The sequence below is a fragment of the Phacochoerus africanus genome, chromosome 5, assembly GCF_016906955.1.
Source record: "Phacochoerus africanus isolate WHEZ1 chromosome 5, ROS_Pafr_v1, whole genome shotgun sequence".
NCBI classification, from domain to species: Eukaryota; Metazoa; Chordata; class Mammalia; order Artiodactyla; family Suidae; genus Phacochoerus; species Phacochoerus africanus.
Genome location: NC_062548.1, coordinates 136,623,978 through 136,869,091, shown reverse-complemented (window position 1 = coordinate 136,869,091; position 245,114 = coordinate 136,623,978). Strand labels below are relative to the sequence as shown.

General features: G+C 56.7%; 1 protein-coding gene across 6 annotated transcripts; it reads right to left on the bottom strand.

Moving 5' to 3' along the window:
- Positions 1-10,439: 10,439 nt before the first annotated feature.
- Positions 10,440-150,452, bottom strand: MYT1L (myelin transcription factor 1 like). Of its 6 annotated transcripts, none has more exons than XM_047782721.1 (21): positions 150,309-150,452; positions 136,795-136,849; positions 136,158-136,191; positions 135,883-135,945; positions 111,395-111,717; positions 94,792-95,760; positions 90,261-90,395; positions 86,333-86,423; positions 84,841-84,948; positions 82,687-82,898; positions 75,686-75,936; positions 73,190-73,426; positions 71,301-71,422; positions 70,363-70,431; positions 41,486-41,548; positions 33,178-33,261; positions 31,655-31,876; positions 22,008-22,099; positions 16,060-16,163; positions 13,600-13,743; positions 10,440-12,550 (listed from the first exon to the last, which is right to left on the bottom strand). In XM_047782721.1, the coding sequence occupies exons 2-21, from the start codon at positions 136,847-136,849 to the stop codon at positions 12,524-12,526; spliced, it is 3,405 nt and encodes a 1,134-aa protein (XP_047638677.1). In that variant the 5' UTR covers positions 150,309-150,452; the 3' UTR covers positions 10,440-12,523. The 6 variants fall into 6 exon arrangements, with proteins under 6 accessions (XP_047638677.1, XP_047638681.1, XP_047638678.1 ...); XM_047782725.1 differs by lacking the exon at positions 150,309-150,452 and adding an exon at positions 81,763-81,765 and having other exon boundaries at positions 10,918-12,550; positions 16,054-16,163; XM_047782722.1 differs by lacking the exon at positions 150,309-150,452 and adding an exon at positions 81,763-81,765 and having other exon boundaries at positions 10,918-12,550.
- Positions 150,453-245,114: the final 94,662 nt, after the last annotated feature.

The window sequence follows — 245,114 nt, the reverse complement described above, 5'->3', positions numbered from 1 at the left end:
AAAGCCTGTTATCTGTCCTGCAGCAAACATTCCTTTCAGTGTGACTGGGCACGGTGACAGGCTCGGTTGCTCACGGAGCCAGACAGAGGAGCCGCGATGGCCGAGCAATCTCTGTTTTCTGTGACGCCGTCACTGAGGTCCATCGGGCGGCTGCGGGAACACAGAACCACCCCCAGCCGCCTAAGGCCCGCTCTGCGGCAGGACCAGCGCATGGCTGCTGCGCGCAGACCCTGCCCACAACACCCCTGAGGAGGGGCCATCATCCCCCCTTTTTGCGGCTGAGGAAACCAGGGCCTGGCGAGCAGAGCAGCTTATCTGAGGGCTCGTCTCTAATCAGGGGGCGGGGGGGGGGGGCAGAAGGATGCCGTCTGGGCAGGCACTGACCTGTGAGCCTCACCCAGGCGCTGGACACTGCATGCGGGGCCCCTCCCGGACTGCACCACCCCTGTCGCCGCCCCAGCACTGCAGACCATCACTGGGGAGCTGCCAGGGTTACGGGAGCCACCCTCCTGGAGGTGCCCGCACCCTGCCCGTCCTGACAAGCCCGCAGCCACAGGCACTGAGTCCCGCGGAGCTTGACCTGTCCTGGTGGTCAGCCTGCAGGGCTTCCTGGGCCCCATGGGGTCGAAGGCCCGTCCTTCCCCGCTGGGTGGCCACCCGCAACCCCAGCCCCCCTCCCCCTGCCCCCATGCCGGCACTGTGCTTAGAAGGCCCCAGGGGGTCCCAGGGACGGGCCTCATTTTCTGCGCCTCCTCCGGCGTGGCAGTGCCTCCTGGCCACCTGTCTGCCCCACTCTTCCAGGGTCTACGAGGAAAAGAACGTGGGTTTTGGAACAAGACCAACTGGGAGGCAGGCTTCCCACCTCTGTGACTCCCGAGGCTGCTCTGGGCCGCGTCTGTCATTGCAGAGACCCACCCCCCTGGGGCTGCTGTGCGGGACACCTGGGGCCCTGGTCTGAGGAGGGCACTCCCTGCCCAGAGCCTCCCATGTAGGGCCCGAGCCTGGAGAGGGGCCATTCCCAGACGGTGAGTCAGCCCCTCAGAGCCTGGCTGTGCCTGCAGCTCCTGGGAGCCCCCCACCTGGGCCGCCCTGGGGCCAGGGCAGCGCTAACCCAGGAGCCCACAGAGCAGCACAGATGCACGTGCTCCCTGGATCCTGCACCCTCACCTTTCTGGAGCCAGAGGCCCGAGGTCCAGGCTCCCACTGGAGGCTCAGGTGTCTGTTCCGGCCTCCCCAGCTTCCCTCCTCCATGCTCCAGGGACCTCGGTCGCAGCCCCTTTTCCAAGCTGTAGGTTCCCAGGGGGCGGCGAGCGGCTGGTGAGCCCATCCTGGTGGCCTGGGGTCCTGCTGAAGGCCTGCTCACCTCCAGGGCTGCTCCCGGCCGAGGGGGAAGGGCCTGGACGGCACAGTGGGTCCGAGGGCTCCAGGACAGGGTTTGCTGCCCCGGCTTTGGCCACAGGGACTTGACACTCTGGAGTCGGGTGCCAGCTGCGGAGGTCACGTGCTGACAGAGGAATCTGCGGCTTGTGCTGTTCACCCCCACGCAGCTGCATCCTGCTCCGTCCCTTCCTCTTTTCGGGACTGTCTGAAGCCCCGTCCCGCGGTGGAAGCCACACATGCGGGGTCTGGTTCTATCGTCATGAGCTGGACGACCGTGCTTCAGACAAGTGGATTAAAGACCAGGTCTTCCCAAGTTAAAGCCACGCACTCTGACAAAACCCCGGAGGCGCCCCTGTGACCGCCTTTCCTGCCGCCTCCCTGGATGCGCCTGAGGACGCGCCTCATCAGTGCGCCCCACGAGGTCACCCAGAGCCTCTGTCTTTAAACCGAAACACTGAAAGGAGGCTGAGGACAAGCCACCCCCGCTTGGAGCTGTTTCCCACTGAGATCCACACACCGAAGGGTGGCCGGGTGGGCTCAGCCCGGAGCTGCCCCGCTTCCCCGGGGAAGTGGACGGAGTTACCGTCTGAGTAGGCGTGGGTGGGGCTGGCCCTGAGCAGGTCCTCCGTGGCCTCTGCGGGTGCTGGTCCCATGTGTCACATCCTTGGCAGGGATCTGGGGGCCACACCGGCATCTGGGCACAGGCGAGGCCCCCACCAGGCAGCAAGTCACCGCCACCCAGGCCGAGGGAAGGGCGCTCGCAAGTGGGCCTCGTCGGCTGGAGACGAGCCTGCAGGGTCCCGGTTGCCTTCAGCCCCAAATAACCCACAGGCCAAGGGGCAGATGTGGGGTGTCACCTTCTGCTCCCCTTCACCAGCCCAGACAGTGCCTCTGAGGTGTCATCACCCAGGCCTTCTCTCCTCCTAGGACCCGGGGAGACCCCGCCCCACACAAACGGAACAACTGTCCCCCCCCCTTCCCGTCTTCTAAGGACTTCTTCCTAACAGTCACCCCCAGGCCACCCGCATCCGCCCCCCCCCCACCACCAAGCAAAGATCTGCCCGAGGTCCCCAGTTTCACAGGGGGACACTTGCCTGTCCCCAAGGTCCTAAGTCTCACCAGGGGGACGCTCACCCCCCTGTGACCCCTGAGCACACAGTGTGCCAACCTGCCTGTGGTCAGTGGGAGCTGGGAGGGCCGAGGGCCAGGCTCTCCTTCCCCTGCAGGAAGATGAAATGTGGCATCCAGGCCCCGGGTCACCGGCAAGGCACCTGTCACAGAGATGGGGACCTCAGCCTTGTGTGGCTGAGTGGATACAACCCACTAGCTTGGCGTCTGGGACAGTGGGGGCTCCTACCAGGCCTGGAGGATGACGGGAGAGGGTCTTGGGAGGAACAAGTGGCGGGAGGGCCCACACACATGGGAGGAGGCCAGGGGAGGCCTCTGAGCAAAGGAGGCGGGAGTCGCCCTCTTCCAGAGGGAGAATTAGGCCTCTGGTTCCGGCTGTGTCCCCAAGCCCTGGAGCTGTCAAAGCGCCCCGGGGACCCGGGCTCTTGCAGCCTTGACTGCCCAGAGCCCTCACCTGCTCTGGGCGGAGTGCACTGCACCCTCCCTGCTGGGTCAGCCCAGGAATGTTCTGGAAGGAATGCCAAGTGTGGGGCCCAGGAGCCCTCCTGAGGGTGGCTGGAGCTGAGGGACCCGCCCCAACAGGAGCAAAGAGCCCTTAGCTGGGCCAGCAGCCGGACCTTCGGGTCTCACTGGCAGGGGCTTCGCGGGGCCACCGTCCGCGGTGCTGAACGAGGGATTCCTGACTTCGCCCGACGCCCCCTCCCCAGGGCTGCTCTCCAGGGGACAGCGGCTGTTTCAGGGTCTGGAGGGGGCAGGGCTGTGTGCACGCCTCGCAGGGGGGCACACAGGCCGACACCCCGGGGTTTGGAGCCAGGGAAGTAAGGGGGCGGGGTGGCCCTCCAAACCCCCAACTCACCAGGGTTTTCAGGGAAGCGCGTTTCTGGGCAGAATTTGGGTGAGGGCTGCAGCCGCGTGGCTTTCTTCTGATTGGTCAGTGGTGAGGTCACAGGGCGGGGTTCCACCCAGAGCCGCCCCCTCCCCTGGGTGGGCCTGGGTTCAGGCAGGAGCTCAGACCCCTGGTTCTGGAGCTCCTGGAGGAGGGAGCAGCCGCCCCCAGGCTGCACTGTTGTCTGTGGACGTCCCTCCTGCCCCCCCATTCCCTCCCTGACGGGCATTTGTTGGAATCTGCTCTTTGGAGCTTTGGGACCGGCTGGAGCCTGCAGCCCACTCCCTACGAGGAAAGGGGCCTCCTTCCAGTCTTTGGGGCAGTGTCCTCAGAGCCCAGAGGCTGCCTCCCAGGCTTAAGTGCTCAGCAAGCAAGGCCGCATAACTCTCAGCTTTCTCATCGATAAGTTAAAGAGCCCAGAGATAAGAAAGTAAGCTACAAACACACACACACACACACACACACACACACACGAAGACCGATGGAACAAGCTGGGATCAAGAGCGGTGTCAATGGAAAAGAACAAAACGAAACAAAAAACCAACCTGCAGGTTGAGAGTTAATGGAGAGTTAAGCTTATTTGGTGACGTTCTTAGGACATCGAGCTCAGGAGGCAGCCTCTCAACCCTGAGAAAACTGCTCCAGGAGGCCCAGGGAAGCCAGGAGGTACAGGAGCTTTTGCCACAAAGGGCGGGAACATCAAAGGATCATTGTTCATCACAGACAAGCAGACATGGCCGGGAGTTCAGCTCTTCTGTGTGTGGGGAGATGCAAGCTCTGGGCTCACTGAGGTGGCTCCTGTGCAGGGGACCTCGGCTCTCTGGGGGCCAGTGTCCTGTTCCCCCCACCCCCCGGCAGCGCCCACAGCATGCAGAAGTTCCCCGGCCATAGATCGACCCCCACGCCACAGGGTAATGAGAGCCACGGCAGTGCCGTATCCCTAACCGGCTGAGCCGTCAGGGAGCTCCTGTGTCCTGTGCTTCCCCCCACCCCAAGTCCCCTCAGGGCTCAGGTCAGGGTGGCAGTAATGTGACATGAAGCGGCTGTGACATCCACGTTTCCTGACATGACAGGCGATGTTTTGTTTCTCAGTGGCAATGAATCTGACCTCCTTTGGACCTGTTGGGGACATGGCTCGGATCGTCCGTGTCGAAAAAATGAGACACGTGCACACAGGGAGACCTCGCCAAGGCTCTTCACTTCTGCAGAAGGGCGCGGGCCTCAAAAAGCGCGTGTGCTGAACAAAGGCCGCTCCCCGTTGACCCCGAGGCCGACGATGGACCTGCCCCTTCCCGGGGGTCGGGTCAGGGCGCGCATTCCTCCCTGTTGGCGCATTGAACAAACGGTTGCTGGGAAAAAAGGGAAACAGGAAGGGGGTCGCAGGGGGCGTTTCAGCCAAAACCAGAGCAAAACGGAGTCGCCAAGGTTTCCTCTGATGGAAAGGATGTGCTGTTACTTTCCACAGTAGCAATGACTCTGACGTCCTTTGGACGCCGAGTCTCATTATCCGCTGATCTTAACACATTAATGACATACCTATTGGCGGCCAGGACTGGACACTGAGGACCAAAAAATGATGACAAAGGGGTGGCAGGAAAGCCCCGCCCCTCCAGGTAGAACCTCGGTCCGAATCTTTAAAGTCAACTCCCTTCTCCAGGTGCTGGACGTTGACCCGGGAACTAAGTTTTCCACTTGCCCACTTTGGCCACTGACTAAAGCTGCACTGTGTTGACCTCGGCTTCGGGTGCGGCTGCTCAAAACCAACAGAAGAGACCCTCTCCTCCTCGGCGGGGCTCGGGCCTGAGCAGAGTCCACACAGCTTCACCCGTTTACCGGGGAATGAGACGGACTGCGATTCAGATCCAGCTTAAGGAGGAGGAGGGCATGGGCTGGCCAGGGAGTCGGGGGTCAGCAGAGGCAAACTGGCATTTCAGGTGGACGAGCAGTGAGGTGCCGCTGGACGGCCCGGGTCCCACTCCCGGGAGAGAACGTCATGGGAGACGGCGTAAGAGAGGAATGCGTGCGGCCACACACGGGCACAACCTGGAAGTTGCGTTAAGGTTTATTTGGGGCCAAGTTAAGCCCCGAGACACCCGGGGCGGGGGTGGGGGTGGGGGGGCAGGGAAATACAGGAGTTTTTGCAACTAAGCGTCAGAGCAGAACCTGGGCTTCCTGACGCGACTCCTTGGATGTGCGCCTCCGCTCCCGTGTCCCGTGACCCCTGTCACAGCCTGCAGGACGACTGGCCCTCAGCCTGGGCGGTGACCGCCTGCTCAGAGGACCACGACCTTCTTTGTTTTACCCTTCACTACTGCCCCCGGGGGGGCGGAATGCTGCCCGAAGAGGAGAGGGGGCACCTACGTGCGTGATGGCGGTGGGGGAGGGGCCGGCCGTCAGGCACACGTTTGACACAAGCTCACTGCTGGCTGCAAGAAAGTCACCACCCGTCACAGGAGCAGACGTCACCAGGAAGGAGTTTAGTGTTTCTCTAGACACGAGGAGATGCACGGATTGGGCTCGTAAAATCTCCTACAACATCCGACTGTCTCCAGACTCTTGCTCCAGTTTTCCCGGGGTGCAGAGGCCTCCTTCCTGATGCCCCCCCAGCTCTGCGGGGGGGGGGGAGGGGGGCGGGGGGGGCTGCAGCCGTTCATCAGCTACCGCATAAGAGGCTGATAGCAGTTCCTGTGTGCGTGCGTGCGTGTGTGCGTGTGTGTGTATGTGAGAGAGAGAGACGGGTCTCCTCGCTGCACAGCAGAAGCTGGCACAACATTGTAAATTAACCATATATATATTTTTAAATGTAAAAAACCCAAAACAAATGTCGACTTAGAAACACGTTCTCATCCTGGAAATTGGAAGGGGACATTCTTCTTCTTCTGCAGAAATAAAAGAATTTTGAAAATGTCACCCTGAGCTAATCTGTCCCGCATCAGATAAGCCTGAAGAATTTGGGAACATTTTCCGAAACCAACACTTCGGTGGATTCCAGGAGACGTTTTTGGCCACGCGGCAAATGAGAGGATGTAAGGCACAAAGCAAGGGCCCGGTGAGCCTCGGAGGTGAGCTGCTGACCCCGCACAGGGAAGGGAATGGGGGCCAGTCTGGCTGCCTCCCGTGTGACCCACGCAGCCGGTCAGCTGCGTCTGGACCAGGCGGAAACCAGGGGGTGAGAAGGCAGGCTTTGCAGGACGATGCTCTGGGCACTGGTTCTGGCAGAGACACAGCTTCCAGGCACAATTAGCCTCCTGTTGCTAAGCTCTCACCTTCTCTGGCCGTGACCGTCTGAAAAACTGAAAAAAATCCGACTGGATTAAGACGTATCCTAAATCTCTTCCCATGTCCCAGTTCAACTAAAAAATCTTGCCTTGCTCAAAATATTATTTTTGAGGCAACGTGAAGAGTAGACATGGTCGTACATGAAGAAAAAACATGTACATGAAAAGATAAAAACAAAGTCGGGAGAAAATTTGGACTGAAGGGTAGGATCCGAGGGAGAGACGACTGTCGTCCCTGGAAACAGGAGATCCCAGCACCTGCGGGCACCTGGCTGCGCCCAGTAGGTGTCCTGGGGACCACGGGACAGGGCGCTGCCCTGGGTACAGAAAGCGCTGCCCCATGAGCGGGGAGGAGTTTGTTTCACACGTGCAGGTAAGTTTGCTCTGTCTGCATGCGTTACGGCGGGATTTGATCTTTGTGTGGTTTTTACACTTCCTTCCGTCTGTACAGTGGCCTAACTTTGGGGGACGTTTAGGTGAGGAACTAGAAAGACAAAGGGTAGAGGTGCTCGGGGAAAGGGGGTCACATACACAGACCCCCGAGCTGTTCTGACAGTCAGTCGATCCTAAGAATCTTCATCACAGGAGAAGTAGCTTTTTCTTTCTTTTTTCCTTTTTCTTCCCATTGTTTCCACGTGAGGCGACAGGGTCTGACTAAAGTCGTGGTGCTGAGGCTCTCGCAATACCCGTAGGTCACAGCGCCGTGCTCACGCCTCAGCGGGACCGTGACGGCTGGCTGCCCGTGAATGCTCAGCAAAAGCCGGGCGAGAGAGCGAATAAAAGAAGGGAACAGACAAGCCCCTGATCTGATCACATGGAGACAACCTGTGTGATGGTTTTGGGAAGAAACCTCAAGGTGTGAAGCTATGCAGATACAAAAGAAAAAAGACAAGGAACAAAGTTTGTGTGATGGTTTTGGCCACGCCCTTAGCAGGTGGACGTTCTGGCCAGGGAGGAACCCAAGCTGCAGTAGTGACAACGCCAGATCCTTAACTGCTAGGCCTCCAGGGAACCCCGGGTCCAATAGCAGTTACAGCTGCCTGCCTACAACACAGCCACAGAAATGACGGATCCTTAACCCACTGAGCAAGGCCAGGGATCTAACCCACATCCTCATGGATACTGGTTAGGTTCATTACTGCTGAGCTAAGAAGGGGACTCCTGTTTTTCTTGATATATATACACACATTTTTCTTGATATAGATATATATATATACACATGTTTTTTTTTTTTTTTTGGTCTTTTTAGGGCCGCAATCACAGCACATGGAGGTTCCCAGGCTAGGAGTCCAATCAGAGCTGTAGCCGCCAGCCTACACCACAGCCACAGCAACTTGGGATCTGAGCCACGTCTGCGACCTACACCACAGCTCCTGGCAGTGCCAGATCCTTAATCCAGTGAGTGAGGCCAGGGACTGAACCTGCGTCCTCATGGGTGCTAGTCAGGTTTGCTAACTGCCGAGTCATGGCAGGGAACTCCTGGATATATACTTTCAATCGGCTCTGGGTCACTGGCGTCGCTCAGCTCGGCTGAAAAGTCCCACTGGCTGGCGTTCAGGCAGTGGAGGGAAGGGTCTGCTCACAGCGGCCCTGACACCCCTGGGTCTCCAGGAGCCGAAGGGGCCCCGGATTAACTGTGCAGGCCCGTGGCGACTGGGGCGGGGGGCGGGGGGCGCTGAGCAGCTCTTCTGTCCCTGCTGATCTCTGGGAGACTATTTCTTGGGAAGAGGGAGCAGGAGACACTGGGCGGCAGTGTCCCTGGCCCCCTGGCCCTGTTCCCTCCCAGCTCCGTGTCCCTGGCTCTGCTCTCCTTCAACGTCGAGGGACCATGCGGTGCAGACACTGGGGTTACCCTGAGCCTTCTTCTCCTAAACCCACAGGAATCCTCACTCTGGCTTTTTACTTTTTAAAGAATTCACGTCTTTGTCCGTGGTGAGAAAGTGGCCTTCCCTTCAGCACTCGTGCCACAGAATGTGTGCATAGGAGGGTTTGGACAAGGGACAGGGACCCATCTGTGGCTCTGCCTCACTCCCATTCTTACCCCAAACCTGGAGACACTGGCTTTGCCGCCTGCCTCCCCAGCCCCAGCGCCCAGCCCCCCAGCCCAACCTCCTCTCCGGGGGACCGGTTCCCTCCATCTGCTTTTGCTGCCCATCCCGGTGGGGGTGGGGGCGGCGCAGCAGTGGGGGTGGGCGGTGACCACAGGACTGGACAGGACAGGCACAGGGTGGGGGGCTGGCGGGCAGTGTGGTCGTCAGCCAGTAACACAGGTCAGTTTGCAGCTACTCAGCTGCTTCTTAACACACTTATGGTTTGTTCTATGCTTTGCGCTTCCTGTGCCGCAAGCTTCTTAGCAACGGGTCTTTACAGCCATCACTTTTAGCAGCGGCAGAGCAATGTTCGGTAAAGTGCGTCTGTCGTCGTGGCTCCAGCATCTTCTCTCATAGGACTTTCAGATCGTTGTCACGCATTTCAGTGTGTTTATCATTGTTCTGGTATTTTAGGAGTGACCTCTGGAATTACTGGGCCAAAGACTTGAATTTTACAAGATTTTTGACATTATTGCTAAACTGCTTTCCCAAATGTTTAGGCCAATTCTCAGGTGAGGGCAAAAGGGTTTTTGACAATCACGCTGAAAGATTGAAGTCACTGACCACAGCTCCCGACGGATCACCACCTGCTTTCTGTTCACTTGACCCCAAAGACGGGCGGGGCCTTTCCCACCGTGTTCCCCAAGGTCTGGAGACAGGGACGAGGCCCCATCCTAAATGCGCCCCCTCATCAGTCCCATGCAGCTGGGCCACCTGCTGGTCATAGACATGGGCCACACTTGCTGGAAGAGGGGCTCGGATGGCCTTTGGCGGGGGCCGCCCAAAAGGCGCGTGCAAGTTCCCAGGCCAGGGATCCAACCTGCGCCACAGCAGTGACAACGCCAGATCCTTAACCCTGCGGCCAGGCGGCGCTGGGGCTCCGGTGACCTTGCATCTCAGAGAGGCCGCCCCTGGGACTGGGGTTCGGATTTGACCGCGTAGGCGGATCTCTCCCTCTGATTTGACATCTTGGGGGACGGTGTCTGTTACGGGTGAGTCTTTGGGGGAATTTAAAGGTGCCTGGGCGCTGGGTGATTGAGTCATCGTTGCTCATCCGTATTGGAGGGTAGGTGAGGTGTCGGGGTGGGGTGGGGTGGGGGATCCTTGCTGAACCTGCAGAAATGACCGCAGTGATGAGGTCCCCGGCGAGGGGCTCGGGGGTCCCAGATGGGAGATGCTGAGACGGACAGAGCGTCCTCCTGAAACTGAGCCCCTGGATGGGCCATCAGATGAAGCTGACCACCCGGACACGGCTCAGGCAGAGGAGCAGCTGGGACCTGGGACGTGGGAACCGGAGGCCGCCTGTGGGCCACGCTGACGGCCGAGAAGAAAACCCATTTGGGGCGTCGTTGGTTCAGCGGGAGCAGGCGGATGCGTTAAATGAGGACCACAAGGGCCACGTCGTCAGGAGGGGGGACAACGGGGGCTGTGGGGGGTGCCCCTGTTTGGGGGACACCCCTGCACCTGGGGGAGGCGACATGACCGCGGGGCGCGAGAGCCGGGTGACGGCAGAGGGCAGGGCACACCCTCTCAACGGCTCACGTCTGCTCGGGTTTGAGGCGAGACCCCCAGCACGTCCAAACCAAAGCCGCCAGCCTGGGAGAGACCGCACCCCGGGGGCTCCCGCCAGACAGCAGGCGCTCCGGGACGCGGTGAGGACGCAGACGCACACACCTCAGGGAGCCCTCGGGCTACAGATGTGGCAACACCTTTTTATTTCGAGTAAGATGTGTTAACATCCAGCATGACAAAGTTTGTACAAAGTTCACAATTTAAAAATGAATATCACTGCAACTTGTGATTCCACACATTTATAGCAAAATTAAAGTGTCAACAAACCCATGCCGTGTAGTACAAAAATAAATCAAACTTCAGTTCCACAGAGAGCACGATAAATATTTATACAAAATTCCGTCTTCATAAATGATTACTTAACTTAACTTAGAAATGAATATGAACAATCAGTTATAATAAATAAACTCTGATGACTCACGATAATTCCATATGAAAGGTCAACATTCTAATATGTGACACTTTTGTGATTCCTTATATAATAGTCACAGATAACTTCTGATTTGATACAATGTACCAACGTTGGATGAGCAGCAGATTTGTGCTTAAAACCCCTTTCCATTGACATAGGTGAGAACAAGAAGAATCCCAAACTCATACTACCTATTACACTACGAAAAGCATCACTATCTTGGCAAAGAAGCGGCAGACACCACGGGGCGGGGAGATGCATGTGCCGATATGAACAGGGGGGCCCTGCCCGGAGGCGGGGGCCCCGGACGGTATCTATATGGCATCGGTGACAGGAGCACCTTGCTTCAGCTCTCGAAAAGGCAATTCTGAGCATGGCAGCTACGCCTCCTCGCGCGACAGAGAGCGGGCTCTCCGGGCGGGGCGGGGCGGGGCGGCAGCGCCCCGAGCAGTTGCAGAATCTTCTCCCAGCCGGTCCGTGCGAACGTCCCCCGGAAGCCTGCGGGCGCTTGTACAGTGAGCAGTATAAAGTGCTGCTGGGCGTGCGTCTGTGTGTACACGTATGTCTACACCGAGGTTGAGGTGGTGTCAGTCCTTGCCGTGAGGCCCCTGTCGCCCCCGCAGCCGCACCCAGCACCGGGAGGCCTCCTCGGACTCCGCCAGCCAGGGGCACGAGGCCACTGACGCGGGGGTGGCACAGCTCCGTGCGCAGAGAGAGGACAGGGAAGTGCAAATCGTCGACTGGCACGCGGTGGGGACAACGACCCTGTAGTCCTGTTCTGCTAAAAATATTTTTTTTTTATTTTTACAAAACCCATCTTTTTTTTTTTTTTCATAACAAAATGTTAAAGTACTTTAGCACTTTCCTGCATAACATCAAGACATGGAAGGGAGGGTGCTGGGGACACGCGACCAAGCCAGCGGCCATCGGAACACACGACTCGGCGCCCCGGGGACGAGGCGGGGCGCGTGGCCGTGGAAAGTGGTCTCGGGCAGCACGCAGGGCAGACGCCAGGGTGGGACCGTCTCCGCGGCGGGAACCATCTAGGATGATCTAGTGTAAAGCCGACACGTGCTGACGTGCATCGAGGGAGGCTCACGCTCTGGCCGCGTCCGTCCCAGAGCGGGTCGTGACCCTCGGACCGGGCCGCGCCCGTGCGCGCGGTCCACGGGCCTCCAGCGGACGAGAAGGCGCCACGCGCTGGTCCCGGCTCTGAAGGGGACCTGGGCTTTATGCGACACCCACCTGGGGCGTGGGCGGGGGTGGCGGCGCGGCCCGGAGCTGCTCTCCCCGCCAAGCCAGCCGCCCCTCCGGCCCAGGACCTCCAGACGCGCACGGCGTCCGCTCCGGCCCCCACGGGAAGATGCCCACCACCACACCAGGGGGTACTCTTGCAGGTGGAAAGGAGACATGAATAGTCTGAAATGATCTTTGAGAGGAAACGAAAACACAGAGATTCTGAGCGGTCATCGCACGGGGCGGCGACGGACACTTCAGAGGGCCCGGGACTCCCGGGAGGTAAGAGAAGCTTGTTCCAAAGCGGACGGAGCGCGCCCGAGGACGGCTCCGGGTCATCCGCCTCAAGGAGCCCCTGTCTTAACTGAAGGTCCCACAGTCACACCACGGAATGCTCAGGAGTTAAGTTAAAAGTGCTGTTTAAGCTGCTTTGAGTCTTCCGCCAAGTTTCCATGGCTTGATGTTGTCTTACAATAAATTACTTAGCTCATTTCTTACAGTTAATCCATATGCCATTTCCTTGGAATGCAAAAAACCTCATTTACTGCCCCCACCATACACCATCCTCCTAAAACAAACAAACAAAAAAATCACATAATATTTCCAAGCATTGTTCAAAAATAAAGCATTTTTTTTTCGCAACCGATTCTTGCTATGAAACAATATGCACACAAAATGTATTTCTTAAACGCCGTAAAATCCTCCAACATGAGGCAAAATGATGATGTCTAAGAAGTGGCGCAGGACCACCGGGTGATCATTCAACGCTGATTTTTTTTTTTTGTCCATTTCAGTTCAAAATACTAAAACATGTCATCACTAAAGCATTAAAAAGAATTTACACTCTATTTATTTTGATCGGCTTACCTCTTCGGAAATATAGATACCCCCCAATGTGCATACATAAGCAGCTATAAACATTACATGGCATGTCACACTAAGTCGGCTTCTATGAAAACGTACAAAATGGGAAAAGTGTATGTTCAAAAACTAGTCTGCAGGTGCTATCTTTAAAGCAAGACATAAAATCATTATGAAGTCTCGTAAGCATAACACTGTTTCAAACAGAAAGAAATATATAACACTTTCTGGTAAAGCACAGCAGCAAAGAACAAGAGGCATATCCTTTTTTAAGCAAGATTCCATCACTACAGCAGCTGTTCAGACCTGAATTCCTCTCACAGCCTGTTTTATATTTTCCAGTAGAGCTTTATTTTCTGGGCTCTGATAACGATCTTGATTTGAATACATGTCCGTCAAAGTAGTCACGTATGCATCAAAATTTTGTTCATTGATTGGGTCCTACGAGATATTAAATAGTAGTTCATATACAACCTTCATTCCCTTCATAGGATATTCACATCAGCATCAAATAGAACCACAGCCTAGTGCCACTGTCTTTCTAAGCGTTACAAGCCCCTCGGAGCAGCTTACTCTTATGGGATTCACGGGAACAGCCCCACCAGTTTCCGGCAGCTAACGCTATGCTTTGGGGGAGGTCCCCACACGCAGCCAGCGCTGGAGGAGCCAAGACAAGAGCAAGGACAAGGCGTCCACCCCGCGGGATGCGCGCGGCCCAGCTCCCGGCCGCCGCCTCTGGCGCCGTCAGTCACTTACCATGTGTGGCAGCTGGATGTTGGCCAGACTGTGGATGAGGGACTGGCTGAGGTTGGCCAGCTCGTGCAGAAGGGACTCGTTCTGCTGCTCGATCACCTTGTTCTCCTCCTCGATGGTCTTCAGGCTGGACTCCATGGTGGTGATCTGAAAGCACAAGCCGTGTGACATGTAACACGAGCCAGCCAGGGGCGCACGCTCACCGTGCTCGGCCTCGGCCGCGCGCCAGAAAGGGCCTCTGCTGAAATCGGAAGGCTCCCTCGTGGAAACTGCCATCCTGCTCGGAGGCCCAGGGAACAGCCTCGTGGTTGCCAAGCGCGCGTTCGGGGTCGGCAGGTGCGAACTATTCCACAGAGGATGGACGAGCCTTGGGGGCTGCCAGACGGCACAGGGGGCCGTGTCCAGTCTCCTGGGATAGAAGACGGTGGAAGATAACGTGAGAAAAAGGACCTGAAGATGTAGGACTGGGTCACTTTGCGGTACAGCAGACATTGGCACAGCATGGCAGATCAACCCTACTTCTATGAAAAAAAAAATAATAATAATAATTTGTCCTCTTAAGGGCTCATTTTTATGCCTGGAGTCATTACACTGGAAAACTTGTCCTCCGGCCTCTGACGGCTTGTCTTCCCAAAGAAGGATGGACGGATGAGTGCGGCGTAGATTCCTGGGCCGTGTCCGTTTTCACTCGCTTTATGGTTATGTTTTTATTTCTTTATGGCTGCATCCAGAGCACAGGGAAGTTCCCGGCCCAGGGACTGAAGCCCAGCTGTAGCTGGGACCTAAGCTGCAGCTACAGCAACACCAGATTCTTCCACCCACCGCGCTGGGCCGGGGATCGAACACACGCCTCTGCTGTAGCCCGGATGCAGATACATGTATGTATGTATATGTGTGTGGCCCATATGTGTGTGTGTAACCCATGTGCGTATGCATGTAGCCCGTATGTGCATGTGTAGACATGTAACCCACGTGTAACCCATGTGTAACCGCTTTCCTCTCGCATTAGAAAGCTTTTATTTTTTGCTTTTCTTTCAGGGCCGCATCATGGCGTACGGAGGTTCCCGGGTTAGGGGTCGAATCGGAGCTGGGGAAAGTTTTGCTTGTGGTCGTGAAGATTGTCACACTGTGTCCTTGTACGGCCTGGCCTTTCTGCGGGCTCGATGGCATCACTTACTGGGTTAGTTATGTGCTGTGGGCATGCCTTCTTTTTAGTCTGAATCTAATTCTGCACAGAAAGTCTTGAAATGTTGAGCTCGTTGTGAGGTGCGTCACTGTCCCCTCCACGGGCACCAGGCCAGCTCCCTACCTGCACGGATGACATCCCTGACCCCTGTTTCGGATAAAGGCCTGCTTGCTTCCCGGCCTCCTCGAGCTCCCTCCGTCTTCCAGAGAGAATTTAATGGCTGCTATGCAGCCCTGACCTCCACCTGCCACCAGGCCGGCAGCCCTTATCCCTACACCGCCAGTCGGCAGAGCTGCCCTGATCGCAGCAGTGGAAGCAGATATGCAGCTTGGAGCATGTGGGAAAGGCTGGCTGCACGGTCACAGGCACAGAGCGGGCGCCAGGCCTCGGGGGGAGCCCAGACCCGGAGCAGCACGGCGGAAACGACGCAGAGCCTTCGCTCCTTCAAACCCTAATGCCTGCTGTGCCTCCGGTTCTCAGGGAGGCTTTCTGGCTCACATCTAAGCACCCCAGGAAGTTGGGATCTGAGGGGAGGTCCCTGGCTTCAGCTTGACTTGATCAGTCTGGCAAAATCTGCTCCCTCTCTGGAGACTCGGGGCCACAAACCTGCCAGCACGTGTCTCCCACAGCGCGTGTGGGGCGCCGGCATCAAGAGACATCTGCTCTCCCGGCTTCTGGTCCAGCCAGGGGTCCAAACCAAAACCTAGCTCCCCAGGGGGACTTCTTCGAGTTGGCGACACGGGAACAGGAGCCCCTCCCGCAGCCGGCCCGGCCCTCTGAAGCCTGGGCCCAGCTCTGGATCCCCGTGGAGCACGGGCCGTGGGGAGCACCTGGGATCCAGGACCAAAGCGCTGGGACGGGCAGCGGTGGGGGCTCCCTCAGGGCACGAGTCCTCCCGCGCCCCCGGCTCGTGGGCCTCTGGAGCCTGAGGGGCCTGGAACCTGCAGAGGAGGAGATAGCTCCCGGGGGACCCGGCTCTCCGGATCCAGCCCGGCTGCTTCCTGAGGTGAGGGGTGGCCCTCAGGGCCCTCAGACCCCGGGCTGGAGGGGCCCCCCTCCTGCGGGAGGGCTGTGCCCCCGATCGGCCCCTCGGGGACCGCGGTTATTAAAAACCCCAAAGCGAGGCGCGAACCCGTCGCTGGTTAGGTTGCCGCTGAAACCATGTCCGCAGAGGCCCGGAGATGGCAGAGCATAAAGGCAGGAGGGCGCCGGGCGCGGAGCGGGCAGGGGGGCGCGGGCGGCGAGGGGCCTGGATTGAGGGCCTCAAAGACTGTTACCTGAGTCCTGAGCTTGAGCATGTCGGCCTCCATCTGGGAGTTGGACTCGTTCAGCTCCTTGATCTCCTCGTCCAGCTGCTTGATCTCCTCGTCGTTTTCTATGCCTGCAACGCCACGGGCCGGCCTTAGGGACACTGCACTAGGAGGCACGCGGGGCCCCGACCGGGCGTCTTTCCCGCCCTGGGTTTGGAACTGAATTTGCTAGGCAAGTGCGCTCTTGAATTTAAAAAAGTGGGCCCGGTCCGTGTGCCTTCCACCCCCGCCCCCTGACAATTGGGGCACTTAAACCAGAAGAAATCAGCTGGGGGCACACAGAGCCCCACCGAAAGGGTCCATCACCTGAGATGACTAACCAGAGCCCCGCTGTGACCCCCCCGCTCAGCCCCGGCTCTGCCTCCCCCGGCTCTGCCCACCAGGCGTCTCCTCCTTAGCCCTGCTCTGCCTCTGTCTGCCTCTCTGACCGACTCTGTCTCTGTCTCTGCCACTGTTTCTGTCTGTCTGTCTGTCTCTGCCTCTTCACCCTATCTCTCTGTCTCTGTCTGCCTCTCTGACCGACTCTGTCTCTCTGTCTCTCTCTGCTTGTCTGTCTGTCTCCGTCTCTCTCCTCCTTCTGTCTCTCTGTCTCTGTCTCTCTCCTTCTTTTTCTCCATCACTCTGGGAACAAACACGACTGTGCACACACATCTGCGAATGAGACCAACAGGGTCCCTGCGGTCACGGAGCCTGGAATTTTGGTGGGAAAACTGCTAACAGACGTGTAAGCAAAGGCGCTTGGGTGGCTGCTGAGGAAGCGTCTCCTGGGGACAGGGACAGGCGGGGACCAACTTGGGGTGGGTGGTCACAGATGGCTCTCTGCATGGAGACGCCTGATGGGAAACAAATGCCCTCATTTGAAATCACCAGGTGGTGAAGCCCTGCTGGCCACAGGCCGGAGAAGAGGACGGGGCCGGTGTCAGCCCCCTGGTTCCAGCCCCCAGTACCAGCCCCCTAGTGCCAGCCCCCTGGTGCCAGGCCCCAGTGCCAGCCTCCTCATACCAGCCCTCTAGTGTCAGCCCTTAGTGCCAGCCCCCTGGTGCCAGCCCCGGGACCCCAGGTGGGCTAGGAGCGACCTCTGTTTCCAGGGCCAGTTTTCCGGCTGGCTCCTGGCTGGCTCCTAGCAAGGCGGCATTGCCGAGGTCAGAAGGATCCATGCTTCCAGGGTCGGCCCTGGGTCTCCATGGTTGAGGGCCCTGAGGGGCGAGGAGCAGAAATCCTGCCGATGCAGGTACAGGGGGCCTCTCCGAGGGCTGGCAGGTCTGGGGACCTGGGGGCAGATGCAGCCGTCCCTTTGCAGAGAGCAGGGTACACTCTGCCTGAGGCAGGAGGCCCCAGACATGCAGGGTAGGGTTTGTCCCAAGACGTGGAGGAGGCAAAGACGGGGGTGAGTGCTGCTGGCCCTCGGTGCCGTCTCAGTGAAGTGGGAACGAGAAGAGACTCACGAGGAAGCCATCTTCCTGCAAAGAATCTCGTTCTTCTGTGACGCTGCCTTTCCTACGAAAGCAGCTGGAGGGAAGCGGCGTCCCACTTAATTCCCCTGTAATCATCTTCCTTCTGGACTGTTCTTCCCACGGCTCATCTTGGCCTTGAAAGCAAGTCTCACAGACAGGCTGGTCCTCCCTCGGCCGTGCTCCCGCGTCACGTCACCAGGAGGGACCATGTGTGACCTTAACCAGGCCCCTGACTCCAGTTCAGCCTCTGGGGCCGTGAGGGTGCGTTCTCCGCCAGGACACAAACCGCCAAGTCCCCTATTTACCACATGTGCCCCCCAATAAGACCCAGATATAATAAAAACACTGCCAGTGATGAAATGAGGTTGGCCCCCTCGGATGTGGGCCAGCCCCCTTTCCGTGGACCAGAGCTCAGGGCAAGCTGGCACACGCGGAAGCTGGCATGGACCGAGGTCACGCTGATTAAACTTGGCAAGAAGGTGGCCCTGTGCGCCGCGTGAGGCTGCAGAGCTTCCGGGGGAGCCGAAGGCGAGACGCCCCCGAGCCGGAGTCCCCGAGTCAGTGCATCGCCAACAGGGATGTGCCGCAGCATCCCTGAGCTCCTGGCCGTGGAAACGCACCGAGTCTCTGGCCGAAACCAGGAAGCGCATCCACGCCTCGATGCCTGGGCTGCACTGGTCGGGTTTCCAAGCGAATTTCTGTCGAGATCTCACAGCAAGCTCTTCATGCCTTCGTTCTTGCTGGTCAATTTTTTTCAAGTTTGGTCCGTTTTAAAAGTTCCCTTTTTCCTCGTGTTTCCCGGTGTCCGGTGGGGACTCGCCGTGGGAAGAGAGGAGAAATTACACCTTTCTAAGCACAGAAGATCTTGCTCGGTCTCCCCGCCCCTGGGGTCTGGCTGCCTTTTAGGATGTCCCGATGCCTGGTCCATTCAGGCTGTTTCTGAAGCCCCCGGGGCCTCGCTGAGGAGGGGACAGCCCCCCGAGGTCGCTGAGCTAGTGGCTCTAAGCCCTCGTCAGCTGCGAACACGCTGTGCAAAGGCCACGCCATCAGCAGACGCAAGAGCAGCCTTCAGCCGCGGGTTAGACAGAAGCCTGGCTCTTCACCAAGCTCTCGTGCCTCCCTGAGAACCGAGCGGGGTGGGTCGGCAGAGTCGGAAGGTCACGACCACCTCAAAGCCCAGAGAACTGCGGGAAAGAAGAGCAAGCCCTCGACCCGGTCAAATCACCTGAGCTGGCCTGTGGGAGGCACTTCAGCCACGGTGCCCTCCGTACCGTGACGCGGGCCGCGTACCCCCAGCCCGGCATCTTCGTCCTGGGGCGGGGTTCTGACCCACGGACACTCAGACGAGTCTGGACGAAGTTACAAGGAGAGCACCTGGTCTCGCTGGGCTGTGGGGGAGATCCTAGAGGGCCTGAATTTGAGTGAGAGGGTGTCCAAGGATTCTTATGGGATAAGAGCGACGCCCCGTGAGGTCCACGCGGGGGACAGAGATCAAGTTACTGGAGATGGCCTGGCCTGCGGGCATCTCTGAACTGCCTTGACGAGCGCTTTCCGAAGGCCGGGGTTTAGAGCTGGGTTTTGAAACCTGACAGACCTGGAATCGGCGTCCACATCCAGCTACTGGAGAGTTCTGGGTGAGTGCTTTTCTTAATCCCTTGAGGCCTCAAAAGCCTCCACGGCAAAAGTCCCCATGTGACGTCGTGAGGAGGAAACAAACTGACTGTTCAAGATACCAGACTGACAGTGAGACGCGCCCAACCGACAGATGGACAGTGCGACACGCTCAGCGTGCAGGAGCCGCCAGACTGGGCGTCCGTGTTGGCAGGCTTACCTCTGCTCCGACCCCAAAGTGGCACAAACGGGTTCTGTCGTGCTGACACAGTTGTGTGAGTGGACAGATAAAAGAAAAGAAAAATACTGCATGTGGTTGAGCGCAGCGGCTTCAATGTTTGCTGCCCCGAAGAATTAAAAATGACGTATTTCTTCACGAGTTCTGAAAGTGTCGTCTAAAGGTTTTCGTTGTGATTGTAAATAGTTGCCCCAAATGTATGTATTTCTAAAAAATTGTTTGTTGCAGAATGCTTTCAATATATTTCCATCAAAATCTGGGAGCAAGTGTTTAATCGATGAAAAAAAAAGTCTACTGTATCAACTAAGTGGCAAATCAGAGTTCATTGTCAAACAATCTGCAGCTCTACCTAATCTTCCAGCAGAGGTCGCTGTGACTCCAAAGCCAATCAAAACTTTAGCCACAGTCCCCAGGATGACTTGTCCATCTCGAATTTTTATTCTAGGGATGATGGATGGATGGATGGGTGGGTGATTGGATGGGTGGGTGGGTGGAGGGATGGGTGATTGGATGGTCGGATGAAGGGATGGGTGGATGGGTGGATGGGTGGGTGGGTGGAGGGATGGGTGATTGGATGGGTGGATGGAGGGATGGGTGGATGGGTGGGTGGGTGGAGGGATGGGTGATTGGATGGGTGGATGGAGGGATGGGTGGATGGGTGGATGGGTGGGTGGGTGGAGGTGGTGTGGATGGTGGATGGAGGGATGGGTGATGGGTGGATGGGTGGGTGGGTGGAGGGATGGGTGATTGGATGGGTGGATGGAGGGATGGGTGATGGGTGGGTGGGTGGGTGGGTGGGGATGGGTCGGTGGACTTCCTGCAGTCCTGCCCTTGACTCAGACACACAAAGGTATGAGGCCATTTATGTCACCGTGGCTTTTTTACCAAATGACGTATGCTCTGGGTTTACTAAAAAATGCCTCTGGTCTTGCGGAAAAGGTGCCCAGCCAGGTGGGCAGGAAGGGAACCAACAGCCTCAGGCCTGTGGGGAGCTAAACACGTGGTGACCCTGCTGACCAGGGCAGTGTCTGGCACCGGGTGCCCAGTGGGATGAAGGCTAGGGTGGCTCCTCTCCCAGACAGCACCAGCCTTTCTGGTTGCAGCTGTGCCTGGCACCTACAGAGGAGGGGTCTGACATTTCCCGGTGCCCCCCAGGAAGAGGTGCCACCTGAGGAGCTCCCCGCTCTCTCTCCTCAGCCGCCCGGCCTGGTGGGGAAGGCTCCTCCTCTGGTCCGCGGAGCAGCCCTTCCTTCCCGTCCACGACGAGACAGGCGCTGACTCAGACGCTCGTCAATTTGCTGAAGGATTTTCGCTTTAGGGCCAGGTTGTTTTGGGGGTGAAATGCCAGATGCTACATACGGTGAAAGGGCTCAGGGAATGTTGCTGTCTTCTTGGCAGCGAGCCCTGCCCCTTGATGGCTTAGCGAGACGTACGCTGGTGACCCTCACGTCAGACGGGCTCCTCGAGCTGGTGGCAGGTCTGAGAACTTCTGACGGCACTCCCCCCCACCCGCCAGCACCTGCCCCGCGGACGGAAGCCTCACGGCCCGACCCACATGGTCAACGTCGGGAGTAGGTTGAGGAGTTTCTTGCTGAGTCTCTCGTGTTGTCCTCGGGATTGAAAATGAACGTCCAGTGAGCCCTGGGGGACCTCGGATGGCGGCCCGGGGCCTGAGCACCACCAGGCCAGGAGCGCGGCAGGCTGTGTCTTGTCTGCCGGATCCTTTGGGATGTGGCAGCCTGTGAATCGTGGGGGGCGGGGTCCCCCAGGCCCAGGTCTGGGGGCTGAGCAACCTGCGATGGGCCCACGGCCTCCAGCCCAGGGGCAATCGTGCTTTTCGGAGCTTGGTTCCTTTGGGGACACAAAATTAGGGGGGCCATGGCCAGGGCTTCTGGTGGCCCCTTTGTCATCAGCGGGTCCGTATGCGTGTTCCTGTGAAAGCCACGGCCTCGCTGACGTGGGCTGCTGCGGCCACAGCACTGGACCCGCGCCCGGCCCAGGCGCCTCGGAGGTGGGCTTCTCCCTGAGATCCTCGCCGCCTCTGTGCCCCCGGGACCACGGACGGCACTGCAGCCCCACTTGGGGCCTTATAAACAGTGGCGTCTCCACAGAAACCACATGCATCCAAACAACGGCGCCCACCGACCCGAAGTAGACCGCGTTCAGGGCGTGACCCGGAAGGAGGGTGCAGGGGCTTCGCAGGAAAGTGGCTGAGAGACCCGCCCTTCCTCTGCTCAAGCAGCCCTGAAATCCCTGCAGTGTTGGATGGGCCATCAGTGAGCAGGTGGACGCACAGACGTGGAGGCATAGGGACAGACGGGGGGGGGAACCCAAGGCCTGTGCCCCCATCTCTGCGGGCAGGAGGGCTGCGCACAGGGGCTCGAAGGGAGCGGGAGGGAGAGGGTGTCGGGGGCGCCAGGGACCTCCAGGGAGGCTGGGGCACAGGCACCAGAGTGGGGGCTGCAGGGGCACAGCAGGGAGCAGAACACGTCCCCCCACGGGCTGGCTTTGCAGGGGACAGCGACTCCAGGCCCCTCGTAGGGGAGGTGGCCGTGACAGGGCTCTCCCTGCACCAAGAGGGGGGCTTGGCCGGGACACGTGCGCGCGGTTACCGTTGCTGGCCCGCTGCCGGATGGTCAGCATCTGCTCTCCGGACAGCTTCGCCTTCTTCATGGCCGAGGTGGCCCGCGGACAACCCGACAAGCTGGGGACGAGAGGACACGGTGTCAGTCACCCAGCAGAGCCCCGGCCCATGGAGAGGACGGCAGCCAGCTGGGCGGGGCCCTGTCACCTCACGGGGCTGGTGGCCAGCAAAGGGCTGCCTGCAGCGGGACGGAGGGACAGGGCCCGGCCAGGGGTGCCCTCAGGGTGGGGCTGATCCACGGCACGGGGTGGGGTGCCGTGTGGCCCGGGGGAGGTCTGTCAGCCGGGCTCTGGGGCCCAAGGGTGACACCCTCTTCCAGCCGCGTCTGCCTTTAGGGCGCTGGGACTTTTATGCAGTGACCATCATGCTTTCAAAAAGCTGCTTATTATGGAAAGGCTCAAGCTGATATGAGGGTTAGATTCGAAACGAATTTCAAACATTCAGAGTAAGGAGCGGACCACACAGACTCACACCCCGACGCCCTTGGGCCCCCAGCTCCCCCTCCCCGGTTCTTTGGAGAAACCCCAACAGCCTCCTGCCACCTCTCACCCAAACGTTTTGAAACATCGCCACCAGCGTGGCCTGCCCGCCCGCCTGGCTCCCAGCTTGTGAACGTCTGTCCCGCCCGGTCTGCACGTGCTGATCCTCGCCTCCAGGACGCCCCCTCCCTGCTTCCTTCCCCCAGGGCCGTGCTGAGCGCCTTCCATGGAAGCTGTGGTCCTGGGGGCACGGGGACCCTCTGCGCTGTGTCAGCGTGCAGGGCGCCGCATGCGCAGGTGGAAGGAAAACCCATACGACGTATGATACTTCCCGAGAGTCACACCTAGACCCCGCTCTGTACTTCGTGCGCTCATTCGGGCTACGCAGACTCTGCCCGCAGGCAGAGAGGCTGCTGGTGTATTGTCTGCGCCTGTATCTGCCCCCCGGCCGGCAGCGCGTGCACTGCGTGGTCCCAGGCAGCGTCTGTGCAAGGGGACGTCCCGTGACGTCTGCAGCGACGCCACGAGGTTTCTGAGCATCTCTCCAGACACTTTGCCGGGTTAAACTGTCTGCAGGGCGTTCTGCTGTGCGGCCTGGTTTGGGCACCTCCAGCCAGGTGGTGTGGAGCCACCAAGTCCCTCACTCCGCTGGCTTCTGCCTGGCTGAGCTTCGACACATTTTCTGCCACGGCTTTTAGCTGTTCAGGAGGAGGGCGAATCTTTGTACAGCAGGTGTTTTCACTGTTCTTCACAAGGAAGCTCAGAGCTGTTGACAGACGAGATGTTTGCCTCTGGTGACCACACTGGACTCCCCAGAGGCTGAGTGACCACCATACCCGCGCCCTTCCCCGAACCCGGCCTGGGTCTGGGCTTGCTCACGAAGCTTCTATGTTCCAGAGGCGGGGCAGGGGGGCGGCACCGGGCGTCTGCCTCCTGTTTGTACCCAGAGGGGCTGTCGGCCCTGAGGCCTGCTGCTCGGGGGCCAGGTGTGCCCAGTTGCTCCGGGATGCTTGGAGCTGAATGCTGTGCACACCGGGTGGCTCGCCCACGTGAAAGAGAAGGACAGTGTGAGGCTGGACAGCAGCCACAAGGAAGCTCGGCCACACAGAAGCCAGCGGAGTGAGGGACTCAGGCGTCTCCACGCGACCAGGCTGCTGGTGCCCAGACCAGGACCTGGAAAGGGTCCACCCAGCCTGAGAGTCAGAACCAGACTTCAGTCTGAGGCTGATGCTCTTACTTCCCAGGGAACTAACTGCCAGCCGGGATGGACTAAATTAGGAGACAAAGACAGACCCACGGCGGGGTGCGTTTTGTGCGAACACGCCCGCACCGTGTTCCTGCCATTCCGATCCAGTGACTGCACCCAGCGTGGGTCAAATTTGGAAGCGTCTGGAGCAGGCCTGCCAGGCTCAGCGGGAGTCCCCGGCCAGGGCGCAGCGCCATCTAGCGGCGGCCCGTGCCCAGCGCTCGGCGGGAGTCCTCGGCGAGGGCGCAGTGCCATCTAGCGGCGGCCCGTGCCCACCTCCCTCGGAGAAGGGGGTGGCCCTGGGCGCCCGGGGTCCTCGCTGGTCCAGTCCTTGCCCTGAGTCAAGTCAGGAGTGACCCCGGTGGTCTCGGTGTGGAGGCTGGAGTTTGGAAGCAGAGCCCCAGGGGGCCCTTATGGAAACAAACGTCCCTAATTAAAACCAGCTTGCTCTGAGCGTGGGCTGGAAAAAGGCCACAGAGTCCAGACTCTGGGCAGCAAACAGTTAACCCATCTCTGCACCAGTTGCCTGCTAGGTGGGCCCCAGACGTCTGGCACCGGTTCCACCAGGAATTCCAGGGACGGCTCCAGGCAAACACCGCCAAGGGCTTGGGAAGGGGGCAGAAGGAGGACGCCCAGCATTTTATCAGGACCCGCACCGAGGGGCGCTTCCTTGAGGAGAACACCACCGCCGAAAATCGTTCACCAGCAAATATTTCCAGGGGGTGTGGCTAAAAAACATGGGGGTGTGTGATGTCCACTGGCAGGAAAGTAAGAAATTCCTGGGGAACCGGCTTTAGCACCAAGTGCACTGCTCTGCTTCTTAGGACAACTTCGACCTCGTCCTCTGTTTCCAGGCTTTCTCTGAGCACGGATTCTGTGGGACTGCAGACCGAGATGGCGTGCAGCTCGTTCCCCAGGAGCAGGGGTCCTGCAGACACACCAAACCCGCGCGCGGGCTGCTCTGAACAAGCACATTCTCCACCCGCAGCATCGCAGCATCGATGCTTTGGAGGGGCCGCCTCCTCCCTCAGCCCCCTCACCTCCTGCAGGTCACAGAGAAACCCCGACTGTAGGAGGCATTTCCTCTTGGGGCTTAAAGGGAAGGACGATGTTTCTCATATGCTTTTGTCAAAAAAAAAAAGCCACCGCCAGGTCTGGGCGGCCAGGCCCACTCCTGGCCCTCCGCCCTCTGGCCAGGGCAGGCAGGGGTGCAGGCCATCCCGGTGGAAAAGGTGAATGTCCAGGAGGCAGCAGCTGCAGGGCTGGTAGCTGCCCGGTCACAGTTCCTGGACCGCGGTGTGGAATCTGGGTTCATATCAGCAATAAGACTGCTTTAGTGTCCTCTGTCCATGTGTGGCTTTAGTGAGCGAGGCCACAGTCTCAGCCTGGGAGGAAGCGAAGGCCACCTCCACGCTCACAGGCAGACACGGACCTGTCTGCGGAGGCCAAGATCAGAGGGCGTACCTCCTGGTGGGATGGCTGGCTGGGGAGAGTTCTGCCTGCTTTACTCCCTCTCGGAGGTCCACCCACGAGACCTGGGGGACAGGTTGGTTCTGTGGTGCTTCAGTTCCTGTCCTACAACAGCAGCCCTGTGCCTGGACTTGCAGGCGTCCCGGCAGACAGACAGAGTGAGATGCAGGTGGTCCATGGACAAATCCCCCTGGCAGTCCTTGGCTGAATCCCAGCTTTCTCCTTACTGGCAGTGTTCCCATCTCTAAAACGGGAGCTTTGCAGATCTCAGGGTGCTCAGTTGCCTGTTGTGTAGGTTGGGTAAAAACTATGGCTTCTCAACATCACAGAAAGGCAGATGCATAAAGGCTTTCTCTTCTCCACAGGCTCCCAAAGACTACAGTTCCCAGCATGTCATTGAACTACATTTCCCAGCATGCCATGTAGACTGCATTTCCCAGTGTCCCAAGGACCACATTGCCCAGCATCCCAGAGGACTACATTGCCCTGCATCCTTTGTGGACTACATTTCCCAGCATCCCAAAGACTACATTTCCCAGCTTCCCTTGCACAAGGTGATGCTATGGACCAGGTTCCACGCTGGGTTGTGAGGGATGTGATGTGAGCTTCTCCATCTCTGGGTGGATCCTCCTCAGCTCTTTCTCCTCTGCCTGCGGAATGAAGTCAAGGCGCTCCTCTCCTGTCCACTTATCCAGTTCTGTCACATGAGCAAGAATAAGCTTCTATTTTCTGCTGCCAGTTTGGGGTGAATTTGTTAAGGCAGCGAGCCCATCCTAGCTCAAACCAAATGAGAGGACCGATTTCAAAAAGGACTCGTGGTAATGCTCAGTATGGTGACTTGTTTTTATGTCAATTCTCTCGGCAAGTATCACGCATGATAAACACCCTAAAAAGGGTCTCTCCTCACTTACAAAGAGCTGCAGGGGAGCTGAAACGTCAATGAACTGGTCGTGTGGTCCGGCTGGGAGAGGTTTAAGAGGGCCTGGGAGTAATTTTTAAACAGTTTATTTTGGTGGCACCCAATGAGATGACTGACTTCTAAGATCATGTATTTATTTATTTATAAGGGTTAGAATCATGGCTTTAATTTTGGGGAATCTTCCTAATCTTACGAAAGTAGAGTAAGATTGAGGTGACAAGAGAGGGTGGTCAGCAGACACGCACACAGGTAGTTCCACAGATAAAGAGCCCCCCCGTCCTGTGTCCTCCCCAGCCTGTGTCCCCCCCATTCTGTGTCCCCCAGCCTGTGTCCCCCCACCCCCTCAGCCTGTGTCCCCCACTCAGCCTGTGTCCCCCCACCCCCTCAGCCTGTGTCCCCCACTCAGCCTGTGTTCCCCCACCCTCTCAGCCTGTGTCCCCCCCACTCTCTCAGCCTGTGTCCCCCACTCAGCCTGTGTCCCCCCACTCTCTCAGCCTGTGTCCCCCCCACTCTCTCAGCCTGTGTCCCCCCACTCCCTCAGCCTGTGCCCCCTCCCCAACCTGTGTCCCCCCACCCCCTCAGCCTGTGTCCCCCCCCAGCCTGTGTCCCCACCCCCACCCTCTCAGCCTGTGTCCTCCCCCCGCCCCTGCATTGCTGGCCCCACCTGTGTCCTGACCCTCACCCGGGGGGCTCAGGGGCCTTTCCCGCCAGGGGAGCCATTGCCCCCCAGCCAGGCAGACCCTGCTTCTCTCCCTGATCTTGACCTGACACCTGTGACTGTGGTCCCGGGGTTCCGAGCCACTGGCCCCTCTCAGGCACCTGCTGAAGCATTCCCATCTCTCATGAGACCCCAGGGCCTCAGTCTGTCTCTCATGAACACACAGCTGCTTCTAGTTTTAAGCACAACTCTGATCAACTTAAAAAAAAGAGCCCTGAGTGGCCGGCGCGGGAGAGCGTTTCTTAAAGGCTGGCAAGTGTGGCAGAAGGGAGGTGCTGGGGACCCTTGAGGACAAGGAAACGCCTCTCAGCCCCACAGGTGGCCTCGAGACAACAAGCGGGTCCTGCAGTCGCTCAGTAGTGGGACACGGAGGGGAGGGACCACCCTCCGGGACAGACAGGCTGGGGTCTCGTCAAGTTGACAAAGATGAGCAGAGTCAAGAAGAAGCAGGGAGCTCCGTGGAGCCGGGCCCCGGGTTTGAACCCCAGCTCCGTCGCTTACGAACCACACGACCTTGGGCAGTCACATCACTTCTGTTCGACTCAAATCCTAATCTTTGAAACAGGAGTAACCAGGGCACCCACTTCCTTGGGTTGGATGAAGATGGAAGAAGCAAGTGCCTGGCGCTCGGGCAGCCCCGACGGCATCGACCTCCGTCCTGGCAGATGGGGGAGGCGCCCCAGGCAGCCGGAAGGCTGTGAGGGGATGGAATCCTGCCAGGGCCCCTTTTGGCAGTTCAGAAAACAGGGGTGCTGCTCCCCAGGAGGAAGCAGGGCCAGGTCGAGAAGCGAGGGTGCCCGCGAGGCACAGGCTGTGACTTCCCCGCCAGCGAGGCCCCGGCTTTTCCTTCCTTCCCAGTAGCCCGGGCCCTGCTCCCCCGGGAGCCACGCAGCTACAGCGCCCTACGCTCTGTGCGCCCAGCACTTCCGACGCCGCAGCAAGGCCACGCCTTTCTCTTTTCTGCATCCTGGTGGCCAAGGGTTTGCCTCCCGTTGGGCAAATGGTCTCTTGCCCCTCGAGGGCCCTCGGCCTCCCCGCCCTGCAGCCCACTCAGCTGCCTGGCCTCCGCCACCTGCTCCTGATGGCAGACGCCTGCGGGAGGGCTGTACACTCCCCTGAAGTGGGACACAGGTCTGAGCGTCATGGGAAGCCTGGCCCATGGCAGGCGCGCTCTCTCGGGATCTGCATCCTTATCTTCCTGTCCCAACTGGCCTGGGGTGCCCGACCTCTGCCAAGATCTGGCCCCACCAGGCCCCGGGGCCACCCTGCGCGGTGTCCTGCCGCCCCTCCCTCCTTTCTTCATTCAGGTAAATATCAGGTCTGGGGGCTCCCTTCCTTGCCAGCCACGTGCAGGTGTGGTCCCAGCTCACCCACAGTTCTCGCCCTGCCAAATCTAACCATAAACTAAACCACTTTCTGCGACCTTGACAGCAGTTCTGTGTGAGAACCAGGGACCAGGAGGAGGCGACACGGATGAAACGAGTGGAAACGGCATCCCAGCACATGGACTGTGGCACTCCGAGCCTGTGGCCTCTGGAGTCCCTGTCCCAGCATGTCCATGTGGTCACCTCCCAGAAGAGGGAGTTGGAAGAGTGGGCCTCCTGGGCCCCCTTCTCCTGGGCTCCTTAGAAAGCGGTCCTCTGTCACCTCACTAGGCGGTCACAACTTGGAGGGAAAAGAAACGAAATGGGAGTTTCTGCTTCTGTCCAGTCTGCTGATCCGAAGAGCTGCGCAGCTTTCATGGCACGTGGCTGCTCTCGGAGCCCGCGTCTCAGTGCACCTCATGTCTCCCTGGGGCTCCTCCCGCGGCCTCACAGGCCTGGAGACGTGCCAGCCCCAGGGGAGAGGCGTCTGGGCCCTGCGAGGCCACATTCCTGCCAAGGGTCACTGTCCTACACCTGCGGGAACAACGTGCCATCCGCCCAGTGGAAGAGCGACCGCTTGCTCAGCAGGTGGCAACTGCAGTGGCGCGTGGGAGGACGGGGCCAGCCCTGAAGGGCTGGGCACCCTAGGGATGGCATGCAGAGCAAGGGCAGCGGGTCACAGGAGAGCGGACGCGGTGGGTACCAGGGCGGGCCGGGCTGGGCGTGCATGTCCAGCGAGGACAGCGCTGCATCCGGAGGTAAGCGTGGTGACAGCGGCACAGCAACGTCACTGTGCTCATGGCCCCTGAGCTGGATGCGGAAGAGTGGCCGAGATGACGAACTTTCCATCGTGGATTTTTTGCCACAGTTTGAAAAATGAGGTCACCTCTCTTGGAGTCCTGTTGACGCCTCGGGCCCTCCCACCCAGACGGAGGGCGCACTCCCCCGACCCGTGGGCTCCCAGCACTTTCCAGGCACCGTCCATGTCCCCATTCCTCCTCAGAGGTGCCAGAGGTGCCAGTTAGACTTGGGATTAAGCTTCTGCAGTAAAATGCAGGGTCCGAGTCTCTGCACCGCTCTGCCCCCCACGGAGGGTGGGGGGCCCACCCGCTGCTTCTGAGATGCTCCGGCCTCCGCCCTGGACCAGCTCTGGGTGAGCTGTCTGCCGATGTCAGGGCACATCACGGGGACGCTGGGAGGGAGATTCCGTCGTGTGTCACCCAGATCACCAGCTGTGACTGTCTCCACTGGACACGCCCTGAGCCTCCCTCCAGCTCAGCAGGAAGAGGTGCTTCTGAACAAAGTCCTTCTCCTGGCCAGAGCCCCTGGGGACGTGTCCTTTCGGAGGAAAGAAACAGGGACGGCCAGAGACCAGGAGCGGCTGGGCACCTTCACAAGATGACTCAGTGCTGGCGCCTGGGTTTCAAACCCAGGGAACCGGTGTGTGGGGTGCGGCCCGGGGAAGGGGCTGCAGCATCATGGTCCCCACTGGTGGCAGCGACCCCGCGTGAGCGGCCTGCCAGCTGTCCCACAAGCCCTGAGGTCGCGCCAAGGAGCCGGGTATGCTGGTGGTCCCTAGGCATGGGCTGTTCTCATGACGCTCAGCAGGCTGTGAAACAGGCCCAAGCCCGTCTTCTGGCACCGTTTCTGGGACCCATGAGTGCTCGTATTTAATCCAGGAAGTGGAACTTGTTTTCATTTTTGTCAGATTAGCAAAACAAGTATTTATAGTTCATGTGGGCAGGATTTTTAAATTTTTAAAAAATATTATTGATTGCCAAAGACTTAAGGAGGTAGGGACTTTTTGGAGGGCATTTTGGCAGCCCGTCTAAATTTACTTTTTATTTTTTTTCTTTTTATGGCTGTACCTGCAGCATATGGAGGTTTCCAGGCTAGGGGTTGAATCCAAGCTGCAGCTGCCAGCCTACAGCACAGCCACAGCAATGCCAATCCCAGCTGCGTCTTTGACCTCCACCCAGATCACGGCAACCCCGGATCCTTAACCCACGAAGCGAGGCCAGGGATTGAACCTGCATCCTTATGGATACCAGTTGGGTTCATTAACTGCTGAGCCACGACGGGAACTCCAACCCTTCTAAGTTTAAAATGAGCATTTTCGCCTCCAGGGCTGAGTCTTGGAGACGGGCCTGTGCAGGGTCATGCAGACAGAGCTGCACAGAAGGGGGCTCCCCGCCAGGGCTGGTAACGTCCCCACTGCCCTGTTGCCCAGGCCGCAGCCGCTGCTGGGCACCGGGTGCTCCGGGGAAGGGACGAGGGCCTCGTCCTGTGCAGATGCCTAAGCAACGCTGTGACCTGCTGTACCAGAAGGAAGAAAGCGGTGTGTGGGGGGCGCCCTGCACACCCCCCCCCAACCGCCCCACCCCTGGCATGTTCAGCTGCCGATGCCTCTCCGCTCAGGGGGTGGGCACCCGCCTCAGGAAAGGCGCTCAGCTCTCTCTTTAGACCCTTTGTCCTTTCAGAGCAGGAATTTCTTCTGACAATAAGCAAACCTTCCTAGAAAACGTTAAGGCTCGTGGTCACACACCATTCCTTCTGCTTGGTTCTGTGTTCAGTATGGTTTAGCAGATGGAGGCAAGGGGCTGGCTCTGAGGTCAGGGAGCCAAACGAGAGCCCTGGGCTCCTGTCACACGTGGGGGGCTGTGTCCTCCCCAGCCTGGCCTCCGGAAAGCTGGGCCGCCTCTGGGATCCACACCATGGGTGGTGTCCCACACAGCCGGCCTCTTCTCCTGAGACAATGCAGTCGCTTATCGAGATGTTTAAAATTAAGCGAACCACCATCAGGGGGCTTGACTGGCTCTTTCTGAGGTTTCCTGCTCTTCTGAGACCGGTGCCAAGTGCCCCAAGGGCCTGCCTGCATCCTTCAGCTGAGCAAATCGCTGAGTATGTGGGGGGGATGCCCACCGTTCTTGCCGTGAGCTCCTCACAGACACCTGGAAACCAGTTTATACGCAGACGAGGTAGGACGAGTTGATGCTTTTCATAAAATTAGCTTCAATCTGTCTCTTCTTTTTCCAAGCCTCAGAAGGTCGTTGCATTTGTATCACAGATTTTGGAATTTTCTTTTTAGTTTTTTCTTTTTAGGGCCATGCCCACGGCATAGGGACGTCCCCAGGCCAGGGGTCCAATCGGAGCTGTAGCTGCTGGCCTACACCACAGCCACAGCCACAGCAACACCAGATCCAAGCCTTGTCTGCGACCTGCCCCACAGCTCACGGCAAACGCCAGATCCTTAGCCCACTGAGCCAGGCCAGGAATCAGACCCATATCCTCATGGAAACTAGTCAGGTCCTTAACCCACTGAGCCCTGGTGGGAACTCCTGCAATCTTCCTTCTCAAACTGAGGGATGGACTTGGAGCGCTGACCCCGTGGCCCTGGAGCCCAGGCAGGTGACACTCACCTGCGATGCGTCAGGAAGCTGCCGCTGACGTGCCCGGAGCCGTCGCACCCCGGCGTGGGACATGACATGCCCTCTGTCTTGACCGACTTCCAGGAGAACTGGGAGCCATTGAGGTACCCGTCCTTCTGCCTCTTGGCCGCCAAGGGACACCCGGACGCACTGCGGTGGGAGGCGTACTTCCCTGTTATGTGGCCCTGGCCGTCACACCCGGGGACGGGGCACCTGGAGCGGACAGAGCAGACACACTTGAAGGACCTGGTGGGAAGGAGAAGCCCGCGTCCTCTCCTCCAACGGAAGAAGGAAAACCACCACAGCCATCACCTAGTGGGGCCTGGAAGACGCCCATCCTCCCGAAGCCCTGGGCCAGGGCAGGTAGAAGGAAGGTTTTCCAGAACAGCAGGTCCACGCTTGGTGAGCAGCGTGGATGCCGCGTGTGAAAAGGAAGAACCAGTGTGCCGAAGCCAGTGGGTGCAGGTGTCTGTTTGGAAGACGCCACTTTTGAACAGAATCCCAGCTTTTATGGCAGAGACACGCAGTGTGAATGGGGACTTGCAGGATTGTTTTTAAAAGACCTTTGTACAATCCTGTGTTCTCCTCTAGAGCCAGGGAACACTTATTTGTTTGGCTGGGTTTCCTGAGAGTACAGGACACCTTCCAGCAGCTGGGGCTTTGAGCAGCAGAGGTGGTATGTGGTTAAGGGTCTGGCTACCCCAGGAGAACTTTTTTTTTTTTTTTTTTAAATATAGGGGAAAATTCTTGGCTGGAGCTGAAGTTCAACAACAGACTAATCAACTCATGCTTCTGAAACGTCTTTATTGCAGGTTATGGCAAAGGGCCCAGGACTCGCAGCCAAACTGCAAACACATTTTTATCTTAATTTTTGGTTTTAATCAAAACTTTTCTCCAAAGACGTTGAGTGAGATCGAAATCTCAGGAAGATGGCAACATGTTTATCTCAACGTCTGAGACCCAGGCTCCTGGGCAGTCGTCCAGGACAAAGCCTGCTGAGAGGGGTGGGGCCGGCCGCCTCCCGTAAGTGCTCCTTAGGGCGGCGCAGTGGTCTCAGAACCTCAGCGCGGGGCAGAGCACAGACAGCCGGGCGACCTTGGCAGGCTGGAGGGTCAGCCAAATGCTTGCTTTCCGTGTTAATGCCTTTGGTACTTTCATGAGTCTGTCTTTTCCAGTAAATTAAACTGCTTTTTCCACGGAGGGGCAGAGGGACATTTCTTATAATCTGGTCATTCAGAGCCTGGCAGGATGGATGGCTATTCGCCATCATCTCCCGTCATTAGAGGATGCTCTGGCCAGTGAGCAGCTGTGCCTTGGCTCTGGTTTCCATGCTTGACCTGGCAGTTGGCTGACCTCTCCAAGCCCGACCTCTCTCCCGGATGCCCCGCCCCGAGGCCCCGCCCCGCCCCGCCCGCAGCCCTGTCCTCCACGCTCCACCCACAGCCCCGCCCCCGCCGCTGCCCTGCCCCGCCCCCGAGGCCCCGCCCCCCACGGCCCCGCCCCTGCCTGCGTACCTGATGGGCTCCTGGTCCTCCTTGTCCTCCTTGCTCTGTGCTATCCTGATGCCACTCTTCTTGGCTCTCGGGCAACCTGAAAGGCTAAGGAGGAAACAGCTCTCAGGGAGCGTCCCCACGTTCGCTCTGCTGGCTCCGCTCACCGAACCTAACCCACGGTGCCTCAACTCAGTTCCCTCCAGAAGCCAGGGCTTCTGGGCCTGAAAGTGAAATCCTAGGGGAGGTGCTCTCCGGTGTCAGGGTGTGGCCCCTCTGTGCGCCCCCTCAAGCCTTCAGACACTGGCAGTTCCCTGGAGGTCACCCAGTCTGGGCGGGAGAGACTGGCCCTTGTATCACGGAGGCGGTCAGGAGTTGCCAGGAGCAGCTGGGAGGGAGCTCCCTGCACAGAAAGGGCCACAGAAAGGAAGACACCCCCCCTTCGTTCCTGCCGTTCAGCAGCCCTCCCGCCTTGGAGGGTGTGTACGCTGCTGACCCGGTGGGTTTCCCTGAAGCACAGCTTCCCGTGGTGTCTACAGAAGACACAGTGCAAGTTGAATATGCTTATTTTAATTTCGGAATTTTTGGAAATAGCTCACATTTTCTTTATCTTTTCTTTTTTTTTAATGGCTGCACCCGCGGCATATGGAGGTTCCCAGGCTGTGTGTCCAGTTGGAGCTGCAGCTGCAGGCCAACACCACAGCCACAGCAATGCCCGATCAGAGCCAACCGAGTCTGTGACTTACGCTGCAGTTTGCAGCAACGCCAGATCCTTAACACACTGAGCAAGGCCAGAGATGGAGACCGCATCCTCCTGGATACCAGTCAGCTCCGTGACCCGCTGAGCCCCAACGGGAATTCCCAGTTCACGTTTTCGAAAGGGAAATTTCCAGCTGGAATGTGTGTATATACACAAGTATTTTTGGTTCAATGGCAGCTAACAATAGGCTATTAGGCTATTAAATGTGAGGTTTTTCTTTTTCCTTTTTACAGCCACATCTGCAGCACAGGGAGGTTCCTGGGTAGGATCAGAGCTGCAGCTGCCTCAGCTACAGCAACACCAGATCCAAGCTGCCTCTGCAACCTACACTGCAGTCTGAGGCAACGTGGGGTTCTCAGAACCCACTGAGCAAGGCCAGGGATCGAACCCCATCCTCACAGAGACAACATCAGGTACTTAACCTGCTGAGCCACAATGGGAACTCCTGGGCATGAGATTCTATAGAATAAGAGGGATTCTTTGCAAAGAAAGAACTGGAGAACCAGGCCCTGGGCCCTTTCTGGAGCTGCCCCGGGATGCGGAGGGCTGAGGCCTGGGCTGATGCAGGACGGGTCTAGGCGGGATGGGCCCATCTTCCTGAGCTTAGATTTCTTGCCGGATCTGAACAGGCTGGTCCTCAGGCACAGGGCCTGGCTGTCCTAAGTGGGGGGCAGACCCATCACCCCATCGCTACTGTCCCCTTTGCGTTTTTTCCAAGTTCCTGCAGCTGCGTGGCTGCTCTCCTGTAAAGCTGCCCCGCGCGCGCGGGCGGAGGTGGGCGCAGGGGTCTGGAAGCCCGGGCCTGAGCCCTGGGGCTGATGGGGGTCTGGCCCCATGGCTGCCCCCAGCCCTTCCTGTCTTCATTCTCACGTGGCCCGTCTCCCTGCTTTACCTGTCACCCTTCCCCCTTGAACTTGAAGTCGGGAGTGAGGGGTGGCTCTGGGCCCTTGCGCAGACAGGCGGCGAGCGAAAGTAAGTTGGAGCACAGCCAGAAAGAGCAGGGCGCCACAGGGAGCGTAGGTCTGGACCCAGCTCTGACTCCAAGAACCTCGGCTCTGATGCTGGGGCTGGTCTGGAACCCTGGGATCTTCGTCTGCAGTGAGGGCGACCGGCTCTCCCAGGCTCGGCCAGGCTGGCTGTGGGTGGCAGGGGCACTGCCGTTGCTGTGTGTGGGCCCGGGGTCCGTGAGAAGCCGCCCGGACGAAGTCCCGCACTCCTGGGTCCGCTTCCTGCCCCTCACCCGCCCACCTCCTGTCGCCAGCCGACAGTGGGATTCGAGCGCTCGCACAGCGGGGCCCTGGCGTCTGTGTCACTGTTGCCGTCACCACAGGTCCAGGGTCTCGCTGTCACAGCAGCGTTTTGACGCTTGAGCTGGCAGATTCCTATGACTTGCTTGCTGCCGATTCTGTACCTGATGGAAACAGGAAACATCCCCCAAGCTGGGCCTTGGAGCCGGGGAGGAGGAGCCAAGGAGGGCCAGAGCCCACGGCCGAAAACGGGAACGTGGATGCCAGCGTCAGCCTGGCCATGGGGCCAGTGGGGAGGGGCCGCTGGGGGCTGTGGGCCCAGGAGGCACACTGTCCTGGCAGCTCAGACTCAGCCTCCTTGTCGCTGTACCAATAGGACACGCGGCCACAGGGAGCCTGCCGTGGTGCCAAGAAGGTGCCCAGGGAGCCAGACCTGCGCTCGCCCGTGTCGGAATTTGTGACCCTTCTGTAGGGCCCCTGGCCCACGTCCTTCATGCTCAAGGGGCTGGAAGCCATTCCGTCGAGGCTGGGGCGGTTCCCATGACGGCCCAGGTCTGTTCAGGGCTCGGGGAGCTGGCTTCTTGGGGTTGGGACCGCCTTCCATTTCTCAGGGCTGAGTTCTCTTCCTGTCCTGAGTTCACCCCATGCCCGTCCTGGGGGCTTGGAAACAGGAAACATCCCCCAAGCTGGGCCCTGCACCCCCTTCTCCTCCAGCCGCCGGGTGACCCACAGGTCCCAGCTGAATCTCCAAGCTGACGAGTCTCAGCAGAGTCCAGCCCCGCTGTGCGGACGGCTTCCATCGCAGACGCGGCCTCGCCATCCGCTGTGCGCAGGCTGGTGGGCTCTCGGCCCGGCCGGCGCCCCCGCCTCTCCTCACCCAGGCCCGGCTTGTCGCGCCCCCACCGTGGCTTCCGCCCACTCTTCCACATCTTCCTGGCTCTTCTCCTGGAGGCGGCCCTCACCGCCGGCTGTGAGCTCCCACGTCTCTCATCACCCCCTAGACGTCGCCGTGCTGAGGGCTGCTCTGCCCTGTCCCTGGTTCTGCAGGATTCAGTTGAAGCCCACTTGCTGAGGGTCCTGAAGAACAGTCAGAGACACGCGCTTCCATGGGCTTCACCCCGAAGCCCTCACCCAGCCGCGTGCGCCGCCGTTCGTCAAAAGACCACGGACTGGTCTGGCCGCGGCTACTTTCCTAATTCGGTGCCCTTGCTTGGAAAACCCTTCCTCCCCGCCGCCGCGCTCAGCTCCGGCTTTGCAGCCTCTCGCTGGCCTCGCCGCGCTGACCCGGCCTCGCTGGAATGAAGGCCGGCCCTTCCCCCACCTCGGTGCTGTGATGACGCGACCTGGACCTGCATCTGCCGCACGGGTTTGTCTCTATGCCCGTTTCCCCGTGGGCTTACCTAGTCCTTGAAACAGGAGCCCCCAGCTGCCACTGCTCCTTAGCTTCTGGCACGATGATGTGCAGCATGAATTCACCAGGCTTCCAGAATATTCCGGGCTGAGATTGAGGACTTACGTGCCCAGTGACGAACGGCGTCTGAGCAGAAGCTGTGCTTTGCGCGATTCACGGACACGGACGCAGGGCTCCATGCGCAGCCGCATCTTTATCTGAAGGAATTATTTTTTCGCTTTTTAGGGCCACACCCATGGCCTATGGAGGTTCCCAGGCTAGGGATCTAATCAGAGCTGTAGCCGCCGGCCTCTACCACAGCCACAGCCACGCAGGATCCGAGCCGCATCGGCGACCTACACTGCAGCTCACAGCAACGCCGCTTCCTTGACCCACTGAGCAAGGCCAGGGATCAAACCCACAACCTCTTGGTTCCTAGTTGGATTCGTTTCTGCTGTGCCACGATGGGAACTCCATTATCTGAAGTTTTGTAAACTTCGGGGGCACTGAGCTTCCTTGCCTCCCTGGGTGAGGGAACAAGCTCGGGTGGGGCACGTGGTCAGCTCCCAGGGGTGTGGCGGAGGTGGTCGGTGAGGCTGTGGGTACAGAGCTCTGAGGCCGGTGACAGCCGTGGGCCGGCCGGGGGCTCCAGGGTAGGTCTCAGTCCGGGTTTGCTACTGGGACTCAGGCCGAGGGGGGCTTGCGCTCCCTGCTAGCAGCGCGTCTCCTCAGGCTGTTTCTTTGTCCCCCGGGACCTGGGGGCAGGTCTGCCTCGTGGCAGGAGAGGCCGCAGGGACCAAGCACCAGGTGCAGACCCCTTGGGGCCAGGGCTTGCCCCCATCCTGGAGGAGCAGGAGAAGCAGGACCCAGTGGCATGGGGTCGCAGGACCGCTGTGCGTCTCCTCACACGCGGTGAGGAGAGAGGGCTGGCTTGGGCAGATGCTCTTCCGGTGTGGGAAGTGCTGAGCTCTTGCTTGTTGTCAGGGAACATTCTAGACTCCCAGGGGTGTGCTGCTCTGAAACGCCCCCCGGGGAGTCAGATTCCAGCAGCCTGGTCACCTGTGAAAACCCGGCCGCGCGCGTGTGCGTGGAGCGCCTGCCCGGGGCCTTCGGGTCTGCTGCTGCTCCAGGCGGGAAGATGGAATCAGAGAAGGGCCTGGGACCCGCTGATGGGGGCTGCGCTGGCCCCCCAGAACCTGCAGGGAAAGCCAGCCTGGGGGGGGTCGGGGCGAGAGCGCGGAGGGCGTCTGTGGGGAGCTGGAGAGGTGACTTTGGGTTGCTGCTTGAAGGCAGGAAGTTGGGCTCCTCAGTGTGCGGGGCTGAAGGAGGTCCCCCCCAGGGGACGGGGTGGGGGTCGAGGCTTCTGACGATGGGTTTTTAATAGAACATTCTAGACGGTCACCAATACTGTTTAAGATGAATTGAAGAAAGCTTCAGGGACGAGGTAGAGAGAGAAAACCAGGCGAGCGCTGCAACCTGAACAAAGCAAAGCAGGTGGGCGGGGCGGTTCGCCTGTCACGTGGGCAGCTGACTGTGACCTTCACGGCCCTGCTGGCCCTGACGTCCCCACTGACCGCGACACGCGGGCCGAGGTCCATCTCTGACACATGGCCACTGGCCTGTTTCTCTGCAGAGACGGGAAGTCCCCCTCTGCCTGGGAAACAGGCTTTCCTCGGTGCCCAGGGCGGGGCCCAGGACACCCTCCCGGCTGAGGGGCAGCTCCTGGGAGGAGGTGGGCTTTGAATGTGTCCCTCGGCCTGTCGGTGGTGGGGGTGCTCATGGCCTCAGCCACTCAGGCTGTGACCCCTCCTCACCGGAGCCTGACCAGGGCCCGAGGGTCTTCCGCCACGCTTCGTTTCACTTTGCAGATAATCGCATTGTTCACCTTTGTAGCTTGAGGCCACCCTGCGTCACCCACGTCCATCAGCGCCATTTTTCCAACAGCATCTGCTCACTTCACGTTTCTGGGTCACATCTAAAAACATTTTTTTTTAATTTTAATTTTGTGAGTGTGTGTGGCTGAACCCTCAGCCTATGGAAGTTCTGGAGCCAAGGATAGACTCCTCGCCTCAGAAGTGACCAGAGCCCCTGCAGTCCGACACTTAATCCACCGCACCACAGTGGGAACAACTCTGTGTCACATTTTAATACTCTCGAAACATTTCAAGTATTTTCATACCGTTATATTTATTATGGTGTCCTGTGATCTGTATGTGTGTGTGTGTGTTTTTTTTTTGTCTTTTCAGAGCTGCACCTGCAAGATATGGAGGTTCCCAGGCAAGGGGTCAAATCAGAGCTGCAGCTGCCGGCCTGCACCACAGTCATGGCAATGCTGGATCCGAGTCGAGTCTGAGACCTGTGCTGCAGCCTGCGGCAACATCAAATCCTTAACCCACTGAGTGAGGCCAGGGATCAAACCCTCATCCTCCTGGAAACTATTTGGGTTCTTAACCCGCCAAGCCACATTGGGAACTCCTTTTTTTTTTCCCTTCTGTGGTCACTGATCTTTGATACAACTATTGCAAAAAGATGACAACGTGCTGAAGGCTCAGATGAGAGTTAACATTTTTTAGCATTACGGCATTTTCAGCGAAGTACGTTGTTTTTAGACATGGTGCTGTTACACACCCTATAGACTACAGTATAGGGTAAACACGCCTTTTGCATGTGCTAGGAAATTAAACCCACTTTACTGCGGTCTCTCTCGTATTGTGGGTCTGGACCTGAAGCTGCAGTCTATCTGAGGTCCACTGGTGACTGACAATCGTGGCACAATTTAGGAGAAGCTGAGGGACTGCTGCCCGTTTTCCCTGTGCGTTGCATGTGGGTAATGTCACCTCCTGTTCCTGGGAAGTGGGCAACATAAGATTAACCCTGAAAGGCGTGTTTCTGGGGGTACATACGCCCTTCAAGGGTCATCAGGCCTGGGGGTGGCGGATTCCATTCTTCCCTGAAGGGACAGGACCTGGAACCCTGGCCCCCCTCCTGCACAGGACAGGCTCCGCCCCACTCTGACCGCCACGCGCGGGCCGGTATTTCCAGGATGAACAAGATGTGACATGGCTGTATTACGCCAAGCCCTGTATGCGTTCACGGAGTACTCGACTTTGCTGAAAACCCAGTCGAATTTGCTTTGCGACTCTATGGACTAATCCTGGCGTCATTTACTCCAGGCATTACAGCACAGCCTAGATCACGTCTTAGCCATGCGTCTACGCTGCACTCGTACTCATCATTCTGAGGTATAAGTAGAATACATGCAATTGTTTAAACTAAATTATAACTGAATTTACATGATGCCAAACCAAAACCAAAACCAAAACAAAAATCAGAAAAAGACAGACGTTTGGCCTTGAAATGACCAATAAACGCTCACGTTCAGTTTGCACACGTTGCTCAGGGCTCGGAGTTCCGCCCACGCGAGGGATGAAACGAATTCCAAGGTAAATTAAAATAAAAAGCAGCACAGAATGTGCTTGCCTTAGAGATTGAACTAGAGTTTTATTTTCTTTTATTTTCTCTAGACCGGCCATGGTCTTGGGCCCCTTTTCGGGGGTATTCGCCCTGCTCCACTTCCATCACACTGCGGCGGCCAGGGACTGCAGCTCGGCCTGGCCAGACCCCTTGGATGGCCGTGCCCGCCGTCTCCAACCTCGGATGCCTGTGGAGACGTCTTGGTACCAGGGCTGCCGCTCACGCCCTAGGGCACAGGGCGGCCCCAGAACAAAGACGCCCCGGCCCCGTGTGTGCACAGCGCCCAGAAAGACAGCTTGGCCCGCAGAGTGTGGCGCGCCTGCCGGGCGCAAGAGAGGAGTCTGCCCATGAACCACACAGCTCGCGCTTCCTCGCACTGCCGCCAGAGCTACACGGTTCAGACGGTGGTTCGGAAAGGCTGGAAGTGGACACAGAAGCATGTGGCTCCCGCAGGCTTCTCGGAGGAAACAGCCCACCGTGCGAGCTCTGTCCCTAAGCCGAGCCGAGCAGCCAGCCAGGGGTGTCCCTTGCTCTGCACGCTGGGATCTGGTGGCCCCTGGGCCACATGGTGCAGACCAGCCCAGACCCACGTGATCCCCTCGGCCGGAGGGCGGTGGCCGGAGGCCGGGCAGACCCTCCTTGACTCTGGGGACGCCTCTTTCTTTCCCTTCTCTTTTCTCTCTCTCTCTTTTTTTTTTTTTGGAGGGGTCTCTTCAAGCCGAGGGCCTCGCCCCATTCCAACTGCCCGCTTTACACCCCCGATTTCAGACGGCTTTCTCCTAAGGTGGTTTCTTTATTTTTTAGACGCAGCTCTGATTCCCTCGTGGGACACGTCACCTCAAGAAGGTCCCCATTCCCAACGGGCTGGGGGAAGGAGCCCTGCTCCTGCCCATGGGAGGGGACCCACCTCTGCATGGACCTTGGACCCAAAGGCCCTTTCCATCCCCTTTGAAGGTGGGCCTGGCATGAAACAGACGAGATCCTCGGTGGCCAGGGCCTGGGGCCCCCTGGGCTGAGCTGGAGCCGCGCCCACCCTGCGGCCGCCGGGCCTGGACGGGAGCTGAGCATCTCCATGTGCCCGGCCCGCTGGCCCTGCTCCTGACACAAACCTCGGTATTGAAGAGATCGGCTGGCTGCAGCTTAGCCTGCTGGCCTCTCGGTGGCTCTCCTGGGATCTTATGTCACACCTGCTCTTTCTCTTGGATGACTTGAGAGCCGTTTCTTGCCTGAGGAGCTGGTGGTGCCATGGCGGGTGGGGTGGGGGGGGAGGTAAGGGACACCAGAGGGGTCCTGGGAGCTGGTGTCCTGAGACCTGGCGTCCTGAGCAAGGCCCCGTGGGGCAGTTTTGTGGCCCAGGTCTCGAAACCCGCCCTTTGCCCGCGGACCCAGCCCAGCAGGTGCCTGCCAGCGGCTCTGGGTGCAGAGGGCGGCCCAGAGGGTCAGTGAGCGCGCAGCACGTACCTCCGGTGCGAAGCGTAGTTGCCGGTGATGTGCCCGGAGCCGTCGCAGCCAGGGGTGGGGCACCTGCAATTAAAAAATGCAAACTGGGCGATTTACTTGGAAGAGAGAAAGTCCCCTGAAAGGCAGCTTTCTTATTTATCCAGATTTAAAGTCTCTTTAATGCCGGACCTCTCTTGGTGGGGGTGGCGGGTTCCAACGGGAGGGTCCCCAACCTGGCGCATGAGGTGTGCCCGCAGTCACCACTGCCACATCAGGCGTAGGCTGCCTGCTTGCCTCAGGGCATGGTGGCGGGGGACCAGGGATCTTGGGGCCACCGCCTCCAGTAAACTGCACCCTCAGGCCTGCCGCTCACCCCCTGTGGCCCCTCACTCCACGTTCCCTCCCCTGTCATGACCCCGGGGTCAGCGGGACCGGACAGAGCAGGGCAGTCAGGCCGTCCCTACGATGGGGGACTTGCGCGTGAAAAGGTCTACTCAGTGCCTGAGAGGGGGCCCAGCACACGGACCCCCCGGCCCTGCTCCTGGCTGACCCCCAGTCTGGTGTGGGCAGCCACCAGCCTGGTCCCTGGGAGTTATATGAGGGGCTTTCAGACCCTCATCAGGCACTCAAGTGGGTTTGATTTACCTTCAATCCCTTGCTACTTTGAAGGACCTGAGTAGAGATGGGGTCAAGCAGCCCCCCACCTCAGCTGGGAGGCTGAGATCAGCCCAGGGCCCCCAAAGCCTGAGCCTCAGTGTCCCCAGCAGCCCCACCAGGCTCCTAATGACCGCCAACGGCAGGGGGGTGTGGGGGGGACGACACACGTCTTCACACGTTGTATAAGCACCGACCTCCGCGTAACCGCCAAGCAGGTGCCATCTCAGCAGCTCGGTGCTGAGAGACGGTTTCACTTTGAGCTGGGCCAGCTGCGCCTGTACCCACCAGGCATGAGAATTAAGGGCCAAAGTGAAGAAAGAAATACGTTTTCTTTTCATTAAGTTTTAACTGTCAGGAGACAGGATGAAACGATCTAGCGACGCCGCCAGAACCGGCAGCGACCCCTCAGCTCACGGCCTCCATCCTCACTTCCCCCGCCCCTGAACTCCTGGCAAAGACAAAACCGCACATGTAAAATAGTTAACAACTGTAAATGCTGCTACGAGATTCCAGCTTTTGCTTTCCACACGGATGATGGGTGTTGGGCGCAAGCCAGCACATGCCCGGCTTGTGGACAGACCTTCTCGAGATCCGCGGGTGTGTCAGCACGATGGGCGTGCATGGAAGGGGGTCGAGGCCAAGGGGGGAAGGTCACATTTTGACACTTAGATGTGCCGTCAACCGTTGGCCTTTAGACCCTGCCTAAGTCTCAGTTAGTCCCGAGCAAAGGATCATCTCAGATCTCAGATTTGGAACCAACACTTGCCCAGCATGGGAGGGTTAGGGTTTAATTACAGCCTCTGCTGTGGGAAAATGAAAGAGGCGCTGAGGGAAAAGGGGTAGAGAGATGGGCGGTGTGTGCAAGTGGAATTGGGGTTTTAAAAACAGGCGTTTGAGGCAGAACCAGTTTAAGTGTCTCTAGGTCAAAAACAACACGGGCAGCAGATTGCTGACCTGCCATGAGGTAACCCTTAACTCTGATCACAAAACTATTCTGTCAATCATGTAAACGGCTGAATTTAAGCACCGGTTTCCCAAAGGGCACCTCCCTGGGTGGACCCCCAATCCTGGAGGGAGCAACACTTGAAGGCGATAAGAATCATTTGGAGAGAAGCTAAGCCCCAGGCTTGCTTCTGTTTTGAAAATGTATCAAAATGTATCAAGACACAGCAACGTTTCCTACCAGCCAACAATATACACTTGGCCTTGCTTTTTGCTCAGACAAACCCCTCTTAACTCTTGCTAATTGAAGTGCCAAAGGCAAATTTATTTAAAATGTATTCATTTAAACATGAGTAGAAATGGTATGTGTTCTTTCTGAGCAGGAGCAGGAGGAGGCTGACACATTCCGCTCAAATTTAAAGTGAAGCATAACCAAAAAAAATGCAAATGAAAGTTCGATTTTACTCATGATAAAGAAAAGAAGGAAGGATTTTCGGAATAGTCTTGTGTGTTTAAGCGTTTACAAATGCACCGTCTGATAAAAAAGGGGCATTTCAAATGTCCTTCACCACTATGAAAACAAAGAAAATACTGCTTTGGCTCAGTTTCAGAGCTTTCACTGTGTCAGGAAAGAAAAAACATTCCCAGAAAACAAGCCAGAAAGTGGCCTGGCTTTCTTGAAAGGTTTGTTTTTATTTTCAGGGTTTCAGGTTAGGCAGGTGGGCTCGAATCCCTGGCCCGCCTCTTGCTGGTGGTGTGTGCAATTAGACCCCTCCAAATCACACCCATCACGGGGGGAGGGGGCGGGCGGGGGACGAGCAGGAGAGAGGCTGCCTGGTTCTGTGTGTGTCCCGGCTGCTCGCTCTGCCCCCTCCTGCACCTGCTGAGGCTGCGGAGGCCCCGCCTGCGCTCACAGCACCAGCCGGTAGTGGTTTTCCCAAGGGCGGTCATTTGGCCTTTCATCTTTAGGTGGAGCTGCTGGACCACACAGGGCGGCCCAGGATGGGTCCTCAATCCCTCTTTCTTCTACCAGCTCCATGCGCTCATTTCCATGTTACTGTTCAAGGCTTTAAGGGTTTTAAAATCTCTTAGATTTACATACAGATTTCCTCGCTGTAATAAATCTCCACATTCAAAAATACATTTTCTGAAGTCGGTAAACGAAGGAGGGACTATTCATCTAACAAAAAGGGCCTTTGCTTCTCAGATGGCGCCTACTCCAGGACCCGTGATGACAGGCCGGTGTAAAACTGATGCACGAAATCCAATTTGCATCTGTCCACCTAGAGCACGTCTCTTCCATGAAGGGAGCCCTCGTGGGACCCTCAGAATCCCCGTGGATAAAACCAGACAGCAGCATGTGCTGCACAGCCTGGGTTTAGAAAAGGCAGCAGAGATTGAATGCGTTGCCATGGAAACCCCCAGGAGGCAGGCTCTGTGCTCGGTGCTCAGGGGAGGCCGCCCCAGCGCTCCGTCCTCCCTGCTTTCTGCCAGTTGTCACCGACAATCACACCAGGGCTATTTTAAGTTCCTCTGGCTAGAGATGCGAAGTTGTGATAAATAAAACACTTGCTTCAGACACTTTCTTCTCTCCAAAGGTACAACTGGTAGCACATTCTGAGACAGGAAATGATGAAATCTCAGCATCTACATCCACAGCTCACGGATATATTCCAGACAAAAATATCCACGACCCCCTGCCTTGTCTGTAATCCTGCATTTGCCTTGGGATTTAAACAATATCAAGAGAACGTGTTTGGGGTGCTACATGCTATGATCTGGCTGGAAAAATTGGTCTCGAATAGTCATTTAAGATTATTGACAGGAAAATCATAATAAAATGCTTTAGTCCATGTTTACATTTTGTAGAATCCAGGCAAAAATCTTAAAAAGAAAATCAGGACCACTCACAAACTTCTGGATTTCTGATTTCCTGGAACGAGCCTTTCTCAAGTAGGAACAGACCCGGGTTCTGTGGCTTTTGTGGACTTAGGGCACCAGAGAGATGTCTGAGCCTGAGCCTCCCAGTAGGCCCTTGTGCTCTGCTGTCCCCTGACCGTCTACACTCAAGGAATCACTGCGCTCACACCCGCACGGGGTCCTGAGACGCATCAGCCAACAAGCACTCACTCTCCGTGCAGCTGAAACCCTTGAGGTGCACAGGACACACCACAGAACGCGGCCACAGTCCAAACTCTCTCCTCGCCTTTGCCTCCGCTTCGTCCTTCTGCAAAGCAGAATTCCTCTCCCACTTACGAGCCCACAGCCCTGGCCCAGGGCAGGAGAGACGGAGATGGTGGAATCTACGGCACGAAGCTGTGTCACCAAGTGCCCATCAGGACATCTTGAAGGTGCTTCCTCCGTGTTCCACCACCCCTGCCTCTTTGGAAAATAGACAAGGATTTGCTCAAGTTGTCTTAAGTCACCCGAAGTATGGCATTTTCTTTGCGAGAGGAGTGCCCTCCCCTCCTGTTAAATGGGTGTCCCCGGAGAGCCTGCGCTACAGCACGTGGTGGGCTGAGCCAGGCCCGCCCAGGACACCACCCAGACGCCCTGCTCTTGGGGTCAGGGCATGCTGCTGGGCGTGCTGGGGGCGAGGACCCAGAACCGGGCAGGTTTCTCCTTGCAGCCCAGAGGCAACCGTGCCAAGGGCAGCAGGGCCTGGGAGCTGCTAAGGCCGCTTGGAACCCCGTCTGCCCAGGGCCCACCTCACTGGCAGGCCCGGGACGAGGCAAGCACAGCCACCACCCCCCCGCCCCCACAGCCAGGGGGCGGGGAAAATGTTTTGAGTCTTGACCCAGCCGACTGCCAGTGGATGGAGGGTTTGGGGTGAGCCTGTGCACACCGAGGTGTAGGGAACGGACGGTCAGCGGGCACCTGCCGGACAGCACTGGGACCCACCCAATACTCTGTGACAACCTGCACGGGAACAGGAGCTAAGAAAGGACGGATGCGCCTGTGCGCAACTGTCCCTCCGCTGTGCACCTGCAACCAGCACCACATTGCCAATCAACAATACTTCAATCACACTTTTAAAAAACGAAAAAGTCTTACACACAAAGGCTGAAAGTACTTCTAGCACGTTTGAGCTGCTTCTGGGCGCGACCTCACCAGGTGAACCCACCGGTAAGGGTGCCTTGCAAATAGGCCGTGCTTTGAGTGCAGCAGCTGGAACACAGAAAATGCTCATGGGATGTCCTCTGGGCTAATGACATAAAATGTCAGACAGAGATTCTGGGGGTTCTTTGAAGAATTTCACCGATGCTCCATTAACAGCCCTCCTTGTGCCCTTCTCTCATGACCATTCCATCAGAGGAACTTCTTCAGTAAAACAAAAAATATTCTCAATTTTTTTGCTTTTTTTTGGGGGGGGGGCCCCAAGGCACATGGAGGTTCCCACCCAAGGGGTCAAATGGGAGCTACAGCTGCCAGCCTACACCACAGCAACAGTAACTCCAGATCTGAGCCGCCTCTGCGACCTACACCACAGCTCACGGCAACACCGGATCCTTAACCCACTGAGTGAGGCCAGGGATCGAACCTGCATCCTCAGGGATACTAGTGAGACTTGTTCCTTCTGAGCCACAACAGGAACTCCTAAAGACTCTCATTTTTAAAAAATCAAGAAAATGTAAATGCAGGCCTTGTCTATAAGAGCAAAATATATTTGTGATGGAATGATTAGGCCACCATGTAAAACATTGTCCCCTTTATATAAAAAGTTCAATTCCAAACTTTTTCTTCTTTTTGCCTAAAAAGATGTGGTTCTAAAAATGCATTTCTTTTTTTTTTTTTGTCTTTTTGCTATCTCTTGGACCACTCCCGCGGCATATGGAGGTTCCCAGGCTAGGGGTTGAATCGGAGCTGTAGCCACCGGCCTACGCCGGAGCCACAGCAACTCAGGATCCGAGCTGCGTCTGCAACCTACACCACAGCTCACGGCAAGGCCGGATCGTTAACCCACTGAGCAAGGGCAGGGACCGAATCCGCAACCTCACGGTTCCTAGTCGGATTCGTTAACCACTGCGCCACGACGGGAACTCCTAAAAATGTATTTCTTTATTTTGAATTTTTTTGGGGTCATATGTATGGGAAACGACAAAGAAATGCAGAGGAATGCAAAATAAAGGTATTTTAAAATAGAAAACTGATAAATGCTGATTCTTAGGCTAGACCTCTGCAATTTTCTCCCCAACTAAACCAGGTCACTTAAATGTATATCGCTTCTGCCTGATTTCTTAGATATGTGACCCGAAAGTCGGGTAAAGCCAACAGCTTGTGAGTCGCTTTTTCAGTTTGTAAGACGTCCAATAATTTTCTCTCTTTTTGGAATATGGCGTTGAGTGTGCAGTCTCTCCCTGAGCTTCCCTCTGACCCCTGCCCAGCGCCCTTTCCTGGCAGCTCTCCGGGACCCCCAGCCCCCCACCCCAGGGCTCGGCCTCCTCCCTCTTTCATCCACAGCAGGAACACAGACCTCAGGCGCAGACCGCACCGAGGCCATGGGAGTAAAGCCCGTGACCACACTGTGGCCTTGTGCCGTGGGCCTTGGCGAGGGCTGGGGTCCCTGCCACCGCACGCCCACAGAGGGGCTGGGGGCCCTCACTCCCTCCGCAACCCCAGGGAAGCAGGCCTGGGGGAGGCTCTGGCAGACTGGCCTCCCCCTTTGTCCCCAGGGTGCGTCCTAGAGTTTCTCCTGACCTCCGTTCCCCCTCCTTTGCGCCCCCGCCGCCGGGTGCTCAGGACACGGAAGGATCCCGGGTCCCACACACTTCAAATCACAAGGTGAACCTTTGATGTTACTACGTTTGGGTGAGAGTTTTGCTTCGATGAGACTTTTTAAAGACCCACCTTTTTCTTTTGGTCGAACCACTTTTCTCTTAAAATTAGACTCAGATACAAACAAACATGAAAAGGAAGGATAAAAGCACCCTTCACATGACGTAAAAGAACATTTCGTTGCGACGATTGCGACGTGGAATGGATCAGACCTCAGGCCACTAAGAGGGCGGAGAGTCGTCCTGCAGATAAAACTCAAAGTTGTGCTTAGAGGGGATCTGGGGCTGGAAGGGCACCGAGGGGGCTGTGTGGTCACCGGACAGCAGGTGGGCACAGGTGGCGGCTTGCTGGGAGCGGGAGTTTCACCCAAGCCCTGAGGCCCAGTGACTGTGCTGTCCGAGCGGGCTGCACTTTGCAAAGTCCACTTGGGCGACTGGCTCCCTCCCGCCCACTGAGCAGCAGTGTTGGCTTAGCAGGGTTAAAGTTTGCCTCAGAGGCTCACCTGCCTGCATGAGCCTGGGGACCTCCAATGCCAACCGTGTGGCCCCCTCTGTCCTCCCCCGCTCAGGCCCCTGGGACGCCTTGGGGGTGGACGCTGAGGGGGCCCTGGCTGGCACCGCAGGCGGTGAGGGCTCGGGGCACTGGCCCTCTCCGGCTCCATTTCCAGGGCCTTTGCTGTGGGAGCAGGAGGGTGGGGAAGCGAGCGCAGTTCTGCGGCTCAGGCCCCTGCACCTGGGAGCTCTCCCATGCAACTCCCGGGTGTCCGTGTGGCTCTGCCTCCCCGCGCGGTGCCAATGAGCTCGGACCCTCAGCGCCACCCTGAAGCGCTGCCCGCTGCCCGGTGTCCCAGATACATCCAGGGACAGGCTGCTGTCCAGGGCGGCTAGCGCACCTAGCACATCCTGCCGTCCCTCTCAGTAACGGGGTGTGCCCACGGGGACTGCTGCGGGAGCGCATGCAGGCCCAGCAGCAGGGGGGCGGCTAGACCAGAGCTGCGGCCGCCGCGGGCACAACTAGAATTGGTCGCGGAGGCCCCACGCAAAAGAGAACATACGCAGGTGACTGTTGGAGAACTCGCCCAGAGACTCCGCGTCCGCACGTCCTGGGGTGGCCGCGAGGGGCACGCAGGGACCTGGGACCAGGGGAGAGCGTGGGGAGGGGACTCACCTTGCAGAGCACCCTGAGCGCTAGGGACCGGGTTTCGCGAATGGAAAGTGAGGGGCTGGAGGCTGGTGTGGCCTCGGGGCAGGACTGGGGGTGTGGTGCCCCCCATGCCCCCCAAACTCCCCCAACACCCCGCGGGGTGAGAAGGCATTTGTGTCCGTGGTCTTCAATGGTGACGGGTCGACCAGGGGCTGGTGAAGGACCGTGGGTGAAGTTCACGACCAGGAGAGGCAGGGGGCTGCGCCAGGCTGACCTGCTGAACACCACAGACCAAGCGGATCGGGCTCCAGCAGAAGCGGGAGGCTGCGGCGCGGGGGGGGCTGCGGGCAGTGCGCTCAGGCCACGCCCCCGCGGCTGCGGGGCACGTGGCATGGGCGGGGCCTTCAACCAGCTCCACCCACGTGGCTTCTGGGGCTCTGGAGACCCGGCTGAGGCTGAGGGTCAGCATCACCGTGGGGTCCCCACGGACTTTGGTGTCCGCAAGCCACGGGGTCACACGGCTGGGATCTCAGGACGGTACAAGCCGCAGTGACCCCGCGGTGTCACCTGGTTCCACCTCTCTGTCCCTGGGTGGGTTAGAAGTACTCTCAGGGTAAAGAGAGGGGGTTATCTAATCTGAAAGCAGTTCCGTTTCCTAAGCCGTGACCACACTGGGCAGCCGGGAGTCCGGTCCTAGGGCGGAAGAAAGAAGAGCTTCTGCAGGACCCAGGGGCGGGGGCGGGGGAGGGGACTGGCCACTTGTCCCTTCGAGCTGAAGTCTTGTGCCTGCTTTTAATGCTTTCACGACTGTTTCTCCTAGGTTTTAAAAATGCGTGTCATGTTTGTGGATCTTTTGTTTTAAGGCTCTAGCTCCTCTCAGAGAAAGTGTTTTTATTTCAAGTAGGAGAATTATGAAAGATTCCGAGCTCCCTGAGCAGCCCTGGGGTCCTCGGCCATGTCTCTCGTGTTCGCTCCTCTCTCCTGCCCCCGGTCTTGCCTCCTGCCTGCTCCCCTTGTTTACAGCTCTCTGGTTTTCAAATAGCTTTCAGTTTGTTTCCTCCTCTTTTGGCCTCTCTGGCACGTCTTTCTTCCCTCTCTGGAATCTGCCCTTCCTCCCATCTCGCATCTTATCTTTTGGTCAAATTTATATGATTTCACAGATGCCTAGTTTTGCAAGTTTTTAGAAATAGATTCATCAAATATCCTTCCTTTAAAGGCAAGGAGATGAACCCAACAGGTGAGCTGCGTGCTTAAGGTCACGCAGTGGGGAACACAGCCCAGCTTATAGCAGAAACCTCTCCTTTGCTGGTGCTTTTTCACTCAAGCAGATTCTTTTGAAATGGCCTCTTTTAATCAATAATTCCTAGCCTATGACTCTATCATACGGTCTTACCTGCACTTTGGGGGGAAGCTCATTTGATTTTAAAGACCCGAGAGTTTCTCTGTGCAGGTTTTATTCACGGACCGTGTGGGGCTCTCGGCGTCTTGGAGGAGGCAGAGTGGAAGCCAAGGTCTGTGATTTCTGTGTCAAAGGCACAGACACAAGCGTTTCTTTCTTTCTTTGGCCACAGCGTGCAGTGGCTTGATGTGGGATCTCAGTTCCCAGACCAGGGATCAAGCCCAGGCCCCTGTGGTGAAAGCGCCGAGTCCTACCCACTAGACAGCAGGGAGCTCCCCGCGAGCATGGCTAAAGCTCCCTGTCATCCTGACTTCTCTGCACTAGGAGGAGGGGACAAGAGGGCCGAGGGGGCCTCAGGACACCTGCGGCCCTGTGGTCCGGATGTGCTCAGGTTCCTTCCATGGAGGAAAAGCCCAGGAGCAGCCGGAACGCGCCAGGGAAAGCCAGGAAGGAGCTGGCTGAGCACGGCAGGGCCGTGGACAGAGGAAGAGGCGAGCAGGGGTGAGGTGGTGAAGCCACAGCGCGTGGGCTCGGCCCGTGACTCCCCGACACCTGAGACCAGGCCCCCAGTGATGGCCGCACAGCGCCTGAGTCCCGCGCTGGGGGCCTGCCCGCCCCGGGCCCTCTGGGAGCCTGGGATGTTCTCTGGGCGGTAGGAGCACAGTGGCCTGGCTTCCCACGAGCAGAGTCCACGCCAGAGGAGCAGGGGCTCCCCCGGAGGAGCGCGAGGCCACGTGGGGAGAAGCAGACAGAGTGAAGGAAGAGAGACACCGAGCAAAGCCAAGCCAGGAGCAGCTGGGCAGCGGGCTGGGCAGCGGGACTGGGCTGGGGGTGACCGTGCAAGGCCCCGTCCCTCCCCAGGCCCGGGTCTGGTCTCCTCCTGGGGGCCAGAGCAGGGTCCTCAGGTGCCCAAGGGTAACAAGGGCGCAGGGACTCGGGCCAGGTCACTTGGGTACAAGGGCAGCATTTAACTAGAGAAGGTGCGAGGAAACAGTCCTGGCAAAGCTTTGAGAGGAGGATGGATCTCTGGCGTGGAACCTTCCGGAAGAGTTTTCCCATGAGACCGCCGACAGAGGAGAACCTGGGAGCCCTGAGCCCCGGGGTGATCACAGGGAACGCGGGTGCCATGCGGTGGGCAGACGTCCCCCCAAAGGCCTCCAGGCCTGAGGTCCCGGGTCTCGCCCGTGGCCATGTCCAGCCCTCGGGGAACCAGGTGCCTCTGCAGGGGTTGCCAGCAGGCCCCCCTTCTCTGGGTGGCTGGACATTGTGGGCACCCCTCCCCAAGCCCTCCTCGGGCGCTGGCCCCGGGGCCGGGCACACGACTCCAATTCCTTGAGCCACGGCCTCTCCCACGGGCACCTCTGCTCCCCAGCACGTGCCCCGAGGTCCTGCTTCTCCTTGGAACATGCCAGCCGCCCTGGTTCCCGGGTGCTGGAGCTCCGGCTGGAGACCTGGCCTCTCCTCTGCCTGAGCGCTGTCCCTGTGTTCCTGTGTCCCACTGATCTCAGGGCTGGCAGGGAGGCACAGGGCCCAGACGGAGCAGGCACGTGGTCTCTCTCCGCTGGACCTCCACCGCGCGTTCGCGGAGCAGTTGGTGCGTGTCAGTTTTCTGGTTAGCAAACCCGGTGCTGGAGCTGGTGTGGCCGGCTCGGTGGCTGGGGCTGCTCGGTGCATTGCAGAGGCGGGTGGTCCTCCGTTAGGTGCTGCTCTCTCAGGCCAGAGCTGGTGGGCTGCCTCCCCTGTCCTTGGTTCCTGGGCTGCTGGCCCTGCCCCTCCAGCTACTTCATGGAAAGTGGGCTGAGGACACTTTCTGGGCAGGTGTCAGCTTGCTGACCAGCGAGGCTGTGGCACTGACTGGGTCGGCGGTTGCGAGCGCCCCTGGGGCAGGGGCTCTGACCAGGATCCAGCACCTGGCCCTCTGAGCACCTTCCCCACCCCTGGTTCGGACCCGTCGGGTCTCGCGGGGACAAGCATCCCACTCAGAGGGACTGGGTGGCTCCCGCCGTCCTGGGAGCTGGCCTCAGGTGGCAGAGCTGGGCAGGGAGGCAGGTGCGCTCATCAGGGAAATGAGCAGACCTGTCCCCCAGGGCACCGTGGACACACTGTCCCTGCCTGCGCTTCTGTCCATGAGCGCGTGTGCCGAAAGCTGTCCCAAGGCAACCTCGTCATCAGTCTGCTGATTGTGGAGAAACTCCGTGTCAACAGCGTCTCTATTGAATAGAAAGCAACTTCGGTCTGATTTTTAAGAAAACTGTTTTAAAATGTGGCTGCTCCGCAGTGTATTTTGATGGAAACGTCACTTGCCTAGCACCGAAAATGTGTTTCATAGGAAATGAATCACATTTAAAAATGATCTTTGTTGTGTAAGCTACAAAGGAAGCCTAGGAGTAATTTTTCTGGAGCAAGGAAGGAAGGGAAAAGAGAAAGAAGAAAACCTTTTTCACGGGCAGCACGTAGCGGTCAGGAGGAGTGTGGTTATTTTGAATTTTCCTGTTTCACCAGCAGTTGGGGGGAAGGTGTGGGGGGGCCATCTTCGGCTCTGAAGGCAGGGCCAGTGTCCCTGAGGGGGAGGAAGGCTTTGGGGGGTCACGTGGGCAGGGAGGACACTCTGGCCGCTTCCCTCCACAGCCCTGAGGGTGGCCGGACACTGGGCGGGACCACAGGGCGGAGGCAGTGGGTTGCTATGGCAACCTCCTCCCTCCCAGCAGTCGTACCCAGGGTGCCGCTGGTTGTGCAATGCCAGAGGATCTGGGAGGCCTGGTTTGGAGCAGCAGGGGCCGAGTAGGAGCTGCCCCGCTGCCAGGGAGGGCAGGGCCCCCGGGGAGGCAGGGCTCGGATAAGCCAGCCTGTCCCGCAGACGGCGGCAGTGCACAGCCAGAGCTGGGACCCGCCGGGACACGCACACTGGCCTTCACAGCCTTAGGAGCCAAGGCTCAGAGCTTGGAGGTCCTGTAGCCAAAATCCCCGGGGCCACCGGAGAGTCTGGGTCCCAGAAATTCAAAGCCCAGGTGCACTTCTGTGTCCCAAGATGGAGGTCAGCATCTTGAGCTGCCGCTGTCCTTGCCCTCCGTGCACGGAGGACAGCATGACCCCTGTGAGGCCCGGTGTGGGACCCCTGCCACGTCATCCTGAGAACAGGGTGGGGAGCAGCTGCAGCTGAGGGGAGGGACAGCACCCTCCCAGCAGCAGGTGTGTACACACGTGCTCTCCACGCTGGGGCAGGTGTGCACGTGTGTGTGCAACACATCCACGGGCTCAGAGAGGAGGTGGCGGCTCAGGGGTGGGGAACGCCTTCTGCTCTGGGGATGTGAGGGCACATGGCATCCCTGGCATCCCCCGGCCCTGACCTGTCCCTGCTCCCCTTAACTTTCCCCAGACCAGCGCTGTGGTTGTCACCTCCCCACGTCTACAGACAAAAAGATTGGGGGTCAAACAAAGCCCCCCCCAATCAAACTCGGCTGAGTGTGATTTTCCTGCACCTGGAGCCGCGTTTGCCTCATTATCTACAGCGACTCTCGCTCCTTACATCTGGGAAGAGCTGTCGACCTAAGAAGGTGTGGAAATGTAAGGACATGAAAAATACACGAACTCCATCCTCTGCTGGTCAAAGAGGCCGTTTGAGGGGTGGGTGCACCCTTGCCGCCCTGCTTCCAGTGAGGAGAGAAGCACAGAGGCCGAGTCCCTGCACCTGCACCATGTCAACGCCTCTCGGCTCCGGGAGTCCGGAGTCACAGTGATAAGAATTTCCCCGCGAGGTTGTTCACTGAGGTTATTCCCCGGTGCAGAGACGCCTGGATGCCTTGCTGGCAGGGCACTGTGGATGCCAGGAAGTCCTCACGCTGTCACCCCTTCTAGTGGCTTGCCGCCGGGATGGGGGGGCGTCTTTTTCTGGCTGCTGTCACCCCTGCTTCCCTCTGTTTGTCCAGGACCACGGAGAGGTCCTGGTGGCTCTGGCTCCTGAAGGTCCCAGAGAGGAGCCACCTCAGGGCCCCACCCCAGGCCGACCCCTCCCCTGGCTGCTCTGCGTGGGGTGGGGGATGGGGCCAGGGAGGTCCCCTGGGCAGAAGCGCCCCCACCTTTGCCTCCGAACGCTGCGTCTCTTTAGCTGCCTTTGGACCAGACAAGCCCAGGTTGTGGAGGGAGGCGAAGGCAGCCTTCTCTGGACCAGCTACCGGCCCTGCCTCCGGTCAGCCCACCGTCAACCTAGGCATCCTGCTCTGGTGACATCGCCAGGGGCGCTTTATGTGACGCTGCTGTTTCGCTTCTGCACTTTATCAGCGGCCACCGCACATCAGAAATGCTGTCACACTGTCTTCCCCGGCTGTGGGACACCGCGCTGAAGCCCTGTCTGCTGAAGCGCGGCTTTGAAACTCCTGCTGAGGCATGATATGCATCTTGAGACCCGCACAGAATTGGAACAGTTTCTGGTGTGCAGGGCCCAGTCCCCAAGCCCACCGACTGGGTTCAGATGGTGGCTCAGTCACCCTGCCCCCTGCTCTGGCTGTCTGTGGGGCCGGGGGCACGTCCAGGCTTCTGGCCGCATCGCCGAGTCTGCACCGAAGGACCAGCAAAGGCCAGGAGAATGCTGGGGAGACAACAGGCGGGGACCTGCCGAGTGTCAGGTGGGACAGCACGGCCCTTCTTGGTTCCTGGTGTCCGTTCCCAGGCTTCCCAAAGTCATTAATTTGGTGAACTGAACACCACGTGACACAGAGTCTAAACGGAAGCCTCCTCTGTTCTAGGCGACGCCCTCCAATCCAAGGCCGACCCTTTAAAGCCTCTTGGAAACCGCCACGTGCCCAGAGTAGTGTCTGCCGGGAGCTGCTGGGAGGGACACCGGCCAGGCTGCCGCGAGCCGATGCTGACTGCCAAGTCAGGGCAGTCCTCGGCCCTGCCCCCAGGTCCCCGTCCTGCAGAAGGAGGGTCTCGCCCACCCGTCTGCCGAGCTCAGCCCCCACCAGCCTCACCCCGGCACCAGACCCATGACTCTGGGGACCCCATTCGAGCCCTGGGGAAGTCGTGATCCCACTTTTTCTGGGTAAGAAAACTGCATTCCGGGAGTTTAATTGGCTCGTCAAGACCACGCAGTTACAGAGTAAAAGGATGGCACTGACTCCTGCGCCCCCAGGTCCTGTGCCCTCGACCCCGACCCGGCCCAGCCGCGCCGCCTCGTCTGCCTGCAGCGTCTCAGGGTCTGAGGCAGTGACTGCAGAGGTAAGAGGGCCGGGGTCGTGTGGATGAAACCGCAGCAGAGCGTTTGAGAGAAGAGAAGGGCCATGGAGTGAAAGAGAATCTAGACTTCAGCCGAGATCACCATTTCGGACACTGGGAAGCCGCGATCACAGGCTCCCTGAAGCTGGCGTGAAGGTCACGCCTGAGACATGAGCTCAGAAAGAATCCCCCTGGGTTTGGGGTGAGACGTGTTTGCAGACACGCTATGGCACGGCCCTGACACGTGACTGAGGTTGGGACAGCCTCCTGCAGGTGGAGCGAGCAAGTGCCTAGGAAAGTCGAGGTGTGACCGGCAGTGACACAGGCCGCCTAGGACGCCGGGCTCTGCTCCGGCTTGGACCGGTGCAAGGGCAAAGAGAGACGGCTTCTCAGGAGCCCCCTCTCAGAGCCGCAACGCCCGGGGAATCAAGATGCCTCGATGTCTATCATGTTCTCATCTTAAAACACATGTCATCCAAAAAAGGCAAGGGAACTGAAGCAAGAATTCAAGGTAGGTTGAAAAGTGACAGAGAAAAAGACGATCAAAATATGCCAGTTGGGCAAGTGTTTTAGAATTCAGAATGGGGGGAGAAGAGAGTGAAATTGGAAAGTGGGGGCTGGATCTGATGCGAGTTTGATGGGCTGATGGACAGTTTTATTTGATGATTTTCAAGCTGATTTGCAAGTCTGATATGAGCATTTTAAAATAATACCATATTAGACAAGAGCGAGCGAAAGACGTGTTAGGAAAATGGAAACCTTTTATCTTTGAAATATTTTGATCTTGGTTGTTGGCGTTTCCAACAGCAGAAGTTTCGTTCCGTCCATTTGCTGTTGGAATTGGGTCAGCTGTAGGGGGTGACTAGCTTTGCCTTCCCCCAGCCGCCCCGGCCCCCCCAGTCCAGCCGGCCTGACATCGGCGCAAGCCCCACGGGGGCGGCTGTGGCGGGTGCTCTGCCTCGTCTCAGGCCTCAGTCCCTCCGGAACAAACTCTCACCCCCCGGGGCCTGGGAGCGGGCGCTTTTCTGAGCGCTTGGCAGGCGTGGGCCCAGCTGATCCTCGCAAGGGGACCATCGGAGGACACAGGAGGGGCCACGCGCCTTCTGAAGGCCACCCAGAGGTGCGGGCCACGTGGGGGCCCAGCTGCCGCGCTCTGCCCTGCCCCCGGCTCCCGGAAGAGGGGCTCTCGGCACTCCCCCGCGACGCCACCACCCAGAGGCCAGGAGGGGCCACCTCCTCACACTTACGGTCGTTCTTAGGTCACGCGTCGGAACACCCAGAGGTGTTTCAGTGCCTCCAGGTCTCTAGAGGCTCTTCACTAAGGCAACTGAAATATCCCGGTGCGATTGTTAAAGGATTTCTGACGGAAGTAACCACGACACAGACCTCAAACACTGGCAACAAGGCAATCAACAAACTTCTCAATTGTTTCTCCGGAACCTAAAGTCCAGCTGCACCGGAGAACCCCTGGGGAAGCGAGCGCCCCAGACAGGCGTTCTCAGGGGCGAGAAACCTTGTCGCGACACGAAGGCGGAGAGAAGCAGAAAGGCCTCGAGAGACGGCAGAGCCCGGGGTACGGGCGGGGCACACGCGGTCACCTGGGCGCCTTCTGACGCAGGCGGGCTTGAGCCGGGATCCACAAAGCGACTCAAGGCTCAGTTAAACTCGCTCAGGATGGGTCCAGCGCCCCTCGCAGGCGGCCTCGCCGGAGCCCACGTGAGAACCAGGCCCCTTGCAGGCAGCCTCGCCGGAGCCCACGCCCAGTGGGGCCGGGAGAGCCCGAGCCGCGCGGTGAGGCCAAGCTGAAAACACCACCTGTGTAACTGAAACCATCAAACGGACCGGACAGCGCCCTGGATTCTCCTGGGGGGTCAGAAACGCGGGCCAAGGCGACGGATCAGCTATTGGGCCTGAAAACATCCTAACGGAAAACCCGGGTGTGTGCGATGGGCGAACATCTCCAGTGTAATAAACAGCGGCTGCGGGGGGCGGGGGGCACGGAGGAGAAGGCCGCCCGAGGGAAGCCGTGTGTGGGGACGGGGAGTGGGGGCCCCCCTGCGAGGCGGTCCCGCGGGTGGAGCTCATTCCCTGTGCGCGGCGCTTTAAGCGGGGGTATAGATGGAAGCGCCAGCTCTTCCTCCCACAGTGCTTGGACGCAAGGGACTGCAGTCCCTCCTCCGTGCAGACCAGGTGGCCGGCGTTGGGGGGACAGACCTGCCTCCTCCCACCCCTCCGTGATGGTGCTCGGTCTCCAAGCCCTGTGGACCCTGGCCGCACTCGCCGCAAGGATGCTGGGTGTCGGTCGGTCTCAGGCTCGGGCACAGCTGGCGTCAGCCAGGCTTCGGGCCCAGCTCCCCACCCCGGCCAGTGATGCTGTCTCCAGCCTTATTCACTCAGAACCCGCCGGCCTGGTGCCAGAGGCGCGGCGCGTGCTGGGCAGCAGGACCAGACCGCACGCACCATGTCTCCGCTCCGCGTGGCTCTGTCCCCGCAGAAGCTGACAGCAGAGAGCGCGCCACCTGCCACAGCCTCCTTCCACCTGGAGAAGCACCGTCTCAAATTCTCCGAACCCTCCCAGGCCCGGCGGCCTGTCTGTGCCCATCACCAGGGAGGACTGGGCACGGTGTCGCAGCCTCGGCTGCCTGGGGTCACCGGCCGGGCTGCCTGCCAAGCCCCTGCCTCCCTCTAGTCCTCCCAGAACCGCAGGTTCCTTCCAGGCTGTGCCCCGCAAGTGGCCTGACTCTGATGCGCTCATCGACTCCCTTTCTCAATGCTGGAGTCCCAGGCTGGGGCCAAGAGCTCTGTGTGTGTGTGTGGGGGGGCGACGCCGAGGCCCTGAGTGCCACCCTCAGGAGCCTCTGCTCTGTGCCCGGTGCAGGTGACCATGCAGCCACTGTGTAGGTGGAACATGACGGCTGCAGAAGGCGGCCAGGCCGGGGGGCCGTGGTGTGGGGCTCAGAGCAGGTTTGGGGTCCCCTAGTTGGCCCCTGGAGACAGGCTGGATTTGGATCGAGAGAAGGTCAAGGGAGGTCATTACAAGTGAATGCGGCTGCTTTGCCAAAGGCCGAGAGGGCCGGGCCAGGGCGGGCGCCACCAAGCTCTCGCCCATGAACTAGCCCCACGCTGTGGGCAGTCGTTTGAAGAATTCGGGAACATGCTCTCGGGGTCTCCGCAGCCATCTTCAGCCTCCGGGCGAAACAGCCCGCAGGTCCGTGTTCCAGCGCAACGCAGGCCCTTCTCCCAGGAACGAAGATCCGGCCTCACGGGCCCCCCTGCCCGAGGCGGGGCTGGCGGTCGGCTCAGCAGACAGATGCAGGTGTCGCGGGCCTCATGGCAAGTGGGAGCAGCGCTGGGCGACATCAGCCTCTGCGGAACCAGCTTCCCAGGAACCTCTCACGTTCCCTTTCTCTGACCCCAGGGCGTCGCCCCAGCCTCAGGCTGCCTTGTCCCTGGAGCCCAGCAGGGAGGGCGCATCTGGGGAGGGGGCGCCTGGATGCGGTCCTGTCGCGTGGAGCTCAGCACACCACCATCACTTTAACCCCCAGTGCCTATGCCGTCCTCATGGTTCAGATGTCCACTTCGATTCGGAAGTGTCCTTCTGTCCACGCCCCACGCCGAGATTGCAGCCAGCCGGGAAGTGGGGGCCCCTTGCTGCCGCCCGTCCCGTCCCAAAGGGGTGAGAGTGGCCTGCGGCTTGAGGGGCGGCTGGACGCTGCAGGGAAAGTCTGTGCCAGGACTCGGAGCTTCTGCAGAAATTTCCATTTCCAGGCAGGGACCAGGTCACCCTGGCCCCCCATCCTGGGCCCTGTGGTGGACCCAGGGCCGAGTGGTCTCACTCCCGTCTAGTCGAGCAGCTTCGGCAGCCGGCTGTGTGCTTGGGCCCCACCTCCCCGACCTCCTCGCCGCTCCCGGGACCCGATTCTCACCTCCCCAGATGCCAGCTGCTGGGGGCACCTTCAGGTGGGGCAATGCCCCACGAGCCCCCCCCCACGCCCCTCGCGGCCTCCCTGGGGGCCCCATACTCTGCTGACAGTACCCCCGGTCTGACTGCTGCTCACTCCCACGCTGTCCCACCACGTCCAACCTGGATGGTCGCCAGGCCCCTCCCCCGGCCTTCCCGCCCTCCCCCATCCTGAAAGCTGTCCCTGGGAGTGGGACTCGGAGTCTCGCTGGGCCCTGAGAGCCCTGACGAGGCCTGACCTCTGGCGTTCCGGCTCACGTTCTGGAACCTTCCCCGGCTGCCCCACCTCTGGTCCCCTGGTGTCCCTGGAAGCCTCTGTTGGGGGGGGGGGGGTTGTGCTCCTTCCATTGCCCTGGTGGGTGATCAGGTGGGGGGGCCAGTGTAGAGGAAGGGGGGCTCACCTGCAAACCACAGGGACAACACCCGCCTCGGCCTGCTGTCCTATTCAAGCTCGGATACGAGTTGTCGGGTCTGTAAAAGCCACAGGTATGTAAGCCCTGTCACCTCACAGCACGGCCCCGTCTGTGACTCCCCCACACGTGAGTGGTCGGCTGGCGGGCGGTGCACGCGTGGGCTGCCGGTCTTCCCGGGCTGGGGCCCTGTGGGCGTTTGCTGTTCTAAGTTGAGAGGGAAGATAGAGAAACGGCCCCCCTCCCGGGGAACACTATGCAGCTATGAAAACAAGAGTGGGTAACCTACGCCAGAAAGGTGCTTCAAGGCGCCCAGCAGGTGTGAGTGGTGGAGAACATTTATCAGAGAGGTGAGGCCACACGTAAATTTTCTTACCCTACTTTCTCATTTTTTTGAGCTTATCAGCTTTATTTCCAAAAAGTCCCGTAAAAATGTCCTGGTCTTGGTAGGTGCACACTCCCCCCAGCTCAGAGGCCCCCTCACACACGTGCCAGGGTGCCCGGTCCCTGCAGAACGAGTCATCGCAACGGAACGAGAGGGGGTAACGGTACCCTTGCCACCGACCGCAGGAGAATCAATGAAGCAGCATCGGGGGCTGAGAAGCTGCCTTCCCGCGCCCTCGAGGGCACTGAACACCGAGGGGGCTGCATGGAGGGCGCGGCCGCGGGTCCTGAGCCTGGGGCCAAGGCGGAGCTGCTCTCCGTGGCCCTGGGGTTGGACAGGAGCTAAAACAAGTCACCGATTTGAACCCCGGACTGTGAACTGTGTGTTATGCTGGCACCTTCAGGATCCAGACACTCACAGGACTGGGGACAAGGGACGTGACGGGGGCCACCTCGCGCAGCAGGCACCTCGAGAGGGCTGAGGAAGGGCGCGCGCGGGCCTGACAGAGAACTCGGGGTACCGATGGCGAGCGGGGTCCTCTGGAGTTGGGCGACCGAGGGTTGACAGCGCACCTGCCGATTCTAAGTCTGGCTTGTTTCGCCGCCGGCAGAGGCGGCCTGCGGGCCTCCCCTTGATGACACCTGCCCCACCAGATCGGAGTGTCCATACCACTGGGAAGTAAGGAAGCCAGATAAATACTTAAAATAAAACAACAGAGACTCTCCATGGCCCTGTATCAAACGCCGCCTGAACGGTCCCTAACAGTGAGGCGCCCGGCAACATGTGAATATTGTATCTGCAAACACACTATGAAACTTAAAGCTATTTCTTCTTAATCTGTCTGTAAATGGCATCAAATTAAAAATGAGGACAACACGTAGCTAGAAAAGGATTAACCTATTTGTCAATGGCTCAGTGATAGAACAAAACTGGCGAGGACACAGATGCTGAAAGAGTCATAAGCTTGTCAGCTGTAGGCGAAAACTATTCCTGAGTGTGACCGAAATTTAGGAAACCGTCGATCAAGAACGCCACCGGGGACGCCTGGGGCTCTACGCGGCTCTGTCCAGCACGGGGGTCCACTCGACACGTGTGGCTGCCGAAACCCGAAGTCAGACAATAAGCCCCGCGGGTCCTCAGCCACGGTGACCTCGTCAGGCACTCAGGAGCCGCGGGCGGCCGCGGCTGCTGTCCTGGGCGGGGCAGGTCCTGGCCGGCCCCGTCCGCCCACAAAGCCCCGTGGGACAGTCCTGTGGAAACGCTGCATCGAGCCAAACCACACCTTCGCTTTGATGATTAGGAAGTATTGGCACTTAACTCTTCACCACGTCAGCTCAGAGTGGGGTTGCTCATCTCTCTCTGCTATGACAATAGCACCGACTCTCTTTGAAGGCAGAAGGGACGTCTCCGTCTTACGGGGACGGGACAGGACAAGCACCTGTGCCACCGGGGACTTCCCAGCTGGAGCCCCCTGGTACGAGGACGTGGCTCTTTTGGTAAAAATGCAAAAAGGAACAGAGCAGCTGGGGACGCCTCTCCTTGACGGGTGCTCCCGGCAGGTCACAGCCATGTTCAGGGTTAAACACGCAGACAGGTCGCAGGTACAGAGGGGTCAAATCCACAGACCAGGTGAACGCCGCCGGAGCTCCCCTGCTCCCTGGCCAATCGAACACCCTGGCAGTCTTGCCCATCAAGTCAGAAACCCAAAGAGAATGGCTCTCTGTCCTGGAATCGCCAGGAAAAATGCCCTCCAAAATCCTTGTCGATAATTTCCCAAAGGGACCATCTCCTTGATTTCCAATTTCGCTCATTTTGCTCCAGGGAACTATAAATTAGTGTTTACTGGACTAAAACCTCGGATTCACAATTAAAGGCCAGCGTAAGCCAGTCCTTAATGGCCAGACATTCATTTCCTCCACAGAAGCGCTTCTCAGGCAGCTCCAGGCCGCGAGTGGACACTGGCCACTGAGCTTGAAGGACGGTCACGTCCCAGAATTGCCCGAGATGGACGTGGGAGCAGAGTCCCCATAATTAGGAGGAGCCGAATTGAACCAGATGTGACATATGAAGAAGACGCAACGAAATTCAGTGTGTTTATAGAGGGACTTCTGTCTGGCTTTGCCTCCTGACCTAACAGCACAGACAGCAAAACCCATGTACCCACACACACGTGTGTTTACGCCCTGGCATACAGTATATTTACACATGTACGTGTGTACATTTAAAATAACTTTAAAACTGCAGTATTTAGAATTGTAAGGAAAAGAATGTTTCCTTTTGTTCACATGCACCAAATACACTATGTGTTTTATATTCTTTATTTTATTTACTTATTTTGGCTTTTTTCTTTTGCCTTTTTGGGGCCGCATCTGTGGCATATGGAGGTTCCCAGGCTAGGAGTCTAATCGGAGCTACAGCTGCAGGCCTGCGCCAGAGCCACAGCAACGCGGGATCCGAGCCGCGTCTGCGACCTACACCACCGCTCACGGCAACGCCGGATCCTTCACCCACTGAGAGAGGCCAAGGATCAAACCCGCAACCTCATGGTTCCTAGTCGGATTCGTTTCCGCTGCACCACGATGGGAACTCTATTCTTTATTTTATAAAGAAAGGTAATTAGCAGTTAAAAACTAAACTTCTTCAAAGAGTAATTTTAAAACAATTTGCAAAGAATGTATTATTGTAGCTTGGACTCAATGACAGACTGTGTTTGATTTGTTGAGAGGTAATTAGTATCGTTCACCCTTCCTGATACATGTATTAACATTTCATCATTTCAAACTGGAGGGACGGGGAAATGGTTCCCAAGACAGGTCTTCCTCAGGGCCTTACGTTGGACTTAAAACACCCTAAGGTTGTCACACTAAACACATAAAAACCTCAAGGCTGCTTTTGGCAGACATTCGCCCCATCCCAGCGAAGCCCTGGGCTCCCGGCCCTCGGGCAGACCCAGTGTCCCTGCCAGCTGCTCTTTACACACCAGGGTGGGGCCTGTCAACGGGCAGGAGAGACGGGTTTCGCCAGGAGGACAGCCAGGAAGGCGGGCTGAGGAGAAAGGACACAGACACGGAGAAGCCCCGAGGCCGCTGCCTCTGCGGGTGAGCCGCTTTGCGGGAGCGGCCCCTGGCCGGCGGCCCTAATGCGGGCGGCTGGAGATGCCGAGCTTTGCAGTGACTGAGTTATCTCACGTCTTCGCTGCTGGCGGATCGGGGATCTTGCCCACTTTCATCATGTTTCATTTAGTTTTGATGGAAACAGATGATGAAACACCACCCAACAACTCCAAAATTCCATGTCCGCGAGCAAAGACCAGCTTTTGAGGGCCTCTTGGTCGTGCCAGCAAAGCCCTGCTTTAGACAGAAGGCCCTGAGCGACGGCGGAGCCCAGACTGGCTGTGACAGCCTGGCTTCGACCCTGGCTCCTTGGACGGAGCGCGACTGCTGGGCCCTGGGCCCTGGGATGGCAGCCCTGGGCCCACTGTCTCCCGCTGCCGAGCAGGGCCCAGGGTTCTCGTGTCCCCGCCTCACTGTCCTCACGCCCGGCTCTGCCCGGCCTCTCACACGGCACCTGCCGCTCCTACCGCTCTTCTCCAGCCTCTGCATGTGCGTGTGCCCCCCACGCCCGGGCAGCGCATGCTCAGGCGCCAGCCCAGCACACACAGCGCCAGGCAGGCCGGCCGGCGGGATGCCCCGCACAGCTCGGCTTGCTTTGCTGCCTGCAAACACGGACAGTAGCTCCTTCCAGAATGTCCTCTTTACTGAGGAGGCACGAGCACAGGGGGCAGACACCACAGCCGGGGCCGCACACACACCCACCCACCACGACAGCCTGGGAGGAGACCTGGCTGCACCCCGGGGAACACGTGCACACACGTGCACGCACACATGTACACCCGCAGTGCACACATGGCGCCCACCCACATGCGCATGTGCAGATGCATACGCGTGCAGGCACACAGGCACTGCAGGAACATGGCAGGGAGAAGCCAGCGCAGGTACACCCCTTTCTGGAATGATCCCTCAGGTGTTCTAACAGCTGTAACTGCCTCAGTGTCTTTCTGCTCTTTATTTTGCTTTCTCGATTAAAGGACTTGCTATAAAGTCCTCCAAAGCCAGAGGCTCAAAAGATTTGGGGGTAAATTGAAGTTCTTTTTCTGGAAGCTCACAAAACGCACGCAGTCATTCGTAAATGTGAAAGTAACACCTACATTTTCCTCCTTGGAATCGGGCTTCGTGTCGTCACAGCCCCAGCAGTTTCGGAGCCAGCGGTGGGGCGTGTGGGTTGCCTTGGTGACGACGTCTTCTGGCGTCTACGGTGAGCCGGGTACCCACGCTCCCATTTCACAGATGCGGAAACTTGAGCTGCGGAGCCGGGGCCGACCCCTCTGACCCTCGGTGGGAGGGCGGGCCCTGCGTCTTGTCGTTCACGTCACAGCATCTTTGGATCCGGAGCCAGGTCTCGACTAGTCAGCCTCTGCCTGCCTTTGCTGACCGAGGTCTGGTTTTCACTCTGTAGACTCCGCACCAACGGCCCCGCCCGAGGCCGGCAGGGCGAACGAACACACCTGGACCGCGTCTCGCATGAGGCAGCAGCTCTGAGATGCTTCGGTGAAGCACAGACTCCTTGCCAAGTAGGAAAACAGCAGCGGTTCACCTGCGCTGTGGTTTCGTTTTGTTTTTGGAGGGTGTGCCTATGATGTGGTGAAAGGTGGTTAAAATATAACCCCGGAGTTCCCATCGTGGCGCAGTGGTTAACGAATCCAACTAGGAACCATGAGGTTGCGGGTTCGATCCCTGCCCTCGCTCAGAGGGTTAAGGATCTGGCGCTGCTGTGAGCTGTGGTGTAGGTCGCAGACGCGGCTCGGATCCCGCGTTGCTGTGGCTGTGGCGTAGGCCGGTGGCTACAGCTCCGATTGGACCCCTACCCTGGTAACCTCCATATGCCGCAGGAGCGGCCCAAGAAGTAGCAAAAAGACCAAAAAAAAAAAAGAAAGGGCAGGAGACGAGAAAAGACATTTGCAGCAGACCCAGTTAAAGCAGCGACACCTGTTGGCTAGGCCAGGGTCCGGGGGTGTCTGCGGTGCTGACTGCAGCCAAGTCAACGTTCCGGAAACAGAGAGGAAAACCCAGGCCCCTCTGCCGACCCCTCCCTCAACAAGGAGCTCAGCGAACCAAGGTCTGAGCCGAGTGGCTTTGCTCTAGTGTTAAGTGTTGTGTTCATTCCTGCGAGTGAGTGTGTGTAATTCTTACTGCAGAAGCTTTATTACATCTGCTTAACTAAATGTCCTGTATTGGGTTTAGGTTAAATTGCCCCTACTTATGGAAAAAGAAAACCTATCTGCAACAAGCCCCATTACTTGGGGGTGTTTCCAGAAAGACGCTGGAGGACAAGCTTTATGGACATTTTACAGATGCTGGTATCGAGACTGGGCCTGGGGGCCTCCTGGGAAGGACCAAACCCGGCAGAGTTTTCCACGACTGATGACTGTGATGCCACACCTGGAAGTTTAGCTGCAGTGAACCCGCCGCCCTGGCTGGTACCTGCTCTAGGTTATGAGAAGACACTGCAGGAGCTAAAGTCGGAAGCTTCAGAGAAAGAAAACTGGGCTTTGTACATTTATGCAGTTAAGAACAAACCTGGAACTCTCGTGGAAAAACCACACACCTAACAGGTCACTAACCTCCAAAAGGTAGCATGAAGCGTGGAAAAGGCGCTCGGGCCCAGTCTGGTGAGGCCGCCACTTGCTGACAGAGCCGCCCCATGGCCCCAGCCTCAGTTTCCACATCTGGGAGGTGGCCCCGCGCCCCAGCCCCCAGGGGCTCTCCGCGGCCCGTCCTGCACCTGTCGGTGTGGAGCCTGACCTGTTTCACAGTCCATGGGGCTGCTGGGGGCCTGGGGAAGGCTCGCAATATCTGCTAAATCTCAGGGGCGCCCACAGACTCCCAGCGCCCCAGACTGGCGCCCTGTCCCCCACTGACTCCCACTCACGCCCCCAGGCCACTCAGGCTGAATAAAACCATTCTCTACCCTAAAGGAGGGCGTCCCTGGGGCACCTTTCCCGTGAAAGGTGACCTGTTGCTTCCTGCCCCCGCCCAGCGTGAGCGCCAGGCCCTCCCAGGACCTTCTGTCCTAAAAGACTGCACGGCACGGAGGTCCCCGGCCCGCCCACCCAGAAACACGCGCCCCCCCCCCCCCCCCGCCCCCGCTCCGCACAACCCGCGAGGTTCGGGATTTACTGATGGGAACCGTGAGGGGAAAGAAGATACGAGTGAGGATAAATCCTCAGACCCGGGTGGGCAGTGGGGCCCAAGCCGTGGACGCCGTGGGCCGGTGAGTGAGCTTCCTACCGCCTGCCCTACACTCAGAGCTGAGGACACAAGCCCCCGAAAACTCGAGAAATAAGTAGCCTTTAGAGAAAAGTAGTATCTTGGCCTATGTTCAACACTTTCACTCTCGGATTTAAATAAACATACCCAGGTTTTAAAAAAGGTTCTTTGGGGGTGTGTGGTTAGAGTTCCTGCACATCTAAGGTGAAATTCCTAGGACGCGGAACACACAAGAGAACATTCTGGAGGGCAGAGAACCCGAGCCACGACCCTCCCACCCAGGACTGAGCATTCAGACAGGAGGAGCCTGCGACCCACAGCTCTGTCCGGGCAGGGGCCGAGCTGAGGCCAGCGGAGCTACTGCGGGAGAAAGGTGTGACTGACAGGGAGGGGTCTGTCTGTGCCCGGCCCGGCCGTGGAGCGCTCACTGCCCCCGAAGGAAATGAGTTCCGATTTGGCAGGGACGGGTTATGAGGCACCTACAAGGCCCACATCACGTCCTGTTTGCCCTGATCACACTTGTGGAAGCAGGAAAAAGAATTCCTGGCTCGGGGATGGGGTGTCTTAAAAAAAAAAAAAAAAAAAAAAAAGGCTGAGGTCAGTGTTATGTGCTTTGCAGGTTCTTTGAAGTTGCCACTCAGCTAATCTTAGCCGGTGGCATTTTTAGAGAAGCCGCTTCCCTCCTGCCAAAGCTCACGTTAGGCCGATTCTGAGCAAAAATCACTAATTTGGACAGTTTTATTCTTTTTTTCCTGGACTGGTATCTCGCAGCCAGGCGTCCGCACGTTAGGGGGGACGGGATGTGTCTAAACAGCAGCATCGTAAACAGCAGCCGGGAGGGTCCACCGTGTTGGGTTCTCCTCACCTACAGGGGGTCGCCCACCTCGCTGCTCAGCCACCCACCTGGTCCCTATGACAGACGGACCAGGGGCCAGAGGAAAGCAGCCGTCCCAGAGCCCGAGTGATATTCATGAACACGTCTGATTTTATACACGGTCAGTTTACACACCGTACACGGTGAGACAAAATCTCTGGTCCAAGACCAGCCCACGGGCGCCGCTCGGGATGAGAATGGAACAAAGCCTGATCTCAGGACGTGTAAGAAGACGGGGGACCCAGGACCCAGAGCTCATCTGAGATCAGGCCGGTCCCGTCGACGGCCAGCGAGCAAGATTCAGTGTGAGAAGCGCCAAGAGGACCCTTCTCAGAGGGTCCCGTGTCTCAGCTGAGGCAGAACAGAGAGCAGTTTCGGGGGGGGGGTCGGGACCCCCTTTCTAATGAGCATCGTGAAGAGGGAACATCACTTCACCTCAGCAGGACTGTTGCGACGCCACCGCCACTCTCAGGCAGGCAGGGGGTCGAGCAGTGGGAACTGGGCGAAGCCTGAAGAGCGCGTATGCAGAGAATACCCTACGAGACGGGACCGCGTGGCCTCCCCAGAGAAAGCAGGTGCTCACGCACATCCTCACGGGCCGCTCTGTGCTCCCGCGCAGGGAACGCCTTCGCCACCCACGTGAACGAGCCAGGGCCGGAGGGGCCGTCAATGGAAAGATTCAAGGAAAGAAACACAACAGAATCCTGCTCGGGTTTCTCAGGTTAGAAAGACGTGTCATCAAGTAAAAAAAAAGGCCACTCAAATAGGAGACTAGTTATGGTAGACATTTAAGTGAAATCCCTAGTGTCGAACCATTTCAGAAACAAACCATTTCAGAAAACTTGTCAAGTATGGATTTCCCAAAAAAGGATCAACTGAAATGGGATTTGCTTGCTGCAAAGACAGTCACAGGTAACTGTGGCTTTTAGGTCAGCTTAAGTCAGGAGAGGCCACGGAAGATGTGGCCCCTCCGGGAGAAGGTGGGGGATGGAACCGATCGTCCCGCGCTGCCCCTCCGCAGGCGCAGATGGCAGGGACCCCACGCCGTCCTCCAGGAAGAGACAGGACGGGAAGAAGGTGCCAGCACCGGAGGAGGAGGAGCAGGTCTGCCTGGAACTTCAGACCGACACAGTCGTCTAAGCCCACAGTCAAGGGGTGCGAAGCCCCGAAAGCCAGCCGGTCAGAAGCCTACTCTGGTCTCTGGTCTGCAGACAACCGAGGGGAAGCCAGACTGGGTGGGAGCTGTCCACAGGCTGGCTTCCTGCTTACGGCCGGCCTGTCGGAACTGCAGAGATGCAAAGCCCTCCTCGGCAAGAGCAAAGGGAAGCTGCCGCGTTCCGGTGCTGCCCAGGTTCCAAGTGCAGGTAACCACGTTTGACTGCGAGGGGAACAGGGCTTCAAGCCATGGAAAAGGATGCTTAACAGGGCGGGCGGGGTGGCTCTTGCTAATTCTGTCCGTCTGAGGCTCTAAAGGCTATCTGTCCATCAGGCAGCGCGTGGACGGCTGCAGACTTTAACGCTCTTAAGAGAGGGGATGGCCTCCTGGTGTTTACACGCCATGAAGAAAACTCCCAGGGTCTCGTGGCGGAGGGGCTAGTTCAGAAGGTCACTGAACATGAGCAGGTGATCTATGGCTCGAGGGCCTTGGACAGGGAGCCTGTAAAAGATGACACGGTGTGAAACAGAACGCTGCGCTCTGCGGGGGCCGCGGGGGCGGGGGGGGGGGTCCCCGGGAGAAGACCCAGGCGGGCTCTGAACATGGAATTTTCTTTGGTGCTAAACTGTTCAGGAATTTGGTACTAAAACTGTCTCCGAACAGGACGGAAGCCAGGCACGCTGACGCGACGATACTTAGAACAGGCTGGGTAAAGACACCTGTCTGGGCTGAGGCCCACGGTGCTGCGGGCCTTTCCCTTCTCGCCCTTCTTGTGCACACTCGAGGGTCCATTCCAACCGCACGAGCAAGGGTTTCCGTGCTGCCTGTGGCCCGTGCTATCCTCCAAAGCCTGTCTAGGACCCGAATGTGCTTCTCTCCACACCCACGCAAAGAACAACCACCTGAGTCTGATGGCGTGAACGTCGCCAACCAGATTCACGCTTAAAATACAGAGAACATTTCAGGCGCAGGGTGGGGTGGGGGGAGCTGTCGTCTGCACGCTGGTGAAAGCCCGAGTTCACTGGGACTCGGTGCTGTCTTAAAGGGGGGAAACTGTTCTGACCACAGCGTACTTGAGGCATTAGCTAGGATCCTGGTGGGTTTTACATTCGGCACTGCTTAAACAGCCAACTTTACCATCCTAACGACGGTCTTTTAAAAAGTCGATTTCTGGCTTTTATATTACGATCGCTTCCTGAAGGTTGGCGTGACTCTGTCAACCTGGCCTTCCACGCGCCCGCCTGTGTGGACAGAGGTCACCTGGGCTTTAGCGCGTGCAGCCTGGGAAGGCTCTGATCTGAGAGGCAGCGGGGGAACGAGAGGGAAGAGGCAGGGGAGGGTCCAGGAGGGTAACGACGGGCCTGAAGACCAGTGCCGTGGGCGGGACCCAGGCCTGGCCGTGCACAGGTGATTTTGTTTTTGTTTTGTTGCTGTTGTCTGGCCTCGACCGCGGCAGGTGGAAGTTTCAGAGCCAGGGACCCGAGCCACGGCAGCAACCCGAGCCGCTGCAGTGTCCACGCTGGATCCCGAACCTGCTGCGCCACAGGAGGACTCCCAGGTGGGTTTTTAAAGACATTTTTCTTTTCAAGTGACACAGCCTTTTTGTTACCACTAAGTGAATAGATTTTAGAAAGAGAATGATTTTCGTGAAGTCTTACTTGAGTTCTTGTGAGCTGGTGGCCAGCATACTTCGAATGCTTTTGTCCGCCAGTGGGCAGCCCGACAGACTGTAAGACAGGCCAGGACAGTCAGGTGAGTAGCCCCGTGGCCCAGCTTAAGCTCCCGGACAAACACAACATAGAACTGAAATTAAAAAGTTTAATGCAGAAAAGCGATGGGGCAAGTGCTGTATCTTGAATTTTCTGGGTAGAATGAACGGATTCATGTCTACGTATAGATTGAAGGAAACAGGTCTGTTAACGAGCCACTCAAAAATGAGATCGAAATATTTGAACTCTCCGGTGTCAATGTCTGTAAGGAATTTTCCAAATCTAGGTGGTTTATTTCCAAGGAGACATTACACCGCACGCCCATCAGCGTGCTTCCACAGGTCAACATACAGCACTTCGAGGGGTGACACAGAAGTCAACGTTGCACTTGGACAGCATTGTTGAGGTAAGCTGAAAACAATAAATTGAAAAGACAGAATCCACCATGAGAAAAATGAAGGCACACCTTCTATGTGAGGCGTAAGTACCAGTCACATGACCACTCCCATCACACCTTGGTGTTGGACATCTGCCACCAAACAAAAACAAAACAGCCAAAAGAGTAAGTATGTTTAAAAAAAACTTGAAAAAAGTTTCATTGTTTCCAGTTTAGCTGCAATGTCTGCATGGGGATTTCAGCGCCCTGGAGAAAAGCTGCAAAATGCACGGGATTACATGGCAATGGCGTCTCCAGGGCACAGAGCATCGCTAAGAGCAAGCGCGCCTGCGGCCGCCCTGCCCCCTCCGGCCGGCGGTCTGGACACCTGGACGCTGCGCGTGTCGCGTGTCGCATGCTCAAACGCAAGGCATGTACAGATCCGGTTTAGAGAGAAGCCAAGAAAGGGAACGCCCCGAAGCGTGGGCATTCCACCCCGCGTTGTGCTTACGTTATTAAGTCCTTTTTGCCCTCCTTGCACTGGGGGTACTTGGGTTTGGGGCTCGGGATGGTCACCTCCCCCGGATACCGTCTTTCTTCCAGCGCTTCCTGGAAGGGATCCAAGTCTTCGGGCTGCGGGCAAAACACAGCTTCAGGGCCATACCCAGGCCGGGTCCACACGCAGACCTGGGGCCGCGCCCCCACCTGGGGGAGGGGCTGCCCGCAAGGTCACGCGTCCCAACCTTCCCTCCACACCCGCAGGCCCTGCTCCTGACGGTGGGCTTTGTTCAGAGAGCAGCGCTCCCCCCACGGGGCCTCCATCTCTCGTCACCTCCTCTGGGACCCCAGTCAGGTCGCCCGCCCGAGGGCAGGGCCAGATTCCTCATTCGGATTCCCGCAGCCCTGCTGGTAGCCCGCACGCGGGCGCGCTCAGGCAGCCAGGACTGCTTCTCCGTGGATCTCGCTCCCTCACCGCGGTTCAGCACCTCGGGCGCTTGATCTGACAGTGCGGGGCAGAGCCCGGGCGCTGCGCCCGGCCTTTGGTGAGTATGCTACCCACGTGCCCTGAGTCCCGAGGGAAGGGAAGACCCACTCAGATGAATGCTGTCATTTAAAATGACTCTTAGCACTGAGAACTGTCTAGATACTCATATTGCAACAGAACAAAGGGTGGGGAAAAATGTATACATGTAAGAGTAACTTGATCCCCATGCTGTACAGCGGGAAGAAAAAAAAAAATACCAGTTAAAAAAAAAAAAAAGGAAAAACGAAATAAAATTACTCTTAAAAACAACCAAAAACGGAGCTCCTCTGGCTAAGTTGGGGGGGGGGGGCGCTGACAGTACCCCGAACATTCCTCTAGGTGGCGATGTTCGGCAAAGGTGTTTGGTGAGCGCAGTTTTCACTTGTGTGGCTCATTTTAATTAAAATAAATTCGGAGATTCAACTACTGTGCCTTATTTGGTAGGAACGACTTAACACTGTAGGACAGAGGAAAATACTTTGGATTTTAGCTTGCCATTCAGATTCTATTCTTTAAGATGCCTGGATCCTTAAATCAATTTGAAGAATGAAGATAACAGGCCTTAGCAGCACCAGCCTTATAGGCAGGTGCCTTCCCTGCCAGTTCCTGCCAATGGCTCATGTTTCCTCTTTCTCTGCCTCCCAGTTTCTGTAAGATGCTCCTGCTTTGACAGGGGTCTCCCTATTGTGTTCAGAAAGAATGCTCATTTTCCAGGGAATAAAGAAGATGTCATAATTTTCAGAATTGAACTCAGGCTAACAAAGAACCTTTTTTTCCCCATTGCTTTTCTTAGCCTAAAGGGTAACTATTTTAATAATCTGAATTTCAAAACTGTAACGGCTTTAGAAATATGTTCTTGACATGGGTGTCTGGTAATATTACAGTCCACAGAGGTTTAGGCGACAGTCCTGAGGTGACCTGTTCTAGGGGGAGTTCACTCTTCTGAATGTTTAGGTTTCTTGGAGAACAAGCCCTGTCCTCAGCTTCAAAGAGCTAGCTGTAGTCAACCATTTAGGTATTTAAGACTCCCATTATCATTCGCCACCTGCAAGAAAAATCCTGCCTTTACCAGTCTGTCGCCCAGAAAAATGAACCGGTACGCTGTTCAGACACTTTCTTAGAGCCATCGTTTGGTACAAAACACACTTGTTAGGAAAGGAAAGCCATCATTTAAAAAAGTCAATGGTCTCTTTCGCTCAAATCAATCCAAGTATCTCCTGGGTCAACCACCTAAGTCCTCTAAGCCCTGGTCAGCTAGAGGTCATGTTTAGAGAGAAAAGACGTGTCTGCTGAGGTGGGTGCCAGGGGCATTTTCCTCAGTGACGCCGACTTCCCATGCTGAGGGGACAGAGGCGGGGGCAGTGGCAAGGACATACAGCAATCTCTTTGGACTCGTCCTCGTCTATCCTCCGAGGCTTCATTTTGGTGTAGTCTACGGGCAAGTCCCAGCAGTCCCCTTCGCTCAGCTGGAAACACCGGCTGCTCATCACCGCCTGCTGCTGGGGGGACATGGGCTCCAGGGGCGTCAGGATGGGGCAGCAGCCCTCTCGCGGCCGCTGCTTGTTCATGCTCAGGTCCAGGGTCCCGTTCTCGTCCACCTCCATGTCAGGGTTCTGCCGGATAGAACGGACGGTGACCACGGGGCTCCATCCCCTGGAGCCCAGCCCCGCCTCTGCCGGGACAAGATTCAAAGTCGGTTCCCTCACTGCAGTCTCGTCTGCACAAGCTCCAAGGTGAGGGGCAGTGGTTCCCCGTGGGCTCTGCTAGCCCAGGCTTAGCTGCGAAAGGGCCTGGCAGATCCCTCTCTCCACTAATCTATTACTCGCCATCCATCGCTCCTTCTCTCACCTCCTTACCTAGCATCTGTCTATCATTTACCCATCAGAGACGCAGACCTTCTTTTTCCCCAGTGGACCTCTGCTTTCAGAAATCAGCCCGGCCACAAGAAAAGCAAGTCCCCGCTTCAATGCTCTTCCGGTCCCCACACCTCGGAAGGGATCAGAAATGCCCGTTTGTGTACAGATTAGACATACGTACACTCACGGTGGATAGATACTTAAGATTCTCCGTTAGTTTCATTGATGCCCATACGTCAAGGCTTGGAGGGAGGAAAACACAAGAATTTAGAGGGATGGCAGAGAGGAAGGAGAATTTACTCTCTAATACGAAATCCTCTGAGGACAAGAAATGTCCATTGTAAGACAGACGTGCAGGTCAGACACCTCTGCTGCGGTGACCACGGGCTGACTTATTCTAATCACGCTTTAAGCAGATCAAGAATCCCTCTGAGCCTGCCTCTCAGGAGGAGGGAGAGAAGCAAGGATGGAGGGAGGACAGAGGAAGAAAAATCCAAATACCCCTGACGATCCATTTTCCCCCCAGAGAGTTACACTCACTTGGGCAAAAATGTGCTTTCCGAGCTGGCGTGGAAGCCGCTGCCTACTCAGATGCCTAGCAGTGCTTGCCTGGGGATGTAACAGCAGAGGGAGGTTGGGGGGGGGGCGCCCGGCATGAAAGCCCGTCCTTTGGGCTGCTACCTTGATAAATTATAGCATATTATTCTGCCTGACCTCTTCTTGTCAAAGTGCACTCCTGGTTTCAAGCCTTCATGCTAATTTAGCCTTCATCATGGTGGATTACCATTCTCTCGGTCTTAGTTTAAATTTAATAACGTGGTAAAAACAGGAAGGGGTTACTGTCTCTTTTCTCCCCCTTGCCACAGAATCTCCTCCACGCTGGCCTCACACTTTAGCAGCCCTGATCACCATGGAAATTGCATGCCCCTGACACGCCTCTAAAATCTAGGAATAAAAATATCAGTAGAAAAGGAAGCATTTGCAAAACATAAAATTACTGACCTTTCTCCATTCATACAAATTACACTTATTTCTAACAACTACTGTCACTGCTGTGAGCTCAGGTGCATGCCTGTCAGCGCTAGGACACGGAGAGGCCCTTTGTTCTGGAGAGGAGGCGCCCGGCCGGTCCACCCGCTCAGCTCCTCTGTCCTCGGAGAGCACAATGCGCTCGCGCCGCCCGTGTCTCCAGCCACCTAGTGGCCTCTCCGGACAGCTTTGAGCTCTGCGGCGGCCCAAGGGCTCCCTTTCCTGCTCTCAGCACCTGCCAGGAGCCCATTGACAGGGAAGCGCCATGAGGGCTGCTCCCTGGTTTAGCATCTATGGTGTTTGGGGCTAAGGGAAGCTGGCGGTAACTGCCTGGCTGGGAGCCCTGGGAAACGGGATTTTTCACTTTCTTTGTTCGCCAGCACCGGGCGTGAGGGCGCGGTCGGTCCTGCGTTTCACTTCACCGCGGCGCAGCCCACCCTCCTCCGCTGAAGGTTCAGGGCGCACAGCTGCTCGAGTTTCCTAGTCTCTGTGCGGTCCTCCGAACCCCAAGAGGGAAGCAGGGGGTCTTTTGTTTCCAGAAGTGACTCTGGGCCCGAAAGAGGAGGGTCCCAAACGGACATGTTAATCTAAAAGCCCAGCCGATTCCTCCCGGTCTGGAAAAACGAGTGCCCAGGACCATGTGCTGTCAAGCCTCAGCCTCCTCGGGGCAGGGCCCTGCGGACGAACGGTCTGCGCCGGCGCTTGGGAGGGAGGCTAAGCTGCAGGCACCTGCTGGAGCGCCCGGCAGGCCAGCGTGACCTCGGGGCGGGGGGGCACGCGCCGAAGCCTCGCCCGCCCGCGGCCCCGCCCCTCCCGCGGCCCCGCCCCTCCCGCGGCCACGCCCCTCCCGCGGCCACGCCCCTCCCGCGGCCACGCCCCTCCCGCGGCCCGCCCCTCTCGCGCCCGGCCCCGCCCCACGGCCCCGCCTCGCTCGAGGCCCCGCCCCCGCGGCCCCGCCCCACCAGAGGCCGCGGCCGCCCCGCATACCCGCGCCGAGCACAAGTCCTGAGGCTTGGTGGACAGGTTCTGCGGCATCTCGCGGCAGCGCGTGGACAGGTTGAGGATGGCCGTGGCCGCCATGTGCGCAGCCTCCATGTCGTGCGTGTAGTCGAAGCTGCTCTTGCTGCACGTGCTGCTGGCGCTGCTGCCGCCGCCGCAGCTCAGGTTGCTGCTGCTACTGGGTGCGTAGGTGCTGGTGGTGCTGCTGCTGGGGCTGGCGTCCTTGCAGTACCGCTTCGCTGGGGAGACAGGGGACAGGGATGATTCGGGGCCCCCGCCCCGGGCCGCAGCAGCAGAAGAGCCCCAGTGCCGCCCGCCGCGCTGTGCGTCCACACTTGGGCGTAGGTACCAAGGGGGACACGGTGCCAACCGGCTGATTCCTAGAAGCCTGGCTTTCCCCTTTGTCCTACTTCCACGTTGTGTGTTTGGATGGGCAGAGCTGGGAACTAGCAGGAAGAGCACACATGTCTCCCGGGCGGGATGCAGGAAGCCCACCAGGGCACATCACGCAATCTCATCAAGGTGCCCTCCTGGGTAGGGCCTGGCCACCAGGATGTCGGCCGCCATTGGCCTCACCACCTGCTCACACCCGGAAGGAGGCTCCCGCCATGACTGCTCATCCGCACGCAGGGTGGCGGGGCCGGCAGACCCTCGTCCCTCTAGAGACCTGATGACCCATCCTGCTGGGAGGGGCCGTGTGGGCCAGTCGGGGCTCACCTCCTGTGCAGGTGTGGCCCCTGCGATTTAGGAAGTGGCATCCTGGTCAGGGTGCAGCCAGACCACCACTGAAAACCCCTTCTCTCTGCCATCCCAATAAAGAGCCACCCAGCGAAGGGGACAGAACCGCACACACCTGTGGACTCACTTAAGCCAAGATAAACTTTAAAGCACTCGGGGATGCACAGACGCCCATGCGCGGGTCCTGCTGCACCGCCCTTTGTGGGAACGGCCTCCTGCCTGCACCAGCCTCACTCACAGGATCTTTCTGAACAGCCAGCCTCCCTGAGAGCCAACCAGGCCCATAGGAACAAGTGTGGTTTCTAGAGCTGCTTACAGCGGTCCTTGAGCACAACGATGAGAAGGTGGCTGATGGATGATTGATCAGGATGGGCCGGGTCCTTAGACGCACAAAATGCTCTTTGCTCGGGGGTCAGAAGCTCACTGACCCTGCAGCGGGAGATGCCTGGAAGGAGCCAGGAGACCCCTTTGCAGTGTCCTGACACCCCCCTGCCCCCAGCGAGCCAGGCTTTCATGAGAAACAGGCACATCGGCACCTTCCTCCTGCAGCCAGAGCGGCGATTCCCACACGAGGCTGAGGTGCGGGGAGGACCTGGGGCTCCGGCTGTGCTCCAGATCGGGATAATTTAGGGAGCAGTCGCCCTTCACTGAGAGTGGGGAGGGAGGCATCCTGCATCCTGCTCTCCCGTCCTCCACATTGTCATTAGTGGGTCTGCAACCTGGGTACCCTGCTCAGGTGCCCTCTGACTGGAGGAAGTGACACAGCCTCCAGCCAACGTGGTTATAACAGCACCGAGAGCCGCCCAGAGCGCGAATTCCTGAATTCCCGTACAAAGGAAAGAAGAACTAAGCTTTCACTGCGGCTGCCTCACGACTCTGGACAGTGGAGCAAGTTCCCTGACACCAAGGGCGTGTCCCGGCGCTGCTCTGAGCGCATCACAGCAGCCCAGGGAAGCCACTGCCCGGCCTCGCCCCAGCCCCTCGTGTAGATCAGGGGGGTCAGTTCCACACCGTCAGACCCCACGAGCACGAGGAGTAACTTGCCAGGGAGTTACTGCCATGTCCTCAGCCAAGTCCGCTGAGCTCAAGCTGCTGGCGAGCCTACCCTTCCCTCCCTCCCCCGTGACGGCACCTGCTCTCACTCTGAGCAGAGACACAGGGAGTGTCCGGGGGACCAGCCCAGGGGGTTCCGTAAACCAACTGCTCACAGGACTCTCCAAACGGGCTGATGTTTGTGGCTTTATGTCATTTACAATGTTGTTATAAAAATAGGAACATAAAAACTGTGGGAAAAATGAAATAATACTTAGAAGGGATTTTTTTTTTCCCCCCAGGGAGGGCCAGTCACTGGTAAAACAAAAGAAATGTGGGCCATGTAAATAAGAAAGCAGTTGTGTTTTGAAGTGCGGGAATTTCAGAGTCTAGAGGCAAGTAAGCAGGACCGTGTATCTCTGCAACGACTGCAGTGAACTCTTGGTAAAGTGCCTCTGCTTCACCAGCTATTAAGATCCAAAGGTCCTCCTTCGCCCGGATCATGCCGAGGTGATGGGACTCGTCCAGAGTCGGACAGTTTGGACGGAACTGTGGACGACGGATGGACCGCCCTGTCGGCTCACAGAACCGGGAGGAAAGGCAGGGTAACATCACCGCGCCGGCATCCTTTCCCGAAGTCCCGCCAGGCACGTGCGGTTTTGTGCCCCGTGAAAGTCTAACCTCAGATTCCCACGCAGCGCAAGCCTTTGGTTTGAATAATTACCGCCCAGCCGGGGCTATCGTGCCGCCACCAGGGGGCGCCGAGGAGCGAGCCGCGCCTGCCCCCTCCCCAGCACCGCCCAGCACCCCCTTCACAAAGTCAGACGCACTTGCTTTTTCTGTCGACAAACACTATTGCCATTCGAAACTTTTTTTCCAGTCAATCCGCAGACAAACTATATGAGTGTTCCTCGGCATGCCAACCGAATTTACATGCCAGCGCGCTGCTGAATTTACAAGACAGAATCGCTCTCTTTAGAGTGTTGCCTTTAACCCCTGCATTTACAACCTCGGAAGCCCGGTGGATCTTAAACCGTATTGAGAAGTACCTCTTCAGGTGCTCAACCCTCTTGTGCGACTCAACCCTTTTGTGCAGGAAAATGGAAAAGGATATGAGATCTATGTGACCCAATATGATAAATCAGAAAGACAAAATAGCTTCCAACTTAGTGACCGCCTCTGCCTCTAAGAGTCCTGCTAAGCCTTTCTCCCTGGAAATGCCCTCTTGCTCCTGGAATTCATATTTTCCTGCGGAGAACGGAGCAAAATGTGTCTTCCCCATCCGAGTTCCCGTTAAAAGCAGACAAAGGCATACGGCCCAGAGACAGAGCTCCTGAGGCTCTCCCTGACCCCGCGTCCAGACCTGCACCCTTAGGTCTGGCTGGATTCAGGGCTCTGCACCCTAATTCGTGCCACTGACTCCCGGGTCTCCCATGGGTTCACGGTTGTGCTTTCCTGAAATAGGGACGCAGAGGCCTAAGGAAGAAAGGGAGCTTCCTGGGAGTTCCCTGGTGTTGCAGCAGGTTAAGGATCGGGCATTGTCCCTGCAGGGGCTTGGGTTACTGCTGTGCCGTGGGTTCGACCCCTGGCCTGGGAACTTCCACCTGCTGAGGGCGTGACCAAAAGAGAAAGAAAAGGAGCCTCCTTGAGTGTCCTGTTAGGTCGTCTGCTCAGGTGGTTTAATGTGTCTCCTCCACCCAAATCGGGGTTCCTGGCTGTTGCCGTCTCCTCCCTCACCCGAGCGCTGCCTGCGCGGCTCCCATCTGCCTGGTTGGCACCCGCCTTCAGGCTTTGGGCCGGGGGGGGGGTGGTGAGACAGCTACCTGCCCAGGTGGGACCCAGAGCTGCGGGGGGTCTGGGTACCTCATTCTGCACAAGCAGCTCTAAGGAGGCCAGAGAAGGCCCCAAGTGCAGGCCGGCATCTGTCAGAGAGAACTGGGTGGGGAGAGGCTTTTGGGGGCAAGGGAGGATTGGGAGAGCTGAGCAGGTGTTCGGGGAGGCGGGACCTCCGGGGATAGGGGTGGTGTGCGGGGTGGGGGGGGGGCGCCCTGCTCCAGAGGATCAGTCCCGGGATTGTGGAGGCCCCCGGGGAAGGCCGTCCGAGGCGGGTGCCTGCGAGTGCGCCAGCGAGCAGGGTGAGGAGGCCTGGGGCAGGGGAGGGCAGAAGAGCGGGGGCACAGCAGAGAGAGGAGGCCTTGGAGGAGCCAAGAGGGGTTCGACGATGCTGGAGAAATGTTTGGCTTAGAAGCGCTTTGAAGTTGGGAATCACGGAGGAGGCTCATGAGATGGGCTGGTTCAGGGCTGGGAATGAGTGGACAGTAAACAAAGCCGGCAGAGCTGCCCAGAGATGCCGTGGGCATGGCTTAGACCGGGTTGGGAACTTTCTCGGTAAAGGCCCTGACACTGGTCCACGCTTGGCAGCCACAAGATCTCGGGCAGGACAGTGCCCCGGGAAACGCGTGGGTGAGAGTGGCCCGTGTGGGCAAAGCTGCTCCCCCTCGTGAACTTCGAAGCCCCCGGGCCACTTTTGCAGGCCACGCAATGTCACTCTTCTTCCAGTTTTCCCGCCCTTTTGAAATGGAAAGGCCGTCCGTTCGTAGCTCACCACACAACCCAGGTATGGGGGGCGCGGTGGGGGGCCGTGGGTGGAGATGCCGCCTGGGCTCCTGGGGGCAGAGGCGGTCCCTCTGCTCTCCCAGCTTCCCTCCCACACGGGTTTCTGTCCCCCCCCCCATCTCCAGGTGGTCCCACCCCTCCCCTCACACATCTGCGGTCCGGCCTCACCAGCCCGCTGGCCGTTCCCTCTCACGCGTGGGTTTCCTGCCTTCTGGTAATTTCCACCCAAGCCTCATGATCAAGTTGCTCAAATTGGACACTTTGGTGAAGGGTGTGCTCACTCCTGCAGGCAGACGGATGCCTCGCCTCTGGGTGTGAGCCCTTCCTGGCGACCGGCCAAGGGACGGAAAGAGAAGACGGGTGACGGCGAGGTGAGCGCGTCCGGAGGCGGGCCGAGGGGTGGCTGGAGGGAGGGCTGCGCAGACAGACGGGCAGACAGCGAGAGACAGATGGACACACAGCAGCTCCTGAGTGTCTGGAGGGACTAAGGCAGAAACCCCAGTGCCTGCTGAGCGTTTTTGGTGGCAGCGGGTGGCGTCTAAGGGATGACGCCCAGAGCCTGGGGAACGGGCCTGCTCCCCCCGCAACAGGAGGCTCACACCACTCTTTCCTTAGGAGCAGGCCCTGGGGACAGCCTCTTTGGGGGTGACTGCAGAGCCCCCCACCCCGGGCTCTTCCCGGCTCACACCGCCTCAGAAACCTGGCCCGCCTGCCTTGTCCTCAGGGGGCGCCTTCCTGAGTGGTTTCCACAACCTGTGACCGGTGAGGGAGAAATGGAGCTGTCCTCCGTGTCCGCTCTGTCCTCAGCAGACGGTGGCAGCTGCTGCCCTTCCCTTCTCTTAGTTCCCAGAAGCCCCGTGCCCAAGTTTCTGTTCTGTGTCCTTGCTGTCTGTGGGTCAGCGGCAGAGAAGGGCCCTGCCTGTTTCCAGCGAGGGCAGTGTTTTCTGGGCAGGTGAGAATCAATGCCCAGAAAGAACACGCCTGAGGCCCCTCCTGAGCCGGGGGCAGGGGAGCACTCCCCGCCTCTGCCCTCGAGGAAAGCCTCGCAGGGGAAGACTGATTCATCACACCCCTAAACAGGAGAGCTGAGAAAGGGCCCCGTGCCCGGGAAAACGTGCTCGCGGCCACGACGTCACCCAGGGGCTGCCAGAACCGCGGGCTAAAGGCCGTCTGGCCTCAGCATCAGCAGCAGGAGGGTCGCAAAGAGCGGCCACCAGAAGGTGTAAGTGAGCGGAAGTCCTATAAGCAGAATCCCTAACAATGTGGATTCGAGTTTTTGGGGCCTTCATTTGCAAGCAAGTGAATGACGTTACCACACAGCCTGAACGTGGAAAATCATTAGAACAAAACCCCGGTACCCTCCGCGCCACCCCAAGCAAGCCCCTCCGTTTGCCCCACTCAGCACCTCTGCTCCTGGACTTTCCCGTCGCCACGCGCAGGCTCATCCACACGAGACGCAGCGAGAAACACGACGTGTCATGCCCCACGTGCACTAACTGTCATCGGGGCAAAGGATGACCGAAGGGTTGGGGACAGAAGTGCGGCAGCTCACGCGGGACGGTGCGGGGGTCTGGACGCCCCCAGCACTCTACTTAAGAGTTTCTTTCTTTCTTTTTCTTTTGGTGGGCTGTGATTTTAATTAAGTATCGTTTTTGGAGAGCAGCTCCAGTGTTTAAAACCGTCTCTCCTGCCTCTGCTGGAGAAACCCAAGGTAAGGCTCCTAAACCATCCAGCTCCCATAACCTGTCCCCATCGGTCTCATCTACCCACGAAGGCCCCAGAGCCTGGAATTTAAAATAGAAGCGTGGTTAGGTAGAGCAGCCAGCGCAGAAATGCATCCTCCCTATGTGGTTCGACTACTTACCCAGCGAGCTTTGCGATGACACGGACCTAGTCAGTTCAGGGCTGACACCACCGCAAGGGGGTGCAGACACGCAGGCGTGGAAATAACCTACGTCCCCCTGGGAACCACATGGGGTCTGTTTGTTTCCCGGGTTCTGGCTGCGGGCAGCCACGGTGGCTGCTCTGAGCGAGGCTGGTGACAGAGGGACACAGCCAGGACCCAGGCTCCAAGCGGGGGCCGTGCCTGCTGCGGGGAGGCGGTGGGACGGGCCGAAGCCGCGTGTCCCTGTCTGCACATTACAATCAATGGTGACTTTAAAGCCACACGAGGGAGGACCTCCGGGGCTTCGGAGCTGCCTGGCCTGGGGGCCACCCTGGGCGTCAGAATTTAAACCTCCCCAGCTGACAGCAATGGGCGCGAAGGGCACACGGAGCCCCCACAGCCGAGAGCTCCCGGGTCTGCTCTGTGTCCGGCGTCGGCAGGGGTCGGGAGAGAGGAGGCGCTGTCTCAGCGAGCAGCCCACGGCAGCCTGTCCCCACGCCCGGCCAGCCGCCAGCCCGCCTGGCCCCGGGGACACGGGGCGAAGGGGTCTCCCTCCCTCCTGCCGGTCCTGCGCCCGCACCCGAGTGACCCCGACCCCGGGCTGCCTTCCTCGGGGGCCACAAGCGACGGCATGCTGGACAGTCGGTGGGGATGGGCATACACAATCACAATGATAACCGCAAGCGCGACTCCGGGCATACGTGTGTGCACCTCCTACCATCAAATCCTTTGGGGGATATTTCCCTGGTTTGCACCTTGGGGGCTATGGCCCGCTTGCCGTACGTATGGCTGTCGTAACTGTTGTACTCAAAGGATGTCTTGGAATATTTCTCCAGCTCTTTGGCCAGGTTGGAGCGAGGCGTGGTGGTGGGGACGTTGTTTCTGTAGCCGTAGTGTGGGATCTCGAGCTGCTTTACAAAGCACATGGGCCTGGAAGCGAACGAGAGACAGCGGGTAGCTCGCTTTCTCGCGGCTGCGCACGAGAGAGACGCGGCTCCCGGGACAGTTAGAGCATCTTGTTTCCCCGGCTGCACGCAGGCCCAGACCCTCGCGCTAAAGTCGCAGTTCCCTCGGCCGGAGAACAGGCCGTGCCGTTGTAAGCGCACGGCCCGAATCGGCTCTGTGCCGCCAAGTGGGCCAACGGGAGAGGAAACGAGACAGGTGCTCTAACGGACGGGGGCGGAGGTGAGGCCAGGCAGGCAGCGACCCGGATGGATGCCGGGTCTGCGGCCTTGCTGGCAGCCGGGGTGTCAGTGCCTGAGCGAGCCCTCAGGGACACAGGGCTGAGCCCCAGGCCCGGGACAGCCCTGAAGCTCCCCCCCACCCACCCCTCCACCCCAGTTAGAGGGACCCAGCCCGCGCCGCCTCCTCGCCCCCGGCTGGAGGCCCATCAAGAGAAGGCAGAGGCACAGTCTGCTGTGTTGTCCCCATCTGATGCGGTGTCACTGCGTCTGGTGAAGAACGGGGTCCCTGTATGAGACCCGAGGCCTCCGCTGAGGAGGGGGAGGTCTGCCCTTCCGTCAAGTGGCCAACAGAGCCCTCGGTGGAAGGCAAGCTGGGTATGGACCCCCCGAAAGGAGGGCCCTCCCAGCTCTTGGGGGTCCAGCTCGGGGTGGGAGGGCCGCCAACAGGTACCCCCAGCCCCAAGCCCTCTCCCTTTGCTCCAACGTCCCTGTGTTAATAACAGGTCCTTCTCAAAGGCTCGCAGCCCAGGGTTTCTGGGGGAGGCCGTGTCGCTCCCCATGACTACGAGGGGCTGAGGAGCACCCCATCTACCGGGGGTCAGCTCTCCCACGAGTGCGTTACAGGCACTGCGCACGTTAGGTGGGTGACGCCCACAAAGAAACATCTAGAAGGACACGCACCAGAAGGTAGTGAGGATTTTTCTCTGAAAGGGAGGATCAGAGACGGCTGTCATTTCCGTCTAAGCTAAACATTCCATTTCTCATAGAGATTTCAACTTTTCTCCTGAGAGAAAAGGGGGCTCACGACTGCGGTAAAACCCTTTTGGAAAGAGGGGAAATGACACGCGACAAAACCAAAGAGGAATTTGTATCATTTTCCAAAGATTTTTTTCCCAAATGATTTATCCCAAAGAGATAATTCAACGGAAGCTAAATTGAGTGTGCGCGTGTGCGTGTGCGTGTGTGCGCGTGCGGGCACGAACTGCTCTCCCTTCGATAATGAGGTGGGAAGCAGCCCGGGGGGCTCAGGGCTAGAGGCCGGCTCCGGCGCAGCTGACCCCGCCCCGCAGGGTGCGTGGAGCCACGAGGACAGCTTTCCTTACCGAGACGCGGGGGTGTGCTTTTGGGGTGGCCCCCACCGCAGAGGCGGAGGTCACGGGCTGTCGTGGTTCTGCAGGATGAGGGCTGCAGGCACGGCAGAAGCGCACCCCGATGGACGATGCGGCAGGTGGGGTCCCCCCATCCTCTGCTGAGCGCGAGGAGCGCTGGACGGGGGATCCTGGCGGCCTCTTCACCTCCACAGTCCGTGACTCGGTGTCGGGCTTGTCCTCTAACCCCGGGTTTTCTCTCTGTCACGTGGGGGTCCCGCCTCCCACCCCCCAGGGGCCTCTCTCTAGTGGGGGTGACACTGCTGCGGCCGTGACGTCCTCAAGAATGTGGACGTGGTCCTGCAGGTTGGAGGGACGGCCTCACCCCCAAACTGAGATACGCGACTTTGGGCTCCTTGGGTTCATTCTCGAGGCTTTCTTTTCAGGCGCATTTGCAGGATGGCAATGCTTCGGGGCCAGAAGGCCAGCCAGAAACCACCCCGCGAGCTGCCCTGGGGGAACCGGGTGGGGGGGGGCGCGGCCCCCACGGCACACAGCCCACAGGCCGGACAGGCCTCCCCCGCGCGCGCTGGGCGGTACCTGAGCACCCGGTCTGAGGCTTGGCTGGCCTTGGACACGTCACAGCTCTGGTGTTTTTCCTGGGCCTTTGCCAGTTTCTCCGCTGCAGCAATGGGGCATCCAGAGAGGCTGCAAGGACAGAAAGGGGGCTGAAGCATCTCTGCCGGGGTGGCGCACACAGCGCCCACCCCCGGTCAGGGCACCCTGGCAGGACACACAGCTTGCTCGCCTCTGGGTCTCCAGCAGACAATGCCCACGGCCGGGCCATGCGTGAAGGACACGTGGTCCCCTCCAGTGACAGCAGGACCAAGGCCAGGTGGGTCAAGGGACATTACAGACACAGCTCCCGCTCTGGGGGCTCGCGGTTTCTGGACATGAGGTGTTAGCCACTTGGTAGAAAGGGTTTCTGAGGCCCAGGAGCCGGGCTCTCCCGTGCCAAGAAGTGGAGCTGGCAGGCCCTGCCCGCAGCACGGTGGCCCGGGCGGCCTGGCTTGTTTGCGTCCCCCCAGGAAGGGGCACAGAAGCGGGGGGAGGGGGCATCACATCTAGGCTGCCGTCAAGGGCTTTGTGCCTGATTCTGCATGAAACCACGATGCCTGCTGCTTGTGTCTGTGTCTCTGCACGCAGTACAGAGGCCTAATCCCCATAGACACGGTCTGGACGCCGTGCGATTCTGCAGAAGCGGTGGAGGAGCTGATGCTGGAAAGCCCGAACCGCGCCCAGGGTGACCCTGGCCCGTCCACCCACCGTGCCCATCTCCCGGGAGGCCCGGGACGCTGCCGCAGGACGTGAACTCGACACAAGCAGCCAAATTCACCGGACAAGCCAAAATTACAGTGAAACTTCCAACAGGTTCCTCTGCTTCGATGGAATTTTATACAGCTTTGAGAAGCTGAACTACGGGTAGTTAAAAAACCCCAAAACCCAGGATCACTTTTACACTATTGAAAAAAACCTGATGATAAGGAACTCAAGTCAGAATAAGACAAGAAAAGAGCAGGGGGGTTTGTTGGAGCAAAAGCGTGGTTCTGGGCAGGGTATTTGCAGCAACAAATATTTGCATCGTCACCCCAGCCCCTCCCTGCTGCACGTGCGCCCATGTGACACCTGCTGGCATGTTGGTGATGCCCACGCTGCTGACCAGGGCCTCAGCGCAGGGTCAAGGGCGCAGCCGAGCAAGGTCACTGCCCGCTCTTACTCCTCTGGTTCCCCTCCCGGCTGAGGAAGGGGGTGCAGGACAGGCCCCCCACCCCTGGGAGGTAACGGGGCTTCACTGCAGGTGGTCATGGTTCCACCTGGGGACCGTCTGCGGGTGTCATCACGCCATCACCCCAGGGGGTGAAACAACTAAGAAACCCCCGTCTGCAGAAGGGGTCGGAGCGGGGACCTTGCCGCCCACGGCCGGCCGGCTCGGCGCCCCTGCCCCGAGCGTGGGACCCAGGCCTCCGGAGGTCCCAGGCCACGACCGCCAGGGAGCCGCTCCCCTGCAGCCAAGGCGCAGGGCTTCGCTTACCTTCTGTGCGAGTTCCTGTTGCTATTTACATGCCCTCGCCCTGTGCAGCCCGGAGTAGGACACTTGAGCACATTTTCATGCATGGCAAGAACTTGACAGGGAGAGGCAGAGAAAACAGCCCAGCGTTAAAACACAGAAATGGCCGAGTACAAGGCTATGCAATCATTGTAACAGAGGCTGTTGGTTTACGACAGACGTCCTACAGACAGAGTGATGGACATGACCGGAACACAGGGGGGAGGGGAAGGGGCCCAACCTCGCCCTGGGGGGCATGCAAAGCGGGCGTGCTGGGCGGGAGCGGTGGCCTCGGGGACGGGAGACCAGAACTGTTCCAGATGGGACAGGAAAGCCGGGCTCCCCCCGCCCCCACAGAAGCACTGAGTGGCGACGAGTCCGCCAAAGCACTTAGATTCGTGGGTTCTAGAACACGCCTCTGCCCAGGAAACACGCGGAGGCGTGCTTATGGCGGGCGTGGGCGAAGAGACGACCCCAGGCCTGATTTTGAAATACAGCGAATGTGCTGGTGACCTTCCATCTAGGAAGCAGGGGCTGGACTCTCCTTCGCGTGGACCGAGAAGGCAGGAGGTGCTGCGCCGGCCCGAGCGACCCCAGGCGGCCCAAGCAGGGCGAGGTCTCAGGAGCAAGGGCTCGGCCGCCCCCGTGTCTGGAGCCCGTGCTCGGGTTTCCCCTCGGCGGCCGTGGGCCTGGACTGTCACCTGTCCTTTCTTTCCTAGTCCTCAGTGACTGCTCACTGGTCTGGGTTGTGGGGATGCCCGGGGGCGTGAGCAGTGCCACCTGCCAGCGAGCTTTACCTGGCGCCCGGTGGCCATCAAAGTCTGTGGACACGACCTGCCCAGACCAGCTGCGTAACTGCACCCCCCATGCTTCCCTCATCTCTAGAGCAGCCCCTCTACCCTGAGGGGCTCCTCCTGTCCCACGCGGTGCTGTGGCTCCGCCCTCCCCTTGCAGGGCAGCCCCTCGTCCCACAGCCGTCCGAGCCGGCAGCCCCTGCTCCGTCAATGCAGGGCTCGCCCTGCTGGGATCCGGCTGCAGCAGGTTTCGGGAAGTGACCTTTCCTTCTCTGCCTTCAGCAGGTGCCCAGGACCCAGGGCGGCCGCCTCCCGCATGGGGAGAGACCTTCCCCCTTATGCTAAACTCCTCAAAGGCTGTCTTCCCTGGAGATGCAGCGGTGGGGACGCCCTCTCCTGCCCCCACCCCTGTCATCTCCGGGGGTCCCTGCGTCTGCCCGCCTCAGCTTCCTCCACGAGCTCACCGCTCTCAGCTGCCAACTCCTGCCCACCCCGGGCCCCCACTGCCTCCTCTCTTCACCTGCGGCCCCACCTCCCGTTTGGGGCTCCTGCTCACCCCTCGCCTTGCCTCCTCTCTGGGCAGCTCCGGCCCCAGTTGTTACGGACACGGCTCAGAGGACAGAGCAGGTAGCCACCAGTGCCCCAACCCTGTCCAGGTCCCCAGGCTGGTCTTCCAACAGCCCAGCGGGAATATCATTTGGGGGGGCCAGGGTAAACTGGAAAATCCAGGGCTCAAGTCCCCCCGGAGGACGTGGTCCCAGTTCTCGTTTCCTGACCCCCCCCCCTCGGTTCGTCACCCTGACCCTTGACCTGGGGGACCGCCCGGCGCCTTCTTGGGCTCCCTCCCGTTCTCCTCCTGTCCTGCCAGCCTGTCTCTGGGGCGGCCCTTCGATCTGTCCCATCCTTTCCCTCCTCTCTGCACTGCCTTCCTCCTGCCCTGCTCTCCTGCTGGGCTTCCCGGCAGCTTTTAGAAACGCCGTGGATTCTCTCTCATGTGGGACCGGCTCACGGGCTGTCCCCCGGTCCCATGCTGGCAGCAGGGCCTGGGCCTCCGTCACGCAGTGGCCACACTGTCCTGGGGCGGCTCTGTGGCTCTGTGCCCCTTCCTCAGCTGGGTTGGGAGGGCGTGAGGGCCCGGCGCCGAGCCGCACTGATGGCGAGTCCTCTGTGTCTCTAACAGGGTGCTGCCACCCCGGGTGCCGGCTACGTGACGGAGTTCACCTGGACAGAAACGAGGACTGGGGGAGCTGGCCCAGGAGAAGCTAAAACAGAAAGTGTGGAGAACGAGAGACTTGTCCTCCCTGGAGCCTTGTACTGTCTTGCACGTTATGCTGTCATAACGAATCACACAGGAGCAAACCCCCACGAGCGATTTCTAGGGACGCCCTGGGAGGCATCTGTAAGGCTGGCGTCCAAGCTGAGCTCCCTGCCCCCGTGGCACAGGTGAGGCCGGGGGTGACCTGACCCGGGTCTGTGGCAGCAGGTTTGGGGTGCAGCTCAGCAGGCCATGGGCCATGTTGTTGTACGTTCAGACCTTCCTTGCGCAAATACGGAGTTGGGGGCCTGCTCAGCCATGAAAAGGAGCTGATGGTCTACTTTGATGCCTCAAAGAAAAACTGCGGAAAGAAGCTCTTCCAGACCATTGGCGCTCGGTCCTAGCGCCTTGTTTGCAGATGAGGACAACCAAGGACCGAGAGCAGGTCACCTGCCCGGCTCTTTCGGGCTGAGCATCAGACCCAGGTCTCCGTGGAGACGGGCAGGCTCGGGATGGGGACCAAGGGGGCCTTGGCTCTGCCCTCCGCTCAGTTCACAAAGCGCGGAGCATCCGCAGGCTGCCGGGCGTGGTGTCGATTCCCGTGAAGAGAGGTGACCGTCTGGCCTTCGTGCTCCCCACCTGGAAACAGGGCCGGCCCTGCCCTGCAGGGGTGAGTGGAATCAATGAGACAGGGTTGGCTGAGCGCGAGCTGGGGGCCCGAGGCGGGGGCAGGGCGCTGGGGGGAAGCTGCGCAGGGCAAGCGTGGGGCCTCCTGCTCATGTAACACACGGGACAGCCTTGCTCTCCGGTCCGCCTGTGTCACAGCTGCGCCTCGGCCCGCAGGACGGCACCGAGAAACGCGGCGTATTATTTCCAGAGGCCACGTGAAAACCTGAGCCACAGTAGCTTCTGCAAATACTTCCCCCGGAAACACCCCACTGCACTGTTTCCTGAGCTCGACTGTGCCCCTGGACCTTCTCTGTCCTCCCCAAGTGGGCCACTTTGATGGGACAGTCCTCAGTCCTCGGGATTCTCTCAACAATTGGCTGGCCATTGTCACATCTCAAGCCAAGCTATGATGCCTTCCCACTGGAAACTGTCTCAGAGTGGAAAAAAATCCCTGACACCTTAGACTCAAAATCCGGATCTCAAAGCACGTAGCCGTGTCCCCAAAGGTGCCTTTCTTCCTGAGCCATCAATCCTAACCGCATCTAAACAGCTGGCATACCTTTACGTGCCGAGAGAAAGAGAACCAAAAAGGTGTCCATCGATTCAGTTCTAAAAGAAGTTTAGCGGCTTTCACCCGCTTACTGCGGATCCTAGCTAAGGGGCGTGGGCGGGTGACATCCAGACCCGCCTGCGGTGAACCCTCTCACTGAAGGCTCTATCTTGCGGAAATGTCGGGGCCACGCTGCCAGGAAGTAGCTTTTACAAAGAAAATGCAACAAAACATGAAGACGGGTTCCCACGGATAGAGAGGCTCAGATAACGGGGCAAAAGAAATCGGCAGGCCTTCTTCTTAGGGATGCACAGCTGCCTGGCGCTGGCTGCATGTGTCCGAGCATTTGGGAGGAGAAAAGGAGAGAGAGGTGGCCTGTCTGGGGCCACAGCGCGAGCGAGCGAGGCGGTAAGGCCCGGCGCCCAGGCCCCCCTGCGCGGGGGCCGAGCTGCAGGGGGCGACCCCGAGGGGAGGCGGCCGCCAGGGCGACCAGGCGGGTGCAGGGGGCTGGGCGCGGGGGGCCCTGCGGACCAGGCGGGCCGCCTGCGCTGGGTCGCACTGCACCGGAGATGGAGATGACAGAGGGAGGATGGCAGAAACGAGTCACAGGAGTGCGCTCCAGGGCGTGGTGAGACACGGACTTACTTTCTGGAGGGACCCTATCTTTGTGCGGGCATCCGGACAAACTGCGGTGATGCGGATAAAGCCCGGTTACGTGGCCAGTTCCATCGCACCCTGGGGTGGGGCACTTGCTCTCTTTCTTTTCTGCTCTCGAGGGATCTAAAAGCGACAACAGGTGTCAAGAGAATGAATTTCTTTTTTTTACCGACTGAAGACAAATGTGATTATTTAACAATCTGAAGAGACCTTGAGACATAAAGAAATAAAGCAGGTGTTGGGGACAGACTGTGACAGCAGGTGATAGTTGCTTGGTTTGGGGGGATTTTTTGACCTTAAAACAGTATAATCGTGAATCGTCAACTATCTGACTTCGGATTCTGAAGGAAGCAAGAAGGCTCTCCCTGCCCGGCCCCCGATTGTTTTCCCGTGTGTTACATGACAAGCTGTGTTGCTCAAAGAAAGCAACATAAATAATGATGAGACAGTGACCTTCTCAGAGAACAAAACATCTCCGTGATCCTTCAGCAACGGCTTCGGGACATGGAACCAGGACACTTGCTGTTATTGAAACACTCTTGAGCAGAGTTTTTACCGAGCACTTGGATTGCATAGGATAGAGGCTACGCAATTTGACTGGTATTGAAATTTCTCCTCTGGCAACACGGTTCCTGCTCCTGGACACACCAATTCAGCATTTTTCTCAAGACCAGCTGAACTCTCAGAAGGCACTGCAAGCAGATGACCAGAACGGTGGAAATCCCACCCAGAGCCGTGGGGGGCCATCGAAAATGTTTCCGAAGCTGCTGGAGCAGACATTGGTTCTGATCTTAGACTGGCTTGGAACCAGAGGAAGCTCTCGCAGCTGTGCTGCATGCAGGGGCTAAGAGGGTAAGAGTGTCTGGGCAGCCTGGGGCTCTGCGGCCCCATCCGGAGGAGCAGCGTTTGGTCAGAGCTCCAATGCCAGACGTCAGGAATGCCGTGACATTGCTGACAAAATTATTTCTGTACCCAGAATGGACCACAGTTCACAAATGTGCAGAAAATAACTCCAGAAACTACTTCTAAGATCCAGCCCAGGCCAGATAGTCACGCGAGTGTGTGAAATACCAATTTGGGGCAGTTTTCAAAACCCAGTGCCCAGAAGGTCACTAGACGGGGACCGTACGAATCCGGTCCAGGCGGTGTGACGGTTAAAACTTCTTCAGGGGGTTAATGTTTTCTATGGATAGCTCATTCATCGGGCCAATCGTGACTGCTAGAAAAGAAATGTTTTACTTTTGGCTACGGATTCATTTTATACCAAGAAAAAAGACTGTCTTAAAATTTTGCGAACTTTTATGGGCTGTCTTCTTAAGTCAATCGTGTGAACTTGAAATAGACAAAGGACTCACAGGAAGAGATACGGACTTTTATGTCTATATAGAAATCCCTCCTTTTATTTTTTCGCTCACATTTTATTCCCTGACATGTGTCTTTTAGGTCCTGGACAACCTTCAACCGGTGCTGCTGCTGAGGGGGTGTCCTAGAAACAAGAACCAGCCCCTCCCACTGTTATTTATAGATGGTGATCGCTGAGGACAAAGCCAGGCCTGCGCTGCTGTGACTTCAGTTTCTGCAAGTCTCACGGCAGCTCCTCTCACACGTGCTGTCCCGAAGGGCAGTGCTTCATTGCCTTGGGGTCATTTCATAATAACATCGGTAGAATTTAACGAATGCAAATATAAAATGGTAAGCGCACAGCACCAGTTTCAAAGGAAAACACTGATTATTTAAGAGCATGAATTAGAGAGAGAACCTGACACCATCAACCGGATGCAATGGCCTCTACAAGGTAAAAAGCAAGCTCTGACTCTAGGAAGCAGTCGGGGGCTCTTTTTCGTGAGCGTATTTACAATCTGCTAAGCAATTACACTCTTTCACGACCTTTAAAGCATGAGGCTGCATGCAGGTCTGTGTGAACTCTGTGCGGCTCCAGCTACTTCAGTTCTGGGGACACCACTGGCGTTCTCGCCTCTCGACGTGTGAGCGCTGGTGGAGGACGGGTCTTTTGCCCCCTCCATGCCCCCTTTACTGCCTCCTCATTGCAATCCCAATTCCTCTTGGGATGTAAGCAAACACAAAACAACCAAGCAAGCAAACAGGCCAACAGTTTAACTGAAAACCTTGCAACGGCATCCAGAAAAAGCCGTGTCTGGCTTTAGCCGGCTCTCCACGCCCCCCCCCCCCGCCCCGTTCCAAGGAGGAGAAGGAAGAGCGAGGGGTTTCCTGATAAATTTCTGGCCTTTAGCCCGAGATCTTGGAAAGGTTATGCACTTGTCGTTGAAGCCGCTTTGAGAAGGTTGGGCAGGAGCGAGAACTGGGAGACAGTTCTCACCACCTTGGACAAAACCGGAGAAGCTGACCCTCGACGGCCAACCTGCCCTGTGCTCGCAGGAGCTTTGCAGGCCGTGCTGCCAGAGGACCAGACCTTTGTCGTAAAAAGGAGGGCAGGGGTCTTCTGCCCCACTTTGCTGTCCCTGCCGGGCTACGCTTACGTGGCTCCGAACAGAACTACGCACGCCTGCAAAAGGGACTTGGGAGCCATGTGGAACCCACAGATAGGCAATGGAGCAGAGCTATGGTCAGAGAAGGAAGACCCGGGAGAGGCCGAAGCCGGCGCTCCCCCTCCCCCTCCCCCCGGCCCCCCGGCAAGTCCAAATCCTCAGCCTCGCCCCCGCCTCTCTCGGCCTTTGGGGTTTTGACTGTTTGTCTCCACCCTCATTAATCTCGGGGGAGCAAAGCGATCTGAATTCCATTTCACGCCCAAAACAAAATAAAACAACCACAAAACAAAAGGGGTCAACAGCTACGGCCAGCGGCTGTGCTGAAAGGAACCACAGAGACGGGAGAGGGCACAGCCAGGCGGGGTCCACGGGGCCGGCGTGGGTCCGAGCGCCTTGCTGGGTTTCTCCGCGCCCAGACTCTGTCCTGAAACGCTCCCTGCAGAATTCCAAACAGGCGCCTGCCGTGTCTGGCCACCGGAGCCTCCCGGGGCCAGCACCCTGCTTCTTCCTAAGGGAGCTCCGTTCCTCTCAAGGACCCACCCACCGGAAGGTTTCTGCGTGACTGCGCCCCAGCTGTAAACACACAAGCTGGGTCTCCTGGTCCACATGACCCCAAAAGCAAGCTTGGTGCTCCACTGAGCTCTGGCCCGTGGCCTCTAGCAAACGACCCTTCCTCGTACCCCGCACCTGCCAGGGTCTGGCCTGCCCCTGCCTCCCTGAAGCCACGGTCAGCACCCAAGCACCTGCCGCAATGGGATCCCACCCGGCCTCGCCTAAGGGTCACCGCCACACGGTGTTTGGTTCAAGCGATGCTCACCCTGCCCGTGGAGGCACGTGCACACACTGAGAGGAGAACACACGCCCGAGTCACGGCGAAAGAGGACGTTCTGATTGGGGCGTTTACACAGCAATGGCTTTTCAGACCAAAGGCCTGAACGTCACGATGGTGAAACTCGATATTCGGAAGGAATGGAACAAAATGCGAAGCAGAAGATCTCTTCCGGAACTAACACGGAAGACCGTGAGGGGTCACCAGTCCCTTCTCGAACTGCCCCTCACTTTGCTCAGAGGGTCCTGCGACTGAAGGCCCCGCAGGGCCGAGGTCCTACACCAGGGGAAACTGGAGCCGCCGCGAACGGAAGAGGACGCGGCCGGGTCTGGCCACACGAAGTCCCTCGCTCGGGTTGGAACTCCACCCGCCCATGTCAGACGCAGTGACTGCCCAGCACCGGCTTAAGTGCGCAGAGCTGTGCACATGCGGGCCCAGGTACTTCGCAAATGAAAACCTGGTTGGAACTGCCGGAGCGGGTGGTTTCGAGGGCCTTGCCACAAAGCCAGCGCCGTAACTGCTTCCTACATGATGGAGCAGTGAGGGGGCCCGGGTCCTGAAGGAACTGCCATCCAGCTCAGCCCGGGACCCGCCATGCCCTGCATAGCAAACGGCTCCCATCACTTCCCATCTCAGGAGAATTCATGCGCAGTCACTGCCCTGGTGCGACACGATGGGTCATTCTGTTACTTGCCGCTTCTTTCGGGGATGTTTTCCCTGGGGGAGGGTTCACCCATAACTATCAGGAGATGACACTTTTATAAACCGTGATGCCACCTACGCAATGCAATTTGTGAAACAAGCGCCTCATCCCCACGGACTAATTGTCACCGACCTGCCACTCCACATGGACTGTGGTTTGCCCGCAGGAGCACGGGCTCAGGCTCACGGTCCCCGTGCCGTGCGGGCCGCCCTGGCTCCCCCTCCACACAGCTCCCCCTCCACACAGCTCACGATCCACCTGCTCTGACATTGGGGCACTGAGCCGCTTTGTACGCGGCTCAGGCAGACATTCCTCTGCTCTCGAGGGTCCCAACCGCACACGGCCGTCTGGAATCGGCTCCAAGACACGCTCTGCGGGGTCACCTCCAGGCGGCCTCGCCCTGCAGCCCAGGGGCCCGGCCCTCGCTCTAGCTGGGGCTCTCGGGAGGCAACTTACGGTAGGTAGAAATATTACCTTTACCATAGTATGGCTTTTTGACATGGCTGTCGCCGGACTTAGCCTTCCTCTCCTCCCCGGGGAGCGGCCTTGGCGACGGGTCCTCGTAGGACCTCAGACTGTCCCGCCGTCCCGCCTCCAGGGCCATCTTCTCCCTCATGGCCTTGGCCCGCTCCGTCTCCAGGGCGATGGCCTTCTCCAGGAGGGTCAGGTTGCCCTTGGTCATGTCGAAGACCTCCTCCGACCGGTCCGAGGCCACCGAGGCGGTGTCCTCGTCCCGCTCCTGGCAGCCGTCCTCCTTGGCGCAGCTGGAGAACGTTCTGGCCCTGGGGCTCAGCTGCTCCTCCAGCCGCATCAGGTTCACCATGTCGGAGTAGTTCCGGTCGGGCGTCCTGCCCGCGAAGTCGTCGTCGGGGCGGCCGTGCGGGCGGAGGCCGGCGCTGGGCTGCGGGGCGCGCTCCTGCGGGCTGCCCTCGCTCAGCTTGCGGGCCAGGTCGAAGCACTGGTTGCGCAGACACTCCAGGCTGCTCAGACACACCTCCTCGTCGCTCTCCTCCGCCAGCTTCTCCGCCAGCCCGTTGTTGGCCGCCTTGCCCAGCATCACGTAGTTCAGGCCCCGGCCGTCGGGCGGCCCCGCGTCTGCATAGCCCCGGTCGCCCGCGCCGTCCCCCAGCACCACGCCGTGGCCCTGCGCCAGCAGCTTCAGCGAGTCCACCGTCTCCCTGACCACGTCGCTGTCCAGGTCCAGGCTCAGCTCGGCCTTGCGGCCCAGGGGCTCGTTCTTGTCGCTGTCGTCCTCCAGGCTGTGGGAGGTGCTGCTGTTCATCTCGGACTCGGTGCGGGCGCGGAAGGCGGCGTCCTCGGCGATCTTGCCCAGGTTCAGCAGGGACTTGGCCACCAGCTCGTCGTAGTTGTCGTACTCGTCGTTGTTGTTGTCGTCCTTCTCCGTGTCCTGCATCAGGCGAGGGTTGTGGCAGTTCAGCTGGCGGCCTTCTGCAAGGAGGACAGAGACAGGGACAGGAAAGAAAAGGCAAGGAGACGTGGCTCGCACTCGTGGGGCCCCGCCCGCCCGCCCGCTGCCCGCCCCCCCCCCCCCCCGCCCCGTGCCCGGCAGTGGCTGTTCCCTGGCGGCAGGGCCGCCCCCAGCACCCACGCGGCCGCGGCTGAGGCCCGGGGCGCAGGGGACCAGGGTCGGTGGGGAGGATGCGTAGAGGGCTACCCTCCCCTCACTGCTCCACTAAGAACTACCCTTTGCATATTGGCTTCGGAGCTGCACGGCACGCGGCCAGGCTTTCTAAGCGGGCCTGGGCTGCTCGTGTCACCGCCCTCCCCAAGCAGAGGTTCACAGCCCTGCTTTGAAACTGTCTCACGGCGGAGCTCAGGCAGCGCAGGGAAAGCTGAGGTTCCCGCTGGTCAGGCAGGGGTGCCACCGACTTGGGGCGGTCAGCGTGGACGCACCCCGGTGGTGGCAGAGGCTAGTCTGCGTGTTCTCCCTCGGGGACCACTTATCGGGATGCACAGGGAAGCTGCAGGAGTGTGCCCGCAAAAGCTTAGAAAGGAAATCTGATTCCTCATCTCAGCGGGTTGGAGAGAGTGGGTGGGAGAAGGTACCAGCAGTGACCAGGCGCCTGTGAGAAACGGGGCTGGGGAGAGTTGGTGCAAACAGAACAAGGCAGCACAGCCTCCGTTCTATTCATCCGCCCACAGCCTCTGGAAAATTCTGGTGAGCTGGTAGAAATAATGTGCGAAAAAGTGTCACATCCAGTCGCCAAACCATCTTTAGGAAGACGCATTCAGAAAAGACCAAGTTAAAAACTGCAGGAAGCCCCCTCCCCATGTCATCTGCTTAACACAAAAGGACTGCGTGCGACCTGCGCCTCCCTTCCCGAGGCGATGTGGTCGCTGCCGCGTATGCCGTAAAACACAGATGGCGCTAAACAGGTTCTCCCCAAAGGGAGCCTCCCCCATCTCAGGGCCATTTCCAGATACGCTCTCTGTTTCTAGGATTAAATAAACCAGAGCAAGAAGGCTTTTTAAAGTTTATTAATGAGGAGATGAAGCATATGGGTTAGAAGATACCAGCTGACTCAGAGCTAAGTCGTGGAGCCCAAGTGTTTTCTGGCTGGACTTGGTGCTGGCTCCTTGGGAAAGGCTTTTGTTGGTGAACCGGTTTGGAAATCAACATATCAATAAGAGAAAACCGCATCCTTGCTAGCCCAGGCAGGGAGCCAAGGCGTTTGCGAAATCCTACAGCTCTCTGAGCACCAGCCGGTCACATCTGCCCCACAGCAGTCAGAAAGCATCACTAACTGTAGGAAGAGCGTCCCTCTTCTGGATAAGGCCTGGGAATCACTCTCCTTAGAATGAGGACATGTGTCCCCCAAGGGCAGTGAGAGGAAGGAAGACAGAACCCACAAGCCAGTCGGAGGAACTGGGCCTGGTCACCTAACAGCACACGACCCGGCGCGGGTTAGGCTCGGGGTAGGCTCTCGGCTCTCAGTGGAGGCGACCCTGCTGTCAGGGACCCTTGAAAACGTGACTTGTGGTCTCCTTTCAATTTACACACTTTGGTCTTCATAGTTGTGGCTGATCAGAGAAGGGGTGTCTGGACAACCAGGCCACGTGACTGCCACACAAACTGCTCCTTTTTGGTAGCCAGCACCACCGTACCTACCACGAACCCACCACGAGATGAATCCACAAGTTATGGTTTGACAACAAGATACGTGGACATGCAATAGCTGGAAGCTTCTGAACATGGACCCTAAGAGTCACGAAGGCTTTTCACGCTTCCTCCTCACTCTCTTGTGAGACCCGACCTGTCCCCCTGAGGAGCTGGACGAGGAGGAAGCTCAAGCCAGGGAAGAGGGGCCTGCACCCAGGCCCCTCTCAGTGAGGACCCAGCGTTCATGACGCCTCAGCTTCCCGACCGGCGTGTCAGCCACGTGATTGTAGTTGAGTCTCTAAATTCAGAATCTCGGGATCATCTGCTCTTCATTCGCCCCAAATAGGAAGGGGTTTTGACGTGATTTCTGAGCTCCCCCCATATTCCTTCAGTGTCACACAAGAAGGGGACACGTCCAGGCTCTTCAGTCATCAGATACCTGTCCGTTCCCAAGTGCCCTTCCCTCAAGGGGAGAAGAGGCTTCTTCACAGAGGAGGGGGGCTGGGAGCCAGCTGGGAAGGTCCCTACGCCTGCCGTGTAGTCAGATCGGGATGGAAGTGAGCGGGCAGGTTAGACCACGCGGTCCGGCCCGAGCCCGAGCTGCTGCGAGATGCTGTGACCTGGGCCTGGCCCTGAGCTCGGACAGGAACGCCGAGAACCCGGTGCCTGTCAAGACCCCAGGGGGGACGAGCTTTGCGTCCTGGTGGCCGGTCTGGGGCTGGCCCCCGGGGCGGGTGCGGAGGAGGGATCTGGGGCATCCATGGGGGGATGCGGGCGGCGGCGGACCGCGCACCACGTGCTCTCCCTCCCGCGAGGCTGCGGAGCCGTGGGGCGGCGGGCGGCAGGGCGAGCACACGCCGGAGGGCCGTCCTGGCAGGCGGGCGGCGTTTCTCGAGTTACCCGTGTTTACCTCCTTGAGAACACATGTGAAATAAAGTCCCGTCTCAATCACGTGGCCTGGTGGAGGGTCAGGCGGCCAGCCCGTCCCCAGGTGGGTTCTCAGCGTCTGCCTCTCGAATGCACGGTCCCCCACAGAGAACTCTGGGAACCCCAGCCTGGGCTCCGTGCTCCCAGGCAAGGTACCTTCCGGTACGGTTTTGCTGAGCCGAATCATGGAACGGACCCCAGGCGGCAGGGGCCGTGGGACTCGGGCGGGGGGTTTTGGTGCCCATTGTCCGCCCCCGCCCAGCATTCCGGGCCGGGCCGGCCAGGCCCCGCGTTCACCCGCCCAGTCGCGGGAATAAGGTGGTACTGAGCACCCAACCCGCAGAGACTCGGGGGTGCCCGGAGCGGGTCTTTCTGCGGTCGTCGTCCAGGAATAGTGTTTGCCGCAAGAAAGGGCGCTTCACGGGAGGGCCTGCAGGTCAGGCCTGCACTGCGCATAAAGAGCACGGCCACTCAGATGGAGTTTTAAAGAGAGGGCCAGGGCACCCGAGTTTCCTCTGGGCTCTTCGACACGCGTCTCTCCCCCGCCCAGCTGTGGGGGTGCAGACAGAGAGGAAGGCCCTGCTGGGGTGCAGCCCCGGGCTCACCTGCTGGAGGGGCTCAGGGCACGGTCACGCCGGGGTGGAGACGAGAGACGCACCCAGCCCCTCGCAGCTGGGCAGGCAGAGCCCAGGCAGCACAGATGGGGTCCAGGCTCCGCCACGGGCCCCCGCAATGTCTCCTCGCCAAACAGAACCCTTGTTTTCACAGAGATTCGGGGTGTCTTTTGGATTCCTCCCTGAGCGCTGTGAAATGCCGTACGGCTAATTTTTATCTGCCCTGGATCGGACTGTTATAAACTATTTAGGCTCAGTAACCGCAATGAGAGAACCAAAACTTTTCTTTACAGAAACAGGCAGGCAGGGCAATTCTTCCCTCCAGCTTCACGACTAGAAGTTGATGCGGTTGGAACTCGGTGGATTGTAACCTTGGGAACATGAGCACTGGCTTGATTTCGTAGCTTGTCTCTAAAACTATGTCTGAGACACACCGTCTGATTCTTTGAATGTCTAGTCCTGGTTGTGTTACCACTATTCTTTCTGGCCATTAAAATCGGCTGCAGGCAAGCACACAGACAACCAGTTCAAAAACAAACAAACATACACAAACCATAAAAGAACAGAGAACAGCCACTTGCTCAGAGCAGAAATTGCCCTGGGTTTACCACGTCATGGAAGGTGGGGTCTAAGAGCCCCCCTGGTTTCTTAAGACATTACTAGGTGTTTCTTTTGGATTACAAAAATATCGAAATTCAGTTTTGACTTGCAAATACAGAAATGCGGTAATATATTAGATTCTAGTGAAAAGACGATGGTGTTTTAACAGCTCCTGCAACCACAGGAAAGAAGAAAAAGTGGTGACCATCACGCAGGCCCCGTGGACAGGGTCCCTCTGCTGAGGACGTGAAATCAGGGAGCACGGGGTGACAGCTCTGGCGTCAGCCTCGGGGCCCCGTGAGAGGGAGGCATCACCTACTGTTCTCCTGCAGGTGACAATAGGTTGATGTGCTCTCCAGGTCACCCTGTTGCTGGGTGACAGAGAGGGATGCCACCCTGGGATCCGGGCCAGCTCCACCTCCTTCCGCAGCAGCCAGACCTGCCCCGGCCTCACCGACAAGGCCCTCTGGGCTCCTCCCTGCTGGACATCCCACTCGCATCCATCATAGGCCCCGGCTGCCAGCCACGCGGGGGGCTGTGCAGTGCTCCTGCTCTGAGCTTCCTCTCCCAAGGGGGCCTGCTGAGATCTGAGGTTTAGTTATGGCACCAGCTGTTGGCAGCTGTGTGTGAGATGCCGGCTTACTTGGTCCGGTGCCTGGGGGTCCCGGCTAGAGAGTTTGAGTGCAAGCTGACGGGGAGAAAGGCTTTGGACGTCAGGAACACCCTGGACTGGGTCCAGGGTCGGGGAGCAGGAAGGGACTGGGCAGGTGGAGGGTGGAGGGTCACGATGCCCAGGCATGAGGCTGGGCAGGAGGACAGACCGACCACGTCACGTTTCACGGACTCTGGCCCTCTGATGTCACGTGACTCCCGTGGCCCCGTCCCCAAGACCAGATGGAGCTGTGAGGGCTCATCCTGCAGGTGCTGCTTTGAGATGTGGGGTAGCAGAGCCCTTCCCACCCGCCCGGGGCTGTGTCAGAGCCGCCAGCCTAGGACCCGGGGTAGGGGGCAGTGTGGGGCCTGTCACAGCTCTTCCCCCAGCGACCAGCACTGGGGCCCCGCAACCCGCCCCCCATGAACAGTCGGGGGCTACACTCGGGGACTCCCAGGACCCTGGCAGGCACCCCAGGTCCTCGGGAATGGAAGGGGGTCTGGAAGGCGGTGGATGGGCGGGCGCATGGCCGGGTTCTGTGTTTGCCTCCTCTCTGGACGGTATCGCGTTTCCCGATTCATCTTAACCACGTCGCTACCTGCTCTCGGTTTTACGGGGACAGACGATGCCTGTTTATACATTTTAACAGCAGCTCCCGGTCATCAGAGGCAGCAGGATCCCTGCAGACGTGTGCCCACGACGCTTTCATGGGTGCGTAGCAGGAAGACGGCCACTTTTCACACGCTTAGGACCGCGGGCTCTCGGTGCTGGGACAAGGCATGGCGGTCATTCAGTCCAGGCTCTCACATGGCACCTCAGCCCAGCTGCCGTCACCAGCCTGGGGGTGGGGACAGGGCAAGCCTGCGTTGTCCTGGGCCCTTAACCCCCTCACATGGAGCTCCTCCTCTTTCCAAAGCTGGTGACTATTCTGGGGATTATGATGCAGCGTCACCCCAAAGATGAATTATCCAAGGAATGAAATGATCCAAGTTGAGGGGGCTTTCCTCTGCCCCCTATTAATTTACGGGCACTAAGCACAGTCTGGGAAGACAAAGTCCTCGCTAACTGGACGGAAACCTGAGTGTCTGTCTCCACGGCAGGCGGTCCCACAGAAGAACCAAGGTGACAAGCAAGGAAGGCGCCTGACTCGAGGGTGAGGTGCCACGGCCGGGTCCGCGCCAGCCGAGAGGAAACACTCCCGCTGCAGCCGAGCCTGGACAGTGAGACACGGCCCTGGCCACACAGCCCCCGACGACGAGGCCCTGCTCCAGGGAAGATGAGGAGGAGGCGGGATTTTGCCAAGAGAAGGTTCCCAGGAAAGTGCAGCTCTAGGTGAGCAGCAGCCAGGTAGAAGACGGGATGGTTTTGGCTGAGGTTGTTTAGCTAGATTCTTTCAGTGAGGATTTTATTCATTTTTATTTTTTAAATTAGATACAGTCAATGGGCACAATGTGCTTTTTCAAAACTTGAAGTACAGTCGGTCTCCAACGTGGTGCTGATATCTGCTGTACAGCAAAGCGACCCGGCCACACAGTCTTCTCCTCGTGTAACTGTCCCTCATGGTCTGTCCCAGGAGACAGGACAGAGTTCCCTATGCTGCACAGCAGGACCTCACTGCCCATCCGTTCTCAGTGTCACAGTTGGTTTGCATCTACTAACCCTGGACTCCCCGTCCATCCCATTCCCTCCTCCTCCCCCTTGGCAACCACAAGTCTGTTCTCTATGTCGTGGGTCTGTTTCTGTCCTGTAGACAGATTCATTTGTGCCGTATTTTAGATTCCACATGTAAGTGATATCATATGGTGTTTGTCTTTCTCTTTCTGACTTACTTCTCTTAGCATGAGACTTGCTGGTTGCATCCATGTTGCTGCAAAAGGCATGAAGCCATTCTTTTTCATGGCTGAGTAGTAGTCCATTGTGTATATGTACCACATCTTCTTAACCCATCCTCTTGTGATATGGATGTACACTGGGGAATGGTTACTGCAGTAACACACCCATCACTGTGTGTGTATAGATGCATAAAATCCCAAGGATAAATTCTCCAAGAAATGAAACATCCAAGTTGAGGGGGCTTTTCTCTGCTTCAGGTAGGAAGGCCTCCTGGTCCTCACTCTTCCTCGGCTGGAGAGAAGGGAGGGGCGGGGGGCGAGCAGGGCAGAGGTCCCGTGGGTCCCTGGCTCGCGGAGCTCCAGGAGCCCAGGGCTTCGTGGGGGCACCAAGATCTCTTCTGAATATGCGTCTCCTAAGGGCGGGCCCACTGCTGGACGTCCCCGGTCCTTTGGCCTGGACTCCGAGAGCTTGGGCTTCCTGGGGGGGGCGGGGGGCGGGGCCGCCGGCCCTGGGCTCACGGGGCCTCCTCCTCCTCCTCCGAGGATTCACCGCCTGGCGTTTGCTCTGTGACGCGGGCAGTCTGATTCTACCTGCACCGTTTCCTTCTTCCTCCCGTGGACTGCAGGGTGTTTCCTGCCACAGCTGGCCGCGCGCAGAGCCTCCCGGTGGGGCTGCTTGCGGCACAAGCGGCATGTAGACGAGGCACTGGCCCACGTGCGATCCTGAGAACTGCGCCCACGGCCACAGTTTTGTCCCCAAGGACGAATAGCGTGCCTCCTGCCTCCTGCAGAGCTGTTGAGAACGGGTGGTCGATCCGCCCACGTCTGCCCTGCTGACTGTGCCCGGAGTTTCAGGGTCAGTTCGGGACGGCAGGAGCCCGTGGGCCTGCAGAGGTGGGAGCCCCCCGCCTGCAGTGCTGGGGGTCCTGCTGTGGCGGGGGGGAGGCTCCTTTGAGTCCCTCTGGGGGTCACTACCCCACGACCACCCCACAGCTCAGATTTGGGACGACAGCTGGCATCTGGCAGGGAATGTCCTTCACGGCCAAGCTGCCCGCTGCCGCCGCCGCCTGGGGGTCTGACTCCAGGCAGCAGGTGCTTCTTTCTCATGGGGGCTCCTCACTGGGCAAATGACTTTGGCGCGTCACACGCAGTCACCCCAATGCACTTCCAGCTTGGCTTTCTGAGCTGCGTGTTTCCTCTGCGGCTATTTCTGGGCTTCAGTCTCGCTCCCGTTGGCCACACTCGCCTGCTAACCCCCAAGGGGCCACTTCACCGGCCGGGTTTTCTGGGCCCGCGTGTGTGCAGCTGCCTCTGCCTCCGTCTCTGTAAACCAGGACCCGCGCTTTGGTCCACGCCGTGAGCGTGCACCGGGCTCCCCGTGGTCCACGGGCTCAGGGAGGCGCCCACCCCCAGTGTCCCTGCTGAGACGCTCACAGGCCCTCCCCGGCCCCACGCCTCCACTGTCCCCACCGCGCCCTCCTTGCCTGGAAGCCTTCTCGGCCAGAGGGGAGCCGCGCAGCACAGGCCCTGCACCGCCCACCGTCTGAGGCAGAGCAGCCTTCGAGGTGCAGGGGCCCCGGGCTGGGCAGCTGCTTCAGCTGTAACCTGAGGACCTACCCGCACAGGGGACCGGGCTCTGCCACCTTCCGTTTACTCGGGTCAAACACTGGCTTTTCCAGACGCATCCTCCTCAGACTTCAGACTTCAGAATGCCCTCTCCTTGGGGAGGACAAGGCATGACACCTCCTACCAGGTGACAGGGCTTCTCATTGGCACAGCTTTGCTTGGCCCGTTCTGACGGGCCTGGGGGGGCCCAGAACCCTGCTTGTTGGTGCACCTGACATCTGTTGACGGAGCCCTGCTGGGGCGGAGCGATGCCCAAGGAGGGCCCCCGGCAGGCAGCCCTGGCATCCCCGTGCCGTTGGAGGGGGAGAAAGGAACAGGAAATCGGCGAAACCTGTGATGGCGGGTGTGACCGGTGCTGTGCGGGGACAGGAGGCCGGGCCAGCCTGTCATCTCGGTAGAGAGCCCAGCGAGGCTCCGGGGGAAACACGCGAGGGGCGAGGGTCCCAGCCCAGGAGGAGGACACCGCAGGCGCCTGAGGACATGGATTTTCAGCGCCCACAGCTCTCGCTATTGTGAGTTAGATTTCAATCCTATGAATTTATACGTAAGTCAACACGTTTGGCTAGGGGCTCTCGTGTTGGCCAGCACAGGGTCAGCACGGGACAATGAGTGGAGCGAAACTCTGATTTTAACTCTCACAACATATACTGTACACACACCCCCCCCACACCCACACATACACATATATAAAATTTACATAAAATTTACATAAAATTTACATGCAGATTTAAACAGCGGATTTTGTATATAGAAGCCACCTTCCACCAGGTCACTGGCCGAGCGGGTAACGGCTCCATGAGTCCTGGGTGCTGCGGCAGTTTTATGGGCCCTGGGCCTGGTTTGGAGGGTGACACTGGTCCTGAGAGGGAGGCGGGGCTTGTCCGCCTGACGTGTCTGCAGGGCAGGAAGGACGCTCAGCCCGCAGGGGGTGGGCGGTCCCTGCGCCTCTGGTGCCCTGTCTCCAGGGAAGAGCCCGCTGCTCTGGGCTGTGGCCGGGGAGAGCCGCCCGCATCTGCCCGGGGCCTCCAGGCTGCATCTGACTCTCCCGTCCCCTGCCCCGTCGGCACGGGTGGAGGTCACAGTCAGGCGTCCTATTTTGCCTGGAGCCAGACCGCACGTGTGTACAGTGTGGCCTCCCGAGCCTGTGGCGTGAGAGGAGGGGGCGGCGGAATCTGGCCGGCCAGCCCACACTGGCCTCAGGCCGCCACGTCTGAAAGGGTTACTGGTTTATTGGTTCTGGACGTTGTCCATGTCATAAGCAGAAGCATATGCTTAAAAATCTCCTTTAAGCTAAAGGCGGTAAATTGAAGGAAAAAGTAAGTTTCCCCAAGGATCCGAGCTGCATACGAACTTTTAATGTAGACCTTAGAGCTCTTCCTTAAAGGTTTTATATTAGGGATCTTAATGAACAGAATGTGAATGAATAAAGGTGCATTTAGTCATTAAGTTTTGAGGCCCCTTCTACTTGCAGACATTTTAGGTATGTGGTTTATCTAAGTTTGGGACTTCTTAAAAAATGGAACAGTCACCCCCACCGCCGACCCACCCAGACAAGAGCCACCTGAGATCCACAGTTTTCAGACCGAGATGGACTGAAACTCACGAACCCACTGCATCTCTCTCTCCACACACACACAGACACAGGCACGCCGCACAGGCATGCACACTCGCCATGCACACGCATGCACTGGCACACACATCACAGTCACACGCACACATCAAGTACATACATGCAGCCACAGAACACAAGGCACGCAGAGCACATGGCACACACGCACACACACACAGAGCTCAGAGACCTTTTCAAATTAACTGGAGGACCCGGGACTCCTGACCCGCAGAACGAGGCCGCCTTCGTTACTGCCGATGCTGCCCATCAGATGCGGGGAGAGTCTGTGAAAACCGCCACCCGACCGGTCAACAGGACGGTCTGACGGGCGGTTTCAACGAGTATGTTTGATCGGAAGGAAGCGGGCACCCCTGGCCCCTGCCCTCCTAACCAAGTTCCGTCCCCATCGGACAGAAAAGACCATTTGAAAACCCTGCAACTGCCCCTTGGTAACCCGAGTTCAAGCACCTTCAAGCTCTGCCAAATTTTGCTCTTGTTTTAACACAACCCTTTAACGCCTCTGTCTCAGCTTGTGGCTTCTAGCGCCGCGCTCTGCAAAGGAGCACAGCAAGTGTGTTTGCAGGTACACAGCCCTCTCTCACGCTATCACTCGTGCTTCTTTGGGGCAAAAAGGGGTGTCTGCACAGTCTCCATGTCCCCGTGGAACCCAGGGCACTTCCCTGGACACAGACAACACATGCCATGTTTCGAAGGCATCTGTCTTTTAAGTCAACGCAGCCTTAAAGCACCTGATGTCTCCGCCAGGCTCTGCCCGGGCCTTGGGCTCAGACTCACGGGAGAGCCCGCGTGCGGGCTGGGAGAGGGAAGCCGGCAAAGCCGCCCAAGCGACAGCCACCCGCCGTGGCCTGTGCTGCTCCCCTGCTCCAGCAGCTCCCTGCCCTGCACCTGCACCTGCTCGAAGCGACGCAGCAGCGAAGGAAGGGCATGTGTTATTATGCTCATGTCTGGACGGCAGACTCAGGCTAGTGAGGGTAAGACACGCGGCCACTCCAGCAGGAAGACACGCCTTCCCGTCTCCAGGCCGCACCCCGCCAACCCAGTACTCGGCACAGAAATTAAATTAAGACAAAGAGACGAGCTGGCAGTCCCTTCACGTGGACCTTGCCGGCAAACTGAATAAAAATGTGTTAGGTCTCTTACGCCTGTTATTTCTCGTTACCACGTAAACAAGAATTTCCCTGCTTCATGCACGTTGTTTGCATCTCGAATGTAGACGGCTTTACCTTGTGAGCAAGTTTTGGGCTTTGTATTGAAGGGTCTGAAAGGTCATCCAATACAAGATACAATTGTATTTTATAATTATGCAAAACTAGCTTGTAAGAAGGAAGTTTAATTTTGATCGCAGACTGATACCTAGAAACTCATTCGGGGGTGGCAGAGCCACACACTGCCATGTGCTGGGACACGAAACTTCCCGAGACAGCGCTCCCACGGCTGTCGGGGGAGAGGGGTTCGAAGCTGATCAGAAGCATCCTACTTTCTTCCCGCGGGGCGCAGCTGCGACCTCGCGCGGGGAACACATCTTTGCTTCTGCGCTGGCCTCCCAGCTCGGTGCTTTTTCTGCTGACTGCAGGACCAGGCGAGCGGCTACGTCTGATTTTCGCAGTCTGTCCACGTGGCGACTCATCAGGGACGCTTCCTGAGAACACCGCGAGAGCATAATTGGCTCATCAGTGCAAGCAGCGCATCGAGAGGGGTTGGGGGGCACGAGGCCACGGTGCAGACCCTCCCCTCATTCTGTCTTGTCTTGGGGAAATTCAAGCCCACAGACCGCCAATTCTCAGGATGCTTTAGTGACCCTGGGGCATCACCTTGTGTGAAAGAAAAAGCACCCTGGAAACTTGGCCGTTCAAAGGGGGCTGTTTCTCCAAGGAGAGTCCGCACAGGTGGGCTTCGTCTTGGGCTCCTTGCAAGGCGAGGCGGCTTTCTGCAGAGAAAGCGCACTGCGCGGGGCCTGCTGGCTGGTGAAGGGGATGCGAACAGCCCGGGAAGGAATGTGACAGCGCTGACCACACGCGCCAGGAGTGGGTCGGCGGCTGGGAGGAGCAGGGTGCTGCCCTGCGCCGACCGAGGCAGGCTGGACGCCACCCCACACCTGCCACTGCCTCTGCTCGGCGGGCCTGCCCGGCAGAGCGGTCCCCGTCCCCTGTGCGTTCTCCTGCGACTGGTGACACTCTCCCTCAAACCACCAGCTCCTCCTCAGGTGTCAGCTTCTAGGATGCACCGAACGTCTCCGGCTCATTCACACGTAGAACAGTGTGAAGCCAGAAAACCTTCAGAGAAGGAAAAGGTTTGCATTTTACCTATTTTAACCCAACGGTAAGTGAACTGTCTTCCAAGCTGAATTGTCAAGAAAGCCCCAAGATTCAACAAAGAGTAGCAAAGAAAGGACATTACATATGTGCAAGTCTATTTCAGAAAGAGGATATACTAAGAAATAGTTAGGTGTTACAGACGGCGGTGTCTGCGCTCATCTGGACAGCAAATTGCTACATTCTTAACAGGGAATTTTCCTTCCTGTCGGTGGGAAGATACGCTATATACTCGGCAGGGGTACACACACACCACTCATACCCGTAGATGTGTGTGTACCTCTTTTGAGGGGGCTGTAGTATGAGAATGAACTGGAGTTCACCAGGCATTCAATAACCGTCTAATCTATAATTCTCAACTCACAAGGTAAAAGGTACTATATTCGGACACTGTCTGCACTTAGATTTGCCACGAAAGAGGCACAGTCCCGCGGGAGAGAATCCGCTGACGGCCTCGTGGACCGGTGGCCACCAAGAGGGTCCACCGGGGGCGGGGAGACCGACCTCAGGACACGAACCCCGTCACCAGACACAGGAAGTCCCTCCCTGGTTTGCAGATACGGCCACAAACACCCTCCGTGCGGAACGTCCTGGCCCCTCACTGCGGTTCTCATGCGTGACGTGGCTCTGGGGGTGGACGCCCACACCAGCTGACGGTGACCTGGCACTAACCTTAGTCCTGAGTGAAAATAAAAGGCAGCTGTGGAGGACATGGAATCAGGAGGTGGACAGACACTGCCTTCCAAAGCCCGACTGCTCTAAACCACATGGCCGGGAGTTCGATGATCGGAAGTGAAAGCTTCCTCAGCAAAGCGACGTATCCTTGGATCTAGACCTTCCTGAAGGGTCCTGACCCTGGGGTTATGAAAGACCTGCTGTATAACCCACCTGGCACACCTTCATGGATACGGGATAATTAGGGGATGGGAACACCTGCTCACGGGGCTCCTCCAGTGGAGACTTTGTATAACAGAACAGCCTGGTGGAACTGACTCTGGAAGTCGGGTGTTGGAAGCGACTTCTTAGGAGGGATGGTTCTGTTCGATCTGGAAATCGAGCAGCCTTTGGCACCGGCCTGCACTGACCTTAGAGTGAGCAGAACCACACTGGAGGGTCCATCACACCGGCCATCTTTGATCTAAACGACTCCTGGGGCTTAGGATTTGCAAGAGAGATGATCTAAGCGAGAGTAAAGTATTACACTTCACTGCCGAAAATATTTGGTGAAATGGACCTATGTGTCCTATTAACAGAAGGGGTAGCCTAATGATCCGTCCATGCTCACCATGGCTGAACCTCTCCTCACTAGGTCCAGCTGATTCCTTTAGAGGTCACATGACAGGTGATTCTAGAAGGTGTTTAGCAGGGGAATCCAGAGCTGAATATGAATTCTGAAACCAGGAACCAGCCTGTGGTCGTTTCTCTTCCCACAGGGCATTTTGTTTCCGGAATCAGCCTCCTTATGTGCCTCTGATTTGGGCTCAACATTTGCTGAACACAGAATGCTGGTCACCATGCTGAGCTGAGCAGGTCATGTAATTAGACATTCCGAGGCGGATATTACAATTACGCAATTGTTTCCTGGTCTTATCATGCATCCATTGATTACGCCCATTTACTGGGATTCTTCTAGAAAAATCTCTTTAGCTTTGATTTGCTCTCTCACTTTTTAAATCAATTCTGTTCAAGTGTTCAGAGTAAACAAACCCAGTAAGTCACATTCTAAAGCTGCTTCGATAAAGCTCTTACCACTTTTCCAAAATATGTCACCTTGTACTTTTAAAATTATTTAAAATATGACCCAATGTAAACTAAAATTGAAAGTTTAAGCCCAGCAAAAGGAGAGCAGAACCTAAAATTTGGCTGAGGCACTTGGCAAAATGATGCATATTTGCAAATCTCTCCCACCTTAATCCATCACGCACACAAACACCCACAACTTCAAATATTAATGGCCACTGCTTCCCAAACATAGGACGAGAAAATAAAAGCACGATATTTAGTGCCATCTTCATAACAAGCCATGGGTAAGTTACAGATCATTAATCAGCCTCAACAGCGAATGATTTCACCCAGAACTACACGCACTTAACACTGTCCAGAAATAATGCGCCGAAAGGCTCTGCTCTCCAACCTTCCACCTATTTCACCACCCAGAACTGCTGTGTTAATTCTCAGCATGGAAGTCCTGTCCTCTCACTAGTGACATGGGGACATCTCTCCCACAGTTTGCTTGGTAGAACGCGTGCTGCCTCTGTTGGCGAGAAAGAGATTCTGGGGAGACCACCTCTTAGTCATGAAGCTTATGTGCAGTGTGTGTGCATTTGCGTGTGCAAACGTGTGTATAGACACATTCGTATTATCACATACGTGCGTGCATGTGTGTGAACGTGTGTACAGACACAATGGTATTATCACGTGTGTGTGTGTGTGTGTAAAGACACATTTTGTATTACCGTGTGTGTGTGTGAACATTTGTATTATCACATGTATGCGTGTATATGTAAACGTGTGTACAGACGCATTTGTATTATCACGTGTGTGTGTGCGGGTGTGTAAATGTGTACAGAAACACTTGTATCATCACGTGCATAAACGTGTGTAAGACAACATGTCTTCTCACCCACCGGTGTGCAAGTGCGTGTAAGCGTGTGTGTAGACACATTTGCCTCACCCGCGTCAGTGTAAGCAGCCAGGTGTTCTCCGAGAGACCGTACCCCACTCTAAGCCCCGGGACGATGCCACGCGTCGGGCCTCCCGGAACCAAGCAGCGCGTGTTCATATACCCCCCCCCCCGCCCTGCCCGCCCGGTGAACAGGAACCAACTCGCACCAGACCTAAGAGCAGGCTCCGCCCGTGGCGGAAAGCCCTGTCCTGTGTGCTGAGCAATCAATCAGCCTTTCTCGGAATTCAGACTGGAGAGGAGGAGCTGCGCGCTCCAGTGAGAAGAGTAAGGACAAATCGTCCCTTTCTGGTCACACCCGGTTTGCACCTCCCTGGGCAAACTCTGAGCCAGGACAACAACTCAACGCCTCAGAAAACCCCACTTCTTTCTAGAGAAGAAACGACTTCCTGAAAGGATTGGCTTTTACGCCCCGTTTTTGAGTCTGATGCTCAGAGGAAGCTGGAGAGAGAAGCAGAATCATCTTCAATGCGTTGCCTCCAACCAGCCGCCACCTGGTGCGTCCCCGTCGCCTGCCTCACCCGCAACAGCACGGCTCAGACACGTGGCCCTCGGTCCTGGAGGGAGACCGCGGTCGGGTCACGGCAGCGGGCCCTCCCCTTCCGATCCCTGGCGATCGCTGCAACGGGGCCACAGAACCTACCACGGCAGCTCACGTGCCGGGGTCAGCCGCGCTTCTGACTCCTGGGGCGGCACGTGGCCACACCGTCCCAGTGCATGGCCACCCGTGTGGTCAGTGCCAGGATCTCGTGGCACCTGAGGAAATGCAAACCTAAGGCCAGGCTTGCCAGCCTCACCTCTGAGAAAAGTTCTAAGCCGAACAAACGTGTGCACCGGGCATGTTTCGGCGAGTCCTTGGGATGCCCGGTCTGCCTTACACTCGAGCGAGACCCCCTCTAACAGCCAGGGGGTGGCCGAGGGGATTCTAAGAGGAACGTGAGACCCAGAGACGGCTGCGCTTCCCAGCGGGGCCCGGGCTGCCCTCGCCCGCAGCCGTCACTCGCCGCTGTCGTGAGCACCAAGACCGGCCAGGCTCCTGGGCTCGGGCCTGCCCCCCCCCCGTCCCCTCGAATCCATCAGGGTTACCGTTCTCCTCGTCCTCGTCCTCGTCCTCGTCGTCCTCGTCCTCGTCCTCGTCCTCCACCTCCTCGCCGTCCTCGTCCTCGTCCTCGTCCTCCACCTCCTCCTCCTCCTCCTCCCGCTCGGCCTCCTCGTCCTCCTCGTCTTCCGAGTCCTCGTCCTCCTCGTCCTCCTCCTTCTCGTCCCCGTCCTCCGAGCCGTCGCTGTCATAGCAGTCCTCCGCCGACGAGCTGTCCGCTTTCACTGCGAACGGTTTTCGCTTGGGAGCGGGTTCCTGGGGCTGTTTGTCCTGCGTTTTCCTTTTCTTGGCCAAGGGGCAGCCGTATACGCTGTCGGAAGAGAGAGAAGGTCTGCGTTACAGCCTGTGAGGGTCAGAGCAGCAGGGGCCCCGGCAGAAGAGGCTGAGGCTCAGCACACGATGCGAGCGCACGCGCGCGCCCACGTGTGTGCCGGCACCTGTCCTCGGAGCACGTGACACAGGAGTGCAGCTGGCGTCTGTCTAGCTGCGGCTAAGTCTCTGTCTCTTCTCCCGGTCCCTTGTCACTACCACCCGCGTGATCTCACGGGGCCACTAACCACGTCCCGGAGGACGGCTTACAAAGCTCAACATCGAGCCGTCCACAAGCTCCCCCCCATCCTCCCAGATGCCTGCTGGGTGTGACGCACGTTTAAAACGAGGGCTGGTTCATGCACATACTATAGTAATGCACACACGCCTGTGGAACCACAAAGATACACATGTTGTGAAAAGCTGCGGGTCGATTTGGATTTGTACAGGCTTGAGCTAAAATCACATCTGTGGGCAGACGACCCACTGGGAGAGCACGGACCACAAACGCCTGCTGATGGCAGCAAGTGTCCAACTCAACCTCTCCCGAACGCGCCAGTCCTGCCCCAGCAACACGGAAGCTGCCTGGTGCGTTTGGCAGCCAGCACGAATCATGCTGAAATCGGCCCCAAATTGAGTGAGACCTTTACAGCAGGAGCTCATAACCTTCCCGTGAGAAAGGGCAGGTTTCCAAAGCTTTGCTGTGAATTAGAATTCTTTTCTTCCTGGAAATCCTATGCACATACTGCAAGGAATGGGGAACACGCCACATGGGAAAACGCTGCGGGCAGCTCCTCCATTCGTCTAAAGCAAGGCTACGATCTCCACCACTAGCGGAACACTCTGGAAGGGATGCCCGCAGACTATCACTGGCTCACCTGGGAAGGGTGAGATATTTATTCAGTCACGAACCCATCCAGCGCCTATTTTGGGGGAGCCTGCTCTGTGCTGGACTCTGCTGAACAGGAGATTCAGAGGTGAAAGGCACACACCCACACTGCAAGTCACCTATGGTCCAATGGAGACTCAGACATGCCTGTAATTCTGCTTCAGAACCTCTGGTCACCATTTACCATGGGGCATCAAGTACGCAAGGAGTCATGAGCTCTTATCAGGTAGGTGTGGAGTCATGGGATCTCACCAAGTAACCAGGGAGTCATGGATGCTCATCAAACACCTGGAAGTCACGGGTGCTCATCAAGCACCTGATGAGTCATGGGCTCTCATCAAGTACCTGGGGGCTCAGGGATGCCCATCAGGTACCTGGGGAGTCATGGGTGCCCATCAAGTAACCAGGGGAGTCATGGGTGCTCACAAGTACCTGGGGAGTCATACTCCAAAAATAGATACTGAATGAACAGGCAGAGCATAAAATACACATTGGTTACTATGTCATAAAAGAGGGGCCGGCAGTCAAGGGAGCATGGGCTCCCCAGGAAAGGCTGCGCAGGAGGTGGGCTGGAAAGAGACGCGCAGGGCCCCGGAGGAAACGCGGAGAGCCCTGCCGGCTCCGAACAGCCTTGCGGGCTGACTGTGGGACTCTGGAGCTTTACGCAGGGACCTGAGTTATCTGAGCTCTTTCAGGCCATCCGTGATGCAACCAAACCTGCATGTTGGGAAGGGGACGGCAAGGGTGTGGGAAGGACCCATCAGCGGGCCCAAGAGAATGGGGACGGGGCCCAAGGCAGGAGGGCCTCCTCCCTGTGAAACAGGCGGCAGTGGGTCTCCCACCTCTCGAATGTTCTCGTCTCTTAAAGATGCACCAATCGAAACAAGAGTAATAGTTATTACGGTCAGAAAATGACAAAGAAAACAAATATTGGCCTACAGAGAATTTCTCATAGGAGATAAATGGATATCTGAGATTTCTTTCACGCGAACGTCTACATGGGTTTGGGGGGACTCTGAGTCTGTCATCTCGGACAAACAATCCACGGTGTTGCCGGATGGCACCTCCCCTCACCGCCACCCCTGGCAACCCGTCAAGTCCAGCTCCTACCAGCCAGCCTTCCAGAGACAGGGTCCTGGGTCTGAGTGCCAAGTGCTCACTCTGCGTTTATACGAACCAACCAGCAGGTGTGAGGCTTGCTCCTCCCGTTCTTCCCGACGCTGCCGTGACCTTGCAGGTCGAGAGGACTATCGGGCCTGCCCATCCCCCCTCTTCTCTCGGTTCATCCACACTGTGCTGGGTGGTCTGCTCCGTGTCAAAGCCGCATGTGCCCCAGGCAGCCAGGCTGCTCCCACCATCAGATGCTGGAAGTGATGTGAAACCAGGTGGCTCCGTGCGTCTCAGGACCGTCACTCGGAAGGCCCCGCCCCGCTGGCGGCGGGAGCCTCTGCAGAAGGTGTAGAACCTGCCCTGGGCGGGGTTCTTGGCCCTTCCTTACGCTCAGCTGCCCCCGGGCTCGAGACGGCTCGTGTGTCACTCGGCCCTTCCACGGTCGGGCTGCAAGGTCGGGGTGGGAGAACGGAGCTGCCTTCTCGCTCTGCCTGGGTTGGTTTCACTCCTTGGCCTACACTGCTGTAACCCATTTGGATTCCTTTTTCCCCCGGCCTTTTTGGAATTAGCTGGCCTCAAACTTGCAGCATCTTCTGCCAGTTCCCACGGTTTGATGCTCAGGCTTTTGCGGGCGGCCACTGCGGGAAACTGCAAATGCCACTGCCCTCCAACATTAAACGGATGCGTCCTGTGCCTCCTCCAGCTGCCCCACGCCCACCAACGGCAGGTGCCTGGTATCTACTGTAGCCAGGACAACCGGATTCAAGCCCACAGGACAGACGTCACTCTACTTGCGTCAAACAGCACCTGGATGGAGGTCGCGCCGGGAAGACGGGTGCCTCGTGGTCTATGAAACCCAGTGTTGGGAATATTTCAAAGTGGAGCCTTGGGGGGCAGTTCCAGGACGGGCGCTGCCGAGTACGGCTCCTCAAACCAGAGGTGCGCCCATCGTGTCTGTGCCAGGGTGGCCGGCAGGACAGAATCTGCACCCCTGAGGTGCACTCTCTTCTACCTGGCAGGGGAGGTTGGTCCAGATTCTGGAAAAGCCAGCCTGCCTCCCAGCTGCCGCCTCACCCGGACTCATCTGGGCTCATGTCAACAGAAATCCTTCTAAAAAATGCCAGAACCTCAGTTCTGGAATGTCCCTGGAATGACAGAGCAAAGCTGGGGATCAGGTGCCAAGGTGAAACCCCAGGTGGAGACCTTGGCAGGTGCCAGTGCGGGCCCTTCAGCCTCATCTCCCACCCCTGGGACGGTCCAGGCTCCGCTGCCCACGGTGTCTGATGGAACCTTGTGTTTGACGGTCGCTCAGTAAGTATTTGCTGAATGGACAAACTACAGTTTTTCCCATTTAATAAAAGTGGAAGCACTTATCATATCCTAGCGTAATTATGGGTTGACATACTGTCTTTCTTCTTCACGAGATTGAGAAGCCGGCTTGTGTTTCGTGGATCATTCCATTTTTAGAGCTTCAACCTCCAGTATAGGAGCCAGTAGTCATATGTAGCTACTTACAAAATTAAAGAAGATTTTATGCAGTTCCCTCGTGGTGCAGCAGGTTAAGGATGTGGCGCTCTCACTGCACTGGCTCAGGTCCCTGCTGGGGCGTGGGTTCCATCCCTGACCCAGGAACTTCCATAGGCTGCAGGCATGGCCAAAAAAAATTACAGATTTTAACCTTAATTCCTCAGAGGCGCCAGTCCCATTTCAATGGCCTCTGCGGCTAGTGGCTGCCACACTGGACACAGGCGCTCAATAAATAGCGCCGAGCGAGAAATCTGGAGCGGGCTCCAGAGGGCAGGCGAGGGTGAGGGAGGATCTGAGGTGCCTCAGATTCCCGAAGTGGGACTTCCAGAAGGCCCGGTCTTCTGGCCGCCAGGGAGCGTGCCCTGGGCCACGCCAGCAAAACCAGACGTGGCCGTCCCAGAGGACCGGGTCCTGCCGGGAGAAGGCCTCCCCTGACCCAGCGCACCAGCCGCTCCCAGCAGGGCCCGGCGGCTGTGCTGCCGCCTCTGCCCACCCCGAGCTGGGCCGCCCGCCGGAGGCCAGGAAAGGCCGGTGGGCTGTGACGGGCTGCTCCCAGGTCCCCGTCGCTGGGGAGCTGCCGAACGCGCACTTGTGTGTCTTCCCACCGCAGACCCTTGAGAGTGTTCGCGGGCCTGGTGACCTGTAAGATCACGCGGTGCATGTTTCACCCGTGCTCGAGTGACTTAAAGTGACCAATGGCCGCGCCCTCAGCTCCAGGCGCCTCCAGGCGCTGAGATGCCACGGCCTCCTCTGTTCCGGTGGGTCCCTTGGCACGTCTTTCGGTTGCTGGAGCTTTCACAGTCTTTCTGGTGTTACCTTGATTTAAACGACCCTTGGTCTTTTGTACCGGGCTTGTCTGGAAAACCGGTTGTGGGCTGTGGAGCCCCTGCAGCAAACACGTGTATGTGAGACAGTGCGTGTTGCAGCTGCTCAGTGCCACTTGCACTGTCACCTTCAGTGTCTCTCTCTCACTTCCCCGATTCCTTCCTTTCAGCCGCGCCTGCAGCCTTCCCGGGTCATTCTGGGTCAGGGATCAAAGCCAAGCCACAGCAGTGACAGTGCCGGGTCCTCAACCGCTAGGCCACCGGGGAACTCCTCGCTCCTCCAATTTTAATAAGAACAAGAGGCAGAGTCTCAGAAGCTGAAAAACACATCTGGCAGAGACGCCCCACCTGCTGAGGGTCTGTTCGTGGAGCAGCTGCCCGTGGAGCAGAAGCGCCAAGGTCATTCTGAGGCCCACAGGGGTGCTGGTGGTGACTTCTCTCCTGCGGCGCCTGAATAGCCTCGGCCGTGGGAAGGGCAAATCCTTGGAATCACAGGGTTTGAACCCGACGCTGGAGTCCGAGCTCTGCTGTGGGCTTGGCCAACGCCAACACCCCGGGAAGACACTCACTCCGTCCCTGTCCCTGCTGTCCCCTGGAACCTTTAGAGACGGGAGCCATGACGCCCTGTGACGACCTGCGAGGCAGGGTCTATCAAAACCCCCACTCCCAGAGCGGAGATTCTGCGTTACTTGCTGAAAATCTCAAGGCCGAGTAACACCAAACGGTATCGGAAAGCCTGTGTCCCCGTCTTGGTTTTGCCCCCGCTGAAGAGGCAGAAACACCGCCTTAGGGCGGAGTGGCCGGAACACGGCACACGTGCTTCCTGGTGCCAATCCCGGGGAGGGCAGGCCGGCCACGCGCGCTGCTGAGCGAATGGACGGCAGGCGGCCAGGCCCAAGCAGAGCCTGTGAACAGCTTCCGAGCGACATCAGTGCAAAAGCGACTCTTTAGGAACTGAAACTTGCTCAGGATCACACAGCTACTTAACGGAAACGATTCCTACCAGCCTCAACTTTCTCCATCTGTAAGATGGACCAGCAATACCTATCTCAGACCTCTAACGAAAAACATTAAAAATACATAAAGTGCTTCTGAGCAGCGTGGGAGGTGCTGCGGAAGCCCCCGCGCTCTTTTCCTCACTTTCTCCCCCTTCCTGTCTGACTCCCAGCTGACATCCTTTCTCACAGCTGAGCTTTTAGAGGGTTATTCCTACATGTCTTCAACATACACAAAGGCATTTAAAAGTACCTTAGAAGCAATTTAATTCACTCACTTATCAAATTAAACAGCTAGCATTCCAGACACTTTCCTGTATCTTTTCAGTAACACATATATTAGTAAAACGAATGCAGTTTTACCTGCATTTTGAAGTATTTCTTTAATTTTGCTCTTTGATTCTCTGTAGGGGGTGGTAAACAAGAGTCAAGGTGATTTGAGAAGTACATTATCTTTAAGTTAAACGTCACATAACTGTCCTGGGCATCGAAAGATGTTCGGTGAACAATTTTTTTGTTGTGGTTGTCTTTTTATCTCTTTAGGGCTACACCTGCGGTATATGGAGTCTAATCGGAGCTGTGGCCGCCAGCCTATGCCACAGCCACAGCAACACCAGACCCGAGCTGCGTCTGCGACCTACACCACAGCTCATGGCAACGCCGGATCCTTAACCCACTGAGTGAGGCCAGGATTGAACCTGCAACCTCATGGTTCCTAGTCAGGTTCGTTTCCACTGCGCCATGGCGGAACTCCTGAGATGAACAATTTTTATTAACTTGACTCTGCTGCGGACTTTTCTGTGTGCCTTTCACGACTCGAATCCAGCTCCCCACTGGGTTCAAGCCTCTTCGGCCTTGGGGCGGTCATCTGGCCTACCCGTGGCCTCCGCCCATCAGGCCCACACACCACCCCCTCCATGGGAAGGCCCCTCCCTGGGCTGGGTCTCCGCGTCTCGGACGCGGGGTCCCCCCTCCTGGGTCATCTGTGTCGGGGGGAGTTCACCCTCCAGACAGAGCTTGCTGAGGAAGGGGCACCGAGGGACATCGGGGACCCGACTTCAGGGCCCCGAGCCCCCGTCCCGCTCAGTGGATGGATGCCGTAGGTAGCGGCAGCGCTGAGCGTTTCCCCACGACTTAGTTTCTCCTTTGGGTTCTGGTTCCTGGTTGTCGTGTCAAAAACTGATACTAGTATGATTTTTGACCGTTTGCATGAAATCAGCTGTTTCCTCCTCCTCCTCACTGGAAGCCCGGGGGATCCTTGTCTGCAGCTTAGACCCCCACGGCTCTCTGGGGGGCTGTGTCCCCCACACAGTGCCCGGCACCTGATGGGCTGCATTGACCTGGAGACGTGGGTCAGGGCAATTTTTTGAAATGCGTCTGGCACTGTTTTCTTTTTGCCATCTCTCCTCTCTTGTCTGGATCACTGTCATTTGGATACTGTGTTTCTGGGAGGGCTCTTTCATTGTCTTATCATTTTTTTCTCCTATTTTCCCCTATAATTTTCACATTCAAACTGGGAGATTTCTTCAACTTTATCCTCAATCTTTCTTGGAGCCTTTTCTCTCTCTTTTTCTTTTTCTGACTTTTTTTTTTTTTTTTTTTTTTGCTCTTTTAGGGCCATGTCTGTGGCAGATGGAGGTTTCCAGGCTAGGGGTTGAATCCAACCTGAAGCTGCCGGCCTATGCCACAGCCACAACCACAGCAACAGCAACACAGGATCCAAGCCGTGTCTGCGACCTACACCATAGCTCAGGGCAACGCCAGATCCTTCACCCACTGAGCCAGGCCAGGGATCGAACCCGCAACCTCATGGTTCCTAGTCAGATTCGTTAACCACTGAGCCATGATGGGAACTCCCAGTCTCAAAATCTTTAAAAGGCTTCTCTGCACATCAGCTCTGTCTCTTCAGGGTGCTTCTTCTCTTCACTGTTTTCGTCGTGGAGGCATAACCTTGGCCGTTCCCTCCCCACACGGGGAGACTCATCGAGTTGCCTGTGAGCCTCAGGCACAAGGACCTGCAGGGCTGCTTTGCAGGGAACACACGTGAAGCCTGTGCTTTCCCTCCTGATGGACCCGCAGAGAAGGCTCTTTCAAGCTCCCAGTGGGTAGGGGTGGGGCTGCTGTCCTGGAGGACAACACGCTCCGAATCCAGTGTGGGAGACCCTCCAGGCTCTCAGGCTTCCAGACGCAGAGAGGCCCTACCTGCCCAGGGACTCTAGCAGTAAACTCTGTGCTCTGTCCTCTCTGGAGAGCCACTCGAAGCTCACTACGTCTCTAGGCTGCGAGCGGCTTGGTTCGTCTGGCTCCTGCGGCAGAGGCAGAGCGGGGGACGGTACCTGCGGGCCACACACACGTAAAGCCTCCCCATTTGCAGACTCGTGGTCACCACCCCTTCAGAATTCCCACCAGGTCCCACAGTGGCGTCACCTGCCCCTTAGAGCCGGCTGTTGTTGGGGCAGGGGTTCTGCTGGGCCCCACAGCATACAGCTCTCTCCTTTCCAGCGTCTGACATTTGGGGGCTGCTCCCCAGGGTCCTTCGGCCCTTAAGGACCAGACTTCTCGCTGTCATCTTGGTTAGGTCTGCAAGGCACGCTGGCGAGGAAGGGTGTTCCTGTATCTTGAAGCCTGGCATCGGCTATTTACTTTCTAAGAACTTGAACAACGCGGCTCTGTCCTTCCTGGAACTGCGGATGCCACCACATGCCCACGCTTGCCCTGCCCGTGGCGACCCGCCCTACAGTTCTGTGCTCACGCATCGCCGTCCTGGCCCGGAGCGACCCCAGACCCGCCCTTTGGGACCAGCTCAAGCCCTTCCTCCCCATCGATCGGCCTGGAATTCAGGGTCTGCGGCCTTTAAGAACTCTGCACCACGAAACACTACCTTATACTGTTCCTGACTGTTCCAGGGCTTATCGAGGACCTCAGTTTATCGGTTTCCACCCTCTCTTGAGGCATCTGCCGTGTCATTAACCCGCCTAACCCCAGGAAGGAGCGTGTGTCCTACTGACGGATGGTACTGACGATTCTGCTGTGAGCCTGTGGTCTTCAGTCTGGTTCCAGCACAGGGCTTCCCGTCAAACACCGGCCACCTCCCTTCCACCTGCAGAGCAGCATATATGGCACCTGCCACTAGAAGCCAGAGACGGAGCATGTGGAGAGAAGCACCCCAGCAGCCGACCTGCTCCTTGCCAGTGAGACTGACGAATTCAGCTGCCCGAGAACTTCACTTTGACTCTTCCTATCTGAGCCAAAGACCTGGGACGGTAACAATGTCTCTTGAAGCGGCCAGTTCCGGGTGGCTTGGTGACCCACTCGCTGGGAGACGCTCTAAGGCAAGGCCCCAGACCAGCAGGGCCTGTAGGCGAGGAGCTCCAGCAACCAACCACTCAGGGCCCTCTTCACCCAGAAGAGGACGGGACGAAGGCCAGAGGGACTCAGTGACACGCAGGAGGTCAGAATACGATCGGCTTTCCACCTGCTGAGTGAGCACATTTCTGCTGGGCCAGGATGAAAGCGGAAATGAGCATCAGCCGGAAACAAATGCTTCTCCTGGGGGCCCATCAACTGTGCTCCTAACACTCACTGCTGCTTAAGCATCATCCCTCTCGGCTTAAGGAACACGGAACACGTCCACAGAGGAAGTCGCTGGTGATGGACAGCGGGCTCAGCTCGACTGTCAGCAGCGTAGGAGTTACAGCTTCCTCTGTCTGAATATTTACAAGCTGACACATGTGCCCTGGGTCAGAAAGGTGCTAGGTCACATTTGAGAACACAGCATCGCTCACTATTTGGTCTGTGTTTAATCCAGATGAAGAAATTCAACAATCGAGGCAGCGACTGTGACAACGTCATTGGCAAGAGACTGTCGCGCTGTGTGCTTCCGAGGCTGCTGCAGCCGTACCTGAGCCACAGCGACAGCGAGGCCGCAGTGATCGGACTGCGGTCATGCCTGAGCCAGCTGCCACGTGCCCTGCTGCAGGGGTGCGATCAAGCTCCTGAAATTGCACCACTGCTCCCACCTCGAGTTAGAGTAATGGAGTCTGAGCGGAAGAACTGAACAAGCCCCCAGAGGGGGAGGGAATATTTGCAAACCATGAGACCCGCCAGGGCTTAATTTCCAAAATCTACAACCAGGTCATACGGCTCTACATGGAGAAAACAACCGTCCCAATCAACACATGGGCAGAAGATCTAAACAGACGTTTCTCCAAAGAGACACACGGACGGCCCACAGCAGGTGAAACGATGCCCACCGCGCTGAGAACGAGGGAAACGCCAGTCGCAGCAGTGAGGCACCACCTCGCCCCAGTCACACGGTCATCCTCCAAAAGTCTACAAATGACAGACGCTGGAGGGGCGTGGAGAGAGGGGAGCCCTCCTGCCCTGCGGGGGACGTAAACCGGTGCAGCCTCTACGGGAACAGTATGCAGGTTCCTTAAAAAATTAAAAAATAGAGTTACCGCATGATTCAGCAATTCCACTCCTGGGCATATACCTGGAGAAGATGCCAACTCCCACTGGAAAAGATACATGCATCCCAGTGGTCACCGAGGCGCCATCCTGTGCATGACGGACGAGCCAGGGAAGCAACCCGAGCCTTCATCAACAGAGAAATGGATCGGGCTCCCGTCGCGGCGCAGCGGAAACGAATCTGACTGGCACACACGGGAGGACACAGGTTCCATCCCTGGCCTCGATCAGTGCACTAAGCCTCCAGCGTTGCCGTGAGCTGTGGTGCAGGTTGCAGATGTGGCTCGGATCTGGTGTGGCTGTGGCTATGGTGTAGGCCAGTGGCGACAGCTCCGATTTGGACCCTGGCCTGAGAACGTCCATATGCTGTGAGTATGGCCCTAAAAAGACCAAAAAAAGATGAATGGGTTAAGTAGATGTGGTACACACACACACACAATGGAATACTACTCAGCCATAAAGAATGAAATGGTGCCATTTGCAGCAACACGGGTGGACTTAGGACTGTACTCAGTGAAATGCGTCAGAGACCAACATCCTGTATCGTCACTTCTACGCAGAACCTAAAAGAATGACTCACATGAATTTGTACAAAACAGACTCACAGATAAAGAAAATAAAGTTACAGTCACCAAAGGGGTCGTGGGGGGAGGAGGGCAAATCAGGAGCCTGGAGGAACAGACACACGGACCACACACAAAACAGAGAACCTGCAACAGGGACCTACGTCACACAGCAGCTATCCTCAGAATCTCGTAATGACCTATTACGATGGAAAATAATCTGAAAAAGAATATATATACGTGTGAATCGCTTTGCTGTACCCCTGAAACTAACACAACGTTGCAAATCAACTACACTTCAATAAAAGAGATTAGTAGAAAGAACTGAGAAACAATCTATATGAGAATTTATGATCTTACCAGGTACATCTTTGCCCCAGGGACCAAGATATAGGAAAACAGATGTAAACGAAAAGCTAAAAATTTCTTACTCTGCCTCAAAGTCTTACCAGAATCCTCTGCTTCAGATGCTCCAAGACAGTGTTTTGTCTTTATACAGCCAGTAGGAAATTATTCAATTGTGAAATGGTTAAAATTCTGGTAGGATTTTAAACGGAAGGATTGAGAGGTTTACATGTTCAGCCTGGGGATGGAGAAGACGCATGTGAGCGTTCGTGGCTCAGAGAACTATGGCCATTGTCGCAATCATGTATAAATACCTGACTGAAATACAAGGCCACACGTACGCGCAGCACACACACAGGCCTGTCCACACTCCAGGCCAAATCCGTCTCTCCTGGAAATTATGAAGCTTCTTAAACATGCATCTTCTAATCAGTTTTGCAGCAAATGCGAGCTCTTCTTACTCCGCGTGGATTTTCCAGGCTGTTCTGTCCTTTACGATCAGACGAGATCAGACGTGCTCAGGGGTTTTGGCCACAGATGCTTCTGCAGTTTCATGGCCATTGGGCTACAAATAACAAGCCTTGAAATCTGGTCGTTGTAAAAGGTTTAAGAATGTCTTCTCCATGCTGGGCCCTGACTTTAATTTCTTTGAAAAGGCGAGTTCCACTGCTGTGCCTGCATGTCTGTGGAGGAAGCGTAACCTTGCGACCAAGTTCTTCTGCCGACGGGGCTTCCCGCCCGGGTTTGGGTAACATTTCACCTGGATGCAGTATTTTCATTCCAGTTTTTTGCTTTTCTAAAAACCACGAGAAATCCTTGTTGTAAGAAGGCCCAGACCTTGAGCTAGAGCGTCACGCCGCGGCCAGGCTGCTCTTTGTCACAGAATTCCAACCTCAAGCCCGCGTCTCCACTATTCCTCGGACCACGGCCCTTCTCCCAGGCTTGGACGACGGTAGGTATTAGACTTTCCCGTGACAGACGACCGGTCTTCTCATGGTGACCCGAGAAGGCAGGGGGGCCTTTGTTCAGAGGAGGTGGCGCCTCGGGGGGCCTCAGGCTAAGGCTGGGGCGTCCACATCCCCTTGTCCCAGGGACACCCAAGATGGGGGTCTTCTTATGAGCACAGGCCCCTTCCTGGGGTGCCTCCCCACTGCAGTACCCACACCCTCTCCCCAGCCGTGGGCCGGGTGACTCCGCCTCCTTTTCTGGCCTCTCAGTCCCTCCCCTGGCCTCAGCCTCCCCACTGGCTGGAGCTCCTGAGCTGGGGTCTCGTGCCTTCTCTGCTCGGTTCTGAGCCCATCTGGCAGCCGGGATAGGTCTGTCACCGAGCGGATCTCGGCACTTGGCACAGCTGCTTAACAAAGAGCTTGGACTCGGTACCCGAAATGATTTGGGGGCACATAAAGCTCCCCGCTCCACGCCTGGTCCGGCCCGCTCACTGGCCAGTGGGAGGGTGTCCCCTCGGGGAGGGGATGCAGGCTTCGTCCTCTATCCCCTGCTCCCTAGCATAATGCCGAGGACACCTGGGACACCCATTGTGTCTGCGTGTCTGCAGGCGCTGGCCTCCTCGGCGAGGTGCCGTTTCATCTCCTGGCGCCTCCGTGCTGCCCAGGTGAGAGACGGTAGGTGGTGGGCATGAGCCTTCCTCCCCAGAGAAGGGGGGTCGCCCCGAGGACTGGACGTTTGGGTGAAACGCTGACCCGTCGGCTCGCTTCAGTCGCTGTCCCTCCCCTTCCCCTCTCAGCATCCTCCGTGGCAGCAGCCACATTTCCCGGCAGGCCGGGGGTGGGGGGGGAATGAGCAAAGCGTGTGGGGGCTGGGGGGGGGGATGATGGACTCTCCTCTGTCTTCTGAGCTGATGACACTCTGTTTGGGGGAATCTGTCCACGGGCAGACACTGTGCAGGGGTGGCAGGCGCCTGAGAGAGTTTGTTCAGATGGGATGTCGCGTTTGAGACACCGGGACTCCTGCGCAGGTAAGGAAGCCCACGCTCGAAGGAATGGTGGGGGGCGTCCCGCACAGTGAAGACTCACGCGGCAGCTGGAGGGTGCAGGGTGTAGACGAGGCGTGGGCGGAGCTGGAGCTCAAGCTGGGACCACACGGGTCTTCCAGATCTGTTTTCCACAGTGTGGTCGAGTTGGGGGTTCTGTGTCCCTGCGGCTTCTCGCATTAAGTGGCACACACAGTGCCCACTGTGTTAAGCGGCAGGACAGAGCGAAGCCCTTGTCCCTTCCCTGTCTGGTCCCTGCCCAGTGTTTCAGGCAGGGACAGAGTCGCCTGGGAGGAGGGCTCTCGTGGGCACCGCGTGTCCAGTGCTCTCCCAGGACCCTGCCTCCTGCCGCCGGGTTGTGCCCTCCCCGCATCCTGTGCTCTGGACGTGCGTGTGCGTGGCTGTCAAGGTCACACACCCTACCTCGCCGTCATAAATACTTCCAGGGCGGTGTCTCCTTGTCCCCAGATATCCCTTCTGCTGACAGCTGTGTGTGCAGGGAGCACAGAGCAACGAGCCATCAGAGCATCTCAGCAGCACCCGTAGGGTCACATTCCGCCTGGCCACGGCGGGGACCACTTCGCTCCGGCCTCTGCGTAACTCGCTAACAAGTGCTGGCCTTTCTGAAAAGTGGCCCCTGGGTGAGGTTCCACACTGGGTTGAAAGCCAGCCTTCCACCTGCTCACTGCCCTCTGGTCTCCCACGCCCACATCCACCATGGGGCATGCTGAATGGTAACTGTCCCTTTGCCTTCTCTGTCATCGATGTGTGTGTCTAGGGGCATGGCCGTGCCTCTGCTCGGTGGCTGCCTCAGAAGTGTCTGCCCACCTGCTGCCCGGCTTGCTCTACCCACCATCAGGTGGAGCTCTTGCCACCAGCAGCACAGGGGCAAAGAGACCATTGCACCCAGGGGTGCCCAGCTGGAGGAAGGCCGGAGAAAGGCAGACTCAAGGGCCCTGATGCAGAATACCTGCGGATCCTTGCAAGCCTGGATTGGAATCATTTTAAAGTCTAAAGACATTTTATTAGAATGTTCTGCTACAATTTCCTCCCTCAGGGGCACAGTGCCCGCCCTGAAGCCCATGGCTGGTGGCTCTGGTGGCCGGCCACAGCGTTCTTTTCTGCTCCTGGGCTTGGAATTTGAGGCTGGCGGGTGGCAGGAGGGCAACCAAGTGGCCAGGACAGAGAATGAGAGCCCTTCGCCTTTTGCCTGGAGCCCCCTCCTTACTCAGCTCCAGGGAGCACCCCCTGCAGTAAGTCCTGGAGGAGGCAGCTGGAGGCCAGGTCAGCTGAACCCTAACCAGTGAGTGCCTTGAAAAGGAAACAGGTGTAGCTCAACTTGCAAACCTTGACTTTCCCCAGAATTTTCTGGTGATAGCGTGGCATCGTTCAAAAAATGACCAGTCATTCAAAAATGTATCCTTTTACAAACAAACAAAATGTTTTGCGTAAGAAGGAACTGTTTTAAAAATAATCATTCCATATTATTTGCAGGAGGAAACAGGGGCCCTTTCCGTTCTCTGTGGGGCGTGGAAACAGGTCCCATCTTGCCGGAGGGAAACTCCTGAAGCAGCTCCTGTCCTCACGGCCTTCAACGCAAGGCTCCTCCTCGTGACCGGCCGCCCCAAGGAAAGAGCCCAAGGCCATACACACTCTCCGCAGAGATACCGACCGCTCTTGACGCATCATATGGAACATTTAAAACAACTGAAGCATTTCCAATAAAAAGTGCTGCATAAGTTACAACAGCACCACAGGATGGGCTGAGCCGTGAAAATTAAAATTGAAACAGTTAACGGCATCAGCAAAAGCTCATGTTATAACGTTAAATAAAAATTAAAAAACTTAAATTTATATCCATAGCATGAGATTCATGCGAAGAGGAAGACGCCTTAGAAGCCCAAGTAAAAAACCCCTCGCCACGGTGACCGACGACCTGGGAAAAGATCACGCTCCCCCGAGCGCAGCCCGGTGGCGGGAGGGGACCTATGCTCTCCGAAGGCTGCCCGCTTCTGCTACCCGTTCTTTTACAATCTCAAGCGGAGTCCTCACTTAGGAAAGTGAGCCCCTGACACCTGAAACCCAAGTCACCTCTGCGCCCGCCCTGCCTAGTTCTCTGGTTTCTGTCAGTAAAACCCCGCTGAGGGGACCGGCTAAGACGATCTGAAAAGCACACCCTTTTCCACCTTTGCACGTTAGGAAGCTTCAAAACTGCAAGGCCAGGCTGCCCGCCCAGTGCGAGGCGGGGCCGGGGCCGTGCACGGTCCCCTGGCAGCCCCGCGGGGCTGATTCAGGGCGGACGCCCCTAATCTCCTCCCTTCTGCCTCTACCGTCGTCTGTTAGAAATCAGTTTGGGTTAATTTAAGAAGTGTCTCTGACAAGAACCAGGCTGCCTCGGGGAAAGTTCAGTTCATTAGTCACTCAAGGCACTGCAGCTCCGGTAATAATCTGCTTAGCGCCTCATGAGAGGCGCGGGCGAGGGGGGTGCCAGGAGCTGGAAGAGGGCATCGCTCTGGCTGCAGCAGCCCCGGCAGGGCCACGTGGCTGTGCTCTGCCCATCCTGGGGGTGGGAGCTCTGCTCCTGGGCGGGGCCGATCAGCTCCTCCATAATTAGCTGCCCCGCCCCAGGACCTGAAGGCAGGTGAGGACCCCTCGGTCACACCAAGGGATGCACAGAGGTCCAGGGCATCCGACGGGAACACAGCTGCCATGGGGTGGGGGGCAGGGAGCTGACCCAGGGAGGCGAGCGCACTGCTGCATCCTATGCATTACTGATGAACAGAATGTAGAGATGCTCGCGCCCCCACTCCCTCCTCCCCAGAGTTTTAGGAAATGCAGGCAGCACATCTCTGATGCCATGAGATACAGCGTTAGGTAGTATTCATGGCTGGCAGGGTGGCTACTAAAGTGCAGCGAGTGGATCTTTCAAAATCTGCTGAATTACACAGGCGGCGCGCAGAAAGACAAGGTGCGGTTACCTTCCTGCTTGTTCCTGGGGCCACAGGGCCCCTGAGAGCCTCCCGGGACCAGGCAGTCCTGTCTAATGCAGGAAAGCAAGCCCCTCAATGGCTCGAGCATGGGTTCCGGGATGTGTCCAGGTTTTCTTTCAGCCGCTTGGGCCCTTCGTTATCTGTGTGCTCTGCTCAGGGCAGACGGCCAGGGGACCACAGAGCCTCGTTGGCCCAGGGGACGTGAACAGGAAGGGGCTGGCTGGAGGCTCAGAGCAGCCACCTGCTGTGTGACCTGGAACCCTGCATCAGCTCTGCAAGAGGCCCCCACTCAGGACAGGGCGGAGCCCTGACCCAGGATCCACAGCCCGCACCTGGTTCAAAGAGGCCATCCAGTCCTTCAGTGGACACATGGTCAGGGTGTGCTCGTGTTTCCTCTACTGGCAGGTTCGTGACAGTCCAGGCTGTGGACGGAGTGAAGTGGAAGATGACTGTCCCCCGGCTCCTGGAGACCCAGAAGTGAAACTGGGGGCAGGAATGTTGGGGGCACGCTTGGGCTTCTGGGGACCCTCCTGTGGGGCCTGCAGTCTGTGAGGTGGAGCTGCTTCAGGCTCCCACTCATAAAGCCCAGGTGTGGCTTAGATGCTCCAAAGGTGGGTCTCGGCAGGGAGCGGACACTACAGCAGAGCCCAAGCGACTCTGGGCGCAAAGGGACTTGGAGACAAGGTGCTGGCTGTGCCCTCTGCTTCCTTCCGTGGATTTCCAGATTCGTGCACCTGCTTTGTTCTCCGGTTGTCCACCGGACGCACCCGTCCTCCTGTTACCTGCAAACCCTGGTAGAGCAGCTGTCTGCCCTTCATGCACATAGGCTTGTGTCTTCAGGGGCAGGGACCTCACACAGGGGGAGCATCAGAACCCCAGGGTCGGAAGAAAAGGACAGCGGGCCCCTCCCCCAGCTTCTGATTCGCCAGGTCTAGGGTGACTGTGTAGCCAGGAGGTGGCCTTTCTGGGAAGTTCCAGCTGAGGCTGACCTGCTTGGAGAAGCCCAGCCAGTGGCCTGCGGGGAGCTGGCCCCACCTCCAGTCCAGGGCGGGGCTCGCAGTCAGGAGGTGCTCAGCCCAGGCTGGACCCACTGCAACCCCAGAGCCAAGGATGATGTGGGTGGTGTCTCAGAAGTTCCTCCTGCCTCCCCGGCTGTGGTGGGGGAGCTTCTGGACCCGCCCCCCTCTCACGTCCTCCGGAAGCTGGGGCCCCAGCAGGCAGCCCAGGCTGAGGCCTGGTTGGGGGTGGGGGCAGGGAGGCCCGGCAGGGGATGGAGTCCCAGTGCACGCGGAGGGCTCATTCTGTGCCACTCACATCAGTCTGAGGTGGGTTTCCAGTTATTCTGCAGCTGGAAACGAAGTCGCCCAGAAACTGCTTCCGAAGAAGCCACTACAACCTCATCAGGCAACAGCACAGCTCAGGCCGCTCTCCTTTCTGCTAAGCCTTCTGCCAACTGCACTGCGTAGATGGTTCTGGACTCGGGGTTCACTCACTCCTCGGGGTACCGCCCTGGGAGCACTGTCTTCTCTTCAGGACGAAAGTTCCAAGAAGCAGGACAAGCACCCCTTCCCACGCCAGCAGGACCGCGGTCGTCCCCCTGACCCCTGGGCTCCTCCAGGTGTGCACGTAAGGCCATCTGCTGTCCTCTGACACGGCCCGGGGACTGGGCTCAGCTAGGACTGGCCCTGGCCACTGGTTCTGACTGCAGATCCAGGCACCTGGCACTGCTGCCTGGACTCCCGACCATGGGCTAAGGGGCTCTGACCGCCCCCCCACCCTCCTCATGCCTCTGAGTACTGGACCACTCCCCTCGGTGGATGGGGCGCCTGGACGGTCCAGCAGCTGCTGACTTGGGGGCACATTTCCAGGCCGAGGGGTGTGAGACACAGGGACCTGCCTCAGGAGTTGCCTGACCTGCCCGTCTGGAGCCAGCTCCCTACCTCCACCCTCCCCATCGCTCAGGGGACCAGCCCCCGACCCATCACCCTCCCCATCACTCAGGGGACCAGCCCCCGACCCCTCACCCTCCCCATCGCTCAGGGGACCAGCCCCCGACCCCTCACCCTCCCCATCACTCAGGGGACCAGCTCCCTACCTCCACCCTCCCCATCGCTCAGGGGACCAGCCCCCGACCCATCACCCTCCCATCACTCAGGGGACCAGCTCCCTACCTCCACCCTCCCCATCGCTCAGGGGACCAGCCCCCGACCCATCACCCTCCCCATCACTCAGGGGACCAGCCCCCGACCCATCACCCTCCCCATCACTCAGGGGACCAGCCCCGACCCCTCACCCTCCCCATCACTCAGGGGACCAGCTCCCTACCTCCACCCTCCCCATCGCTCAGGGGACCAGCCCCCGACCCCTCACCCTCCCCATCGCTCAGGGGACCAGCCCCCGACCCCTCACCCTCCCCATCGCTCAGGGGACCAGCCCCCGACCCATCACCCTCCCCATCACTCAGGGGACCAGCTCCCTACCTCCACCCTCTCCATCGCTCAGGGGACCAGCCCCCCACCCCTCACCCTCATGGCCCCCTCCTTCCCACAGCTACTCGAAAAGTGGACCTGCTATGATCCTGGCACAGACAGTGGTTGTCAGAACAAGCAAACCCAGATGGTAGCTGTACCCACACGATTTGTGCTGTACGTTCTGTCCATGTTTCAAAGCCATGTTCAGATATTTGCAGTCATTAGTCAAGCAACGAGGCCAAGGTTATAATCGCTAAGTCTCGTCTTCACCAGGACAGACCATGGGTGCCGGGGACTCCCTGTACCTGCACCTCCTGCGTGGGGTCCCCATCTGAGAACACCCACACTCCTTCCCTTTGAATATGGAGTGATGCGAAAAGCACACAATTTTTTCAAATGTCAAAAACACCCCTTGAAATGCATCATCTGCTTTAACTGCAGTTTTAAATGCACTGAGCTGATCACATTGTCTTCTAAATTACATTGGCAAATGGGTCCAGGGCCGGAGAGCTAGCCGCCCACTGGGGCAGACGTGCCCTAGATGGAGGCAGGCAAATTGTGCTCTTGGGATAATGCCGGGAAGCTTTTTTTTTTTTTTTTCTTTGAAATAGAGAATTTATTACGGCAAAACAGGTTAAGTGCCACCATAGTCCAGAAAGACGGTGCCCGAATTTTGTGTTTGCACACATTTGATTACTCACAGGCAGGGAGCGGGGGTCAGTCTGGGAAACCCACTTGTTCTGAACCCCACTGCACACAGAGAAGTCCCTGGATCTCGGTGTTTCGGCTCTTGGTGGCCCTGTGCGAGCTATTGGGTTGATGTTGGAAGAGCTGTGCCCTACCTCCTGATTTACAATGTCAGAGGCGCGTGGTAAAGAGGGCGGGTGTGCCGTCAGGTTGATGGATGGGGCGATGCACAATGACGCCTCATAAAGAAGAAGGGGAGTTGTTTATCGGTGCGGATTCCTGAAGTCAAGCACAGCTCCCCGGCCGGGGGGCTGCGTGTACAGAATTCTCCGCCAAGGACCCCGTGTGCCCGGCTGCTCGGCGGCCACACATTAATTAGCGCGTTCAGCAGACGCTGCAGTGTTTCCACGCACCCAAGTGGATCTTCATTTCTCACAGGCGGGGTCCTACTAATTAAAATCAGCTTTGCAATTAAATGTGGAAAATTGTGTTAAACTTTCAAGCGTGGTTAGAAAAAATGCAATTATTTTCAGGGTTTTTATTTTAATGCAAATGAAAATTCTGTCCGTGTGAAAGCAGTAAAAGGGAGGCGCAGGGATCCCTGTTTCTCCCTCTTTCTTCCTCCCTGGCTCTTCCTCTCTTTCTCTTTTGATTATAGCTGCTCCTCTCGGTAGCAGTTGCCGTGCTCCACTCTCCCTACCAGTGCCTGGCTCTGTTCCAAGGCTTTTAGTGAGCGCTCTGTGTCAAGGCATGAATAATACAGCCCCCAGGCTGCTGGCAGAATCCAAATGAGGGCGCGGGCATCAGGAAGCCCTCGCTCCAGCTCCAGAACAAGCTCCCATGAAGACAGGCAATTACTCAGCTGCGGCCGCCGCCGTGGCAGTCACTCCGGTGGGTGCGAAGGTGTAGGAAACAGAAAAATCGGAAGGAACATGCACCACCAGGCAGAGAGAACCCAATGGTTTTCTAATCAAAAAGAACTCTACCATTTGGAGCTTTTGATTTTGAAGCTTCAAGATAAAATTGATTTGATTCTGAGTTTTCTAAATTGAGAGGGATTTAAATATAAACCCAAAGCCATCACCTGGCTTGTGGGTGGTTGTTGCTGGTTACGAGGCTGGAAAGCTAGATTTCAGGTCAAGTATTTCACCAGAACTCTGTGCTCCACAAACAATAGCTTAAAAAGTAGCACTGAAGGGTAAATGTCAATAAAACCCATTCAATTTCAGAAGTAAATTCAGAGGACTCATACACCAGACGATGTGAAGAAGCAATCCTCCTTGGGCACTTTAATCCCCCAGACCTCTGTCCCTGTCTCCCCACCGTCGCCCTTTCTCTTTCATTGGAGGCTTATACCAACATGCCCGTTCAGAAGAAGGTAAGCAAATGCAGTTAATTCCAAATGGCCCAGCATGTGCATGACCATTACGAGGAAGGCTAAAATTCATATCCTCCACTTAGTCTAATATTTATTAATCTGTAATGGACATGAATACCTTTTATTATCCCTAGCTCTAACTTTTATTGGCTAAGTTTTAAGAAGATTTGAGAACACTAAGCTGGCCGCGGCTTTGAGAATGACTCAGTGTCTGTGCATTTACCCGTTTTTAACATCAGGTCGCACTGTGCCTCTAACACAAACAATATCTCACGTCAACCTGGGGAGGAAAACTTGTGAATGGAAGGTCCTGGAACGTTCACTCTCAGGCAAGCATTCAAGGGATTTTTCTGGAGGCGTTTGATGCCCCATATTTGGGTTTGCATCCATTCATGTAATTCCCCGGATTAAAAGCCAATCTCTTCCTCAGGCACTTGAACTAAACGAAAACAATTACAGGAGAGTGACGCGGGCCCGCTCCCTGCCGGCTCCTCCACGGGGGAAAAGGCTGCTTCTCTCCCCACAGGGCTTTTGGACCCGCACAGGTCACAAGTGCGCCTGCGCCGGGGAGGGCGGTCCTGGGCGGGGCCCGGCGGGAATCTGGGACCTTCCCTTCCCCTCCCCGTATGTGCCTGTCCAGGAACCACGCTCTGGAGAACTCCCTGATCGAGGCTGAGGGTTGCTTTGCGTCTGCAAAGGAAGCTCTGCGGCGGCCCCCACGTTGGCGGCGCCCACGGGCGTTCAGTGCCTGGGAGGACCGTTAGGAAGCTCGCTGCTCGGAGCAGTGGGGGAGCAGAGCCAGGGGTGAAAAGACTCAAGACGCCAGTGGAGGAAGAGGTCAGAGGCGCTGTGCACGGAAAGGACTGAATTCCCCTTCTGGGATTTTATTCACCAGAGGAGGATTGCTTCCGGCCCTGAGGGCAGAGGCCCTGCTGTTCTGTCACACCTCTGTGCTAATAATATAAAGTTTAATTTGAAAAACAAAACCCCGCCAGATTCCTGTCTGGATCCTGATGCTGCTTCTGAAGGCAGAGGCTGGCCATCTTGTTAGCGGGTGAGAGCCCGGCCCTGATCACACACATCAGGGTGCAAAGATGTTGCCTGGGCAGGGAGGGAGCCGCGTTACGGTCAGTGCGGGAGCGGGGGTCTGTCTGGGGACCTGGGGTGACACCCGCATCCGACAGTGGGCTTATCATCCGTCCATTTGTACCAGGACTGCCAGCGACCCGGAACTCAGTGGCCTCCTGTAGGAAGCCCCTGGTAAAACTGTTCTCATTTCCTTTACGTTTTTCCTACTGTATCTCTTTGATTTAACTTTTAATGGAGAAGCTGTCCACGTGCTTATCAGCCATCTCAGACTGGTTTTTTTTTTTCCTTTTTTCCTTTCAGGCTGCACCTGCAGCACATGATGAAAGTTCCCAGGCCAGGGTCGGACTGGAGCTGCAGCTGCCAGCCTACACACAGCCACGGTAATGTGGGATCTGAGCCCTGTCTGCAACCTACACCACAGCTCATGGCAACGTTGGATCCTTGACCCACTGAGTGAGGCCAGGGATCAAACCTGCATCCTCATGAGTCAGGCTCATTTCTGCTGAACCACGGTAGAAACTCCTCAAACTGTTTGTGAACTAGTAACACAAACAGTATGAAGAGATTATCTTTAGCTCAAGGACAAAATCATCCAATAGAGCAAGTATCGTAAGTTTAACGCCTATTTCTCAAATTTTTTTTTTCTTTTTACAGCCTCATCCACAGCATATGGAGGTTCCCAGGCTAGGGGTCGATTCAGAGCTGCATCTGAGACCTACACTGCGGCTCACGGCAACATGGGATCCTTAACCCACTGAGTAAGGCCAGGGATTGAACCCAAATCCTCATGGTGATTATTCTTAACCCACTGAGCCATAACGGGAACTCCTATAAGGAGCCTTTTTTCAATCTGAGAAATTCAAATGTCACACCTTAGTTAAAAATGATCCTTTCAGACAGACACGGAGGAATCAGACCTAGAAAGCCTTACCTGACGTCTCAGCGAGACCCCTGGTAGGGGAGGCTTGTCTGTGACCCAAGTTTTGAATGGTAATGAGTTTTACCTGCCAAAGTCTGCAACTTTCTCATTTTAAAATGGAGGAAATTAAAGTCAACCCATGTGAAAGAATTTGCCCAAAGGCTCCTGGTCATTACTGGCAGAGGGGACGCTAGGACCGGCCGTGAGCCCCTGACTCACTCTCCCTATTAGAACAATGGGAAGCCCGAGCTCCAGTAACAGCCTACACTGTGCATCATGGTAAAAAAATAATGTTATCTTAAATTTAAAAAATTAAACTTATTTTTGTTGCAACATTTTGCAGCTTGGCTTTCCTGTGAACCCCCTCTAGCGTCCTGTCTCCTTCTCTCCTGGATTCAGGGTGCTCTGGGCTCACAGCAGCATCGTGTCTCGGAGGAGGTGGAGCAGGCTGTCTCCACGCTGCTCCCAGCCTGAGTCTCCTCACCCTTTGCTAAGTGGGGACAGGGAGCCGAGGAGACCCCCCCCCCTCACCCCCCGCAGGCCCCGGGCCCCCAGCTCCACGGTGCACCTGCAGCAGGAATACAGACACCTCCCAAAATCTCGGCAATTTCATGATTTTTTCCCCCTGCAGAAGTGTGGTTATGACATCTAATGAAAACTAGCTGACACCTGATTTGAACTTTTTAGCCAGATTTAATCATTCCTTCCCGTAGCAATGCAATCGAGTTTAACTACGGACCCATCAAGAGAGGGGTAGGGAAAACACTCGCTCGCGTTGGCCAACTTGCTTTCCACTGTAAACATAGACAAAAGGGCTTTTTAAAACGGGAGTTTCCAAAAGAACTTACATAGAGTCTCCTTCATGAAATAAATACTTTAAAACCCACTTATTTAAATCACACAAATCAGTAATTTCCTATTTTACTCCATAAAAATAAAACTATAAGAAGTTACAGTAATTTAAATCACAAAGCTCTCTCGGTAACGGCCTGTCACTCCTTTGCTATGACACCATCTCATCGCGGTGCCCACGGAAAAGCCCCTGCCCCTAAACGCTAGCGTGGGGAGGCTGGTAGCTCCTAAGTTGTCCCGTGGTTTTACTACAGGGCGAGCAAAAGAGCTGCTGAGTTCACCCAACCCCAGAGTCCGGGGGGGAGGAAGCAAAGCGGAAGGCAGAGAAGGAAGGGCAGGGCTGGGTGTCCCGCCCGACGTCTAAGCTTGGCTCCCTGGGCCTCGGTCCTGACGGCTTGGGCCGAACACCTCAGTCTTCACTGCCTCGTCTGTGGAGATCAGCTGAAAACGCGTCAGAGCCTGCACACTTCTCTAACTCACGACAACCTGAACCTTCCACTGGAGGGCAAGGCTGCCCTGGTAGCTCGGGGAGGGTCCGTGGGAGGGGACCCTGAGGACGCACCGGCACGTCTCGGGGACGGATGCGATCTTGCTGAGGTGCCTTTGAGCCCCAGGCGCTCCTGCTGCACCTGTCACGGACCTGACATCCCGGGATTTCTGAGCAGCAGCATCTCAGCCCCAAATACCTGGGAGCGGGATTGTGTGGAATGCGTCCTCCCGCTGTCCACAGCCACCTGCCCAGGCCAGGCGTGGGCTTCCCCTTCAGGACCAACCACCTCCCCACCGAAAGATCTGGACCTTGACCACCAGGGGTTTACCACCCTGAGCTGGGGGAGGAGGAAGCCGCCTCCCGCTGAGCCGGGGGAGACCCCAGCCAGCACGTGGGAGGCGTGGAAGGCTGGTCCACAGTAAATTCTGCCTGCGAGGGGGAAGGGGGATGGCTGAGGGACCCAGACGAGTCCTCGTCCCACGAGGAAGCACAGCTCGCTGTTCCCCGAGGTGGAGATCGGCCCCCACTCTGCCCTCGAGCCCCTCAGAGAGCACAGCGCGTGCAAGATCGGCCTTACCTTCTGTGTCTTGCATATTTTCCGCTGACGTGGCCACTGCCGTCACAGCCAGGGGTGGGACAGCTGCAACAGGAGAGGGTGAGTCACTCAGGGGCTGGGCAGGTGCCCCCCCACCCCCCACCGGCCAGGCCTGTGCAGTGTCGGAAGGAAGGTGGGGACACAGACAGACAGAGAGACAGACAGGCAGGGGGACTGGGGGCACGCAACCTCCCATCAGGAGGCGAGGGTCTCTGAACCAGTGCCGGGGCTGCGTCTTGGCGGTGGCAAGCACTGACCTGAACAGCTCCTGGATGGCTGGCTCCACGGGAACTGCGGAGACAGAAAAACAGACACAAATCTGCCATCTATCGCGAGAACCTCTCCTCCCCAGAAAAGGACCACGAGGGTGGTGTCAAGGCCGGCTGAAGCAGAACACACCGCCTGCCCTGCAGGTGAGCAAAGGCTGCTGCAGCCAGCCAGCCGTCACGGACAGCTGCCCGGGGTGCAGGATGGAGACGGGGCGCCTGCCCCAGTAGTGCTCCAGGGCACACAGGACGGGAAAGCACAGGACAGGCCCCAGACAGCAGGTGCGCGTGGGAAGGAGGTCCGGGAGCCCCCGCCCCCGCCCCCACACGGGAAGGGGCTACGCGCACTCACTGGAGGGGTCTGGTTTTCTCACTTAACGGGAAGCTTTTGACGGCCCATCTACCTGGTCTTTGTGGCCAAGCCCCCTGCGTATCAGGGCTCCTCCCGCCTCCGTTTCCTCAGAGCTACTGAGAGCCCGCATCCCAGGCCTAAGCCCTCAGCACGTGCCCAGCAAACGTAACTGCACGTTCGGGCTGTGCATTGGTTTCAGTCACCAGAACCTGCAGTCACAGCCTCAGCAGGACGAAGGTGACCCCCGGCGACGCAGGGCCGGGAAGCAGGACGTACCTCGAACCCCTTTGGACCGCGTGCGATGCCGCTTCTCCTCCGCGTCCACCTCCATCTGGGGAGAGAGGGGGGCGTCAGTGCGTCTCCCGCTGGCAATTGAGGGGCAGTGTCTTCCTCCGGCTCCCTCCACAGGGGTTATTGAAAAATAACAAGCCAGGGAGTTTCTGTCGTGGCTCAGCAGTAACAAGCCCAACTGGGACCCGTGAGGAGGCAGGTTCGATCCCTGGCTCCGCTCAGTGGGTTAAGGATCCCGCATGGCTGTGGCTGTGGCGTAGGCCGGCAGCTGTCGCTCCGATCTGACGCCTACCCTGGGAACCTCCATATGCTGTGGGTTCAGCCCTAAAAAAAAGCAAAAAGAAAAACAAACCCAACCAGACCTTGGCCGTGCAGGGCCCCCAGGGCTAGGCCTTGGGTAGGACACTTCTGGGTCCATCCGAGTTGTACTCTGTACCAAGAACATACGGGACCGCACTTAGGTCTGCGAGAGACCGCACCTGTATCATGTCTGGCTCCTCCCTGAGCGGAATCGTTCCACCTGATGGCGGAGTTTCAGGGGAGGAGGGGGCGCCACAGAAGCACGCGCTCACCCAGGCTGCTCTCACGGGGTTGGGGCCTGGCGTATGACTGCATCCACCTTGGGCTGCCAGGATGCCTTCCAGGGACCCGGGCCCAGGCCTGTGTGCCCACCTACAGCCTGCGCGTGGAGGCACAGAGTGTGTCCGTCTACGCCCTGCCTGGCCCACACACGGTTCCGTGAGGGAGGGACCCTTGTGACACGCTCTCACAGATGCCACCTACCCGAGGGCACCACGTGGCAGCTTAGCTGCAGGGCCCTGAACACACCCCATCCACACTCCCTGTCGAAGCCCTGGGCACACACTGCTGAGCTGGTGAGCTGTGCGTGCGCGTTTGTGCACCAAATGCTTCCACGTGGGAGTAATTTACACACAGGGAAACCGCGTCGCAGGAGCGATGCCTCACGGCCTCAGAGGAGCTGGCGCGAGGTGAGCAGGAGCAACGGCAGCTCCTCGGATCAGACTCCAACCTGGGATGCCAGCCCTCGCCCTGTCCGGTGGGGCTGCAGCCGCGTTCCGGGCAGAAGGCGTGGACGGCGTCAAACAGCCTGTAGGCACTGCCCACAACCTCCACCCTTTGTGACGAGAAAGGTCAGAATTCGGGGAGGAAGCCTGTAGTTAGGTGGCAGTGGCTCTGCCAGGTGCCCTTGTGGAAGGGGCAGCGTGGGTCTGCTCTCGGAAGGGGCAGCGTGGGTCTGCTCTCGGAAGGGGACAGCGTGGGTCTGCTCTCAGAAGGGGACAGCGTGGGTCTGCTCTCGGAAGGGACAGTCGGGGGTCTGCTCTCGGAAGGGGCAGTCGGGGGTCTACTCTCGGAAGGGGACAGCGTGGGTCTGCTCTCGGAAGGGGCAGTCGGGGGTCTGCTCTCGGAAGGGGACAGCGTGGGTCTGCTCTCAGAAGGGACAGCGTGGGTCTGCTCTCGGAAGGGGCAGCGTGGGTCTGCTCTCGGAAGGGGCAGCGTGGGTCTGCTCTCAGAAGGGACAGCGTGGGTCTGCTCTCGGAAGGGGCAGTCGGGGGTCTGCTCTCGGAAGGGGACAGCGTGGGTCTGCTCTCGGAAGGGACAGTCGGGGGTCTGCTCTCGGAAGGGGCAGTCGGGGGTCTACTCTCGGAAGGGGACAGCGTGGGTCTGCTCTTAGGAGGAATTGAGTGAATCCGGATTCTCAGTAGAGCCCTGACGGCTCCCGAGCCGACAAGTACTTACTTAGCACCCCTGTGTGCAGAGAAATAAAATCCATGTACTGAAAACCGAGCTCATCCAGGGAGCTCCACACCCCTTAACGGGGTGTCCCTGTGCGTGTAAGACTGGGCCGGACTTCATAAAAGCAGGACTTCAGGAAAGGGGCGGCGACGCCAGGGCCGACCCCGAGGAGGAACTTCCCAGTAAGAGTGGCCGGTGCCGATGCAGGAGGAAGCAAAGCCGCACGAGGATGCTTCACCTACAGGAAGGCACAGAGCTTGCTGAGGTGGAGACGCTTGGGTGGACCGGAGTGTGAACACGTGGGGAGTCCACTTCCTGGGAAGAGGGGGGACCGGGAGGTGGCGAGAGCAAAGCGGGACACTGAAGAGGGGCTTAGCGGAGCAGAGGGGGCTCGGGCCGCAGGGAAAGTGGGGGATCACAGGGGCCGGGACCAACTGGGAGGGTCACAGCCGCCCCCGGGGGACAGACGGCTGTGACTGGCGCCGGAGCAGGGCAGGGCACCCCCATGCCTATTTCAGAAAGAAATTCCGGGAGGGGTGATGGCTGGCTCCCGGGAAGGAAGGGCGCTAGCGCGTCTGACCCCTGAGATGCAAGCGTCCAGGGAGGCAGACGACCTGAGAAACGTCTGCAGGAGAATCACAAGGTCTCAGGAGAATCACAGGTGCGTGGCTGCGCCCTGGCCCTGCCTTCCCCTGCCAGGTAAGCAGAGCCCTGGGGGTGAGGACCCCCCCTCCACCCGGCGCAGGCAGGCCCCTGGGGGGCACGTCATCACTCCAAGCTGTCTCCTGCCCTTGGACAGATTCCCCCAAGGCTAACACATCAGCCCAGCGTGTACCCAGGGCCCACGTGACAGGAGGGCCGTGATGGAGAAAATGCGGGTCGCATTCCGTGGATGCGGCCTTTCCTGACTCTGAGCACCTGTCCTGGGACGTGGGGATGGAAGGCTGTCCTTTAAGGAACTGGGGCACAAGCTGACCCGCGTCAGGACCAGGGCCGCTAACCTTCCGGGAAGCGGGGCGGCTTCCTGGAGGAGTCGGGACGCGCGTTGAGGTCTACAGGAAAGCCGTGGGCTCCAGGTTTAAAGAAGGGTTGGGGCAGGTGTTCCAGGCCAAGGGGCCAGGACGGGCAAGGGCCCCGGGGCACAGGCACGTGGGAGCTCCCGGGGGCCTTCCTTCAGCAGCTCCCTCGAGCTTTCGGGGGAACATGGCCAGTCTCGCTCGGCAAGCCTGGCCCCTCATCACTCATGCCTGTGAAGCCTCTGAAATAGCCCCCGGCTGCAGCCTGGAGAGAACCTGTCACCGAAGGGGTATGGAGGCTGTGGCCCAGTGTTCATTTTAAATAACAAAGAGGTTTTCTTAGGAGCTTTAAATGGTTTTCTAAAGTCTTGAGTTGAAGAAGTTGACTTTGAACCAACAAAAGCCATCGGAGTGAGTCACGAGGAGAGGGCAGTGGTTATCCTGTGACAGGTAACGTTACATCTGGAAGCAGGAGTTATTCTCTTATTTGATCCCCCCCCCCCCGCAAAGTGCCCTTTTGTCAGGCTGGGTCTTCGACAAGTGAACGGAGTACCAGCTACAGCCAGAAGTCACATGTCAGGAGATCCCTTCAGGCCTTTGGATGCTGGACAGACCCTCAGGCCCTGGCACTGCCCCAGGAGGGCTGGACGCGGGTCCTAGGACGGCTCAGACTCATACATACCCGCTCGGGGAGGTGGGCGAGAATCAGAAATCATGGGTCACAGTCCCCCGAACAGCGTTCAAAAGCCACTCTAACAACTTAACATGCCTCCCCAAATACGGCACTCTCTGCTTTTTGGTGTTGGCGAATTCAGTGGAAGCACACATGTTAAAGTGGAGGATTTCTGGCCAATATTTACATCAAAAGGAAGGACAGCGTTATCATCCAGAGGGTACGAAATTAGAAGGAACAAGTGGGTTTGTGGTTCAAGGTTTATACTTTTTCGGTTTCGCTGCCCCGCGTCACAGGGTGGGAAGAGGGACGGGTCAGGGAGGTGAGAGACAGGCGGAGCCTTGGGTCGCCTGCTCCCGCCGTTTCCTCTGCCGCCGCCTCGCCTCCCTCGCTGGGGCCAGAATCCGCGGACTGTCCTCCAAGGAGCGGAAGCCGGCCCGGCCCCCGGATTGCCGGCATGTGTGTGTTTGGTGCCAACAGAGGCAAGAAAGCTTGAGACGACAATACGGGAATTTCCTGGGCAAAGGCCAGAAGGAAGGTGCAGCTGCCCGTGACTGCAGCGTGACCGTGGCCTTGCCCGCAGTGACCCAGACGTGAGCCAGCTCGGCGTCCTTCCTCGGGATCAAGAGAAGCCCTCAGACACCCTCACACGTGGGCATTTGGGGCGAAAGTCTAGGCCATTAGGGAATTGGCCCGCTCAGAGGCGACAGGCTGAGGAGGTGTGAGGGTGAATGGTTTTATGAACTGGTCCGTAAGCATTTAGAAATCAGCACACGGAGCAGGAACAACAGCCTTCCTTTGATGACAGGCTCCGCACCGCCAGCAGCGGAAGAGGGAAAGTCGTCCGTGTGCGAAACCAAGTTAAAGTTTGACCCTGACACGCCAGCCTCTCCTCCAACGACCACCTGCGATGGGCCTCAGCTGCCCGTGCTTGCACGGAGCTTGGAAAGGGCAGAAGCCAGGCAATGGTGTTCAGAGCCCAGGCGGGAAAGACAGAGCACGGCTTCCATCCGTGTCTGGGTTCCTCCGGGGTCTGGAGACACCCCGACGGCTCCTGCTCAGCACTGCGACGCACTGGGGCGCCCCATCCACGGAGACGGGACGTGGTTCGAGGGCTGTGGGCAGAGTGGACTTGCCTCCAAGAGAAACGGTAGAGGCACGGGTCTGACGAAGACCACTGATGCCGCTTCTTCGGGCAAGAACGAGTCTGGGAGACGGAGCCGGGGCCTCTGGGAACTGCCCTGGCACAGCTCGCTAGGACCGGGACGGCGGAACAGCCGCCCGGCTCCGATGCCTCAGGGCAGTGCCCTGAAGTGACCATCGCGGAACCCGACTCCTCCCAGCAGAGGTCAAAGGCTGAGTAACCTCTAGGTCTTGGGCGGGACTTCACACCTTCCAAACGACCCTGTGAACCCCGAGAACACGGCAGTGGCTGTGCTGCCAGGTCGCAGTGCAAACGTCTGGTGACAGGAGCCCTGGACACCTGCGGTCCAGCCACAGTGTCCGCGGGTAAGGGGACAGTCCTCCCTAAGGCCGACCTCTGCGCCGATGGCTGAGCCGCGCCCTGGCCCGGGAGCCGTGGGAAATCCACGCAGCGGCCAGAGAACGACCGTCACAGGGTCACCCCCGGCCTGAGCGCCCCGAATCGAGAAGGAGACTGTCCGGAGAAATCAGGTCCCTTTCGGGCAGGTGGTGTGATGGGAGGGCTGCCCCCCCACAGCGTCTGTCCCGTCAACGAGGGACTCAAGCGGGGAGGGAACTCGGGTCGGCCGCTCGCTGATCGCGCCCCTCGTGAGCAGGGCACGGCTCTCGAACGTCCATGGCACCAACGAGGAGGCGCCAAGAACTCGCTGCCACCGCTGGTGCACAGAGGGGCCGGGGCTGGGGCTGGCGGTAGCGAAGGCGGGGGGACGCCGGCCGCGGCGTCTCTGGGCTTCACGCGGGCCAAGCCTTAGAGATTCCGAGTCACCCCGCACGGGGCCTTGCCGGTCAGGGTGCGTGGCTGTCTTTGTTCACTGCCACCCCGAGCCTGGGCCTAACGCAACGTCTGAAAGGGAACCGAGGTCTGAAGGCTCAGAGTGACCACCGGGTGAGGTCTGAACAGAGTTTCTTCACACGAGGGGACCTGGCGACTTTCCAGCCACGAAGCCCTGCTCCTCAGCCCACACGGCCCGTCGTGGCACTGGAGGGGCTGCCACGGCGCCCACGGGGAGTGGTCGGGGATCAGGGGTCAGGAGGCCGCGGCTCAGGCCGGGCACTGGGGCTTTGCTCCAGGGGTCAAGGGCAAAGCCGAAGCTTGTTCCCCACTTAACTCCCACGCTTCCAGCTGCAGAGGGACGTTTCTCTTCTGGGAGAGGCTGAGCAGAGGAGCCCCCGTTTCCAGAGCTTAGATGAAATACAGATCACACCCTCCAGATGCTGCGCTCCTTTTGTTAAAATCTCTGTTGCTCCTTGGGCCGCAAGTGAAAAAGTAAGAAAATACGTCTCTATCTGCTTCAATAGTCAAATTTTCTGAGTTGGAGGTGTGTTTCTTTCTTTTTTTTCTTTCTTTTTTTTGCCACTGTACAGCATGGAGACCAAGTTACACATACGTGTATGCCCACTGTTTCCTCCCATTGTTCTGCTGCGATGTAAGTATCTAGACACGGTTCTCAAGGCGACACAGCGGGATCTCATTGTAAATCCATTCCAAGAGCAATAGTTTGCATCCATTAACCCCAAGCTCCCCATCCCTCCCTCCCCCTCCCCCCCAGGCAGCCAAATGTCTCTTCTCTTCTCTAAGTCCGTGAGTTTCTTTTCTGTGAAAACGTTCATTTGTGCTGTATATTAGATTCCAGTTATAAGTGACATCATGTGGTATTTTTCTTTCTCTTTCTGACTTACTTCACTCAGGATGAGAGTCTCTAGTTCTATCCATGTTGTTGCGAGTGGCGTTATGTTGTTCTTTTTTATGGCTGAGTAGTATTCCATTATGTATAAATACCACATCTTCCTAATCCAATCATCTGTCAATGGACATTTGGGTTGTTTCCATGTCTTGGCTATTGTGAATAGAGCTGCAATGAACATGCAGGTGCATGTGTCTTTTTTAAGAAAAGTTTTGTCTGGCTATATGCCCAAGAGTGGGACTGCTGGGTCATATGGAAGTTCTATGTATAGATTTCTAAGGTACCTCCATACTGTTCTCCATAGTGGTTGTACCAGCTTACATTCCCACCAACAGTGCAGGAGGGTTCCCCTTTCTCCACAACCTCTCCAGCACTTGTTATTTGTGGACTTATTAATGATGGCCATTCTTACTGGTGTGAGGGGTAGCTCATGGTAGTTTTGTTTTGCATTTCTCTAATCATCATGGATGCTGAGCATTTTTTCATGTGCTTGTTGGCCATCTGTACTTCTTCCTTAGAGAACAGTCTATTCAAGTCTTTGGCCATTTTTCCATTGGTGGTTGGCTTTTTTGGTGTTGAGTTGTGTAAGTTGTTTGTATATTTTAGAGATTAAGACCCGTTTGTTGCATCATTTGAAACTATTTTCTCCCATTCTGTAAGTTGTCTTTTTGTTTTCTTTTTGGTTTCCTTTGCTGTGCAAAAGCTTGTCAGTTTGATTAGGTCCCATTGGTTTATTTTTGCTCTTATTTCTATTGCCTTGGGAGACTGACCTGAGAAAACATTTGTAAGGCTGATGTCATAGAATGTTCTGCCTATGTTCTCCTCCAGGAGTTTGATGGTGTCTTAACTTCTATTTTAGTCTTTCAGCCATTTTGAGATTATTTTTGTGCGTGGTGTGAGGGTGTGTTCTAGTCTCATTGATTTGCATGCAGCTGTCCAGTTTTCCCAGCAATTCTTACTGAAAAGACTTTCTTTTTCCCATTTTATGCTCTTGCCTCCTTTGTCAAAGATTAATTGAACATAGGTGTCAGGGTTTATTTCTGGATGCTCTATTCTGATCCATTGGTCTGTATGTCTGTTTTGGTACCAGTACCACAATGTTTTGATAACTGTGGCTTTGTAATATTGCTTGAAGTCTGGAAGAGCTATGCCTCCTGCTTGGTTTTTGTTTCTCAGGAGGAGTGTGTTTCTAACCACTTCTCCCCACTTTGTCCTCAGAGCTGGTTCTGGCAGGAAATGTAGAGGCCAGGGTCCAGCCTGGGAGGCACAGGGGCAGGCGCTGGGACAGCATTGTGGTCTCAGGGCCCCTCGGTGCCCCACACACGAGACTGACACCCAAGACCTGGAGGCTTCGTATCCAAGACCAGACCCCTGACCTGTCTGCAAACATAGGGGTCTGGAGACTACCCCACGTCTCTTGGCCACTGACGGCTAGCGTGGCAGCATCCACCCAGCAGCCCCAGGTGCCCGAGGTCCCTTCCGGTCCCCTGTGTGTGACACCCGCCCAGTCCACACGTGTTTGTGCTGCTCCTGATATGGTCCCGGCCGGCTCAGGGCTGGGCTCCCACAGTGATGACCGCCACGTCCGGGCTCCTGGGTGCCCTCCTGCCGGGGCACTCGGCCCTCGAGGATATCTGCATCCAAGGACAGCCAAGCAGGACATCTAGGCTCCAGGCCCTCTTCCAGGTCAAGATAAGCCAGACCTGAGACACAGGAATGGCGTGGGGGCTTATGTAACTCAGAGGCATAGGATCCTGCCCTGGCTCCAGACCCGGATCTGGCATCGGGACCTCTGTGGGCAGGGCAGCTCCCAGTGTGGACCCTGAGGGCTGGACGGGGGCGCCGAGGTTCAGAAAAAAACTTGTCTGGAGGTCGTCCGCTCTCTAACCGGGCGCTTTGCCTTGGTGTTTAATGACGCACCTACGCTCCCCTCGGGCCTCTTCCGGGGTCGCTGGTCCTCTGTTCTCAGAAAGTTCCTCCAGACAAGTGTGCAGAGACCCTTGCCCGCCTTCAAAGGAACGGCACTCCTGTCCTGAGGTGCTTGTTTGGGGTCCCGCCTCCCCCGAGCCCCCCGCACTCTGGACCTCGGCAGGGACGGCCCCAGGGTGGAGGCAGGTGGACGCCTCTGGCGCCCTGCAGACGGCGGTGCGGCCCCTCCCCCGGGGTTTGGGGCTGTTGCCTCCGTGTCTGCAGGGCCCTTCCATCTCTGTGGATGATCCTACCTGAGTGCGTGGTGAGGCAGGGGCGTCTCAGGGGCAGGTGGCCTGGCGTGGCCGGGGGCTCCCCGTTCACTAACAGAGCCAATCAGTTCTCCCAGGGGCAAAATTCCTCCTCACCCCACTGGGGGGTCCAGAGACTCGGGGAGACAGTTCTGAGGGAGGAGCAGGCACGGGGCCTGGCCCGCGAGCAAGGTCTGTCCACCTTCTCCCCTCCATTTCCCGGGAGGCGGGAAGCAGGAAGCTCCTAACCCCCAAGCTGTCCCCACACGGTGACAGCTGGGACGCAAAGAAGGCTGGCGCACCTCAGCCACTCTTCCCAACACCGCCCGGAATGAGCGGTCTTTGACCCGGCCTCGGAGTGTGGTCTCCGAGTGACTCCCACAGCCGTGTTTACACAACCAACCACGCGTGTGTGTGTGTGTGTGTGTGTGTGTGTGTGAGAAGAGGTGGGAACACAACTTTTTTTTCTAGTTGCAATTATTTCTCTTGGACTTTTGACAATCCTGAACCCGATTATTTTAAGTTCCTAGACTTCTAGGCTCCCTGGACAAGGCAGGTGCGCCCAGGACGTCTCGGAAGCTGCAGTCCTGGCACCTGGGAGCCGGGACAGCTCACAGCAGAGTCCAGGCCTTGTGCCCCAGGACAAACCTGCCCCCGGGGAGCCCTGTGGGACAGGTGGGCATAGGACGGGCTGTGTCCATCTCTGGCTTATCCCCTGGCACAAGAGCGGCTGCTGGGTGATAAACACTTGCCTCGCACTAAAGGAGAGCACGCGAGTCCCTTAAAGACCAGATGGACACTGGGCAGAGGGCGGAAGTTGCTTAAGGGGCTCGGTCGCTCCACACGGTGGAGAGAGGAGGAGGAAAGTGCACTGCGGCTTCTGCTGGAACGTTCCTCCAGGGAAGGGACACTCGAGAAAAGTAAAGAACGGATGTTTGGAAAAGGCCGACGATGGCTTCAGGGGCCCTCCCGGGACCTCGCGGGCCCTGTTAGTGACTCTGCCTTCTGCCCGGAGGCAGCGCCACGTGGCGGGTTGATCACGACAGCGTCTAGGACTTTGGGGGTTGCGCAGCTAGAAAGACCTGGAGCTGGAGGTCACACCTGAGTCCCCCAGCCCATCTCCAGGCCCCACCCTGCGAGGCTGCGAGACCCCTTCTGGGGGAATCCTGGGCTTGCCTCTGCCCCCCCAGCAAGTTCAGCCTCTCCTGACACCCACGCTCCTGCTCCCCTCAGCTCAGGCCCCCGTCCCACCTGCTACCTCAGCGACCCTCTCATCTCCTTTTGAGCGGTGGCCACTTCTCCAGCAGTGCCCTTCCCCCAGCCAGCTTGTGCCCTGCCGGATGTCACTTCTAGAATCCAGGACTCCCCAGAGCTGAGCCATCTCAGCCCTCAGCAGAGGCTCCACGTGACCCCCACTTTCCCCAGATCACAGCTCCTGACCCCGGCAGGTCCCGTCGCGCTCGGAGCCCACGTGTCCACCCCGCGGCCTGGGCTCAACCAGCATCCATAGTCCTGACCTCTCGTTTCAGCCTTGAGTCCACAGTTCCAGCTGGGTCCAGAGCCCCGTGGTCTCCAGCAAATTCACTGAAAGCCACCCTCGGGTATGTCTGTCCAGCTGGCCCTGCCTGCACAGGACGTCTCTCCCTGTCTCGCTGCTCTCACTGCCTGGACGCCCGCCCCTCCGCCTTGGTCCGCCCCTTCATCCGACGCCTGCTTCTGTGCTGGGGTCAGAAGGGGTCCCTTCCTCATTTCGCAAGGCCCTGCAAGGAGGACGGAGCCTGTGAAGGCCCAGGACGAGCCCTCTACTTGTCAGTGGCTGTTTATGGAGCAAAGGAAGGGTCTTCTCTCAGCGGGAAACCTTAAAATCACACCTGGCTTCCTCCTGGTCTCTGTTTCCCGGCAAATCGCTTGTCGCATTCGGCTCTCGGCTGCTGCGTGCGTGGCCTTCCACGCGCCACCTCCTGGGCACCGCCCTGGCTCAGCCATTAACACCCAGTCTGCCGCCTTCCCCGGATGCTGTCCCCTGTCCCCGTCACGTGCACAGCGGAGATGCCGTTCCATTTGCACCCTGGACCCAGAAAGGCTCCCTGGGGACGTCCTCAAGCCTAAGCGACAAAGCCTGCCTCTCTTCACGCCCACATTATTGGGTTGAAAAAACCAAGAGAAGGGCACACAGTGAGTGCCGGCCCCGCAGTGGGGATAAAGCGGCAGGGACAGCCTCTCTTCCCCCAGCCAGCCTTCTCACCCGCAAGTTCTCTCTGCGCCTAAAACGTAACGAACAGAGAGCCGCTTCATCTGTCCGTTTCCTCTGTACAAAAGCAGGCTCCTTTGCACACAAACTCTCCGTAAGTTGCGAGTTTGCACGAATCACGTCACGACTACTTCTTCGGGTCAGTGCCTATGGATTATGCTTTTTGGACAGCTGCATAATATTCCACAAAATGTACAGCCAATAATTTATCCAGCCATCCCTGTGAGTTCTCCTGCGAGTGGAGGCTTAGGTTGTTGTATTGTTTTATTCCACTGTAAAGAAGGCCGCATAGATATCACACACATCTTTGTGCCTATTTCCATAATACGGTTTTCTTTTTTCTTTTTTGGGCCGCATGGGTGGCACATGGAAGTTCCTGGGCCCAGGTCGAAATGGAGGTTCAGGCCTACACGACAGCCACGGCAACACTGGATCTTTAACCCACCGAGCGAAGCCAGGGATTGAACTCGGATCCTCACAGAGACACTGTCAGGTCCTTAAGCCACTGAGCCACAATGGGAACTCCCATAAGATGGTTTTCTTAAAGGACAGTGTCAGTGCGGTTAGCAGATGGAAGAACCCTGCCCTGGCGAGGAAAGCAGGATCACGCCGGCTTTTCTAGGGCGAAGGGGGCGTGGAAGGCACAGGTCGTCACCTCTGCTGAGGGTCACGTTACTCCCTCGCCCTCCTGACCCTGCATAAGGTCTGTACTTTCCAGCTGACGAGCTGAGTTTCCCCTGCCGCCGGGAAGCTCTCACTCTCGCCCTTGGCTTATTTTTCTCCTTTTTAAACATTCTGCACCAACGTGTAACGCCTCTGCCCGACTCTCAGGGCTTACGCCGCCTCTGCCCGAGTCTCGGGTGTGACCTCCTTTGCCCCGCTTATCTCTTGCACGTATTTTCTTTTTTTCTTTGCTGGTTGTGTTTTTCCCCACCTAGGAGTACAAAATGCAGGCCGACCCACAGTCACCCGCCAGAGTCCCAGCGCCCTGCGGCTCTACGGCCCGTGTGCCTTCCCGGCGAGCCCCGGCTGCTGCGGCCCTCGGGTCCCCCGCCCCGGCCGTGGACCCTGGCGTCCAGGACTCCCCGGGTCAGCCCCTCGCTACCTCGACGGGCACCTACTCCCGCCTGCGTGTCAGCCCCACGTCTGCTCTACACCCTCGGCTGCGTGTTCGTGACCCTGCCGGGAAGGTGCTTCCTCGTCTGCTGAACCCCGGCCTCGGCCGGACAGGCCCTCCGGCAGGAGCCGCAGAGCAGACAGCGCTTCCCCTTCCCAGAGACAGACCCGCAAATGCGATGGGAAAACGGCCTCAATGAGCAATCAGCACCGCTCTGCATTCACGAGCTAATCTATACGTCCGCTTCTGAGGCTACATCTGGTCTATATTCAGCATTTTCCAACTTCTCCCCCATTTACATTTTGATGAAGCGACACAAAAAATAAAATTCAAAGATTCAAATATGTTATGATGTAAAAAATTCACAGAAGTGCCCATTTACCTAGAGATTTGAAATTATCCTAGTGATTTTCTAATCCCTATTTTTCTTAAAATCCAATTTTTAAAAAATTGTTTTTTTTTTTTTTTAAGGACTGGAATATACTAAAGAAATAAAGAACAGAAAAATTAGAGACGGCGGTGTCTGCAAGTGAGGACATGTAATCCGTGGAGTTCGTCTGTGCTCGGGGAGACCAAGCACACTGCCCCACGGAAGAGTTTCGGAAGCGAAAACCTTTCACGAGTCATTACATAGGAAACACGGGCATCTGAGAGAAAAGGGCGGGGACTTGGTTTCCCCACTGAGTGTGCCTCTTACCCTCGGATCCCAGCTCTGCCCCGCACAGCGCACACGGCGGCCCGCGAGCTCAGTGAGGGTCGGATGGGTGTGCACGTGCACGGCCGGCCCGGGGCTTTGTAAACGGTGGAGAGCGGTGCCCATGGAAGGACGGACGTTGCGTCCTGACTGGCGCGGAGACGGACTGTCTGGGGACAGATGTGCAGGTGCCCACAGAAGAAGAGAAGCTACAGAAGAAGCTTGTAGCTGCAAGCGAGTGGGGAGGAGGTTCTAGAAGGGGGCAGGGGTTAACGCTGAGCTAGGACCCCCGGTACGAGGGGGCTGAACACAGCCCTGCGGTGTGACACTGACCCCACTGGGCCGTGGTCAGGTGGCTGCGGGTCAGTGTGGGAAGGTTCATCCATCCGGTGATGGGGTGGGGGCTGGGAGACCCCTCTGACCCCGAGATTGCTGGACTTGGTCTCAGGAGACCAAGAGTGGGTCTCTGAGTGACGCTCCAGAGGAGGCAGGACAGCAGCCAGAGTGCCCAGACTGCGGTGGACGGGCCGTGAGAGGGGCACTGCCCAGACCCATGAGCACAGGCCTGAGGGCTCCAGGGTGGCGCGTCTCTTATATAAGCCCCAGGATAGGTCGCGATGCCACCAGAGAGGGGAAGACAGGGATGAGGGCCTCCAAGGGGACATGGTGACACCTGAGCAGTGCGGCCACGGAGGCCTGGGGGCAGGGAGGGTGGCGCCAGCTGTGATCACAGGACGCGGTTGGCGGACCACATCTGGCCTGACATCCGACCGTCAGCCCTTGGTGCTCACACGCACGCATACACACACGCACATGCACACGCACAGCCTCCCCGTGCACACGGGGCTGTGCCCGCTGAGGACACACACCCAGGGGTGGCGGTTACCTTGCAGGAAGCCTTCTCTCCTAGGAAGGGAGGCAGCGTGACTCCGTGGCAGGACGCAGGCCCAGAGTCGGGGTTCTCTCTACGTCCTGATCTGGGTCCTCCCAGCCTGTGACCGAGGGGGGGTCACTTGGTCTCTCTGCGTCTCGGTGTCTCCATCTGCAAAGTCGGAACGGGAGGGTCAGGCGTCTGATGATGTGTCAGCAGGACATTCGGAAGCAGCGCGATGAGAAGGTGCCCTTGGCGGTCGCCGTGGGCCCGCCAGCCTCCCCATTCTCCACAGACAGGGGCCCCTGGCGAATTATTCTCCAGGACGGGGGGCTCTTTGGGCTCTGGGGGCTTTCCCCTTGTTCTGTCTGGAACAAGCGCTGTCTGGCAAGTCCTGTTCCCTGCGGGCTGTGGGACATTCCGCTCTACCTGAGAAGGTTCTGGGGCTGCTGGTCCGGGGACCAGGCTCCCCAGCCTCCTCTCTAGTCTCTCCTTCCGCGTCTGGTGTGGGGGGGGGGGCAGCGCACAGGCCGCCTGGCAGGGCTCACACACGGTCCTTATTCAGCCTGTGATTTCCTCAGGGAGCTCGCGGGGGCCCTAATGGAAACGGCAATCTGGCTGGCACATCTAGGGCTCCTTCTGGGACAGCCAGGCCTTCAAACGCAGCTCAGGAGGAGCGGAGGCCCAAGACCTGGCGGGGATCTGAGTCCTGGGGGCTCGTGGTGGCTTCGGGTGCTTCCCCGCGACGGTTCTGACAGGAGCTTGTTGGGACGCCCTCATTCACTCCAAAGGGCCGCTGCCTGTTCTGGCGCGGTCCTGCTGGAAGACCTCTGGGCACTGACATTCCAGCTAAGGGCTCAGCAGACCACAGCACAACACTCAGGCACCACGGCGCCTGTCCCTGGGATTCTCGTTTGAACAACAGCTAGCTGAGTCAAACAAGACACAGAGGGAGTCCCTGGGCTGTTTTGTCTGGAATGCAGCCCTCCTGCCTGTTACCTGGGAGCCACCCCGTCCCATCTGCGGCTGCCCACCCTCAGCCCCGAGTCTCACGCCTTCCTCCACGCTTACTCTTCCCAAGGCGTGATTTCAGCCACGGACAGGCGCCAGGTGTGCGCACCTGTGTGTCTTGCCAGGAACACAGGCCACAGGCCACAGATCTAAACCCCTAAGTTCCCAGAAAGAGAGAGGAGTTGGACCAGATTGGTCTTTTTTCTCAACTTCGTGATTTAAAACAAAAGAACAGGCGTTCCCATCAGGGCAAAGTGGAAACGAATCCGACTAGGAACCATGAGGTTGCAGGTTCGATCCCTGGCCTCGCTCAGTGGGTTAAGGATCCGGCGTTGCCGTGAGCTGTGGTGTAGGTTACAGACGTGGCTCGGATCTGGTGTGGCTATGGCTGTGGTGTAGACCAGCAGCTCCAGCTCCAATAAGACCCCTAGCCTGGGAACCTCCATATGCCCCGGGCGTTTCCTTAAAAAGACAAAAGACAATAAATAAATAAATAAATAATAAATAAATAAAACAAAAGAGCACCTCCCCGCCTCCTCCTTAGGATTTAATAAAAGTCCCTAAACTTTCCTGGGAGCACTTCGTCTGTTTACAGCTCCAGCTGTGGTGCGAGGGACTCTGGAACAGCCCGTCCCACCGGCCCGGTGTTTTATATGCTGCAGCCAGTACCTGGTTAATAAGGCCTTGTGATTGGAAGAGGAAGAAAAAAAGAAAGGAAGAGAGAGAGAAAGGAAGGCAGCAGTGCCTTGGGCCTGGGCAGGAGGGAGTCCCGATCTGATGGAGCCAGTTGTTGCAAAACGGACACATCCCGCCAGTCAAATGTTCAATGGTTAAAAGATCTGAAGCCTCGGGTCAGGAAAGCATGACCACGTACTGCCTCCTAACCTGAGCTTGTGGTTTATAAGCACTCGTGTCCTAGAATTTTCTCCATCTTTAAATTACATGACGCACGGAAAGGACCTTGCCACCCACAGTGCTGGATAAACAGTACGTTTATACGTCAGCGTCACCGGGTGCCTCTCTCTCACCACGCCTCCGCAACATCTCCGAGTCCCAGCTTCTCATGTGCAACCAGGACGAGGCCAGCAGCTCCCTGCACGGGAAAACCTTCACTGAACTCGTCCCCGGTTACGGGGGCTCCGGGGCTGCGCCCGCTGGGCTGGGCGACGGCGGGTAAAATGCAGAGGTTGACACTGCTCCCAAATTCAAAGTGAGAAGAAAAGACAGACCAGAGGGGAGTCGGGATCAACACAGCTGCAAACTTAAATATGCCAAAATAACTTGGGGGGCGGGTAGAGACGTAGAGAGAGGATGAAAGAACGGACGGAAAAAACCATACAATACTGTTTGGGTAAAATAGAAATTCCACGCCCACCACTAAACTGATTTAAAATCCAATAATTGAGAAAAAAGAACAAAATCTACTAAAGCCGAAATTAGAACAAGTTCATACATTGATAGTGTGCTCAGTTTTGATACTGAGACCTGCAGAGGTTGGTCTTTTTAGAATAGAAAATGCCTTTACAAAACTATAGCTACAACAAGCAATTTGCAAGCAGCAGCAAATATTCAAGTCCAGTGTTAGTAATATTACCAAGAAATACACATATAAAGAGCTCATAATATTTAAAAAATTAAACAATTAAATCATACATTAACGAGTGACAACCAAACTGTTAATTACGGTTCAACTCTGGTTCTTGGCATAAAGTAAATTGGACTTGAGATGCGTATTTACGGCAATTGTCACATGACCCTGAAACACAGTCGTCCCGGGGTTGTGTTCTGTTAGCGGTAAAGTCGGGTCGCTGGCACGGAGCCCGTGGGAGGTCGGGCGTTAAGGCCGTGGGGCAGGTCCTGCCCGAGAGCTGCAGGCTCTCTTTCCTTAGAGGTGGCTTCCTGGGACTCAGCAGAGCAGCTGTTGCTGGAAGCCAAAGCCCCTCAGCCCCCCTGGGGGCAGGACAGTGACGGGCTGAGCCCACCTGCCACCCCACGGCCAGATGCCGCCAGGACTCAGGACTGAGGCCTTCTTCTTTCTTTCTTTTTTAACATTAAACGTCAGTGGCAGAAATCCACTGGGAAATTTATTTTAGGAAATTAAGGTCTCAGACCTACTTTTTAAAATTTGCTTTGGAGAAACAAACCTCACAAGTATCTGTATTGAGATCCTGGGAGCCAGAGAGAGGGCGGGGGGGGGGGGTCCCGGCTCTCACTGCGTTCCCCTCGGCCTCGCTGGCCTGCGTCCCCGGGACCCTGAGAGACAGAGGCAGGGAGCTGTCCCTTCTCGGACCCCGCGTCGTCTCCTCCCGGGTTCCTCCCTTCCTGGCTGACGCTCAGCCCAGGCACCTCTCCAGGATGAAGACTTGCAGGTGACAGTTCTCCTGAGGCTACACTTCCCGCAGGGGTCCTGAGTAAACTCCCCTATGCCCCCCACGGTCATGGCCACGACCGCCCGGAAGGTGCCAACGGGGGAGGCGTCCAGGCAGCAGGCCATCTAGAAAGAGCGCCCCCTGGTCCCTCTTCAGATGGAGGCGGAAACAGTCAGGACGGAATGGCCACTTAGGGTGACCCAAGAAGTTGGGAGTCAGCAGCCCGGCTCTGGGAGGGGCTGAGGGGCTCGCAGCCCCAGGCTGGCTCTGGGGTCAGCCTCGGGGGAGGTTCTGCTTGGCCACGAGGAAGCTCTGCACGGGGCAGTGAAGTGTTATCCCTAGCCCGGCATTTTAGGATGAAAGGCAGGTACACCTGACAGGTGTCACAGGCTTGGCATTCCACGTCTTGCATGGATTCCTCCTGGGAGCCAAGTCTCGGTGCTCCTGGGTCCTGGGGAGAGTCACGACGGAGCTGGTCCAGCGAGGTAACGACTGCTCCTTTGCTTCCAGGAACACGGTACCACAGAAGGGACAGCAGGGGATCCCAGCCCCACTACTACGAGCTTCGCAACCTTTACGATTCACTGGACATACCCGCGGCTAACAGGACACAAAACAAAGCAGAACTCACACTTCCCAGTTTCAAAACTCTAACTAAACCACAACGACTTTTCCTAAAAAGCCCCCAAACAACAGCAATCAATATAGTATGATACTCGCACAAGGACAGACACACAGAGGAGCTGAGTAGAACTGAGGGTCCAGAAAGAAACACATACAACGTGATCGCCTGACTTCACAGGAGTGTGGAGCCCACCCGAGGGAAAGGACAGCCTCTGCAACAAACGCACTGGGACATCGGGCTGTCCCCACGCCGAAAGGTGAGGCTGGATCCCTGTCTCACACCACCCACCCAGAAGAACTCAAAGTGGGTCAAAGACCCAAACGTAAGCGATACAACCATACGATCGCAGAAGAAAACCTAGGAGCAAATCTTCATAACCTTGGAGCTGGCAAATGATTCGCAGATAGAACTCCAAAAGCACACACAGCAAAAGAAAAAAAAGCAGAGCAACTGGACTGCGTCAAAATTAAAAAGAAAATCCTTTGTGTTGAAAATACGCCATCAAGAAAGTGAGAAGAAAGTTTCTCAAAGGATAAGAAAACATATTTGTCAATCATATATCTGATAAGGGACTTGTATCCAAAATATATAAAGAACCCATAGCTCTATAATAAAAAGACAATTCAATAAAAAATGGACAAAGAATCTGAATTGACGCTTCTCCAAGGAAGACACACAAATAACAAGTGAGCACATACAAAGGCACTCTTTGACACAATTAGCCGTCAGAGAACTCAGGTCAAAACCATAACGAGGTAACTTGTACCCCCAAGGACGGGCAGAATACAAAAGTCGGCCAATAACTAGTGATGGGGAAAACGTGGAGAAATCAGAGCCCTCGCACAAAATGCAAACGGTGCAGCCACTTCAGAAAACAACCGGGCAGATGATTCAACAGTTCCTGTGTGACCCAGTAATTCCATGCTTGGCTAGGAAATGAAAACATGTCCACACAAAACCTTGTAGACTACGTTCAGAGCGGCCATATTCACGACATTCGAACGGGGAATCAACTGAAATTTCCACCAGATGATGATGGACAAATAAGATGTGGTCTCTCCACATAACGGACTGCTGCTCAGTCACACACAGGACCGAAGCCCTGACACAGGTTACAGCCCAGAGGAGCCTCAAAAACATTACGACGAGCGACGCAGGGTCCAGGCACAGATCACGTTCCACGACCCCATGTGCGTGCGTGTCCCAAACTGGGAAATGTACAGAGACAGAGGTAGACAGCATTTGCCTAGAGGAGGATAAGGCGGAGACGGGGGCATAATAGCTGAAGCCTTCTTTGTGTGGTTGGTTTTTGGCTGCGCCTGCAGCATTTGGAAGTCCACCGGCCAGGGACAGAAGCCACGTCACAGCTGTAACCAGAGCCACAGCAGTGACAACACGGAATCCTTAACCTGCTGAGCCGTGAGGGAACTCCTAAGGGGTTACTTTTTGAAATGACAGAGATGTTCTAAATCGACCGGTAACAATCGCACTCGTCTGCCAACACATGAAAACCCACTGACTTTCATACGTTAAATGGGTGAATGGAGAGATACGTGAATTACATCCTAATAACGCTGTTAAAAATATTCCTAAGACACCTCGAGCAACACTCGGGAGTTGTCCGTGAACCAGCCAGACCTTCTCAGCCACCAGGGCTTGGACCCCACGCCTGCCTCACTGCCTGGGGCCAGGGGCTCTTGGGGCCAGGCGGCATTGTCTCCCTGGGTTTACGGCGTGAGGCTCTGCTTGCGTGGTGCTGGGGGCCTCATCACCACCTCTTCTGCTTTGGGCTGAAATCACTGCTTCTCAGATGTACCAGCATCTGACGGGGCATCTGAGAGTCGCCCACCAGCAAACTGATTCTGCCTCTGCCCGTCCTGCCAGGGAAGCAAGCAAATCGGAGGCCTGCTGGGGCCCAGGGTGGGGCCGGGGTCTGGCTCACAGGGCCCTGTGGCGCAGCCTAGGGCCCAGCCAGCAGGAGCAGGGACGCAGAGGGGCGCAAAGGTGGAAGGCAAGCCGGCGGCACACAGGGCACACTGAGCAGCGAGAGGGTTAGACATGGAGGAGCTGGTGCAGGGAGAGAGGCTGGGGACGTGGACCCCAGGAGGGGAAAGGCGGCCCGCAGCCTCGAGCGGGAGGAACTGGAAGAGCGCGAGGCAGGAGACGCGGTCCTGGACGCTGAAGTCGGCGTTTGGGCTAATCCCCCTGCGGACGCAGGCCTGCTGGCCGCTCTGAGCAGGGCCGACTCCAGCCCAAATAAGCTCGCAGTGACATGGCTGCTCCTGATTTAACATGCACGTTCTCTGGTCGGGCTGGGCCTGCATCCTTAGGAATCCAGAAAGGACGTGGGCTCCTGAAGTGCATGGCTCGCGTGTGCGCACGTGTGTTCTGCCTGTGCTGAGGTGGGTGCCAGGGCCGCAACAGGACGCAGAGGACCTAACCTGAACAGGACACCACCACGACAGGAACCTAAAGGTGGAGCGGCCAGAGCTTCCTGAGCTTTCCCGGCGTCAATGCGGCTCCTCGAGAAACGCTCCCGTTTCACACGGCAGGCCCAGGCCCGGGGCTGGGACAGGCTGGCCGCTGCTCGGGCAGCAGCTGGGTGCTGCAAAGGTCCCGCCCTGTCTCACCTGCCCCCTCTCAAGGGCACAGCAGGGGCGCCTCCGCTGTCCTGAGACGGGGTCCCGCATGTGGGCTTTCTGCGCCCTCCGGACATGGACACACCCGCTGCCCCGGCTTCGATGTTCTAGAGAAAGGAGACACCACCCGAGGAGCAGGGACGCGGGAAGGAGGGGTGGGAAGGGCTGGCCCCTGCTGTGCCCTGGGTCCCAGGCCCCTTCTTCTGAGGTTTTAGCTGTCCCTTCCTCTCAACACGGCTGTGAAGTAGCACCTCAGTCCACCCGCAGATGGAATGTCACCCAGACGAGGTTGGGGGCTCTGGGCCCCCAATGTCAGCGTGGTCACTGCAATCGGACGATGCCCGGATAAGAGAAAGGATGGAAATGAACAAGGGGCTAATGACGTGGGAAGCTGTGCAGCACATCCTTCCAGAAAGGCCGGCTCAGACTCAGAGCGCTGACGCTGAGGGCTCCTAAGCGAACCCTGCTTAGGATCACGTGACTTAATCCTTCCAGTGATTAGGTGTCCGACCGCGGCCATGTCAGTGGTCCGCTGGGTGCCGGGGACACAGCAGGGACAAGGCCACCCGGAGTCACGGCCCTTGGGGAACCAGAGTCAAGGGTGTGGGGCGGAGCGGTGGGGAGAGGGGCGGGGCGTTAGGGGCTGGGTGGGCGGGGCCTCCCGGGTGGGCGGGGCCTCCCGGGTGGGCTGGCACGCGGCTGCGGGGGCGTGGAGGATCCTGGACACAAGCCAAGACCTTCCTCTGCCCGCCTTTCAGGCGGGGACATAAGCCTGTGGGAATTTAGGAGGCAGAGTTCACGCACCCCCGGTCCACAGATGCGGGGCTGGCCGTGCCCCCGGGGGCCAAGCGGGACGGCTCCCCGCAGGCACGGGCTCTGCAGGAATGGATGGGACTCTGGGCCTCGCCGCTGTGCGTGCTGGGGAGGCAGCTTCGGGAGGGGCGGGGGGGGGGCGGTTGGGAAACCCGGGAAGGCAGCATTTCAAGGACAGCGCGAGGAAAGTGATGTTTAGCGTCAGGAGAAAGAGGCTGGCCTGCTGGCTGGAAGGGGAGTGACGATGGAGAGACACACACGCCGCTCTCTGCTTACACGACCGGCAGGCACGAAGCCCCCAGCCACCAACCACCCACAGCGCCTGGTGCCCTGACGTGTCAGTCCCGGCCCTGGCGTTCTGCCACTAGCAGCCAGGTTACCGGCACTGTCCCGTGCGGATTTCAGGACACGGATGGCAATTAAAAAGCGTCAACCTGCTTAAATTACGCTTTAAAGGGGGTGGTAGTAAACCGTGCACATCGCTGAGTCCGCAGGCCCACCGGCAGCTGTGCGCCCCCCTGCAGGCTGCAGGCAGCGGGGGGCGGGGGACCCTGGGGCTTTGCTCGGAGCCGGGGTCTCAGCAGGGACACCGGGCGGGTTTTGCGGTTGTGTTGTTCTGTTCGTCCGAGGCTCCCAGGAGGAGGCGCCGGTCACCTTGGGGAGCGCCCCCGCTTCTCACGGCCCAGGTGAGGCCCTGGCTCCGGGCACACCCGACGCACCTGACGCAGGCGTTCTCCACTTCCTGTCCCTCCCCGCTGGGTCCCTCGGGGAGTGAAAACTGAGAGCAGCCTCACACCAGCACCGAGGGAGGCCATGGTCCGGCAGAGCCTGCCGCCCAGAGGGACGGCGAGCTGTCAAGCAGGCTCGGGTGCTGCCCTGACCCAGCTGCGTCCCAGGGTCCCATCGTCACATGGGGCTGATTCCTGCCTGTTAGGCCGTGGGTGTGTCAGAAGCGCTGATGATGCGTAAGCTGCCCAGCCCAGAACCAGTGTCCAGACAGAGCTCGCCTCCCGGGGCCAAACAACTGTGCAGACGCTGTAGCAGTGTTTGAAGGGCTTGTCGGATAATTTTGAAATAAAAAGGTCGCAAGATTAAGTGTGACATGCTGCTAACCAAAATCCACAACGGAAATGAACAAACATCGGCAAGAAGTCAGCACGGTTGTCGATGATACCGGATGCGGGGGCGGGCTTTTTAGCCTCTGGGTTCTCCTACTGAGGCACCCATGTCCCTGACCTACTGGTGGCGATGGCCAGGTGGCCCCCAGACATTAAATGCTTCTTCTAATTCTGCATTCTGGGTACAAAAGAGACTTGTCCTAACTAGGCTGACTGAACAAGGCTAATTTCATGACAATGTTGGGGTTTTTGCTTTTTTCTGTTTAATTTCCCATTAACGAGGACTTACTTTTGGCAGGAGGTGGGAATTTGATCCAAACTGGTTGCTGCTCATACGGAGACCCTGTGGCTGGGACAGGGGAGTCACCCTCCAATACTGGGTCTTTCTAAAACTGCAGCTTTAATTTTAGGCTCAGAAAAGCTTGGACACCTTGGGTCAGGTCAGGCCTAGAAAAGCAGCTTTTCTGCCTTATGCCTTTTACTGCGTGCCTGTCATAAAACGATGCAAAGATAAGGTGTGATTATTTGTCTACTGAACCCTCAAGAAGTAGGAAAGAGGCCAGAGCAAATCCTCCCGGAGTCTGTGCTGCATCCCTGCCGAGGGCCTGTGTAGACGGGCCCTCCCGTTCACCTGTTCGCCAGGGACTGTTCCCACTGCCAGGTGCTAAGCTGACTGGACAACCGGCTGGGAGGAGGCCTGGGATTCCCAAGGCTGAGTTCCAGAGAGAGGCCACCTCCCGGGTGGGAGCTGCTTTCAACGCCTCTGCGCTGGCGTGGGTGCAGCAGCCAGCGCCGGGGTGAGCCTTCATCTGTTGGTTAGGCGGCGGGGAGGGTGGGTCCTGACTTGGGTCAGAAATGGCAGCCTGCTTCGGCCCAATACTAGACGCGGACCTCCGTTTGGAGGGAGCTTTATCTCCATTTCTCGCCCAAAGAGGTCAATTCTACTCCGGAGACTCAGACGAGGTCCAGGAACAGGCCCACGGTCACTCATACGGGAGGAGGATGGATGTGGTACCCAAGCCCTGGGCTCTGGCCCCCGAGTCCGGCTCCAAGTGGTCGGAGGACACACTCCCCTGGGTGGGGGGGAGTCAGGACATCACGGCCACACGGAGGCGCCGCTGACGACCCTCTTCTTGGGCGCTTCCGGAGGGACCGTGCTTATCAGCTTTGTTGTGTCAGCGCAACGCTCTGGCAACCCCAAGACACGCACACACACACAACTTATCCAGGTATGGTCGGGTCACGTTTCCCAACTGGTGCGAATTATTCCATAACACGGCTCCTCATCATTTGTGAGTCTGTCAGCCATCCTGATGTGCGTTCAGATGATCCCCTGTTTTTCACGGGACGAGGCTCTAATGAGCCTTGCCTGCTCTTCCTCAGAAACTGGAACTGATGTTTCTCAATGGTTACATGTTAGCAGATCCTGGCAGGACGGCTTCAGCGTAGCCGGATCTGTTCTCAACCAGTGGGCGTACAGACGGAGCGTTTCCCAGCCCTCCTGCGCTCGGTGCCACCAAACCCTGGGTTTCACAGGTGACCCGGTCCGACCTCACTGCCTTCCTCTCTTCTCTGCTGGGACGTGGCTGATCGCATCCCGGCCTTTTCGACTGCACTTTACATAGATGCTGGATATTTACGCTTTCTGCGTTACACACGCAGCCATCGCGTCTCTGCAGGGTATCACTGGCCCTTTGTCTCTGTTCGCGGACGTTTCTCGTGCCTGTTCCAGACGTCGACGGGGTTACACTCGTTAGTCTTCCCTGTGTTGCCTCTACTTTTCATGCCTCATCTAAAGGGCCTTTTCCAGGGGTTCTGGGGGGAAAGATTTATTCCAGGATGTTTTCCGAATCCACCCACCGCCCCGCCTCAGTCGTGAACACCCTGCGTGCGTTCGGGAGGCGGCGCCTCCTTCCAGCGGCCCTGGGATCATGACCCGTGGTTTGGGAGCCTGTGAGCATCCTGCCTGGGGTTGGGTTCCACTGTGGCTGGAGCACGCAAGTTCCGAGTGATGGTGGGCAAAGGGGCTGAGGGGTGAGGGCCCAGGAGGGAAGGCTGGGGTCTGGGGTGGCCAGAGGGCCCCTTCCAGGCCTGGAACTCTGCTTCTCTAAGGGGCTGGGGGGTCCTAAGTGGACAGACAGCTCACTGAGGGCCAGGGGGAGGGGGCACAGGCCGGGGAGGGGAGGGGCTTAAAGGGACTAAACAGGCAGGGCAGGTCCTCACGGCTCTGATGCCACAGAACCGGTCCTGGTTCTGTGCTGAGTGCGGGAGGTGGGCATCCGGGTTCGAGGGGGCACGGGATCCAGTCATGCTCTGGTCTTGGTGCTGATTCTGGAAATCAGTAGGGGCCGGAGCAGCCGGGGACCCCCTCTGGGAATCAGGCCATTCCCCACGTGTCTGACACCTGCTGACTTTTAGACCCTTTAGTGGATAGGATCATGGCTTGTCCTTGTGTTTTTGAAGGTGTCCAGGCCCCTGAGATCCAGCCGTGCCCAAGCCTCCAGCAGAGGGCCCCCAAGCCGTCCTTCTGGAACGTTCTGATCATCAGCAGGCTCGGGGCTGAGGGGGGCGAGGGAGGCGCCCAGATGCCTCAAAGTCCTTTACATGCTGCAGAGCTGCGCCTGTAAATGGGACAGACTCAGGATCTTGGCGAAATAGGGCCTGACTGCTGAGGAAACCCCGCAGCACAGCCGACAGAATACACAGCGCCTCCCAAGTCGGGGAGGGCGGGGCTGGGATTCCACCTCCAAACAGGTGAGTGCACCTGTCCGACCCACGGCTCCCACACCAGCTCCAGGTGGTCTGAAACTACGGTTTAAGCTCTCTGCTGGTTAGTATCCTCTTTATTTTATGGAAAAGCAGTTTTTCCTTGTCACAGCTCTAGGTCCACACCACTAATTTTAAACAGTGTTAAATAAGAAGAAACACAAATTCAACCAGGTAAAAGATGATGGCACTGGTACTGGGAGAAACTCCGATCCTTCCTTTGCCTCCTGAGAATCTCCAGACCTTCTCCGGGGCCGGAAGCAGGGACCATGTGCTGACGGATCAGCCTTCGCCCTTCTGTACCCACCCCGTGGGCTGTTGTTCAGCCCACGAGCTGACACGGTCGCATGAGTCCAATGCGACAGAAGATGCATTATCTGCCCACGCGTGACCAAACGGTGACAAGGACGTTTCATCCCCAGGTCACGGGGCCACTGAGAGTGATAACAGGAGCCGAGGGGCTAGAGCGCCCAGTGTGGCCGTGTCCGGGGCTTGCTGCCAGGCCGAGGCCGGGGGGGTGGGGTGTGGGGGGGGAAGCCCTGCGCCCGGAGAGCAGAGCCCCAGCGTTTCCCGTAGACGCTGTTTCACCCCCGACCTGACTGTCACGGGTCCAAGAGCTGTAACCGCCAGCACCGCAGGAGGAGACAGCATCTGTGACCAGAGCCACCGCAGGGAAAACAAGGACGAGGCCACACAGGACAGCAGGGCCCTGATCCTGGTGTCCCCGCTGTTCTCACAACAAGGGGAACAGGGGGCGCAGGACCAGGCAGGGACCATCCTGCCCACACCTGCCTGGGGTGTGGGTCCCTCCTGTAGACGGCGAGGTGGTGATTTCACACGTGAGCAAAGGCTCTGCCCCCGGCCAGCGGGTGGGGACTGGGCCCCCGTCACACCTCCGACCCTCCTCACTCCATCGGGGCTCTGACTTCAGAGCCCCTGCCAGCAACCTCTCTGGGGGCAATTCACTTGGGCGGAGCTGGAGGTCAAGGGTCACAGCCACCCCCACCCCTGTCACCCTGGTTCCCCCTTCCAGGCTGAGGGGCACTGGGGCCAAAGTTCAAACCGCCCTTTTCCCCTCAGATCAGGCCCCAGAAGGGGTCAGTCGTCTCTGGGAAAGTGGGCTGTGACGGCGGAAGAGCCGGTGCCTCAGGAGGGCTTTCCCGTCCTCCTTTCCGGGCTTGCCCGTCTGCCGGCCTGAGCCTCCGCGCCACCCGCAGGAGCACGACGGCCGAAAGTGGGTCCACGTGAGCGCATCCGGCCGCTCGCTCAGATGAGCTGCCTCTGTGGGAAGCCTTCGACCTTCAGGAGGAAGGACGAGGGAGGGGTCCCCGCGCAGAGAGGAGGGGCCTGGGTGCAGGTCTCGGAGAGAAGGGCGCTGTGGGAAGTGCAGGCCCGGGGCGTGCTCTGTGGGGGCGCCCAGCGGGGATCCAGCGGCCTCCCCAGACGGGCTGGAAGGCCCTGGCACCTGCAGGGCCTCCTCGGCTGCGGGTTCTCCTCGCACAGGGGCTGTCTGTGCTCCCACCCGCCGAGCCTCGTGCAAAATCCTTTTTCTGTTTTTCATGCATTCTGGCACTTGTTTAAAGCCCTTTCCATGGGCTGGGGCGGAGGAGGCGGGGGTCCTTCATTCCCTCGGGCTGGAGAAGGGGAACCTGCGCCCCCTCGAGATCTGGTCCAGACCCACGCAGGGTGGGGGGGCTCCTGCCAAGTCAGCGGAGCCTCGTCTCAGTCCTGCGACCTCTGGTCTCGGCCATACGGGCGCACCCAGACGGAGGGGAGCCCACTCAGGGTAACCCGCTCTCAGGCACAGACGGTGCCTCAACATGGGAGGAGGGATATGGAGCAGGAACGAGATTACACAGGGTTTGCTGCCTTCAGTTTCTTTAAAGCTGCCTAATGTTAAAGTCTCTCGATTAAACCAAAAAATCCAGGGCAAACGTTTTCTTGCCAGCTTGCTTTCCTTAACTGGGGAGAACCCGGACTCTTCGGAGAAGTGTCCTGTGCTGACCTAAGGACACTGCCCCGAGAACCAAGGCCGATTTCAGGTACCCCTGCAGATCTGACCTCGCCGGCACCCTGGCATTACCTGCTCTTTGCAGGACTTTCTCAAGCCGCCGCCTGGGCCGCTCTCCACGTGGCATCTGACACGGCCACCCTCTTACTGCCGGGAACCTCCTCCTTCCTTCCACACCTTCGGGCTGCTCTTTCTCTCCCAGATGGAGATGTTCCGAGATGTTCTGGTCTCATCTCGGCAATTTCATCCACTGGGCGAAGTCAATTTCTACCTCTAATTCGACGGCTCAGAGTTCCACCTCCAAGCCCGTTTTCCCACCAAATTTCTCCTGAATTTCAAGCCTCCGCCCCACCCCCACCCCGACAAGGAGGGAGACTCAGGCTTAGGTTCTCCCTCAGCCACCGGCCAGTGGGACTCACTCCCTCTGCCATCGGACCTTCCCCGTCACCTTCCCGCCAGCAGGAAGCCACCCTTCACTCCCCTTCAGATTTTCAGTCGGTTGCAAGGTTTCAAAGTCTTTTCTGTCTTAGCTCGGAGATGCCTCCAACGCCACGCCCCTTGGCACCCGCCTGTTGCCACTACAACCCCAAGTCTGGGTGGCACTGTCTCAGCGCCGGGTGGCCTCGTCAGTCCTGTGGTCTAAACCGTCCTGTGTCCTATGGGTTTTTCACGATGGAGAATTTTTGTTTTTTAAATCTTATGCGGAAACCCCGCACACAAGGTGGACGGAAGGTCGTGCGGCTGATGTGGGGTGAGGGCCAGCGTCCTGGCCGCTAGCTTTCACGGGCTCTCTAAGTCAGCGCCTAGCACAGCGCGGCTGAGCAACTTCTTCCGCCAGGATCCCGGGGAGGGTCCCCCCAGCCGACTGTTCCGTGGCACGTTTTCCGTCTGGGGACCCGCCTTCCAGCTCTGTTGCTGGGCTGCTCCCGAGCTGCAGGGCCCTGGCGGTGAGGGCGGCATTCCATTTGCCCAGGGCGGCGACGCGCAAGAAAAGGGCCCCGTGGTGTTTACTGAGTTGAAACCAACTTACAAACCAGCACGTGTAAGAACCGTCTAGGCTGATTTCTACAGACAAAAGACATAGATAAGCTGGAAGACCGCCAGTGTGATTTTTCTCATCCACGGGAGAAGTCTGGGGGAGTTTTGAGATCTTTTGAGAAAAGCTACAGGATTGTTTTCAGCGGGGAAATAAATATGCCGAGGTCCTCTAGAGCTGGCAGTGCTCGGGGCTCCCTGGTGGACTAACCCGCAGAAGGTGACAGCCGCCTCACTTACTGGCTGCGATGAGACATTAGCATACATTAGCATACATTTACATATAACATTGGTGTCACCCCAGCTCCCAAACCTGCATACTGGATAAATTTTTTAAAAAGGTAGCGTGACCTACGGCAATTATATTCAGACCCGATATTCAGAACAAGACACTCGGAGCAAAACAAAAATCTAAACCAATCAATTACATGCCTGCTTAGGACGAAGACAGGCAGGGCTTCAGGGAGAGATGGAGAAGCGAGAGTGGGGGTCCTCTCGCTCTAAAACGGGGCGACACCCAGCCCCTGTCCTCAGACGTCACCGGGCACCGCGGTGAGCTGCCTCGGCCTCGGGCTTGAATGTTTGAGTCCCAGTTTCACCAGGAGAGCAAACCTGTGCAGGGGTGTCAGGGTCCCCCGTCCCCACGTCCCCAGGGCACACACTCTCCGTCAATCTGAATCAGCGTTAGTCCCAGCTCCGCCGTAGGTGACTGATGACGTGTTTCCTCTGCTGTTCTGGGCAGGTCTGAGGAGGGTGGGTGGGTTTCCAGGGGGTCTGCTAATCGTGGACCCTGCCTGGCTGCACTGGAGAAGAGGGTGGCGCCAGGGTGCACAGGGTGGGGTGGGCTGAGAGCAGGTGTGTGTCCCGGGGGTCCCATGGTTAATTTCTCATTGCCCCCTACAAGCTCGGGCCTCAGAGAAAGGCAGCTTCTCCCTGGCCTCCTGGGGCAGCTTCTGGAGGTCCGTCTTCTGTCCCCATGTCAGGTGCCACGGTGGGCCACCTCCGAGGCCAGGAGGTGTGGGGGACCTCTCTGTCCCCCGGGTGGCCTCTGCCATCCCTGCTCCTGGGGGAGGGGTGGCATTGGTGGTCCCCTGGTCACACCCACCCCTTGGTGCCCTCGGATGGAGGGCCTCCTGGCTGTGCTGCTGGCCGAGCCCTGTGGTGGGCTCTGAGGAAACCAGCTGCCCTGTTCCCTTGGCAAGGGCACCATCAGCCTTTGTGGGTTTATTCTGGCATGGTCAGTGGTTTCCACTGAGCATGAATGGCCAAGCCAGGACCAGCAGAGCAATGAGAACAAGGATCCCAAGGGAAGGAGGGCAGCATGTCCCCACATTACACGCAGACCCCCCCCCCGCCATCACAGGAAGGGGGTCAGCAATGTGGCCACTGGAAAATCCACAAGGCGCAGGGCAGCTGGCAGCACGTTCTTGTGCTTGCATGGAGGGCATGCTAGGCAGGCTTCTGCGGACTAAGCCAACTTGCAAATCAGTAAGGTTAAGAGTACATGACAAAAAGCGGCTGTCAAATACGAGTCAACTCTGTTACCACCCCGGAAATACGAATGGAGAAACAGCACCCTGTACAGCAGAGACGTGACAGGGCTGGCTCAGTGTGGCCAGACCAGCAAAGGGTCCATGCTCATCCTCAGAGCTCTGTCAGCTGGGATGCTGGCCTGAGGTGACCATGCTGTCACTCTGAAGCTGCGAGGGGGTGGCGAGGCTGCGCCTGTGCTGTCCGGCCCGACGAGGAGCCCCATCAGTGCCCAGATGTTCCGGGGGCCTCACACACAGCAGCCAGGGTGCATGACTGGGAAGGGGGGACCCTCGCATCGCTTCTGCTCGCTTCCCGCCGCCACCTCCTTGCCTTACAGAACTGAGCTGCTAGAAGGTCTGGGGTGTGACTGGGTGGGTTAAGCAGTGCCTTCCCTGGAGTTCCCATCATGACTCAGGGGTGAGCAGCCCGACTAGGAACCCTGAGGACACGGGTGCAACCCCTGGCCTCGCTCAGTGGGTTAAAGGATCCCGCGTTGCTGTGGCTGGGGTGTAGGCCGGCAGCTGTAGCTCTGATTCAACCCCAAGCCTGGGAACCTCCACATGCTATGGGTGTGGCCCTAAAAGGACAAAAAGCAAAAAGAAAGTCCTTCCCTGATCATCGACGGCAACGCTCGGCGCACAGCCTCGGACGCAGACACGTCTCTCCACCTCCTGCAGGGCCACGGGCACCCTCTCCGAGAACAGGAGGAAGGAGCCTGTGGCCCGGCAGGGGTGAGCCCTGCGTGGGAGCCCATCCAGGCCCGAGACCCTGCGGGGGCTGGGGGCCGGGGGCCGGGGGCAGAGGGGCGGGTCCCCATGAGCAACGTGGGCTTCATCTTCGCTGACTGCCGGCGGCGACGCGGAGCAGCGCCAGGATTAAAATTTATGGGGCAGAATCGAAGGGACCGAGCGCCCGATGCCGCAGGCCCGTCACTGTGAAGGTCAGGGAGGGATGAAGACAGAGCGAGGCCGTAAATCTGCACCGCGGGAGGAGCAGGAAAGGAAAAGGAAGGTCGGGCAGGACACCTGGGGGGCAGGTTTATCCAAGGCCCCACTGGAGAGAATTCTCCAACGGAAGGAAGGACTGCCGCCTGGCTCCGTGGGCGCCTGTGAGGCACGTGGCACCGCCCAGAGGTGGGCCTCTGGGGATGCGGCTGCTAACCTTGACTTTGCTCAGGAAACCCTGCGGTCATCTGCAGCTTTTATGGGTGGTAGTCGTTTACAGCCCCGAAGGAAGAGGATTTCCTTCCAAGTCACCTTCCTTCCCATCCATTTCAAGTCAAAATCGCTCAATGATGAGCTGATTTTTTTTTTTTTTTTACTGAATTTGTTAAATCACCAATGGTGACAGCATCTGCATAGTAACTAATGTGCTTAGAAAGGGGAAAAAATGGAAACAGTCAAACAAGGCAAAAAGAGAAATCGGATAAGCCATGGCGAAGAACAATTTTGATCGCATCCCCTTCTCTGGAAAGACGTCTGCTTGTAAAAATACATTTATCTGGAAACGCGAACCACCTGGGGTTTCACTCGACAAAAATTTCACATAGAAAGTGAAAAGGAAACACACTGCCGCTGCGTTAATCATTCTGTCGCTGGTCTAACTTCATCTTCTTTTTTTAATTTTTGTCTTTTGTCTTTTCAGGGCTGCGCCTGTGGCATATGGAGGTTCCCTGGCTGGGAGTCGAATCGGAGCTACAGCTGCCGGCCCACACCACAGCCGCAGCAACGCAGGATCCGAGCCACGTCTGCCACCTACACCATAGCTCCCGGCAACGCCAGACCCTTAACCCACTGAGCAAGGCCAGGGGTCGAACCCATAGCCTCATGGATCCTAGTCAGGTTCTTAGCCCACTGAACCACAACAGGAACTCTTGAAGCAGACGGCTTTGGAGTGAGTCCTCTGCAGCTGTGCCCACCCCAAATCTTTCCTAACAAGCGTCCTCCCGCTTTCGCCATCATCTGTGGTAACCCAGGCCCTCAAGGGCTCGGGCTGCAGGCAAGCCCTTCCCTTCCCGGGAGCCCCGCACACGGCCTCTGCTGATCCGAATCCTCCAAGGACACGGCTAAGGCAGCTCCTGTCCGTCTCTCTAGCTCTCTTACCAAGAAACCTTCCCTACGCCAGCCTTATTTGTAGACTTGTTTTCAAGGCGGCTGTACTGCATCTCCACGTCACCTCCAAAGGACACTTCAAGGGCAAACACTTAAACAACCCGTGTGACCCACAGGCTGTTCTACGGAGCGATGAGTGGTTCCTGCGCTCGGAGTCACAATGCTGCACGTCGCCACTTAGTCCCAGTGACCCCTTCACGTCCGTAGGGGCCCTGCCCTCGCACCCACCTACGCCTCGTGCTAGGTCACAGTGGGGATCCCACGAAACTGCCAGGCGTTTCCTTACTGACCGTCGCCTTGGCCTTGGGACCTGGCGGAGCCCCAGCCCCGCTCGGCCCTCCAGCCTCCCCTGCAGCCGGCCTTGAGGTCAGCGCCTCCAGCCAGCTTTTCCCTGAGAGTCTGTGACCACGAGGAGCCCAGGCTCTCGGGCTCAGTCTCCAAGCCTCCTGTGCTGGCCTCGTCCCCCTCCGACCCGACCTCCCACTCCTCGTTCCTGACATCCTCCCACGGCAGCCCCCGGGGCTCAAGGCCAGGCAGCCTCAGAGCCTGTGGCCTGGGAAGGAGGACGCTGTGGGTTCCTTCCCGCCCGGCCCCAGACCTGCACCCCGCCCTCCTGCTCCTCCACCCGCCCCCTCCGTCCCCGTCTCCCCAGGTCCCTCTGGCCTGGAGTCTCAGCTCAGCCAAGACTCAGAGAGACGCCCTGACCGAGCCCCAGGGACCTCACGCCCCCCTTGAAGGTGACAGGACTCTCTCCAGCCAGCCCTCAACAGCCTGGGCGACTTCTCCACCCAAGTCCTGACCGCGTCTTCTTGCTTCAGCCTCCGGTGGCCTCGCCTCTCGTGTTCTCACCAAACGCCCTGCTCTCTGGCTCCACCTCGACCCCTTCCAGCCTCCTCCACCCCCCCACCCCACCCCCCATCACGCCTGCTCCCCACGCAGCTGTGTCCCTTCCTCCCCGCACCCCACGACGCTGCTTCCTCCCTCGCCAAGGGGACGGAGGCGCCGGAGGCAAGGCCGGGCTCCCGACGCCTCTGCTGGGTTTTGCCTCTTTGGACCAGAGACTGCACCACGTCTGCTCCTGTGAGGCGCCCTCCCCTCTGCAGCCCAGCCTGCCCCCTGCTCAGGAGACCCCCGGCAGGTCTCCCTTCAGGCCCGGCATCTCCCTGGGCCTGCGCCTCCTTCGGAAGGGCGAGCTCGGTGAGGTCAGGGTCTCCGCTCCGCTTGCCAGTAACCCAGCACCCAGCGCAATCCCTCACCTCATGGGCGCTCAGTGGGGAGGCTGAATGAGTGGACAGCCCCCTAAAAACAGTCTCTAGGAGAGACGAGGGCCCAGTTTGAGGAGAACCTGATTAGAGAAGCAGACGCCGTTGTTACCATTGGCTATCAGAGATTCCCTCAAACGGATTTTTTCTAGACAATGGATTAATGAAGAGAAGAGCTCAGAAAGGTGCTTTTCTTTCATTGCCAGTTTAACTAAAGTATTGGTTTCCTGGATGAAACAGTTAACGTTCCGATTTTACTGTCTTTTTTTTCCAGCCACACGCGCAGATCCTGTGTGAATCTTCGCAGGCACGAGTCATCCATGGACACAGGAAGACAGGGGCTACTGCTGACATCTGCCTGGCAATCACACGCGGTTTGTTACAGTGAAAAGGTTCTTCTATCACAAGTCACCCGGTCGGGACTCCCCATCGGATGCTCTGAAGCCATCGGGGTTCATTTCGTCAGCAGCCACAAACGCACATGTAGAAATAGCAGCACAGTGAACCTATATGATGCCAAAATCCCCCACGAAAGACATGCCGCGGCTCTGAGGGTGACTCTGGTGGGCAAACGACATTCGTGCAAAAGGACTTAGACGCCGGGGGAAGGAAGCCAGTTTGTCGTTTCCCGAGGCCTCTTGGAAAGGACTCCAGCCCCCTCCCGGGATTTGCTGCATTTGCCTGGATGATACACAGGGACCCGCAGTGTGACAGACAGGTGGGAGGGGTGGCCATGGGGGACCGGCCGGGTCTGGCCTTCCTCCCTTTGAACCGGTGCTAGTGTCACAGACAGGCCAGCACTTCACAAAGGACCGGGGTCTGCAGTCACTTGAAAAACAAGGCCGTCGCAAGGACTCGCTGTTCCTTTCCTCTCCCCCGTCTCTATTTTGGGACGCACGCCCTGTTATCACTGAACAGCAGGTACAAGTGACACATGGAAATTTGCTGGGTCGGTGGCACTAATTGGGTATCTGTACTTGCAAGGAGGGTGGCACCAGGAGGAGGTGCTTCGGATGTGAGTTCAGACCTGTTTATGGTCCATTTCCATGTAAATGAGGCCCAGCAGCTCAAGTGCAAGGCACGCGGTGAGACGCCAGAGCCACTCCGACTGGGGGAAGGAAGCCTGGAGCAAGAAAACCCAGGGAGAAGAAAAGAAACCGGTTTTCCTTACCTTCCCGCAAGGAAGATTTATGCAAGAAACTGCCATTAGCACTAATGAGAGTTATGCATGTAAATCTCCCGTGAAACGCGGGGAAGGGGCTCATCCGTCACTGGGCAGACGCGCGTATGGGGCAGGCTTCGAGCAGGCAGACTGCTTGGCTGCCCCGGATGCTGCCTGCCTTTTGGTGAAGTGCTGAAGCAGCAGGTCCGGCAAGGCCTGGGGGGAGGCGGGCTCCCGCGGAGCAGCACAGGGGGCAGAGGCTCAGATCTGCAAGAGTGCAGATAATTCAGAGCCACGGGCAGCACCACCCACCTGCCCACGTGCACAGACAGCACGAGCAGGATGCACCCACCACCCGCGGTGCCGGATGGAAGGGCCCAGTTTTCCACGTTTCCTAGGAGAGCGGGCAATGTGTTCAAAATGCTTTGCAGCCGCAAATGGTCCCAGTTTCCCTGTCCTCTGCTCATGGGGTCATGTTAGCACACGGCAGAGTTACGACAGGACCCGCGTCTCCGTCACAGGGCCTTTGCTCGCGCTGGGGACGAGTCCCGTCTCCGCCACGCTCTCAGGTCCACGCAATTGTTTCATCTCCAGGGCGCCTCTCTTCTGGCTCTGAGTTTGGCGCCGTCTCGCTCTGTCCGCCTCTCCCTCCTGCAGACCCCGGGCCACCTGCCAGCCTCACAGGGAACATCTAAGCTGCATTGGGAGTGTCAGCTCCCCCAGGGCCTCTGTGGGCTCCCCCCACACCCTGGGTATCGGGGGGACAAGAACACGGGTCATTAACCTCGAAGGGGATGCACGCAGACGGCAGCACTCTTCAGGTACCAGGGTTGTACCAGGAAAGCCCCTCCCTCAGGCATCTAAGTCAGGCTCTGGGGCAGCCTTGACGGTGCTTCCTCTGATGCTGCAGGACCGCCAGGGAACACGCTTTCCGAGTGTGCAAATGGTAATGACACACAGGGCTTCGAGTTTTCTTCTCACCACACACACTGGGCACGGTTCCTACAGGCGCCCTTCTTTTAAAAAAAAAATAATTTATGGTGTTCTGTTTCACAGACACAACTGATTAATTTGACCAATCTTTCATGCATGAATAGTTGTTTGCAAAATCCACCTCTTACAAACAAGTCTGCAATGTGTGTAATAAAAGCCGCCAACTCTTTCAAATGCTTACTTGCGACAATCGCCCGTTCGTCCATCCAACCCTCACCGCGACTCTAAAGTAAAAATGCCGCCACTACCCCTGATGCGGACGTGCACAGAGCTCATAGCTCGTCCAAGGTCATGGCTCATGGGGTGTTCCTGCGGGGGCCGAGCTCCCTAGGTTTGCCTTGCTCCAGCTTTGTCCACAAATACACGCACAGCTCCGGGGCGGGGCTCTCTGCACACTAAGTGCTTAGATGTGGAATTGCTATCATGAAGGGACAGTCCTTTCTCAGCTTCACTGATACCGCAGATACCTGTCTAAAGCCACACTCCCTGCGCTGCTGCCATCCACCCGTCTGATAGGCTGATGGGTAAATGATGACGCTGTCACTGCAGGTCACATGGGTGACGTTACCAGGTCAAGCACCTTTTCTAGGAGAAAAGCCACTGTATCTTCTCTGAAATATCTCCCCATATTCTTTGTCCACTTTTAGTGGATAATTGTTGTCAAATTTAATACGCTAGTAAGTCCATCTCTACCTCTTTCTGCCCTGTTCTAACCAGTTGTTTCTTGTTCCTTTTTTTTTTTTTGGTCTTTTTTAGGGCCACACCCATGGCATATGGAAGTCCCCAGGTTAGGGGTCATATCCGAGCTACAGTTGCTGGCCTATACCACAGCCACAGCAACTTGGGATCTGAGCCGCATCCGTGACCTATACCACAGCTCATGGCAACGCCAGATCCTTCACCCACTGAGCAAAGCCAGGGATCGAACCTGAGTCCTCATGGGTACTAGTCAGGTTCATTTCCACTGCGCCACGACAGGAACTCCTGTTTGTGTATTAATTGCACCCTAGGCGTGCACTAAAGTTTCCATATGTCAAAGGCGATTTAGATTAGGGAAGGCTTATTCGTTTAACTTCTACACTATGTTTAAATTCAACTTCCCTTTCAAGACTGCAATATGTTTTCCTCTGCAGTTTGGCATGTGTCCATTAATTTCTACCCATGCATTTTACATTGGATTTAATTGGGTGTGAAAGCCACCTATGAGATAAGAGCTAACAGGATTTTTATCCTGGTCAAATGAGGATCCGCCCACAAGGCCACTGAGAGCAACACAGCTGAGGAGACCTATACTCCCCTGCACCCCTGCCCAAGAGAAAATACACAGCCCTCAAGGGGCCATTCTAGAACCTTCTGTGGAATGTGGCTACCTGAAAATTCTCTTCTAGGAGCCAGGAGAAAATTACATATCCATCACTAACTGTTACGACTTTGGCAGATACCGCACAGGCTCAGGCTGCTCGAATCACATCACAAGTGTCCGTTGAGTGGAAAGAAGGTGAAAGATCAACAAACTACACATCAATGAGGACAAAAATTCCACTAACTGCAGACAGAAAGAACTGTTGACACTAGGCGATGACGAGGGTTAATTTCAAAGCTTAAGTGGGAGATGCTACCAGTTATTTAAGCAGAATGTGCTTCTGCAAAAACACTAACACCTGCAGATCTTTGGAAAAAGACTGGTGCACCGTATCTCTGTCAAACACAGAGGAAGACCCAAGGAAAGGACGCAAGCTGCCATTAAGGAGGAAACGAGAAAATGGCCAAGGAGGCAGCGTTTAGCTGAAACCGCCACCACCCGATCTCCCAGCAAGGCTTCGGGGCCCACATTTCTCACCCATCACAGACTTTTCAGAGATAATTGCATGTTCTCCTCTGCAGGGAATTTGCACAGGTCTCTGCGGAGAGCGTGGGGCTGTGCAGACCACATGGTGGAGCGTGTCGGACCTCAGACTGCATGCAGGGCGGGCACGGACATGCCATGCACAGCGCCCGCTCCGTGGGTGTTTCAGCTGGGGGGTTTTGAGTTTATGATGTGCAGTCTGACGTTCAAAACTCCTGGTCACCTGAGCTCTGCCACTGTGTCCCCCAAACTCCTGCAGGTCCTGGTGAGGTCGGGGCTGGTGGAGCCGCCCCAGGTGCACTGGCTGGAACATGCAGCTTCAGCAAAATGCTGCTCCCTCTCGGCACAGTTGGCTTTTGGAGTTTCCCCTCTGCTCCCAGGTAGGGGTGGGGGCTCCTGGGGTGGGGGGAGCAGGAGGAAAGGGCATTCGATCTCGAACTTGTGTCTGCAAAACACTTCACCCCGAAGCTTTCACAGGCCTGTGGGGCGCGCAGGCATCACTGGGATGGCCCAGTCTCACGGTCACCCGCAATGCAGAGGGGCAGGAGGTCACAGCCACGGAGGCCACGGGGCTGACCTCGGGCCACGGCAGCAGGCCCCCCGGAGCGAGAAGATGCTCTGGTGGGCGAGTTCCCTGCCCCGGGCTGGAGCTGCGCTGGCGGAAGCCCTGTCCCAGGTCGGCTGCCCCACATCTGAGGGCTCCTCGTCACTCTCGGTCCCCCGCGACCTGGCCTCCCCTCTGCCAACTTTGCTTCATCACGTCCCCCCCGCCGCCGCCCCCGGGCTGAGGTGAGTGCTCCCCGCTGAGAGGACGGCCAGGATTGGCAGTTCCCTCCACTCCAGGCCGGACAGGGGGTTGGGCATCTGCATCCTGATTCCCAAGGCAGCGGTGGTCCAAGGCTTTCAGACGAGTCATGAAAAATGCAGATTTCTGCTATTTCCTAAACTCAATTCCAGAAAAATCAAGGCGCAAACCCTTTCCCTAGTTTTTCGCTACCATGATAGCTCATAACATTGCATTTAGTAAGTACGGTAGAGTGGCAGGTGACAAAAGTCCTAAGAGTGACTTAAGCAATGCCGACCCACCGCCACGGAAACAACGAAAAGCGTGATGTCACGAGTTAGGGATCATCTTGACAAAACACGACTCACAATTATCGGGCTGTCTTCTGGGAAATGTGAAAAGTCGTGCTGACAGCTTTGCTCCTTTAGGCAAAACAGTGTGATTTTGTGGCAACTTAGCCGTTTGACAAATCCTTACTGGGAAGACACGCACATATACCCACAACACTCGGTATGCACACACAGGCGACATCCATTATAAACACCGTGGGGTGGACCCTTGACAACGTGTGGCGCTTGCACAGGGTCTGGGGGACGTGGCCGAGGCAGGTCCCAGCAGTCAGGGACGTCGGTCAGGAGCTGCGACGCCCACTGGGTCTGGATCCCATCCGTGGCTCTTTCTGTGTATCCCTGGACAATTTAACTTCTCCTGACATAGTTTCCGCTGATGTAAATTACAGACAGGCAGCTGGACAAGAAGAGGAGCACGGGGTGTGCTGAGGACTAGCGGGGCTGACCTCGGGCCAGGGCAGCAGGCCCCCCGGAGCGAGAAGATGCTCTGGTGGGCAAGTTCCCGGCCCCCGGCTGGAGCTGGGCTGAGGGATTTGCCCAAAGGGGTACAAATGATCACTGGCGGTGTTGGGACAAAACTGTTTGTCAGCTGTTTTAAATAAATCCGTTTCAGAGGGTCAAAGAACACAGACTCCTGAAGTTGGAGTTATTTCACAGATTCTGCCTTCGGGACGCACCATAAACTTTTCTTTAAAATAGTCGCCATTCGGAAAACAATTGAGGACGTTTTTTGGGACACAGACATTGGTTCGTTTTGGGCAAAGCCGTCAGCATGGAGGCTGGATGCAGCGGGCTTTCTCTCTGGGCTCCGGGCCAGAGGAGACGGGGCTTCCTCCAGCGGCAGCTGCAGGGTGCCACAGGTGCGCCTGCGCGGCCATCGCGGGCTAACTGGGCCATGCCAGGAAGGAAAATGCCCCAAATCTAAATCTTGTCCTGTGGCACTTTCGTTTCTCCCGTAAAAGCAAGCCCCGAGTCCCTCTGAAGCGGGGATGCTGAGGAAAGCGAGGGGCTGTGACAGAAGCACGGCCCATGCGAGCCGTGGAGGCTCCCAGATGAGGAGGAGTGGGGGCGCGGGCTGCAGGACCTGGCTGTCTCCAGCCGCCACCTGCCCAGTGAGGGCCATGGCAGCATGGCCCTTCCACCTGCGTCTGTGTGATTTTTAATTGTAATCTAAGGAGAAGAACCAAGGACGGGACAGTCCTGGGAATTGGCGGTTCAGCAACGGCATAGCAGCAGCCAAACGAGGATCTGGACAGCGCCAGGCAGCGCCAGGCACGGAGACGGGCGAGGTGGTGGGCAGATGAGTGAGAGCAGCTGGTCATCCGTTTCGGGCCGAGAGCCCTGGTGTCATGGACCGTTCGACATGCGCAGTCGGAGAGGACAACGAGATGGAGCCGGTTCCCATCCTCTGGCCTGGGGACCACAGAAATCACGCTGTTCACCAACACCAACCCCAAGCCGCGAGGCATGGGGTCCTTGGTCCTGACGAGCCCCTGTCGGTGCCCAGGGACCGGCGTCCCAGCCAAGCCTTGAGTCCAGCTCCAGGTTTTGTATTTTCTCCTGCACGTCCGTCTCGCCCAGATTTCCCCGTCGCATGAACTGATGTTTCAAGACCCACCTCTGGGGTCACTTCCTCTCAAAGACATCTTTGCCCTCTCTGCTCAGAGCTAGCGTCTTCTTCATCCTCCTAAACCATCTCCCCAATCCTCTGCTGATACCACGAGAAGGCCTGAGCTCCTCGCGGGGCCAGGAAGCAGAGAGAAACCAAGCACACGCTCTGGACGGAAGGAAGGCCATGCAGGTCTGTTTACTCGTGGTCCCTACCACGCCTTGTGACCCTTGAGGACAGTGACCACGCCTCACTCATTCGACACCCCCAGAGGCTAGAAGAGTTGTGAACAAAACAGGTACTCAACAGTGTTGAAAATGGTACAGAGATGAAAAAAGGTTAACGCGCAATGATTCCTTGGTACCCGGGACAGAGTGTGGGTGGGAACGAAGCCTTTCCTTTGAGTACTTTCTGTCATATCTATTCCACCGGGAACTTCTGACTATTTTCACGTGGTCCGGAAATAGACTTGGATTAACGACGGAAATCTGAGGACTCCTTGGAATTAGCGATTTATGTCCAATGTAGATCTCTAAACAAAATTCCCTTGTATCCTGTTGAAGGTTGCCTGTGCCAGCACAGGTACGTCCTGGCTACTTATTAATTATGTCATCTTAGCATAGTCCCCAACCTTCGCTTTACCGAGCACTAAAGTGGGAAGAAGAGTCACTCAGGCTCGCAGAGTCTGGGAGGAATTTAGTGCTTGCCCTGTGCTCACTCATGGCTGGGTTGTGCGCTACCAAAAATGACACAGCAATTTTATACCATTTCCACCCCAAACCCCCAGCACATAAAATTGGGTTGTGATGGTTGTTGTACAAGTATAAATGTAATAATATTCACTGAGTAAAAAAAAAAAAAAATGACGCAGGTGGCTGTTCATCGCACATTCAAATATGTTGAGTCTCTCCACGTTGCAGTCCTGACCGTGGCCTTGAGTGATGCCTTGCCACACCTACGTGTCGTTTATTCGAGATTGTTCCTATGAACAAAGACCTCCACCGCCAGATAAGCTCACCTTTGAGGGCAGAGGCCATGCGGAGCATCCCGTGACATTGGAAAGACATCGTCAAAGGGATTACTGGTACCCAAATTCTGAGTTGCAGGAAGTTCAACAGAAGCTGTGCCTTCAGGCTCAGCACAGATTTGTATGAAGCTTTATGTCTAACATACCTATACACCTGCTTATTGTTCTCCAGACCAGGACCAGAAAAAATAAAATAAAGTCTGAATTTTTTTTCACACTGAAAAAAAAATTAAGGTGACAATTTGTGCTCAAATTGGATAGGAAAATTCACTACCATGAAGCGTGAAAACCGCTATTTCTTCCTGATTAAGAAATTTGGTCACGCAACGTATAGATTCAAAGCAATCCCCATCAAAATCCCAATGTCTTTTTTTGTTTGTTTTTTTGCAGAAATAGAAGATCTGTTCTAAAAGTCATATGAATTCTCAAGAAACCCCCCACATAGCCAAAACAATCTTTAAGAAGAAAAAACAAATCCGAAGATTTCACAATTCCTGTTTTCAGAACTTAATACAAAGCTACAGCAATCAAAACAGTGTGGTACTGGCATAAAGACAGACACAACCGATGGAATGGAATAGAGAGCCCACAAATACACTCTTGGATAAATGGCCAAGTGATTTTTGACAAGGGCGCTAAGACCCCTCATTGGTCTTTTCAACAAAGGGTGTTGGGAAAACTGGAAATCCACATGCAAAGGAATGAAGCTGGACCTGTAACTGACACCTACAAAAAGTATCTCCAAACACGTCAAAACTCTAAACATAAGAACTAAAACTACACAACTCTTATGTGACAACATACAGGAAAGTCTTCATGATGTTACATTTAGCAGTGATTTCTTGGATGTGATACCAAAAACACAAGCCACACAAGAAAGATGAATCGGACTACGTGAAAAATAAAAACTTTTGTGCATCAAAGGACACTACCAGCCAAAGGAAAAAAGTTTACCATAGAATGGGAGTGAATATTGCAAACCATTTATCTAACAAGTGCTTAATATCCAGAATATATAAACAACTCCTACAAGCCAGCAACAGCAACAACACAACTTGATTAAGACAAAAAAACCTTGAGTAGATATTTATCCAAAGAAGATATACACATGGCCAACAAGTACTTGAAAAGATGCTCAACAGCACCTACCATCAGGGAAACACAACTCAAACCCACAGCCAGACGCCACTTCACAGCTATTTGGGTGGCTACTGTTAAAACCAAAACAGAACAAAACCAGAGCGAAAACAACAAAGGCTGGGGAGGGTGTGGAGCGGTGGGCAGAGGTGTAGAACGGTGCTGCCGGGGCTGAAAACAGCACGGAAGGTCCTTAAAAAGTGAAAAATAGAATTAATATGGGTCAGACAAGCTCACATCTGGGTTTACAGAGCGTAGAACTGAAGGCGGAGGTTCAGACGAATATTTGCACACCCATGTTCACAGCAGCTTTATTCACCATAGCCAAAGGGTGGGAGCAACTCAAGCATCTGTTTACGGAGAGTGGATAAACCAGATCTGGTCTATACATATGATAGAATTGTATTCAGTCTTGAAAAGGAAGAGAACTCTGACACCTGTGACGACATAGGTGAAACCTGAAGACATTGTGCTGGTGAAATAAGCCAGTCCCAGGAGGACAGATACTCCGCGACTCCACCCCAGGAGACGTGTCACAGTCAAACTCACAGACAGACGCAATGGTGGTTGCTGGAGGCTGGGGTGGGGTGGGGCGCGGTGGGGGCTGGGGGGGCGGAATTTGACTGCTTGAGGACAGAGTTTTAATCCTGGGGGGTGAAAATGGCCCTGGAGACTCACGGTGACGGAGACTGCACAGCCGCATAAACGTACTATGCCACTGAGCTGTACACTTAAAATCATTAAGATGGTAAATTTCACCTTCTATGTATTTTGCCACAATTTAAAAAATTCTTAAAAAAGAAAATTAGCCATGACCTGAAGATTTCAAGGAGCGCGGCTGCCGAGGTCCACGGCAGCCCTGAAGCTTATCAACAGGAATGGACAAAACCTAGAGGACCTGGGGTTCTGCAAATGGGCCTCCTCAAGGACGAACTTAACGTCCTTCAAGATCCAAGAGTCCCGCAATAGACCAACAGTGGACACAGAGCTCTGGTTTAAAGCAGCGCTGCACAGAGGAGCCTCTGTACAACTGGCTCACTCGGCTGCGGAATTACTGGGGGGATGCGTCCTAAGCAGGTCACAAAGTCTGCGGGAATCGAGTCCTCGTAAAAGACGGTCAATTCTGACTCTGCCGCGCTTGATCAAGACTAAGGGGTGTTAGCACTCTGGATCAAACTCCAAATCCTCCAATCACAGACCTGCCTTTACACCTTTCCAAATACACAGCACGGTAACAGACAAACCATCTTTCAGCACGAAGAGCCTGAGGAGGGGCCATGGGTCCTTACCTTCCCACGGCTCCTGGGGCAGCGGAGCGCCTGTGCACTAAGCAGAGCCTTTCTTGACGGGGACGCTGTGGGTGCTTTCAGAGGCACAAACACTTGTCTGGATCGGTAACTACATGTTTTCTCTTCTATGAGACGCGGTCACTCTGGAGAAGAAGAAGAGGCAGGAAAACGAGCTTGATTCCACAAGGCTGTGAGGATGGCAGGTGCAGGGCCCAGTCACGGGGAGGGGCTGCCCTTCAGGAGGGGGATGGTAGCCCGGCTGCACGCAGGGGCCCACCTGACGAGGAGGGGGCGTGGGTGATTTTTGATAAATAATCCTGATAGAAAGATCTCTTTGGAAAACGCAGTTGTGGCTTGTGATGTAAAGATTACACAAAACTGTAACATGCTCTTGTAAACTAAGCCTAGGAGTTATTTCTGATAGAGTCTGAAAGGGATTGAGATAGTACGAAATATTTAGAAGCGAATGAGGCAAGCACGAGCCCATATCTGTGCGTCTGTACTGGGCTTCCATTGCAGATGGTCAGACGTGGGGTTCTGGCCCGGCTCCACGGGAATTCGGTCAATAAGACGCAGTCCTTTCCATAGCAAAGGTTTCCAAGACACGCTATTGGCTAATTGAAAGGGAAAACGAAGTACGGCCCCTTAAGTGATAACTTAACATTTTTATTTGTTTATAACCGTAAAGCAAGAACCATGGGTAGCGCTGAAATGGTCTTTCTGGATAATCTTCTAGGAGGAGTATTTATTTCCATAGTGGGCACAGCTACTTTGATTATGTTCTGTGATATTACAAAATTGGCTTAGAATGGCTTGGTATTCCATGCATGAAAATGCATCTTCATTCTCACCAGATGAAGAACATCAAGCAGACAGACTTCGTAAAGCTTGTAAATATCCCAATACGCAGCAGAACAATCCAGAGATTGAAAGTCCTTGACTGGACCACATACTAAGGATCAAAGCCACTCCCTCTGATAGAGCACCGACGCTTTGCTAAGAAGGCACGCGAAGGGTAACGTTGCTGCATTCATCTACACGTTCTACCCTCCTGTCACCCCAGAAATCCCCGTCCATCACTCGGGCCTTTCCTAACGTGCTGCGGGGTCATCACAGAGCCCCCATCACCCTGGGGATGCGCGTGGCTCCCAGAGGTGGCCAGGGAGACCGTGGGCTCGCTCCTGAGGGCAGGCGGACAGGGCTGACCACAGCCAGGAAAACAAGGCTTCTCATTAAACGGACGGGGGTCTGTAAGAGAATTTGGTGGGCAAAGCTGTATTTAGTACAAGCTCTGTTCTCCACGCCCACATTCACGAGTACGTTGGCGAGCTGAGTATGTCCTTCTGGCTCCCCCCATGCACGCCGCCCTGTCCTCAGCCTTTCGTGGAGCTCTGCTCCAAGCCCCGCTGTGTTAGTCCTCCCGTCCTTGTGATGGGCGACCTGGGTCCCTTCCTGGCTCCCTCAAGGGCACGGTGGAGCTGGGGTCATCCGCAAACACGGGACGCTCTGCCCCCGGCCCTGGTTTGGAAGAAGGGAAGTGAGGGTGACTGTGAGCACCGGGCACCCCCTCTTCTCCGAGAGGCTTTCACTGCAGAATTCGTCAGGTGTAGACTAAAAACTCACTGGCAAGAGGATGACAGGCTGAATGCCCCTAAAGGGTATTTACTAAGTGTGTACAGATTTTAAGACAATTGAAATATAAAACAGAAATTTCTTTAAAGCAGAATTAAAAACAAAAAACAAACAAACAAAAAAACAGAATGAAAAGGACTGAGCTGCGTACTCTCCTAACATAACGCCTCTCCACGGGTCAGGATTCACAGAACCATCTGCCAAGGACGTGGGGATGGGACCTCATGTAACACCTCATCTCGGGTATCCAGGCCCAGGACGAGGAGTGCTGCTCCCGTGGTTCCCGCTACAGAGGTTTCTGCCCCATGCGCTGCTTGTGATGCTCTGTGATGAAATTCCAGGCTGAGTCTTCAATGAAGCGGTTAGCAGGCCACTTACTCGCAAAACGCCAATGGCACAAATAACACCAGCCAGGCGCCGCGCCTTCAGACGCTCAGCCGCTGTCCTCGGCTACAGCTGTCCTGGCCCCTCCCTCTCCTCCACCGTCGCCCTAGGAGGACCCTGGGCGCTCCTCCGTGGCACCGGTCGCTTTGTGAGGTTGCCTCACGCGTTCGTTTTGCAGATTCGCGCAGGCGGAGGAAATGACGGCGAGGTGCTCCGTGTCCTTGACCCGGTGCCCCAGCAACACCACCCGCAAACTCTAAGACATGGTCCCCACCGAGGTACTGACACGATTCATTCCACCGACCCTGCCGGGCCCCAGGCTTACGCGCTCACGGGCACGCGTGTGCCTACTCCTCGTGATCTCATCTCCCAGGCACGTCCGTGTGCGCGGCCCCGCAGCCACGCACAGACCGTCCATCACCCCAAGGTCCTGCAGGCCTTTCGAACCGCAACCGCTTCCCTTCCTGCAACCAGAGTCTGTTCTCCATTTCGACAACGCCTTCTGCAACACGCGGGCAGACTGGCGGTTTCCAGAGGCCGGGGTGCGGGAGGGAGGCCCAGAAGTACACTGCAGTTATAAAAGGAGTCAGCCGGGGGATGGGGCCATGATTGCTAACACTGTGTTGTCTCTCTGAAGGTTGCCAAGAGAGCAGACCTTGGAAGGCTGGATCAGGGTCTCACACAGTAACTTTGCAGCAACGGTGAGGGATGCCGAACTGAATGACTGTGGCGATGGCTTCACATGGCAAATGCACACGACATCAGATCACTATGTGTACACGCACATAATATGTCAGCGATATCTCAATAAACCCAAGAATGGCCTAGAAACGGAGCCACCCATCCTGTAAGCTTTGAGGACTGCTTCCCTCAGCGCAGTTCTCTGCAGATCCGACCAGGCTGTGATGTGTCGGTTCTCGGTCCCTTTTCCTTGCTGGGCAGGATTCTACAGTGTGGACAGACCACACTTTTGACCACTCACCTGCCGAAAACCATCAGTGCTGGATGCAGTCCTGGGCTATTATGAATGAAGCTACCGTGAGCATTGGCTGTCACCATCTTTTATTTTGGCCATTATGATAGCCATGTGGTGCTATCTCACTGCGGTTTTAATTTGCATTTCCCTGATGGCTTTTGATGTTAATGTCTTTTATGTGCTTATTTGCAGGCTGTAGATCCTCTTTGGTGAAATGTCTACGTCTTTTGCCTGTTTTTTAATTGGATTTTTTCTCTTTACTGTTCAATTTTGAGAGTTCACTGTATATTCTGTATATTCTGCAAATAGTTTCCCCATTTTGTGGCTTGTCTTTTATTGTCTGAGGGTATACTGTGGAGCAAAAGTTTACATTTTTTAAGTTTTATGGAGCCCAATTTACCACGTTTTCCTTTACAGATCAGAAATGTACGCATTTCTGCCTTTGTTTTCTGCCTTCCTCTGCTGAAACATGACACTCCGTCACTGCAGAGGTTTGCCTACACCACCTATTTCTGATTCCGAACGTCTAGAACTGTGCCTGGAACACAGCAGATGCTGATCAAAAAAGGGAAAGGAGTAAATACATAAATAAAAGTAATTATGCAAAGTTATTTTTAATAAGTTTCTTTTTCTACGACTTGGGAATAATACCACTAAATAACAGCATATTTATACTCTGAGTGTGAGGTCCCTGACTCCCTGTGGCAACGGCAGGCCAGGCGGAGATCATTCTGCTTTTAGAAGAACTGCAGGTGGTTTATGGCACGGAGTCATCGGAGCCCAAGTGTATTTCCACTGTGGCCTGTTGCTGCTCTGTGTCCCTACAGCATTTAAGGTGACTTAGAAGTAAAAGAAGGAGGCACCGATTCCTACAGAAGTCACAAGGCCGTGGACCGCTCAGCCTTGCAGTGGAGTGTCCTTAAGTAACTTAGCCACAGGTTGTATAAACGTACAGACAACCGAGCCGTATTTGGTGGCAAGAGTGGCCCTTGCCTACTGACATGGCCTCCTGCCATTCCTAGATCTGAGCAGAGTACTGAGGGGGACCCCAAGCTCTGAAAAGAGGAATCCTGGCTTAGCGGCTGGGACTGTGTGTGCTCTGGACCTGGCTCCTTGTCATCAGCGAGGGCATCCAAAGGGGACAATGCTGCCTTTTGAATAACTGCTCTGCTGTGCCCAGCGGCCTCTATGAAGCAACCTGTATCTTGTCCCTGCCACAAGGAACATCTATGCCAGGGGTACCCAGGGTCAGGCCACCCCAAACGGCCCCGTCCATTAGCGCCAATGGGAAGAGCCTTCTAGAGCCGCTGGCACAGTGTGCGGGGCTGGTGGGCTCCGACCGCTGCTCGGGCAGATGGTGTGTATGCGGAGGCCACACGTTCTGCACCGCGTTGCCCACGAGGAAGGGAGGAATCTGAGGTCTGCTGCTCATGGGGACATCGGGGGTTGGTGACACGTCTCCTGAAAAGTTTCTTCTGGGAAATTCTTGAAAACGTCTTCTTAGGCCCTTCACCTTTCGGAATCGTTGCAGTTGAAACACAAATGAAGAAAACAGCCAAAGTCCACGCAAAACAGCGCCGTCTCTAGGCGAGTGTTCGCGGGCTGACGACTCTCACTGAAATATGGCAACTTTTCTAGAGAGTTTTGGAGGCTGCAGTCCCTTGGGTTGGGCTCTCCTGATTCGCTCCTGAACTCACCGGGTGGCCCCGGAGATCCCTCTCTGGCATCCCGATCCCGCAGGGCGTCTTTAAGGCAGGGACCAGAGGCTGCAGAGCCCCGCAGCCCCAGCGGGACCCTGGAGATAGGATCATGCTGAGAAGAACCTGTGAAACTGACTAAGCAAAGGTGAGCTCAACTAGCAATTACCCTGCCCAGCGTGCGTGGCTGTGGCCGTGGCCCTGAGCTGGCACATGGCGGGGGGTGGGGGTGAGGCGGGGGGGTGGTGGTGGTGGGTGGGGGTGTGTGTGTGTGTGTGTAAGGAACCATACCCCCTTCAGTGCGGGCTGTGGGTTCCCTTCTCAGGAGCCCAAATCATTCCTTCATTTTAATGCAGTATACAGTGATTTTTAGTAAAAACTCAGTTTTAGATCAGTGCATTCTAGATGGCTGTATTATAAAAGCCATTTTAAATTTATCTTTAAATATTCATGACAGAAACTGATTTTGACTTTCCCCATTGAATAAGAGAGTGCAGTATTTAATTTTTGGATTAGTTCTATAGTGAATAAAAGCGCTATTGGTCCCCAATTCAAGAATGATTGATGACTTCATATCTGGTTTATAGACTGAAACTTAGTAATATATTTTGTCATTCAAAATAGGCATAAATGACCTTCCATTTGAAACGTTTGCATTCTGGCCTAAAGAAAACCAGCTTTGCTTCTTCCTTCCCTTCCTGCCGCCTTTCTTTTGCTTTTTAAAAAATCTGTTTGCAGCTGATGAGGTAGAAGAGCGTATTCCAGGCTGATATTTGTAAGTACTTCTCCATATATCACACTATGAACGGGGTTATCTTTAGTCTTTTTAAATGTGTAAAGTAGTTAATAAGCTACTTTGATGTGATTTTCACTCTATCTGGCGTTTCCTTTTAACGTTTTTAAAAGAATTTCAGAGAAACTGCAATTGGCAATATAAGGACTCTGATGCTATGAAGGGAACTTCCAGAGCCGCTGCAGACAAGTTTGAGGCAAATGTGCTCCTTGCTAATGTGTATTTTATTATCAGTGTTCTTTCTGGGCCTTGTTTTCACTAATGGCTCATCGTGCGTCTATGGCTTACAGAGGGGCATTAAAGCAGCATCCGCAGTGCAGCCTGGCCCTCCAGTTACCGGGCTGGAGGATGCCCTGAAGACACCCAGGGATCTCCTGTGACCTTGACCCCAGACGCCTAACAACCCGCAGTCATGTGGAGCCCCACAGGACAGTTCTGCTGGTGACCAAGCGCATGTGCATTCGCCCAGTTCTAAACAGCTGTGTTCAGCGCCTCTGTTAACACAGGCCCCCGAACCACCTTGAAACCCTTGGGAATCTGTCAGCGGCTGTGTGGACACATGGTTATTGGCCCGAGTGTTTGTCAGTCACCGAAAGTGCTGTAACCAGGGGGCGCGGGGACGAGGGAGGCGAGAGGTCCCTGCCTCTCAGCCAGGGGGAAAGGGGGACGGCCGCGCAGCTCCTGCTCGCTTCCCCGCCCAGACCCGGTGTCCCGAAGCCCCTGTCCGACCGCAGCACCTGAGCCTCGGCCCCCGACTCCGCGCGTGTGCGCGCGCATGCGCGCGCGCTGTGGTCACGCCGCCATCCTCAGCCGTCACCTCAGACAGCAGAAAGGGCGGACTTAAAAATATTTCGCGTGCTTTCTAGCCAAAGCAGTGCACACGAGCAGTTTGAGGGTCAGGGGCCGTCCATGGCCTGTTAGGAAACTGAGCCCCAATACCACCCGCATTCCATTGCCAGCTCCCCCGAGGGAGGGCTTTCAACTCCAGCCGCTGCTCCTGGTCGTTACAGCCACGTCTCTGGACACATGGCTCGGTCTCCTCCAGGGCCCGATCCCCCATCCAGGAGCAGTCACCTGTCAGAGACCCACCTGGGCACACAGGGTGACCCTTTCTAACGCACACACCTGGCTGTTCTGTCTCCCCACTGCCTGCCAGTGCAGTGACACGGGACACCAAAGTGGACTAGAAATTCACCGTCTGTGGTCATGAGCGTGGACACGGTGTGGCCTGGAGGTTTCAGCGCGTCTCTCATCGCGGTCGGCAGCGGCCCTCCTGCACTTGTACCTTTCCCACGGGTTCCTGGAAGTTCGTCCCCAAACTGTCCCAGTTACATCGCCTCCTCTCACCACAAACACACGCGCTCAGTGCCAGTCCGCGACGCTCCCCTCCGGCCGGCTCACGTTGGGTCCCAATGCGGGACGACCCCTGGTGCATCAGCCCAGCCAGGCCGCCCCTCCCTCCCCTGGTTATTGCATCTCGAGTCCCCTTTCCTGGATGGAGACAGCATGCATTGCTTCCTAAAGAAAGGTTCTTGGTTGGGAGTTTTTTTTTTTTTAAACTACTTCCATGTATTTGAGTAAAAAAAAATCTAGCTGGGAATGATTCTCCCTGATAAGTAGCTTCCATACCTGGAAGATTCTTCGCGGGTTGGTCCCCAGACACGCATGCCCAGAAGCATCAGGACCCTGTTCTGGCTCGTGACTCCCCCTGGCGGCAGGGTTGGGTCTGTTCCCACGGTCAAATCTGCTCACTCTAATGGACGACGCAGCCCTGCCCACTCCCAGCGACGCGTCTCCCCTCCTTCCACGCTTCTCCTTCTGGAACCTTTACCGTTCATGCCAGGCAAGCCGGTTTTCATCCTTGCCCTTTCCTTCTAATCAGGTTTCCTCTGTTTCACCTTCTCTCCTGGGCAGACGCCTTGATGGATACTCCCAAAGGGAACCCTTGGATGTTGGGATTTGCCCTCTCCCTCTGCTGGTTAAAAGGCATCTGTTTTTGTTTAGTAAATGCAGTGGTTGTCTCCTGTAGTCGGAGGAAGTGCATGGAAGTTTCTCCTTTTTTCTTGCAGCTTCTATCTCCTCCAATTTGCTTTTACCCCATTTCCATCTTGTTTACTGGCTTGTTTTGGTCTCTTCCCTATTAGAGGACTTTCTCAGACATCGGGGTCCTTGGCTGTCCCCCCTACCTCAACTGTAACGTTTTTAGTTAAAGCACATGAAGTACGTGTATTTTTTGCCAGCGGACACCTCGTTTCCTTGCAAGGAAGCTGACACTCTGGGCCGAGTCTCTGCTGCATATTCTGTTCCAAGTGAGCCTGCACATACTTATCTAATGGGATCGGCTGACACTGGTTTTTAATTAACTTATAAAAATGCTGCTTCTTTTAGACCCTAACAAATTGCTAAAGTCTATGAAGCTCTCTGTTACACACACACACACACACACACACACACACCCATCTAGAGCCCTAGTTCGGAGTTATAACAGAAAAAGATATTAGGCATGAAAGAATTGCAAGAAAACCTAAATTCTTATGTCTTGAAGGAATAGCTTTTTATTCTTTGCAAAACGTGTGTGCTTTCTAGCGTCTTTGCTTCCGGTTGTCTTCTAGGTCAGCCTCCTGTAAGTTCATCTACTTTCCATAAACTTCACCAGTTTAAATTCTACTCACTGAAGTCCAGCGCAATTGCCACTTTAATCCAAAGACCTCTTTTCAATTCCCCAAAAATGTAATCTATGCTTTTAAAATACCAAAACACATTTTAAACTTGCCACATGACACCAAACTATGCCTTGTCTTAAGGTTGGGTCCGTATCCCGTTTCTGTTGTGAAACTGGGTATCTGTAGTCAAAGCGGGTGTAGAGAACTGGGGATGGTGATGACAACAGAGAGCTCACAGGGGACACGCAGGCCCCAAGTGTGGTCTAAGTACTTTACACATATTCACTCACACAAGCCTCCCAAGCCCTGAGACAGGCACCCCTGGACCTGCCTTACAGGGCAGACCAAAGGCAGCTCTGCCCGGGCTCACTCCGCCTCTCTGAGCCTCCGCTTCTGGTTTGCTGAAGTGCTCCTGTCCTGAAACACTTTACTCAATGTTTACTAGGACCTAAGGTTTTGTTCTCATTTTTACAAAAGTGCGGAACTAGAAAGAGCACTGGGTGAACAGCAAGACCAATTCCAAGAAAAACGGTGAGGACAACGTCAAGAGACGAGGCTGTTGTCGGGGGAGGGTGGCAGGGCGGCGTGCAGATTCAGAGTGGCCTGTGTGGGTGCTGTGGTCTGGGGTGGGGTGTCCTTGCACCTGCAGGAGAACTGAGAGCAGAGGGAGCCATCAGAGCCCTGATCTTGCCTCCACTGCCTCGTCCTCAGGACTGGCAGACACGGGACCAGGCCTCAGTAAGGTGGCTGCCCAGGGGCCATGTCATTCACGGGAGCGCCACTCAGGAAGGCAGTGAGAGGATATAAAATAACTAATAAATTCAACAAAGAGGCACAGCACCTCCACAGGGAAATGAGAAAGTTCTGTCAAGAGAAGGTGGGGAAGGTCAGGGCCAGGGGAGAGAGAAACAGGTGCTGAGATGCTGTCATCTGCTCGAATGGATGGACAGCGCCACTTCAGCCAAAACACCGAGTGGGTCTGGCGAGGAACTTGCTGTTCTTGTGTGGGACCGAGATGGGCAAGGATGCTGCCGACACTCGTGAACAAGGAAAAGCAGAGAGGAGCAGACTGCTAACCAGACTCCGGGCTTGCTCCGAAGCTGCAGCGATCAAGCCTGTGTGGTGTTGATGAGGGCTGGCAAATTAACCTAGGAAATGGGATGGAGCCGGGAAACAGACCAGCGCATGGAACTCTGGAATGGAGACACGCTCCTAGATGGAACCAAAGCGATGGTTATGTGATGGCAAGAGATGAAGCTGGATCCTTACATCTTATATGAAGTAAACTCAAGGTAGATTAGGGAGTTAAGGATTAAAAAAAAAACAAACTAAAAAAACCCCTAAAAACTCTTCTTAAAAAATACAGATGAATGGATTCTTAGATCTTAGTAATGTAAAAACTTTAAGACACCAAAGACATTGACAACAAAAGAAACGTTGGATGAATGTGATAATATTAAATTAAGAACTTGTTATCAAAAGACACCTGAGATAAAGTGGAAAATCAAGTTACAAACTGGGGGAAGATATATTCTTGATTTGCATAAATAATATAGAAAGATGTAAAAATAAATAAGAAACACATGCTCCATACAATGAGAGGTTGGGCCAAAAACACTGACAAGCATTTTGCCAAAGAGGAAACACTAATAATTGTTAACAATTATTTATCAAATAATTGATAATTTGATAACAATTATTTATCAAAGATAAGCAAGGACGAGCTCCTGTTCTCCTACCACTGACCGCAGTTTTTACGGGTCTGACAACACAGGTATGGAGAGGTGAAAATCGGCAGCTCCTTAGAGGTTCAGTTTTCTATCCGGAGAATAACTTCGCCTAGACTTGAAGGATGCTAGGAGTCACCTGTGAATTACACTGTCATCCCCGACGTCCCCAAACCACGGATGGTTTAGAAGCCACCACAGACAGGCTGGGGTGTGTGTTGGGGGGTCCTACAAGGACCCCTAAGCCCAACCAGAGGAGCCCCGCTGGTCCTGGGTATCAAGAGTGTCCCGCGTTAGAAAGGACAGTCTGGGGCTAAAACCTTTGGAAGCTCATCTCTGAAAGTGCACGTACTGCGTGGACAAGCACGTTGGAGACCAGCGCTCGGCCGAGTCACAGAGCAGGTTAGCACAGCGGGGAGCAGGGGGGCACCGGAACGTTGCCCTCCTGCCGCCCCCATCGCCACGCGCCCAGCCCCCTTGGCTTTTGGGAAAGAGTCCATCCTGGGGAAAAACGCCTTTCCTGGCTGATTCCGTGTTGACTCAAATTCCCAAGTGAGAGCTGTGTCTTCAGCAAATGTAAATCTAAGGTATTACTTGCTCTCTGAACATATTCCTGAACAATTTGCCTCGAAGTAAATGTCTGAAAGATAATAGTGTCTCCCATCACCGGTCACACCACAAAATCACAAAACAATCTCAGGATGGAAATTATATTCTCATCTTCAAGATTGTCTGGTTAAAGGGAACACACACTTTTGGATAAAATAAGAATGCCAACGAACAGCCTACTTGACAAAACAGTCGTTCAGGGCAGACAAGATTACTTCCATGTTTGACGAGTTGTTTATCAAGTCCCGACACTCCCGAGTGGAAACCAGGAGGCTCAGAAGCCAGCGAGCCGCCTCGGTCTGCGCCCTTCCTGACACGCGGCAGCTCGGGCACAGGCAGCTTCCTCATTTCGGGCTGCTGGGACCTTCCCCCGCCACCGGCTCCGCTGGCTTCGTGGACGAAAGATCTTCACCCGGAGTCGCTGGAAGGGGAGGGTGTGGCGCTAAGACCACAGTGCACGAGTGGCTAAAGAACCGCGTTTCTCCAGAAAATTCGCTCAGCCAGAGGACACTTCTAGTTCTCAGACAAGTTCCAGGTGGTAGTTTCAGATCAGTTCTCTGATAAAGTCAGAGAACTACCAAACAAAATGCAGTGTGGGAGACAAAACAAAACAAAAAAACCTGAGTAAGAAGCCTTTGGAAAAAACGGTCTGCTCTTCCTATATTGGGCGGCTGGGCTCTGTGGGGTCCTGCGGAATCATCCAGCCTCGATGAGCAGAGGACAAGCCCCCATGTTCTGAGGGCGCTTCTGGGAAACCTCCAGGGCTCCCGGGCCTCGCACTCGTCCAGGGATAAGTTTCGGTCAGTGCCCTAAAGCGAGTGGAGGATTGTTCAGAAACAGCTTTGGCTTCGAGGCTCACGCTGAAAGTTCTTGTTTTCATGTCTTTCCTTATTTTATTTTCCTGTGGGAAGAAAATATTCCTCAAATATTGGATGGCTGTATCACATCTTAGAGACGATGAGAGGCCTTTGATGGTTCAAGGCTAAAGTTGGTTTTCGTTTTTGGAGACAAACACTTGTGTTCTTTTGGCCTTTTTGGATGTGTGTAAAGACAGTGACAGAGAAACAGACCCACGGAGACAGACAGACACAGAGCAGAGGGCACTGAGCAGAGAGCGAAAGACTTCCCTCTGAACTTAAAACCCACCTTCGATATCCTGCTGCTCCATCTCTACTGTCTTTCAAGAGAGGTAGGAGAAGCTAACTTGAGTAAGAGAGGTTGGCCTTTGCATAAACTCATCATTCTTTCCTACTCTTCCCAGCAGGGACGTTCAGATTCCTCTTCAAGATAATCTGTCTATCTTTCCACCCCTCATCAGTCCGTCCATCCACCGTCCGTCCATCCATCCCGTTTCTCCGTCGCCCTGTCATGGTCTGCCCTCCCTCCCCATGTGCACAGGCGCATGCCGCCGGGGAAAAGCATCGGAATCCCACTGGCCAGTCCTCAGTGAGCTCCTTGTCTGATGGGATGAAGTGCCTCATGTGGCGAGAGGAGGGAGGAGCCGTTCTAGAGACCTCTGCCTGGTTCCTGGCATCTGCTCTTGCAACCTCTTTTTGGGATGTGGTTTGATGCGCGCTGCCCGGGAGAGCAGGCCAAGGACCCGTGAACCGTGCTGAAGGCATAGTCACACCCACTGTGACACCCACGATGGCGCGGGCACAGCTGAGATGCTCCTCTCAAGCCTCAAAGCTGAAGGTGTTTATCAGCTCCAAGATGCGTTAGCGCGAAGGCAAGACATCAATGGTTAAAATGTTGGTTTTAAGAAAAAGACAAAAGCACCATGAACGCTGTGATCAACAGATGTGTCTTCATCTGCGTGACTATTTGGGTGTCCTTGGAAGAGCCGTTTAATGTCTGTTTGAATAGCCATGTGTGGTAAGCGGCTGCACTTGACTTCATCTGCATTCCTAAGGAGTTGGTTGGAAGATCAGCCTGAGACAAAAGTGATAAAAACACCTAGAAAGTATGAGGGATACTGCCACGATGCAGGAACAGAGGGAACCGTCGGGGAAAGAAGAGACGGGCTGAAGTTTGAGAAGACGGAGGAGTGGTGCTTTCGAAAGCAAGGCACAGAAAAATCCTGGTTCTCCAGTGGCTTTCTGATTTATGCCCTGGAAATAAAAATGTTAGTATGTAGTAAAACCTCACAAATCCTGACTAATTGGGGGAAAGCCAATTCGAGTTTCTGAAAGGTTTTCAGAGAAATGTAGTTGTATTACTTTAAAGTGCGTGTAGTAATAGGAGCCACTGGTTAATAAAACGGCTATGAGATCGCCACTCATAATTAGATTAGGATAGTGTTTAATCATCGTCGATTCATTACTCCAGTCACACAGCCACCGAAAGTCTGAATGCTCGTGTGTGTGTGCGCTCTTGCAGGGCAGCCCTGGGGATGAAGCAGACAGAGGCAGAGGCAGGACCCTGTCCTCCAGGCGCTTGCTCTCTGCCTCCTGGGAGATGCTGACAAACAGAAGAGTCGCTGCCACACAGAATCACAGATCCTGTTGCAACCCAGGGAGCACGGGCTGCTCCGGGCTCAGGCTGGAAGCACAGATTTCCCAGGGCTGGGGCTGAGGGGAGACGTCCCATAAAGAGCAGCCCTATCCTGAGACCTGAGAGGTAAGTTGGAATAAGCCAAAAAAGGGGGTGGAGAGGGTTCTGGAACTTTGTTCTGACGCACGTCCGACCGACCGTGAGAGAGCTCCACGTTCAGAACCCTACACCACGGAATCTGCATTGTCTCAAAGTGGCTTTGGCTGAGATGTGAAGAACTGAGAAGGAAGCTGAGTCCAGCGGAGGCCGATGACCAGGAGGCTGCTGTGACACCCAGGCGTGGGGTCGGCGACCTCAGACTGGGCACGGGTGGTGAGGACAGAGACTCACAGGGACCGGAAACGCTGGCGAGTCGAAGGTTTGCAGAGGATGCTGACTGCAGCTGTGCGTGACTTTGACCTGCACCTGGGACGCCGGCGGAGCCCGCGGTGGTTCCGTGGATTTCAGCGACTGTCATGCTGTCAGCGGCTGTGACCCTCAAAAGGTGCGTCCCTCTTCCTGGAGTCGCCAGCATGATCCCCCCAAGGGCTCATTCTCTGACCTGCTGGTGCTGGCCCCTGGCTGGCCTCGGGGGGCCCCGTTTGCGTCTGGCACCCTCGTCCACCTGCCCCTCGAGCCTGGTGCTCCCATGGGTCTTCTCACCTCCTGTGGCATTGGCATTGCCTACGTGCTGGCAGCTCTCAGGCGTGCCCTGGGCTCCTGGATGATTTCACATCTGTGGGTCCAGACATCTGAACTTGCCACTGGGGTGTCCCCCAGGGCCCTCGGGCTCACTGTGTCCAGGCTGGGCTCACACGCCCCTGGCGCCCTGCACGGAGGGTCCTCCTGGCCTCGACTCTGCGGAGGACCCAGCCCTGGGACCTCAGAGGAGGGCGTTCCTTCTCCTGCTCCTCCTGCTCTACGGGGCATTTCTCCACCCTCCCGCCTCCTCGGCCCATCGCTCCCGCCAGAGTCAGGGCCTCCCCCGTCGCACCCCAGCAGCAGAGGCCGCCCCGCGCCCACGCAGCTCTGTACCCTCGTCTCAGGCCCCTGCACACACCGCCACGGCCGTCACCAGCTTTCTCCTCGGTCCTCCGGGGCCCCACTGACTGCAAAGAGCCACCCGCCCCGCTCCCCACGCAGGACCACGAGCCTCTCCCCGCCTCCACCTCCCACTTGCACCGCCTTGGCCACCCGTTCGGACGCTCACCACGTGCTCCCCGCCGTCGCCCATCTCTGTCCCCCTCGCTCACGCCTTCCATCCTCCTGGAATGTCCCCTCTCTCTCCCGTGCAGCCTTCACTGTGGAGCCCAGATCTCACCGCCACTCCTTCTAGCTCTCCTGCTCCTTGGGGGCGGAGGGCCACCTGCTCTGCGCCGCCAGCGCTGCCCTCCTGACTCACCTGCTCGCCCTCTACCGTAATGACGCGTCTCCCCGAGAGAGCCTTAAGGTCCTGACAACACAGTAGCCTTCTGTGCCCCACGCAAGGCGCGGTGTGGTGGAAAGGAATCAGCGAGAGCTGCTCCAACTCTCCCCTGTTTGAGAAGCGTAACAGCAGTAGAAATGGAAAAGTGCAAGCCAGTTTTAACACTTTCCCTCCTGAGGCTGTGGTTCCAGGTGGACAGACAGAAGCCTGGGTTTCAAAGGCCACCTGGCAGAAAGGATGAGAACCGGGCAGCCACAGGGGACGCTGGGCAGCTCTGGAGCCTCCCAGGTCTAGCTGGGCATCGCCTGCTGCTCTCAGGGTGACCCGGGGCCTTGCCCAGCAGGGGCGAGGGCTGCGGGGCCCCGGGCCGGCCACCCCCACGGGCACCTCCCAGGATACTGGCTATTTTGAATTTAAATTACTTAACGGCAGCCAGAGGGGCACCTGGCCCCCCTTTCTGTCCTCCTGAGGCAGGAAAGATACAGCTCCTGTGAAAAGTGCCTTGCCTGTGTCCCCGCAAGGAAAGGGGATGTCAGCCTAGAAGCTTGTGTCAAACAAACCTGTTTCTTCTTTAATTTACCACCCCAAGCCTCAACTCTGTTTAGAGTCTTCCCTAATTAAGACCAAAACCTAAGTTTCTTTTTCCTGTAAATTCCTCACAAATTTATTGTGTCCAAAAAGTATAAAGTCTGCGTGCTTTGGCCGCGTCTTAGTTCCCATTTTATGAGGCGTTACACATGAATTAAAACCCTTTCCTCTTTCCCCTGTTAGCCTACCTAGTGCCCATTTTATCATCAGTCCAGCCGCAGGAACAAGGAGGGGTGGAGGGCGGGCTGGCCCCCCGACAGCATCTGCCCACCGCAGGCGCACAGTCCTGGGCAAAGGCTGCAAGATATTCACGGTGTACTGGGGAAAATCTGGGCCACTCTGGCCTGACCAGTAAGTTATACTGACCACAGCCTTATGACGCCTACAACTTAGACCATCTTTATAATGGCTAGGAGTCAGGCCAGCCTTATAACACCTAGGAGTCAGACCAGCCTTAACACCTAGCAAGTTGGACCAGCCTTAACACCTAGCAAGTCAGACCAGCCTTAACGCCTAGGAAGTCAGACCAGCCTTAATGCTTAGGAGACAGACCAACCTTATAATCCTAGGAGTCAGACCAGCCTTATAACCCTAGGAGTCAGACCAGCCTTAACACCTAGCAAGTCGGACCAGCCTTAACGCCTAGGAAGTCAAACCAACCTTATAATGCCCCGGAGTCAGGCCAGCCTTACAACACCTAGGAAGTCAGACCAACCTTAACACCTAGGAAGTCAGACCAGCCTTAACGCCTAGGAGGCAGGCATGAAAGGAAACACAGGAATAAAGAAACAACTAAAAATCCCAAGGACTCAAAAAAAGGATGGCAAAGAACTCAGTGGACACACAATGCGGTGAATACGAAGCACGCAGAGGTAACGAAAGAGTGCAAGACGTGCCCTAAAAACTCAAAACATTGTTTCAGGAAATTAAAGACACGATAAATGGAAAACTAGTCCATATTCATGGGTCAGAAAAGTGAATATTATTAAGACAGTAATACACCCCGAATTGATCTACACATTCAATGCAGACTTTCTCAGAAACCCAGCTGTTTTTTTTTTTAATGAAATTATTAAGTGGATCTTAAAATTTCACACTGAAATGTAAGAACTAGAATAAGCAAAACAATCTGAAAAGGAGGAACAGACTCAGGAATCAAATTTCCTAATTTTAAAACCTACTGCAAAAACAAGAAGTAAAGAAGTGATGGAGACAGCGTGCTTCTGACTGAAGGGCAGACAAGCAGAGCAGTGGCGCAGAGCAGAGAATCTAGGCTAAACCACAGCACTTACGGTCAGCTCGTTTCTGACGAGGTGCCAGACCTATCTGACGGGCAGTGCAGTCTTTTCAACAATTGGACACGCGTGTGCAAGAGTGAAGTCGGACCCCAACGTCACACCACGTACGAACTCAGACTCCAAAGGATCATGGATCTACACGGAGGAGCTAAAATCTTAAACTTCGCGGAAGACCACAGAGGTGAGTCTTCACGACCTTGGGCAACGGTATTTCAACGTTACCCCGCAGACACGAGCACAACAGCGACGAGACTGTAAGCTGCATGACATCAAAATTAAACGCCTCTGTAGGACAAAGGACACCAAGAAGGCGGAAAAAGCGAAGCAAGGAGTGGGACGAGTGCCCGTCGTCCCTCCGAGGCAGCGCTTGTGTCCAGAGCAGGGCAACATCCTCTGATGCGAAAAGAATACACCCACACTTTACAAAATGAGCAAAGCGTTTGAATTGGCATTTCTCCCAAGAAGATAGAAAAAAGGCCCATCACCACCCAAAACGATGCTGGACACTGCTTGTGAAGTGAGAAATGCAAACCAACCCCGCGGTGAGCGCACTCTGCGCCCGAGAGGACAGCTGCTGCACACCCACGAGAGGGAAAGGGAAGCTCACGGCTGACGGCAAGGGTGTGGCCAGACCACAGCCCTCACGCCCTGCGGCGGGAATGCGGAGGAGAGGCTTTGGTCAGGACTTCCCAGCCCCGAGAGTCCTGAGCACAGAGTCCACACCTGATGACGCAACATCCACGCAGAAGCTCGTGCTCGTGTGTCCACTGAGGCATTGCGCATAATCGCCAAAATGTGGGGAAAGCTCAAGGCCCATCCGCTGGCGAGGATGCACGTGAACCGCGCCCGTGTGTCCAGCGGAAGGAGGATCGGAGGCATGTTGGACCGTGGACGAACCTTGCAAAATATCGAAACGAAAAAGCCAGTCACGGGAAACTCACACGGTCTGATTCCACTTACGCGAAATGTCTACAGGAGACAAGATCGTAGGAACGGGCGTGGGTGGAGTGGGGCGAAGGGGAAGGGCTGCTCTACTGGAGGTTGGCGCGTGCTGCCATGAGGTCCTGGCGAGCCGTGCGGCTCTGCGGACGTCTCAGAGTCACGGAATTCTGTACGCGAACCGGTGACCGTGCGCCCCGGGGAAGACTTGTCAGTGACGCTGTGAAAGCGCGGCTTTCCACTCTGGGGCGAGCGGGGGCTGAGGTGGGCTTGCTCCCATCAGTGGCGTTTTCACTTTTAGTTTCTAGACGTCATCCAAGGCCCCAGAGATGCTCTGGGCGTGGGGGTGGTCCTGCCCCCCCGCCCCGTGCCACCTGCCTTCAGAGGAGTCTGGGCGTGGCCCCAGGCGCCTGACAAGTCGCTTCCTTGACGGGCGGCACTGATGTCACTGCCAACGGGCTCAACGCGGGGCTCCATCCTGGGCCCGGCGGCTCCCGTGTGTCTGGAGCGGAATTCGCGCGTGTGGCTCTAGGGCTTCTGCAGGCCATCGGCCTGCATGTTTGCGCATTTCCTTCCGGGCTGACGGCAGCAAATGCTCCTGCGGGTGGGCAACCGGTCAGCCAGCGGCTCTCCTGCGATGACCGCGGCCGCCACCCGCGTCTCCTGCTCAGCCGAGACCGCAGCACGGAAACTGGACCCGTGCTCCACTGCCGTGAGTCAGGAATGTCCCTTCGCAGGTGGAGCTCAGAGGTTACTTCAGACTCGACAACAGAAAAAGAAGAACTGCCTCCCCGTGTAGCACGTGACAACACAACATAATCAAATGGTCACGTGAAAATGCCTTATTGGTGCTTACGAACCAATGGTCAGACTCCTAAGGGGACAGAGATCCAGAAATGACGCCCCGCGATTTTCACACCGTGCTGCCCACGGGTCCACACGGGGGTCAGATTGTTCTGAACCTTGCGGAACATGAGGCGACCTCTCCGAGAGCTCCCTGCGTGGAAGGGGAGGATGGCCTGGGACTGCGATCAAAGCAGCGGCTCCCGGCACAGCACAAGCTCGGTCCCCACCCTGCCCTGGTCAGCCGTTTTCTCCTCGTCCAGGACCCCAGGCCTCCGAGGCAGAAGGACACCGGGAGGAAGCCGGCCCTGCCACCTCCTCCCTAGCGAGACACAGCTCGGAGCCCGATGCTGGGCTGTCTTGGGGACACTGGCCCTGAGAGGAGTCACCAGGACAACCCAGTGGCCTCAGCGGCGCACGCTGTGGGCTGCCCCCGGGGACCCATGACTTCTTCGGGGACAACACGCCTGCTGCTGCCCCTTTTCTCAGACCCTTGAGGCCGTGATGCTCCCGGGCGCCGAGCCCACCAGCTCCGCCTGAGCAGCGACTGGCTGATGGGCAACGGCCGCCAGCCCCCTAGACTCCCCGCCCGTGGCCTGGGGTCAGGCGCGAGTAGGTGGCCTGCGTGCGGGTAGCTGCGGGGTGGGAACGGGCAGGGATCTGAGACCTCCGCCGTCCCCGCTCTCAGGCGGGACAGACCCCAGCACGTCTGTGACGCAGGCTGACGCTGCTGAATTAACCACGACACACTGAGGACACCTGTTCCCCATCACGTCACCGGCAACCACCCCCCACCTTTCCTGGGGGGTAACAAGTGTTATGACCAGACTCTAGGATCCTAAATGTTGCCGACTTTAGCACCAAAGAAGAGGAGTGGGGCCCGGGTACTCTGCAAAGGACAGGATTGATCAGAAAGGAAACACCGCCTTGGTGGCGGGGCCAGAGGCGCGTGCGTGGGGATGGGCGGGAGCGGCAGGGCGCCCGGCGCACCGGCTGTCCGCCCTCTACAGAGGGTGGCAGGAAGCCAGTCCCTGCCCTCGGGGCGAGGCCACGGCCCCGCCCCGCGTTTGCGAGGACATCCTTCTCCTGGGGGTGGGCCCGGGCCTGCTTCTAAAAGAGCACAGCAGAAGGGATGTCCCATCCACTGGCTCTGATGCGGCCACGTGGCAGGAAAAACAGAGGGTCCCCTTCCGCCAACAGCCAGCGTGGAGCTGAGGCCTCGGTCCAGCCCGCGAGGTACAGGCGCTCACCAGTGGGTCCTGATCCGGCCCCGGTCGAGCCATGACGTGGCCCTTGCCCGCCGCCTGTGAGAGACCCTCAGGACAGCAGCCCTGCAGCCCGTGCGTGGGGCCCCTGGAAGAGGCCACCGGCAGTGCCAAGCACAACAACGGGCCGAGTGTGGCACGCGGGCCATGAGAAGGACGCTCGTTTACTGGACGCGCTGGAGCACGAAGACGGGTCCCGCCTGCGCTGCCCTGGGGACGTGCGTACCCTGGGAGGTACCTGACAGCTCCCCTGCATGTGCCCAGGAGCCACAGGAGGGGGCGGCGAGGATGGCTCTTGAGGGTTACCAGGAAACCGCGGTAAACAGGCAGGTCCGCGAAGGCAGAGTCGGGCCTTGGGACGCGGTCTTACGCATATAAATATAAATACCACATACAGACGCACGTAATCGCGGGCACCCTCCGCTCCCGCTCCGGGAGAGACCCCTGGTACGCCGGCAGGGGCTGCGCCGCGCCGTGGAGGCTTTGGCGAATGTGGCCATCTTAACTGACGCTGATTCTTGCAACCCGAGAGCTTTCCGTTTCTTCGGCTCCTCACGCATCTCCCCCAGTAACACTTCAGGGTCTCTGCGTGCAGGTCTCTCACGTCCGTGGTCAGGTTTATTCCCAGGTGTTTCAGTTTGGGGGCAAGATCTTAAACGGTTCTGCTTTTTACATTTCTCTTCTAAGGCCACTGATTTCTGAAGGTTAGTCTTGTGTCCTGCTCCTGTGCTGAGTTCCTTGATCAGTTCCAGTAGTTTCTGTGTGGAGTCCGTGGGGCTTCCATAAGCGGCATCTGCAGAGAGTGACAGTTTTACCTCTTCTCTTGCAGTTTGGACGCCTTTGATTTCTTTCGTTTGTCTGGTTGCTGTGGCTGGGACCTCCAGTCCTATGTTGAATAACAGTGAGAGAGGCATCCTTGTCTTGCTCCAGATTTTGGCAGGAAGGCTTTCAGCTTGTCTCCGTCGAGTATGATATTGGCTGTGGACACTGGCTTTTTAACAACACCCATATTGTGCTGTTTCAAGAGCGTGGATGTGCAAGAATGTGAAACGGAGCCCCCACCGCCTCAGCCCATCGCAAGCCACGCGGCGAAGGCAGAGTTCAAGTGAATTCGGGTGGCATCAGACCACCCTGAGCCCTGGTTTGCCGTGTTCTCAGCCAGCGGGTCGCCGTGCCTCCTGGGGGCACATCGGCAACATGCTGAGGTTCTTGTTTACGGCCTTACAACGGGGAGGCGGGCAGGGAGCTTCTGGGGCCTCCTGAGGAGAGGCCACAATTCCTGCTGAACATCCTACAAAGCCCAGCACAGCTCCCTCAACGAAGAATCATCTGGCCCATCAACCTCCACAGCATAACACGTGATGCGTTTGTAAAAACGAACACATAAAAAGCCAAAAGAAGCAAAGCAGAGCCTTGAGTTGCCAGTCGGGTTGGCTGGTCACGAGTCAGTGGCATGGGGAGAGCGGGCAGCGGGTCCGCCCTCGCCGCCTGCACCTGCCTCTGTGGTGAGATCTTGTGCAAGTCGCTTGTGAGGGGAGATGCCCGGGTCTGCAGGGGGGGCAGCAGGAGCCAGGCCACCCCCTGAAAACTTCCTCCCCAGCAGCCCCGGGGCGTGTGGCAGAAACCGAAACAGGTTCTGGCCCGGCAGGAAGCGAAGCAGCCGGGCGGGGACCACGGCTGCTAGTGCCAGCCCTGCCAGGCAGCCCGGGAGAAGCACTGGCGCCTGGAGCAAGGACGGGGCACTGCGGGGGAGGCCCCCCATCCTCCCAAAGCTCTAACCCACCTCCTTCGTTCACTTTTTCCCCAAGAGCAGGTGCTCTGGCTGAAGTGGTCAGGGCCGTGGGTGGTTCAGTGTCCACACCACTGCCCGGCTGGTTTTCTCTGACTCTCGTAGCCTCCCTGTGGCTGGGACCCCACCCAGCAGCCAGTCAGGTCTGTTGGCATGAAAATAAGACTGAACATTCCACTCCCAGCCGGACAGAGGATTTTAATGCTTCACTTTTGGAGCCCCCCTTTTTCTTCTCATTTTTGGAAAGAAAAAGTAGGGATTAAAAAAAAAAAATGAGGAAACCAGAGTTCCCATTGAGGCTCAGCGATAATGAATCCAACTAGTATCCATGAAGATGCGGGTTCAATCCCTGGTCTGGATCAGTGGGTTAAGGACCCCGCGTTGCTGTGGCTGTGGGGTAGGCCTGCAGCTGTCGCTCCGATTCAACCCCTGGCCTGGGAACTTCCATGTGCCGCACGTGTGGCCATAAAAAGAAAAAAAATAAAATAAAAATTAAGGTAAATTTTAGGAAAAATGTGACCACACTTGCACACATACTGGAGAGACACTTGAATTCACACTCTGGGTTAGTGCTTTAGTTCCGGATGTGACGTTCCCGTTACCGCACCTCCGCTGGCACCGTGTCTGCCCCTGGCACTTACTCTTGCTTCTTCTCAACCCCTCCCTACCCCTTACTCACTTTATTTTGGTCCTGGCTCAAAACTCAGACCAGGAAAGTGCAAATAAAATAGTACTTCCTGTCTCCACGCTGAACTAAGACTAAATGAAGCACTGACCCAATTAAAGAATATTTTGCCACATTTTTGACAATAAACATAAGAAATATAAGTACAGGAGCACAAAGACTGGGCACGAAAACCACATTTTCCGCCCAGGCCCACCTGGAGCACGACGCCTTGCTGCCCAAACAGCCACTGTGTCTTGGGACCGTATGGGGCCAGGGCTTGGCTCCCGCGGGCTGGGAGCCTTGGCGCTGCCTAGGAGCCGCCGAGAGAGCTGGACCGTCACCAGCGCCTCCAGGTAACTCCTCATCACACCTGAGGGATCTTTCCTCACACCACGCGCACGTCTCTGGATGCCCTTGGGAGAAGTGCGCTCCTATCAAAGGGCTAACGCCCTTCTCTGCAGCAGGTGTTCTGTCTCCCCCGCCAGCGGGGTCAAGGCCCGCAGGCAGTGTCCAAAGGGTCAGGCAGGAAAGCTTGGTGTCAAGGCCCCAGGCCGCCTCCACTGCGTGCCCGAGCTGGCGCCTCGTCCCCCACATCAGTAAAACCAAGTTTTAATAATGAAACAATTGCGAGTCCTCCCAAACATTAAACCCAGCCATCCTCCCACCCACCTGTCCGTGGAGAGGTGTTTCAAGACTAAAGGAGACGGTGCAGTGAAAGCAACGGCTAAGGTCCTTGGAACGGCGCCTGCTGTGTGCCCGTAAAACGGCAGCTGTTACCTCCTCACTTTATCTGAGAGGATGGCCAGCCACCCCCTTTCTGGAAAAGCAGGACTTGTGATTAAGCTTCTCCACCCCCACACTCGGGTGGGTCCTGCTCCGGACAAGCGAGCCACCTTCTTCCCCCGGGGGTGTCCCCTCCCGGACCAAGCACCCGGCAACCCCTCCTCAGCCCCAGCAGCTGCCCTCGAGTTCTCCGGAGTCCCCGCGGGCTGGCGCGCGCTGGCTCCGCAGGGATGTGCGGGCTTTGGCTTCCCAGGCCTCCTGCGGGAAACCGCACTTGTTTGTGCACCACGCTGCCAGAAAGCCGGGTGCAGATTCCGCGAGCCGTGAGCGCCTGAATGACACCTCAGAAAAGGATCACCGATGAAACGCAGCTTTCCTTTTGAAGTGAAATCTTTGTAGGTACGTCCTTTACATGGTTTAAAGCCAGCCGGTGGCCGGCATCTCTTCGTTCTCGTCCCTCCCCGTCGGCCCCTCCTCAGCCTCCCGACACGGCAGCGTGGTTCCCGTCTCCCAGGGACCCTCCTAGACACTGTCTCCGTATCCAGCAAAAAAGACGCCCCCGCCCGCCCTTCCTGCAGAAACGGCAGCCTGTCTGCTCTGCTGCTTGCCCTCTTCACGTGCCAGTGCGTCTCGGAAGGAACATAATCTAATTAAATGAACCCTCGAGCGCCGAGTCCTGGGCAGGTTAAGCCAATTGTCCAGGGTCAGAGTGGAGCCCGGGCGCCTTTGATCTCGGTAGGAGCTCTGGTGCTGGGTTGCGTCCAGCTGCAGTCTAGGCCTATCTCAGATGGTGCAGCGGTTGGGTAGTCATCAGTATGAGAGTCCTGCACATAATAAAGGCAAGCAGTTCAAAAGTGAATGGTCTGAATACCGTATACGATCACGCAGTACAAAAGAGCTCCCAGTCCCTGTAAAAATGGATCCTCTGTGCGTGGAGAGCCGGCCCAGCATCCATGTCTTCAGCGCTAATTGAGAATTCCTTCACAGCCGAGCCCACGGTTGCCATGGACACCATCCCCGAGAGGAGGTTTAGGAAATTCCGCCGCACGTTCGCAAGTCTGCACTTCTCCCCTTCAGGTCGCGAAGACACCTCTGCGTGTGGTGACTCACATGCGAGGATTTCGATGTTTGGGGTGAAGAAAACTCACCTGCTCCTGCGCCCAAGCGGCCGGGAGACAAATAAATCTATTGACAGTGTCCTCCCCAGACAGGCCGCCTTAGCGGGTGCATCGCCCCTCGCCAGCAAAACCTGCTTATCCCCCCTGCCTGGGCCGAGGCTTCAACCTCGTGTCCTCCACGTCGGGCACAGAGAGGCGGTGTGCGCCACCCTGGAGGAGGAGGAGGAGAGCTCCGAGCTCCGGTCCACGGCCCGGCCGAGAGGGGCCGGCCTCTGAGTGCCAGCTGGGCCCCGGCCAGCGAGGCGACCCCTGCTGCCACGCTGGGTTAAACGGACCCGTTACGATAGCCGCCCCACTCCTCACCCCAGCCACCCGCGCGATGCGGGGGACGCTGCTGTACACAAGCAGGTCCTGACACCCAGCCTCCCCGGCCACCCCCTCCTGCGCCTGGGGGCACCGCCCGGCAGACACTGGGCCTCCTCCTCGCAGAAAAAAACATCTCACACTGAAGGGAACGTGCAGCCGAGAGGCTGCTCCCCAGGGAGGACGAGAAGTTTCCACACACCCGACAGAGCGGACATGGGGACCAGTGTCCTGGCGCCTCGGTCAGGAAGCTTACCTGACGGGGTCGCCTCTGCCCGATCTTTCTCAATTACGGGAGATTTGTTCAGAGAGAGGTTCAGATTTCTGCCCCTAACACGGCCCGGGAGTCGCTGATGGACTTCTTAGTAAATTGTAAACATGGAAACGAACAGTGCTTTTTGCGTTGCGTTAAAACCACGTCCCATCCCCCAAACAGCTGCAGCGCAATGGGGCAAATCATAAGCTCAAAAGGGATGAAACAACCAGAAAAAGGGACCCGGCCATGAACGGACACAAGGCGCCCGCGGCGGGGACACGTGCAGAGGCGAGCTGCTCCAGAAGCAGGGGAGGAGGGCGCCCGCAGGCGATGCCAGGACCAAGTGAGGGGTCAAATCAGAAGGTTACGTTTCAAGGAGGAATTGAGTAATACTCCCGAGGCGGCAGAGCTGGGAGGGAAGTTCAAACACCAGCACCTTTTCGGGTTAGTGGTCCCTGCGGCCACTCCCAGAGGACGGCGCAGCAGAGGCCCCTCCCTGCTCGACCGCCGAGGCCCTGACAACTGGGCTGGCCGCCCGGGTCCAAGTGGACCTCACCGACGTTTACGGTCCTGGCGCTCAGCCTGGTATCTGCTGCCCGCTGCCAGCCTGCCCCTGCCCCCAGGCACTGACCTGGCCTCTCCACCACTGGGCTCCGTTCTCCCCAGGACGGGGCAGCCTGGAGGGGCCTCTGAGGGGGTCCAGGGAGAGGGCTGGATGCTGTGCCTGGAACCTTAATAAGCCTCGCATTTCCACCCAAAGTTCTCCACCCAGGAAACATCTCGCTCCTTAAAGGGGCGATCTCACCCTCCCCAGGAGGCCGGAGGCTGCTCAGCCCGGTGAGAAAACCCTTCCGCTGGAGACGCTGAGAACAGCGTATTGGGTCATAGCTGTAACCCATTTTATTTTTGGAAAATCACCTACTTATTTTCTTGTATTCTGTCATGTCACCTCCTTGTATTTATTGATGATTATATTTTATACCCAAGACGAGAATGGTTCAGTGACTCTTCAGAAAACGTCACTTAATGCTGTAGTTTTGCAAAAGCTCCCGTGTGATATCAGTGGAAGCAAACAGTCACATCGGCCTGGACAGCGGTGGGTCTGAGGCTTCGTGCTCTGTGGTCGCTCGGGATCCGCCCACGGGAGACGCAGATGAGGGGTGAGAAGGAGGGCAGGGTTTGTCCTCCACTCGGGGAAAGGGCGTCACCGTGTGACGCGTGAGGAGTAAACGAAGCCTCGGGCTGCACAGGGGGCAGGGTCCCTGTTCCTCCCGCCCTTGTCAGCCTGAACTTTGCAGGAATAATGAAGCGTCGCGAACACTCTCTTTTTTCTCCTCTTCCTTGCTGCCCGTGGTGTGTGAGTGACTGCTTCCTTTTTGCGTTCACTGGGTCCTCATTTTGGGGATTCTTTCACCCTAGGACAAGATGCTGTTTTTGAGCACGGCTGTGCCAGTGGGGAGAGAACCGGGGGTTCCTCGCAGAGTCTCCCAATCTTCTTCACGGGAAGGTGTGCTCTCCTCTCAGGAGTTCCTCGCGAGTCGCTTTTGTGCTTTTGCACATTCGCAAAGTGAGTGGACGTCTGGGGAGGTGAGCCGTCCGTCCCAAGACTCTCGCCAGCCTGGAGGGCCGCAACGAAGCACCTTAGGAAATAACATGGACGAGAGACGGAATTTTGTGTCTGCCTTCTGTGGTTCACTTCATGGAGAACAAACAAGCAACTTAATGAATTTCAATAAAAAGATGAGGTGGAATGTGCGTGATGCGTTTTTATATCCAGCACGGGAGGCTGGTGACGGTGGCAAGGGACTCTTGGTTGAAACCGAAGTCAGACGCCTTCATACTGGGAGCCAGCTCTGTGACTCGTGCTGTGTCTGAGCGCCCCGAGCACCCCGTGTCCCGGGGTAAGGCTCCACGGGGCCGGCTGGCTGGGGACCAGGCTAGACCCGTCCGTGCCTCTGTGAAGCCCTGAGCAAGCTCCGGGGATGCGCCTGTTTCCTTGCTGGAGCCAAGTAAAAACTTTACTGTAAATGACAGCCTTTGCCCATTACACCAGGTGGTACACACGGTGAAGCTTCTAGAAACCAGACCCTGATGAAAATAAAACCCACCCCCAGGCCAGAAGGCATGATCCGCTCCATGACTTACACGGCTACACACAAGCACACAGGACACGCCCTCTCAGTCTTTGAAAAATAAAAACAAAACAAGCAGTTAAGTGTCAAATATTTTTTAGACGCTCAGATTCAGTATGTCCAAAGGCTAGGCTCGGTATGGGCCCCAAACCTGCCCCACACCCCTCGGCCAGCGGTCCTCCTGGCGGAGGGAGGGCCTCCACTGCCCAGAGGTCGGCCGTGGGCGGCACGGAGCAGGCACGGGTCAGCTCGGCCGGCTGGGCCCTGTCTTGGCTCGTTGACCCCCAGGGAGCCACAGGCGCCTCGTCTACAAAGCTGAGACCACGACATCGGCGTCCTAGGCCAGGCTGAGAGTTTGGTTACGGACCCAGGCCTGGCCCTTGGGTCGGGAACCGGCAAAGGAGGAGAGAAATTGCAAATAAAAGCCGGCGGTCAAAGAGGCACCGCAGGAGGGCCAATCACCACGAAGTCCCAGCGGCGACGCCAACACCACCCGTCGCGTGGGCGTCACGCAGGACTCTGCCGACCGACCGCGGCTCAAGGGCCACATCCGGCCGCAGCCTCCTTCTGCACATGCGGCCTCACTGGCACACGGTCTCATCTCTCACTCCCTGCTGGGCGCCTCCGGGCAGAGGTTCCATCAGAGCCCGTGTGGCCTGCGGAGCCCAAGGTACACACTGTCCACCCCACGGAGGAAACGCTCGCCTCCTCTGTGAGGCGCCGAGCACCCTGAAGCCCCAGAGGAGCTTTTGCTGGAGCTGCTGGTCTCCAAAGACAGGATCTCCTGTCCAGGGACCCACTGCCCAGCCCCAGGGCAAGGCCTTCAGAAGAGCTTTACTCTGTGGCGTCGTCTCGGCATTCCTTCATTTTTTGCCTCGTTGTGAATAACAGTAACAACGGTGACAAACTATTTTACACCCGGTTTTTCGAGAAGAGAGGACGGCCTTGCACTTTGCAGGGAGGACGGCTCCTCAGAGCTGACCAGATGCCTGGGGGCGGCCGCGCCGTGACCAGCCTCTCCGTGTTCCCGAACGCGCCAGCACTGACCCATCCAGAACATTCTCAGAGTCCAGCTGGCGTCCTTCCTCGACACTGAGCAGCATGTGGAGGGGTCTGGGCGCAGCCTTCGCCAGCCAGTGGCTGAGCTTCCGTCCTGCCAACGTGACCCACAGGCGGGCTGGCCATCTGGATGCTCAGGATGAGGGTGAGTGAGGAGCTTCACGCGTGTCAGCACCAAACAGGCGGTAGCTCCAAGCCCGGGCTCAGAGGAGCCACGTGGGGGCCCAGACCCTGCACGACGGAGCCCGAGGTGCCTGCCGCTTGGTTCAGAGTCACAGAGGCTGCACGGGGTTTAGCGACAGACTCGGCATCCAGGCTCCCCCCGCAGCAAGATGCCCGTGTGGGGTCACGACTGACAAACACCGCTTGGTGCCACGCACACTTTCCGTCACGGAGCTCCGTCCGCCGTCTCCTGCGTCCGGTTCACGTGGGTCCTCTCGGGCAGGGTGGTCCCCCCTCCACTGACCGCGGTTTCCCAAAAGCTCCGCTCCCACCCGCTCCCACCGCAGCGACGCCAAGGCCGGCAGAAGCTGTTCCTCGGCGAGGGTATAGCACGCGGGCCCGCCAGCATCCTGTGACCTGGGTGACTGCAAAGACAGCCACACAAAGTCAACACACGGTTCTTACTGCTTCTCATTTTTGCTTTGTCTGAATGTATAAGCCATCTGATTTTATAGCCTTTGCAGCCACTGTTTTTCTTTTTGGCTGCTGAACACCTATTCTATTATCTAGATGCTGCGGCCTGTGTTTGCTGCACTTGCTATACTTCTGGTGACACCACGTAGTACATTTTAAATTGCTGTGGTCGAGTTTTGATTATTCAATGTGCCAATTTTCCAGCTCGGCTGTGCAGCCCGTTGCTTCTCCCCACCTGTCCTGCCAGCATGCTGCTGGTTCCCCATCCGAACGCTGCAGTGGTCGCAGGGCAAAGCGGAGCCACTCAAAGTGGTCAGTTCCTAATTGCTGGAAATCTGCGGATTCCACTTCCCTGACGTCAAACTGTCCCTCCGAGATAATTACCGTCATCACGGGTAAGTGCGCAAAAGCTCTGATTGCAGAGTCCTAATTACAAGGACTGAGTCCTCGCAAGCTGCGGGCGCTCTCAGGCGCTGCCCGCCTGCCCTGTCGTGGGGTGATCACCATGGGAGGGGTCTACGGAGGACGCCCCACAATCGTCCAGGCAGAGCAGCCGCAACTGGCCAGAAGGTGTGTTCTGACAGGTGCCGGAGCCTCCCCCAGAGTCCACCCGCCGGGGGTCCCCCTGGGGGTCCCCCTGGGCCCTTTCCTTGATGGAGAACGAGTCCTGGGGGAGCAGTGCCATGAGCCCTGGGGGCTGGGAAACGGGGAGGGGGCACTGATGGGGCTGGGGAAGTGCCAGAGCCCAGGACCTTCAGCGTCCCCCCAGGGCTCATTGAGGGCCGGTGAGAGCCGTCTCGGGAAAATGACCCTAAGAGGTCCTGACCTCCGTGGACCGCGACCTCCTGGCGCCTCCACTGGAATGGAGCCCCCGGGGTGTCTGTCCAACCTCTTCAAACCCCCACCCAGGCGCCCGGGGGATGGGGCGCAGGCTCAGAAAACCTGTGGTGGGGTGAAGGGTGCCGAGCCTGGCCAGGCGCCTTCTTAAGCCACGTGCGCGCGTTACTTTCGGGAATGTGGGGAACGAGAAGGGGGTTCGCCACTAACGTGTGAAGAGACCTTCCTGACAAAGCGGAGCCATGCCCTGCTGAGTGAGCCGGCGGCCTTAGCCAACCAGGAGGCAGCGCCCACGTCACACGTGGGGCGTCCAGACGCCCTGGAACCGGAACCGGGCCAGCAGGCAGAGAGCGCAGTGGGTCGGGTCGCGTGTGAGCTTCGCCTTCGCGGCTCATCCGGGCGTGAGTATCTGAAATGCTCAGAGAAGCGGGAGCAATGGCCCCCGGGGCAGTGGGGGCGGCGGCGGGGGCTGCGGCCCGGGCAGCGGAGGGCTCCGCTGCTGGGCGCAGGCCTGTCCCCTCTGGGTCCCGCGAGATTCGCTGGCTCCGGTCCTCACGCACGTGGAGCCCTGCAGCCAGCGTGACCCCTGTCCAGGCAGAGGCCTGTTCTGGGATGCTCTGAAGGCAGGTTGGCAGGTCTCAGAGTCCCCAGGGTTGGGGGGGGCAGGGCCGCGGGCCTGGGCAGTGGAGTCTGCCACCCTGCCGGGCACCTCCCGTGGGTGGCCAGCCACCATGAGGCCTGGGGATCATCGTCCAGTAACTGCCAACAGACGCCTCAGAGTTCACGGCCTCTCCTGACCTGAGGCTCCGTCTGCAGGGCGTGTGCGGTGACCACCTGGCTGGGGCTGATGCGCTGACCGTGGACTGGGGGGGACTGGATCCCTGGGCCCACGCTGGGGCCCACGCACTGCAGCTGCACTGCTCCGGTCACCACGATGCTGACAGTGGTGGGGAAATGGTCCCCTCGGGGCCGTGGGAGCCTGGAAGTCTCTGTCCTGAGCCTCTCAGGACTCTGCACCTGGACGACAGAGGGTGGGGACCGGATTCTGCTCCATCTGAGCAGAACTGGAGCTCAGGAGTCGGACAAGCTTCTGACACCCTGAGGGCTGAAGCAGGCCCTGCAGGGCGACGCCTGCCCCAGGAAGCCCACTGCGTCGCAGGTGAACATGAGGGGGATGGGTGGGGGGCCTCCGCGTGGCCCCTGCCCTGACGCCCCCGCCAGGCTGAAAACCTGCTCACTGTTCAGGGTCAGCTGGCTTCACTCCGCCTACAGGAAGTGGCACCAGTGCACCTCCGTCCTGCACACCAGGAAGACGATAACCCCGGCTCCGCGGGCACACGCACGAGTGTGGACAGTGTCCCTCTGCTCACCCAGGGACCCGTGGGGCGCAGGGTTATTCCTCCCTCAGAACCCCAGGCCCGTTTCTCAGTGTGGACGGGACCAGAAAACCCACGGCCGACTTGCAAGGCAAGCAAGGCCCTTCCTCAGAGCGGCCCCTCAGCAGAGAAGGCGCGTCCCCGTGGAGGTGCAGGCCGCCGCCCCTTCCCCAGCGAGGCTGCCTACGCCGCCCTCCCTCTGCTGCTCCGGGGGGGGAGGGGGGGGCTCTCCAAGCCGAGCCTGCTCGCTCCCCCTCTCGAGACGGTCCCCCGCCCGCCTCGGCTCACGCTGCTCCTCGGGTGCAAGGCGCTGGCCGCGCTCAGCACGGGGATGCTGCAGATTTGGCGTGTCCGAGCGCCACACGTGCCCAGACCCCCGCTGTCCCAGGAGAAGGAACGCGAGAGCTGGGACGCGCAGAGAAGCGCTGCAGGCTCTTCTCCTGCCGGCTGCCCTTTGAAACACTCGACCTTTCCTCAGACTGTAAACGAGAGCCCTGGCCAGGGGCTGAGCCTCTGCGGGGCAGGGGTCTGGCTCTCAGCCACCTTCTGGAAGCTTCCGTCTTACTTTCCTAAGGAAAATTTCTGTATTTTCCCCAGTGCAGGTGTCCTAACCCCACAGCCTGTCTCTCTCCACCCTTGACCACTGATGTCCGAGGGACCGCGGCCGCGATGGCTTGGACTCTTCAGGCTCACGGCCCTCGGAGTCACGTCTGAGCCCGTCTTCCAAACTCAACTCCGCCACCAACCGTGCCTCCACCGTGGGACCCCGGGCACAGCCTCCTGGCTCGTTTGCCCCCAGCGGCCCCGCCCTCAGTCCTTGACACGCCTTCCTCCGGAGGATGCCGGGGAGTGGGGTCCAGAGGCTCCAGCACGAGGCGAGGACGGCTTTGCCGCCTCCACCCGGGTCCACTGGGAGACCTGCCCCCCGGGAGACCCACCCCCTGGGAAGCTCCCCCCCGGGAAGCTGGGCAGGTGTAGCTCCTGCTTATCCTGAGGCCACGGCGCCTGGAGGAGCCGGAGAGCCGAGCGGAGGGGCCGCCCAGAGACAGGGCCGCAGCCCCCTCGCCCGTTTCAGCCTCCCCTGCCCCCCCGCCCAGCGCTGCACACGAGTAAAGGAGACCCTTGGCCCTGGAACCAGGCGTCTTTGGACCACCCAGGCCATGCCCACCACTCGTCGCTAAGGAAACGAGCATCTGCAGGGGAGACCCCCACAGGTGTCCGTGCTGAGTCCGCAGAGCCGCGAGGGGGCAGGAAGTGGTTGTCTGGAACCGCTAAGTCTCGGGTGGGTTCGGAGCCCTCTGAACCCCGACCCGCTCGTGCCCCTCGCGTCTCTCATCCTTTCCACGCCTCCGCCTGCAAGGCCCTCTCAGCTGAGCCGGCCACGACCCCTAACTGCCGCCCAGCCTCTCCCACTTTCCTCCAAGCCAAACGGCAGCTATCGTCAATACTGACACCCAAGCTGTGTCAATAGCAACTTTTTCTTTTTTTTTTTTTTTTACTAAAAGATGTGATGTGATGAAGAATCCGAAGGAAAGAATCCAGACGCAGTTGAATGGACCAGAGAAGGGGTGAGCCCAGGGCTCCCTGTCTCTGGGGACCCCAGCGGGCTGCAGGACGTGGGGCGGGGAGCAGACCGAGCCTGGGAGAGACCGGTGCCTATGCTGCCGCCCGAGGGCTCGGCGGGACGAGCCGTGCCCTAGGGTGTAGACACGGTTCTGGCGCTGCCGTGGGGCTCAGCTCTTCCTCGGTCCCGAATGATTCTGAGCTGAACGAGAAGCTATTAACTGAGCTGAACGAGAACATCATGACGGCACGAGGCTCATCAGAACACGAAAGAAAATACTAGATGTGCTGGGACTGGGGGCCGAGAGCTCGAGGCGATGCTGCTGGACAGACAGTGCTGCCTCCCGCCGGGGGGACAAGGCGTCGCCTGCTGGGTCACAGGCAGTTCAAAGGTCAACAAGCAAGTCTCATTTTTATGCTCGCAATGACCCTATTTTTGGCGTGCTTGGGCTACGAACTCGACATGGTGACGAATGTTCTGCATGTAAACAAGTACATTCGCACAGCTCACAGGCCCACGAGCGTGGGGGGGGGGAGGGCACAACTGCTTAGCTTCAGGCTTCTGTCCTCCCACTACATCCCGTCGGCCATAACAGCGTCCGAGGGTCTGCCCCACACCAAGGGCACAGGGACGGTGAGAGGAGAAATGACGGGACGTGAGCACGTCCCCTTTGGCTCAGATGAAGATGCGAGGGTGGCTCAGCATGAATCCTGTCGGCAGCGTGTTCCAGACTCTTCAGGTGCATCATGTGAAGAACGGCTTAAAATACGGTGCATATATTAATCCATAAAATCACGAGATAAGCAGGTAACAGGAAGCCTAACTGAAGGCCATTTAAGTAAAATAATTAACCCAAACTGAAACAGCCTGTTTCTTGGTGCTGCTACGAAGGTGTAAACAAGGCTAGGTACGGTTTTAGATCAGGGACTCTGGCGACCCCCAGACTCTGCTCGGACGACGGGCGTCCACACAGCAGAGGCAGGGAGGCGCGAATCCAACCAGAGAGGGGCTGCAGCATGTTCCCGCGTGGGCTGCCGCCTGAAACATCTGACGACTCCTCGCACAGTAAACATGACAAAGAAATAAAAACAAACTCTATCAAGCACAGCCCTGTGCATACCACCAGTCACTGCAAAGTAATTCTTCTATTTTTCTCGGAGTTGTTGTTTTTTTAAAATGGAACAAATCACTGTGACAGAAGGAAAAATGATCTGAATTTAGCACGCATTGCTCAGGTACCCCTCCCTCTGCCATCAAAAATAAGCCACCACTCAGACCCTCCACACACGCGACCCACAGCAATAGTTCCGCGGGCATTTCCAGAATAAACTGAAGGCGGGAAAGGGAGCGACAGGCGTCTTCCTGGAGAAAGCGAGTACACCAGGAAATCGGTGTGGACCGGGAGCGCGTCGCAGCGTGCCGAGGGGCCCCCGGTTTTCCTGTCATCACATCCATTCCGTCAAACTGTGAGCGACGTGGCCAAGAACAGAACTTCTGGTGAGGCCAGAACCCGGGTGGCCGGCTTGCCCTTGCGGTGGAGACTTGCGCCAGCCCAGAGCCACGGCCCCGCAGGAGCAGAAAAGGACCAGGCAGGTGTTTCCATGGGATGGTTCAACGTGGCCCAAGCCAAGCGAGAATGGCAAGAGGACAGCCTGCTCGGAGCAAACACCAATCGTAATAATACGGTGTTTCGAACGCCACGAAGTGCCTCTTACCGACACAAAGAGACACTTAGCACTCCGTGTTTGCTGGAAATAAATAGTCATCTGGGAAAGACAGGGTGAAAGGCAAAAACTCATAAACATCTCTTCTCTGGAGTCCGTGACCACGAAGCAGTGAAGGGAACCTAAAACTCCGGCTTTGCGTAACGGCGACAGCAAACAGCTATCCCAGTGCAGGACCCTGGGTTATGTCTTTGAATTCTAAAACACGCTTCAGGGATTAAAGATCCTTTTTCCGCAAGGTAAGGAAAACCTTGCCTCCCGCGCCACAGTGGAAGCGGCCCAGGGCAGCGTTTAGGGTGCGGTCCCCCCAGGCCGGCCGGCGCTTAGAACCGGGTGGCCACTGACTCGTCCCTGGCCGGCGACAGCAGCTAACACCAGTCAGCACGACCCCAGGACACCCTGAAACCAATTTCGCGCTGTTGGCAATGAGAGTTGAGAATGTACATTTTCATATGCGCATTTCCTTTAATCCAGTTGAGAATTATTATGTTGACTGTCCAAGCTGAACTGTGTAAACTGTTACAGGTGTGACCAGCCATAAAGTGTGTGTTGCAAAAGTCATGCCTGGGAGCTCCCTGGCTCAGTGGGTTAAGGATCCTGTGTTGTCACTGCTGTGGCTCAGGCTGGAACTTCCACATGCTGCGGGCGTGGCCAAAAGATAAAATAAAATACAGTAAATAAAATGACTCTTGACTATCTGGGGCAACTCACAAGAAAGTCTGGCTTGCTGAGGTGCCTGTAGACGGGAGGGGAACCACGTAGGCGTGGGTGCACACCTGTGTGTAAAGAAGATGGGAACTTGGACCATCTCACCTGACAGGTGAGGACCATGCAGGTGAGCCGGAGGACCGCCCAGCCCATCACAGGTCGGAGAAGGATACTGCTCTGTGTGCCGAGGGCAGAGCCTTCTGCTCCATGAAGCCCTTCCCGAGAGCTTCCTGAAAAGGAGATTTTGCTAATAATCCAGTTCTCTTCTGCAAGCCTTTTATTTCCCCGTGAAGAACCTGTGTGCGCCATTTTCAGCATCTTGGCCCCAATGGCACATGGTCTGCGCACCTGCAAAAGCAGCAGGCAGGATGAAACCTCCCACTTATATCTGGGGATGCCCGGGTCCCAAGTGTGCTGCAAGTCCCTGGAGTAAATGACTTCCTGCTGGTGGGGTGCCCTGTGGCACGGCTATCAGTTGACTTGTTTCAAAAAACGGTACGTACCTCTCTGCCTTTCTCCTCTTTCTGCCACACTCAACTTCCCATTAAGGGGACTGCCAGTCATGTTTATTTTATGAAGTAATTGTAAAGTCAATATGGTGCTTGTTCTCATCTCATTCTCCTGCCCCTAAATTCTTGTGCCCTGAAGGCAGGTGCTTAGGCTGGTGAAGAATGGGCTGGCAGCCAGGGGAGGAAGCAGCGTCCTGACACACTGGCCAGGCATGCAGCTTAAACAGAGGCACTGAAAGTCGGGGATCCAGGGGCTGCGTGAGCTGTAGAGGACTATGTGATGCCAGCCGTCCCCGCCCAGGAAAAGATGGCACGGCTCCCACGCGGGGAACGTTACCCCTGCTTACTGGACGAGTAGGGCAGCCTGCGCAGGGGGATCTGAGCAGCCTAAGTCCCCCCCCCCCCGCCCCCGCGCTGCCCTGTGGCTGTGGTGGAATCCCCTGATGCCCCTGGCAGATTCCACCTGAGGTCTGTTCTGCGCTATTGGACTTTAGACCCTTGGCCACCAGGGGGCAGTGACTGCCATGTCCAGCCAGGTGCCGTGAGCGCGGGGACCCGTGGAGTTTATCTCAGAAGCCAGGCTGCTGCGGATCAAGCCCACTGGCTCACTGGTTATGATGTACGTGCGTTAAAGCAGTCGTTCACACGCGGCCCCCCTGCAGAGCCCTCGGAGGCGAAGGGAACCCAGCGCGGGGGCTGTGGTGCCCAGCGGCAGGCCGGGCCGGGCCGGGACGGCGGGGCAGCGGTTCTCTCCCCGTCCCCCTTACAGGCCTCGACGCGACCCTCCGCCTGAGCCTGACCGGAAGGGAAGCGGCCGCCTCCGGGGTCCGGGAAGCACCTCCTGTCACCTCCTGTCACCTCCTGTCACGCTGCGGGGAGAAAGGACAGCTTACTCTACTTTGTTCAAATCTCCCTCCTTTCAACAGCCTTTGGCGTCTGCCTCTGGGGCCCGCTTTACCAGGCTCTGCCCACAGCGCTGTGCTTGCTTACAGTCTGAAGCCGTAATGACATCCCGGAGTCTTTGCTGCAGAAGTTAGGCCGTGGGGGTCCAAAGCCCGAACTGTCTGGGCCGGGGCCGAGGGCGGCTCCTTTCCGCATGTGCCGTCCGGCGTGATTTACTTGTCCTTCCCGCGCCCCAGCTTCCTCATCCGTGACAGGAGGACACACCTCTGACGCTCTTGGCAGGCGTTCTGAAGGTTCGGTGGTGCATGAACACTCACGCGGTGCCCGGAACGGTGCCTGGGATGCAGGAACGCTCAGAGCACGGGAGCCGTTGTGCTCGGGGAGGCTCTGTGTGTGTGCCGGGCATCGTGCAAACTGGAGGGATAGCGAAGTAAGTCTGGGGGTTCCCCTTGTGCCTCAGCGGCAATGAACCCGACTAGCATCCTTGAGGACGTGGGGTCGATCCCTGGCCTCATTTAGAAGGTCTAGGATGCAGTGTTGCCGTGAACTGTGGTGTAGGGCACAAACGTGGATCGGCTCCTGTGTGGCTGTGGCTGTGGGGTAGGCTGGCAGCTGCAGCTCTGATTCGACCCCTCGCCCGGGAACCTCCATGTGCCACGAGTGTAGCCCTAAAAAGACAAAAATTCTGTGCTTCGCAAAGGAATGCCCATGCAGGGTCTAAGTCCTTAGAGCCCCAATGGCCTAAACAAAATCGAGTTATTGGAGTTCCCATCGTGGCGCAGTGGTTAACGAATCCGACTAGGAACCATGAGGTTGCGGGTTCGGTCCCTGCCCTTGCTCAGTGGGTTAAGGATCTGGCGTTGCCGTGAGCTGTAGTGTAGGTTGCAGACGCGGCTCGGATCCCGCGTTGCTGTGGCTCTGGCGTAGGCCGGCGGCTACAGCTCCGATTCGACCCCTAGCCTGGGAACCTCCATATGCCGCGGGAGCGGCCCAAGAAATAGCAAAAAAACAAAAAAAACAAAAAAAAACAAAAAACAAAATTGAGTATTTACCCCAAATGCAAATCACCTGCCCACGGGCCGCTGTACAACCCTGGACGTGGACAGAGCTCACTCGTGCGGGAGCCCAAGAGCTGTCTGCCCTGTTCCTTGCCCAAGAGGGCTCTGGGCTTGCACACAGCTCTGTGCCCGTGTCCCCATCAGCCAGGATTCAGACTCTGACAGATGGGCTCCTGGACTTTTAGGCAGAAGTGTGGGCTGGGAGAGACAGCGGTGGTGAGAGAGCGAGGGAGAGAGAGACAGAGATGGAGAGAGAGGGAGGAGAGAGGGAGGGAGAGAAGGGGAGGGGGGAGGAGAGACTGGGAGGGGGAGGGAGGAGGAGGGAGAGAGAGGGGGAGAGGGAGGGGGAGGGAGGGAGAAGGGGGGGAGAAAGACAGAGAGGGGGAGGGAGAGAGAGATAAGAGAGGGAGAGGGAAGGGGGGAGGGGAGAGAAGGAGGGAGAGAGAGCACCCAGCCCACAGCCTGCTGGGAGTGCAAGGCAGCGGACTAGTGATGTTGAAGCCACCAAGTGTTGGGGACTAGTGCCAGCAGCTGTGGGGGCTTAGGCAGGGCCCCTCCCGAGCCTCCGCGAGCCTCTGAGGGCTGGGAGGCACCTGACTGGCCCTTTGATCTCTGTTTGCTGCTGCTGGAGCTTCTCCAGCCTGAAGGGTGGGGGGTGTGGAAGGCTTGTCTGCACATGGTGTGGAAGCACAAACCGGCCCGTCGGGAGAGCCGGGAGATGTTACGCTAGGAGCAGCACTTCCTCCTTACATTTGCCGAACGTTTTAGGGTTGCAGCAGGCTTCCTGCGGAGTCTCAGAGCTTCGCCACCAACGAGGAGGCGCGGATGACAGCCCCCTTCGGAAAGGCAGGTAGGGACAGGTGACTTTCCCGACACGCGGCGGCCCCAGGGCTGCAGAGAAGGCTTTTGATGTTGCTCAGAGGTTCCGTGACGTTCAATGTCCAGCTGGCCTGGGGTGGGGGGTGTGCCGCTGAGAAGCCCCCACAGCTCACAGGGTTCAGGTCCCGCTGGCCTTGGTTGCATCTGCCACCACTGCGTTCACGTTGTGCAAGTACAGAAACTGGCCGGCCCGCCTCTTGCCCAGAGTGGGTTAGCTGAGCAGCCAGGGACGCAGAGGGGTCCAAGGAGCCCCCACGGCCTCGCACTTGGTCCTGCTTCCCTGCCCTCCACACGCGCCGGGACAGTCAGTGACGCCACCCCCAGGATCCTGTCCCCGCCCCCTCGGCCGTCCTCCGCAAAGGTCCCCCCAGCCCCCGGAGCTCCTCCGCTGCACCTGCCACACCGGCGTTCCAGGTGCTGCCCGCCTCCGAGACCCACTTCTCGCCCGGCTCACAGCCTTCAGCAATGCCGCCCTCGCTGGGCTTAGAGAGAAGAACGGCGGCGGTTTTAGGTGCAACTGGGTGACCTGCCCCTCCCTTAGATGCCCAGGGGCACTTCTCTTGAAGCTCGAGTCCCACCCCTGCTACCCAAGGCTGCCTGGCTCCTCTCCGCCGTCTCAGCTGAGGTCCTCTCAACACGTGGACCAAAGCAGCACTGCACATGGTGCTGCCCTGCAGCAAAGCCCGAGCAGCCCCCCGCTTCTCACGGTGGGCACCATGCCAGGATCGCGCAGTCCTCACACAGCCCCGCTGCACAGAAGCCACAGCGTGCACCTTTGATTTAAGCCCTGCCCACAGCACGTAAAAGTTCCCCAGCCAGGAATTGAACCTGCGCCACAGCAGCAACCTGAGCCATAGCAGCGACAACGCCAGATCCTTAACCCGCTGAGCCACCAGGCAACTCCGTAACTTACACTTCTGTACAAAATTTAAAGTCACCCATAACCTCGCTGAGTAAGCAACTATGATGCTTTCAAAATAAAAGCAATCTGTGAAAGACCCCGAGTTTGACAGGCTCCTCAGACCACAGGATGGAGAATGCAAGACCCCATCACCTCCCAAGTTCTCTCCTCAGAGAAAATCAACCAATGATTTCTTCCGATCCTCATTATTTTGATAGATGGATGGTTGACTGCTTTTCTAGGGCTGCACGCAGGGCACGGGGAGCTTCCCAGGCCAGGGGTCAGATTGTAGCTGCAGCTGCCGGCCTGCACCACTGCCACAGCAACGCCAGATCTGAGCCACATCTGTGACCTACACCACAGCTCACGGCAGTGCCAGGTCCTTAACCCTCTGAGCCAGGCCAGGGATCGAACCTACACCCTCATGGATGCTAGTCGGTTCGTTTCCACTGAGCCACAACAGGAACTTTCTGATTCTTTTTATTAAAAAACAATCATACGTCCAGCACAAATGAACATCTCCTCAGAAAAGAAAATCATGGACTTGGAGAAGAGACTTGTGGCTGCCTGATGGGAGGGGGAGGGAGTGGGAGGCATCGGGAGCTTGGGCTTATCAGACACAACTTAGAGTAGATTTACAAGGAGATCCTGCTGAATAGCATTGAGAACTTTGTCTAGATACTCATGTTGCAACAGAAGAAAGGCTGGGGGAAAAATGTAATTGTAATGTATACATGTAAGGATAACCTGACCCCTTTGCTGTACAGTGGGAAAACAAACAAACAAACAAACAATCATACGTATGATTATTTGACTTAACTCTATGCCCCCGACTGAGCCACAGGCTCCACAGCACAGGTGCTGTGTGTGCTTTGCTCACCGGGGCCTCTGTGCGTAAGGTGTGCTCAGCACAAAACACTTCTGGCTGCACGGACACTGAGACACGAACGTGTGTGCTCTTCAGTCTATGAAGACAGCACAGGAACACCTAAGCCTGACCAAAGAAGAAGACCAGGGAGTAAAGAGCAAGACCACGAAATGTTGTCATTTCCGAGAGAAACGATTCCGAGTGCTTATAAAACACGTCCTTTTCTAGGACCCGTTTGCGTTGTAGCCAAAGGAGAAAGCCAGAGGGAAGCGCCGAGAGCCAGGGTCCTCAAGATGATTAATGCCGTAAATAAAGCCAGGTGACCTCCGACCCCACGAAGCAAGCGCAGAGCAGAACCTGACTGTGTCCATCGGCTTGCCGGGCATCCACAGAGAGGCGTCCACTCGAGCAACAAGGCCGCAGATGAAGACATTTTCACGAGGAGTGTGCGTCTGAGCCCAACCTGGTCAAGATTATTTTATCCGTTGCTGGAATTCGTTCACTGATTTTGGGGGGCCCTGCCCATGGCATGTGGAAGTTTCCAGTCCAGGAATCGAACCCATGCCACCGCAGCCATTTAAATAAAATTGGCCACGTCAGTGATTACACCAGGCTGGATCCCTAACCTACTGAGCCACTAGGAATCTCCCGGCGTGCAGCACGCGTGGTTCTCATCCAGACCCCAGGGAGCTCAGTGAGCACCGCCGCTCGTGTCGTAGAGGATGCATTTTGATGCCTTTGCACTACCCTTGCTCTGAGGGAAGGACCCATGATTCCAGCTGCGAAGGACGCTTCAGTGCCTGGAAGAGGTGCTCTTTGAAGTGGTCTCTGGCTTCCCCCACATGCCCGGTCAGGGGTACAGAGGAAGGAGCGGGCCCTGATTGGACGGTTCGTCAGCAGAGGCTCCCCCTCTGCTCCCGGAATCGGTGGGGATGGCCGGGTCTGAGAAGTCAGCAGAGATGCTACTCTGATCAGAGGGATTCAGAATAGGAAGTGGACTCATAATCTAATCCCAGCCAATGAGAAACAGAGACAAGTTTGCTGCAGATTTTCTCACTCTGATGAGGTTCTTTCCAGAAACGACCTTCCCTTTACTGGACATTGTCAGGCAAGGGCTGGACCTGTTGCTGTTAGTGTGTCCAAAGCGACATCTTAATTTACGTATAATGCCACTACGTGTTTTGTGTAGTGGCTTTTCTTAGGGCGCGGAGCACCCACACGAGTGTTGTCATGGCTGCTGAATTTCCTTTCCGAGAAGGTATAATCCACGTGTGCCGCCATCTCCCTACCGTGCATCGAACACGTGCCCGTGCACTTTAGCCCAGCAGCATCTCTTCATGATGGGACTTGCCAGCATTCTCTGCCCCACGGAACTCCTAGGGTTGTGCATTTCTTTTCTCTCTTTTTTGTTTTGTTTTGTTTTTTTGCTTTTTTTAGGGCTGAACCCTTGGCATATGGAGGTTCCCAGGCTAGGGGTCAAATCAGAGCTACAGCTGCCGACCTACACCACAGCCACACCCATGCAGGATCCAAGCCGTGTCTGTGACCTACACCACAGCTCACAGCAACACCGGATCCCTAACCCACGGGAGAGAGGCCAGGGGTCGAACCCGCATCCTCACGGATACTAGTCAGGTTCATTAACCACTAAGTCCCAAAGGGAACTCCTTGGTTTGTGCATCTCTAAAGAGCTAAGCTGCACGTAACATTAACCAAATGAGTAAACTCTGCCTGAAGTTCTGTACATATTTTACCACCAGACTTTGGCGCACACACATGCGCACACGTACACATGCACGCACAGAAAACCTCTTTCACAACTAGTCCAAGGACCCTCGTGGAAGGCAATGCTTTTCATTTAAATACAGAGCAAATACGGTTTTAAAGCTGCTTTGCCACAGAGTAAACTGGGTAACATGTTCTAATGCTACGTTTACAGCTCCACGGAGCTTTCCGTATGTAGGGACCCACACTATCACCACGTCAATCTGGAGAACGTCCAACCAAAGAGCACACAACACCGTCAGTGTTCCAGAATGTTCCGTCCTGCTCCTTCTGGGAAGCAGCCCCTCCAGCTGGTTTTTTTCACGGGGCTTCCGTGACACCTGTTAGTCTTTCTGTTTCTGAACTTTATAGAAAGAAAAACACGCGTGTTTCTGAGTCCTGTGTCCTTCTTGCGGCATAACCTCTTGGAGACTGAGCCACGCTATTCAAAGACCGGCCGTCCGTGTGTGTTCTTGCGTGGGGGTCCACTGGGCGAACACGCCCCTGAGCCGGGAGTGATGGGAGCAGGCGTGACATGTCTGTGAGTATGTCTGGGGTCAGAAGGTCAGGATCACAGTTCCTCTTTCCTGCATCCCCGTGCCACCCGCATTAGTGATGTGATGGGAAGATTTGGGGTTTCCGAGTCAGAGAACAGAGTTTGAACTCAGTTTGCCATTTACAAGTTTCATGAAACTCAGTGACCCACTAGTCCTGTCTGAGGCTTTTCAAAATAACAATGCTACTGAAAAGATTTACTGTGGTAATTAGATCAAATGATTCATTAATATATAAAATTATTTTCAACTGAAAAGTATCATAAAAGTGCTAGCTATTTAAAAAAAAAAAAACTATCCTTTCTGGATGTTTAGAAGACAATAACAGACACCAGAAAAATCACCAGGTCTGGGGTTTGATCCCAGTTCTCTAGTTGTGACATTTCAAAAAAAAATCTCTTTGCTTCTAAACTTTTAACCTCAAAATGGGAAAAATATTTTCACCCCCAGTGCCCATTGTATGGGTTCTTTTGAGACTCAAGGCAGATGTGGCCCATAACTACGGGATCTGTAGTCAGTGGCAATGAGGGTTATTCTGTGTAGAAACATGGTCGGACACCTCTCAACTGCATATGTCCATTTAAACATTCATTTAAATAAAAGTATCGACATCCGTTATTATACCAAAAACTTAAAAATATATGAATGGGTGATGGTAAAGCAACAGGTAGAATTCTATAGGGGGTTTTATGGGGTTCCTCCATGGCCCAGTGGGTTAAGAATCCAACTGCAGTGGTTCAGGTCACTGGTGAAGTAAGAGTTCGAGCCTGGGCCCGGGGTGGTGGGTTAAAGGATACAGCGGTGCCCCAGCTGTGCTGTAGGTGCAGCTGTGGCTCAGAGTCAATCCCTGGCCCAAGAACTTCCATATGCCACAGGTGTGGCCATAAAAAATTCTGTAGCAATTTCCCGTGTAAAACATACACGAATGGCTAGCAAAACACAATAGCATAGGTCAAACTCAGCGCTAAAATACCAACAGCAGTGAATTAAGATCAGGAAAAAGTTGTATCACCACCATGTCTAGTCAACATTATGTAGGAGGCTCTGGTCAACACATGAGTTAATTGCCCACAGTGTGTGCGTAAATATTAAAAGAGAGGATATGCTTATTCACAGATGAGAGGGCTTCATACCAAGGAAACTGGAGAAATTTTCTAAGCAGTATTAAAATTAGCAAGAACTCAATGAGGTGGTCAGATCTTAGAAAATACAACAGTTTTCCATTTTACGAGCAGTCACCATGCTGACGTTTAAACTGGAGGCAGATGTAAAGAAACAGAAACAGAGTAGGTCCTGAAGGCAGGGGACCAAGGTGCTGCCAGAGGAGATGAGGTGATTGGAAAACCGCTAAATCCACAAGTGCAACTTCAAAGAACGAGGCAAAGATCTCACCTGCTGATACTGAAACACACGACAGAGCTCATGCTATCAAATCAGCATGGCACCGGCACAGAAGTGGAAGAAAAACCCAGATCATCCAAAGGAGTAAAGAGCCTAGAAACAGCTTCAAATACGTGTGGCGAAGAGTCAGTGACAAAGTGGCCTTGCCTGTCAGTAAGCAAGGTGGCGTCGCTCGGCAAGGCCACCCACCCAGTCAGCATCCATGTGAGAGTAAACACGGACAGACAGACACTGCAATGGACACAACTCGAGTTCCACACTGAATACAGATCTGCATGTCAAAAGAGATGTAAACGCACTGGAAAAGCTTCGTGTGACTATTAGTTTAAAAAGAGGTAGAACTTCTTAAATAACATAGAAGAAAATAAACAGGCCACAAAATCAACAGATTTGGCTACACAAAAATGTAACATTTCGCTATGGAAAAAGGCACCATAAGCAGACTGAGGGGTCCGATGGTAGATTCAGAGAAAATACTCACAACATAGGACAGGAACAGAACTGCTATTCCCCTCAGTGAAAGGAGAGTTGAAATTTGCAAGAAAAAGACAACCAGGTAGAAGAGGGTCAAGGGCAGTGGTGGCAAGTCACACCCGTGGAACCACAAGCACATGAAGGACACGGAGGCTGACGTGCGTCACATAAACGTGCGTTAAATACGCAGCAGTGACATCGGCCAGGGGTTGAAAGACTGATGACGCCTGCGGCTGCTGGTGGAAGAGGAGATCCCTACGACGTGCTTTGGAGAAACCCGACGTTGTGGATTCGATTCTGCGTGATGTTCCCACCAACCCAGCAGCTCTCTGGCTGGGGACCCTTCCTGCCAAGCGAGAGCCCCGGGGTCCAGGCCACGTGCACAGAGACGCCCGCCTGCCGTGTGCCCCCTGGAACAGCGAAGCCCCAGGGTCAGGCGGAAGGCTACTGGCAGAGGAGAGACAGCATAAACTCAGGGTAAACCGCCCCTTGGGATGTTCTGGTACTAGTGTAAGAAGAGATGGCCTGTGATATTTTGATCAGACTGCTGTCCCGATGCACAACTCAGTAAGAAAGGGAAGTTGCAGAGACCTCTTTTTATAATAATACTGTTGTTCCCAAGAAAAAGCTTTTCTATCCATGTAGATACACTTACGAGTGGACACAATTAAACTTGAACTTCTGGACAGAATGAGGAGAATAATGTTAGCTTGGTCTTCATATGTTTTGTTTGCTTGGTTTATTATCACTTGAAAATTCAAAAACTGAATCAGATAAGAAAAAATCAGTAACGTTTCTGCATCCAATCAGCAGTTTCAACATCGCAAGTGCTAAGAAGACTCTGTCATATTCAAAGGGAAGACTGCACCACCTCGCAGCAGTCTTTAAAGTCAAAGCTTAGTGAGGCGCGGTTTGTGCTGCAACAGCCTTAAACGAGCAGAGACAGATGTCTTTAACCGGAACACCCTACTAGGGGGCCCAGCTATTCTGAGTCCTCCTCGTGCTAACTGGGAGAAGCCCTGGGGCTGGACGTCCCCCACCCAGCGTCCACGGCACGTCACCTGTGGCCGGGGGACAGCTGGGGAGAGGCGAAGCCTTTGGTGTGACGTGCACTCTGGTTAGCAGACTTCGCACAGATGCACGAACATCAACAGCCTGTGTGACCTAACAGTCAGGGCAAAATCAGGCTCGCAGCTACTAGCTTACAAAAAGCCAACTCAAGCATATTCATAATTTTCATGCAGATGTCACCTTATCTTTTTAAAATTGCTTTTTTATGAAAGATGACATTTTATTGGTGAAGGAGTGCACAGAGGGTTTATTTCCTAGCTGATTGGATTCAGAAGTGGGATCCTGCCGTGAGCCCTGGGGAATGTGCACGCAGAGGTGGCAAAGCCTGCAGCTGGGCTAACACGGGAAAGCAGCCTGTGTGGCGGGGGATGGACGGGGCAGCCGCCAGCCGGACTTCCACGAGCACGACTCTCAGCATTAGCTGTGAGACCGTGGGGCTCTGACCGAGCCGAGAGACCAAGCGTCTGCCCAGACTTGCAGGGTCCTGTACGAGGACTGGGATTTTAGACACCTCATCCTCTGCAGAAAGCGCGGGGCCCCTGATTCTGGAGTATGACTCTGAAGGCTTGTCATTTTTTAGCAGAGCCCCAGGGTCCCTCAGGAGGCAAACTCGAGACGTCAAGGGACTAAGTCTGCAGAAATACGCAAAGTAGAAGCTTGAGGTCCCTGCAAAGCACCTACTGTCACACAAGTGCTCCCTGTGGCTGGATACTCAGTGGCTTCCTCGGTCACTTGGCTTAAAGGCAGGTCTCCGGCCCCTCTTCTTGGCCACAGTGGTGTTTCTTCATGTTTGCTGACAGTGCTATTTTTTTTTTTTTCTGCTTTAAAATAAAAATTTTTTTAAGGGCCACACCCACAGCATATGGAGGTTCCCAGGCTAGGGGGTCCAATCGGGAACCACAGCGGCCGGCCTCCACCACAGCTGCAGCAACACGGGATCCAGGGCGTGTCTTTGATCTACACCACAGCCCACAGCAACGGCGGAGCCTTAACCCTAAGCGAGGCCAGGGATGGAACCCTCATCCTCATGGATTAGTCAGGTTCATTCCTGCTGAGCCTTAACGGGAACTCCAACAGTGGCTCATTTATGAGAAAAGTCCTACCAGGAAGAGAAGGGCCCTCTCGTCCCGAGAGTGTCGTCTCACTGGGAGACGGAGCGCAGACCTTGGGAGACGAGCTTTCTGAACGCAGAGGATGAGAGCGCTAATCATTCCCAGGCTGTGCTTCTCTCCAGACGCCGTGCGGGTTTCGGAAGATCACAGTCCGTGGTGTAAAGAGATGCCCTGAGTGGGCTCATTACAGCGTGAAGCCAGAGCCTCCTCCACCCAATTAATGTTTTTCAGGCCCAGCTTCACTCAACAGGCTCAAATTAGGAAAAACTGTGCAATGAGGTACACGACAAAGTCGGGAATTGCACACAGAAAAAGGAAAAATGCCATGGAAACAGTCACTTCCCTCGTAGTGTTCACACGTGCTTATCTTTTAATTCGTGGCTAAATCCCAAGGAAATGAATCGCCTCGAACTGACCCGATGTAACCCAAAGCACACAGACACACAAAGCCCCACACGCCTTTTCGGGGTGAGTCCCCTCACTCACAGCCTAATCCATGAGAGGTTTCACTGTAGAAGGGCACAAAGAGCCGAGTGGACCATCACCACACACCTCGCGTCTGCTGTTTCGAACTGGAGCTGGTGTGACTCAGGCAGAGAAGCAGGGACGTGCCGTGTCCAGGAGGGGCCCCGACCACCAGCCCCGGAGGGCCAGGCACCCCCTCTCCTCCCGACCCTCTGCTGCGCGCAGGGGCTCAAGACCACACCCAGCGCTCCGCAGGCCCAAACATGCTCTAAGAGGTGAAAAATTAACTTCCTTAGATGTCGCATCTCGGTATTCCTCCATCTGTAGGAAACATTTCAGTGTTGGGGAACACTGCCTGTGGCTCCATCTAGACCCTCAGTCCAAGAGCCCAAGGCCTCCTGTTACTCACGCCCCGACAAGAGTCAGCCTTTCCCAAACTAAACTTGCCGCCTTTTCCTAAGAACTGGCTTCCCCTCCCTCCTCCTCAGTTCAGGGCGTCACCATCCCCGCAGGGGCTGGACCTGGACACCTACCCAGCCTCTCTCCCCACTTCCTGTGGGAAGGCTCCCCAGCCTTTATACACCTGCCACCAGAGGGCGCCTCGTCCTCCGTGTCCCACCTCTCCCCTCCGGGGAGGCCCCCTGTGGGTCTTGCCCAAGCGGCTGCAAGTCTCCCAGAGCCCTTCCACCTCCAGCCTGAGCCCTGCATCCCCCTCCCCGTCAGCTGGTAGAACCCTGTCCGTCCTTACAGAACGAAAACCAGCCGTGACTTCCCTCGTCCTCGGCTGCCAGCCCCTTCCCGTGGATCCCCTGGAGCGCCTGGCTCTCCATCCCCGTCACAGCCACTGTCTGGTCAGGGTGAGCCCTCCTCCTTCTTCAAAGGTGCCGTCAGCTCTCTTGCTCAAGGCTTCACCCTCAGTTCTTGCTTCCTCTGCTCCTGAACAATTCCTGGGATGCTCTGATCCACTAGACAGAGTCGGTTTCCCTCTACCCCTTCCCTTTCAGGGCCCTGCTCTCTCCCTGACACAGCATTGGTGAATTTATTCTAGTTGTTTAGCAAGTCTGTGTAATCTACTAATGTGTTAACTGGGCAGGGGCAAGGAAATTCCCCCCGTTTCCCTGTTTTGTTTACCATTCTATCCCAAATAGGACACAAGTCCTAAAATACGTTTGTTGACTGAATATAGGAATGAATGAATAGATGGATGGATGAATGAATCAGTCCACAAGGGAAAAGAAGGACGGGTGGATGGAGGGATGGGTGGGTGGATGGAGGGATGGGTGGGGGGATGGAGGGGTGGGTGGAGGGGTGGGTGGAGGGATGGGTGGATGGTTTGTGGGTGGATGGATGCATAGGTAGGAATGAAGGCTCTTTTACTCTATGGAGAAAACTTTCCTCATATAATGCCGTGGTGACAGCATACAATCAGTAAATTACAAAGGGACTAGAAAGAAAGAGATAAGGTGGCCAGAACAGGCAGCCAGAATTCTCTTCTACTCCACTGTCACCAGCGGTATGCACCCAGCAGGCCTAGGTCTCTCCAGGCTCCTTGCTAGGGGGAATTTTTGAGCCCTCCAATCTGTGACTCGTGGGGAAAAAAAGGTGACTACTGAGCCTGGGAGAGGAAACTGTTTGCCTCAAAAAGCAAATTCCCTGCTTCATGTCTCTAAGCAATCATTTCAGAAGCTGGGTTCAGACAGCCCTGTGGTTTGAACGAGTTAATGTGTTACGAAGGAGTGAAGAATCTAGATTCTTCCGCTTTCCACCAACAAGATCGGGTCTGATATCCAGGAAACTGTTAAATTCTTCAAACCCAGGCTGAGAATCTTCTTGACAGGCAAATGCATCTCTCGGCTCTGAGGAGCAGTTGCCGAGAGACGCAGGTGGGGGGCTGGCTCCTCCCTGCGAGGGCCCCGGGAGTCAGTCACGGGAGAGCCCCGTCTGTCAGCATCACCGACTCCTTTGTTGGCTTAAAATCAATATGTGCTCTTTCTCTATTCATGTTTGGTCATGAAACCTTCAATTTTATTAAATCTGTGTAATTTTTACTGTTTAGGTTTTCCACTGTATCCAAAGAAATCACTAATACATCACACGTTACCCATGAAGCTGGTTAGAAGTCAGAACTGCTTCCCAAAGCCTCCTGCCGTTTTTCTGCCTGGGCCACAATGACACACGGTCTGGGCCTGTGAGCAGCACATGCAAAATCCTGGGCTCCTCTTACAGAGGATTCTAGTGAGAGGTAATTACAGCCCAAGTGTCAGGGTGCAGCCCAGGGAGGAGACTCCCATCTGCCCCAGGAGGCAGGGAGGTCTGGGAGGACTTTTGCAGCGGAGGGGGCTACAGGGTGTCTGCTCTTCTACGTGTCCAGGCCCCAGACAGCCACTGGCTGGAAGGGGACATGTGGGTTCTGGAGTCTTATGCAGCCTTCACATTTCACTGTCACTCGAACGGGAGCCCAGACGGATACCAGTGAGGAACAGGCATGGTGTGCAGAGGACCGAGTGTAGAGAACCTCGACGGCGGCTTCGAGGAGCCGTCCTCACACGAGAGAGACACGTCCTTAATGCTAAAGCTGAAGACCGAGCAGAACAGAACAATCCCAGAGCACAACTCATCCTTTCATCATCGCGGCAAACACTCCTCTCCTTCTGAGAAAAAAACACTGTCTGATTAAAGCCACTTGTATTCACGAGAAGAAAAATGTGTGTGAATCACTGCAGGTTTGTTGGTTTATTTGGGTTTTGTTTGTTCTGTTTTTAAGTGTAACATTCCAGATCAGGGAACCTGGATCACTCCAAATGTTTGCATCACATGATACAAATTGTAAAGTACAATGTAAAGTGTCATATACAATATCACGGCGGGGAAGGGATCTCTCCCACAGCAATAATGTATCTTGCTTGTTTCTTCCAATATTTAATCAACCGCTATAACACGTTGTATCTGGAGATTGGAATTCTTACTTTAAGAGAATACTGTAAGGCCTTTGGAACAAGAAAGTTTTGTTGTTCATGGATGACACTGCTAAGTGTAAAATCATGTCTAACTTGGATTAAACAAAATGGCTGAAAAGAATGTGTCCTCAGACACTTGAAAATTTAATCCAGATTAAAAATCAGGAACTCATGGCACTGTGGTCAGAAAGATGCTCGATATGATTTCAATTTTCTTAAATTTACCGAGGCTTGCTTTGTGGCACAACATGTGATCTATGCTGCAGGTGGGAATGTAAATTCATGCAGCCACTATGGAGACCAGCACAGAGGTTCCTTAAAAAACTAGAAACCGAATTACTCTATAATCCTGCAATTCCACTCCTGGGCATGCATCTGGAGAAAACTATAATTTGAAAAGATACATGCATCCCAAAGTTCACTGCAGCACTATTTACAGTAGCCAAGACATGGAAGCTACCTGAATGCCCACTGACAGAGGAGTGGATAAAGAAGAAGTGGTACATATATACAATGGAATATTACTCAGCCATAAAAAAGAATGAAATAATGCCATTTGCAGCAACATGGATGGACCTAGAGATGACCATCTTTAGTGAAGTAAGTCAGATAAAGACAAATATCATATGATATCACTTATATGTGGAGTCTAAAAAAAATGATACAAATGAACTTACATACAAAACAGAAATAGACCCACATAAAAACCAAATTTATGGTTACCAAAGGATAAAGGGGTGGGGGAGGGACAAGTTAGGAGTTTGGGGTTAACAAGTATGTACTATATACGAAAGAGATGAACAAGGACCTACTGTACAACTATACCCAATATTTGGTGATAACCTATAATGGAAAAGAATCTGATAAAGGACATTACACACAGATATAAAACTGAATCACTCTGCCACACCTGAAGTTAAGACGATACGGTAAATAAACTATACTTTAAAAAAAGTCAGGAACCGATAAAGGATTTTTGAAAGGCAAATTTCTGTAACTGCGGAAAGGCTGAACTAGGCATGTGCACTTACTCTGTCTTCCGTGGGCATCTGCTGCTCTTGCTTAGTTCAAGCCGAGACACTGAGTGAACCCATGTTGTTGAGTTATCATTTTTGAATGTCCAGAATCAGGCAACTATCGATTATCAAATACACTTTAAAAACTAAGCAAATGTATGTACGTATGTATTTGTCTTTTTTGCCTCTTCTAGGGCCGCCCCTGCAGCATATGGAGGTTCCCAGGCTCAGGGTTGCATTGGAGCTGCAGCCACCGGCCTACGCCAGAGCCACGGCAACGCAGGATCTGTGGGAAAGCGTGTTCGTGGGTAAGCGGCTCACACACAGACGCTCTCTATAACTTGCCCTACGTGCGGGTATTTTTTCATGTCGGAAAGGGAAACGTATTTTACCCTTTAATGTCTGCTCTGCGGCTGCTGTGGCTGCAACATTCGTAAACGCCCCACCTTTTTGAAGCAGTCGGGAGAGTCACCTGCCCGTCTCACACTGACGGGTTTTCTAGAAGCCCTGTGGGACGCTTTCCGGAAGTCCTGCTTCTGGGCCGCGCTCTTCCGGGTGGCTGACGGCAGCCCACGCTGCCCCCCGGGAGGGGCACACCCCCTGACCCTCCAACACCAGGAGAAGAGGCAGCTACCGAGAAGATTTTAAAAATGCCCCAGGGCTCATCATAGCCTTCCGAATGCCACGAATCCTCCTATTTGAGGATTTCTGCATCTCATTTGATTTTCGCAAATAACCGTTCAGTCACACAGGCCAAGGCAGTCGCGCAGGTTGAGAGTTAGAACCAAGTGCCAGGCTTTTCAGTCAAGTGCTGGAAAGGGCCCAGGAACCACCCCAGACTCCCTTTTATTTAAGTTGGACACACCCCTGCACACATCGCTCACTCGGCAGAAGCTTGAGCGGTGGTCACAGGGAGAACCACCCCGGTCTTCATTCAGAGAAGGTGGCAGAGGTGAATCAGGGCTTAGGGTATACCGGGGAGGGAGCCCAGCGCCACCTGTGCCCAGGTGTTCATGCCCCATTGTGAGCAAACTCTTACGGAAAACCTACATGCACCGGAGAGCTGGGGACCCCGTTCCCACTGCTCTGCAAGCTCATGTACACCCAGGAGCAGCCCCGAATCTCGTCGCTTTTAGACAACGTGTGGATTCCAAAGATGGAGCCCACCCGTTGCTGGGAAGGGATTCCACAGGACTTGCCGGGGGGTGAGCGGCCCCTTACAGGGTCTGCCTCTGTCTCACGTGACTTCACCGACCGAGGAGCCCCCGGACAGGACGGACCCTGCAGAGGGTCTCGGGCCCTCTCTCAGCGCTCAGCCTTGCTCTCCCTTGGGTTGAGAGACTGCTTCCTGCAATGCCTGCACGGGTCGCTGAGGATGCGGGCGTCTGAGAGTGCGAAGGGCTGGGAGGTGGGAGCAGGAGCGCGGCCCGCGGGGGCGGTGGGCAGCGAACAGGCCCCCTCCTTGGAAATTCTTGGGGTGGGGGGGCTGCAGCTTGGCCAGTGTTTGTGGGTGAGGATGCGGGACGGCTCCCTGCTGCCCTCGTCCCTCCTTCAGCCCCCGCCCCCCGTGAGGAGTGGCTTCCTCAGCTCCCTCTGGCCCCCCCCCAAGCCCACCACCAGGAGGAAGGAGAAGGCGCCGGTCAAACGTACCCCTCAGCCCTCTGTCCGTCTGTCTGGACAGATTCAGGGCCCTGCATCAGAGGGCACTGCGTGCTGTGCAGCACTAAGGAAGTAACAATTTACTGTCCACTGCACAGTAGAAGCCGTCGTCGGTGATTACTGAAAGAACCACGAGTGAACAGCAAGATCAGAGGCTAAAATCATCGCGCTGCCTCTCCAGTGCTCGGGGAGTAAAGGGGACAGGAAGGCTCTGGGCAGTCTCCACCGATCCCCTGGGGGCCTCTGGACGCTGCCCTTGCAGCAGACTCAAAGCACAACCTGCTTGGAGGTTGGAGATGACCTTTCGTGCACCTGCAGGCCCCGGAGTAACTGCTCAGGCCAGAGGAGGCGCTTTCGCATTTAGATTTTTCATTGACTTTCCCAGGTGAGCCAGTGCCGCGATGCTGCACCCACAGGTGCAGAATGAATATTCACAGCGTAATGACACGGGCTCCTCCCGCTCTGCAAACGCTGCAGATGGTCATGGCTCACGCCTTCCATCAGGGAATCACGCCTCTAAATCTCCTCCCCGCAAAATAAAGTCTCCTGGCTAAAAAACAGGATAATCCTACGGGCGTAATATCTCTGGTCAGAGTCACCTTAATATTTCCCGTCTTACAAAAGGACACACACACACACACACACAACCTACAGGGAAAGAACCTGCACGGGACCTCAGGGCTGCGGCTGAGACAGGCCCTGGAGAGGTGTGTGGCTACTGCTGGTAACCCTCTAGCTGTGGTCACACTGGACTCTCAGCTTGTGCATGGCCTGGACAGGGGGCCTTCGGGAGATTATCACATAAAAATAAAACTGAACACCCAGAGCGCCCCGGGATTGCAGAAGTGGATCTGAGACAGGAGGCGAATCCTGCAGCCCTCGGGCCTCCCAGCCCCTTTGTAGGTGAAACAGAAACCTAAGCAGCGGGACAGATGAAAGCGAATCACAAAAATAGTCCGTCTTCCCGGCTTCCGTCCTGTTGCTTCTGAACCTGCCGCCCTGCGGCATCTGGGACGATGAGCAGGGTCTCCGTGGGGCCAGATTTAAATGGGAAAGGTAGACAGGCCGCAGCACAGTCTTCAGATGAAAGGGTAGAGGATGATACAGAAAGAAAAGAAAGAAACCTTGTCTCGCAATTAGAAAAAAGAGTGTATGTGCTGCCAGAAAGGCAGACCTGAATTGGGGTTTGGGCAAACTTAAAAAAGTACTTAAATATATACATATTATTCATTGTAATATAAATATAATAATATGTAAATATGCATATCTTCGTATATAAAATATTTAGAATAAACATAAATACATATTATAAGTGTATAAAACTGAATATGACATTTTGATAAATTTGCATTCATTGCATAAATAAATTTGGCTTAAAATGGAAAGCAATTTATTAGTGTTGAAATGAGGCACAGAATGCTTATGCCAGGATTTTGTAAAATGGTCATTTCAAAACATGCATCATTTCTGTTTGGAAAATAAGGAAACCTAAATATTTGTCCAATCCCACCACAGACAGTGACAACCGGGACGTCACAGGCTTATCTTCTCATGTGGACAAAAATGTTACCGGCCCTGCGAGGTGGGGCTTGGCGGCCGGGGCTGCAGCTGGACTGCGGCCTGAGTCACAGAGAAGCCGTCCTACCTAGCGAAGCACATTCAGGGAGGGGGTTGTATTTTTTTCAAGTAATTTTTACCAAGTATTATTCAATTTGGCTTGGAAATTAGTGCACCTTTTCCCTTTAGACATCAGGGAGACGGGTAAGACGGACGTGTTGGCGTCAGAATGAAGCGGCCGCCTTGTCGCGCAGGCCGTCCACACGCCAAGGTCGGGGGGCACGGCCAGTGACATCAGGCAACAGAAGCCACGGCTGGCGTGGTCAGCAGCCCACCCCCCTCGGGGGACGCGCTCCGGGGGGCATCGCCTGACCTGCTGGGCCCAGCGCCCCCCGGATCCCCGGAGGCACACGAGACGGAGAAGCTGGATGACTGAAGAGGTGCATCTGTCAGCGCCCTGGCCTCCCCATCGAAACCAGCCTCCGCCTGCCCGGCAGCTGTCACCGGGGTTCAGGAACGAAAACAGTGCCAACAGGCACTCGCCAACAGTAAGCCTTTCCCACGGTTTCCACGCTTTCTCTTAATTTTCCTCCTGCCTTCGCCCTAGATTAATCAGTGAGCTGCCACCCACTTGAACAGCGACCACGCCGTCCACACGATCCCATTACAAGGGTCTCCTCTGGTGCGTCTGCAACGGAACTCCAGACACTGCCCTGAGTGTGAGACGTGCGACCAGACGCGCGACCTTGAGCGTGTGACCCTGAGCATCCTCCACGGCCCCGGAGGGCAGACGAGGCTTCTGGTCCCTGTGGTGCTCAGGGCAGGAAGGACAGGGTCTGGGGCACTTGCTACTTCCCGCCGGAAACCATCTCGCCGAGGGACGGCTCCAGGATGGCATTTCTCAGCAATAGGACGCGGTGACAACTGGGTACTGCAGTTATTAGCATTCAAAACCCATCCGAAGCTGCAGCTGAACCCCAGCTGCCGGCAGGCTTGCAGAGACCCAGCGCCCTGCACGCCTCTCAGACAGAGGCCTTCTGCAGAAGAGCATGCCGTGGCCAAACCACGCTCCGACGTAAACTCTCCCTCCGAGGACAGTGGATAACACAGTCGCACAGCCATCACATCCGGAAGCTTTCAACTCTGCACCCGCGTCAGAGTCAGCTGAAAGCCTGGGAGGACTCAGGCCGCGGCCCCGAGTCATGCACAGCGGCGTGCAAGCTGCTGCCAGCCCCGGGCAGGGTGGTTCTGGAGGGTTGGGGAGGATGGGGAGGTAACCCCCGTCGCCAGCCACCCCAGCCGTGCCTGGGGCGGGCTCTGTCCTTGCCAACGTGAAAGGGGAGTGATCCTGTGACCCGCAGCTGGCTCTGTGCAGGTTCAAGTCCCTCCTGTGCGGGGTGGAAGATTCAGCCTGTGGTCGTACAGGGACTCCAAAGGCGCCGGTCAGGGGGCAGCCCCGCAGCTCCGAGGTTGACAGCAAGCAGACGGGCCTCTGACCTCTTCGGAGAGCCGATGCGGTGGCCCTGGACGAGGCCCTGGGGCACAGGGCAGGTCACTCTGGCCACTCGGGAGCCCCGCCCCAGACAGCACGTCACTGTCACTGTCACCTACAGACACAGGTCCCTCTGCAGCCCCACCTCCTGGCTAGCCTTTTCCGTTTTGAATTTGCACACCCCTCCCCCTTCACGCTCCCCTCAAGAAAGAAGCACAGATATAGGGGACCTCAGACTCCAGCTGGGTCTGTGGTTCTAGGAACCAGACAGAGATTCGGTCAGAGGCACTTGCAAGGGGCCACCCGAGCGGCCAGCACACTCGTGGTTCCAGAGGCCCCCGGGTCGCCCGCCCCCGCCAGGGCTCACCAGTCCCAGGGCACCCGGGGCCTGAACGAACCACACGCAACATCAGAGAGAGTGGCAGAAGTGCCTGCTAATGATTTCTCCACTAAAGGCACCAAGAAAAGGCGTGAGTAAAATGGAGCCTCCCCAGTTTCGCCTGAAACCACCCAGAGAAGCCCGGGGGGTGGGGGGCGGCGGGGCGGAGGAGGGCTCGGGTTGGAGCCCCTCCAACCCCATCCGTCCTCTGCAGCCCCTGGGCACTCCCAGAGACGCTGAGACAGAGGCTGGGACCCAGGGTGCGGCTGCGGCGCAGGAAAGCGCTCTCTCCACTGCGGGACCTCTCAGTCCTACCCTGACATCACCCCAGGGCGCGTCTCCAAGGGTGACAACTGCCTGCGGAGTGTCCAGACTGCCCCAGGCTTCCTGGTGGCGCATGCGTCATTCACGCGGTAACATCCTGCACCCCCACCTTGGTCCGGTCAGTTCCATCGGCTAGAGCAAGCCTCGCTCCCCTCAATGATTTGATGGCTTCTGGTGGCCTCGTAACCAGAGGGACGCAAGCCCACGCCTCTCTCCCTGGGCTTTGTGCTCTGTATCTCCCGCCCTCCTTCCCCCCTCCTTCCTCCCTGCCTTCCCTCCCTCCCCTCCCTTCCCCTTGCCTCTTCCCCTCCCCCGGTTTCCTAATTACATCCTTGGTGGAGCAAACGGAGAAGGCACACAGCATTACCCCGAGATGCTGCTCAGGCTAAGTGAGTGTGAGGAAAGTGTCTCTGCAAACAGCAGGGGCGGAGTGGTCCTGCCGCCCCCACCCAGATCACAGGCAGCCAGGTGAGGAGGTCACCACTGACGCCTTGCGTCCTCTCTGTGCCAGGCACACTGTGCAGACTGCCGACCATCCAGGGAGGCCCACGGGGACACAGCGAAGGGATGCACGCGCCCAAAGGCCCAGGAGCCCAAGTGGGTTGCTGTGACTGAGCTCCGAGCCCACATCTGTGGCCCCGCAGAGCTCCACGCACAGCTCGGTCTAACAGCTGCCCATCCCCGTACAGACCCGTCAGACCTCACGGGGGAGGATGGATACTGCTCTGCAGGGCACTCTGCCCTCCAGGTCCTGCAGGACAGGTGCCCAACCCCACCGATGGGAAGCCCAGGGCTGGGGGGCACACGCTTGGTCTCCGGCAGACACTGAGCCATTTGCAAAGAGGCTGAGATTGGAGCCCAGGGAACTGCAGAGCCGGTGTCCCCGCCCCAGAACTCACTGCACTGACGTCTCTAAGTCCCCACCTGGCTCCAGAGAGTCACCGTCTCACATCTAGGCCCCGCCTCCCTGCCCAACCACCCCCTGCCCTTAACTCCACCTCTGCATCGTCCAAGTCCAGATGGCACAACGTTCACACCCGCCATCCGCCCAGCATGTGCTTCTGCTCCCTGACCCCATCCTCCCCTCTCTCGGGGGGGGGGGCGCAGATGGGGGGGCGCTGCAGTCTGGGTGCTAATTTATCTTGGGGAGGATGGGAGGCTGGTGTTGTAAGGAGCCTGGAAGGAACCTGGCTCCAGGAAGCAGAGAAAACATTCAGGTAACAGAGAAGCCAACCCTTCACACAGCTGATAATGGATGTTTCATATAAGTTAATGTGAACATATTTTAAAATTAGGCAAAAAGAGTCATCCCTAATGCTGGTAAGAAAATTCGATCCGGATTTTAGGTGTCCATCAACTGCAGTAAGTTATGCGGTTTGGAAGAAGAAGCTAATGTTTTGAGAACATTCTCTCCGGGGTGTGACCGGCAGGAAGGGAGCAGGGGAGGGACGTGTTTGGACCCGGCCTCGGAAGGGCGTGAGGACCCGCTGAGGGAAGGATGCTAACTGGGGTGGGGGCGCCGGGCACGTTCGTGATGCTGCTGTGTGGCTGGAGGATGCTGACGCCCGGAACCAGAGGGACGCAGGAGGGCGAGGCTGCGGAGAAGCAGGGCCACCCTCAGGTGTGGTTGGAGGCAACATCAAAGCCAAGGCGGTCTTCCAAAAACAGCAGGGGAAGGCTTATGAGTTCTCAGCAGGGGTGGTACCTCAGCCGGCAGTGCTGGAGGATGAAGGGAGCCCTCGGGGCTGGGGCGCTGCAAGGCCGAGGAAGTGATGCGGCAAACGCGGGGCTGTGGGTGCCACGGCGTTGGCGAGAGAAGAGAGGCGGCATGAGCAGAAGAGGAGAGGGGCCGGGGCGGCTGTGGGAGAGGGACGCAGCCCGCAAGAGCCTGGGGCGCTCTCCGCCGGCCGTGCTCCACCCGCAAAACGTGCGGGGGAGGCCCCGAGACGGTCAGACGCCCAGGTGAGGACCAGGCTGCGCCGTCCGTCCGCGTCCACGCTCACGCTGGACGGGCTGGGGCTCCCCTCGACTTCAGAGGAAGCGGACGCCTTCCAAAGCGGTTTCCCAGCCCCAGGGTGTGAAACCCACTGGCCACCTGCTGGGCGAGCCACTCTGCCTAAACAATACTTAGATTAAGTAAGATTTATTAACTCGATAGCTAGGAAAATTAAAAATAACCCGTTTGGGCACTTGAAATTAATGAGGCACTGACCGATCATCTAAAGGATGAAGCAGACGCTGCAGTCAGACTCGTGGCTCTCCGTCTGGGACGGCTGCCCCCGAGCACTGAGCTCGCTTTGGTCACAGGTAAATTTTTAAAGAAAATTTCGTGCGCATGTCGGAAGTGCCTGAGGAAGGTCACTTCCCTCCTGGAAGTGGCTTCGAGTCACTGTTGACACTGGAAGCGCTTGAAAACGTGAATGGACTGCTGGCCACGAGACGGCAGCCTCTGACAGTCAGATCCCTTAGGCACAATCAAACTTCCTTCTAAAATTGGATTTTCTTTTCTTTTTTGTCTTTTTAGGGCCACACTCGTGGCACATGGAGGTTCCCAGGCTAGGGGTTGAACTGGAGCTGCAGGCAGGCCTACAGCCACACCTCACGGCAATGCCAGATCCTTAACCCACTGAGCGAGGCCAGGGATCGAACCCGGGTCCTCACAGATACTAGTTGGGTTCATTACTGCGAAGACACAACGGGAACTCCAGAATTTTGGTTTTTAAGATAAGCGATGCAAGATGAGAATAGCTTTCTCCCTACTGACACCTCCCATGCAGACTCTGTCGGGAAGGTGGTGTGTTGTCTCACGTGCCCTCAGGTCACCCCACGTGACCAAGGGGTCTGTCCCGGATCAGGATTTGGACCCAGATCTGCCTGACTCCAAAGCCCTTGATCTTCCCAGAGCGCCCCAGCCGCCCGGTCCTCAGCACCAGTAATAACACACCATCTACTGTGTGCTGGCTGCCGCCCGCAGGCATCTCGGCCGTCTCGCTCCTGGTGCCCGTGGAGCGTCCCGAGCCACTGGCTCGTCCCTCTGGGCTCCCAACTGCTCCACTTTCCAGCTCTGGTATCAACCTCATACAATCTTATTTTCTGTCGATGTCATTTGTCACTTCTGTCGTTGACGCTGGTGTCAGGCAGCTGGCTGTTCAAGCCCCTGCTCGATTACTCCCTACCCGTGAGACTTCATCTCTCCGAGCCTCACGTTTAGACAGAAAAGGGAGATGAGCCTGGCTGTGGACTCTTACTAGCAATCAAATGGGAATAGACATCAGCTCACTTAGCAGGTGAGTGGAGCAGAGAAGACAAATACACTTAAAATGTTGTTTCAAATGTGCTGTCCTTAGTACAAAGTGGATTCTAAGCCACATGTTAAAACCTGCGCATGCGATGTGAACGACCTGGAATAACCAGGCTGGAAAGCGTTCTCGGGAGAGCGTTTGGAAGTGTAGCCCCTGGACTGCGGACACCATCTGGTCGTGCGGCCTGTGTGTTTTCTCCTCCGACCTGGAGGCAGGTGTGCTGGGCACCTGTGCTCTCGGGAGCCCTGACTGTGTCACAGAAAACTGTAGCCTCGGCTGCAGCGAACAGGGGGCTGGAAACAAGTTATCAGTGTCAAGGTCGGGTGGCCACCACCCAGATCCTCAAGGGCCAGCACGAGGGGTACTGCATCCCCAGACAGAGATCTGGTTCCTGACATGCAGTCTTCTGCTTGTCCAGGACACCCCAGGAAAGGGCTCGTGTCCTGACCCCAGAAAGAGGAGCCTGTCCCCAAGTGTCCACAGGCACGTGCAAAGAGATGGGGAGTTACAGCCCAATTCAGACTATTCGATTCTCGGGAGAAAGTGTGAAAAAAGTCTAATTTAGAAATTAAATGTAGATTATAGGTTTACGGCAGCTTTAATTTGACTCGTCAGAGCCATTAGCGTTTCAACCCTTCTCAAGGATCCTTTCCCCTTTTCATGCGTGTCCTTCACTCAGCAGAGGTGGGAAGGGGGAGGTGCCTGCGGTGTCCGAGGTGGTTTCCGGGCCACCGAGAGCCTGACGTGCTAAGAGGGACCCGGTGTGGGGCAGAGAGGCCCATCAGGCTGTACCGAGTGCTGTGGCGGGGAAGGTCTGGCTGAGATGCAGGAGGGGACCCTGGGGCAGGGGAGGGGAGCAAGCATCTTCTAGCGGAACTCGGCCAAGGTTCTAGTGAGAACGGCTGTTTTCCTTTGCCTTGCGTGTCTCTATCTCTTTGGCTCTACCCGTTTTGGCAGAAACCCCACTTCATTCAAGGACACGAGAGAATTTATTATTTATTTTATTATTATAATTATTTCACAGCCACGTCTGCAGCACATGGAAGTCCCCGAGCCGAGCTCAGGGTTGAATTGGAGCCGCCACTGCAGGCTACACCACAGCCAAGGCAATTCTGGATCTGAGGTGAATCTGTGACCTACACTGCAGCTTATGGCAATGCTGGATCCTGAGCCCACTAGGCAAAGTCAGGGATTAAACCAGGATCTTCACAGAGACAACGGTGGGTCCTTAACTGGCTGAGTCATAATTAGAACTCCCACAGACATGACAGAATTTTGATCATGGCAAAACATGTGTCCCACTGAAAAGCTGGTGAAGTTAACTGCTCCATTGATATACCACGGCTTCTTATTCATTTAGAAAGGTGGAATTTGGAGACATTTTTATAAAATAAAAAAATGCAAATGAGTTAAGACACTTCTAAAATTGTCAGAATAATTATTAGCTTTGTTTTTAGGGTTTTTTTTTCAGCCCTTACAACTTTATAACTGAATTCTGTAGAGTATGTGAAAGCACTTGAAACAGGAAAAGTGCTTTATATAGATACAAAACATTATTATTATTCATAACTTGTTTCCTTAGTTTAAAAAGAACATATCAGGTCACTCGTAATTTTACCAAGTGACTAAGCAAACTTAATATACCCATGGACCAGACTCCCTTAAAACAACCATTTAATAACATTATCTTATTGTTCTAAAGAGTTTCCTGTCACTTTCAAGGGAAACGGCAGGGGATGGGAGAGGGAGAAGCTGTAGTTAATACTGGTTTATGATTACTGCTTCTATTTTACTACAATTTTCATAAAGGACACTTTTTCTATCTTTTTTTAGTGACAAAGTCAGAGACCCATGAGACGTTCAGATGACAAATGCGTGGGACATATGAGAAAAGGCGCTAGATGAAAGTTGAGAAAGCAATACAGGACTCATGAATATTCCAAGAGAGCAAAAATGCCACTATTTCCCTTCTTATAAGTTCATCTGTTTTCCTTATAGGACAGAGATGCTTTGCTTTGCTTTTGCTTAATTTAGAAGACACACCTGTTGCTATAGAAACGTGTTTTCATGCTGATCGATCTCATCCTCTCCAGGCTCTGAGATTTTATAAGCGGTCGTCAGGACCTCTGAGGACTAGACTGGGTTCCATTTCCTGGACTTCTAGCCAGAGCAGGCAAAGGAGCCGCGGTGCCTTGCTTCTCCAAAACCATTAAGGCCTCAGATTTGAGTCACACCACAGACCCTGAGTCGTTCTTCACACCAGGATCCTTATTCTGGGTCCCTGGCCCTGTCCCCTCTGTTCTTCCTGGTGATCTCGCAGGTGCTACCTGACAGATGGGCTGGCAGCGCTGTGGCTGCGTTTGGGGGTTCTGGTCCCTGAAGCTCACTTCCCCTGCATCACATCTGTCCTGTGGGCCACACCGTGCACAGCATGCCCAGATCACACACGGCATCCCTGCCAGCGGGTTCTGGAGTGCTGTCAGTGAGAGGAATCTCAAATACACCTCGGTTCTTGCCAGGCAGATTTTTTTAAAAGCTTCTGATTTCCTGCCTACGTTTCCTGGAAGAAAACCTGCATGGAGAGCCTTGGCAGAGTCGTAGGGAGCTGTGGAAAGCACCCCTGGCTTGGAGTTACCTCACCAAGAATTTGCATGTTGCAGGCTGCCATCCTGGGGCTGCTCCCACAAACCTGCCGGGCCTGTGAAGTTGTGGCCAGAGTCCTGCTCCTCCCCACAGCCTGGGGCAGAGGTCCTCCAGCAGGCTCAGTCGCCCTGCTGACTCAGGCAGGTGCTCCCTGGGGCTTCTGCTCCAGCCGATCCGCTAAGGGGGAAGGGAGAAGGCCTCTCTGTAAACCTGGAGCAATACTGGGTCCAGGCGGTGTGCATCGCTGCCTGGAGAGGTTGGGGTGGCCTTCTCAGAGGTGGATCAGCTGACTCCGGGGGGCCTCGGGCCAGCTGGAACCCTGCGGATGGGACAACAGGCCTCACAGGCTTCCTCTCACTGTGATGAAACAGGAGGACACAAGTCACCTGGTAACCTCACGATGCCTATAATCCAAGCAGCGTGTGTGCGTGTGTAGGAAGTAGAGTCAGAGCATCGCGTCGTGTGACACCACAGGGCTGGAAGCAGCAAAGTCCGACGGTGGACCATCTACAGGCCTAGGGACCCAGCTTGGCCACAGGCGGCTTACGAGAGGCTGGGGAAGGTGTTGGGGGGAGCCCCTGGTGGGTCACCAGAGGGGCTCCAGCCATGGCAGCAAGATGCCCTGTGGACACTGTTTGGATTCTGATTCAAGAAAACTATGACAATAAATTTGTGAGACAACCTCAGCATCCTGCATTATGCCTGGATACGTGATGATAATTAGGGTTTTCTTCTAGAGATTTGACAGGTGTTATGCTTTTACAAAAAAGAATCTTGGTATTTTAGAAATTCACACTGAAGTATTTCTAGATAAAACTACCCACTACTCACGAACCTGAATTTGGTCAGAGCAATCCACATTTGGGGAAGCAAGACAGACGAGGCTGTGGATGAAGCAAGCGTGGCCACACTTTTTTGTTTGCTTGTTTTTAATGGCTGTACCTGCAGCAAATAAAGTTCCTGGGCCAGGGATTAAATCAGAGCCACAGCTATGACCTGCGCCAGGCCAGCAATGAAGGTCAGACATCCACATACGTGATTCTAAGGCAGGTGGTCCTGGAGCTACTCTGAAAAACTCGAGTTTAGGGTGGCGGCCCCGGCCAGTCGTTTCAGAAACAGCCCCTCTTAGGGGGTGGACTCATAGGACAAACTTGTATCAGCCAAGTTCCAAGTTCACAGACAGTGTTTAAGGAGAGCATCTGTCTGAGGGCGTCTGAGATAACAGGAAAGACGCTCAGACGCCAGTCTGCGTCCCCCCATGGGCAGGTCTGTGGGGCTGTCTGGTACCAGATGGTTGTGGGGCTAGAGCAGAGGCGGGTGAGGGAAACAGGTGGAACGCGCATTTTGTCCAGGTCGCTGCAGGTCTGCCCTGGGTGGAGGTGGGGTCACAGGCCTGGCTTCCCCACCCCCACTGAGGATTCTGCACTTGTACTCGCCAGCTTCCCCTAGGCAGGGCTGGGATCTGGAAGCTCATTTCCAGGTAATGGACAGTTTAACCCGGCCCCAAACGTCCTGTGCTTCTCAAGGCCCCTGCGCTTTCTGCAAGACCCCAAATTCCAGATGGCAGAGCCACAGAAGGAAGGGGCTGCCCAACAGCTTCAGGGCCAGGATGCGAACAGGAAATCAACTTTGTCAGGTTATGCTTCCCAAGTTGATTTCTGAGTTCACCTGTTAAATAGTTCAGAATAAACTGGAGATGTTCTATTACTCAGGCGGTGTCACGTTATCCCTGCTTTGACAGGTGCTTGGGGTGATTTGAGGGTGGTTGCCTTTCCCAGCTCTTGAAGGCGGGAGGCCTCCTGGCCACTGTCCCTGCTAAGGATGCTGACCATCCTGCCACCTGCCCAAGTGACATTTATTTGTTTGTTTTCTTTTTTCTTTTTATGGCAGCACTTGCAGCATATGGAAGTTCCCTGGCTAGGGGTCGAATCCGAGCTTCAGCCGCCGGCCTACAGCACAGCCACAGCAACACCAGCTCCAACCACATCTGCAACCTACGCTGCAGCTCACGGCAACACCAGATCCCTAACCCACCGAGCGAGGCCAGGGATTGAACCCACATCCTCAGAGAGACAACGTGGGGTCCTTAAGCCACTGAGCACAAGGGGAACTCCTATGTGTATTTTCTGTAGGAGCAAATCATTCGTTGAAAATGTCTGACAAGGCATTTTAAAGCTTTATAACTGAAATAGGATGTATAGAGTTTGCCTGTAGTGTGAGAAGTACAGCACCAAACACACACAACGACTCTGCCATCCCAGGCTACCAACCTTTGGCTCAACCTGCCAAGGGATCCACAGGTGAGCCTAACAAAGAAGAACGTGTGACCAGGTACTAATGTTACAGTACCTACGAAAGAGGCAACATTGCTGCTTAACTTGTTCATTGAGGGACATAAATATATAAATATCTTTTCCCTTATGGATTTTCTGAGGTGGGCCAACATTTACGGTGGTAGGTATAAGCTCAGTGCTGTGTCTATGGCAGTTATTTAATTTTATAATTTAAGATGTGCACATATTTTATTAACTATAATTTTCTTAAGGATGCAGAGAAAACCACGACTCGCAAAGACACATGTCCTCCGATGTTCATTGCAGCACTCTTTTTTCAATGGCCAAGACATGGAAACAACCTCAATGTCCATCGACAGAGGAGTGGATCAGGAAGATGTGGTCCATATACACAATGGAATACGACTCAGCCATTATAAAGAACAAAATACCGGCATTTTTAGCAACATGGATGGACCTAGAAACTATCACGCTAAGTGAAGTCAGCCGTACAATGAGACACCAACATCCAATGCTTTCACTGACATGTGGAATCCGAGAAAAGGACAGACGGAACTTCTTTGCAGAACAGATGCTGACTCACAGACACTGAAAAACGTACGGTCTCCGGAGGAGACAGTTTGGGGGGTGGGGGGATGTGCTTGGGCGGTGGGGTGGAAATCCTGTGAAATCAGATTGTTATGATCATTATTTTTTAAAAAAAAAAGGATACCAGACAGAGAATCGCGAACACAACCGAGCCCTTCGTGGCGACTGGAGATCTGCTTCCCTTTCCTGTGAGGACGCAACACGGCCACTGAGGGCTGGAGGCCATGCAGGTAAACGGCCGGGTTGCTTTGCTTCCTACAGAATTAGGCTCATATTTTTATTTTCTCTGCCTCCTCCCATGCCTTCCTTCCTCCCTTCCTGTGGTTTGCCGTTTAGACCCTCTGAATAAACCCCTCTCCAGGCGATCTTTTCCCAGGGACATTCCTGCCACGTCCACATCCATCCGGCCTCAGGGGCTCGCCCCCTGCCCCCCCGTGGGACAAAGCATGCGGGGTGGCGGCCCCCGCGTGGGCCCAGCACGCCCTGCGCTCCCGGCCACTCTGTTGTCCTCTGCGCACTGGAGGCTCCACACTCGGCCCGGGCGGGAGGTGTCCCGCGGTTAAAGAGCCCTTGCTCTCTGCGTGGGGACGAGGGAAAGCAGGCCACGAAGCGTTTTAAAGATTTAAAACCAGGACTCCGCCAGCCCTGGCTGCCACCTTTGGCGCAACCTGTCATGGGATCCGCAGAAATGTGGCATTCTGCTTAGTGATCCAGAGCCTGTGAAGGAAGGGACAAGCCCTCTACAGACGATGGAGGGAGCTGTCAGGAGGGCACACA

What these genes read in the sequence shown, in the direction of transcription:
- MYT1L (XM_047782719.1), bottom strand. Translation starts at nt 136,849, where the DNA reads ATGGAGGTGGACGCGGAGGAGAAGCGGCATCGCACGCGGTCCAAAGGG. An exon ending in GGACGAGGACGAGGAGAACG is followed by an intron (nt 95,761 to 111,394) that starts GTAACCCTGATG and finishes TCCTCCTTGCAG; the next exon opens with AAGGCCGCCAGCTGAACTGC. An exon ending in ACGAGTCCAAAGAGATTGCT is followed by an intron (nt 71,423 to 73,189) that starts GTATGTCCTTGC and finishes TTTTGCCCGCAG; the next exon opens with CCCGAAGACTTGGATCCCTT.